Source organism: Maniola jurtina, chromosome 6, assembly GCF_905333055.1.
Source record: "Maniola jurtina chromosome 6, ilManJurt1.1, whole genome shotgun sequence".
Taxonomy (NCBI): Eukaryota; Metazoa; Arthropoda; class Insecta; order Lepidoptera; family Nymphalidae; genus Maniola; species Maniola jurtina.
In genome coordinates, this window is record NC_060034.1 from 14,727,711 (window position 1) to 15,016,068 (window position 288,358).

A 288,358-nucleotide genomic window follows, 5' to 3' on the forward strand; every position below is an offset into this window, starting at 1 on the left:
GGGCAAAGTGTAATTTTCTTAGTAAATATTACGCCAATACTTTCCGTAAACATGTTCAAAGCAGGTTTAGTACGAGTTTCCACATGTCGACAAGGTTGATAGATTTCGAGTATCGAATCACTAGACGTCTTCTAAATCCTAAATTCATTTGTTTCAAGGCTAGGCAAGGAACTTTAGCCATCTTTATATAGCCAGCGTTCCAAGCAGAAACGTGAAACAAATATCAATAATACCTACTGAATAAACAACCATGAATCGAGTCGTAAAAAAAAATAAAAATTACGAAATCCCTGCCAAAAAATGAGCTAAATAGTGAAAATTTTCACATTTGAAAATGGCACCATACAACCGCCATATTGAATCTTTTCAAAAAATTCTAGCCAGTGTCATGTGGGATGTTGCAAGAACTCTAACGATACCCCATGCATAAAAATTTGTCAAGGCATTTAGGAGCTCTGGTGGGATAAAGAAACTCACAAACATGAATCCTGAAAACATTACTCCTTTTTTGGGCGGTTCTGTAAAAACCTTACATTTTACTCCAACTTGCTCTTGCTTGTGTTTCGATAAATGATTTCGAAGTTCAATTTCTATCAACGTTGTCGAAATTAAAGTTGTAATAAGAGTACTGGCCCCAAGTATTTTGCCACTTTGTCCACCTCCCACATAAATAAAACTTGCTCGTACACTTAAGGATACACTTTGGGGTTTAAGTTTTAATTACATTTGCCGGTCAAAGTGTGCTCGAGTTTACAATCTACGAAGGCTATAACTATTATTTTGTCATGCTTTCTAATCATTGACCGAAGTCGGTAACACATGGATGACTGCATTGACTGTTTTGGAGATCCAAAAAAATTTTTTTTTTCAAAACTTAATCGGGCCATTTGGAAGTAGCCGAAAAATCAATTATTAATTAATAATTAGGTTCATTATTTTAATAATTTAGATTTTAGATGTTATAATTGTAAATTAATTTTAATTATTTATGAAAGAGGAATAAATTCTGAGTTCATAAAAAAAAAATTAATTTCAACGGAAAGACAACATAATATGAACTGTTAGGGTATTTTTCAAAATTGATTTGAATTGTTAGAAAAGATATAAGATTTATTGAAGGTAGTTTAAGAAAATCGTATATTGGACTCACTGGATGATATACGATATATTGCTAAAAATATCTGAACATTACCTGTTTTTCTGAGTGACGGCTATATAATATTGTGATAGAAGGAACAAGTCTAACTGATAAAAAGCTTTAAACAAGTGTAAATTAAAAATTTATAACACCCCCGACAAGTGAAGGTTACAGTAACTAGAAAATAGCTGATAACTCTCAAACGGCTGAACCGATTTTCTTGGATTATAGCTAAGAACACTCTCGATCAAACCACCTTTCAAACAAAAAAAACTAAATTAAAATCGGTTCATTAGTTTAGGAGCTACAATGGCACAGACAGATACACAGATACACCGATACACACGTCAAACTTATAACACCCCTCTTTTTGGGTCGGGGGTTAAAAATCGCAGTACATTTAAGTCAAGAAGCCAAGACTCAATTACGTCTAATGGCTCATCGAAGAATTCCATTCGTTTCTCATGATCGCAGCGCAATGGCTGCCTCCTCTCCTTTGAAGCCATAAATCATTCCTAGGGGTCAGTTGCAGTTCTATGACGTCACCCGCATGGATTTATGTATTTAAATAACCCAGTTTTGAGGAGTTTGAGTTAAAGATATTGTAATAGTATCATGATAAAGTCTATAATAATGCAGTTGGTTTTTTTTTTAAATAAAAGAACATCCGAATATTTCGGAATTCTAGCTTTCAGTCGCGGTTATTTTTCTAGTTTTTAAATTTATTTATTTATTATAATGCACTAACACGAATGACTATAATTATAATTTACAGTTCACCAACCAACAAACTGCTGATGCTGTGCAGTTTAAACAGCATTTTTAACCCCCGACCCAAAAAGAGGGGTGTTATAAGTTTGACGTGTGTATCTGTGTTTCTGTGTATCTGTGTATCTGTCTGTGGCATCGTAGCGCCTAAACGAATGAACCGATTTTAATTTAGTTTTTTTTTGTTTGAAAGGTGGCTTGATCGAGAGTGTTCTTAGCTATAATCCAAAAAAATTGGTTCAGTCGTTTAAAAGTTATCAGCTATTTTCTAGTTTTCTTGTAGAAAAGAAGGTTAGATAACCCTTAGGTTCATAATATTCAAGTGTCAATTGACAAATGTCAAGCTGTCAAGATGGACGTTGCCTAGATATACATAATTATTTATTTGAAAATGATTTGTCGGGGGTGTTGAAAATTTTTAATTTACACTTGTTTTAAAAAGAATATTAGCCATTTTAATCATGACTAACATTCCCCTTTCCCCTCCAACTAAGCGTAAAGCTTGTGCTTGGAGTGGGTACGACAATAGTGCAACGGGCGAGGTTTGAACCGCCGACTTTTTGGATTTCAGTCCGGTCCTATAACCATTGAGTTATTGAGCCTTAAACAGCTTTGTTGGCGAGTTAGCACTCATAAAGAATTACACCGTGCCCTTAACAGCTTATCTTTAGGTGATACTTACTCTAATCAGGCGAAAGTTTGTATGTGTGTGTGTGTGTGTGTGTGTATGTTTGTTACTCCTTCACGCAAAAACCACTGGACGGATTTGGCTGAAATTCGGAATGGAGATAGATAGTATCCTGGATTAGCACATAGGCTACTTTTTATCCCGGAAAATCAAAGAGTCCCCACGGCATTTCGAAAAACCCAAATCCACGCGGATGAAGTCGCGGGCGTCAGCTAGTATATTGTAATAAGTTTACTTATATAAACTACGTTAAATACTTGATTAAATACGTGGGACGTGGGACTCAGTCAAAGCAGTAGACACATAGTATGTATTCAAAGACAAAAGGGTATAGAAAACTACTAGCGTCAGCTCTGTTCCACGGAGAAATAATAGGACTTCATCAAGAGCAAATCACTCCCACGTTCTTTAAATAAGTAAAATAACTGAAGCAAAAAAAGGATTAAATGACCAACCCACCCGCCATTTTTGTTAATTCTCTGAATTTGCTTTTTTTTTGAAAAAAGTTATTTTAACCGAGCATAACACACAAGCCGCAATAAAATCGCGCGCGTTGTGGCCTCGGGCCGCGGGGCTACAAAGAAAACTTTCCTCTCCCGTCCGTCTGTTGCGGTCAACCGGCGGAACTTCCGAATATTTCGGAATTCTAGCGTGCGCTTTCAGTCCGCGGTTTTTGTTCAAGTTAAATAAGTGCGAATTTCCCCTGGGCACCGTGTGTATTTACGTTACCTTCCGAGTTCCGCGCGTTAACGCTCTGCGGTGAACGGAATAATACGGTATTTATTTGAGTTCTGGATTATTTCCAGTCGGAACTCGGAGAGTTTCAAATTCTATGTTTAAGCAGATTGCTATTACGAGCGTAGCCTCGGGGATGTGTAGAGTATGTCATCATCATCACCGTTATCAACCGGAAGACGTCCAATGTTGGACATACGTTTCATGCAGGGACTGGGTCCTTGCAACTTATTAGATGATGTCGTCCGTTCCCCTTGTCCAACGCTGCAATTTCCGGTGCGAGGTCGCTATTCTAGCACCTTGGGTCTCTTCTCTTCTCTTCTCTCTCTGGGCTGGTTTCCGCACTTAAACCTTTCCGTCTGTTGTGCGTGTGTTGCCCCTCCCCGCCGAAGTCTTCACTCCAGCCATCCAAGCTCGCTCCAGAAGCCAAGTAGACCGCCCAGGTTGCCGAGGACTTATCATGGAGCACCTTGGGTCTATGGGGTTACCGAACTATACGCCCTGACCATTGTCACTTTAGCTTTGCAACTGCTGGAGCTAAAATATGTGCTTGCCATTTAAATGAAATTCACCCCACATATAATTGGTAGGAAACACTGATTTCGGAAGAGTCTGTATTCCAAACCCTAGCCGTGTTTAATATAGTTTGTAGAGGAAAAGGGTTGTAACTAGTAATCGGTAATTTTCCATACTCTAGGGCATCCAATTAACTGCGCAATATCCCACATTTATAAACTACCTTCAAATTATTTGAATGGTATAGCAAAAGTAATCTCAGAGCATGGTCTCGCCCAAGGGAGGGATGCAGCGCCGGATTATTATATGGGAGTGTATAAACATTGCTGCTACATTCAAACGTGGAATCCTCTACGTGTTGGGTCGGAATTTTCGTTTAGTTGGGTAATTCCCAGCGCTATAATTGCATGGATATTGTAGCGCAGTTGCTGGGACTTTTCAGCTGTTTCATAGTGAAGTTTTTGACGTGACAACGTCTTATAATTCGATAGAGCCGGCTGCACGCACGAAAAAACATGACTCATGCGGCGTTACCTCGCTCTGAGGCGTTCCATGTAAGGCTTGAAGTGCAAGCGAGAGCGCGGAATGAGCGACAAAGAAGCACAATCGGCCTTTGTTGTCACGTTCACGATTCACTTCACGATTTAAGTCAAATTAACATTAACTGTTTGTAAATATGTCAAACAGCGTAAAAGGAAGTAGTGGTAAAAGATGCTAAGACATGGGTCTCCTATTCCGGGTGCCCAGGGTTCAAACAAGGTGCTTTAATTTTTTGGAACTAAGGCCATTTTAGGTTTCCATACCTCAAAAGGAATAAGGAACCCGTATAGGTTACAGATAGGTAGGTCTTATAGCAGAAGTAAAGCGAAACATCTGATCCATGAATTTGTGGTTACATCACAAAAAAATATTAAAATGTCTTCATGAACTAATAATAGATTAGTATTTTCAATTTTAAAAGTAAGATAACTATATCAAGTGGGGTATCATAAAATGAAAGGACTTTACCTGTACATTCTAAAACAGATTATTATTTATTTTATATGCACAATAGTTTTTGATTTATCGTGCAAAATGTCGAAAAAATACGTACTATACTATACTAATACTGTAGTGCGGAACCCTACATGCGCGAGTCAAACTAGCACTTGACCGATTTTTTTTTTTCATAAAATTAATATTAGTCATTTTTAATCAAGACTAACATACCCCTTTCCCCTCCACCTAAGCGTTAAGCTTATGCTAGAAGTGGGTACGACAATAGTGCAACGGATGGGGTTTGAACCGCTGACCTTTCGGATTTCAGTCCGCTCCTAATACCCATTGAGCTATTGAGGTTTTCGAAAGGTTTTACAGTTTGGCTTTTTGCCGTGGAAATAATTCACCCGAACTAAAAGGTAACCGTAAGTAGGTGAGCCTGCACATAGATCCGCTATCCATCAAGAGCTAAATTTTATAATATGATAGTGGGAGTAATGGACGAGGGTCCATTGTAAGGTGTCTAAATTGAAAATTTATACAGGACTCCGGCGAGGGGATGAAATGGAAATCAGCCACGCAGGTGTTGCGATATTGTTTTGGGGAATATTGAATTTCGGTCGACTTTTACAGGTTGGATTAGATAGGGTATCGAGGACTGCATACATTTGAATAATGCTGATACACAGCTGTCGGTTGTGGGCTACCTTTTAAGTGATTGTTGGCCTTTCAAAGTGATGGAGATGGTTTTTTAATCGCTTAGGTAGAAAGTCATATTTTGTGGTTTTCCCGAAGTTGGTCTGTCTCTACAGCAGGCAGGTTATATACATTCTGGTATTCTTGGTAAGTACATAATATTTTTAGCGTTTGGATATATTTTGGATTTATTTAAATTCTTAAGTCTGGAAATCTATTGGAATACTATACCAATGTGATAATCCTTCGATCACGTTGCAAGGGAACAATCAACAACGAAAGATATTTTACATGGGTATGGTACCTGGAGACTGACATAGGCTACTTTTTTACCCGGGAATTCAAAAATTTTCCACGAAGATTTTTAAGAACTTAAATCCACGCGGACGAAAACGCGGACATCAGCTAGGAGATTACTTATTTATTTTTTAATGGGACCTGAAAACATCAAGGGTAATTTTTTTACCGAACCCATTTATGAGAAAAAAATTGTTTCACCCGACTCAATAGAGGTTCCGTATGCCTATTGGTTTGACAATAACACAGAACAAACAGAAGTGCGAGGGCAACGGCCGGGCATGAAATTCGTTACTTTAATATAGAAATAAAAAAACCGGCTAAGTGCGAGTCAGACTCGCGCACTGAGGGTTTCGTACTCGGGTATTTTTTCCAACATTTTGCACGATAAATCAAAAACTATTATACATAAAAATAAATAAAAATCTGTTTTAGATTTTTTTTTTCTTAAATTATATAGACTAGCGCTTGGCTGCAATCAGACCTGTCAGCAAGTGATGATGCAGCCTAAGATGGAGCGCGCTTGCCTAGAAGTTGTCTATTCACTCTTGACTTGAAGGTACCCATATTATAGGTGGAAGGGAAAACTGACGCCGGAAGGGCGTTCCATATCCTAGCGGTTCGAATTAGGAAAGAGGAAGCAAATTGTTTCGTACGTGTTCGAGGAATTTCGACTACGTACGGGTGCAGACCTTGACGATGCCCTTTCATAATGATACCCCACTTGGTATAGTTATCTTACTTTGAAAATTGAAACACATTTAAATTTTTTTTTAAATGATGTTACCACAAATTCGCGGTTTTCAGAATTATTCCTATTTTTTTTAAATGATGTTACCACAAATTCGCGGTTTTCAGAATTATTCCTATACCTACTTGTGCTATAAGACCTACCTACCTACCAAATTTCATGATTCTAGGTCAACGGGAAGTACCTTGTAGGTTTCTTGACAGACAGACAACAAAGTGATCCTATAAGGGTTTCGTTTTTCCTTTTGAGGCACGGAACTCTAAAAATGGCCCTAAAAAGTAAAACGGAAACAAGCACAGGCATCGCAAAATTTTATGTTTTAAAAGGAACTTTCAAATGAGAAACTATGGTGATATCTCCCGCTAAAAAAAGGCGCGAGCGCTAAATTTTTTGATTATTTCGCAGGAAAAAATTTGGAGAAACAAGTTTAAAAAATATACTTAGGTACATTAAAATTTTTACTTCGTGTTGGTGTGATCTCATTATAGAATATACAGCGATATAATATAGTAAGATTTTAACTAATAAAATGTTACCGTCAAAATTATGTAAGACAAAACATTATATTTTATGCTCTTACAAAGACTTCAAAGGCAAATTCGCAAAAAGCAAAACCTTGTGTGGTAGTCTATATAATGTTGAGTTTGAAAAGACAATCCATAATACTGACATTAAATAATCCTATAGTTTCATAAATAATTCCCTTTTAACATTATACCACGGGCTCTCTCCGTCACTCGTTTCCACTCGTTTCATACAATCGTAGTTCCAATTTCATTTGAATATTAAGCAACCAAAGTCCATGAAATTTTGCAGACATATTCTAGAAACTAATATCTATGTCTGTGGTTTTCCAGATTTCTGTTAAAATATTCGGTTTCAAAGTTACGCGGTCTTAAAAATTTTCATACAAATCTTTGAGCCCCTGTAATTTTCAAACTACAGATTTTTAGAAAAATCTAAAACACCACAGACATAGATATTAGTTTCTAGAATATGTCTGCAAAATTTCATGGACTTTGACTTTGGTTGCTTAGTATTCAAATGAAATTGGAACTACGATTGTATGAAACGAGTGGAAACGAGTGACGGAGAGAGCCCTGTTAACATTGATGTAGGATAGATACAGATGGCAGCTCACGGACAAAATAACATCGCCCAAGTGACGTTTGCACACAATACATAGCTATGTTTCAGTTTTAACTTCAGTTTATATAAACCACTTGAACATAATTAACAACGATTGCAAAATATTGTCATCGACAGTAAAATTTAAAAAGGTTCGAAAATAATTTTATTTTAAACTAGCTGATACCTGCGACTTCGTTCGCGTGGATGTAGGTTTTTAAAAATCCCGTGGGAACTTTTCAATTTTCCGGGATAAAACGTAGCCTATGTGCTAATCCAGGCTATAATCTATCTCTATTCTAAATTTCAGCCCAATCCGTTCAGTAGTTTTTGCGTGAAGGAGTAACAAACATACACACACACATACACACAAACTTTCCCCTTTATAGTATCAGTGTGATAGTGTGATTAGTGTGAAGTGTGATAGTGATTCGAACAAAAATAATGATTTTATTCTAAAATAAGTAATAAAACTTAAAAATCAGGCCGTATTTGAAGAACTTATTTCAAATTTTATAGATACTCAAATCGCTGGTACTGGGAACGCGTGAATGTCTTAATAATAATGAGAAGGAAACTTCTACGTAACGTATGTAAATCACTCGTAATTAATTAATTAAGCGCACGCTGCGTGAATTTAATTTCATTTTCCTGGCAACGGCTTGAGGCGCTATTATTCTTATTAATGTCTATAGACACGTCTACAGCAGTCCTAGAAGGATCAGTACTTCTAAGTTCTACGATATACCATCGTTGCTTAACACAACTGCCTGAAAAAGGAGTTATGTTTTCAGGGTTCATGTATGTATAGAATCAGTGTGACAAATAGCTCTATCTAGAATTAAAAAATCGAGGCAGCCCTGGCATATAGAACTTTTTTCAATAGCCAGTTTCACTCGCGATGATGTATGATTGTAACAATACCTCACACATTCAAATCTGTTTAAGTATTTCAGGTGGAATAAATAAACTCACATACACACATATTCTATGTAATTGTATGTACGTACGTTTGTGTGTGATTAATACAAGACTTCCATTTTTAGGGTTCCGTACCTCAAAAGGAAAAACGGAACCCTTATAGGATTACCTTGTTGTCTGTTGGTCTGTCTGTCCGTCTGTCCGTCCGTCGTGTCTGTCAAGAAACCTATAGGGACCTAGAATCATGAAATTTGGTAGGTAGGTAGGTCTTATAGCATAATCATAGGAATAAATCTGAAAACAGCGAATTTATGGTTAAATCATTAAAAATAATTAAAATGTGTGTCAATTTTCAAAGTAAGATAACTATACCAAGTGGGATATCATATGAAAGGGCTTTACCTGTACATTCTAAAACAGATATTTATTTATTTTTGTGTATAATAGTTTTCGATTTATTGTGCAAAATGTTGGAAAAAATACCCGAGTACGGAACCTTCAATGCGCGAGTTTGACTCGCACTTGGCCGGTTTTTTCAATTGATGAGGGTTTTTTGGCAGTATCTAAATTGATGAGCCAAAAAACTTTTTGTTTCCCATAACCGCTGCTACATGGTATCTTACTGCCAAACAAAATTAATTAAGTTACCTCGTCCAAAAAAAGGGGTTAGCCGTTAGAGCAGACGGACAGCACTGCAACTGAGCCCCGACAATGATTAACGACCTCCCAGAGGAGGCTGGAGGAGGGACGCCATTGCTATTATGATCTTGATCCGAATGGAATTTGTCGATGAAGGATTACAAGCAATTCAGTTTGCGAATATATCTTACGATAGATTGATACAAAAATAAATCAGTCCCTACTTATCAATGTATATTTAATGTTGTAAATGCGAAAATGTATGTCTCCTTGTTTGTCTGTCTGTTACCTGCACAGACGAACTGCAATTTTGACGAAATTAGCACAGAAATAGTTTTTATTCCGAAGATGAACATAGTCAACTTTTCATCCGGGAAAATCAAAGAGTTGTCGCGGGTTTAATAAAATGAACCTAAATCCATGCGAATGAAAGGTAAAATTAGCCTACGAGACGGACATAAACCGTATTTTTTACCCAGAAAATCAAATAGTTCCTAGGAAGTTTATAAAAAGAAACATAAATTTATGACGACGAACTTGCAAACATCATTTATATAGCCTCAAATAGCTCAACGGTTATAGGAGCGGACTGAAATCCGAAAGGTCGGCGGTTCAAACCCTACCCGTTGCACAATGGTCGTACCTACTCCTAGCAAAAGCTACGCTTAGTTGAAGGGGAAAGAGGAACGTTAGTCATGATTAAAATGGCTAATATTCTTTTTTTTTATAAAAAAAAACATCAGTAGTTGGACAACTGCAAGGATTGGCTTTGATCTTAATTTGTTTGTTAGTGAGTACCAGGCACAAGTTTTGACGAATGAATTTTCGGTGGAACGGACGTTTTGGCTTTGTTAACGATCCGTGTATTTCCAAATGGGATTATCCCGGAATAGTTAATAATTCCGGGGATCAAATAGTCCCCTACAGTCTTGTCAACAAACGAAATGATATAAATCTTTGGGGGACACAACAAGATGGTTAACTTTGCTAAATTATGTTGGCCACTGGAAGCGACGAGATAGACTGTAAATAAACACGTGTTCATAGAAATATGCTTAATTTAAACAAGTATGGTGACGACAATATGATGTTTAAAACGTTAAGAGACGAGAAAGTTATGAAAATGAAAACCTGAATAAAAGATCATGAAAATGTTTCTTATTTTAATATTCAAGAGATGTATAAGTAGTTATTTGATTTTTACACACAGCCTTGCACTGCACAGTATGTAAGTATTTTAATTTGTTTTCGCCGTATTTTTAACCCCCGACCCAAAAAGAAGGGTGTTATAAGTTTGACGTGTGTATCTGTCTGTGGCATCGTAGCTCCTAAACTAATGAACCGAATTTAATTTGGTTTTTTTTGTTTGAAAGGTAGCTTGGCTTGATCGAGAGTGTTCTTAGATATAATCCAAGAAATTTGGTTCTGCCGTTTAAAAGTTAATCATCTTTTTTCTAGTTACTGTAACCTTCACTTGTCGGGGGTGTTATAAATTTTTAATTTACACTTGTTAATTTTTAAATTGTGACTTATTGAAATACTAGCTGATGCCCGCGACTTCGTTCGCGTGGATGTAGGTTTTTTAAAATTCCCGTGGGAACTCTTTGATTTTCCGGGATAAAAAGTAGCCTATGTGCTAATCCAGGGTATAATCTATCTCCATTCTAAATTTCAGCCCAATCCGTTCAGTAGTTTTTGCGTGAAGGAGTAACAAACATACACACACACACACACACACACACACACACACACATACAAACTTTCTCCTTTATAATATTAGTGTGATTTGGTTTAAAAATTGATCTCGATTTATTTTATCGCAAACTGTACAGTAGAAGGCTAAGTTACAAAGTGTGTGGAGCAATGAATTAATCAAGTGGTCTACGTCGTCAAGATTGATGGGCTCGCGGGATACGGTATCTGCAACTGCAGACTACCTGCTGTCGGTCGCTGGCCGGAGATTGGTCTCTCATTGTTTGTGTTTTACGCTCCTATTATACAGCTTTTATAAAATTCAAATTCAAATTCAAATTATTTTTATTCAATTAAACTTTTACAAGTGCTTTTGAATCGTCAAAATAATCTACCACTGGTTCGGAATGCTGTTCCTACCGAGAAGAACCAGCAAGAAACTCGGCGGTTGCTCTTTTCAAATGTACAATTTACAATAATATGCCTAATAAAGGCACTTTAGTGAGGTCTGGGTATCACCAACAGCTCCCTATGCAGAGCATGCATGGAAAGTGACGAGACACCGCAAAACGTACTGCTCAAATGAATGATAGAGCCTCAATAGCTCAACCGGTAAAAGAGTGGACTGAAAACCGAAAGGTCGACGGTTCAAACCCCGCCCGTTGCACTATTGTCGTACCTACTCCTAGCACAAGCCTGACGCTTAGTTGGAGAGGAAAGGGGAATATTAGTCATTTTAACATGGCTAATATTCTTTAAAAAAATAAATGTAGCGGTGTATTTGGCTCTCCAGCAACTTTCTCCGAAGTCCACGCCGACTGGTTTGCTTGGCTTAGCAGTGGAAGGGTGGGCAGTGCATATCGCATGCTGCATGTTGTCTGTTTCAGCGAATTAAAGCAAATTAAGCTTATGGTTCCTTTTATTGCGAGGTGCATTGGAAACTTTATTTTGCTTTATATTGCTTTGTTGGCGGAACCAGAGGTTAGCTACATTAGTTAGTTTCTCGTTAGCTCTCCCTGCCTATGCATAAAATAAAAACTTCCGCGTTCACGCTAATGTTCCATTATTAGGTGCTTCCAACTTGTGTCAAAATTACCAAAAGTTTGCATGCTCGCTCGCGCCACTTGTTTTTATGTTGAAGGAATAGCTCTACATTTAACGACCTACCCATCACCTACCACAAATTGACCAAAAGTTTTGCACTCGCTACGTATTCGGTATACAATTTTTTATATTTAGAACGAATCACAACGTGTGTGTGTGTGTATACATCGATGGTGTGTGTGTATGTTTGTTACTCCTTCACGCAAAAACCACTGGACCGATTCAGCTGAAATTTGAAATGGAGATAGATAATAATATCCTGGATTAGCACATAGCCGCAGTGGCGTGCACAGGCTTTACAGCCCGGGTAAGCACAAATAAGCTAGTCCTCTCTTTACTTGCGGTCATGATGAAAAATGAGCATTGAAGTATTTGAAGTAAGCAGCGCTTTTGTGCCTCTATTACCTGCACGCCACTGCACATAGGCTACTTTTTATCTCGGAAAATCAAAGAGTTCCCACGGGATTTTTAAAAACCTAATTCCACGCGGACGAAGTCGCGGGCATCAGCTAGTGTTATAAACTCCGCTTTTACAAGCCCCTAGTACACATTCGCCAAATAAGTTTGGCATATTATGCGTGCAGGATAATTATTTTGAATATATTTTCAGCAATGGGCGGCTTGCCGGCCTTTGTAAGTTTTCGTAACATTCCATTTTCCTCACAGTTTATCTCCTTCCACATAGGTTTCTGGAGAAGAAAAGAAAGTGAGCAAGAATGCAAAGATGCGTTCTTGCTTACTTTCTTTTCTTTCTTTCCAAGTGGTGGCTTTTACACCTTGATTTGCTGTACTTAAATCTAATCTATACTTTGTGTGTGATAAAAAAAAACTTACTTAAAATATCAAGGATCAAGGCACAATTTTTAATCCCCGACCCAAAAAGAGGGGTGTTATAAGTTTAACGTGTGTATCTGTGGCATCGTAGCTCCTAAACTAATGAACCGGTTTTAATTTAGTTTTTTTTTTGAAAGGTGGCTTGATCGAGAGTGTTCCTTAGCTATAATCGAAGAAAATCGGTTCAGCCGTTTGAAAGTTATCAGCTCTTTTCTAGTTCCTGTAACATTCACTTGTCGGGGGTGTTATAAATTTTTTAATTTACACTTGTGCAAGTACAATTTCACGTTCATTTGGTCAATGTGTACTAAAGCATTAAGTACCTATTTGTTTCTCGAGACGGTTTATTTGTCAAACCCAACTTCAACTATCGGCTAACTCATCTATCCAGTAAACTAGTAGTAATCCTATGGAAGCACGTACCTGCCTTACCTGGACTGTCGCATGCCACGCCCATTTCATGTCGGTCCCTCAAATGTGCCCTCGGGTGATATTCAATTTGATGTGCGAACACGTGCAGTAAAGTTGAGCGAGTTGGAAAAATTTTCATCCCGGCACAACCGGGTGGAAATGTGGCTATTGTCGGATGTAAGACAATCTCTCGGGAGTACCATTTTGCAGCGGTTTTGTAGGAGATCATTTTGCGTCTACTTTATATCTACGGTGTTTTTAGGGTTCCGTACCTCAAAAGGAAAAAAGGAACCCTTATAGGATCGCTTCGTTGTCGGTCTGTCTGCTTGTCCGTCGTGTCTGTCAAGAAACCTTAAGGGTATACTTCCCGTTGATCTAGAATCATGAAATTTGGCAGGTAAAGGCAGAAATTCTCAGACTAGCTCGGAGTAAGGAAGTTGGCAGTGTGGCATCCTCGTGCCCCGGAGAGCACCTACAGTCGTCAGTCTTGCACCTGATCTCTCTCCGGATGTGTTGGATTTCCGCCCCATCAGGCTATGAGAGTGCACCTGTATTTATGCACATACCTGTGCCCTATAATATCTACCGCAAAATTGGCAGCAGTTAAGCAGTGATGATCATGATGATGACAATGAGACTTTATAAGCATGTACTTCATAACGTAGTTTGTTATGTAGGCGTAACAGTATGTACCTACCTTTCCTTCCAATATCAGTGTAGGGTGAATACGCAAGGCTCAATTGATATGCATCGGGAGGCTGGCGGTCAGTAGGGTTAGTATGAGATTTTACATCTTACCTATGTTGATCGAATTCGACCGTCGAATAACGATCCTAACGAGTAAAATGAATCTAGATGTCCTTGATTTATAGTAAAAAGTCCAGTACCACTGATTTAATCTCGCGAGAATTCTTGGAGCATTGACTGAAAATCTATTGGTGAACTGGAGCTTGAAAACAAGGCGTCTAAGATATATTTTCATCAGTATCCACTCATTGCCAGCGCACTGCTGAACACGGATTTTCCCACAAAATGAGAAGGGTTTGGTCATAATCTAACATGCTGGCATGCGAATTGGCCTTACACACCTTGAGAATAACATTTTGGAGGACTCTGAAGTATGTCAGTTTCCTCAGGATGTTTTCCGTCACTGTTTACGCAAGCGATACTTAATTGCTTAAGAGGGCTCTCTCCGTCACTCGTTTCATACAATCGTAGTTCCAATTTCATATGAATATTAAGCAACCAACGTCGATGAAATTTTGCAGACATATTCTAGAAACTAATATCTATGTCTGTGGTTTTCCAGATTTCTGTTAAAATATTCGGTTTCAAAGTTACGCGGTCTTAAACATTTACATACAAATCTTTGAGCCTCTGTAATTTTAAAACTACATATTTTTAGAAAAATCTAAAACACCACAGACACAGATATTAGTTTTTAGATTATGTCTGCAAAATTTCATGGATTTTGGTTGCTTAATATTCAAATGAAATTGGAACTACGATTGTATGAAACGAGTGGAAACGAGTGACGGAGAGAGCCCTGTTAAAACGCACATAACTCCGAAAAGTTAGAGGTACCCGGGATCGAACAGACCTCCCAACTAGGAGACAGAAATCACTGCAAGGTCCATTTTACTTTCACTTTAGCGCAAAATATACCAACATTGGTGAGATGTAAAATCTTACACTAACCCTGCAGTTGAGACAATTCACATCCAATGACCCATATCACTCGCAGCTCAAGACACATGATAGGATCAAGCCAATGAATGACCTGAAGCTGCCCGTGTGTGGCGCAGCTAAATAATCGCCTCATTACCCGACTATGGATGGCTTCCTATGATTTTACTAGCTAACTCGCCCCGGTTTCACTTGGGTGGAATTTCTGAAAATCCTTTCTTTTAGTAAGAGTCTTACGTTACAGAGAGAATAAGTATCTAAAATCTCAACTCTAAAATCTCAAGGTGGTGGAAAGGGAGGAAGACTGCATGCCTGAGAGTTCTCCATGATATTCTCAAAGGTGTGTGAAGTCTGTCAACCCACACTTAGCCAGCGTGGTGGAATATGACCTAAACTCTTCTCCTTCTGATAGGAGAACCATGGTCAGTGGAAGGCCGGAAATGGCTGGCTGTTTGAGGTGATGAAGGCTCAGTTTTGTTGTACTGGCACAGATTACTAATAGGACCTCATTGGTCTAGTGGTTAGCATGTTTGACTGCGTTGACGATGTCCTGGGTTTGATTACCGGGTCGGGCCAGCATGATTAATAACGGACTAGGGTGAAAGAAATTTTTAGCCCGGAATAATTAGCAAGTTGGCGGTGTTTCATGATACATCTCCGTGCCTCGGAGTGTATGTAAAGCCGTCGGTTCTGTGCCTGGTCTCTCTCCGGGTCTCCGGAAATTACTGGCCAACAATTTCATCTTGCCTTCGATCCATTTACAGAATATTGAAATTAATGCCTAATTGCGGCTTGTTTAATTTGCAATGGTCTTGCTCACGTGGTTCAGCGCTAACTAGGCTAGGAGCCGGCCGCGCCTGGGGACCATCATTAGTGCGGCGCGGTTTGATGTGTTCGTGAATTAGCGCCGTGACGCCGGACGTCGTTAGGGTTCCGCAGGGAGTTGCTCTGTGTGCCACTCGCTATCTAATTAACTGACTGTTGTAGGCTGTGCATTAACATATAGCTGTGACCTCTCATTATTCTATGCATAGCTTAATGATGGATTAGATATTTGATCTGGTGAGGGACGTGTGGCCTAGGTGTGATATGCATTAAACATAGCTGGTTAAGCAACATTGACCCCGGCCAGTAACTAGATGGGTGACCGATGTTGATCATTTGAATTTGGCCTTTTCATTTCCTCTGTGCCTTAGGAGAACAAGTCCAAGACAACAAGTGGTCAGTCCTAGTTAAATTCAATAAAACTTGAATCCGGTGGCTCCTTGCGAGTTGTCATGTTTGATGTCATCTGTCCCGAAGTAGAGGGTCGGCCAATACTGAGCTTTCCCGTGCAAAATCTTCATTCCAGTAACTTGGGACCCCAACATCTATCAGTTCTTTGAGCCACCCATAGAGTTATTTTAATAAAGCGCGAAGCCAGACCAATCAAAACGACTTGCCATATCCATACGTTTTAAATTCATTTTCTATCGACCAATGAAGCGAGCTTTATAGAATAGAAGCTACTTTTTCCCCGAGACTTTATTAACCACTTATTGTAGTGATTGCAGTTTTATTGCGAAAACGTTTCTCGTTAGTCCCTTAAGCGGTTTGCCATGATCGAACGGATCTGTTAATGGATATTACCCATTCTCGCATCGGAAATGGTATCATTGGCATAACTGCTTGTTGGATGGCAATGGTGTCCTTCTGTGAGCAAGTCCACTGAAGGAGGCGGCTAAACGGGAAAGAGAGCTGGATCCCAACGCTCATCCCATACACTGTAAACGCCAGGAGCAAGGTAAGCGCCGGTATGCGTAATACTTCGTGTCGTATACGAGAATAGAATAGAATAGAATAGAATAGATTTTTATTCAAATAAACTTTTACAAGTGCTTTTGAATCGTCAAATAATTTACCACTGGTTCGGAATGCCGTTCCTACCGAGAAGAACCAGCAAGAAACTCGGCGGTTGCTCTTTTCAACGAAGACCCGAGACCTAACTACACACAAGCCGGTGGTATCCCATAGGGATGTTCACTAATGTGGTGGTATCGTTGAGACGCCACAGTCGTATGCTAACTAAGTTCCTGTGTCGTCAAGTCTTGACGCAGCTGACGGCTAGCGTTCATCAAGTGCTTTGGGCTAATGTGTACGAGGGTTTAATCATACGAGTAGTTCTAGCATCAGCTAATGTGTACGAGGCTTTAATCAGGTATTAATCATAGAGTAGATCTAGCATCAGCTTAGCCTGGGGCTTAATAATCACTGGATCTGAATTTCAAATACATACAGTATAATCCTTAATACATTTGCATGTAGGTACCAGGGCAGCATAGGCACCTCGAAGCACAAACGTAGTGTCTAATTGAAAGCAAACAGCCGCTGGCGTAACAAAGGCGTAGAGGACGGCGCATGAATTGTTAAACGTGCTTGAAACGTATGATGTCCTGGTGCCTCGGGTGCCGTCTGTTTTTATTTGCCGTTTTCGAGATTACTTTTTTGCTTCTTTGTACCAAAAATGTGCCGACAAACAAAACGTTTATATGGGTTCGTTCAACCGATAAACTCTGAGGATAAACTATGTACATATTATTTAATAATTCATCAGACGGCTTCAGTTTGTCCTTCTGGTATCTGTGCACCTTCAAGTCAGGAGTAAATATGTATCCTCTAGTCCTCTAGGTAAAAACGCACGCATGCACTTGCTCGCAGTTCTGATTTCACCCAAGCTCTAGTCAATAAAATTAAAAAAAAAAAAACTTAAATGTTGGATAGAAGCTGTATTAATTTGCGGAATTCAATGATATACGAGTACCTTACAACGTGCAATAGGTACGCGATATGTACCACCCGTACTCTATATTTTATTTGAATTTAAAACGGGAGAGGGGAGGGACCCTAAAAGCATATTGCCTAGGGGTACCTAGGGGCTCTCTTCATGGCCTGGCCTTGGTTTGGACTTACGCGCAAAAACTCTATCCCGGCCTCAAACCCATGGTAAAGATAACATTTTAACCAATGGCCGAAAGATAACCTGAAGAAGAAGAGAATCCGGTTATACTTTTTCGTAAAATAAACAGCTAATGTTTTTTGCGCAAACATATACAAACCTATTTCCTACTTATAAATAAAACTTCCTCGTTTCTATGTTTTTGGGCATCAAGCATCACGTCTAAGAGTCGTGTACAAGTATAGTCCTAATATGCAGGCGGAGGAAAATTGGAACTCAACGCTCAGTGCTTAACTCTAAAAGTATATTTTGCTACTACGCAATCCAAGATAATATAAAACTCCAGATAGACGTGTATACTGGGGCGGTATTTATGCCTATATCTTCTAGAGTGCCTATATCTTCACTCTATCATCTGGAGTGAAAGTAGAACACGCAAATCGGATTCGCACTAACGGAGTGTTTAGGAATGATTTCGAATGACCTATTTACGGAACGTTCGTTGACCTCTAGCGTCCGTCAGATGTTTTATTTGCAATATATTGTAAACTTTAAAAAAAAAACTTTCATTTGCCGGTCAAAGCACACTCTACTTGCACCCACGCGACTCATGCATCGCATTACTTTAGACTTTAGAGCACTTAATATACAAACTAATCTGAAATAAATATACTTTAATTATAAAATATAATATAATTTATTTGCAATATATTGTAAACTTTTAAAAATTCAAGATTTTTAAAAAAGAAATTTCCGTAGTTTTTATGGTATCTTAGTATTCATCAGTACTGTCATCTGTTTTCGTTTTTGCTAGAGTTCTGGTTATATCTTGTTTATATAAGAAGTAAGTATCGGCCCAGCTGGAACTACCAAGCAAGATAACCGCTCGGAGGGTGATCTCCCTTTGGTACGGTAGGGCCTAGACACTGCTCCCGTACAAACGAATGGGTCGTGACTCGTGAAAATGTAATAGACAGCTATGTAAACTTTCCTATTTTTAAGAATAGTACGGGTTTTATTGACCAAGTGGTCTTATATTAAACTTTTCGTATAACTTCTTCCTCGTGTAAGGAATTTTGTGTTGCTTTTAGGTTAGGGTTAACTTTTAATTGCATTTGCCGGTCAAAGCACACTCTACTCGCACCCACGCGACTCATGCATCGCATTACTTTAGACCACATAATATACAAACTAATCCGAAATAAATATACTAAATCATCATCATCATCATCACGATCAACCCATCGCCGACTTACTGGGCTCGGGTCTCTTATCAGAATGAGAAGGGACCACAACGAAGGGTTCTACCACGCTGGCCCAGTGCGGATAGGCAGACTTCACATACCCTTGAGAATGTTATGGAGAACTCTCAGGCATTAATACTTAAGGAAGCTGCGGAGCGCGAGCGAGAGCTGGACGCTCATGCCCACCCACTCCACAGAAGAAGACAAAGGAGAAGAAGGAGACATTATGCTCAAATTTTTCTGTACTAGGTTTTTTTTAAAAAGAATATTAGCCATGCTTATCATAACTAATATTCCCCTTTCCCCTCCAATTAAGCGTAAAGCTTGTGCCAGGAGTATTGTCGTACCCATACGACAATAGTGCAATGGGTGGGGTTGGAACCGCCAACCTTTCGTAATTCAGTCCACTCCTATAACCGTTGAGCTATTGAGGCGTAAAGTTTTTATTTATGATGTGTGTTTAATGTGTAAATTATGCACAAGTGACCTATTCATGCGCCCAAATGTAGCTGTTTATAGAGCAACTGAAGCGATTAGCATAGACAATTCAATGAAGCAAAACGGTTTAAGCCGTGAACCGTACTAATGCGTAGCGAGTAAATTGTGCTAATGATTCGAGCGCCTATAAATTTGGCCGATCGCGCCTGATCATAGTTGGATCCAAATTAATGGGACTCCTATACTAGCACACTGTTATTGCGTTCACACAACTTTAAATAAGGTATTATGACGCCCTTCCTTGTGTGTGTGTGTGTGTGTGTGATAAGTAGAGGGTCCCGGGTTCAATTTCCAAGAAGGACGTTTGGAGAGGATTTGGGAATTTTGGGGACGGACATAGGCTACTTTTTATCCCAGAAAAGTAAAGAGTTCCCACGGGATTCTAAAGGGCCCACCCATTTAACTGATTCAAATGAAAGGTACAGAGGTAGCTTGCGTCCCGGAAATTGACATAGGCAACTTTTTATCTCAGAAAAGCAAAGAGTTCCCTCGGGGAAAGTCTAAACCCATGCGGACGAAGTCGCGGGCATCAGCTAGTACTTTATAAATGTACGAAGCTGCGGCGAGTAAGTTAGCCTATTCAATATTCTATAACCAATAACGGCAATCGCAATAACCCAGAAACAGTGTTAGGATGCAATACGTCACCGCATGCATTAATAAATCAGGAACGCCGTCCGTCTGTCATCGGTCGGATGACAGATTGCGTCCCCGTCTGCCGTGTCACCCGCGTTGATTGCCGCGATATTGTACTGCTGGTATTTCACTATCGCCTATTGTTATTGTACCTATTTTTATCTTTATGTGAAAACCTCTCAACAGCAGTGGCCCAGTTCATGACAGTTATGAAGCTTGTAACAGTTAGAAGCTTAACGTCAATGCCCAACAACGCCATAATTGTCGCGATAATCAACGCGTTAAACTGTGTGACCACACTTGAACGGTTAACGTCTAATGCCGATTGAATTGGGGTTAAAGTCGTCTAACGCTAAACGGCATTGTGAATGCCGTTGTACGTTGATCGTCTACGTTTAACGGGAACCGCCGTTGAACATCGCGTTGTAGGCCGGGACATCGAGGGATCACCTGCACTGGTAGTACAACCAAGTAGGCTATGAACCGACTAGGTGTTTGATTTTACATTACCCCTGGCCTTAGCCTAATATTTGACAGTGATGTCAATTCAGGATCAAACCGACAGTTTCTTCACTCTAGTTCACTTTGCATATCTCTAATAGGTTAATTCGATTCCATTTAAAACTGCAGGTATCATCGTATTCTATTGAGATTTCATTCAAGTAGGTACTTACTAGTCATGTCACTTAAATTCGAACTTGCGACCATTTTGTCCACATATTCAACCACTGGTCAACAGGAGTTTTATAATTAAGTTTAATTGCATCTCAGCTCTCGGCGCGGCCTCGCCTTAATCACGTTATATGAAACATAACGAACTTAGCGACGCCGTTAAAAGACGGACTTTTGAAAAAGCTTTATTAGTCAAAGGAAATGTACAATTAATTGTGTTTCCGTTCTGCCCACTTCCTTCTTTTTTGTTTGCTTGTATAGTTTATACTCGTTACTAGGAGATGTTGAGGGCCATTCATAAACACAAGGCATGAATGCAATAATTTTAAGGATCTCTTAAATTTTTAAGATTTATAAGACCACAGCACTCGAAACTCACTACGCCATCGTACAAGAATTTTCATTTTCTTTAATTTTCATGACGGCCATTTTGTTGATTTTGTTTTTTCTTTCTTTTTTGTAACCTGTCATCTTGCCTGTCATTTATATTTTGTGATGCAATAAAGTGTATACAATACATACATACATACATTTTGTTATTATAGCGGCAATATAAATTAGCGGCACATTCTGTGAAAATTTCAACTTTCTACTACGGTTCACGAAATAAATCTGCTGACAGACAGACGGATGGACGGAGAGCAGATGATTAGTAATAGAAATTAACACCCTTACGTACCGTACAGAACCCGAGAAAACCAAAATCCAAAGATATTGATTTCATGTAGAAGATATCAATTTCATGTAGGCCTCTGAATTCCAGATAATGCCCAAGTATATTCCAGAAGAATTCCTTACAGCGTTTATTATCTTAGAAATGCTGACTGTTCTCATACTCCACAAAATCGTACGGTTACGCAAACAATGCCAGACACTAATGCTTAACCTTATATGTACATTGTACTCATTTATTATTTTTGGTTAATTAGGTGTATTGCACTTGCGTTTAATGAGTGCACTTACCTGATTAGCCATTGGATATTATTGTAGGGTATTTCGTGAGAACAGTTTGGGCTTATGAAAATTTTAGTAGGTGCGAGTTTGCGTGTAATTAATAAGGGTCAATAGGCTTTATTGTTAAAAAATAATGTAAATATAAGTGTAACATTGGAACTGGTAAACAAAACGGTGTATTTTTGCAGGAAATTAAATATTACAAGAAAAAAAAAAAATTGTATAACTTGGCTAGTTATCCGTCCGACCGTCCGTACGTCCGAGCGTCCATCGGTCCGTTCTGTCTGTCTGTCTGTGCACGCTTCACGCTGAAATTGGATCGGTAACGTATAATATTATGGTGTTGTGGGCGAAAAGTCTTATGTTTTCTCGCGATGTCTACAGTTACGACCCCATGAAAAATACATACAATGTAGGCTTGATATTACCTGAAATCCATTTAGGTTGTTTATTTGCCGAGGGCCCCTATATTTTATTCAGGGATTCGCTACTTCCCCGTTACTTCGGTTTCTTTTTAGTTATTTTTCGTAGCAATATATAAATAGATATAAACATTTCATTTGTCCACAAACAATAACTAAAATACCTACAATAAAACGCTTACAAAGACGTATGTAAATTACTTAAAACTATTCAAATTAACGTCTTTGATTTTCCGGGATAAAAAGTAACCAGCTATGTTCGCCTTCGGATTGTAAGCTACTCCTGTATCTTTCGTTAGAATCGGATAAATGGATGACAGAAAAGATAACAGATAGATTCACACACTGTCGCATATTTGCGCTATTAGTATGGATTATGATAAATAAGTAGAAATAACAAAAAATCTTAGACAGTTAAAAATGTTTGTAGCGTGAGAAAAAAGAAAATGAATTAATTTGTTAGAAAATAATTGAATTTATTATTTTTCTTTTTGTACTGTCTACTCGGTCTCTATTTCAGTGTTTCCAATTTTAGTGGTTCGTTTCGCTTTCCTGAAAATAGAGAATTTTCAAGACAACGAAACGACTAATATTAGGTATCTAGGCGTCGGGCCTTTTTATGTTTACAGGGATTTAAGTGGATTTATTTATAATAATTTGGTATTTTTTTACAGTAGGTAATTAAAGTAAAGTAAAACCAAAATCATAAGTTGAACCATTGGTCTATTTTACAGTTTCATACATTATAACGTAAAGCTTATGGTAAGCCTTTTTCATCAGAAAGACACAAATGGATGACCCGTGCAGCGTGCGCATTATTCCTTACTTTGGACCGCAATATTTTATTCAGAAGTCATAAAAGCCTTTCATTTGGTTTTATTATAACTTCCACGATACACAATATGTTCCGAAGAGAAGTAGGTACCACAATGTTTCCATGTTCTCAGCGAATAAAGCGAAAAACTGTTTTTCTTGCAGACCCCGTTTTCTTCGAAAATTACTGTGGTGAAAATATTTTAATAACATTACGGTAATTATGGTAGAAAAAATTGTAGTTATACTGAGTTTTACTAATCTATACTAATAAATAAAATTGGAGTGTCTGTCTGTAATTTCGAAATAACTACCTCATATTAAGCTCATATGGTTATTTGAACGATACCATAACTGAATCACACGTTTTTAAAATTTTTGTCTGTCTGTCTGTCTGTCTGTCTGTCTGTTTGAAAAGGCTAATCTTCGGAACGGCTGAACCGATTTTGACGGGATTTTCACAGACAAGTAGAGGATTAGCCAGGGAGTAACATAGGCTACTTTTTTAACCGGCTTTCAAAAGGGAGTTGTGTTTTTCTACCTATGTACACCGAAATCTCCGAGATTTCTGAACCGATTTGCGTATTTTTTTTTTAATCCCACGGGAAAGTTCCCACGGGATTTCAGACCCTAAATCCACGCGGGCGAAGCTGCGGGCATCAGCTAGTTATGTAATAAAGATTCTAATTTTAGGGTTCTACGCCTTCGATTGAAAAACGGAACCTTTATATTGTAGGATCACTCGTGTATCTGTCTATCCGTCTGTGTTTTGGTGCCACAAAAAATACAGATAAATTAATAATTACTATTAATTTTCATGGCGACCATTTTTAAGTTTATTATTTGTTATTTATAGCAACAATAAAAATAACTCTGTGAAAATTTCAACTCTCTACCTAATATTATGGTTCACGAGATACAGCCCGCTGACAGACAGATGAACGGACAGGTACCGTTGAAACCCCTCGTGTACGGAACCCTAAAAAACAAATAAAATCGCTTGGTTTTCGTAAAGGCAGTATTCTTTCTTCAGGTACTCGTAGGTATATTTTATTCAGAGGTTAGTTATTTGTGTTTTGGATGGCGTTCCCCTGTCTCGACTAAGCGATGCTTGTTCTTCCTTTTGTTGTTCGAGTGTTTGACTTTACTTTCGCGAAATGTTCCCGTGACACGCTTCTGGCTTTTTTTTCTGAAATTAGGGCGAAAGCACGTTACTTTGTATGAAAAATTGTACTGTTGCATCATACAAAGAATTTTGGTTTTGTATTGAACTTTTGGTATTTATTTCATTCAATAAGAAGTTATAGTTCGCTAGAGGTCAAGATGGCAATCGGGGTATGAGGCGGGGGGACGCCACGCACACCCGCACAGCACCCATGGCATTTTACAACATGGGAAAACGAGCTTTTGTAGATGTAATTCACTACCCATATTATCATCATCATCATGATCAACCCATCGCCGGCCCACTACTGAGCACGGGTCTCCCCTCAGATGAGAAGGATTTGGCCACAGTCCACCTACTTGGTAACTACTATCTACTTAATGAAGTTATTCAATTTTTTTATGTAAGTCCCTTCCCTTTTTTAACCCCCGACCCAAAAAGAGGGGTGTTATAAGTTTGACGTGTGTATCTGTGTATCTGTGTATCTGTCTGTGGCATCGTAGCTCCTAAACGAATGAACCGATTTTGATTTAGTTTTTTTGTTTGAAAGATTGTTTGATCGGGAGTGTTCTTAGCTATAATCGAAGAAAATCGGTTCAGCCGTTTGAAGTTATCAGCTCTTTTCTAGTTTTCTTTTAGAAGTTTTTGTGTCGGGGGTTTTTAAATTTTGAGTTATTATCTAAGTACCTTTTTTAAATATACCTATGTAAATATTAAATAAAATAAAACTGAATCACAATCATTCATTTCATGTAGGTATTCAGGTAAAGACACTGGTGTCTCTCCGTCACTCGTTTCATACAAACGTAGTTCGTCTCTCATTGGAATACTAATGGAGTAAGTGACGGAGAGAGTCCTGTTAACACTCACTGGTTTAAAATCTACTGCAGATTCTGGCAAGAAAGTTAATTAAATAATAAGTAGGTACCTGCTAAAACTGTGTACATAATCGCAAATAAACTGTAACTAACAGATAGATAGATAGATAGAAACTCTTTATTGCACACAAAACACATATAAGGATAACAACACAGTAAGAAGAAAACAGAAAAAAACAATTGTGTGCAAAGGCGGCCTTATTGCTTGGAGCAATCTCTACCAGGCAACCTTTGCTGAAAGGAGAAGTTCTAGGAAGGAGGTTGGATAGTACCAAGTCGCAAGGAATTTTTTTTTAAAAAGATTTATATATATACTAATAAACATACAACAACAGTTATTGATATCAACCGTAATTTCATATTGTTTCAATGCAGACGGTTCAATGAAGCAAATCAGTGAAGTGAAGCGCCGTGAACCAAACTAATGCGCAGTAATTTGTGCTAATTTCACACTGCCGATGTGTTTGCCCATCGCTCGCCTCTGCTAATAGCTGAAACTGTATGAATTGGGACATTATTAAGCATTTAGAGGAAATTTCAACCTTTAATCTATACTAATAAATAAAATTGGAGTGTCTGTCTGTAATTTCGAAATAACTACCGCATATTAAGGTCATATGGTTATTTGAACGATACTATAACCGAATCACACGTTTTTAAAATTTTTGTCTGTCTGTCTGTCTGTTTGAAAAGGCTAATCTTGGGAACGGCTGAACCGATTTTGACGGGATTTTCACAGACAAGTAGAGAATTGACCAGGGAGTAACATAGGCTACTTTTTTAACCGACTTTCAAAAAGGGAGTTGTGTTTTTCTACCTATGTACACCGAAATCTCCGAGATTTCTGAACCGATTTGCGTCATTTCTTTTTTAATCGATAGAGGAACTTTGCGACATTGTTTCATAAAAAATTTGGAGTCCAACTTCTCAATCCTGATGCTGCAGGGGATCTGACCAATCCACGCGGGCGAAGCTGCGGGCATCAGCTAGTCAATATCTATTTTCAACGACACTATTGAATAAGTATAGATTGTTATGGCTGTACTCACGTATTTAGTTGATGTAAGCCCGACTAGTTACGAACCCATCCGGGTGTCCTTTTTCATAGGGACTCAGCTGGCTGCGCGTCGAAATTATCACTATCATCATCGTCAACCGATGACGTCCTCAGTTGGACACAAATCTTTTATAGGGACATCCAAACGCCACGGACTTGTACTGCCTGAATCTAGCACTCTTTTCATGTCGTCTGTCCACTTTGGGAGGGTCTTACAGCGTTTTTCAGTGTGAGGTCGCCATTCAAACATTTTCAGACCCCAGCATGTCAGTTTTTCAGAAGGTTTAGGCCACGACGCAGGTCATGTATGGATTGGCAGACTTCACAGCCTTTCAGAACATTATGGAGAAAGAGAACTCTCAGGTACGCAGGTTTTTTCGCGATGTTTTCCTTCACGGTTAAAACAAGTGATAGGTATACCTACATCCATACTCCATACCCGGGAAGCCAACTACCTCTGCATCATGTCAAAATCGGTTAAAAGGATGGGTTGTGAAAAGCTACCAGACAGATAAATAGATAGACGGACACACTTTCGCATTTATAATATTAAAAAGCACTAAGTAGGATATGGATAACGAATAATCTGATGATGATACAATACCAACCCCATCTATAAGAATAAATCAGTTGTAGGATGCAATACGTCCGTAGATGTGTATAATAAATCAGTAAAATTGTCTGTCCGTCTGTCATCGCGGTCGATGACAAATGGCGGCGCTCCCATATCGCTGTTGTTGATTGAACCGAGCTAATTGTGCTTTGTTTACATTATAATATTTTTTAACAATATTGTTACAATGGATAAAGTTTTTAAAATAAACATGGTGCGATAAGTTTTATTTATCTACAATAAACCCAATACCCAATTAGGGGAGTGATGGGTATGGATTTAGGAGCTATGTACCTATGTATGTATGTTTGTCTATTAACCGATTCCCAGATAACTACCAAATTTTGTACGTAACTGAGATTGTCCAAAAACTACATCTACGCGGACAAGGTCGCGGGAATCAGTTAGATAATGGTTTGATACAAAATACACCGTATGGGGGTCAGTAATTGGTTTTAATGAAGAAGTCTGGTTTGTTTCCTTTTAGGAACATAATAAGTAATGTAATTGAGTAGACAATACCACAGTTATTGTTCGAACATCCATACTAATATTATAAATGCGAAACTGTGTCTGTCTGTCTGTTTGCTAGCTTTTCACGGCCCAAAAGTTTAACCGATTTTATGAAAGGTATAGAGTTTGCCCGAGGAAGGACATAGCCATCCCAGAAAATCATAAAGTTCCCACGGTCTATCTGTTAAACTGATTTACATGTGGCACAGAGGTAACTTGCGTCCCGGAAATTGATACAGGCAATTCCCTTATCCCGGAAAATCAAAGAGTTCCCACGGGATTAAAAAAACCTAAGCCCACGCAGACAAAGTCATGGGGATCATCTAGTTGGGAAATAAAATAAAATGGTTTATTTGTCCGAAATATCCATAAAATGTTTATGTCCAACACCACTTGACATCACATCAAGCACTTAGAATGATTACTCGTGTGTATAGAAAGATAAAGTGCCGCGTAAAAATACGATTACTGGCAACAATGATCGCTATAAACTAAGAGAGTGTTGTTTATTACATCAGAATCCATGATTTGTTAATGGGAACGCGATTTTATGTCTATCTACGGGGAAAAGTTCCTATATCGCTTTCTCTTTTACGTTATCCCGTACAAATGACAGAGCCAGAAATCACGGTGGGTGTTAACCATTTTGAATCACCAACCAATTACAAACGAAACTATGTTTTAGAACTGAATTTAGAATGCTTTTTGATAACATTTTCGAATTGAGTTTCGAATGTTTTTTGAAAACATGTTTGTGCTTGGTTGGTGACTTAAAAAAAAAACAACAGTCGAATTTATTGAGATTCACATCCTTTTTTGAAGTCGATGAAAAATTAAAGTTGCCAGGGATCGAACCGACCGACCGCCCCCGAATACGAACATGTTATTCATTAGGCTACCACCACATTAAAGGAAAACAAGGAAACTCTTGCCTTAAAGGTATTTAGGTTCTACGTGTTCCGTGTTTATTAAATCAAAGATTCCCACAGGATTTTTAGGGTTCCGTACCTCAAAAGGAAAAACGGAACCCTTATAGGATCAATTTGTTGTCTGTTTGTCTGTCGTGTCTGTCAAGAAACCTATAGGGTACTTTCCGTTGTCCTAGAATCATGAAATTTGGCAGGTAAGTAGGTCTTAGACCACAAATACAGGAATAAATCTGAAAACCGCGAATTTGTGGTTACATCATTAAAAAAAAATTAAAATATGTTTCAATTTTCAAAGTAAGATAACTATACCAAGTGGGATATCATATGAAAGGGCTTTACCTGTACATTCTAAAACAGATTTTTATTTATTTTATCCATAATAGTTTTTGATTAATTATCCGAAAAAAATATCCGAGTATGGAACCCTCAGTGCGCAAGTCTGACTTGCATTTGGTCGGTTTTTTTGAAAACTTAAATCCACGCAGATGAAGTTAGAGGCTTCACCTAGTATTTCTATATGAAAAGAAGCTACTCGAGTGCAACTAAGATAAATGCAATTTGTTTGGCAACGCAGCGTGGCGTGGCGTCGGCTAATGAACTGCTTCTTCGGCTTAACGGCTGAAACGGCACTTAAAATTAAATGTACGCGTCACTAGTTGCTTAATATACGACTACTTGCTAGGAGATTTATCGTTCAGCTTGAATAATGAAAATTATGACACACATTTTGCTACAATCTGTTGCAATTCTTTAGTAAATAAGTCTTTTATTTCAGACCAGCTACGTGATTCGTGATAGCGATACGTGATAGATTCGTGATCTGAGGTTGGTTGGTTCTATAATACATTGCTGGTTCTCTTGGTGATATTGAAACATTGGTCTGTAGAAAACCTCCAATGGATTATTAACAAATGAGCTTGATGGCTATCATTCATTGTTAGACACTGAGCGAATCACCCCGCAGGTCAAGATTGAGGCCATGTCCCCATTAGGCGAACAGTGAATGGCTAACTCTGAGTGGCGTATCGGTCGCTAACTCTTTTTTTTTTTTTTTAACCCCCGACCTAAAAAGAAGGGTGTTATAAGTTTGACGTGTGTGTCTGTGGCATCGCAGCTCCTAAACTAATGAACCGATTTTAATTTAGTTTTTTTTTGTTTGAAAGGTGGCTTGATCGAGAGTGTTCTTAGCTATAATCCAAGAAAATCGGTTCAGCCGTTTGAAAGTTATCAGCTCTTTTCTAGTTACTGTAACCTTCACTTGTCGAGAGTGTTATAAATTTTTAATTTACACTTGTTCATTCTGATACAAGTTTGCTATTTTTGAAGGGATATGGCAGTTACATCAAACTCATACTCTTTTTTGATCGGTTTCCACACGACATCGTACCGTGCAATAGGGTCCCCTTGGCATCCTTCGGGTACAGTACCCTGAAACCTAATTTTATTCCCTTTTAATAGAACTATCAAGGGGTATTATAAAATAACCTTTTTGTATTCAAAGTGTGTATGTATATTTTGACGTCGCGTCGTTTGAAACGAGACGAGACGTTTAACAGACGTGTTCATGAATATATTGAAGAGTCTAAGCAAAACAAATTTTATGATGTCTAAGCCTCCTTTCAGACATGCCACAATAATTAAGTATAAACAATTAATCAAAGCGATAAAAACGCTTAATAAAAACGTAGTACAATTCACACGTTAAATTAATTTATAACATAGTACAAGTACCTACTACTGTAACCGTTTGATTTACCACAATTTGCAAAAATTGCAATTTTTTGAATTTTTACAAAATATAGGGATAAGCTGTTAATTTAACCATAGGAATTAAAGTATGAGAAGCCAGTCTGGAAGACTAGATTTGGTAAATATTAATAGGATAATTTTCATAGTTTGAAATGTACTTGATCCCTTATTACTTTTGATGCGTGTAGTTTATAGATAAAAATATGAACCACCATCCTCGTATAACAGTTTAATGTTTCGAGAAGATGGCTGGTAGGTATATTTTACGGTATAACACCCATAGGTTTTTTTTTGCTTAGGTTATTAAAGAAAAAAAAAATGCCAACAATTGGGGTAGGTACTTCTACAAAAGTGGGCGACCATATCGCAACGCACGCACCATTCTTATGACTACCTACTAGAACACAAATTCAGCCATATATTCAGCTATAGCGGGACCATTCGCGCACGGTGTGGTCCGTCTGAATAGACATTAAGAAAAGCTTTCGAGAAAATAAAGGTCTATAATGAAGCAACAACCTTTTTCTTTTTATTCCTACCTAAATATTTTACTTTAGCAAAAGCTTCACTTCATAATATCATTATTATGTAAAAAAATTACGTATAGAATTCTCTTCAAAAAGTGAAGAAGCTATTTAATACTTTAATATTTAATACTTTGTGTATAAAATACTACTTGATTCACCACTGGCTTTCCTCGAATTATTTTTCAAAAATTCCTCTAAAAGTCAAGCAATTTTCACTTTCATGTAATCACATCACACTATCACACTAACATTATAAAGGCTAAAGTTTGTGTGTGTATATATTTGTTACTATTTCACGCAAAAACTACTGAATGGGTTTGGCTGAAATTCAGAATGGAGACAGATTATACCCTGGATTAACACATAGGATACCTTTTCATCCCGGAAAATCAATTCCTACCGGGTTTGTTAAAACCTAAATCCACGCGAACGAAGCCGCGAGCATCAGCTAGTCTTTTTATAAGGATAGAACATAGTATTATGCAAATATCTGTAATTGTATTTAAATAACACGTCGGAATCGCAAGAAGGGTTGATTTGATAGGGCGGAACTGAATACTTGCAGTCGATGTGACAGACGTCTGATTACTTGTTTCACATCATGCGAAAAGAGATTGAGGGAAATTACATACACACTTCTATTATATCTTTTTATAAGGATAGAAGATAAACAGATATACGTACAAGTGTAAATTAAAAAATTATAACACCCCCGACAAGTGAAGGTTACAGTACTAGAAAAGAGCTGATAACTTTCAAACCGCTGAACCGATTTTCTTGGATTATAGCTAAGAACTCTCTCGATCAAGCCACCTTTCAAACAAAAAAAAACGAATTAAAATCGGTTCATTAGTTTAGGAGGTACGATGCTACAGACAGATACACAGATACACGCGTCAAACTTATAGAATAGAATAGAATAGAATAGAATAAAATTTATTCGTTGAAACCGACACATAAACATAGTATTACAAATAATGACGCTTATATACAAAACTAAAAATAAAAATAAAAAATACAAATAAAAAACATAAAACCTAAAATATAAAATTTAAAATATAAAACTTAAAAACTAACTTAACTTAAAGAGTGTATTATGTATGTATTATGTCGACACCTCCCACGTAAGTTGTTGTAAGCCACAAAATTGCGATTTTGCGTTTTTTACATAACAATGTCTATTTTTATCTATTTTATATGTTCAATTAAAAAAAATCCTAAAAATGTTGTTTTTTAAAGTACTTATGAGGCGTATAATGTTGTATTTTTCAAACGAGGACGACGTAAAATATCATATCGACCTTTACAACGTCTTATGTGGGGTGAAGTCGCACGTTTGCGCCTCGTATGTAACAGATACAACAGATCACGCCGGACTTCAAATGAAATGTTTGTAACTCAAGACACTGATATGTCACGGTTGTGTTTGCATTTTTTTATTTCACTATCGTATTTTAGTAATTTAATAGTGATGCCAAGCTAAACTATTGTATAGATTACATACAACAATTTACGTCGTTGAGGACACCCAAAAACAGTATTGTATGATGACATACAACCGTTTACGTTGCAGAATTATAATAAATTTTGTGTTAAGTGATACATACAACATTTTACTTCGGCATTCATTTCTCAAAATTTTGTTGTATGATTACATGCTATATTTTACGTTGCTATGACATTATTTTTTTTTCTTACATACGACTTTGTATACAATAAAACTATGTTAAAATTTAGTTTGATGGCGACGTAAACTTATGATAGTCAATGAAATAACTAATCGGCTCATCATACTACTAGGTTACCATATAATTAACAAAAAAATCACTACTACAATATATTATTTCAGAGCCTACCTTTCCATTAAATAGGTTGGTAGAACCTGCCAGGTGGTGGAGTCCAATTTCAGAAAAAGGCCAGAAATGATACTGTAGTCTTCAGCAGATGCACGTACCTACTGGCAGATCATTGTACAAACACGTAACTTATGGATCTTTAATTTCATTTTAAAGATACCATAGAGCGGAACAGGAGCTCATAAGTATTCACGAAAGATCTGTCAACTAAACAGGGCCTGCTGATACGACAAAAAACTGACAACACCTCATTTCAGCTAAACTTGAGCTCTTAAAATAAGTGGAAAAGTTCTATGGACAGTTATACACCACAATACAAAGACTTGTTGAAGATTTGGCTAAAGATCCCAGAGCTAAATTGACGGGATACTATACCCAAGATATCCCAGATGCCAGTTTATACGAGATAAGTATGGCTCTCAAACAACTCAAGGATAAAAATTCGCTCGGTGATATCAGAATCACAGTAGAATTCCTGAAAGCGGGTGGCAAACCAGTACTTAAGGTCTTTCAGCGATTTTCCAATCGCCATGACGGGATTTTCAATCCCGTCATGGCGATAATGCCGTAATAAATAATGTATATTAAGTAATGGTTTATTCGTTGCAATGTGGGCACAAAAGGTTAGTGAATCTTATATTCAAATTAATCTAGTTCATTGCATAACGAAATTACAAAGTTACAAACATTACTCAAGAAGAGTCATAGACTCATCTCGCTGCTAAGCCATGTCTATAAGCTGTTGTTATCGTAAGTCATTATGAATAGTCACAATAATAAGTTCGATGATTTTCAGCATCCCTAACAAGCTTGATTCTGAAAAAGCTTAAGCACTATAGGTCACATTCATACGCTGCGACATGTTATGCATAATATAACTGAAGGCTATTATAATAATCTGCCTCTTTGCTAAGCGTTTGTAAACTATGAGAAAGTTTTTGATTTGGTGGAAACTGGGGCTGTATTAAGGTCGCTATTGAGATGCTGAAACAACTGCCTGTTCATACAAATGCTGAAATAGAATCCTGTACGAAAACACCATGTCAGTCGACATATAGGACCAGACTAGGCCAGTCCAATTGCAGTGACAGAGTGCACATTGAGACGTAATTCTCTGAAACTTTTTACCGCTGCTTTGGAAGACGTCCTTATCTTTAAGCTTGGATTGGAATGAACTTGACATTAACATCAAAAGAAATTCACCTTCGATTTTTCGATGACATAGTCACTATCGCAGAAACTTTGGGAAACCTCATTAGGTTTCCCAGAGTTTCTACATTTACAGCTCAATGACCTTTGCAAGGTTTCACAACAGATGTGCCTGAAAATGAACATGAGTAAAACGAAAATTATGTCTAATTCTTATGTCTCGGCCCACCCAGTAATCGTTGAGGGCTCTGCACTTGAAATTATAGAAAAGTGTTTAAGCCTGGAACAGGTACCTGGACCAGGTAGGTAAGTGCAATTTCAAGAAACAGGTCAGCCAACGAATCCGACTCGGCGGCAGCGTACGGAAACTAAATTAGTCTTCGAACAGTGCGTGTTACCAGTGATGACATATTATGGATCCGAGATAATATGGTCGCATATTATAATGGAATTCATAAGAAAGTTCAGAGTCACTAAGCGGGCAATTAGAGAGCTATATTTGAAGATTCTCTACGTGATTGAATCTGGAATGTGGATATCGGTAGGAAAATCAGAGTAACCGGCATAAATGGGTTGCGAAGCTGAAGTGTAAATGGCCGGGGTACAAAATTCGAAGGACCCATAGACGTTGAGGTCCCAAGGTGCTGGAACCTCGCACTGTAAGGCACAGCGTTGACAGACTCCCACTAGGTGCACAGACAACATCAAACGAGTCACAAGGAGCCACTGGATTCAGGTGGTGCAAGACCGTGGCATATAGAAGTCCCTACAAGAGACCTATGTCCAGTAGTGGACATCCATTGGTTGGAAATGATGAATCGGACTACACATACTACATTTTTTTTTAATTTTAAACGACGTACACAGTTGTATGTAACACATACGATGACACTCAACCCGTTTTTCCCAGCGTAATTTGTTGTAAGTATCTTATACAACATTTTACAAAGATGAAACACGCCGTAAAATGTTGTATGAACAAAATCTCAGAAATGTGAAGTATTTCTATAAATTATCTTTCAGAATATGTGAAAGTACTGTAAACTATAACTAAATACTGAATTTCACAAAAATATATTGAAAAATGGAGCTTTAATTTCAATTTATATCTTCAAAACGCTCTACTGAAAAGTTGTAGTTTTGGGGATACAACAACTTACGTGGGAGGTGTCGATGTGTCGTGCCAACGAAAGGGCCCGAACTCAGCTTGATGTTGTGGATACACAATGTACCCACAACGCTGGTATTCTGTTCGGGCCCAAACGAGGGAAGTTCTGGTAAGTCTTTGTAGTTAATTCAAATTAAAATGAAAATAAAACATAAGTGAAAATAAAAATAAAAATTTGTGATCTTTAAGGTTGAAAGCTATTATAACACCCCTCTTTTTGGGTCGGGGGTTAAAAATCATTTTATTGCAGGTCAGGGACCCATGGTAAACATGGTTACTTATACCTACTTAGTCAAAACAAAAAAAATATGAAAAAATAAATCTGTACCTATTTAAGAGGGCTCTCTCCGCACTCGTTTCATACAATCGTAGTTCCAATTTCATTTGAATATTAAGCAACCAAAGTCCATGAAATTTTGTAGACATATTCTAGAAACTAATATCTATGTCTGTGGTTTTCCAGATTTCTGTTAAAATATTCGGTTTCAAAGTTACGCGGTCTTAAAAAATTTCATACAAATCTTTGAGTCCATGTAATTTTAAAACTACATATTTTTAGAAAAATCTAAAACACCACAGACACAGATATTAGTTTCTAGAATATGTCTGCAAAATTTCATGGACTTTGGTTGCTTACTATTCAAATGAAATTGGAACTACGATTGTATGAATCGAGTGACGGAGAGAGCCCTGTTAAATAATACGGTTTCGCGGTGGCGGCGGCGTGGTAGAGTGGAACGGGGCGCTCACAGTCGATGTGACAGATACTCGATTACCTGTCTTATTCCACATCACAGCCTACGAGGAGACATAGATTGAGGGAAATTGGAAAAACTGGTACTTTTATCTGTATTGATACAATTTATCGTAGTACCCGTCGAGGCTGCGCTCGTGTGAACATGGTTCTGCATCTAAATAACTTTTTTCGTTCGTCATCAAAAACAGCACTTAGAATTGAACGAAAATTCTGTGATCAAAGGTTAAAGACGACTTTTGGTTTTGACTAAGATCCGAACCAGTGGTAGATTATTTTGACGATTCAATAACACCTCCGACAAGTGAAGGTTACAGTAAACTAGAAAAGAGCTGATGACTTTCAAACGGCTGAACCGATTTTCTTGGATTATAGCTAAGAACACTCTCGATCAAGCCAGCTTTCAAACAAAAAAACCTAAATCGGTTCATTAGTTTAGGAGCTACGATGCCACAGACAGATACATAGATACACACGTCAAACTAATAACACCCCTCTTTTTGGGTCGGGGGTTAAAAAGCACCTGTAAAAGTTTATTTAAATAAAAATCTATTCATATTTTGCCAAAGTGGATTGGCTAAACTAACATAATAAGCGCGGAGGCGATAGTTATTATTGACTCTAGCAGTAATCTGTGATGCGCCGAGCTATGGGCATGTGGTATTATTACACTTGGGTCACTTTGCAGCGTTGGTCCTGAGTCTTGTCAAAGGTCTAAAACTTGAAGGAAGTGGTTGAAAACCGAAACGGTTTTACTGTTATAAAACTATATTCGGATTGATTGAAAAAATTCATAGAAAGGTAGCTGACGCGCCATCCATACTGTAACATATAATGTCCGATTTGTGAAGTCATTCATATTGTGAGTTTTGATTCTGAATTGCCTAACTGTGAGCCTCAGAAATATTAGCGGTAGTTTTTAGAGGATAAACAGAATGACTACTATCTTTGTCAATTACAGATACTTAGATTGAATTAGGTGATGAAGTAGGAACCTACGCTGAGGCTATTCACGCTCACGCTCGACTTCGCGCGGCCATGGAGAGCACTCTTAAGTTTACGTCTGTAAAACTGCATACAAATTTTGAAACTAAGAACACATACCGAGTAAATCGTTTGTTACTGTTACCGGGGTAGCCGTTTGTTGTAAAGATCTGCGCAAACTTCAATTTCTCAGCAGCTTCGTCTCCATCAGCCGCAAGTGTGCACCTGCCGTGATCTATCACTGCGGTGGTGAGTGAGCGGCGGCGCTGTAAGGTAGTGCACACACATAAGTCAACATAAATTAAATCTGTATAATCATAGGGTCATAGGTTGAGGATGCTATCAATGTTTTTAAGGATCAGTCATCTCGCCCTGTTGCAGTTGACACATGTTTTTTAGGGTTCCGTACCTCAAAAGGAAAAACTGAACCCTTATAGGATCACTTTGTTGTTTGTCTGTAAACATCTGTATGTCTGTAATAAAAGGGGGTAGCCACGATGCTAAGTGTCTGGCAATGAATGACGTGATTTTTAATACTATTCCGGAGAAAAACTTTATACTTCAACGAAAGATTTTATAGTCAAAGTCAAAGTCAAAATCATTTATTCAAAGTAGGTACAATTGTACTCTTTTTGTTGGTCGAAATTGTTAAATTTGTACGATATAGTGGTGATAATTAATTACGTAACTTAAAACTAAAGCTACGAGGGTTCCAAACGCGCCCAAGTCTGAGAAAAGCCCACAACAAACTCATACGTCTTATACGTCTTTGTAACCTGTTACTGGCGAAGCATTGGCGAAGCCACCATGATGCAAACTTTATAGTCGCTGATCGTTCCTCCCTGTGTCCGTCCCCAGCGACAATGCGCATAGAAGCTTCCAGCATTTATAAAATAACGAGGGTCTGGCACACACGGGTTCTTTGTGTTTGTGTTTTGAACCTTTCATCGACCTTAATGATTAATTTCAAGTATGAAAGCATACTTGAAATTAATCATTAACGTTGCTAATATTGTGCAAACTTTTGCTAAGACTTCAGACCTGAGGCATTTTAGAAAACGGTAATTCCAGTAAGTAGGTACGTATCCGCTTTGCTAGAGTGATCGCTGAAGTAGGTATAAGGCAAGAGCTGCAAATAAGAACAAATGGCGAGTCTTCCTCCCATTACACGAGGCACGAGGAAGAGAGGATGCGGTGCATCAAGTAGGTGTATTTTTACAAAGCTAATGTTAGGGGCAGGACATACGAACGTTTTATATTAAATTTCTCTAATGTAAGCTTAAAAATACGGCCAAGTGCGAGTTGGACTCGCACGCGAAGGTGAAGGTATTTTTACTTAACTGACATAAAAGGTGAACAAGTAGCTTCTCGCTGAAATGTTTGATTAACTTTGTTACTGCGAACTGTGTCAATGAAAACAGGATACCTACGAGTGAAACCTAACTCTAGAAGGTCTCAAGGTTTCTGCGATTTGTTTATCTCTTAAGTTAGCTAAGGAAAACAAGAGTATTACCATCTCGCTCCTCGCGTGTGTGTCCTCCCTTCAACTGGTATCAAGTACACACAGCGCTATTAGTAGCATACTACATAATACGGGTGGCAAATTTCACACCAGAATATCTAAAGCGCGTCGCTGACGCGTTTCTCCGAGGTTTCAGCGATTTGTTGATCCTTTAAGTCAGCCAAGGAAACTAGATTATAATAATATAACTAGATTATAATATTATAATAATACTAAGTCATGCGGGTACCCCCGCGCGCTAAAGTTGACTTTTATCGTACTCCGTAAAATTTAATTTCTAAAAATAAGAAAAAGTGATTATTTTAGTACATAAACATTATTTACCAATGACTACGAGTGAAACTTTAGTTTACGAGTGAAATATTAGTGGAAAATAACGCAAGAAAGTGTCTAACAATACTATCAAAACAATCACAGCTTTCTGTTGACAACATAGAACTCAGTATTTCAAAGTGACATATAAATATGAAATCTACTTTAATATTCATAATTAACATAATTCCAAGTAACCATATTGACAAATGAATAAAATAAACGAAGATTAAGTGCAAAAAACAACGAAATACGACATATGATGACAAAAACCAAGTGACTGTTAAATGTTGTTGTTGTTTGTAATCTTAAAACTGCGTGACAGTATACCTACCAAGCAAAAAATACGTATAGACCATGGAGTGTTATTTAAATTGATTCGCTAAGCGACGAATAACGAATTAGCGAAAAAGTACAGATAGCAAACCATATCATTATAATTCAATAGGTACTCAGTGACATAAATTTATTTTTATATATTATATTACGGTTATCACATTATCACCGTAAGTCTTGCGACTCTTTGTTTACATAATATTCTACGTAATATCAGATCCAGTATGGATAACTCCGGGGTAACACTTCGTAGGCCAAGGAAGGTGAAGTCGCTTATGGACATAACTAAGGAAGACATTACTATCGATGATATTTTTGACAACACTGTTCTTAGCTTGCCCTCCGTTCCTATTGATGACAGTCACACTGATGACCTTAAAATTAGAATCTCTGATTTAACAGAGGAGCTACAAAGTGCGCTTCAGGAGATCGAAAACCTTAATTATGAAAATACCCAGTTGAAATCCGAATTGGAAGATTGCCGAAAAATTATAAGGAACTACAAGAGAGTGACACTGGATGGAAGGAAATCGATAACACCTTCATCTATAAAAACCAAAAAACAATACAATGCACACGAAGCATCAAGTCTAAACACAACACCAATAAAAACGACCTGTGTGCTTGATCATAACAGTACTCTGACGCTAACTACAAATAATTCACAAACGGCTAATAATAAGAACACTAAACCGACATTGCAGGAAACTAGCATGAAAAGTAAACCTCTCCAAACATCAAGTTCGTCCTCCACACCTAGGAAAACCAATAAATCGTGCACTGTCCAACAAAAGAAAGAATTAATTTCAAAATCTACAACTAATCAAAAACTTACAAGTAAGAAGACAGGAGCTCTGAAAACTGATTTGTCAGTGTCTGCTAATAAGAAGGAAATACATATAGAGAATAAAAGTCCACCTCCCACCCAAATTGTACAGGTATCAGAAGAAACTCCCTCACACATTGAACACATACCTAAAGAAACCTCTACACCTACCACTATACTGCTGGGAAAAAAAGAAAACTCCAACCCAGGCACTTTAACGCGGGATAGAAATATGTGGGAGAAAACATCACTGTTACAATCAGAAAATAGCGCTTCCAACGCGATTAACAGAGAAACTTCTGAGAAAACAATATTTAACAGACTAGAATTATTTCACTTATGTGAAACAAATCAAAAACCCCGTATTTTGATAATTGGTGATCAGCAACTATGTAATTTGTCAAGTGAAATGCATGAGAGTAGACAGAATTCATGGAATAATATTTATTCAATTTATGGCTCAATAAAACCTTATGCTGATTCATCACAAATTTTACTGGACTGCGAAAACTACGGCAAAGACTATTCTGAGGAAGATATTGTAATTATAGGCATTGGGGCCAATGACACCAACCCCTATAAATTATATTCTACACTTAGCAATGCTTTGTTTACCCTGAAAAATACTAGAGTTTTTGTAGTGAATGTACCTATATGAGAATCAATACCTAAACTGTGGTTTGTTGAACAAAAATATTGAATTACTAGTAAAAAATTATCGCAATTGTACATTCATACAACCCAATTATAACTGCCGTTCTACGAATAGTAGACAAAGTTGGGTAAAATATCTTTGTCAAAAATTAAATATTGAAATAGATTATATAACGTATAAAGAAAAATTCATAAATAATATTAAAAAACACATAAACAAAAATATAAAGTCAAAAAAAATATATATAAAGGGAACTATTCCATACTACTTTGAGGCTCAGAAACAGAAAATTATATTACAAAATATTCATACAGAAAGTAGTGCTAAAAAAGGAATTAAAGAGAAAAAGGGTACTATTCCCTATTATTTTAAACGAAATATTTCAAAAAAAACAATTACAGAATCACACGAGGCACACAATTCTAAGCCCTTGTTTTTTCGTTAATACATACTATAATTTAACAATTTTTCATCAAAACATTGCAGGCATATTAAATAAAATTGAATTCTTTGAACTTACCTTACAAAATTTTAATAGCAATACTCATATAGACAATATTGATATTATTTGCCTGACGGAGACCTTTATTAAGAGGGGATCTGAGCTTAACCTGATAATTAAAAACTATAATGTTGCTGCCCAGTTCACTCGAGTGAATCAGAGGCGTGGAGGCACCTGTATCATCTTGAAAAACGGGCTAGATTTCATCCCCCTTACAAACCTCTATAAAAAAGTTGAACCAATTGAACACCATTTTGAATATTGTGGTGTGTCAATAGAATCATTGAATTTAATCGTCTTATGCATTTATCGAACACCGGCATCGAATATAAGTATCTTTTTTGAGAAGTTGGAAATGCTATTATGCAAGCTAAAGGTTATTAAAAGTAAAAAGAAAGTGGTTCTATGCGGAGATTGGAATGTAAATATCCTGGCTAAAAATAAAGTATCCGAACAATTGTTATCACTACTAACTAGCTATAATTTAATAAATCATATTACCAAACCCACTAGAAAGTTGTCGGGCATAGATCTTATAGTCAGTAACATTAGAGACGCAAAATCAGAGTTACATTATCTCGCTTTGTCTGACCACGAAACTGCGCAAACAATTACATTCCCAACTCTCACTAGCGCCATAAATCTCAAAAATGAAAGAGTCTTCATAGAACGGAGAGATTTTTCAGCTAATAATAAAAGGAAATTTATGGAATGTATCTCTGCATTATCATTTAGTGACGTACTAACAGAGACTTGTACTAATACAGCTTTTGAGAAGTTTCATAATGACGTAATTCTTTTCTACAATTTATGTTTCCCAATCATAGTAGTGAAATTATTAAATAAACAAATTAAAAATAAATGGATTTCTAAAGGATTGAAAAAATCGTGTTTAGTTAAAAGGAAATTATACTTGAGTTATAGACTTTCAGCAGCTAATAAACGCTTAAATAAACTAAAATATTACAGATATTCAAAAATATTGAAATCTTGTATAGCCAAATCTCAAAGCATTTCTAATACTAAGTACATAGAAAAGTCCAAAAACAAATGCAAAGCATCCTGGGATGTTATTAATTCAAATTTACACGCCAAAAATATGAGTAATGAAATAAAGGAACTAAAGACAACTGGAAATGTAACCTTGACTGATTCTCTACATATCGCTGAAGAGTTTAACAAATATTTTATTAGTATAAGCAACTCTAACTCAGATGCTCAAAATGAAATAAGACCTTCGATGAACAAGGTAACAAATGTCTGCCATTCTTTGTTCCTCACTCCAGTCATCCCGCAGGATGTGTATAAAGCTATAATCCAGCTGAAAGATACTAACTCTACGGGATATGACGGGCTTAATACTAAAATAATTAAAACTTGCGCAAAACTTTTAGCACCACCTCTAAGCCATATAATTAATTTGTCCTTTACAGAAGGTGTATTTCCCAATAATTTAAAAAAGTCCATAGTTAAGCCCTTACATAAAAAGAATAATAAGGATGACTTAAATAACTACCGCCCAATAACGCTTATCCCTATTTTGTCAAAAGTGTTTGAGAAAATTATGTTTGATAAGATCTATAAATTTATAATAACAAATAGTATTTTAAAAGAGGAACAATACGGTTTTCGAAAACAAAGTAGTACTACTCTTGCTTGCTTTGCCTTAACGAAGTATGTATTAGAAAGTCTTAACACTGGCCATAACGTTGTGTCAATTTTTCTTGATATGACCAAGGCTTTTGACCTAATAAGTCACAAAATACTAATTAATAAACTAGAAAGCTATGGAATACGAGGCCAAGCACTAAAATGGATATCTAGTTACCTTTTCGAGCGTGAACAATGTGTAGAAGTCTCTAAACCTACTGGGAAAATTATGAACTCATACCGCTCATCATTTAAAACCCAAAATCCATATGGAGTACCTCAGGGGAGCGTACTTGGTCCTTTACTGTTCCTCTTGTACATAAATGACCTCCCCAATACAATCTCACATAAATGTTTTCTATACGCAGATGATACAACAATTGTAGTTAAAACAAAGGACAAACAAACTCTTGAAAAACAAACAAATGAAGCACTTAAATCTGTTGTACAGTGGCTAAATCAAAACAATCTTAGCATTAATATGAAAAAAACCCACTATGTACAGTTTCAAACACTTAACTCTCATCCAGCAGATATAACAGTAATGTATGAATCGTATAACATTGATAAATCTGATACATCCTTATTTCTTGGACTGACTTTAGATAAGTTTTTCAATTGGAAAGTTCATATTGAAGAATTATGTAAGAAAATTGACAGATTCGTGTATGTCTTGAAAAAGCTTTCGCAAGTCAGTAATAAACGAACTGCCCTACTAGCATACCATGGGTATGTATCGTCGATTTTGCGATACGGTATTTTACTATGGGGAAATTCTGTAGACGCTACAAAAGTATTTATCAAACAGAAAGCTTGTGTTCGATCAATATGTCGAGCTGAAACTTTGGACAGCTGCAAACCATTGTTTAGGGAGAATAAAATTCTACCGTTACCATGTCTTTATATATACGAAGCACTGCTATTTGTAAAGAAAAACCCTAATCTATTTCCCACATTAAAAGAAAAATATCCTAATAAGAGAGGCAGGCCATATCCACAATTTAAACTCTGGGCTCCACCACAAAGGTTGGCTGTCTTTTCACACAATTCGCCATGCATGGCTGTTGCCTTGTATAACAGACTTCCAGACTGTAAAAAAAATTTGCCGCTTTTAAAATTCAAGCGAGAAATTTTTGACATGCTCAATCAGAAAAATTATTATAGTATAAAAGAATATATTAACGACAATGACATACTAAAAATAACTAGTTAACCCCACTATTTTAATGTATTTATAATATTGTATAATTTGACTGCGTAATTTAAAATTAAAATTGAAATTGTACTGTTTGACCTTATAAACAATTAGTAACTTAAGTTTTCGATTGATTGTAAATGTTAATTTTAACTTCAACTTAAATATTTGCACACTGTCGGTGACAGTCGATTGTGTAGGGACTATACTGATTCATTGTTAACTTGTTATGTACCCACAATCTGGTAAATAAAATATTTATTATTATTATTATTATTATTATAATATAATATCTCTCTCGTCATGTATGTGTTCTGCCCTCGTGCGGAGAGTATCAACTGCACTCAGCGCTATTTACAGGGTACATTGTAGTTTGTACGCGGCTTGTTTGCTTACAACGCGCGTATTTTATTTCAAGTTCTAGTAGCAATTTTAATCTATTTTCCCTTAACTGACTTAAAAGACAAACAAGTTGTCTCAAACAAGTCTCGCTGAAATGCAGAAAAGGTGCACTATATACGACCTTGTAGAACAAAGGACAATAAAATTATGATAGGAATGAAAAACCTAATCCCAGAAATCGCATCGCTTACGCATTTCTCCGAGGAGGTTTCAGCGATTTGTTGATCTGCTAAGTCAGCTAAGGAAAACAGACTAGAGTATATAATATGTCACTCGTCGCGTGTGTGTCCTCCCCTCAAGCGGAGAGTATCAAGTGCACTCAGCGCTATTTGCAGCGTACATTTGTTAACGCGGCGGCCGCACTTTGTACGGCGCTTGTTTGCTTACGACGCTTATTCTATTTCAAGCTCTTGTAGCGACTACAGGCTTGTTGTTTAATAAACGAGTGGCTTCATTTTGGTAGCGTCTGTTGCATTTATCGATTGAAAATAACTGTTTCATGCAACTTGATTCCATGATGTTGTGTCTTATGAATTCACCTTAGCATCACTTACCATCAACTCAACTATTACAACCAAATACAACTTAAAAAACTTAAAAACCAAATTTTTAAGTTTTCTTTTATTGAAAATGTTACAATAAAACGATATATTTATTTAGCAAGCCTGTTTATTTGAACACACACATCCACACACACTTACACACACACGTATACGCATACATGCACACATACATACACAAACACAAACACAAACACGCACACAAACACACACACACATTAACCATGTTATGACGTAATTGTATAAAAAATTACCAATTATACTAATTTCAATCCATAAGCTCTAACACACAGACGGATTAAATAATAGACAAACGAATAAATTGCTAATTCATCAAGTAGACACGATTATCTCACTTGCCCGATACTAATGTAGTTTATCTTCTAGATAAATAAGCCCGCAATATCATCATCATCCGTTTTGTTAGGTGAAGGGATAAAAAAATCTTTTAGTTTTCTTTCAGGTATAATCTAAGCCGGGAAGAAAGATGATAGCGTTTTCAATTTAACTTATCCGCGCTAAGAATACGGCTGCGGCGACAAGAGGCGATAAGATCCGGAGAGTGTTAGCCTTGGAGCTTAAACCGGACAAAGACCTGGCTGTCTAGATTACCTGGATGGTGGCTACAATTTATTATTTAGCTTTAACCATTAGCACTTAACCGTTTTTAAGGGTTCACTTTCTTGTCTGTCTGACCGTCTGTCCGTCTGTCGTGTCTGTCAACAAAATCCTTCCCGGGGTTCTTCCCGTTGACCTAGAATAATGAAATTTGGCAGATAGATAGGTCTTATAGCACAAGTAAAGGAAACAATCCGAATATCATGAATTTGTGGTTACATCACAAAAAAATTAAAATGTGGACAAATCATACGTATTCTCAATTTCCAAAGTAAGATAACTATACTAATATGAAAGGACTTTACCTGTACATTGTAAAACAGATTTTATTTATTTTTATGCATAATAGTTTTTGATTTATCGTGCAAAATGTCAAAAAAAAAAATCCGATTACGGAACCCTCGGTGCGCGAGTCTGACTCGCTTTGGGCCGGTATTTTTAAATTTAATTGTATAGAATATGGATGGATTTAGGTTTCTCTTAGGTAGGTCTCAGTTAAAACTGTGGTTGAAACCACAGTACCAACAAACGCGGAACTCTTGCTGGTGAGATAGATGACGTAGATAGAAAATCTCTAGCTCACGTTATTTGAAATGCAGAGCTTCGCTATCAAAGCTGCAGCATCTCTATTTGTTCACGTCACTTAGCTCCCTCGAGCTGCCACTAGCTAAGGGACCGTGCGAGGGAATTCAAAAGTTCCCATGTTTACTTTAAGCACATTGATTTCAGAATCCAGAGCCCATCCCGTGTAGACAAAAAATAGTGTATGTAGCCTCTATACGCGCGGTGGAAGTAAAACTCTTTGTCGTTGTGACAGATATTACGATTGAATCCATACTATCCAGTGCTGTGCCTGTGTTCCCGCCACAGACAATAATCACACTAATATTATAAAGGCGAAAGTTTGTGTGTATGTATGTGTGTGTGTGTGTATGTTTGTTACTCCTTCACGCAAAAACTACTGGACGGATTGGGCTGAAATTTAGAATGGAGGAGATGGAATATACCCTGGATTAGCACATAGGCTACTTTTTATCCGAGAAAATCAAAGAGTTCCCACGGGATTTTTAAAAAACCTGCATCCACGCGAACGAAGTCGCGGGCATCAGCTAGTTATTTATATTATGATGAGTGGAGTCCATTTTGGTACCAACCAATCTTGAGATAGATGACAAAAGTAGAAAATCTTTAGCTCACGTAACTTGAAATGCAGTGTTTCGCTATCAAAGCTGCAGCTCTATTAGTTCCCGTCACATAGTTCCCTCGAGTTGTTAGCAGCTACGGGCGCCGTGAGTGAATTTAAAAGTTCCCGTGTTTACTAAACACATTGATTCCAGAGCCCTTCACGTGTAGAAAAAAAAACTATACGTGTATGTAAACTTATTCGACGGACCCGGATGTTGGTGCAGATATTACGACTATGTTAAAAAAAATGAATTAGTGTGTGTCTGTCTGTCTGCTACCTTTTCACGGCCCAACAGTTTAACCGATTCTGACAAAATTTGGTACAGGGTTAGCTTATATCCCGGGGACGAACATAGGCTACTTTTTATCTCGGAAAATCAAAGAGTTCCCACGGGATTCCTAAAAACCTATCCGCTTAACCGATTTGTATGAGGTACTGAGGTAGCTTGCGTCCCTGTTATTGACATAGGCATTTTATCCCGGATAATCAAACAGTTCCCACGGGATCTTTGCAAACCTAAATCCACGCGGACGAAGTCGCGGGCATCCTCTAGTTTTGAATAAATGCTTTGTGTTTACCTTTTCACTTAAAACAAGGAAACTGTTTAGGTACCTACTTAATGTAATTATATGATACCTCTGAGACGGAGTCCATACTTGTATAAATTCAATAACTTGAAAATATCACAAACTTGACATTGGCTAATCAGAGTAAAGCTAGATTTAAAGAAAAAAAAAAAAAAAAGATACCTCTAGAGTTCACAAAATATTTGTATTTTGAACTGGGAATGGAAAATATACCATTTACAAAACAGTCTAGCTGACCTCAGATATCTAGTTTTAAATAACGAAATCTTATTGAATTGGTTTTGAAAAGTTTCTCCTTTTTGTTTAAACTTTCCGTTTGTGAAATAAACCCAGAAAGTTTGCGGACTTCTTTCTGTGTTATTCGACAAGAAATAAATACATGAGTTGTTTAAGACAATACAATTAAATACGTTGGTCGAACCGTTTTGTTTTTAAGTACATTGGAGTTTCTTGGCGAGGGCAGGAAGAATTTGTTACGATGTTTTCTGGTCAAAGTAGGTATTGCTTGTAGAACTTGTACCCAAAGCCATGATCCCACAGCTTGGGTTCTAGAATTTTAAGTTTTGGTATCTGATTTTACTGTAGCTAATTAATCTACGGTATTATTTCAATAAAGATGCTTTATTTGACATTTTGAGTTTCATTGAGCAATTTCGATCTTAGATAAAGTATAGTACGCGACAGGTCGACATGGCAATTGAGAGATTTACGTCCGGAAGCTCCATTTTTAAATTTTTTATCAAAGGTTTTACCAAAGTGCTATTTTTTAGCAAATATTATGGCAAATATAGATTTATGTTTCATAGCAATAATAATTACATTGCACAATTCTAGGAATATGTCGGTTAAAATGTCTGGTATTATTTTCTACCACATGTGCATTTAATAAAGCAAACGAAACAATTCCAATCGGAGCCCACACGGTTCTATCACTTTTATATAAAACTCGGGTTAAAATTGAAAATCTAACTAACATCGCGCTCGAAACCTCGTCTAACACAATCAATAACAATCGGATATAGGCGAAAAAAGCAATAGCGGCGCAAAACTAAAAAACTGGTCAAGTTCGAGTCGGGTTCACACACGAAAGATTCCGTCCTATTGTACAAGATGCACCATGTACGTTTTAAATTTTTAACCCATTCCCGGTAAAATGGTCAACGGAACCTAAGCCTCCTCTGTCCTTTGTGAAAATTTCAACTCTCTAGCTATTACGGTTTATGAGATACAGTCCGCTGACAGAAAGAAAGACGGACAGACAGGACAGCGGAGGCTTCTTCTTCTTCTTTCTTCCTAGGTTTCTTTTCCGTAGCCATCCGTTGTACGTGAGACCTCTGGTTTAGCTCCCCGCCGAATGACTCCAGCCAGCCGAGGTCAATCCAAAATCCAAGCAGGCCTCGGAGGTTGGTGAGGAAGCGGAAGCTTAGTAATAGGGTCCCGTTTTCATCCTTCGGGTACGGAACTCTAAAAACTAGTATTCACCAGTGATGGACGGCTACGTGCCTGTATTTTTCTTGCGCTATTACTTTTTGCATAAAACTGCATCAAATTTTCGATCAAGAACGGCGCACAATCAATTTGTCACAAAAAATGACACAGAAGTATTTGAGAAAACTGTTCATTTTATCAAATCTGTATCATGATGATGTCGAAAATGTTTCCAAAGTCACGGAATTTTCTTTGTTTTCCTTTTTTCTTCTAATTAAGTGTAAATCTTGTGCTAGGAGTGGTACAACAATAATGCAATGAGTGGGGTTTGAACGGCCGACCATTCTGATTTCAGTCCGTTCGTTTAACCGTTGAGCTATTGAGACTCCTTAGTAACGGTTTAATAATAGACTGTCCATGATATTACAAGAAATATCTCCTAGCATCTTCGGCGAAGTAAAATTCTGCCATTAGAATACAAATATACAGACAATTTTTATTTGTTTCGTAAAAAATTGTTGGAACTGGCTGTAAACTAAATTGTTTATATTTAAACTTATTCTTATTCTTATTCTTTTTCTAAAATCCTTTTGTTTTACGTTCGATGACTTTTTATCTCACTTCAAATATATATCTCAAACAGGACGTCCAAGCTTTTCTTTTTTACTGATATTTTTCCTATAAATTCAAAATATCCCAACACGTTATCAGCACGAAGCTCTTGGAAAAATCAAAAATTTGTTGCGAACAAGGAAAATCATATTTAGATATATTTTTTTTTCCAAATGTCGCAAGCAAGCGGAGATATAAGTGGTAACAAGATGTTACATTCGTCGTCAGTTCCTCCTTTTAGTCTTAAAAATAGAGAAGGATATCCAACTTGGAAATTTAAAATGCGGAATTATTTAATGCATGAGGACCTTTGGTTTCCTATAGATGGGTATCCAGAAGGAGATACGACCGCTGCACCAATTAAGGTAAGGAATGACGCTAAGGCTCTGGCTAAAATATGCTTAACATTAGACGGTGTAGCGATTACACATGTAAGATGTGCAAAAACTGCAGCCGAAGCATGGGAAGCCCTGAAGGCAGCTTTTGAGGATAAAGGTATGGGCCGAAGGCTAGCATTAGAGCGTAAGCTTTATAGATTAAGTCTTTCAGACTTTGAAAATATTGAACAATATATAGATGCAGTTCTGTCAACGGCACAAGACCTAGCTGACATAGACAAAGTAATAGAAGATAAATCGATTGCAGCTATATTACTAGGAGGTCTCACATCGAAATATGAGCCATTGATTATGGCACTTGAAAACTGCAACATCGATATTACTTCCGATTTGGTCAAAACAAAACTATTAAATGAAATGTCTAAAAATGACACCATACCAACAAATACAGTTTTCCAGGCCAAAGGAATGAAATCCAAACCAAATAAAATGATTATTTGCTATGACTGTAACTTGCCAGGGCATAAACGCCCGGATTGCCCTCAGCGACGTAATAAAGAAAAAATAAGTGTAGCAAATGAAGTCACGGATTCGGTCACAGCACTTACTGCTAATTTTTCAAATAAGGATGTTTGGTACGTAGATTCTGGGGCTACAAAACATATGACTTTCAGAAAAGATTGGTTCCGGGACATTAGGTCAATGAATACTGGAAATATAACTGTTGCAAATGGTGAAAGCGTTAAATGCTGTGGAATAGGAAATATTTCTATTAAGACACCTGGTGATGTATTAAAAACAATAAGTGATGTTGCCCTAGTACCAGATTTAAAGGCTAATTTACTATCAGTACAGAAAGTTATTGATAAAGGTTTTGTATGTGTTTTCGACAAAAGCGGATGTAGTTTTTATAAAAATGATACTTTTTGTGTTTCAGGTGATTCTGTCCTTCATGCTTCGCCCTGTGGTGGACTGTACATAGTTGATGGTACTGTTAATATTCCACCTAAGATGAATAGTGAAAATATTGCGTACGAGGTGCACCCTGACTGTCTGAGCAAGTATCAGCTCTGGCATTAACGGTTAGGACACTTATGTCGCATAGGCATGAATCAATTGAAGAATCATCAGGTAGAAGTAGATTTTATTTTTTTTTTTTTTTTTTTTTTGTTGCTGTGTGTTGATATGTTATGTTTTTTTTGTAAGACAATTTAGTTTAAAGGGGGATGTTGGAACTGGCTGTAAACTAAATTGTTTATATTTAAACTTATTCTTATTCTTATTCTTTTTCTAAAATCCTTTTGTTTTACGTTCGATGACTTTTTATCTCACTTCAAATATATATCTCAAACAGGACGTCCAAGCTTTTCTTTTTTACTGATATTTTTCCTATAAATTCAAAATATCCCAACAAAAATATTGTCTTTTCTTAGAAAATATTCGGAGCTTGATTAGTCGCCTTCCGCCTTCAGAGAGTCGCAGAAAATTCCTTTTCCAATAAACTATTTTATTACCAGCTTCTTTATTCGCTATAATATTCAAATGTTCGTATTGTTTCCTTTGAAAATAATACATTTTTTATACCGCGAAAATAGGTCTTTACCACGGACTAGGAATATCTAGACGCCGCATGTTCATTAGTTTTTTTTATTCATATACAAGTTAGCCCTTGACTGCAATCTCACCTGGTGGTAAGTGATGATGCAGTCTAAGATGGAAGCGGGCTGACCCGGAAGGTGTATGGCAGTTTTTGTTACAACCCTACATACCTTCATACGCCATTGGCTTTACACGGCATTGCAACGGAACGCTAAATCGCTTGGTGGCACGACTTTGTCGATAGGATTGTAACTAGCCACGGCCGAAGCCTCCCACCAGACCAGTCCAGAGATTTTAGAAATTATAAAATTCCAAACTCCTGCTGGGAATCGAACCCGGAGGAGGTTAGGAGCTACGATGCTACAGACAGATACACAGATACACATGTCAAATTTATAACACCCCTCTTTTTGGGTCGGGGGTTAAAAAAAAGGCGAACATAAGGCCGGGCTCCATACGAAAACATCCAAACCGCTTTCGGATAGTATGGGCAGCTTACGGTATCTAGCTACGCCAAGTCCTTGGTCTATACAGACTACAGCATAATTTACGTAGACATTAATGTAGGGTATTTCTTTCTTTACGGTATTATTTTCTTTTGTGACCATAATGTATTTTCGCTACTTTATCGGGTGTTTTTTAGATGGATGAGTTTATTATGGTTAGTTATCATACCTACTTTAGTGATTTTTGTTTTTTTATATAGGCACTTATCTATTTAAAAGATCAATCATTTTACCCTTTAGAAAACTTCCCATGTAGGTACAGTGGTGATGGTTGCGGTAAGCGTTCATACTAGGTGACTCATCCTGGTTTTGCTCGAGTTGAAAAGGATTTTTGGATACGATTTGAGAGGATTGTCACAAGTTTCATATTGGGACGTTATAGAGAGACCCTTAGGTACGGAAAATATCAAGTTTTTAGACCTAAAGAGTTTTTCCGACGTACATAATATTATCAACATATAGACAGCCCAACCAGTCAGGTTTTGCTGTTACACCCCCATTAATTTTTAATTACCTACTTACCATAAAAAATAATTCGATACAAACTTAACAAATTTGTGCAGTTTAAGAAACCGTCAAGTGCGAGTCGGCCTCGCACTATAATGGTTCCGTACCATCGCACCAAGATACTTATACTATAACACTATGTACTTTTTTTTTAAATTGCATTATTTGCTCTAATGCTTTGTCCTTTGCACCACTTTGGTTGCCTGGAAAAGATCGCTCAGTAGCGATAAGGCCGCCAAATTGTACCCGCCTGTATTTTTGTTTTATATGTTATCTGTACTAATTTTATAAACGAACAAATACGTACATAAATGTTCAAAGTAACTGTTACATCGCGAAACATAAAATCTTACTACGCACATCAGATATGGACTCCAACTCGCTTAACACGTAACAATATTGATACTCCAGCCACCAGCCGATCGGAAAATGTTCACGTTCTACAAGGAAATTGGATTTTCACGTGTGACGGCTGGAAGCGTATGAATGTATTGTCTGTATGTACTGTATCAATTTTCATATTTACAATAGTAACAATTTAACTAGGAATTATAATCTAGATCAATAACGCTAATATTTCACAGGTGGTTCACAGCCTTATTAAAAGTCGCGTTAAACAGTAAAGCAGTATTCACATGAGAATGTGCACAGTAACGCCAAGGGTCACTGGTAGAGATCTCTCATAGAGATAAGTGCTTCCCTGCCCACTTTTCCTTTCTTTTTCTCTTTATTGTTACAACTTTCTGGTACAAATGAAAAAAAAAAATCCGCGCAGTGAATCGGTCAATATGATGAAAACTTGAGCAGCAAACCGGTTGTTTTAATATCTGTTATCTAATGAGTGGTTTGGCACCTTTGAGAGAACCAATGAACTTACACACACCCACACAACTACACGTACACACACACACAAACACATACACACACACGCACACACACGCACACATAACTGCTAAAATCCTAAAATGCCGCGCAGTGAATCCGTCAAGATGATGAAAACTTGAGCAGGAAACCGTATCAACGCCGTAATGAAACCTAATAAAACAGTAAAGCAGAGAATCTGCACAGTAACGTCGTCGCCCGACGTCGAAGCGCCTTTGCATATTCAAAGCAACGCCTGTTTTAAACTTTGCTTGACTCTTGATCAAATTAAACTTAAGTATTTCGCGTGAATCCGAAACGAGATGTCGTTTTATAGTGTGAGAGCAGTCACTGTATGTTACGCTTCATCATTATCAAAGTATAAGTAGAATGTCTATGTAATGTTATAAAAAATACCTAATTCATAATGCAATTCTACTACTAAATAAAGAGCCTCAATAGCTCAAAGGTTATAGGAGTGGACTGAATTCCGAAAGGTCGGCGGTTCAAACCCCAACCTTTGCACTATTGTCGTACCCATTCCTAGCACAAGCTTTACGCTTAATTGGAGGGGAAAGGGAATGTTAGTCATGATTAAAAATGGCTAATATTCTTTAAAAAAAAAAAACTGGGCGTGATTGTCATCTATATGTTTATATTCGGAATTTTGTGTTTATGCATGTAGGTATGTAATTAAGGGTGTAGAATGGGTGTTGCAATAAATCAGGGAGTGCAACAGTACCTACTGTTTTTTTTTTTCAAATTATGTCTATCGTATGCCCTATTCATAATTTAGTTATCCTATTGATAATAATTTATTGTAAGTCGTATTGATACAGTTTTGTCATAATATGTTTCGCATTAGGTATTCCTATTGATTGCATTTAGATATTCATATCCCCTGTATTCATATCTCTGTATTCCTGTATTCATGTCTCTTGGACTATAAGCGCGAGATACTTTCATTTAAGATGTAAATATCGTGGACTACGCTGTTAATTCGGTTTGCTAATGGGATTTCGCCACAATTTACTGTAAATTAACATTATTTTATATAAACAAGTTTTCTTAAGTAGGTATGAATTATTTACCCATAGATGGATATCATTCAGGCAGCAATAGCAGTTTTAAGTTCAAATGAATTAGTAGTAACTAATATTTGAGAATGTAGAGCAACTGCTGAGTTTCTTACCGGCTCTTCTCATTAGAAATTTCATTCTGAACCGGTGGTGGTCCCTTATGTTTCACAGACGTAGCATAATATTACCTGAGTCCGTAGTTGTCCTACATGGAAGTAAATAAAAACATAGGTAAAGGTTTATTTAGCTCACAGAAAAATACAAGGAAAAAACACAGAATTCGATTTTGATTTTAGATTTTAGTGTCTACTTTCTAGGATACATAGTTGCTTGTTGGAATTAAATTTTGAGTCAATTTAGAAATCGGTTTTCAAAGGAAACCAACCGAGAATCCGTTGATGGGTCGAGCAAGGACTAGTGCCTTCATATCTCCTTGCACTAGAAACTAGAAGTCTTCTAAGTAAACGTACCTAGGTATTGGGATACCATTTTGCTGTAAAAATAAAGATTTCAGATAAAAGTTCACTTCACTATTTCCCAGGGTGGGGGATGATCGCTATTTCAATTTAACTTATCAGCGCTAAGAACTCGGTCGCGGCTACGTCGGCGACGCCAGATACAATCTCCAGGCTCCAGCGCCTGTGTTGCAGTGTAGCTACGACAAAGACCGATAACGGCGGTCGCCTTAATGTGCTAAACTCACAATATAACTAAAGGAGTACCTAAAGTGTATTTTAGGGTTCCTTCCCTCAAAAGAAAAAACGGAACCCTTATAGGTTCACTTTGTTGTCTGTCTGTCTGTCCGTATGTCCGTCTGTAGTCTGTCCGTCAAGAAAACCCATAGGGTACTTCCCGTTGACCTAGAATCATGATATTTGGCAGTTAGGTAGGTCTTATAACACAAGTAAAGGAAATAAATCCGAAATTTGTGGTTAAAAAACATTGAAATGTGTTCATGGACAAATAATAATAAAATTATTCGCCTTTCATGATTCTAGGTCAACGGGACCCTATAGGTTTTTTTGATAGAAACGACAGACGGACAGTCAGACAGACAACAAGTGAGGGTAATAACTATAAGGGTTCCGTTTTTCCTATAAGGTATGGAACCCGAAAAATAAATAAAATGGAAAAAGGAATCAATTTAAACTTTGGATTCAAGCGTAGGTACCTTTATCGAATACTCTGACGAATATAGCTCACGCAAACCGTTCGTTCGGCCGGTACACAGCCGGTACGGTCCGCAGCACAACTTCTGCTTCGCTCTAAATCGAATGCCGGACAAAGCTTCTATTCCTATTCGAATTTATTGAAATAAAAGGCAAAAATATATTTATTCGCCCCTTTTACCCGCTGCGTAACGGTTAGCTGAGTATATAAGGACTATTGCGTTTTAAAATATTGTACCTACCTAAGTAAAAATTGACTGAAAATTGTATGGTATTTTTCAATAAATCCATAAGTACATACTATATAAATATGTATAGTAAATATCCCAAAGGAAGGATAAAGTTACGGGCATCTATAGTATGCGACAGATCGACATGGCAATCGGAGACGCCCCGCACACCCCCTAGCTAACCCGGTGCGAAATAGCGGGATAGTTGCGGAGGGCGTCCCCTCGCCTCATACTCGATTGCCATCTCAACCAGTCGCGAACTATAGTTAATAACGTACATTATAGTCCAGGCCTGAAATAAAGCAATTACCGGCCGAGTAATATTGGATTGCCCGAGGTGAAGCCGAGGACTTATAAAGTAATTTTTAAAGCGAATCGTCGCTTGGCAATTCGTCTCCACAATTCTCCCTGACGGTTGCCTTCATTCCATACTCCTGATTTCTCATTGTGGACTAGCCAAGCGCTCTGCTAGGTGATTCGCTACCTCAGTGAATATACTGAATGATAGCCACCGAGGTTGGTTGGATCTACATTGCTGCTTCACTGGGTGATACTAAAATATTTTGTTCGTAGAAAACCTTCAATGGATTAAAAAATGAGGTCATTCAGTGTTAATCACTAAGTTAGTGAATCACTCCGCAGGTCGTTTCACATAGTAACTTACAAGTGCGTCTAAAAATTGTCTTACTTATTGAACGGGTTTTCGTAAAATTTTGTGTCCGGTGACACTTGTGGGTGGTTGTCCTTGTGGCACGTCTGAAAGGACCCTAAGGCATGGACACGGGTAAAGCAAGAAGCAAAATCTTACAACACTATTTTCTTCAAACTAACTTTACAGTTTACACCTACATATCAAAGAGAAACTAAACTTCATGTCTGGCTCGAATCCCCAAACGACTAACTGAAAAAAGTTCGCGAAAGTCCAGCTTCGGAAGCTAAATCTTTACGTTACTTTAAACAATCTCGCGCCATCAAAGTTGGCGAAGTTTTATTTGTTCGCATCACGTATGTCCCGAGAGTTGTTAGTGCACTGACGTAATAAGCGAATTTTGTAGTTTGTTATTTCTTGGAAATTTAGTGTCTTGGGTTTGTAAACGTGCAATATACTTTATGGGGTGGTAAAATAGAAACTCTTTATTGCACACAATGTACCAAAACTGGTCTAGTGTAAGTCTACTTTCACACGAAGGATCCGTACCATCGTACGAGATATTGTAACACTTAATTTGCTTGGCGGCCATTTTAAAATGAGCCATCTTGGTCTTTTATTCTTTGTTGTTATAGTGGCAATATAGTGGCATTCCGAACCAGTGGTAGACGCTTTTGACGATTCAAAAGTACTTGTAAAAGTTCAATTCAATAAAAATATTTTGATTTTGATTTTGAATAAAGAAGACAGACTGAAAATTTTAACTCTATACCTATTAGTGTTCATGAGATACAGCCCGCTGACAGATAAACGGCCGGGCAGCGCAGACTTAGGCTAAGTTTATCCAGATTACTTTGCAGGCGTTGGGAAATGAGACTAAAGTGTGCTAAAATACCTACCTCAGATTATTTTGGTAACAAATTGTTGAGAGTCTAATGCTAATACGAAGTTACTCCATTATAGATTTAGTAACTGGATGTGTGATAGAATTAAGATATCCGAATTTGGCCTTTACACTGCCTCTGTACCTCGGAAAGCACTTTAATCTATCGGCACTAAATCGGCACCGGTTTTTTAACCCCCGACCCAAAAAGAGGGGTGTTATAAGTTTGACGTGTGTGTCTGTGTGTCTGTGTATCTGTGTATCTGTGTATCTGTGTATCTGTGTATCTGTGTATCTGTGTATCTGTGTATCTGTGTATCTGTGTATCTGTGTATCTGTGTATCTGTGTGTCTGTGTATCTGTGTATCTGTGTATCTGTCTGTGGCATCGTAGCGCCTAAACGAATGAACCGATTTTAATTTAGTTTTTTTTGTTGGAAAGGTGGCTTGATCGAGAGTGTTCTTAGCTATAATCTAAAAAAATTGGTTCAGCCGTTTAAGAGTTATCAGCTCTTTTCTAGTTTTCTTGTAGAAAAGAAGGTTAAATAACCGTTAGTTTCATAATATTATGTCAATAGACAAATGTCAAGCTGTCAAGATGGACGTTGCCTAAATACATAATTATTTATTTTGAAAATGATGTTTTGGAAAACTCAAATACTTTGGATCGTCGGGGGTGTTATAAATTTTTAATTTACACTTGTCGTACAATGTACTTAGTAACTTCTAGTGACAGTTTGTTAACGGAAATTAGAGACAGGTTTTTTCAATTAATTGCTATAACTAACTATTAAAGGTCATTGCATACGTGTGCCGGACGAGATGGGAGGATTTCTTGAACTACCCACTATTGGAAAACTAGCACATCTGTCCCGTCCAAATTCTAGCTATCGTATAGTAGTTCAAGAATCCCTCCCGTCTCATCCAGTACAAGTTACGTATGCAATTACCTTAAATCCGCACTTTTTTAACACATTCTGCAGTTACACATAACGGACGGGGGCCTAGTTGTGCCACTTCATATCAATCGATCAGGCTGGTTAAGTAACATTGATTCATGTAACTGAATGGATGACCGATTTGGGAGTCCCAAATCAGTAAGTCTTGACCTCCCTCCTACCCTCTTTTCATTTCCTCCGTGGAGACACATCTCATAGAAGCCGTTAAACCTAAGAGGCGAATATCGAAATACGATGTACAGAGAGATGTTACATTGTCGAGATAATTATTACATAATAGCGTATGAGATAAAATGGCAAGGAATACGAGTGTATGCACTATTCGAAAACTGTATTGCATGTTAAACATATTCGTAATTCTGTACATTGAGCTACCATATTGCTACGTTTAAAATTGCACAGGGAATTAGACTGTATGCCACAAGCCTCAAGTTTCAAAATCCTTTGTGCGTATCTAACGTGGCAGTATTGTAGCATGCAGAATGCTCTAAGTCAGGTCGATAGGAAGCCCAAGTTCCGCCATAAAGATAACGGGAGCGGTTCTTTCCCATAACAAATGGATTTTTAATGTCGAACAGATATACGGACAAACTAACTTTTGCTGTAATTAAATGTTGTTCTTGATAATTATTGCGCTAGTTGTGATTGTTTTTCTGTTGTTTACTAGGATTGTTGTATCATGTAAGGTTATTTTTAAAAATTGATTTGAGTTGTCAAAAATAATATAAAATTATTAATTTATCTAATGCAGGTAGTTTGATAAAATCGATATTTCGCTCATTCGATGTCATACAATCTGTTACTAGGAGGCCAACAAGATTGAACTTGCATAAATACGGGTGTTTTGAAGGTTTTAGTTCAGTCTCCTTCTGAGATTCGGAGCGATATCGCATATTTTCGGTTTTTGTATTGTGAACTGGATAATTAGATGTTGTGATAGCAATCACGCTCTAATTAAATTATTTATTTTGGCATTAGTTTTTTTTAGATTAAAACTCTCGGATAACCTTACACATTAAACTTGTGTTTTTTTGTGTTGGTTTTGGAGAGGACATTCCAATAATTCGATAAAAATATTTAAATAATACCTGCTTTTCTGAGTGACGCCCATAATTCAGAAGCGGGACGTGTCTCACGTTGTCTTAATTTCGCTTTGGTATCTTTTTGTAAACAACCCACATTTGATTAAAATTTTTATTGAGTTTGATTTGGTGATAAAATTTTTAGTTTTTTTTTAATAATTTAGTCTTTTGTGAATTGGAAAGTAATTTGCAATGAGTGGTTCAGATTTTGTATACATCGAATGAGAAGTTAGTCGTTTGGATTTATTGTTGACTTGATATTAAAACTGAGAGTTCGGCAGTTCAAGGGTAGGTATTAATGATTTGACGGAGGGCAGGATAGCCCATGATTTGGATTTGACTTAGGGCAAGGAAGCCCGCGACTGACATGACAAGATTGATTAGAAACACGAGGACGTGTTAAATTCAGGACGGCCGAACTGTAAGGTTATTTTTAAAAATTGATTTGAGTTGTCAAAAATAATATAGTGCTAGTCAATATTAAGCAACGCGATAGCTGTAGGCCACACTTCATAGATAAAAAAATTCTTACACTACCTTGCATCTACATAATGGAGACAGCGTTATTTGTTCGGAAAAACAAGCATCTATATAAAAAAACAGAAATAAATACAAATCAAAGAGATACTCGGAAAATAAATAAACTAGTAATACCATATTATAACCTTAAAACTATAGCCCGAACCAGCCCTTACTATAATTCTGTAATAATATATAATAAACTGCCAAGAATTATAACAGATGAAACTAAGGATACAATATTTAGAAGAAGGCTAAAGAAATGGCTAGTACAAAAATGTTTCTACAGCGTGAAAGAATTTTTGAACGAATAGACCTCAATAACACGATATAGTTATAAAAAAAAAAAATATTGATACATTTTTAAAGATTGACTAATAATATAATTAATAGGACATAATTAGTTAGGAATTGCCATAACATTTTTTTAATTTTAATTTTAATTTTTTAATTTTTTTTAATTTTAATTTTTTAATTTTTATATACGTGACATTTTATTTATATGTAATCACTTTGCAGCGCCCTGACGGGGCTTCATGTTGTAATATTATAATTATTTTCTATTATGATGTAAAACATGAATGCAAATAAATAAAGAATAAAGAATAAAGAATAAAGAATAAAGAATATAAAATTATTAATTTATCTAATGCAGGTAGTTTGATAAAATCGATATTTCGCTCATTCGATGTCATACAATCTGTTACTAGGAGGCCAACAAGATTGAACTTGCATAAATACGGGTGTTTTGAAGGTTTTAGTTCAGTCTCCTTCTGAGATTCGGAGCGATATCGCATATTTTCGGTTTTTGTATTGTGAACTGGATAATTAGATGTTGTGATAGCAATCACGCTCTAATTAAATTATTTATTTTGGCATTAGTTTTTTTTAGATTAAAACTCTCGGATAACCTTACACGTGGTAAATTATTTGACGATTCAAAAGCACTTGTAAAAGTTTATTTGAATAAAAATCTATTCTATTCTATTCTATTCTATTCATTAAACTTGTGTTTTTTTGTGTTGGTTTTGGAGAGGACATTCCAATAATTCGATAAAAATATTTAAATAATACCTGCTTTTCTGAGTGACGCCAATAATCAGATACTTTGTTCGGGAACACAGTGATATAAATTGCTTGTCTCTGTGATAAGATATTACAATCTAAGAATATGATAACGCCAAAGGGTGTCACATGTGTGTTTACATAATTGTTTTTTTTTTTTTTTATTCACTATAGGTAAGCGCTTGACCACAATCACACCTGATGGAAAGTGATGATGTGGTCTAAGATGGGACGCAGTAATTACATTCAGTAATGCAGAAGTTATAAGGCGGACAGACGGATGGACAGACGGACAAGTGCAAATTCTCTCAAGTAGACTCAGAGACCTTGCCCAGGCAATTACAAAGGGCAATGTTTGCATCAAAAGGCTTTAAAGAAATCAACAAAATACTCCATATTCGTAATATGTCTAAAACTTTGCAGCTGCAGTATGCATTGTAATATAGAATGTTAAATTTTCATCCAGAGATTGTCGGTCGTAAATCGGGAATTCTGGATCGCTGCCCGTCGCCTCTGCTCCTTATAATTCCCGAGCCGTATCCTGCTTTTGTGTGCGTTTATCATAATTTGCCAATGACGACTTTCCTTTGAAATAAATCTTGATACTTTTTCTTGGGTATTTGGACGATTCAGATATAGGTAGAATAATAGGTGTAATACGTTTGTATGGAGAGACGTGTAAGAATGGCCACCTTAAATATCCATAAGCGATGATAGCCTAGTAGTTAAGACGTCGGTCTTCTATTCGGGAAGTTGCGGGTTCGATCCCGGCCACGTATCTCGAATTTTTCGGAAACGGTGAAGGAAAACATCGTGAGGAAATCTGCATGCTTGAGAGTTCTCCATATTGTTCTCAAAAGTGTCTGAAGTCTGCCAATCCGCACGTTGGCCAGCGTGGTGGACTATGGCCGAACCCTTCTCATACTGATCGGAGAGATGACCTTTGCTCAATAGGGAGCTTTTGATGATGGATGATGATAAATATGCATAACTGTGTCGGTTTTTAGGGTGTCGTACCTCAAAAGGAAAAACGGAATCCTTATAGGATCACTTTGTTGTCTATCTGTCTGTCTGTCTGTCCGTCCGACCGTCCGCTTTAGTCACGCTGGTCACGGCCCATCTTATTAACCGATTTTGACAAAATTCAGAACATGGATAGCTTAGATCCCGAGGAAGGTCATGCATAAGCTTTTAAAGTTCTCAGAGGATTTCTAAAAACTGAAAATTATGGGAACAAAACGTGGGAATCATCTAGTAGATTATAAATAGACTTTACTAAAGCTAATAGAAGCTCCTGACGCATCTCTCTATCGGTTTTTCGTTTGAACTAGTCAGTAATAGCGACAACCACGTCTGTTTGAGTTTAACTCAAAGTTATTTAATTAAACCGGGTCTCGCCTTTCAATGTTACTTTATTCATCTGTTGTGATTTAAAAGCGTTTGATGTACTGAGTTAATTACCGTCTCGTTTTAACCTTATTTTGACCTTTGTGATAAGTAAATCAATTTATTCGTTGTAACTTTTCACTAGGTTTAGGAGCCTTTCCCGGTAATCAATGTAATTTGAAGCTGTGGTAGTCCAGTGGTTAAGGCATTGTCCTCCTATTCGGAGGTCCGGGGTTCGAGGTTCAGGGCATGCATCTTTAACTTTTCGGCGTCGGTTAAATCTGCGTTTTAACTGCAACTTTCATTGATTTTTATGCACAACTCACGCTTGAACCAAAAATTATGCCAACATTGTTTTAAAAAAAAAAAGACCTGAAGGTTTCTAAGATAGTTTCCCTGTATCTCCTATGGGTTTGGATTTCCCCAGACTGTCCCAGTAAAAAAAAACCGGCCAAGTATGAGTCAGACTCGCGCACTGAGGGTTCCACACTGGGGTATTTTTCCAACATTTTGCACGATAAATCATACGGACGGATGGACAGACAGACATACAACAAAGTGATCCTATAAGGGTCCGTTTTTCCTTTTGAGGTACGGAACCCTAAAAACCACACCGTAAGTATAATATTATTAATTCTTACCTACTCATTTAATTTTTGTTCTCCAGCTCCTACTTTTGAAAGCTTCTATATAACTGGTTTTGTTCATTTTTGTGTTATTTTGTCCTTCCGGTACAAAAATACTTTCCGGTAGGTAGTTAATTGATTTTTCGACCACTTTCAAGTTTCCTGTAGAGTTTATTTTTAAAAGCTTTTTATTAATTTAACTTGTTAGCGATGGAATATCACTTGCTTTAACTATGAAGGAAATTGTTGTGAAGAAACCTGCATGGCTGAGAGTTCTCCATAATGTTCTCAAAGGTGTGCAAAGGTGTGTGAAGTCTGCCAATGCACACTTGGCCAGTGCAGCGTGGTACTACCACGTGGACTTGAGCCAAAGCCTTCTTATTCTGAGAGGAGTCCCCACCTAATTAGCACGTTAAACACCCTATGACTTTAATTTTTTTTTGACTCTGTATAATATAGGTAGGTATATAATACGCCTTACTCACAACCTTGAACGGGAAGTTGGAAGATATCTCTGTTTAGAGATACCTAAGCATTTCCAATGTAACTTAATTTATCTATATCCATCCACACTTCCATACTTCCATGTTGTATAAAGTCACCATTATTGTCGTGTAAAGTCACTTATATTATAAATGCAAAAGTCTGTCTGTCTATCTGCTAGAGTTTCACGGTTCAACAGTTTAACCGATTTTGATGAAATATCGTACAGAGTAAGCTCACATCCCGGGGAAAGATATCTAGTTATCTATACTAATAAATAAAATTGGAGTGTCTGTCTGTAATTTCGAAATAACTACCTCATATTAAGCTCATATGGTTATTTGAACGATACCATAACTGAATCACACGTTTTTAAAATTTTTGTCTGTCTGTCTGTCTGTCTGTCTGTCTGTTTGAAAAGGCTAATCTTTGGAACGGCTGAACCGATTTTGACGGGACTTTCACAGGCAAGTAGAGGATTGACCAGGGCGTAAAATAGGCTACTTTTTTAACAGACTTTTAAAAAGGGAGTTGTGTTTTTCTACCTATGTAACCGAAATCTCCGAGATTTCTGAACCGATTTGCGTCATTTCTTTTTTAATCGATAGAGGAACTTTGCGACATTGTTTCATAAAAAATTTGGAGTCCAACTCCTCAATCCTGATGCTGCAGGGGATCTGACCAATCCACGCGGGCGAAGCTGCGGGCATCAGCTAGTAAATAAATATATTATATCACTTGCAAACTATGTAAGTAGGTACAGCTTTCACGTTATATTTATTGTTGAAAGTTAATTAATTGAGCAGAGGTAACTTTATCTCATCGCCCTCGATTTAAAAGCGCTCGTCTATGGACTAAGAGTTAATTATCTTTGTTTTTGCTTTATTTGCCGCGGCATTAATGAATTTGTGCATAGTTTTAGCCTTTAATCGAATTATCTGGCAAACTCTTAACAAAACTAGTGGCTTGCTTGGTGTTTTAACTTTTTGTGGATATTGGGCTCCTTCTATTCTCATTAAGACTGTTTTTCTTCCTAAGCATGTTTCCGTACTCTTAGACCTTATCCATCGGTTTAACTTTACTTTATATCCCAACCCATAATATTATAAATGCGTAAGTGCGTTTGTTTGTTGGTTTGTTCAATCACACCTCAACGGAGCGACGGATCGATGGATATAGATGGGATAAAGACCTGAAAAGTGACATTAGCTTCTTTTTATTCCAAGAAAACCAAAGAGTTCCCAAGGAATTGTTAAAAAACGAGCGCACAACAAATCCACGCGGACCAAGTTGTGGGCATCATTTAGTAGGCTATAAATTATAGCAGGTGGATTAAGTCGCGGGAAAAAGCTAGTCTATACTAATATTATAAAGAGGAAACCTTTGTATTTTTGTATGTTTGTATTGAATAGGCTCAAAAATTACTGGACCGATTTCAAAATTTCTTTTACCATTACTTAGAGGGATTCTTCCGAATCCGTATAGGCTATATTTTATCCCGGAAAATAGTAAAAATAAATGTCCACCCGTGCGAAGCCGGGGCGGGTCGCTAGTAACTAATAAAACTGGAGTGCGCACACTATAGTTTTTCCTTGAAGACACTTAAAATTACAGTTTTCATAATGGGTGTGACAGACAGACAGCGAGACACTGAGATGAAATTCATAAGTGTACCGTTTACTTAAAGGAGCACAAAAAAGCTTTTCATTCAGAAGTATACGAAGCGTACAATGGAGCGAAAGTTCGGAACACCCCTCGCGCGGGTCGCGGAGCACTAAATAGGTTAGTCGGAGCTCGCAATGAGCCCACTGCGAGCAGACATCCTTCACAATACATTTACTTTACGACTTGCGGAAACTACAACTTTCAAGTGAGCTACAGGCTCACGCCACACGAGCGTCAAGTCGCTGGAGACAAAGAAATGCGTCTAAATCTTTCAGTCTAACAATAGGAGCTATTTAGCTACGAGTACTTTCTAGAATAAATAGTAATGTCAAATTATAATAATATCTATATTAAGAGGGCTCTCTCCGTCACTCGTTTCATACAATCGTAGTTCCAATTTAATTTGAATATTAAGCAACCAAAGTCTTTTTTTTTTTTAAAACCAAACCAAATTTTGCAGAAATATTCTAGAAACTAATGTCTATGTCTATGGTTTTCCAGATTTCTGTTAAAATATTCGGTTTCAAAGTTACGCGGTCTTAAAAATTTTCATACAAATCTTTGAGCCCCTGTAATTATAAAACTACATATTTTTAGAAAAATCTCACCACAGACACAGATATTAGTTTTTAGAATATGTCTGCAAAATTTCATGGACTTTGGTTGCTAAATATTCAAATAAAATTGGAACTACCATTGTATGAAACGAGTGACGGAGAGAGCCCTGTTAAAGATACTGCTTATAATATAATAGCCTAAAGTATGAGATTAAAATTTTGGTCAGGAAAAAAGATTTTCTTTGTTGATTAATTGTTTCTCTACCTTAGGTAAACCTTACCTTATTTTGTACCAAAACTAATAATATAAATAAAAAAGAACACACAACAAGAATTCTATCATTGTGTTACAAAAAAATTATGTTAAAAATATTTATTTTATGCATGGTACTCCACGAAGATTGTAACAATGTACGTTATGAAAGTATAAAATTAAATAAAAATGGAAGTTTTTGTCTTTCTGTACGTTGAATATAATTAACCATTTAAAATTTAATCTACCTACTATATGTAGAAAAAAAGGAGACAAGACAAAAAGTTTTAAATCAAAATGTCTCTAGCGTAGACCTTGATATGAACAAACTACAAGTTTGAAGTTCTAGCGGTTGGGTTGCTCCACGTTTACGTTTTATATTTACAAAGGTTTTGAATAATTCGTTAACTTAAGCTGCTTATAATTTCCTTTAGCGGAATGTTTTTAGAAGTATACTTTTATAAACCATCTAATTTGTAAATTATTCTTTTTATACTAAAGTATTCACTTGTATTTCTACCTATTCACGTCTATTTCTATACTCGAAGTCAAGTGTACATAATATCTAATGTGAATTAACATAAAGTGAATTTCGAATGTATAAGTGCTAGTATCTAAGCAATTAAGATAATTGCTACATTAACACCATAATTATTATTTCCACGTGTGAAATCCATCCAAATCTATACTATCCATACTTAATATTATAAATGCGAAAGTGTGTCTGTCTGTCTGCTACGTTTTCACGGCCCAACCGCTGAACCGTACAAACTTGGGATACACCCCTGTAGGACATAGGCTACGTTTTATCCCGGAAAAGCAAAGAGTTTCTACGAGATTTCAAAAACCGAAATCCACCCGGGGGAAGCCGTGGGCTCTAGTAATACCATAAATGAAATAACGCAATTTTTTGAGAAGTTATCGTGACAACCCAGGATCGAACCCCGGACCCTCGACTGGGGAACTTAACTACTAGGCTTTCACCGCACTGAAAAATATAAGAGCACCTAATTACAACAAAACGAGAGAGGTGTTATTTTCTAATTAAAGGTACTTTTTCCGTAAAATCAAGTTAGTTTCGGTAAAATTACCAGGTAGTTTTTGTTTAGTAGAAACATCGCGCGTTTCATGAAAGCACTGCCATTTTATCACCTATTCCGAGCTCAGCGCGGGAAGCTACCTTACGTCGCTGCATGCAAATAAACTCAATTTAATAATATTAGCTACTCCATTGAGTTCGGCCATGGAGCAGCAGGATTTGTATATCAAACCTTTGAGTAGGTATAACTTTGCCTGTTTGATTTTAAACTGACGACTGATTTTTTAACCCCCGACCCAAAAAGAAGGGTGTTATAAGTTTGACGTGTGTACCTGTGTATCTGTTTCTGTGTATCTTAGATAGTATAAATAGCTTTTATCTAAGGAATAAGTTTGAAATATATTTATAGCCATTCTATAGTGATTACCTTTAGCATTCTGGGATAATGTAGTTCTCTATCAGTGAAATCTTCAGTATCGGAGATGTCCTCTACATACAACTCGTAAACTGACTTTAACCTCTTTGTAATATACATAGTTCAATACAATACAATACAATACAATACATAGTACAATAGTTAGTATAGATCGCATTTGAGTTTCTTGCCGGCTCTTCTAAATAGCACTGCTTTCCGAACCGGTGGTAGAGTTTTGGCATATCACAAGCGGTAGGCTGTTAGGTCGAGTTAAGAAATTTTGCAGACATATTCTAGAAACTAATATCTATGTCTGTGGTTTTCCAGATTTCTGTTAAAATATTCGGTTTCAAAGTTACGCGGTCTTAAAAATTTTCTTACAAATCTTTGAGCCCCTGTAATTTTAAAACTACATATTTTAGAAAAATCTAAAACACCACAGACACGTCAGATATTAATTTCTAGAATATGTCTGCAAAATTTCATGGACTTTGGTTCCTTAATATTCAAATGAAATTGGAACTACGATTGTATGAAACGAGTGACGGAGAGAGCCCTGTTAATTTTGTGAAAAACAGTTGCTCTAATAACAGTAAACTCTCTGAGCAACTCGTTCGCGAAATCGTTTCATACCGGCCATAGAGGTGCTTACATAGAAAACTTGTTTACACAACATTGCCTTGAGGAACTTTGCGTTGCTATTACGACAATCCTTTTACGGACTTCGCAAGAATTATATTGCGCTTTCTCTCTTGTTATCGTGAAATTGATTCAATTGCACCTTCTGTTTACATGATTACCCAAAACAAGGAGTGTAATGTTTTCGGGGTGTATCAAATCAAATTTCTTTATTGCGAATTTGGGTAAACAGTGGCGATGTTACAAATACAAAAAGGTACAGCCAAATTCTGCTTATAAGCATGCAATATGTTACATTAAATTAAGATACATTTAGGTCACACAAAAAACATTTAAATAATAATAGCAAAATGTCCAAAATTAAAATACAGTTATAACTTTTCTGAGAGGTAATCATTAATTGAGTAATATGTCTTTTCTAATAATAGTTTTTTCAATTTTCTCTTAAATAAAGGAAGTTCAGGGGTTCAATTATATAGCTGGGCAAGTGATTATACAAAAGTGGCCCAGTGGAGAAAAAGTGGAGTGGAGTATGTATGCAAGTTTACTACCACAACTTCTAAATGCCTGAACTTTGGATATATGGGGCATTGTATGGGGTATCATGGCAGCTGGCTATGGTTTAAAAAAAAAAAAAAACAATATGTTGACTGTATTTTACATTTTGGCAGAAAAGTCGTGTTTTTTAACCCCTGACCCAAAAAGAAAGGTGTTATAAGTACCAATTTGTTTTCTGAAATCAGCCAGAACAAACAAGAATTCAGCTTTAATATATACTGATAGTGATGAAAATACAGATTGCAGCTTGTTGTAAGATAAGTCTTATCACGTGTATCCCGAGAAATACAGTATAGTTTGGATGCCGATAAATAACTTATATTATAGTGCACCCCAATAATCCGATGGTCATAAAAAGGGTGTAAACCCCCGTCCAACCTATTGCGCCACTAAAATGATATCTAATTTAATGTGCCTATAAAAAGTTTCGGATGGCAGGCTTTAATAGTTCATCCTTTAAACCCCGTTTATAATTGGATCCGACCAGCGGGTAAATAACGTAATCTTGACGGGGTTTAGGGGTGTAGTTTCAAAATTTATTTATTTATACGGCACATAAACTGGCCGATAACATTTTAACTACCTTCTTGATCCATCCTAACCTTATCTAAAGTTGAACATAATAATGAAAGAAAAAACATAAATATTTCATTCACTTCAGTTTTAGGTATCAAAAAGTTGAACACGAACGAAAAAAAATATATGGAAATATTTAATTTCAGTTTTAAATAAATATTTATGAAATTTTTTAAACCCCGTTTATAATCATTTGGATTCGACCAACTACGCTTAAATAATGTAGTTTACTTAGGGTTTAGGGTCATAAGTAATTTCAAAATTTATTTATAAAGATACATAAACAGCTGGGTGATTAAATTTAACTATGATCTATCCTACCCTTATCAAAAACCTACCAAAACCATGAGATGCTCTGTCATATGATAATGGTGTACAACAAAAATAATAAAATTTAACAAGACAAAGTTGAAAACTAAACCCGACTGCGATCGTCTTAATAAACACTGAAATATATTATACTAAAATTGGTTCTCTGTCGCTTGGTATATTTTAATGTTGTAAGTAGGGTACATTTATGTTTACGAACTCTTTGGAGACCCCCACTTTTTTCATGTAACATCCGTTAGGTCAATTTTTTTCATATAAAGTGTAGTCACCGGAGTTTTACGACGAATCGATTGACACCTCATTCATCAAAATCGGCCAAGTAGTTTAGGCGCTACGGTGGAACACACAGAATCTGGATACAAACATACACACATACATACATACATACATACATAGACTGCTAAAATCATAACCCTTCCGTTTGGCTTTGCCGCAGTCGGGTAAAAAACAGTTATAATTTATATGAAAATCTAGGTAAACTAAAAGCTTAAATCGAGAAATGGAATGTTTTCCCGGCTCACTAGTTTGAAAATATAAAAATAAAAAGAAAATGTACACAATAGTTCCTGTAGCGTAAAAAAACTGAGGAAATAGGTTAATGGAGGCTCGGCTGGTAAGTCCGTCAAGTACTTGACCGGGTTTTATTTGCGCCCATAAAATAAAATGAACTTTAAAATATTAAAAGGCACTCGCTATTATAGGTGTGTACTTTGCATGCGTAAAGGCATTTACAGTGTACGATATTTTGATATTTAATATACTTATGTATTTTTGGAGACAGATATATTATGGTATCTCGTAAATGAAAGCGATGCTATGAAAGTAGCTGGTTACTACCCTCAAGGATAAAATAGGCCGTCAAGTGACTTAAGTTTCATCACGAGGCTGTGTAGACACCAATTAGGGTTTATAAAGTCAATAAAACTGCCACAATCCTACTAGGTTTGCCCGGTTAACTAATTATAAGAAGATTCGATCGCAAAAACAAACTTGTAATCAATAAAAAAAGTTGCCCTTTTGTGTACTTTAAACTGACCGCTGCTCTGGGTAATGCAGGGATTCAGCTTTGGATATCCAACTTAATTAACCATTGCTCATATACAAATCAGTCCAATAAATGCCAATAATGGCAACCTTTAATGGCGCTCATTTAGACTTTTATGTACGCTCAAAAGTTATCTCGTAGTTTCTCCGTAGCTTTCGTAGCTCTTTGAAATGCTACGATAAAACTAAGCTATGACGTTCTACAATAGTTGAAAAAAAAAAAATATATTGATTTAAGGAATAACAAATTTGATTATTTAATAATTGATATAACCGTTAATACTCACACTAAGTACCTAATTCTGTATCGTTATATTTAGGTATAGTTGTCGCTAGGTCGGTTTGGTTTTTCAGTTTTCTAGCCATGAAAGCTAACATACAGCATTTCGCATTTATAATATTAGTATGGTTTGTATAAAAATATTGACAGCATAGATAATATTAAAATGACTATTTTGTTTACGACACGACTCAAAATCGTGTCGATACAAGGTCGTACAGTAAAAAGAGTGAAAGAACATTGCTACGACGGGGATCTTGTAACCAATTTATTTGAATCGTGCATAATGTAATGGCTTTGATACATGTAATGCCCCCTGGTATTTGTCAATCAAGTATAAATCAAGTATAAACATGGCTGCGATAGCACACATGGCGTTAAAACCTGATATCCTAGGTGCGCTTCGCAGTGTGAGCGCCTTCATAATGTAGTTCCCCCATATTAAAATTTCTAGTAGCCATAGTGAATGCTTTCTGTCACGCTGCGGACAATTTGGGTTCAAGAATTTAATATCATGTCGTAAGTATATAAGTCGTATCGTCATACTCGTATATAGATATCATTACCACTAACTTGAGGTATCAAATATGGTTAAATGTATTATAGAAGCAGGCATTATTTTGCGAAAGTCCATGATATACAAGGAACCAAAAGCTTAATTTGCTATAATCCGCCAAACCAACAAAATCTGTATGGTACGCAGAACCACACAAATTCCAACACCACTCGACGAGCGTTTCGCCTCGTCACCGGAGCATCCTCAGGAGATGTAGACCTTACAATGTCTTTGCCAAAAAATAAATATTTGTTGAACGACGATATGATATCATGTCGTAAATAAAAATTTACGACATGATATCATATCGTATATAACGTCGTATCGTAGCGTATAAATTTGGAAGGACATTGCTACGTAGGGGATCTTGTAACCAATTTGTATGAATTGTGCACAAGGGTCGTGATACGCGTAACGCCCGCTGGTATTTGTTCGCGATCCGGTTAAAGCAAACAAGTTTAACAGGGCTCTCTCCGTCACTTACTCCATACAATCGTAGTCCCAATTTTATTTGAATATTAAGCAACCAAAGTCCATGAAATTTTGCATACATATACTAGAAACTAATATCTATGCCTGTGGAGTTTTAGATTTTTCTAAAAAAACGTAGTTTTAAAATTACAGGAGCTCAAAGATTTGTATTTGAATTTTTAAGACCGCGTAACTTTGAAACCGAATATTTTAACGGTAATCTGGAAAACCACAGGCATAGATATTAGTTTCTAGAATATGTCTGCAAAATTTCATGGTCTTTGGTTGCTTTATATTCAAATGAAATTGGAACTACGTTTGTATGGAGCGAGTGACAGAGACCCCTCTTAAGGCTATCCTTGTCAACGATCCCCCGTCGATTTCCTACGTATGATATTATTGTTCTTATCTCTATCTGCCCTGGTTCGTGCATTCTCGGTTCCTAGATCGGTGCATTTGTGATAACCAAATTTCAAATTGCTGTGATTGGCTGAATTTACCATGTTCTTGCTGCGACAGTGAGTTTTAGCCACTAGCGGAACAATGTTAGCCGGTCAGAAATGATTGCAATTAGTCAACCTGTTTGACGTCCGTGTTCTGTTTTCGATTACAAAAAAGAAAAATTGTTGTTGCAATCATCAATTTTAGCAAATAGTGAAAGAGAGTCGGCCAATCAGAGGTCACAACTACCGTCACACTTTCTGTCACACTATGGCAGTAGGCATACCGAGTAATGAAAACAATTTTTCATTCTGTCTAGGTCGAAGTAGGGTTGCCACCTGGCTCTTTTTGATTTACAGGCTACCACCATCAAAAATACGGGGTTTAGATTTGAAGAAATTTGAAAATTTGAAGTATTTGAAGAAATAGGCGGTGGTTCTCTCTGAAATGCATGGAAAGCCTATTTAGATATTTCAGTTTATTTGTAAGTTTTGTATTTTTTCTCTGTATGTTGCCGTGTCTTGATTGGTGAACTGTGTTTGCAATGTGGTTTTAAATAAAAGATTTATTTATTTAAATAGCTTTTAAAAACTCTTAGTGTTGTAAAGCAAAATGTTATACATTTCATGCATACAATCTTTTCATTTCAACTTAAAATTACATTTAATTTGTAATTCCACCTTCACAGTATCAATACTATGGCCGTAGCCAGGAATCGATTGCGGGAGAGGTTTTATCAGGGCCGGAACTGAATCCTGTCATGAGGAAAAAAACATTCGCTCAACTTTATGGGCTAATTACCTGGTTAGTGGAATTTCGCCTTTCAATTTGACAGTGAGATAAAATACAACAATAAAAAAGCGCGAGCGCAGTGAGCGTAAGTGTTTTTGGTTCAATACAGAAAAAATTAAAGTGAAAGGGAAACGAGTGTAGCCATAGCAAGATTTTATTTTTAAAGCTTCCTATCCATACTAATATTACGAATACGACAGTATATCTATTTGCCTATCTATTTGTTACCCTTTCACGGCCCATCTTCTTTACCAAAATTTTGGTACTTACTATTCAGAGGTAACTTGCATCCCAGACATTTTTTTTAGGCGGCTTTTTAGCCCGGAAAATCCCCCACGGAATTTTTAAAAATCTAAATTCATGCAAACGAAATGCGGGGTTTACACTAAGTAATAGAAATTCAAAGAGCGAGTGAAGTGAGCGCGAAATGTTTGATATATTTCCAAAAAAAAATTGGTAAGCAAATGCAAGAAATAGTGTAAGTATTAATTTAGGCTTAGGTTTTTGACGGCTTCCCAGGCGCAGTCGCCATTTCAAAATTTCTGGTCTGGTGGGAGGCTTCGGTTATGGCTAGTTATATGGTTAGTATGGCCCTAACGGCCAAGAAATTAGACTGCATCATCACTTACCACTAGAAAAGATTAAAGTCACGGGCTAACTTGTATAAAAAAGGCTTACATCCTCAAACCAAGCCCCGCCGCCTTGGCTACCATGATCAATATCGAGTGGGTTTCGGCTACGCATTGCCGCAAACGGAAAATATTCTTTCTACTGGACATAACGTCAGTGTTTGATTTCGCCAGCCAGCTCCTGCTGAATTTGTAAAAAACCGGCCAAGTGCGAGTCAGACCTACGCACCGAGGGTTCCGTATTCGGGTATTTTTTCCGACATTTTACTCGAGAAATCAAAAACTGTTATGCATTAAAAAAATATGCATAAAAATAAATAAAAATCTGTTTTAGAATGAACAGGTAAAGCCCTTTCATATGATAACCCACTTGATATATGTAGTTATCTTACTTTGAAAATTGAAAATACTAATATTTGTTCATGAACACATGACAGACGGATAGAAGGACAGATGGACAGACGGACAGACGGAAAGACTGACAGACTGACAGACAAAAAAGTGATCCTATAAGAGTTCTTTTTTGCTTTTGAGTTACGGAACCCTAAAAATATTTAGTTTTATTTGCCCCGTATTTTATTTTCATAATTACAGGTTTCTGTATCCTGAAATACGGGGTAATCAGTAAAATACGGGGTCTCTGGCAACCCTATCCGGAAAACACTGTCACATTCAAGTTAATGTCAAATATTTTGTTTTCAATTACAGAAAGCTGCATCAATCATTATTACAATATTTTCTTTGTTGTGATTGGCTGAATTTTTGAGTTTCAGCCAATAAACAGACTGTTTGCCAATTAAACGTCATAACAATATAAATGCCAGAAAGTTTAACCAAATAAAACAAACTTAATGAGAACCTAGTGAGAATGCAAACGGCACACAATTTATAATACATATTATGTTAGTCGTATATAATAGATATTATAGTAGTCGTTCACTTTGGTAATAGTCAGATTGTCATCAGTAAAATTGATATTGGTTGATGTATCGTAAATTATTGTTTCGGTGACAAATATTTTTATTATCTATTTATCTTTGAACAGAATGGAATAGAATGAAATTTTTTGAATGATAAATTTTTATTCCTGTAAACTTTTAGGTAAACTTCAAAGTGTTTTTGGATGGTCAGAAAAATTTACCACTGGTTCGGAATGCCGTTCCTACGTTTTCTAGGGTTTCGTACCTCAAAATGAAAAACGGAACTCTTATAGGATCACTTTGTTGTCTATCTCTCTGTCTGTCGTGTGTGTCAAGAAAACCTCTAGGGTACTTCCCGTTGACTCAAAACCATGAAATTTGTTGGCAGGTAACCTAACTGCGTAATTTTGGGTAGTTTTTTTAATCGATAAAGAAAGTTTGCGACATTGTTCAATAAAAAATTTGGATTCCAACTCCTCAATCCTGATGTTGCAGGGGACCTGACTACTAAAGCTAATGGGATTTAAAAAGTGTCGATTATTAATTGATATTGAAGGTATCTATACCAAGTAAACACTTTGTCGTTGACCTCAACCCTGATGCTGTAAGAAATTGCACTCCTAAATCCTGGTGATCCCTCGGGATTTGAAAAGGATCATCCGTTTAATAATTCTTACGTGATACAGAAACAAGTTGCATCCCGGGGACGGGCTATTACGGACAGGCAACTTTTGTTCTGGGAAATGAAAGGATCGGGATTTTTAAAAACCTAAATCCACGCGAGCGAAGCTGCGGGCATTAACTAGTTGTAAATATATTTAGAAGCTACTATAAGATAATAGATAAGGTACTTATTTCCTTATATTTTTATTGTATGGCAGCGCGCGGTTTTAAATTATAAATTGCACGTTTTGTCCTTTTCTGTAATACATTTTTTTCTCAATATCTACCGCTTTATCTCATAGCAAGAGTCCGTAAGACATAATACAGTGAAAATAGGCAAAATATACAATTTTTGCAGTTTCCACGTTACTTACACTTGCTTACACTGTTAGAAAAATTCGACAGGTACTGACAGTACCTGTCGAATTTTTCTAACAGTGTAAGCAGCAGAGCTGAGTTTACCATCAAGTGTTGATATGTGGGTGTTCCATAGAAGCTTTGCATCTAACATTATACCGAGAAACACGGGGTTCTCCTTTATTTTCAACATATGATTATTTATCAATGAATTTATGTCATTTAAGGTCCTGGTATTGGGCAGTGTGAATTCAACACACTTAGATTTCTTTGCATTTGGAAGTAAATTGTTAGCAATAAATCAGAGAGTGACCTGTGATATGGCATTACATATAGTATACATTGTCAAAAATTATAATATTAAAGCTGTGCGTATTGCGTGAGGAATAGCTTGCAAGAGAGTTGCAACTTGCAGGGTTTGATGCATGCGCTATTGCCAGCAAACATGAGACATATTTTTATCTACAGGCAACGTCTGAGTAGGTAACGCATACGTCTAACGCAAGTTGAAATGTACCAGTGTATTTAGTTAGACCTATCGACAAGTTTGGAGTTGGGTGCAGTCTAAATGTGGCCCGTGTGTTTAGACTGTCAGTTTCTGTCAGTTTCACGTGTCGTCCCCCGCACTTCACCACCCCGCTTGCACAAATCGAGACAGCACGAAATTTTCAAGATTTCTGGGTGTAATTTCTGGTTTTCGTAGTTCCCACATAATTATAACAATATAAAATATATAACGATAATTTTTTTACTACATAATATTCATTAAATTTTCTAGGTCTGTGGTTTTTCCAAATTTCATTAAATTGCTTCGTTGTCTAGAAAAACGAGCACAAAGTTGGGCCTTTTTTTGAAGAAAAATACAAATCTTTGAGCCCCTGTAATTTTAAAACTACATATTTTTAGAAAAATCTAAAACACCACAGACACAGATATTAGTTTCTAGACTATGTCTGCAAAATTTCATGGACTTTGGTTGCTTAATATTCAAATGAAATGGGAACTACGATTGTATGGAGTAAGTGACGGAGAGAGCTCTGTTAAACATGGCAGTGATAAGACACGGCGCGTTAATTGTTCGTGTTGTTCGGGGGAGATAAGGACAGGTGGACCGTGGGGGGCTGCTTTAGCGGTTTCCGGTTCATTATTATAAAGGGTTGGTGATACATGTAATCAGGCCCTAGTGTTTTCAAGTTACCATGAGTGTGTTTAGTGCGGCTTGAGATGGCAATTTTATTATGGAAGAGCAAACGTTTTATAGGCCTCCGTAACTGAAGGTGCAAACGGGATTCTATTACTAAACCTCCGCTGTCTGTCTGTCAGCGGGCTGTATCTCGTGAACTGTAATAGAGGTGGAGAGGTGAAATTTTCACAGAATGTGTATTTTTTTATTGCCGTTATAACAACAAATAATAGAAAATTCAAATTGGCTGCCGTGAAAATTTAAAATATAGTTAGAAAGTGTTGTTTCTTGTACGATGGTGCGGAACCCTTCGTATGTGAGTACAACTCACATTTGGCTGGTTTTTTAGGGTTCCGTACCTCAAAAGGAAAACGGAACCCTTATAGGATCACTTTGATGTCTGTCTGTCTGTCTGTCCGTCGTGTCTGGCAAGAAACCTATAGGGTACTTCCAGTTGACCTAGAATCATGAAATTTGGCAGGTAGGTAGGTCTTATAGCACAAATACAGAAATAAATCTGAAAACCGCGAATTTGTGGTCACATTATTAAAAAAAATTAAAATATGTTTAAATTTTCAAGTAAGATAACTATACTAAGTGGAGTATCATATGAAAGGGCTTTACCTGTACATTCTAAAACAATTTTTTTTTGTGCATAATAGTTTTTGATTTATCGTGCAAAATGTTGGAATAAATACCCGAGTGCGGAACCCTCAGTGCGCGAGTCTGACTCGCACTTGGCCGGTTTTTTTTAAACTAAATAGGCATGCACTCAACTGCTATCATACTAATATTATAAATGCGGAAGTGCGTTTGTTTGTTTGTTTGTTCTTCAGTCACGCCGCACGGATCCACGAATTGGCATGATTTTTTGCACGGACATAGTTAAAAACCTGGAGTGTGACATAGGCTACTTTTTATCCCGGAAAGTCATAGAGTTCCTACGGGATTGTAAAACCTAAATCCACGCGGACAGAGTCACGGGCATCAGCTAGTCGTGTATATATCAGGTATGACTGCCCTTTAAATTAAATAATGTTAAAGAAAATCGATAGTTACCTATCTGTAGAGATACATTATATAGATATTATAAGTTCGTCTACCTACAGTGCTTAGACAGTGTTTGTTTTAGCTGTCTCTCACGATAACAACCCTGCTGTAGTAACATGCTAGTGCTGCCCGGTACACGGCAAGTATGCAAATATTTGCCAAACAAATAAAATGAGCGGGTTTCTTTTCTAATTAAAAATTGTTGCCCGTCTAAAAAGAGTTTGAAAGTGGCTTCTCTTGATAGAAAAGTTAGCTTCCATCTTAGACTGTACCATCACTTACCACCAGATGAGATTGAAGGCAAGGGCTAACTTGTATTGGAACAATAATAAAGTCAAATTTCAAAGTCAATATGTCCATTAGTTTGAGCTGTGCGTTGATAGATCAGTCAGTCAGTCAGTCAGTCATCAGTCAATTATCATTTCCTTTTACACATATATTACATATATAGTTATATACATATATTATTTAGAAGATAGATTGCTTAAAACACTCATAAGTAATTCCGAAATGTCTCTCTAATTATGACAACAGAACCATCTATCACCTACTTATCAGATATCACCACTTTTTACTCCCAATTGGTAAATGAAATTGTATTAAAATATTTTTGTAATGTTCATATGGTTACATATTGTTTGTTTTAGCTGGTTCATACGATAACAACATTGTGCTTAGGTTTCAGACAACATGCTGACATGCTAACAAAGCCCAATACGGGGCAGGTATATAAATATTTGATTTATAAATACTGAATCATCGAATATTATAACGGACGTCGGTTATAATAAAACTGGATGATACTTGCTACTTCTCTGTCGGGTACTTTGTCAGGTGGGAGGCTTCGGCCGTGGCTAGTTACCACCCTACCGGCAAAGCCGTGCCGCTAAACGATTTAGCATTCCAGTATGATACCATGTAGAAACCAAAGGGGTATGGGTTTAATAAAAACTAGCATACCCCTTCTAGGTTAGCCCGCTTCCCTCTTAGACTGCATCATTACTTCCACCAGGTGAGATTGCAATCAAGGGCTTACGTCTTGTATCTGAATAAAAAAAAAAACCATTTGCCTAGACTTAGATTTTAAACTCAGTAAAAACTCTGTGATTTTGTCTAAAGTTAGTAGGTATATACCTAATATTATGTATGTTACTCCAGTATATCCATTCAAAAAATGGGTCTGTCAATCTGTTTGTCTGTCACATCGTTTCACGGTTCAATCGTTGAAACTAGGACGAAAGGTACAGACAGAGATACCAAAGAATTTTTCAAAAACCTAAATCCTCGTGGACGCGGGTGTTAACTACCAATTATAATAAAAGGTTAAACTGACTGACTAACTGACATTTTATTAAATCGACGTACGTAGCCCTGGGTCTAGAAACTTTAGGTTTCATGTGTAAGTTTTTTCTATATCTAGTACTTAAGAAAAGGTTATTAGAAATTCCACCGAATGAAGCCAGTTTGTGTCAGCTAGTTATTACCACAAGACCCAAACCCACGTATCAAGGGTTTTCTTCCGACTACTCCGTATTCCCATGCGATTAAAGGAATAGGGCCAAAAGCAATACTCATTTCCAAAAATAAACCAGTAGCCTCTGGGGCTCGTAAATAATTTAAATCCGTGGATATTCTGTGAAGGGTCTCTTAGCTCATTAAATTATAGGAAGAGCTTTTCTTCTTAAAGGTTATCATAATATAGATACTTTGAGGAACAACCAATATAGCTTAATTGTGCAATATTCAAGTAAGAAAATGTTTTTTTTTTGTAGATTCTTTTCGACAGGCTGAAAAATATCGGAGTAGGTAGGTACGAGTTTTCAACGTTTGCCTCCTATCCAGGCACTGCCCGCCGTATATCGTCGCCTATTATTTCTGTATTACCTGTGATTCTTTTGAAAGGGTTTTCCTTTGAAAATTATCCGCCCTTATAGACATGTCTGAAAAAAATCTTAATATTCGTCATATATCTTATACCTACAGTCATGCAAATTAGACGAAAAACCAAGAGGTTAAAAATAAGTTTAAGTTGCATAAAATAATACATTTACTATACTCATAAAACTCAATCTAAAAAATCACTAAAATTACAGATATTTTTAGAATCATATAAAACAGTAGAGGTATAAAGCTTTATTGCCATACAAGTGTACCTAAATTAAAAATTTATAACACCCCCGACAAGTGAAGGTTACAGTAACTAGAAAAGAGCTGAGAACTTTCAAACGGCTGAAACGATTTTCTTGGATTATAGCTAGGAACACTCTCGATCAACCCACCTTTCAAAAAAAAAAAAAAACTAAATTGTAATCGGTTCATTAGTTTAGGAGCAACAATGCCACAGACAGATACACAAATACACAGATACACACGTCAAACTTATCCCCCCCTCTTATCACACAAAAAAACAGAAAAATGCAAAAGAGAGTCAAGAAGCAAGACCCCAAAAATAGAAGAGAAAGACAAATTAAACACTTTCATAAGACATTCACAAAGTTTTATTAGCAAAATTTGAAAGGTAAAGGGAGCCTAAGTGAATAATTCTAAATTTGCATCACAAGGCTCAAAGCGTAGACACTATTACGTGAACACGACGAAACTCGTCCATTTGAATGTAAGACGACGAAGTAAATAAAACACCCCTCCGCAAAGGTCGGCTCTAATTCTTTAATTATAAAATGCAAATTCCGTAGAATCAGCGCAATCAATGTCCCCCCCGGGATGGTTATGGCGTGGAAACTTGATACAAATCGTTTGAGCGTAGCTCCGAACTTTCTATAGGTTCCTATAGTACACGGATTGATTGCGGCCAAGGTTACTGTACCTTAATTGTCTCGATAAAAGTTTTCTTTTGTGTTTAAAGTTGTTTGGGAGGTATAGTTGCTCACTAGTCTTGAGATGAACAAGGTATCATAGTAGTATGCTACTAATTATATGAAACTGTGGAAGAGTATAGTGACTATGAGCGCATAACAGAATATCACACTAATATTATTGGCGAAAGTTTGTGTGTATATGCGTGTATGTTTATTACTCCTTCACGCAAAAACGACTGGACGGATTTGGCTGAAAAGAATGGAGATAGATAATATCCTGGATTATTAGCACATCGGCTACTTTTTATCCCGGAAAATCAAAGAGTTCCCGCGGGATTTTGAAAAACCTAAATACACGTCGGCGAAAGCGCGGGCATCGACTAGTGGCTTTATAATTTTATTTTAGTGTAGGTACAACCGACAACATTATTGTAGACAGCGAGAAATGCCTAGTCATCTGTTGGAATAGCAAAACTAGACGAGTAAGACCCTGGAATGGTTCCGTGCATGTTTGACATATTATTTACATTACGCCAATTCCTTTTTGAAGAGTCGTATCTTTTTATTGAGTTAAACTAGAAATCTGAATTTTTCAGAGCACCTTTTTTGGTTACGTCACCCGAGAAATTTAATGGTAATAAAACCCCTACGGCGCGGCGCGTTTGACTTTTTAACTCGAAGAGTGAGATAACTTATAAAGTAAACGTCATAGAAAGAGAGGCGTTTATTAATTTTAGGCCGTAACGCTGTGTGCTAGCTGAATTGTAATTTAGTGCACTGTGCAAGATTTGCCATTTATTCAAATGTGTTTACGGAACGGGTGTATATCTGGAAGGTGCTGTAAGATGTTTTTTGGCATACATAAAATGTGGACGGCCACGCACAGATCAACACTGTAATACAATAATTGACACATCAGCGTTACCCTTACCTCAGCCTTTACGGAACCCTAAAATGAGAGCACTATTAGAATTCTTATATAACTACGTATACACTACCAATAGATCAGCGGAGTGTTTCTAGGAAAATAGACGGACAAAATAAACGCTGCATCAGCCATACTCGGAGACACTTAACGGTGTTGACTTCATGAATATGAAGATCTTCTTAGGAGCTATATTTCGCTCTACCAATTGTTAACATAAGTGATACAACAGTAGGAGCAATACTAGTGTTTATGACCCAAACAATAAAGGATAAAATAGCACTGAGGTTTGTTTAATGTGATTTTATTATTTTTAAGTGTTTTCCGTTATCAGGGAGCACGGCAGTGCCCCCGCCAAGACGAGCCATAGGATATACTCCGTCACAATATGCTAGCATCTTTTTCGATGACGAGTTTTACTATAAAAATATAACTATATGATGCTCAGTTTAGCTATTATGTCGTAGATATCCGCTCAGTAAGGATTTTTGAAAATTCAACCCCTAAGGGGGTAAAATAGGGGTTTGGAATTTGTGTAGTCGTCGTCGGTCGAAGTCGCGGGTTCGAGCTAGTTTATAATAATATTACTATGAAAGAATATCTAGTGAAAATAAAAAGGTCGCTCTTATTTATCCATTTTTTAGAAGCACCAACGATAAAATTTTATTTACGCAAGTTATAAAAATTCAGAATAACTGCTGTACCATAGCAGTTACAGAATTTAGAAAACATGGACCATTCTGCATTTAAAGTGATATTCATAATATATGAATAATGAATATGGAACGGCTGTTGGCGTTTCAGATTTGTCGATATATAGCCGACTATTTAAATAATCTCGTCCATATACATATGAAAGGATAAACTATACATGAAATGAAAATTGATAATATTCATATTTAGTAGTGATAATTAGGTCATTTTAATTGTAGTATCAGTTGTTTTTTAAATCTTAATTCTCATATTAAGCCTTTTAGTTCAGTAAATATGTAAGGAATAATTAGATGCCCTCCGAAAAAAGACCTACCGTAATTTGACATAATGTATCGTTAGGGGGGCATGTCAAGAGGTCACAGGAAAAATAAAAAGGTCGCGCTGATTGCTGATTTTGAGAAATTCAAAAAATGAATAAAAAAAATTTGAAATGCTTTTTTCTTGGAAACTATTGGTTTTAGGAAAAAGTTTTTTAAATAAAAATGTAGAGGGCATTGCGAACTACATTTTTTGTCATTGGAGTGACGTCATCCGACTTGAAATACAAAAATTAGAGGGCGCTAATGGACCAAAAAAGTGTTTCATCGCTATTTTCGATAGGAAAAAATGATTTTTTTATAATAATGTAAATTGGAAAGTTGTTCGTCACAAAATTAGCTACAACTTTTATTTAAACAAAATTTTTATAAAACTTACCGTTCTCGAGGTACAGGTGAAAAAGTGCAACGGAGCACAGCTAACGGTTCTTTTGTTACTAAATGAAAAAAACAAAATTGTCGAATAAAAGTGTTTGTTTCAAAAGAAAGAAATAAACGTGATGCAAAACATAGATAAATTCACCTAAGTTCAAATTTTTGTTAAACAAAAGTTCAAATTTTTTGATAAAAAAGTTCAAATTTTTTGATAAAAAAGTAAGAAAACAATTACTGCTATTTCATTTGAATTAAAAAAAAGATAAAAACTGAATGGCATGAGAACTGTGCAACGGCACGGTACATAATGTACAATTTGTACACTTCGACAAGTTCCAGCTCGAAAACGGTAAGTTTTATAAAAAATTTGTGTAGATAAAAGTTGTAGCTAATTTTGTGACGAACAACATTTCAATTTACATTATTACAGAAAAATCATTTTTTCCTATCGAAAATAGCGTTGAAACACTTTTTTGATCCATTAGCGCCCTCTACTTTTAGTATTTCAAGTCGGATGACGTCACTCTAATGACAAAAAATGTAGAGGGCATTGCGAACTATATTTTTTGTCATTGGAGTGACGTCATCCGACTTGAAATACAAAAAGTAGAGGGCGCTAATGGATCAAAAAAGTGTTTCAACGCTATTTTCGATAGGAAAAAATGATTTTTTTATAATAATGTAAATTGAAAAGTTGTTTGTCACAAAATTAGCTACAACTTTTATTTAAACAAATTTTTTATAAAACTTACCGTTTTCGAGCTGGAACTTGTCGAAGTGTACAAATTGTACATTATGTACCGTGCTGTTGCACAGTTCTCATGCCATTCAGTTTTTATCTTTTTTTTAATTTAAATGAAATAGCAGTAATTGTTTTCTTACTTTTTTATCAAAAAATTTGAACTTTTGTTTAACAAAAATTTGAACTTAGGTGAATTTATCTATGTTTTGCATCACGTTTATTTCTTTCTTTTGAAACAAACACATTTATTCGACAATTTAGTTTTTTTCATTTAGTAACAAAAGAACCGTTAGCTGTGCTCCGTTGCACTTTTTCACCTGTACCTCGAGAACGGTAAGTTTTATAAAAATTTTGTTTAAATAAAAGTTGTAGCTAATTTTGTGACGAACAACTTTCCAATTTACATTATTATAAAAAAATCATTTTTTCCTATCGAAAATAGCGTTGAAACACTTTTTTGATCCATTAGCGCCCTCTACTTTTTGTATTTCAAGTCGGATGACGTCACTCCAATGACAAAAAATGTAGTTCGTAATGCCCTCTACATTTTTATTTAAAAAACTTTTTCCTAAAACCAATAGTTTCCAAGAAAAAAGCATTTCAATTTTTTTTTATTCATTTTTGAATTTCTCAAAATCAGCAATCAGCGCGACCTTTTTATTTTTCCTGTGACCTCTTGACATGCCCCCCTAACGATTCATTATGTCAAATTACGGTAGGTCTTTTTTCGGAGGGCAATTTGCAAATTGACTGAACTATTTGCTCTTGAATTTAGCTGTCAATTTTTAATATTACCTAGATTTTCCTTGTTTTGTGCTAGTAAAAAAAAATAATAGAACTGTAGAGTATAAAAAAATATAGCGCAATACAAATGCATACCTATAAATAAATGAAAACGTAATGCATCAATTTATTATGCATTCAATTAAAAAGCCTATCCGACATAACTCGATTTATTATTTAAAAACGAGTGCATACGAGCGCGGAACGGGCAGGCCCCTCCCGGAGGGCGCATTGGGCCTCCGGTAAGATATGGTGCCTATCTCTTTAATATTTCATACGCCCGGCTACATACGCTGAGCAAATCCTCTTAGTTTGAATACGTAATGCATGGTCCGACCGTGGAAATGGCGTAGTTTTGTTTGTCGTTTTAAAGTCGGTTTTCTGTCTAAAAATTATAATATTTTATAGTTTGTGTAGTACTCGAAGTCCAGTTGAGAAAGTCAATCAATAAGTCAGTCATTGAATATCTCTAACTGTATTGTTGACTTTGGGGTCTGAATAATCTGAATTTGGCGAGATCTGAAGACACTAGAGTAACGAAGACTGAAAATTAATTCTACATCTATAGGCTGTCCACGGAGTGAAGTTAATATAGGGATCTCTCTGTTACGTAATCCCATATAAATGACAGAGATAAAAAAAGTCAGTTGGAGTTAACCATTTTGAGTGACCAAGCAATTACAAATGAGCTTTTGTTTTCCGTACTAACTTGATTCCGTGGATTTAGTGGACATAGGCATCTTCTATGCAAGCAAGTGTGCTCTATCTCAGGCCGCATCTTCACCTACCAGCAGGTGTGATTACAGCCAAGCGGTAGTATATTAATTAGAATAAAAAAAGTATCTAGACACTTGATAACTTGATATTGTCTATGTAGGATTTTCCTCTGTAACGTAGACAAACACTAAGCAAAGATTTTGAGAAATCCAATATAAAAAAATTGATTAAATACCAAAGAGTAGGCATACACCTCGAATAAAAACTTTATATTCGTCCTTTCAATGCTCTTTTATATACGCAAAATAATTGTCAGTCTTTCGTCTGCGACGAAACAAAAATCCCATTTAAAACGAATTCCGATCGAGGTTTAAATTGAAAGGAATAAAGTTTCAGAAATAAAATCCTCGAATTAGCATTTCCATTAAGTTATGGGCAGTTAAATGAATTGAAAGGCAAAAAAACAATCTCCAAGTCGACGGTATAAGCGTCGTTTAGCAGTTAACACAATTAAAAAATGCAAATCGCCCATTTCCGACCGAACTTTATGAAGGGAGGGGTCCGAATGGTATCCACCGTGAGGTATTTTAATCATGGGTATTGAGGGGCTTAGAGAGAGGGGCGATAGATGAATATCGTTGCAATTTATTGCGTGCGAATAACGTTGATTTTTTGATGACCTCCCTGGCGTATTAGTGAGCGCTGTGGTCGTATAAGTGCCCTATCCTTTTGTTTCCTAGAAAAGATGAACTACTTTCAAGACGGGCGTTCTGGGTAGTTCTGGCACGTGGTGGTAGTGAAGAATTTCTGTTCTTTTCACAAATTTTAAGTGTGACAAGCACAGTGATGTTTCTAGCATTCCAACGTATAAAAAACTAGCAGTTTAACTAGCAGCATGATAATCTTCAAAATTATTTTGAATTAAACTAATCTACTGAAATTTGCACCTTGATATGAAAAAACGATTATAATACCATAATTACGAAACAAAGGGTAATTGTGTTATACCTCATTTAAATTGGCATTAAATCAGCAAGTTTTCCTGATACAGGGTCACTTTTCCGTAGTACATTTTTTTTCACAGTGCGCTTTTAAAGTGACATTTAATTTTTGGTAACGCTTTAAAAAATTTGGAAAAAAATTAATTGCTCTTGTAATTTGGTAGCCAGAGCCTCAATAGAAGGTTTGTAGTGCTGATACATTATCTAGTAATGACACAACATCGTTTGTTTTATTGTTTTTATCTCATTTTTTTTTTAATTAGTCTAATTGTAAGAGAATCTGGTATTTTGTTAAAAAACCCAAAAATATTCATAACTCTTAGGGCAATTTAAATATGGCCATGCTGTAGAATTTTTTTTTGCTGGAAATGACCTCCTCTATCTCCCTATTTCGTTTGATCCACGACTTTTTGACCACCCTGTATATTTAATTTCATAATCGGACTTTGATAAGTCTATTATAGTTAATCAGATTCCACTTATTGCATTATTTCTTTTTATAATTCTATTAATATTATTAAATAACTACTTGTACCACTCTATAATCTTCTTATGTATTGAGGACGTAATAATTGCTGCATATTTATAATGTACCTCTCTAGACTTTGATAACTTACGTTATAAGAGTGTATAGGTACATTAGTAGATTTATCGTAAGTAATAAGTCAAGTAAGCTACTCACCTTACTAAAACTTACAGGTGTAATCTCACTCTAAAATAAGCACACAAATTGCGTTCTATATTTATTTATTCCGTGGTTTTTACCAAATTCAAATGACGAACAAAAATAAAGCCCAGATGGGAACACTTCACTTAATTCGCTAAAACAAGGGTCAAAACATACAAACTCAGTCAGTTCCGGTCGACATGTGCTCCGAACTTTCTTTACGGCACTCTATACTGAAACGTAATAACCATGACGCCCAAACATATCAGGGAAGTTTAAATAGCCCTTAACAATCATGTAATAGCGGCGCAAATTGCTTAATTGGGACTCAATTTAAAGTGGCCCTGTTTTAAGATGTTATGAGAGGAAGGCCGGTTGCACGGAGCATGCGCCCTGGCCACTGCAGCTTGGTTCTGAAACGTGTTTTGGATCTTCACTCCTGTCAGTCGATAGGCGACCATCGTAGGGGGTGGTCGGTTCGGTTTCACCCCTACAATCGTGTTGCATACGACCGATCGTGGGAATCGACGAACTGATACTCGTCATTAATGTGTGAAATAGTAGATAAATAATGTTAGTTTAAAATATTCAGCCTTTTGAACTAAAATTTATTGCTAGTAAATGTGTTTTGAACATTGTTGCGAAAAAGGGGGGAGCTTTTTTGAAACCTGGAAAACGGTAAGTGACATCGCTTAATCATTTCAGGAAAAACGTAATTGTGTTGGAAAATAATTTGGGGCAGTTTGTAAATATGCAATGTGATGGAGGAATTGAGTTAACGCTATATTTTTTGTAAGGAAAGTTACATATTCTATTTTGGCGTAGCACCTCTACGAATGCTCTACGGTTTTTAAGTCTGACAGAAAATACGAAAATCGGGATTCTGGGTGATGTTATTATCTCTTTCTTTACCCGTTTATTTATAATCAATCAAAGTGGAATGGGAAAAAGCTATTGGGGTTGGAAAGAAAAAGTTATGAGTCAGCTTTATACTGAAATGTTTTATTTTCCCAATTTTTCTCTAATTTTGATCCCGTTTTGTGGAATTAAATCGATTCTTTAGTGGTAGGTTTCATCGACTGGCGGCGTTGTTTACTTTGTATCTAAATGAAATGGTTGATTTATTGGCATATGAAATCACTGATTTATTGACATAGTGGTTTACAAAATACTATGTATATAAAGATATTTTTCATCGTGAATTTGTTCAGTAGAATTTGATTTCCGAACTCAAGGCAACGATGAATTGTTGTCATTGTAAGTGCCTTAATCATAATAATGAATAAAAAATTAAAAATGTGAAATAAATAAAATGATATGAAAAATAATTATAGTCCGATTAATCACTAATCATAATAATTGATCATGATCAATTCTTTTGGTAATTATCATGATCGTTTTATTTACTTTTCCTCATCTTCCCCGTTCGATGCTTCTGATATATTACAATCAGGTCAAAATTATTATCGCAGGTTATTCGATATCCGAGTAGGCCAAAAATAGGAATATGATTTTTCCATGAAGAAATTCCATGAATTTCCATGAAGAGAACGAGAAAATCGAAAAGTTAGTGAAGTGCATAGACATAATGTCAAACAGCTTATTTTAAACTAGCTTATGCCCGCCACTTCATCCGCCGAGGGGTTGAATTTTCAAAAATTCTTAGCGGATGTCTACGTCATAATAACTATCTGCATGCCACATCCCGATCCATCTAATATTTCGAGCTGTGCGTTGATAGGTCAGTCATTCGATCAGTCAGTCACCTTTTCCTTTTTAACCCCCGACCCAAAAAGAGGGGTGTAATAAGTTTGACCTGTGTATCTGTGTATCTGTATGTGGTATCGTAACTCCTTAACTAATGAACCGATTTTAATTTAGTTTGTTTTTGTTCGAAAGGTGGCTTGATCGAGAGTGTTCTTAGCTATAATCCAAGAAAATCGGTTCAGCCGTTTGAAAGTTATCAGCTCTTTTCTAGTTACTGTAACCTTCACTGGTCGGGGGTGTTGAAAATTTTTAATTTACACTTGTATATATTTAGATCATTTTTATTTTCAAATGAAAAGCTAGGTTAAGTTGCGTTGATGTGCACTTACCGGTAAGTTCTTGTTAAGTTCTCGTTGTTTCAGCGCAGGGTGCCCCTGTAAGTTTGTTAGACGAACTCTTTTACCGCTTCGGGTAGCGGGTAACGGTAGAGCAAAATCGGTTCTTCATTATGCAAGTTTGATATTATATGGTTTACATTCTGTACGTACTTTCTTTTAAATAAGTTTAGTATGGTAGCTATAATGTAAGCTTTTTAGCTTTTGATAGGTTACAAGCTGACCCGCCCCAGCTTTGTACGAAATTCTGAAAGCCTTTTTAAGGATATTCATTATTCAAGGTAGTAATTTTTTCTAATCCCACAGGAACTCTTTGATTTTCCGGGATAAAAAGTTGCCTATACTCTATATCTATATATATTATCTCTGAACCAAATAGATGATGTCCGAGACTTCTTTAAGAATCGTATGGGAATCAACCCAAAAAGTAGCTAATGTTCCTCGGACATGTCTCCTGCGGTGAGAGTGACTCCAATGAGCATCTCGTAGTGCAGGATAAGATGGAGAGCACCGGTGGGCGAAGAGGGTCACCTATGCGATAGATTGACGTGTACCAACCAGGCTGTTGGCCAGCAGGGAGAAGTCCCGAATGCTCGTGAGGCGCAAACCATCTGTCCTAAAAGACATCACTTTGTGATGATCATACCCACTTTGCCAAAAGTGTTACGAGGAAGAAGAAGCATATCAAACAAAGTATATCCAAAGTAAATAAAGCTGTGGTTTTTTTTATAAGAATAGCGAGCAAACGAGCAGGCGGGTCGCCTGATGTTAAGTGATTACCGCCGCCCATGAACATTTGCAGCACCAAAGGAACTGCCAACGAGTTACCGGCCTTTCAGAAATTTGTTAATCCGCCCCTTAAAGAACCCCATGTTGTAATTTAGTGAAAATACCACCAAAGGGAGTTTAGGCAGTTATAGAAAAACTCTACTCCACTCCACTTTGTTATGACGACTAAACTTCTGAATTTGAATTATACCATAAGGAAATCTTTTATCTCTTTGATGATACGATCAAAAGTATCAGTTCCAAGGAAAAGTACTTTTCCGTGGAAATTTGTTTGTATGTGTGTGTGTGTGTGTGTGTGTGTGTGTGTGTGTGTGTGTGTGTGTGTGTGTGTGTGTGTGTGTGTGTGTGTGTGTGTGTGTGTGTGTGTGTGTGTGTGTGTGTGTGTGTGTGTGTGTGTGTGTGTGTGTGTGTGTGTGTGTGTGTGTGTGTGTGTGTGTGTGTGTGTGTGTGTGTGTGTATGTTTGTTACTCTTTCACGCAAAAACTACTGTACGGTTTTGGCTGAAGTTCGGAATGGAGATAGATAATATCCTGGATTAGCACATGGGCTACTTTTTTATCCCGGAAAACCAAAGAGTTCCCACGGGATTTCGAAAAACCTGAATCCACGCGGACGAAGTCGCGGGCGTCAGCTAGTAGTCCTAATAATAATTCTATTTGTCGCTACGGCTACGCATTTCTAAATCCCCTTTGTTTACAAAACAGTGGAACGAGGAAACCCCATTAAGAGTTGAAGTTGTAAAGCGCTCGACGTCAAGTGGTTCTTGATTCGTGTTTTCCTATTGTCGTATTAGGGTGGTTTTCATGCAAAAAGCTCGTGCATTTTGTTTATGAATTAAAAGAACACATAAATAAACAGACCCTTTAGTCACTGTACAAGTTTTCAAGGAGAGTTAGGGTAGTAATTTCAGATTCGAGCGTCTTATCCCAACCCATATCATAAATGTGAAAGTGTGGTTGTTTGTTGTTTATTGGCTTGTTGATTTATCCTTCAATCATGTTGCAACGAAGCAACGGATCAACGTGATTTTTTGCATGGATATAGTTAAAGCTACGTTAGTTACGCTAATATAATTTTTGTACGACAAAACATTCATAGTTACAAAAAAATCGGTGATTTCCACGACCGGCAAACTAGAAACCGTAATAGGCTCGCATATCCTACGCTCCGCCTCAGGAAAGTTGGAAAATCGTTTGTGGGAATGAGTGTAATATTTTATAATAAAATTCCACAATCAATTTTAGACTTGCCTTTACACAAGTTTAAAAAATCTATTAAAAGTATGCTCCTGAAAAAAGCTTATTATACAATCGAAGATTATGTAAATGACAAAAAAGCTTGGATTTGATTCGCTCTAGCAATACACGGCGCTGCAATTGCTTGTATACAGTATGGCATATTATTGTAAATTGTACATTTGAAAAGAGCAACCGCCGAGTTTCTTGCTGGTTCTTCTCGGTAGGAACAGCATTCCGAACCAGTGGTAGATTATTTTGACGATTCGAAAGCACTTGTAAAAGTTTAATTGAATAAAAATAATTTGAATTTGAATTTGAAAGATCTGTGAAGTGACTTAGGCTACTTTTAATCTGGAAAATCAAATAGTTCCCACGGAGTAAGACCTAAATCCACAAGGGCTAAATCGCGGCCACCAGCTAGTAATTTGAATAATTTGAATTTAAGATTATGTTGAAATGTTTACTAACAAAACTTATGATTGTAATTTTTTTTTTAATAGGTAATTCTCAAGGAATACTTGTGTCATTTAGAAACCTAGAGTAAAACTTGTAAATGTATTTCTCTTTCAGATTATTTTATTTTAATAACCAAGTCATAATTTAGAAATTTTCGAATATTTAGTACAATTTTGACCAAAGTATTATTTTAAAATCTATTAATAAAACATGTGCTGGTTACTACGTGCATCTGTAATTAATATAATTTATCATAGCACTGCGGTTTGTAATGGAATAGAAATATGTTATTATAAATTATTTAACACTAAAACCATTTCATGTCAGACCGCAGTGGCTGGCAATCGATCACTGATCAGTAGCAATGGAAATAATTATACACCACAAAAGCTATAATAGCCTATTGGTTGAAGATTTCGGCCGCCTAGTCGGGGGCTCTGCGGTTCGAATCCTGGCAGGGACCTCTAACTTTTCGAAGTTTTGTGTGTTTAAAGCAAAAATTACACTTGTTTTAACGGTGAAGAAAAACAGCATGTCTGAAAATTCAGATACATAATGTGTGAAAACCATTGCTACTCTTAGTTTAAAGTTAATTGCAAAATATGCGCCGAACAGACACACAAACAGTTAAGCAGATAAGAAAGTGAGTTAATATTGCATTGTCGCACATAGTTTAAAATCAATACTTTGTACCGAACGCATAGACAGACAAGAAAGCGAGTTAATAAAAATCAATCTACGTAAAATATTAAACAAACACTAATACAGTGAGATTCCTTATTCCACCCTTTATAGCCTAAGACGTAGCAGAGTCGATCTACGAATTATTTTCCTAGCTACAATAATCCCTTTAGTGGTGGGTAATGGTGGGGAGGAATTTAAAAGCTGTTAGCGCAAGAATCCGGGCCGGAGCTGAGAGCCCGATAATCCCCGGTCCGGATCCGGGACCACGCGCGATTTGTTTAATTAACTATTTCTTACACAGGATTGTTTTAATGGATTTGTAAACTTTGTGCACGTCTTTGTGGCCACTTTGAAGAAGAATCTGTTGGTATAAAAAGGCTTTAGGTAGTTTGGTTTTTGTTGATTCTGATTTCTGATACCTAATCTTACATTTAAGGGGTAGAATTTAAAGGGTTTACTTTGTAACATAATAGAGACTGTAGCTGTAGTGGTAGCTACGATAGCCTAGTGGTTAAGACGTCCGGCTCCTAATTGGGAGGTTGGGGGTTCAATCCTGGATATGCACTTCTAACTTTTCGGAGTTAGGTAGGTATACGGTGAAGGAAAACATCGTGAGGAAACCTGTATGCCTGCGAATTCTCCATAATGTTCTCAAAGATGTATGAAGTCTGCCAATTCACACTTGGCCAACGTGGTATACCAAACCAAACCCTTCTCATTCTGAGAGGAGATTCGTTGCTTGGTAGTTAGTATCGATGGGTTGATCATGATTACGCTTTATTATTGTAAATCTTTCATTTCGGCCGAACGCAATTAAAACACAATGACAATTGACATAACAATACTGATAACGCGGGCTTTGTGTGCCGGCGTCGTTATTGCGTTCCTAATTGGTTCCTGATCTATCTATTCAAATTGGACACTATTGATTAGTTTAGTGAGCCAGTGATAGATCATTACGATCATAGGGTTGTGAGAATGCTGCAGAAGTCGTCATCGATAAAGGGATGCCGTCCGAACGGAGGGTCTGCCTCGCTCTTTATAACCTGTTATGGACTATCGACAAATCCTTTCTTTACTGTTACACAACACCAGAGTATCAGGTTCCAGTTGCATAAGGCCTCTAAGTGCGAGCGAGAGTCCAATAAAAATGATTTATGACTCAGTTTGTTTATAATGGTTCGACTACAGCCCTTTAAGACCAGACAGTAGGCTTATTATTGTAAATCGTTCATTTCGGCCGAACACAATTAAAACACAATGACAATTGACATAACAATACTGATAACGCAGGCTTTGTGTGCCGGCGTCGTTATTGCGTTCCCAATTGGTTCCCGATCGATCTATTCAAATTGGACAATATTGCCATTAATTTGTTCATGTGGTCACAAACTATAGAACTACAAGTGTAAATTAAAAATTTTCAACAGCCCCGACAAATCATTTTCAAATAAATAATTATGTATCAAGGTATATCTAGGCAACGTCGATCTTGACAGCTTGACATTTGTCAATTGACACTTGAATATTATGAACCTAAGAGTTATCTAACCTTCTTTTCTACAAGAAAACTAGAAAATAGCTGATAACTTTTGAACGGCTGAACCAATTTTTTTGGATTATAGCTAAGAACACTCTCGATCAAGCCACCTTTCAAACAAAAAAAACTAAATTAAAATCGGTTCATTCGTTTAGGCGCTACGATGCCACAGACAGATACACAGATACACAGATACACAGATACACAGATACACAGATACACAGACACACAGATACACAGATACACACGTCAAACTTATAACACCCCTCTTTTTGGGTCGGGGGTTAAAAATAAAAAAGCTGAAATTCACTCAACGGGCGATTGATGCATCAATTATTTTTACACATCCATACAAATTATGACGTTAAACCTAAATACATTCAAGTCAAGAGTGAATAGAGATTTTCTAGGCAATTTTGCTCCAACTTAGACATCATAGATTTATGCATGATTATCGTCAAGCGCAAGCCAATAAGAAAAGTAGTTAAGTACAAGGACTCGCACACGTAAGGTTCGGTAGGTATCATGGTACAAGAAATAACACTTTTTAATTTTTTTAAATTTTCCTGGCGGTCATTTCGACATTTAGCGGCAATAAAAATACTCACTGTGAACATTTTAATTCTCCATCTATTATGGTTTACGAGATGCAGCGCGCTCACAGACAGACGGACGGGCGGACGAATGGACAGACAGCGGAGGTTTAGTAATAAATTCCCTTTGGGTATGGAACCTTTTTTTTTCTTTATTTATTTAAGGGCTTTCATACATTTTTAACCCCCGACCCAAAAAGAGGGGTGTTATAAGTTTGACGTGTGTATCTGTGTATCTGTGTATCTGTGTATCTGTGTATCTGTGTATCTGTGTATCTGTGTATCTGTGTATCTGTCTGTGGCCTCGTAGCGCCTAAACGAATGAACCGATTTTAATTTAGTTTTTTTTGTTTGAAAGGTGGCTTGATCGAGAGTGTTCTTAGCTATAATCCAAAAAAATTGGTTCAGCCGTTTGGAAGTTATCAGCTCTTTTCTGGTTTTCTTATTACTTTTATCCCAGGGCCCCCAGAGGTTACGTATTTTCTGACAAAGGAAATATGTACGATTGAGTAGTGTTAGTAAGTACTAAGAAGGCATGCCTAGCCTACCTGCTAGCTTGCTTAGACGGCCAATTTTCAGGTATCTGATAATCAAGGTACATAAAAACATTACTTACCTCACGTAAATTCTCCAAGCTGATTTTTACGTATATTTTAGGCAATATCCTTAAAAATAAGTCGCCAATACTCCCAGACACTTCCCGCGTCGGCCGTATTGCTTTGCAGACGCTTTAAAGCTCCCAAAATAAGTAATTACTTAACTGCACGTAAATTCTGATGCTCCATTTTTATATATGTCCACCAGACAACTATTTCAAAACCTTTTACAAGAAGACAGACTTATCCAGAGGGCCAATCATCCCCTAAATTCAATTTTAATGCCTCTGTGAGTTTGAGCGCGAGGGCATTATCTACGCGCATGAGACTGAGTGAGACATGTATTAGGATATATTGACTTTTCTCTCACTCTCTTATAGTTTACTTATGTCAATTAATTATTAATATTAAAAAAATCAGCTAAAAATTAAAAAAATTGGAGAATTTACGTGAGTTAAGTAATGTTTTTATGTACTTTGATTACCTGATACCTGAAAATTGGCCGTCTAAGCAAGCTAGCAGGTCTGTAGCCATGCGTTCTTAGTACATACTATTACTACTCAATCGTCCACATTTCGTTCGTCAGAAAATACGTGACGGCTGGTGGCCCTGGGATCTTTCACTATTGTAACAGAGGTTCATAATATTATGTCAATTGACAAATGTCAATAAGATGGACGTTGCCTAGATACATAATTATTTATTTGAAAATAATGTTTTGGAAAACTCCAATCTCGAGTTTCTAATTTATAAAATATTATAATCACATGATAATCACAGTTAAACGAGAAAACATCAATTCAATTATAATATACAACAGTCAACCAAAGGCCACGAACAATCAACCCAAACCCAAACCATAGTCAAACTATTTTTAGGGTTCAGTAGGTATTTGTCGAGAAAAAAAAGATGTTGTAGCCTCGACTGATGTAGTCGCGTAGGTGTGCATGGCACCATTAAATATCGTAGAAGGTGATGACCCTCCGCGCGGCTGAGGTTCCCGCTTCGTAGTCGCTTTATCGCGCAGGTTTGGATGATGCATTAGGCGCACCTTCTTTTATCTGCTTGAACTCAGCTTATTTACTTTGACAAAATACGTTTAAAAATCATCATCATCAGGATCAACCCATCGCCGGCTCACTACTGAGCACAAGTCTCCTCTCAGAATGAGAAGCTACCACACTGGCCAAGCATGTATTGGCAGACCTCACGCACCTTTGAGGGAGCATTATGGCCAACTCTCAAGCATGCAGGTTTCCTGACGGTGTTTTCCTTCACCACTTCGTCGTCTGTCTGTGTGTCCGTCTGTCGCATCTTTCAAGAGAATCAAAACTTATAAATTGGATACTTCCCGTTTACCTAGAATCATGAAAGGCAGGTAGCAATATCTTATAGCCCAAGCACTCTACTCCTGTGGCCCAAGTAAAGAGAAAAATCCGACAACTGAATTGTCATTACATAAAAAAAAAACTTGTACGGAACTCTTCATGTGTGAGGCAGACTCGCACTTGACCGGTTTTTGAAAGTTATGTCAAATAAAAATTTGACATGCAATAACAAACAAAATGACAGACTTTGTCTGTGGTGGCGTTTGCTGGCGCGCGCGTTGTGACTTTTTGGAGTGTTTTTTTGTTAGAGGTGGCCGGTTTTTGTGTCCTGCTGGTGTTTATTGGTGGTGGAACTGACCGAGGAACTGACTGAGAAGCGCTCTAAAGGGGCGCCGCGTGTATGTCGGCGGGCGCCGGTACAGACGTAGTCCATACTTATACATATAGTTTTCCTAACTTGTAAATAACAAACTTGACATTGGCTAATCAGTGTAAAGCCAGACGAGAGAAGAAAAAAAAAAAACAAAATGACATACAAGCCACTTTATTCCTTATTTCATCGGGTGAAAGTCGATTTCAATTTAATCGTATATCTTAAAAAAAGCGAACTATTATACGACTACGTAAAATGGGTACATTTTTAAAGCAACGACATGTTAGAAACAGATAATATTTCGTTTTGGACGTGTTAAACTATGTGAGTCATTCAGATATTTCTTGATTCAGTGATGTTCGGTCAAAAATATTTTTAACGTATTATAACGTATAATTATTATTAACATAACATTGATGTTACTTTTGAAGAGATATTAGCTGCCTTATTGGATTTATATTATTATAGAAATTTGGTTTTAGAATGGCACAAATAAACGGTAATTTATGCATAAAAGTTTAAAAAGCGTGAAATAAAAATTAAATTAAAAATTTAAAAAACCCCCGACACATAAACCTCTAAAAAGTAAAAAAATAATAGGTAAGTATGTATGGGCCCTTTAAGAATAGTATAAATAGTAAAGTTTTTATCCAAGCGTTCGTTGCGTCGGGGGACCGCTAAAGACTATTCTTTCTACAACAGATGACTTTCATAGTTTATGATAGGTAGCGGTCCCTCGACGCAACGAACGCTTGGATAAAAACTTTACTATTTATAGTATTCTTAAAGGGCCCATACATACTTACCTATTATTTTTTTACTTTTTAGAGGTTTATGTGTCGGGGGTTTTTTAAATTTTTAATTTAATTTTTATATATGTACATGTCAGCCCTATTATAATCGAATTAAATACAACAATACAACAAAATTCTTAACCTAACAAAATAACCAAGAACTATTTACATTTAATACAGTGCATTCCATTGCAATAAATTCAAAGCCTTTCTCACTACCCATACTTTGATTTAGAAAGCAGCCATGTGCAGATGTCATTATCCCCAAACCAAACCGAAAATATACTTCACAATCTCCTCAATAAAAAACCAATAAATGCTTTAATCTTTTCTTCGAAAGTACAGTCCGACAAATATATCTCCTTCAACGTACGGAACCTTAAAAATGGTGGAATTGACTTATGCAGAACTTATCGTCTATGGTCCCTTTCTAAGTCCATAGCCGTTGACACATTATTATCAGAATCAACCTAAACAAGCTTCGATATATTCAATCATATTATTTTAGTATATTTTATTTCTCGTAACAATATACGTGATTAAAATAAATTGGCAATTATTGTAGGGACAATAGCAGGTATTGGAGGCTTTGTGCGAATCCCGATTGTATTGTGCTTCAAATTAGGTTTGATTTGGTTGGGAATCAATCTTCATTATAATAACATACCTGGTTTTCTATTCAATTTGGTATTTATTTTTATTCTTTGTATTTTTACCCCCCGACCCAAAAAGAGGGGTGTTATAAGAATGACGTGTATATCTGAGTATCTATCTGTGGCATCGTAGCTCCTAAACTAATGAACCGATTTTAATTTAGTTTTTTTTTGTTTGAAAGGTGGCTTTTAGCTGTAATCCAAGAAAATCGGTTCAGCCGTTTGAAAGTTATCAGCTCTTTTCTAGTTACTGTAATCTTCACTTGTTCGGGTTTAATCTATCGCTATTTATCGGCAGTTCGCGGGTAAAGAATAAACCCGAAACCTAAAAAAGTAACGTCAGATTCGATTAAAAAGTTTCTCCATGATTTTATTTCGTAGGAATAACACTTCATACATTTTCCGTGACCTCTCCAAAGTTTTTTCGGTTAAAAACACAAATTAACAGCCCTTTAGAAACGGACTACAAAGCAGTTCCCATGCATTATCCGTGCTATAGAACTTACACGCCGGGACAAAGGGCCGAGTATTCTTGGATGGGATGAAAGTTTCAACAAAAGACTTGTTTGCCCATCATAATGGGATCTCTTTGGATGATACGCTAATGCATTTATGAAGCTTCGCTCGTGTGGACGGTTGATAAAATATGCTTTATTGTACTGCCGAAAAATGTTTGAGGACCTTTTTTGACGTCCTCCCTAATACCACAGAGTATTACTATTAACTCATTACCCTCATGATCAAGCGACCGCTACAAAAAGGAGCTCAGAATAAATAAGGCTTAGGTCATAGTCGACCACGCTGGTAAAGTGTGGAAACTAACTTCATACATAACTCTTCGGCATGCAGGTTTCTTCACGATGTTTTCCTTCAACGTTAAAACAAGTAATATTTAATTACTTAAAACGCACATAACTCTTAAAAGTTAGAGGTGCGTGCTGGGGAACGAACCTCGTGATATTATGATACTTGAGTAACAGATTACTAACCATTAATAAACATATGTATTAATTTTAGTTCAATAATCCACTTCCTTTTTAATTTTTTTGGAAATGTTAAATTTCATCAAATCTCTTCTGCCTTGCAAAGAAAGACTGTAAAGTCGCGTTCAAGTTAAAACACTATTTTCCTAGTCTACCCATTTTCTCATTACCCATTCAGAGTTACGTATGCATTTATAAAGAGAGCTGTTGAAAGGTTTTACACCGTCTTTTAAACATGATAGGTTTTGATATTGGAAATTAAATAAAGGAAATAAAGTTTGTAGTCCCGTGTTTTTTTTTTTTTTTGCGTGAACCTCTTATCAAAATTTTATATTATACCTAAATACATATTTTAATACGGTTTCTATTGTTGTGTCTTACCAAGAATTTTATATTGACTTGATGCGGTATATTGCTAAGATGTAAGTAAAAAAAGATTTTTTTTTAAGTAGTATGTGTTCCTATGACTGTTAAGTAGGTATCATCATTTATAAGTATATCGGTTCATTTGTATAAAATATTGTACTGCTGTACGCAAATCTGATGATACTTTTCAAATCAAGAGTGAATAGACATCTTCTAAGCAAGCATGCACCATTTAAGCTGCATCGTCACTTGCTAGCACGTCTGATTGCAGCCAAGCGCTACTCTATCAATTAAAAAGTGGCCAGTTAATTCCCTATATGAATATAGGTTTCTAGAACGTATCTAGAAAACTTAATATTCAAATAAGAACAAAGCTTCCATACTTACATTTGTATGGAAAGTGCTGGGGAGCGCGCTAGGGTTACTTAACCGGATTGGCATTTCACTTGATCAAATCAGTCACTAGCTCTCGGATTATTTACTGAAGTTATTTTCGTTTTTCCGCCTCTAATCCTCTCTATATCCAATAAGTGCCGGCTTTCTTGAATAAATTACTCTGTGGCAATGAATTTTTCTTTGGACCAAATTCTATTTACATTATCTACTTCGATCCAAGCTGCACTGCGTCCGACGTTAATCTTTTAAAAGCTATTTAAATGTGGAGCTTTTAAAAGCCTTTTTAAAACTTAAAACCTATTAAGCTAAGCAAGTCCTAGTCAAACTATTGGATTATTTACATTGTCATTTCAATCGGGGATACCCGTACGTCACCCGCGCTATCCCGCACCGGATTAGTGCGGGGCACCGCGGTTGCCATCTCGACCTGTCGCATACTATAGTCACTATACTATAGTAACTACTACTACTATACTACTAGTACTATACTACTACTACTATAGTAACTATACTATAGTATAGTAACTAGAGGAACTAGAACTATGACTAGTAACCGAAGGATCATTTGCCTTGTCAATAAGGGAAACATCGTGAGGAAACCTGCATTCCTGAAAGTTCTCCATAATGTTCTCAAAGGCGTGTGAAGTCTGTCAATTCGTACTAGACCAGCGTGGCGGACTATAGCCTAAACTCTTCTCATTCTAAAGGAAGACTCGTGTTTGGTGATGGGCAGGTGAAAGGTCGGTTATAAAGACTGAAAAAGCATGCTTTTAGCTTGATATAAAGTAAGAAATGAAGAAGAAAATGTGCTTTGCCACATCGCACCGGATAGCGCAGCTTTGGCGGACTCCTTAAGGTGAAAAACTAAATTAAAATCGGTTCATTCGTTTAGGCGCTACGATGCCACAGACAGATACACAGATACACAGATACACACGTCAAACTTATAACACCCCTCTTTTTGGGTCAGGGGTTAAAAACGACATAAAATCCCGTGGGAAAAGTAGCCTATGTCATATGTGGTCTTTAACTATGTTCATGCAAAATTATGTTGATCCGTTGCTCTGCTGCGGCGTGATTGAAGGACAAACGAACAAAGCGACACACTTTACTATTAATAATATGGGTAGTGATTATTATATGTTTCTCTGACTACCACCCTAATGTATGCTGTGCTATTCAACTCCAAGACAACTTAGTGTATGCAAAGATCGCGCCCTTTCGCATTTCCATGATAATCAAATATGTCGCGGGGAGGGTTGTCTGACTAAACAAGATAAACCCCGATGTGTTGGCGTGTAAACGTGTAATTCCCGGCTTTGACAACCCTACGCTAGGATGTGGGGCCCAAGGATAAGATTTTCCGACCAAAGAAAAATAAATTTGTAGATCTTATTCCTTATTCAAGTAGACCTTAGTACTTTCCAGACTTTTTTGAATGGTCCATTCGATTTTTAGTATCTCTATATATTAAACTAAAAGGGTCAAAATTATGTAAAAAGGTGGTAATTTTCTGGATCATCCTATTCATATTATAATTGCTAATTAAGTGTATGTCGTCGCATTTCAAAGTTAGGTATGTGCTATTTTCAAAGGTGTGTGAAATCTTTAAATCTCTATGACCTCCCTTTCTCATTGATGATCCAATTAAACGGAGCGAATTATCCGGAAAAGCATAGCAAGAATAGTTTCAAGAAAAAAAAATTGAGTTAAACCTCACAAATAAGATTCGGTTTTCTCAATTCACAATTCATGACTTACTTGATGATAGGACTGGAGTAGTGTTAACGAATGATGAATATCGATTATTCCAATAAAATTGAACGCTAGTCGCTTATAACTTGCGCCATCGATACCGTATAATCACTCGAACGCCTTTCGCAGATTTCGTCGTCTTTCTCTTAATAATATTACTGTACTTTATTACGTCACTAATGATTACCGACCCGCGCCTCCAGACAGGCATTGTATTAAATTACTGCGGATGTCATGTTGAGAATAATGATATTATTAAGTACGATTACATTGTAGCGGAGATTTGTTCGCGTGGATTACTAATGTCTGTAGAAAATTAACGGAAAATTGTTGGTTTACTTCGAGATTACTATACCTACAAGGACAACTTTGGAAAGACAAAATATAGGATCCATCATTATTCCAGCTTTTCAATCGCGTACGTAATATCATGACACGCAACATAAATGGCGCGAAGCAAGTTTTTTTCTTAATTTATTGAAAAAAAAATTTAGCGAGCAAACGAGCAGGCGGGTTACCTGATGTTAAGTGATTACCGCCGCCCATGAAAATTTGCAGCACCAGTGGAACCGCCGATACGTTGCTGGCCGTTCAGAAATTTGTTGGTTTGCCCCTTGAATAAACCCATCTTGTTATCTAGTGGGAACACCGCCGATGGGGGTTGATTCCACAGTGCGAGTGGTTGTTTCGCGTCGTTCATGGTCTGTTCATAAAAGAATGACTTTTTGACTATAATAGCACAGCATAGGTTTATAAGCAATTAAGGGCCCTTTTAGCAATCGTCAAATCACTTTATTTGAGGAATAAATGTATTGACAGATTTCTTATACAAACACGTTCAAACCCTCAAATCCGCACTTGACCAACGTAGTTGACTATGGCCGAATCCTTTACATTCTAATACAGAGATACGTGCTCCGTAGTGAGCCGGCGATGAGTTGATAATACGTGTATAATTTCTTGCTAAATCAAATAAATATCTTCGACAACCCTGTCAAAGATTTTTGCGTAGTCAAACTCCGTGAATTTTCCTAATAACTCAAGTAACTTTTATGAATTTCACGCGGGGTTTCATGATGCTTTATTGTGTAGGTATTCTTCCCCCCGTCATAAAAGGACGACCTTGGTATAAAGACGTGTCGGATTACTTACTTGCCGGGTTTAGCTCTGTTTGAGCTACTTTTAACAACATAATACAACCGCGGGATATAGGGATAAGGCGGTATATTGTTGTGTGTTAAAACCTATTCTTAGCGACTGTATTCATATTTTTTTATTATATGTCAGGTTTGGGGATAAGATTTGTCTAATAATGACTGAGGATTAGTTTATTTTACACGCAGATATCCGTTAATTGAAAATTGGCGTTTTCGGCAAACACACAAGGTTTAACCAGAACGCTAGCAAAAACAAAGACATATGATAGTATTGATGATTACTGATAAGTTATTACAAAATAAAATAAAAAGGAAAAAAATAAAAATAAATCCTGTATTTTTTATAGTTAACAATATATTGCAAATAAAACATCCGATTGAAGCTAGAGGTCAACGAACGTTACGTAAATACAGTCGGCGTCAATGCTGCATCGCAGGTGGGGTATTGATACGAGTTTTGCACGCTATACATTGCGGGTTTGAAAACTACTAAATTACATAAACTACAAGATAAGGCAAATGGCTATTGTCATTAGAATGGTTTAGGTAGTATAATAATAACCCTAAGTTTTTGCTAGCGTTCTGGTTACAGCCTGTGTAACGGATAAGGGGTAGGTACCTCTACTAAGCTAGCCCGCTTCTATTTTTGACTGCATTATCACTTACCACCAGGTGAGATCGCAGTCAAGGGCTAACTTATAACGGAATTTTAAAAATGCTTTATCTATGAAGATTGCTCGTCAAGCATGTGTCTGCGTGTAGAGACAGCTTTACATAATACACAATGTGCACTGTTCGCCGCAAGCGTACATCGATGTGAAGCTGTAAGAGCTGTCAGAACTTAGCGGTTAATTAGAACGCTACTCGCAAACCGCACATTAATGGTTTGATGTTAGGTATTAGGTTCATCTAGAGGGGAACTAGTGCCTATTATACTAATAATAATAAGCTTTTTAATTAGACTGTAAGTTAAGCTTAAATAAAAGTTTTTGTTATAACTGAAATTACTTTAAGGTGGAGATCCACGGACGAGAAAATGGCGGCGATAGTCTCGCCTGTGAAAAAATCGGTACAAACTCTATAGGCCGATTTCCATAGGGCGATACTATCGCGGCGATACGACGCGTCGAGTGACTCTGGAGTCTGGACGAGTCAACGTCACTTGTCACGAACTCGTCGAGTCTCGCGACGATATAGTCGAGTCTCGCGGCGATACCGTCACGTTGAGAGCCGCAACGAGGCGAAACGGTGACCTCACGCGGCGATCTGTTACAGCGATCTCGTAGCGTTTCGTTGCGAGTCACGACGACACGCTGCTGGCAAAATTATCGTTGTATCGTGGAGATTATATTACTATTTAGTAGGATGAACTCGAGTGTTCTTCTTCTTCTCGTCTTCTTCTCTCGTCCGTGAAGATGGCACTTTAGTAAATCCCGTAGGAAATCTTCATTTTATGACACAAAAAGTAGCCTATGTCTCTATTCAGGTCTTCAAAAATTACGCCAGTCCGTTATTGAATGACTCATGATTGAAGGACAAAACAACAAACAAACATATTTTCGCATTTATAACATGGGTAGTGATATAATAGTATATGTATGGAAGGGGGTCACGACCCATATCAATGAGGATTAAGACCCTGAGAGCGATCGGAAAAGAATTGAGGTCCTAAAGAAGTCATTGAAACAAGACAAATAGAATGAGGCTTCATTACACAAACTCAGTGAGCCCTAACCCCGCAGTTACAGGGCTGACTTAATCCCGGCCTTTCCCCGGAGCACTCGGATGACGTCATAAATCACGAGGCTCTTTGCTCTCGTATTAAACGGAATGTATAATGACCTTTACACTGTTACCTAGGTATACCTAAATTACGAATGAATGGATGCCTATAGCTACACAGTCATGTAATAGAGTATTTAGAAGTTTTGGTTTCGCAGTATAATTGTTATAGTACTTCGATTTATTTTGTTAACCCCCGACCCAAAAAGAGGGGGGTTAAAAGTTTGACGTGTGTATCTGTGTATCTGTCTGTGGCATCGTAGCTCCTAAACTAATGAACCAATTTTAATTTAGTTTTTTTTTGTTTGAAAGGTGGCTTGGCTTGATCGAGAGTGTTCTTAGCTATAATCCAAGAAAATCGGTTCAGTCGTTTGAAAGTTATCAGCTCTTTTCTAGTTACCTTCACTTGTCGGGGGTGCTATAAATTTTTAATTTACACTTGTTGACAAATAGCTAATACCCGTTACTTCATCTGCAGGATTTAGGTCTGATAGGAGGCTTCAGCCGTAGGTAGTTACCACCCTACCGGCAAAGCCGTGCTGCCAAGCGATTTAACGTTGCGGTACACAGACCACTTCCGGTACGATGCCGCGTAGAAACCAAAGGAGTATGGGTTTAATGAAAACTGCCATAGCCCATCCAGGTTAACCCGCTTCCATCTTAGACTGCATCATCACTTACCACCAGATGAGATTGTAGTCAAGGGCTAACTTGTATCCAAATAGAAAAAATGGTTTTTATAAGAATCGCGCGACATATCTTTGATTTTCCGGCATATAAAGTAACCTATGTTATTCCCCAGGTCTTTAACTGTACCCATGTAACAAGTGTAAATTTAAAATTTATAACACCCCCGACAACTGAAGGTCACAGTAACTAGAAAAGAGCTGATAACTTTCAAACGGCTGAACCGATTTTCTTGGATTATAGTTAAGAACACTCTCGATTAAGCCACCTTTCAAACAAAAAAAAACTAAATTAAAATCGGTTCACTAGTTTAGGAGCTACGATGCCACATACAGATACACAGATACACAGATTCACAAGTCAAACTTATAACACCCCTCGTTTTGGGTCGGGGGTTTAAAATGCTCCGTTGCGTCGTGATTGAAAGACAAACCAACAAACTAATATACCAACTAACCAACATACTTTCCATATTTCAGTAAAGCACGAAGTTCAAGGCCTGTGTACAATGCGCTAACCTTTAACTCGCGAAAGTTGTTAGCTGTCAACAAAGCTTCCCGAGTGGGTGGCCCGAAAGCACCAAGTTTTGTGGATATTACGTATTTGAACAGCTAATGTTGTGCCTTCTGTATTTATAGTAATTACTAGTAATATAAATACTATATGATGCTAGATTTAGGTTTTTCTGTCTGTCCGTCCGTCCGTCCGTCTGTCTGTCAAGAAACCTAAAGGGTACTTCCCGTTGACCTAGAACCATGAAATTTGGTAGGTAGGTAGGTCTTATAGCACAAGTACAGGAATAAATATGAAAACCGCGAATTTGTGGTTATATCATTAAAAAAAAATTAAAATGTGTTTAAATTTACAAATTAAGATAACTATACCAAGTGGGGTATCATATGAAAGGGCTTTACCTGTGCATCCTAAAACAGATTTTTATTTATTTTTATGCATAATAGTTTTTGATTTATCCTGCAAAATGTTGGAAAAAATACCCCTCGCGCACTGAGAAACCTTCAGTGCGCGAGTCTGACTCGCACTTGGCCGGTTTTTTTGACGTGACAACGTCTTATAATTCGATAGAGCCGGCTGCACGCACGAAAAAACATGACTCATGCGGCGTTACCTCGCTCTGAGGCGTTCCATGTAAGGCTTGAAGTGCAAGCGAGAGCGCGGAACGAGCGACAAAGAAGCACAATCGGCCTTTGTTGTCACGTTCAACTATCGTCAGTAAACCGACTTTACAGACAACCAATTTTTTTTTCTCTCGTCTGGCTTTACACAGATTAGCCAATGTCAAGTTTGTTCGAAGGTCGTCACACTTGTTTGCTTGTTTATTGTTTACACTGCCTTAAGATGATTGTTTTGCCTCAAACTGTATGAGTGTAATTCAGACATTAAAGACTTTCTGCGGCGGCAACGCCCAGATCTTATCGACGTTGTAGAAGTATGATTAATTCCCTACCCTTGAATTTTATTGTTGACACATTAACTATATTGGAGTGGGCGTTTAGTATTTTATGTATTAGCAGTGGGATTGCAGAGTGTTTTGTGGATCTCTTCTCAAACTAGGGCGCGTAAGGAACCCTCATGAAGGTGAACAATGAATAGCCAATGGAATCCATCACTGATTCGGTATAAAGGCTTTAATCGACATTTTTTAACAAAGTATGAAAGATTAATATTTATATTTTCTTCAAAAGATTATTTCAATTTCTACCTGTAGTAGGCACCTACCTACTGAATGGAGAATTTACTTGTATTTTTACCCGACTGCGGCAAAGCCAAAAGGAAAGGTTATGATTTTAGCAGTCTATGTATGTATGTATGTGGGTATGTAATATGTGGGTATGTATGTGGGTATGTATGTTTGTATCCAGATTCTGTGTGTTCCACCGTAGCGCCTAAACTACTGGGCCGATTTGATGAGGTGTCAATCGATTCGTCGTAAGGGTCCGGGTGATATAGGCTAAATTTTATACGAAAAAAATTGACCAAACGGATGTTACATGAAAAAAATGTGGGGGTCTCAAAATTTTTTTTTTTGTTATTGTATCGAGTGGGGTGTCAAATAAAAGAGGAGAAAATTCTGAGTTCATAAATATAATTAATGTACTACAACATTAAAATACACCAAGCGACAGAAAAACAATTTTACTATAGTGTGGTAAGTATTTCTGAGTTTATTAAGACGATGGCAGTCCGATTTTAGTTTTCAACTTTATTGAAATCACATAAAACGTTTTGAATGAATTTTAAAAACTATAATTTGCAGATAGGATATCGTGAGCATGAATAAAATGATAAAGAATTAAACACCTTTTTAATGGGTTTGTAGAAATAGGGCACATGCACATCGCATATAATATTAGTACTTAGTAAATAGCTGGGTCCATACAAACCGAGGCAGCCTCGCAAGGTTTTACTCTGTGCATCGGTGTAGCTGTTAACGAGTAACCAAAGAGAGTGTGGTGGGTGGTGGTCTTTATTCTCTCAGAAGGAGAAAAATGATGTCTTCAGATTTCTATCTGCTGACAGGATATTTTTGATTTGCATGGACTTAACTAAGGTAGGTACACGTTACCATAAAATATTTATTGGTACTTGCTAGGTAGAAAAAAAACACTCCGCAAAGACGTTAAAATAAATAGCGACTCTTGTTAAGACGCTATAAAGTGTGATTCAGCTCGCACGATACTGCGGCCTAAAAAGTACACATTTTTCTTGCTATCTCTCTCTCATAATTCTTATTTCTCTCTCATAATTATTATGATAGCCGTCAAAGAGGCGCACGCAAATATATGTATATTTCTCGGAGTCACATGACCAAGTTAGCACGGCTTGGCATTACTTTGTGCGGACGTGACAAATCAAAGCCTTGCGAGACTGTCGTGGTAAATGTGGACCCAGCTAATCATGTAAAAACGTTAATTGATGTAGCCCATGCATAGATTAATAAAACACGTAAAAAGGCGCAATTTTGCTGTGCGTGTCAAAAACGGACTATTTAAATCGTTTGATTCCAATGCACTAATTGCACCTATCACTAAACATTAGCATTTACGCGATACTAATCTTTATTACCCTGTATTTTAGTACGCAAATAGCGTACACAAATTTCGACTAATAGCCCTGACAAAGCGACAAAAAGCTGGAATAACAATGGCATCGTTATCGTTAATAACTCATCGTTGGGCTCGAAATGGACTTCTTTCAGTGATTGCGGAAGGAAATGTGGACTTTTTCACACGGTGTCAGAGGTCATTATGGTTTGATGAAAGACTTTCATATGCCCTTTTGTTAGGGGTAAAGCTCGTTTTGTCCTTCATGTTTTGTATTCAAAAGATTCTAATGGACCTTGTTTATAATGGCATTAATGCAGGTGAAGGTAAAATGTGTTTCTAATTATGGAAGGAAAAGATTGTAACGTATTGTCGTATTGTATGCATCTGTATGTGGTAAAATGTCACTTTGTTCTCTAATGTCATAATACCATGTGTTATTGTCGTCTCTTGTCTCTCTTATTGTCGGGTAAAAAAAGTTAGGTTCTTGCATTTTCGAGATAAAGACTCTTTTACCGCGAGAAATGTCTTATAACCACGAGAAAAAAGAAATCGCGAAGAGTCGCGGGCACTTAGTATCTTATAAATCTTTCAAAATCTGCTTTCCACTGCGCCTAGATTTTCCCCGCTGAGGAGCTTGCATAATATCTTGATGAGATAAGTGAAATAAGACATGAAAGTGGCACTCCGGATAATGTCCCCGTTCCAGCTGGAAGCCTGCCAACTTGCCTCAAAGTTTATACTTACGGCTAACGTATTGGATCCATTGATCATGTTTCGGAGGGACAAAGCATCTTTATAACTTTTACTAAGTTACAGGAACTTTTCATTTGCGCCAAACATGGCGATCGCAACTAACAAGACTTGAATCCTCAAGTTTCTCAATTTCTAATTTCTCATACAATCCATTACAATAATATATTTAAGCGGGTGGACAGGGCTCAGTTACCCAAAGTTAAAAGAGGCGGCTTAACAGAGAAGTTATTCGTATGATGACCGCCAAACTTAGTTTCGAAGAAGGCACGCGATGATGATGATGATGATGAGGATAATATCACTTCACTATACCTCACAATAAATGCTAGTGTTTTTGTTTGCTGTTTTGTCAGTTTGTTGTATCAATCAGTATAATCAATATCAGTATCAATGGTTAGTTCCCATAACGGCGCAACAGATTGACCGAATTTTTTACATGGATATATTTTGATGACCTGGAGAGTAACAAAGGCTAATTTTTATCCCGGAAAATGAAAGGGTTCCCACGGGATTTATGATAATCTAAAATCGGGCATCAGCTAGTACGAAAATACATAAATGTAAAAAAAATTCAAAACCTTTAATAGAGAGTGAAATGGGGCATAAAATATTTAAGGCCTCATTCGCACGAGAGCTTTTTTAACGTCCGTTAAAAAAGCGTTCAAGTAGAACTAATGCATTCCCAAGTATCCGTTCACACGTCAACGCTTTTTTGACGCGCACTTTGTATTTTCTTCGCAACGCCGGGTTTTAACGCAACGCTTTTTTAACGCTCGTGCGAATTAGGACTAAATGTAAAATTGTATTTTGTTAGGGCGATAAGTAAGTTAAAGCATTTCATTACGTTTTTATGTACCAGTAAGATACTCGTAAATCAAGTTAGAGCCTCCCCTCCCGGCGTGTCGTTGACCTCGCCCTCCGGAGGGTGCATCAGATTATCATCCCCATGGGAAAATTTTAAAGTACCATAAAGTCACATTTCTACGGTGTAGTGTTAAATATTTTGTAATCCGTTTTTAGGGTTCCGTACCTTTAGGATGCCAACGGGACCCTATTACCATGACTCCGCTGTACGTCCGTCCGTCCATCCGTACGTCCGTCTGTGTGTCAGCGCGGTATTTCGTAAACTATAATTGGTAGAGAGTTGAAATTTTCAGAGAGATAGAATGCGTATTTCTAGCGTCGTTTATAGAACAATTAATAAAAAAAAGATTTAAAAATGGCCGCTATGAAAATTAAAAAGTGTTATTTCTTGTATGATGGCACAGAACCATCAAATGTGGGTGAGACTCGCACTTAACGGGGCTATTCGCTGCCGGCCGATTTCGGTCGTAGGTATCTATGTCCAAGTAGGCAAGTATCCAGCCACTAGCGCGCTTACGTCATGCGCAGTGAGACTCCGACACAAATGGATACAACCCACGCGGACGAAATTTTGAGGTTTTGCAAGTAATAAGTATAATAATATTTTTTTTTTGGTAAAAAAATCAGGAGTGAGCAAGCATAGATAGTAATTACCTAACTATAATAAAGACGTAAGATATATAGAAAAAAGTGGCAGCAAAATAGTACGACCTTTATCGTCACGACTCACGACATGGAACTCCGAGTGCTGTTGTAAATTGCACTCTGTTTTTTATATTGCTGATGATTTTGTAATAAAACTCAATTTTGTTTTGAAATTAAAAATTTAATGTTAATTTAATAGTTGTGTGTGTTTAATATTGTGATAACATTCCTGACAAATTCTAATACCTAACAGTTAAACTTGGGAAAAATAAATTTTCCATACCCATTGTATGGCGGATTGTAGATGTTGGTGTACTTAATAATTTAGTTGGCGGATTGTTGTGCTTAATAACTCTGTAACACTATCACTGTACCTGCAATCCTGCAATTAATCATTTGTATTTGTATTAAACTACACCCATAGTATGAAAATGTCACATTGACCCAGCGGCCATCTTGGATTTCAAGAATAATACCATATTCGTTCTCAACCACCCCGATAACCTTGAAATGAAACCTATAATGCGAAAGGCTGAGTTTGTTGTGGGCTCTTCTCAGACTTGGGCGCGTTTGGAACCCTCGTAGCTTTAGTTTTAAGTTACGTAATTAATTATCACCACTATATCGTACAAATTTAACAATTTCGACCATCAGAAGGAGTACAATTGTACCTACTTTAAATAAATGATTTTGACTTTGACTTTGAAAGTAACAAATTAGTGCAATAGCCATCTTGGATTTAAAGAATAATATCATATCCGTTTTTAGACACCCCCAAAACCTTGAATATGAGGCCCATAATGTAAAAATTTTGCGGCGGCCATTTTGGATTTCAAAAATAATATGATATTCGTTCTTTGTCACCCCTAAAAAGCTGAAAACGACACCCATAGTGTGAAAATGACAAATTGGAGCGGCGGCCATTTTGGGTTTTTAAAATTATAGCAAATTTTACATATAACGAAACCGTTTTTTGACGGAATCCTAAAAACCAACCGATAACTAAATGCCAAAATATGTCTCAGCAAATAATTAATTTAATCTATTTAAATTTACTTTTTTTAAACTTGCTATATTTTACTTGTTGTTTTTGCGTGTACGATTTGAAGTTCACGATTCCCGCGTAAAAGTAGAGCTGGCGGCGAGAAGCGTAGTCCCCCTTCGAAGGCCGTCGGCAGAGTGAAAATTCGGCTCGTGCGCTTCCTGTTATATCAGTGAGATTTTGTATCGCAAATCCCCATACGATTTTGTATGGAGAATTTTTGTGGAAATACTTGGAGCGCTTGAATGTTTTTCATTAAATAATGAAAGCACAAAAGTCTTAAATAAGATAGGCCAATTCTACTTCAATTTCTTTCATTTGTAAAAAGGATTTTTGTTTCGTGTTTACTGCAGTAGACAAATCATATTTACGGGAACTTTACAAGGCGTTTTGGTTGATTTTTCGTGATTTTAGCAATGTGATTCATTTTTTCTTTGGATAAATAAGGTATTTTCGTCAAATCCGAAAGGCTCTCAAAGAAGATCGACCTTTTAAACTGGCTACACTATTTTTTGTTTCTCAAAATATTTCTGTTTAATACGTTAAACAAAGGTAATTCGTGAGCATGTTTAGCGTATAAGATAGATTTTTTATGTTCAACAATGTTAAATGTATGTATTCCCTAGTAGTAATGAGTCTTCATATCAGAAAGCAAAGTTTTGGCAGACCTCCCCACTAGACCGGCAGATAACATCAAAGACAAGCCGGTAGAAGACCACCTGGCCGAAGAAGAACATCGCGGTTCAAGAATTTACGTCATTCGTACGGGAAGAGTATCCGATCTCTTTTCCTCGCACCAGCGTTGAAGGTGCAGATAGCCCTAATGGTTGCCAATTGTAGGAGACGGCACTTCAAGAAGAAGAAAAAGACCATAATATCTTAAATCCAACTGTCATCACAGTATTGTTCGAAGACTTGGTCTTCCGGCATTGCGAAACTTTGGACGCGAAGTCACTCCACACATATTTACATGGAAATCACAACATTACGTACATGAGTTTTTCGTACGCACAGAACAAATTTATGAGTTTTATTACTTCGCAACGGAGTTCGGGAATATTTCCCCTGTCAGGGCAAGCCGGCGCGTCATCCGGATTGTATGAATCTCGCATTACCCGCGGATATTGAAAATTAACGCGTTTTGTCATAATGTTATTCGCGTTTATGCTGCTGTTCGTTGACGTTTGTCGCGCGTATATATGGACCTAGGCTAAAAGCACATTGACGCAGAGCAAACGTTACTTCACATTACATAAGCGGTGACCTTACATTTTTTCTAAGCACATTATTATACCGATTTGTCTATGTAATAGGATAGGTAGGCGCCCCGTGTACTAGTAAATAAGTGAAAAGAAGCACAAAATATTGAAATTGTGACCGCATGATTTTTGATATTTTGGGCGTAAGTAATGGGCTAAAATATCAAAAAACACCCGACCCCAATTACAATTTTTGTAGGCAATTTATCTGTTATTGATATTAAAATATTCCGCACGTTCAACAACGGACCCGCATGTGCCATTAATTATCATCATGGACATCGATTAATTTGATATTCGTACATTTTCTATACCGAGCCATTAGGTAAACGAGCTGTATCGAGTGCATGTTGACTCGGGCGCGGTGGATTCATCTAATCGACGGCAAATATTGACTGGACGGTTCCACTGAGTGACACTTTATTGCGAATTTTGGGAAAAATGTGGATTTCAAAAAGTTTTTGTATGCGTTACATTTTACATCCATACTAATATTATAAATGCGAAAGTGTGTCTGTCTGTCTGCTACCTTTTCACGGCCCAACAGTTTAACCGATTCTGACGAAAGGCACAGGGTTAGCTTATATCCCGAGGATGGACATCCCGAGAAATCAAACAGTTCCCACGGGATCTTTAAAAACCTAAATCCACGCGGATGAAGTCGCGGGCATCCTCTAGTTATAATATAATGTATGTTGACGATTTACTGGTGCAGTCGCGGACGCTGTGGTCTTATAAGAGGGTGGTCCTGGATTCGATTCCCAGTAGGGGCAATTTGTGCATGTATTTTTTAAATTGTGGTCTGGTGGCAGGCCAAAGCCGTGGCTAGATACCTGGGGATGATCTGTGTCACTACTCTATCAGCAAAGCCGTATTACCGAGCGATTAAGCGTTAAACGATGCCCGTAGAAACCCATACCCGACCCGACGGTCTACACTACTACTACTTTTTTTTTTTTTTTCTTCGGGGGAGGAAAAAATCCCTACGGACTTCTGCCTGCTGGCAGGGTGTGTCCGACTTGCACGGACTAAAATAACCTCCCCATGTCTGCCAAGGTGAGCACGGAACTGACACTACTACTACTGTCATATTCAAATAGTTTACAATATTCACAAGTGTAAATTAAAAATTTATATCACCCCCGACAAGTGAAGGTTACAGTAAGAACTAGAAAAGAGCTGATAACTTTCAAACGGTTGAATCGATTTTCTTGGATTATAGCTAAGAACACTCTCGATCAAGCCGCCTTTCAAACAAAAAAAACTAAAGTAAAATCGGTTCATTAGTTTAGGAGCTACGATGCCACAGACAGATACACAGATACACACGTCAAACTTATAACACCCCTCTTTTTGGGTCGGGGGTTAAAAATAACATACTTCTTCGAAAATATGTACCGTCAAATATGTATGGATGGAATCGATATTTGTAATATTTATATGACACCATTAGTCAAATGAGTCAGTATCGAGTGTGTGTTGACAGAGGCGCGGCGGATTCCGGTAATCGATGGGCAAACATATTGACCGACGGATTCTATTGAGTGCCACTCTATATACGACACAAATTGTTACCTACCGTTTGTGTGAAAAGGTCCTCTTTGATAGTTTTGGAAAGCAAAATAATTGGAGCTAATCTGACTTTTGTTCCTCTATTTGTAACTCTAGATATCGAGCTTGCCACTTCCGACACACTTCCGCACAGCCCCACACTATCCCGATAGTGTGGGGTAACCCACACTATCGGGATAGTGTGGGGTAACCCACACTATCGGGATAGTGTGGGGTAACCCACACTATCGGGTTAGTGTGGGGCTGTGCGGAAGTGGGCGGCGTCCCCACCCCGATTGTCATCTAGACCTGTCGCGTACTATATACAAGCCATTCCATTCCATCCCAGGTTAAGACGTCCGCCTGCTATTTGGGAGATCGGGGGTTCGATCCCGAGCCGAATCACCTCTTGAATGAATTTCTTGGAGTTACATGCATCTTAAGCAATTATATATTACTCGCTTCACCGGTGAAGAAAGATAGATAGATAGATAGAAGTCTTTGCACACAAAAACACATGTAAAGGAACACAAAACAGAAAGAAGAAAACAGAAAAAACAATTGTGTGCAAAGGCGGCCTTATTGCTTAGAGCAATCTCTACCAGGCAACCTTTGCTGAAAGGAGAACAAGTGTAGTGTAGTGAAAGGTGTGATTTGTGAGCAAAAGTGCATACCTACCTGAGAGTTCTCCATAATGTTCTCAGAGATGTGTGAAGTCTGCCAATCCGCACTTGGCCAGCATGGTAGACTGATGCCAAACCCTTCTTACTCTGCGAGAAGACCCGTGCTCAGTAGTGAGCCGGCAAGGGATAGTCATGATAATGATGAATTGTCTTCCGCAATTATGAACCATATTTCAAAGCCGAAGCACTAGAGTCACCCCTTCACAATTACACCATTTAAGTACAAATTGTGTCCCCAATTAGCAGAAGGCAGGCGAAATCAATTGCAGTCATACGTGTAACGTAGCGGGGGTCGGACAATCACGCGATCGCAATTACCGCTCACGTCCGCGCTTATGTCTCAGTCGCACGTGTGCGCGCACCCTTACCGCGAACTGTTTATTTATTCAGGGCCTGTACACGCGATTCTGTACAATGCATTGAGCGACAAACCTAGGAGAGGGCACAGCACTCTAACCTGAGGTTTTACTTTTCGTTTTGCAAATCTGTTGACTTGTTTAAAAGCTCAAATTTAACCATGTGTACCTATTCAGCCAAAGCTCCAAAAACAGAAACTTAGCGGTATTAAAATCGACGGTACTAAATTTTAGACTCTAATGTAATGTAATTAGCATGGTTTTCACATCGGTAAGATGTAAAATCTTATACGTACTTGCTAAGCGTACAGTAATGCGAACTTGATTTATATAATTACACTTTACCCCCTTCAAGTGAGGCGTTTCGCACTTTGCGTTTAAGTTTTCATATGAGGGTTTCAACTTAATTGTAATTAATTTACATTCTGAATCATTAATTCATCGATATGATGTAATTTAACACATTATGATACCAGATCTTACCTATAACATCAACACTGCATTATTTATTTTTGACCCTGTGGTCAAGCACTTAGGAAGATTGCATAGCACTTGTCCCCGAAGGATGCATCTCTTTGGTACATTTGCAACCACAATGGCTTTTAAATGATTTTTAATATATGGCAGAATTCGATGGGCCGAATGATGGATGTTTTCATTGTCTATGTTTTTTAATAACGGTTTTTCAATTATTATTTGTTGTGATTAATGACTGCAATACTTCGTAGTGGCAATTAATATAGTGGAGAGTAGCAATGTTATTTTTTCTGTATTAAACTGTAAACGTTTTCATTACTTTCATGAACTACTTTTTCAAACTACGTGAAAAACTAAAACCTAACTATTTCTATATACTATACATATTATATTTTACTAGCTGACGCCCGCGACTTCGTCCGCGTGGATTTAGGTTTTTCTAAATCCCGTGGGAACTCTTTGATTTTCCGGGATAAAAAGTAGCCTATGTGCTAATCCAGGATATTATCTATCTCTATTCTGAATTTCAGCCAAATCCGACCAGTGGTTTTTGGTGAAGGAGTAACAAACACACACACACACACACACACACATACAAACTTTCGCCTTTATAATATTAAAGTGTGATTCGCTGAATGTAAGATAGTATTTCTTTCACTTGATATATTTTAATATTGTACTAAGTATATTTGTATTTATGAACTGTAGCTATGTGATATCATAATATTTTAGACTTTATAACTACAACATAAGAAGGCATATTTTGTAGTTATTTGAGTTGGTTGAAGTGGCCGAATCCAGTCAAGTGAACATATTGTATAGAAGTAAGCTTTAGGTACTTAGCGGAAGTCCATGTTAGGTAAAACTTATTTTCTTTTAGTCCGCTGAAACAAAACAAATCATAATGGTGTTACATGCAGCATGCAATTGTCACCACTCACCCTCCCGCTACTAAACATGCAGGAAAAGCCAGCCACCAATTAAGTCGTACGCACCACGCACAACACAAATTCTCCAAAACACTCTCCCCAAACTCTGGGCAATAAACACCGGAGCATCCTCAGGAAATGTAGACCTTAGAATAAGTAGCAGAGCTTTTCCTTGTATAGATGAACTTATTGTTTTAATGTAACTTTTCTTCAATTAAAGTCCGTAAACTTGCAAATGAAGGCCAATACTCAATCGGGCGTCGACTAAGCAGCCTTTAGTCAAATAGGCAACGGCTAAGCAATCAAATGAACACTAGACTCAAACCGAGTTCCAGTCTAGTTCGGAATTGAGTCCAACTTAGCCGGAGTAAGCTGTTTACTTAGACTTCACTTGGACTTGTGTTTCTTGATATTGCACTAAGTGATGTACTTTAACCTAAATATTAAGAGGCATAGGCGTCTACTGTTAGATATAGGTTTCTTGTATGGATATGCACACGCCACGGTCTTGCGCCGCCTGAATCCAGCGGCTCTCTGCGACTGATTTGATGCCTTCTGTCTACCTTTTTTTTTACGTGGGTAATCCTCGTGGATACCACCGCGCTCGGGGAGGTGCGATGGTTATGCCGGACTCTTACCGACTAACACCCCACGGCTTCCATCTCATTCGTTGTTGTTGGGCACAGGGACACGGACCTTATTACGGCACCTTACGGCACCCGTCAAAGCAGGTCCAGATCTGGGACTAAAAGGTGTCCCCAACCAGGGGTTCTATTTTCGTTTTAATCTAAACCCACCTTTAAACGTAGTTGAGCGCAGATGTTTGGTCCTCTATTAATACATCAGTATCAGCCTAGTAGATACCACTTGCCACTAAGTGTGTCTAAATGAAAGTAAGTACATAGCTTGACTCTAAAGTAGATAGCACAAACACACCGAGCGTCCTCGTTTATAATTACTCCGAAACGCGTACGCGTATTATTAATTCAGAAAATAATGCTACACTCCAATCCAATATTATTTTACTAATGTCATACCTTTACCTATACATACTATATGCCATTAGTAGATATTATAACATAATAGGTACCTACCGCAGAATACGGAATAGGTGATAGAAATTTATTTGGCGAAAATGAATAAAAAAACCGCGGCCTCCTAATTTCGGGGCACAAATCTCTAACTTTTCGGTTATGTGCGCTGTAAGCGATTAAAATATTACTCGTTCTTTAACGGTTGATGAAAGTATCGTGAGGAAACTTGCATTTCAATTCTCCATAATGTTTTCGAAGGTGTATGAAGTTTATCAATCCACACTTGGTCAAACACCATTTCTATTTACGATTTATCTAATTCTGTGGTGATGAATCCATATTTCCATAATGGAAGGGTGTGAAGTCTTTAATTTTCCCTTTCTTTTTTTCTAGTGAAGGACAATGACAGTATGTACAGAAAGTAAGGAAAAATAGGAGTAGGTAGGTAGTAGGTACTAAATTGGAATAATTTTACTAACCTACTTAAGCGACAAACAATTTTCTTTAGACATATCTATTAAAATGTCTCGAGAAATGAGTATGTTTAAAAAAATCTAAGCCTTCGCTGTCCGTCCATCCGCTATTTGTCAGCGGACTGTATCCCGTGAACACACGTAGGTAGGTACGTGTATACACGTAGGCTGACGTAGGTAGAGAGTTGAAATTTTCAGAGTCTGTATTGAGAACTTAAATTTTATGCATTATATTTCTATTGTTAACAAAAAATGAAAATTTCAAAATGGCCGCCATGAAAATGTAAGTATGTAAATTAAATAGTGTTATTTCTTGTACGATGGTACGACCCTCCCGCCCTGGGGGGTACCCTTCGACTCGCAATTGACCGTTTTTCAAACAAACAAGACAAAGTTTAACAAAATAAAGGTTGAAAGTTGAGATTCAGATTATCATAACATCTTCAAAGTGAAGCCAAAGAAACATAACTCTGCGAAAGAAAAACCCAAACAAACCCTGTATCGGTTACAATACCGATAAAAAAGACCCCGGCCGCGTCGATAAGTAAACAGTCTTTGAATATAATGGCCTCTTAATCCAAGGCGCGGAGGCGTAATTTAAAGAAAAATAACATTAGCAATTCAGATTACGCCTCTATTGGGCTTTTATTAACCGTCAAACTGAGGGGGTGAGGGAGCGGGATCTTTACTTTTCAGAAGGTCGTCGTTGAGCGCAAAACTCAATTAAAGCTACGGGCAGACCGTCGCGTCTTGAGACTTGAGTCTTGCGGGAGCGTCCACGACGCGAATCTATACGTGCCCACTGATGCGAAGGTGTGGATAGTGCCAATGTTACAGGCAGCGACCGCCGCGCGGCTGATGTTCCGCTTAGAAGTCGCTTTGGTAGCACAGGTTTGGATGCTTAGTGAGAAGATCGCCGCCGCACTAAGTTTTTCTAAGTAACCAAATCAGAAATGAAATCCCTAGAAGATTTAGACCATACATACACACATAACGGATTGCGAAGCTGAAGTGGCTATAAGTGGGGCACATATTCGTAGCACAAATATGACCGTAGCTGCTAAAGTGTTGGAATGGCGACTTCGCATTGGAAAGTGCAACGTTGGTAGACAATAAGAGGATAGACGACATCAAATGAATTACAAGGAGCCGCTGGATTCAGACGGGGCAACACCATGGCGTAGCGTGGAAGTGACGACGACGGCAAAGACGCTTGTATGTTTTTTACCCGACTACGGCAAAGCCGAAAGGAAGGGTTATGATTCTAGTAGTCTTATTTTTTTTTTTATTTATTTATTAAGGGACGCTAACAATATACATATTTAACATTTTATATATACTAACTTACAAACTATTACATGACCGATATGTATATCAATAACTAGCGCCCACAACATTTTTGTAGAGCGCCAGTAAACTTTATATTACAATAGACTTAACAGATATAATAGATACATACAAGTAGGTACTTAAATAAAAGGTATATGAAACATAATTACATTATAAGAAATAAAAATAAAATGACTATAGCTAAGTTAAACAAAGGTTAAGTACTAAAAAATACAGTCAGTTAGCTTTGGATAAAATATGGTCGGTGAGTTTTTTTTTGAAGGCAATAGCCGAGTCATGGAATATGTCGATGCCAGGTATCGTTTTAGATAGCTCATTATATTTAGCACACATACGTATAATTGGGGCTTGGTTCCCGAGATGTGATTTAACGAAAGGTATATAGAAGATTTTAGGGGATATACAGCTACGGGTGTTCCTACGCGGAATAGACAAGGATATCCGATTGAGGAGATTACTACATTTAATTTTATTTTGTAATAATTTGTGTAGAAAGCACAAATCAAGTATTTCCCGCCTGCTTCGAAGAGATAATAGTCTTAGTAGTCTATGTATGTATGTAAATATGTGTGTATGTTTGTATCCAGATTCTCTGTGTTCCACCGTAGCGCCTAAACTACTGGGCCGATTTTTTAATCTAAACTTAAGATCCTTAACTTAGATAGGTACTCATTTAATTTTCTACCGAACATGGATGACTATTTATTAGCAGTGTTACTAATTAATAAGTAGCATAGGTAAGCTTTTTTTTAATTAATAATGGCTTTTATTACTAGATGAACCTTGAAATGAAGGAAATGCCATATTTTAATGTATAAAAATTCAAAATATTTTTATTCAATTAGACTTTTAAAAGTTCTTTTGAATCGTCAAAAGCATTTACCACTGGTTCGGAATGCCATGGTTATATAACGAGTACATACCACGATTATTGAGTCCAAATATCGACCAATAAAACTATTGAACTAATTGCGGTATGCACTCCTTATATACATTAAATTATGTCGTTAAACCACGAAATAACCTTAAAATCATTAGTTAAGCAAATGTCTTCGAAAGTAACTGATTCTTGAAGGCGTCTTACCGGAAATCTGTTTAATCTTCGGTTGTCAGCACGGAAATTTGCTAACTTCACGCCAATTGTTTGAAATGGGGACAGCTTCTAAATATTGTTTTAATAGATAATACAATTTTCCCTCTTCCGGGACTTAAAAGCTTTATTAGCGTTTCATGAAATTCACAAAATTCGTGCTTGTAAAGTCTGAAATTATTATTGCTTTATTTATAAATTCAGATCGGTCCCTCTTCTATTATTTTCTTTGGCTTATTGTTTTCTTTTTATTGTCTCGGAATACAATTTCTGTTAGGTATATTAGAATTCTGTGCGGGTACAGTCTGGCTAACTTTACTTCAGGTAATCCGTCTGCTTTTAGATATTGTTGGCTTTACTGAACTGTCTCGAAAGTTGTTTGTTTTGATATCATTACTAGACTGTTATTACTTCCAATGTTCTTGTAATTGTAGGTTTCATTTACTGAACATTCTCATATATTATTTCGTTTCAATTAACTTAAATATTACTTACTATTATATACATGTGGGGGACTAAAAGGGCTGATGTAAGTAAAATGGAATGAGCCGCCTGCGCGCGGCAGAGTCGGGCAGTTGGTTGGCGCCTACCAACTCGGTTGGGCATGTACATAGTTTATAAGTAGATAAGCTCTGTTGTTGCTATGTAAATTAAATACATGATCTACGGTGAAGTCTGAGTTTAATTGAATCAGTAATAAGTGACCCAACAGTGGTGACCCCGCAGCTGAACAAAGCGCAACCTGGTCGTCGTACGGTAATTCAAGCACAATGAACCCGATAGGCTCGCCTCAGAAGGGTGCGCCGCAGGTTATGAAAGTGGAAGAAGGTATGGCAAGTATCTCTGTGTCGGCAAGAATACCCGAGTTTTGGAGAGAGATGCCTAGACTTTGGTTCGCCCAATTTGAGGCGACCATAGCCCCTCAGAAGCAGGGAGACGAGTGCCGTTTCCAGTTGGTTGTATCGAAATTAAATCGCGAGGCGCTTCAGCAGGTAGCTGATATCATTTACAGCCCACCTGAAACAAATAAATACCAAGTGTTAAAAGAACGGCTTTTACAAGTTTATGAGGAGTCACCGGAGCGACAATTCCAGAGGCTGGTTGGAGAGTTAGATTTGGGCACTCAAAAACCATCACAGCTCCTGCGCAGGATGAAGGAGCTGGCAAGAAACAGCAAGGCTAGCGATGAGACGGTGAAGAATCTATGGATAACAAGACTGCCGGTACCCGTGAAGACAGTGCTCGCAGCTAGTCAAGACCAACAAGTAGACAACCTAGCCGCCATCGCAGACAAAGTGATGGAGAATATGCAGCCAATCACAGGAGAGACGGCAGCGGTAAGCAGCGAGACACCGGAAAGGACGGGCAGTGAGGTGATGCAACAGATAAACAAAATGATGACAGAGATAGCGGCGCTACGTGAGGAAGTCGGTAGGAGCAGGGGTAATCGAGGATTTCCCAGAGGTCGATCCAGCTCAAGAGGCAGACCGACCAGGGCAGGCTCGCCAAGGCGGAGCCCAGCTAGTCCGGATTGGTTATGTCACTTCCACTACAAGTTCGGATCCAGAGCGAAAAGGTGCGAGCAGCCGTGCAGTTGGAAGGGCAGGTCGGAAAACTAGGCGCGGCAGGCTCAGGTGAGACGCAGAGTTCTGTCGCTGTTTTGGACAATCACCGTCTCAGTGTATTTGATGTGAAAAATGCTTTACGTTTTTTGGTGGACACAGGGGCTAATATTAGTGTGATTCCAGCCTCAAAAGTGAGTAAACAATATATTAAAAACAGTGAGTCATATAAGTTGTTCGCTGCGAACGGCTCAGAGATAAAAACATTTGGGACAATAACTTTAGAGTTAAATTTGTGTTTAAGAAGAGCATTTAAGTGGAGTTTTGTAATTGCGAACGTAAGTCAACCAATATTGGGTGCAGATTTCTTGAGCCATTTCCAGCTTATAGTAGACCTTAGCTCAAAGAAAATAATTGACAAAGTCACAGGGTTAACGGTAGCAGGACCGCTAGTTAAGTGTAACGATGCGTCGATTAGTACATTCGATAGTAAAATGCAATATCATGATATTCTGTCCACTTTCCCCAACATTACTAAACCACTTAATTTTAAGGAGAACTTAGACCAGGCTGAGCATAATGTGTACCATTATATAGAGACCTCCGGCCCGCCTGTTTATGCTAAAGCGAGACCGTTGCCCCCAGATAGATATAGGTTAGTTAAAGAAGAGTTTAGAAAAATGCAGGAAATAGGTATATGCCGCCCATCAAAGAGCGAGTGGGCCAGTCCGCTACACGTGGTTCCGAAGAAAGACGGGCAAATCCGTCCTTGCGGTGACTACAGACGCCTCAACGCGATAACGAAACCAGACCGCTACCCAGTACCGAGACTACAGGACTTCACGTACTGTTTAACAGGTAAGAATTTTTTTTCTAAAATTGATGTTAATAGAGCCTTCCACAATATTTTAGTTAACCCGGAAGATATAGAGAAAACGGCGATCATTACCCCATTTGGTTTATTCGAATTCCCTCGCATGACCTTTGGCTTAAGAAATGCGGCACAGACGTTTCAGAGATTCATGGACCATACAGTTTTGCAAGGGATCGAATACATCAAGGGAACAGCCGGCGAAAAATCGGCGTTGTTTTGTTACATCGATGACGTCATTATAGCGAGTGAAACGGAAGAAATTCATAGAGAGCATGTTAGGTTAATTTGTGAGCGTTTCGATAGAGTAGGCATTACAATAAACGCGAGCAAGTGTTCGTTTGGTCGCAACGAAATAGAATTCTTAGGATACGCGGTAACCCGAGAGGGCATCAGTCCGTTGCCCGATAAAATTAAGGCGATCGCAGACTACCCTAAGCCCGAAAGTATTGAACAGCTCCGACGATTTTTAGGAATGGTAAATTTCTACAGGTCTCATTTACCAAATGCAGCTCAACACCATGCGCATCTTAATAGTTTTCTGCATAACGCGAAAAAGCACGATAAGACAAAAATCAATTGGAACAGCGAGGCAGAAAAAGCATTCGAACAATGTAAGGTAAGCCTCAAAAGCGCCGTTACATTGTCGCACCCAATTTCTAACGTTCCTTTAGCGCTCATGACAGACGCGTCAGATACGTGTGTAGGCGCGGTGTTGCAACAGAAAGTCAACAGTGTGTGGAAGCCCTTAGGCTATTTTTCCAAGCGACTATCCGATGCGCAACGCAAGTATAGCACGTACGATCGAGAGTTACTAGCGATCTACATGGCTATCACACATTTTAAGAATATGATCGAGGGACGGCAACTGACAGTATTTACGGATCATAAACCGTTAACTTTTGCACTAACTAAAGTAAGTTCAGAAAAAGAGACCCCAAGGAGAGTCAGGCAATTGTTGTATATTAGCGAATTTACCAGCGATATACAACATATCACCGGAAATCAGAACCCGGTCGCGGACGCATTATCGAGAATAGAGACCATTGTTTTCCCAACGGTAATCGATTACGAGGAATTAGCTAGGGACCAGGAGGTAAGCGATGAGGTCATGCGGTTACGAAACGATTGCAATGTAAGCAGTCTTAAGTTGGAACGTGTTAGCATACCTAACGTTAGTAAAGGCATTTATTGTGATGTAACAGGGAACCGTATTAGGCCATACATAACAGGGAAGTTCAGGAGGCATGTTTTTGAAGCGGTTCATAATATAAGTCACCCCGGAGTTAAGGCAACCCTCAAGATGGTAGCACAACGGTTCGTGTGGAAAGATATGAATAGGGATGTCAGGTCTTGGGCAAAAGCGTGCATTGAATGCCAGAAGGTCAAGGTGAGTCGGCACACACTTTCAAAATTAGAGTCTTTTCCACCATGCCAGAGGTTCGATCATATACATGTCGATATAGTTGGGCCCCTACCGACATCACAAGATGGATACAGATACCTACTTACCATCGTCGACAGGTACACACGATGGCCGGAAGCGTTGCCCATCAAGGACATTACAGCGGAGACGGTAGCCGAGGTAATATATACAGGGTGGTGCAGCAGGTTCGGGGGAACAAAATGGCTGACTTCGGACCAGGGCAGGCAGTTTGAAGCGGAAGTGTTCCAGAATCTCATGAAATTAATGGGGGTGCAACGTATCAGGACAACCCCGTATCACCCACAAAGTAATGGGTTGGTTGAGAGGTGGCATAGGTCTCTCAAAACAGCAATTACAGCAAGAATGATTCGTAGCGAGTGTTGGGTACAGGAGTTGCCAACAGTTTTACTAGGTCTCCGAGCAGCATGCAGGAGTGATTCAGGGGTAAGTGCGGCGCAAATGGTGTACGGGCATGATATCAGGTTACCTGGCGATTTTTTCGCGGAAAGTTCGTCGTACAAAGGTAATGACCCGTACACATTCGTGGACAGATTACGCAAGACGTTGCATAGTTTTAACCCCGTAACTCGGAAAGGCACCGATCCTAAAGAGACGTTTTGCCACCCCGAGTTACACAAGTGTACGCATGTGTTTGTAAGGAATGATGCGGTACGGAAGCCATTAACACCCACGTACCAAGGTCCGTACCAGGTAATCAAGAGGAACAAAAAATGTTTTTTAATTCAGCTACCTAATAGGGAGTTATATATATCAATAGACAGACTGAAGCCTGCATTCATATTAAACGACGAGGTTGACGAGCGGTGTGAGTATAAGGAACCGATTATAACGCCAAGTGATAAGGTAGAAAACTGCATGCCGCCAAAGACCTCACGTAGCGGCCGTAGAATAATTAGACCAGTGCGGTTTGCTGAGTAATGAGTTAGGCAATACAGAAAAATAATGGTGTATTTTTATTGTATATTTTTATATTACGCAGTAACGTAAAGCAGATGCAACACAGTAATTAGGTCGAACGTGAGCAGAATATGTAACAAGTAGTATATATTAATTAATTAAATAATATAGAAATCATTTGTTAAGTAGTTACAGTACATATACGTATCTATTAGCGAGAGCAACAATGGGTTACGGTCAGAGTAAAGAGGAAAGGAACCAGAATAATGTGGCTATTGAACAGACCGTGTCGAATAACGGAAACTTAGAATCAAAAATTAACTTGCTGTTTGCATTGCTGGGCACTGTAACGATATTTTTATGTATAATCTACTGCTATGGTGTAAGGAACCAAATCAGGAAAAAGATTGGGAAGTGGCTACGTAAAGAGGCTGCTAGTGTCGGATTGGAGGTCCCGACAGTAAGGATCCAATCCACCCTACCGGGTGTCACGCAGAACCAAACGTATTAGTGGAATATGTGTAATAAGCGGAGCTCGTATTTCGTAATGTGTTGTAGATGTAGGAATGTGTCGTAAAATATAAAACCCTAGCATGGCCCTTACAGGTATCTAGGAAATAAAAGAACGTTACAAGTTTTGAAGAAAATTTATTGTTATGTGTTAATAGTGTTGAGTACCACTTATTGTGCCAAGTCGGTTAGGCGCGTGTAACTTTTAGTCCCACATCAAGTGACCGTAATGTGAAGCCTTTGTTTACAATTATAGCGATCTACATTCCAAGTGGCGCGTAGTCAGCAACAAAGCGACCTGTGAGCTCGGTAGTAATGTTTGAAATCACTATATAAAAATTTTTTGTGTGTTGTAGAAACAAAATATTTTTTTTTTTTTTTTTTTTTAAAAGGGGGGAATATTGTGGGGGACTAAAAGGGCTGATGTAAGTAAAATGGAATGAGCCGCCTGCGCGCGGCAGAGTCGGGCAGTTGGTTGGCGCCTACCAACTCGGTTGGGCATGTACATAGTTTATAAGTAGATAAGCTCTGTTGTTGCTATGTAAATTAAATACATGATCTACGGTGAAGTCTGAGTTTAATTGAATCAGTAATAAGTGACCCAACATACATATATATTATAACTTAACATTGTGAGACTTACAAATCGCTTTCACTTTTCACACTTCATTCATCATAGTCACCTAGGTGGTTTAGGCGCTATGGTGGAATATAAACAAATACAAACATACATTCATATATAGACTGCTAAAATCACAACCCTTCCTTTTGAATTTGCCGTAGTCGGGTAAAAACACTCATAAATTTAGTCGCAAACCTGACGCAACATAATCCTGTGTTTATTTCTTCGGTCTTTTCGAACGACACAGCGCGTTCCGAGCCTCTTCCAGCCGAAGTCATTTACGGGTTGATAAAACAGTTCCCGCTTAATTTGAGCGCGGGATAATAGTGTGTCGGAGGAGATTGCGGACGTTATGTGCCCGTAAATTAGGAGGGGAGGAACGAGGGCTTCTTAAGCGATTAGCTGTATGATGTACCTACACGCATTTATATACCTATCAAGAGTAAGTATAAGTGTTGTACAATTTGTACCTTACAGTGATAAGTCGTCGAACAATGCGAGTTACCAGTGATGCCATATGGATCCGATATAGGACTGCCAGATGCCCCGTATTTTACGGGTTACCCAGTATTTCAGAACATGAATCATGATATTACAGAAACCCGTAATTGCAACAATAAAATACGGGGTAAATAAGGCTCCCGTATTTATTACAGATTCAGCCGTTTACTGGTTTCCGAAACCAAACTCTGCCGATTTGTCCGGTAGATGGAATATTATTTCCCTTGTGCGGCAATGCGTGGACCAATACCCGAGTAGCCGAAATCGACTATTATTGGTATTGATACTGTGAAGGCGGAAAAATGGAATTTTAAGTTAATGTGCAAAGATTTTTATACATTTGTTTCACAAAATTAAGAGCTTTTACAAGCTATTTCTTCAAACAATACGAAGGTAGGTGTTTTTTTTTTTTTTTTTTTCCCTTACCATAAAGCTCCATTATATAATGGTAGCTTTATTCCTACTACGATCTAGCCTATGGGCTAATAAGTAATTTTATTCTAGCTTAAACTTCTACCAGGTAGGTGTTAAAAAAAATCTATGTAAAACACTGTCTCCCGTAAAAAATCTGAAACCCGTACTTTGATGCTGGTTACTCGTAATCAAGAAGTGTCAGGTGGCAACCTCAATCCGAGACATAACTAACTATGGGCCTCATAAGTCACTCAGCGAGCGATGGAGAGTTTCTACGTCAAATCAAATCAGAAATGATGAAAACCAGAGCAACCAAAATAGCTCAACGGGTTGCGAACCTGAAGTGGCATTGGGCAGTTTGAACAACTGATAGATGTTGAGGTCCCAAAAAGGCGACCTTGCCTTGGAAGACCTCCACTAGATGAACAGACATCAAACGAGTTGTAGGGAGCCACTGGATTCAGGCGGCGCAAGATCGTTGCGTTTGGAAATCCCCACAAGAAACCTATGCGTATCAGTTGATAATGTTGATGATTAATTCTGTCGTGGTACCAAGAGATAAGGATTTTCTATCTTTGGTAGTTTGAGAGTAGGCTCTGCATAAACTGATTCCCACAGAGAAAGCATCGGGTGAAATTACGTAACGTAATCAAAGAGCGCCAGGGTAACAGCTCGCTATCCCGGATAAATAAATTACATTTCACCCTTTGAAGTCTGTTATATTAAATTCAAGGGACTGTTTTATATTTAAATCGAGTACTTAATGCTGTTTTATTAATAGCTGGAAAGATCTTCATCTGAAATTATAAACACCACCGACTTAGGAAAGCTGTGTCAGTCGACTTTGTGTTGAACGTGTAATGTTCTGCATGTTGGCAGTGATGACATAAATAGATAGGTATAGTACCTACGCGACATGAGATGGCAATCGGGGTATGAGGCGGGGGGACGCCCCGCACAATCGCACGTCCCCCGCGAAATCACGCACCGGGTTAGTGCGGAGGCTATGCGGGTGTGCGGGCGTCCCTACCCCGATTGCCATCTCGACCTGTCGCGTGTTATACCTACGTTGGATTTAGGTCTTACATTCTACAGGTCTATACGTCTACGCATCGTTCGTATGTTTGTTACTCCTTTACGCCACAATGACGGGGAATGGATATAGCCACAGAGCAAATTAAAGGGGTGGTTTCGACATCAATGTATGTAGCTTACACCCTGACTTAACACATGGGTTACTTTTTATCCCGGGAAAATTAAACGGTTCGCGTGGGATTAAAAATCTATATCCACGTCGATGAAAACGGGCATCGTCTAGTAAAATATGAATGTCAATTATCTCTTAGTGAATATTTTTTATCGATATTTTTTTAATTTACATAAAAGCACTGAGTTTCAATGTTATCATCGTCATTAAGGAAGTATAGTAGTGGAATTCATTGTTCCAGTCCATGCTACTATTATGTTAAATACAGTTCATTCTTACGCGATTACAAGTAAATTACGTACCTACATTATTACAATCGATAGATATCTAATTCTAATACATAGAACCTCAATTATAATGTATTAAAAATAACGTATAAATTTTGTATTTGCGACGTGATTGAAGGACAAACCAATAAGAGAACAAACACGCACACTTTCGCATTTTAATATGAGTATAGGTAGAATTAGTTGTGAGAAAAAAAATTCTCGGGTTTTGTTCATATTCCTTCAAACTGCTGTACTTACTTGTAATAGGTATAGTGCTTGCTTCCTCTTTCCTAATTCGAACCGCTAGGATATGGAACGCCCTTCCGGCGTCAGTTTTCCCTTCCACCTATAATATGGGTACCTGGTACCTTCAAGTCAAGAGTGAATAGGCAACTTCTAGGCAAGCGCGCTCCATCTTAGGCTGAATCATCACTTGCTAGCAGGTCTGGTTGCAGCCAAGCGCTAGTCTATATAATAAAAAAAAAAAAAAAGTGATTGAAGGACAAACCAATAAGAGAACAAACAAGCACACTTTCGCATTTTAATATGAGTATAGGTAGAATTCGTTGTGAGAAAAAAAAAATCTCAGGTTTTGTTCATATTCCTTCAAACTGCTGTACTTACTTGTAATAGGTATAGTGGAGGTACAATTCAGTTGGTACTAGGCACTTATACTTTGGAAAATCTTAGAAAAGATGCATTGCCTTACGCCAACTGCGCCAATATGCCTCGGGCGCGAAAATGCACTTACCGAAAACCGCATAAAAGTTACTCGATTATCGCACACGGAGAAGATTTCAGGATAGCCGCCGCCTGATTTATGGCAGTCCGGGAGTTATTACGATGTCCGACCCGTGCGATAAATCATAGTTGGGCGAGAACGCGATTGCGAGATAGTCTCGCGACTGTTTTTGTCCCTTCAGCAGTTGCCAAGAAATTGGAGATGTAAGGAAATTGAACGAGCTATGCATATTTGCATTTCATATTCTGAGGATGAATTCGGAGCTTTGACGTTGCGAAATAATAATTTTATGTAAGTACATATTATATTTAACAGTATATCTTAATTTTATCTTCTTCTAGATATATCAAAGACTAGAGGATGCACGTGACTTCGTTCGCGTGCATCCGTGCGTGTAGGTTTTTAAAGATCCCGTGGGAACTGTTTGATTTTCCGGGATAAAAAGTTGCCTATGTTTACAGGGACGCAAGCTACCTCGGTACCAAACATACAAATCGATTAAGCGGATGGGATTTTGGGAATTCCGTGGGAACTCTTTGATTTTCCGGGACAAAAAGTAGCCTATGTCCGTCCCCGGGATATAAGCTAACCCATAACCCAGTATCAAATTTCGTCAGAATCGATTAAGCTGTTGGGCTGTGAAAAGGTAGCAGACAGACAGACAGACAGACTCACTTTCGCATTTATAATATTAGTATGGATATGCTTAAAATGATTAACTGATGGTGAAGTGACTGACTAATTTAACGGTGAAGAATGAGGAAACCTACTTCAGACTTTTCCATAATGTTCGCAGAAGTGTTGTGAAGTCTGCCGATCCGTATTGGGCCATCGTGACAGACTATGGCCCAACTACTCATTTAGAGGAGATACGTGGTCAGTAGTGAGCCAGCGAGGCGTTGATGATGATGACTTTATATTGAAACACTAGATGATGCCCGCGATTTTGTTCGCGTGGATTTAGGTTTTTCAAAAATCCAGTGGGAACTCTTTGATTTCCCGCGATAATAAGTTGTCTATGTCAATTTCCGGGATGCAAGCTACCTCTGTACCAAATTTCATAAAAATTGGTTTATAGGATGGGCCTTTAATTTTCCGGTAGGTATAAGTGGCCTATGTCCTTCCTTGAGATTAAATTGTTGAGCCGTGAAAAGCTAGCAGATGGACAGACAGACACACTTTCGCATTTATAATATTAAGTGTGGATGTGAGTGTTCGTTGGTTCAACCACTTATTCTGAAATATTATATCCACACATTTTTGGTCTAAGATCCACATTCCACACTAACATAAAATAATGTGTCTAGACAGCGCTATCGTATATCTTGATAAATACCATTCCTATCAACTGAAGAGTTTTCTAAATTGGTAAAATATCACAAACGTTCAGACTGATAGTTTAACATCTCTCAACGTTTTCGTTTTTCTATCTGGCATAGTGGTATTTATTTTATTGTAATGAATCCCTGAATCATTTTCCAGTTTCTAAACTGAAATTCTAAATCGCTTTGCGGCACGACTTTGCCGGTAGGTGGTAACTAGCCATGGCCGAAGCCTCCCACAAGACTGTATCATCACTTAGGTATTATCAGGTGAAATCGCAGTCAAGGGCTAAGAAAAAGAGGCAAACGAATAAACCAAATTTATCACATTAGTATGGATGACAAAAAATCTTTGCACGTAATATTTGTACGACATGTAGATCACGCTATCTGTTCAAACGTAAGGATCATCTGTTGATCCTGAATGCTAAGTAAACAACGTGCGCTGAATAAATGAGCGATAAAATGTTTAACAACTATCCCTCTGTAGTTTATTACCGTCCTTACAGGGTGTACGGAACCCAACTAACGTACTTTTTACACGTCTGCCTAAACAAAGATTTGTGTAATGTTTTCAGGTTTCATGTACTATGTAGGTGTGTGAGTTTTTTGATACACCATGACTTCTAAATGCAGATGGTAAAATTTCAATGTATGGGGTTAGAATGCATCCTTCAGAGTGACAATGGCTACACTTTTTTTTTTAAATCTATTTGGCAGAGCAATTAATTATGACTTGTTAAACTATCTAACTAAAGTAATCCGTACTAATATTATAAATGCGAAAGTGTGTCTGTCTGCCTTTATATGAATCATCTGTTTAATGCATTTTGATGAAATAGCTTCCATCCTGCAGTCAGTTAGTAACTTTAAGAAGCATCATCTGTTGATCTTGAATGCTAAGTAAACAACTGAATAAATAAGGGATAAAATGTTTAACAACCGCCCCCGTGTAGTTTATTAGTTAATCCCCCGCAAGCCTCTATCTCGACCCTACGTCGTTATGGGGTGTAAAGGACCCAACTATCGCTTTTTTATGGGTGTCGATAAATGACTCGGCCCGCTTTACCCGGGCACGGACGACCGTGATGGTTTCCTGAGTGGGGAAATGAAAATGAAAGTCATGCTCGAGTTTTTTGTTCTGCGAGAGATAAGTGCTATGTACGTGAAAACGCTGGGGCCTTTTAGGCCTGTAGGGTTAGTATGAGATTCCAACGTTGGTAGAGTTCGAGCGAAGACACTTTAACGTCAAAATAAAATGAACCTAAAGGTCTTTGATTTAAAGTCCTCATTATCATCACTAGTCCATATCAAGCTCACTGCTGCCCTCTCAGAATGAGAAGTGTTTTGGCCATAGTCTACCACGTTGACTAAGTGTGTAATCGCAGACTTCACACACCTTTGAGACATTATAGAGAACTCTCTTGCATGGAGGTATCCTCACGATATTTTCCGTTACCGTTAAAGCAAATGATATTTAACTGACTGACTGACTATCTGACTTGGAGGGCGACGTCTTAACTACTAGGCTACCATCGCTTGTCCCCGATTTAAAGCCATGCATTCAATATTACCACATATATCATTCAGTATTATTTTATTTTTCACAGTTTTTGCTTGGAGCGGTGGTAGATGTTTGAATGAACTGGAGATTTAACAAGGCAGTTAAGGTCAATTTTAAGCCCGATAGCGCAACGGTATAAAGCGGCCTGAAATCCAACAGGTTGGCTGTTCATAATCCACCCGTTGCCTGTAAATTGTCGTACGTATTCCTAGCACAAGCTTTACGCTCAGTTGGCGGGGAAAGGGGGAATGTTAGTCATGATTAATACGGGTAAGTATATTATTCTTTAAAAAAAAAACGTTTGTGGAACGCAAACTCTCATACTGACACTAAACTTGTACTCACTTATGAGGGCGGAATAAGCCGTCGTCATTGCGCGGTTTTGTACGTGCAATGATTGTGCGGTTTTACGCATTTTTGTTAGGTGTCGGTACTAATAGGGGTTTTGTACTTCAGTAGGGTTAAGTGTTGTATTTGTTGCATAGTGAATAGCTAATAATATCTACACCTGTGAAAACATTAATATACACTTTTATATTGCAATATTTTCTTTACATATTTTTGGCTATTTATTACCTACTGGGGAGTATTTTCATGGGAAAATTTATATTTTCTAAATTGAGTCGGGAACTTTTTACAGTACTGCAGGTATTCACATCAGTATGGTAGAGAGTTACAACTTACAATGTTTAACTATGATATTCTTCTATATAAATGTAAAAGGTGAAACTGACGGTAGGAAATATCGGCCACACAGTACACATACTTCTTACACGCATGCACTAACTCGTTAACACACACGCCCACGATACACAAACACACACACACACACACACACACACACACACACACACACACACACAACAAACTCCAGAAAGAAACAATTTTCAGAAATTTTAACGGAGCGACGCCAGGGCGGGTCAGTTAGTTATAAATAGAATAATAAAGAAATGTAACAAAACAAAGAATGGCCCAACTGTGACATTTGTGGCGACATAAAAACCGTAAAAAACTGTATATAGAGCCAAGTCTAAAACCAAGCATTTCAATAAAACAAAACTTACATAACAAAAACAAAGGCCCGAAATCCGGATACATGAATCCGGCTGCATTGAAGAGATTTAAAGGTTTACATTTGAGACAGATAGGACAAATCGACAAAAGATGTGAGCCAAGATTATAAAAGACTATTTGGCTCTTTTTAGTGTAAACTAATATAGACGTACTCGTAACTCTAAATAACCTAAGAGATGCATTGCTGATTGTACGAGTAGCTGCAGTATTTGAAGTCCCAATACAAAGGCTAGTTTAAATAAAAATCGAGTCCTATGAATCTGTTAAAATTAGTACGACACGACAAGTTGTAAGTTAGTGCTTTAAAGAGGTCGTTGGTTTAGTGAAAAAGAAAAAAAGAAAGTTAGAAAAATTGAAAATTTTTGTGTATTTAAAATTATGTGGTATTTTAAATAGAAAGAAAAAAGATATCAGTACGCCAACCATAGACCTCAAGTTCGACATTTCGAATTTCAACTCGTACTTTGTACGCTAGCGGGCAATATTACCACTTTCCACGCAGATTTCAAAGGGCAAACGAATCTTTTCAGAGCGATTGAGATGAAAAATATAGTTTTTTATATGAAATTGTTACGATTGGCCGCTCTAACCTTTTACCAAGTCTCTGCAAGCTGCATACATTCCGGCAATATTTCACGGGGGAGAAAAAGGCGTCTAATCGCGCCATTACGGTTTCGAAACAACTATTAGAGGCGGCTTTTAAGCCGGCCATTCGCACGATGCGGCAATTTGAGACTAAACGTCGAAGGAAATGGACGCTGCGAGTACTGGGATTACGCCCGCACTCAGCCCGACCGCGAAATGCGTAATGGTAGATTGGTCAAGGCGTTTATGATGTAGAAACTTGACTTAGGTTCCCGGATTTCTAGCAGAAACATGAGATGAAGATTGCAACTTATTTTGAAAAGAGTAGATCACACTTCACACTAATATTATAAAGGCGAAAGTTTGTGTGTATGTGTGTGTGTGTGTGTGTGTATGTTTGTTACTCCTTCACGCAAAAACAACTTAACGGTTTTGGCTAAAATTTGGAATGGAGATAGATAATATCCTGGATTAGCACATAGGCTTCTTTTGATCCCGGAAAATCATAGAGTTCCCACGGGTTTCGAAAAACCTAAATCCACGCAGGCGATGTCGCGGGCATCGGCTAGTACGGTTTTGCACTAAAGTACACGAAAAAACTGATTAGGTATCGTTTGTGTACCCTGTAAATCGTTTGATGTCATCTGTTTCAGAATGTTTACTAATGAAAGAGTTCTATTGAATTTTATAGGATACGTCAAAAGTAAAGCTTTTGATTTTCATTTTCCTTCGATTTAGCTTTCGATTGATGCAATAGGCTTTTACATGATATTGTTAAAACTATTTTAACATGTCGTATTGTCGTCGGTTTACTGCAAGAAGCCTAGTTTGTAGCAACTATAAACTGAGTTCTATTTTAGGCTGTTCAATTTCAGAAGATCTGACAAAATAAATATGTTTACAAGTATTTATTTTAGTGCATTGTCAACATTTTTTGTCTTTCAAAAAACCGATATTTCCTGGTTACTTATATCTGTTAATTCTTCAAAAAAAGCTCTTTGAATAAATAATGATATTTAGAAACAGCGTAAAAGTGGCTCGTTAATATTCCAAACCGACTTCCAAAGCAATCAGATAGAAATGAAATTGTCATCACAAATAACATCTGCTGAGAGGAATTTATTCATAGCGCGCCTTGTGAATTGATAAAAAAGTGGGCCAAGATTTATGGGGAGAGAAAATGATGAAAATACAATATTTTTAGGATTCTGTATCCGAATAGTGCCAATGGGACCCTATTACTAAGCCTCCGCAATCTGTCCATCTGTCGGTCTATCTATCCGTTTGTCTGCCCGTCTATCTGTCCGTCCGTCCATCCATCTGCCTGTTAGCGAGCTGTACATCATAAACCCTAATAGATAGAGAGTTAAAATTTTCACAGAGTGTGTATATCCATTGCTAAATAGTAGTCATGTAGCTATGTTAAAAAAATTAAAAAGTATCTTATCCTATACGATGGTACGGAACCCATCATGGACGAGTCGGGCTCGCACTGTACCGGTATTACTTATTTTGACTATGAGGCAACTCCATTTTTCCTTTTGTCGTGTAATATATGAAAATAGTAAATTGTTACATCTAAGTAGGTATATAAAACGAGAAAGTGACAGACTAACATCAATATCAAAGCAAGAGACTTGAGGTTTTGTGTTTTTGTATTGACTTGTGTAATTGTCAACTTTTTTTTACTACGCTGTGTTGATGAAAAACCGCAAGAAAACGTCGAGAGATTGTGCTTGAGCTGCAGAAATGGGCAATTGAAATCTTCAGTCGTTCTCCGATTGGTGCTTCAGACACTATTGGAGAGACACAATGGTTCATTGATTTTATATTTTTTCTTATACCTGTCAAAGACAAACGATTTCTATGGTAAAGATGGAAATGAGCAATGTCATATCTTGAATCTTTCTTTCTTGAATCTTGAGCTTTTATATCTTGAATCTCAATAGTTTTAGTTCTTTTACTAAAACTTTGTAGCTTAATAATAATGAAAGAAGTTCCAGAAGTCCCCAAGAAGTTCATACAAACGAAGTTTGATTCATAATGACTAACCTAATTTAGCAGTATCCAAGCGCTAACTTTTCTAAATCTTTCTAATATTATTATGCAGTTTTTCAGTTCTTTTCTCTCAAATAATTGACGCCATAATATTTATATCTCTAATAGTCAAACATGTTTTTTAAATTCGGACATGCCTACGTTTATACCTATAGCTGTACATAAATTTGTGTGATAAACACTTAGGATACCGTAGCTCGTAAGTATAAAATGTAACGGCTCTACACTCACGTATTTAGTCGATTTAAGCCCGACTAGTTTCGAACCCATCCGGGATCTTTTTAGGGTTCCGTACCTCAAAAGGAAAAACGGAACCCTTATAGGATCACTTTGTTGTCTGTCTGTCTGTCTGTCTGTCTGTCCATCTGTCCGTCCGTCCGTTTCTCCGTGTGTCGTGTCTGTCAAAAAACTTATAGGGTACTTCCCGTTGACCTAGAATCATTTGGTAGGTAGGTAGGTCTTATAGCACAAATACAGGAATCTGATAACCGCCAATTTGTGGTTACATCATTAAAAAAAAAATTAAAATGTGTGTTGTTAATTTACAAAATATAATAAGATAACTATACCAAGTGGGGTATCATAGGAAAGGGCTTTACTTGTACATTCTAAAACTGATTTTTATTTATTTTTGAGCATAATAGTTTTTGATTTTCGTGAAAATGTTGGAAAAAATACCCGAGTACCGGTTTTTTAATAATAAAGAGTAAACGTGAAAAGTTATTAGTTTTTATTCTAATAGTATATCACGATAAAAACCTTTAAGATAGGCTAGACTTGACTAGTAACGAAAAAAATCACGTTGAAGTACTTTTGATTATAGTTCTTAAGAGTTTACAGTTCGTAAATTAGTTATTGGCACGCAACCCAAGCCAACGTCAAGGAGTAACCGCTTAAGTATTTGTTTGAATAACAAATTACGGTTATTAAGTGATTTAAGTTCAAACTTGTTATTTAACAAGTTTATCTATAATCTTAAGCTTCAGTGAAATTAGCGAGTCGTTCTGTTAAATTTATCGTTTGTTATTTATTGAGTACCGCCGGCTGTAGGTCACAGTTTAGTTTATTCGTCTTTATAGGGTTTCGGATCCGGGGGTGCCAATGGGACTCTATCACCCTATCTAATGGGAGCCTGGGGCTGCGATCTATAGAGTGCTCTTTGGCTTTTTTTTTTCAGACTTAACAGGGCTCTCTCCGTCACTCGTTTCATACAATCGTAGTTCCAATTTCATTTGAATATTAAGCAACCAAAGTCCATGAAATTTTGCAGGCATATTCTAGAAACAAATATCTGGGTCTATGGTGTTTTAGATTTTTCTAAAAATATGTAGTTTTAAAATTACAGGGGGTCAAAGATTTGTATGTAAATTTTTAAGACAGCGTAACTTTGAAACCGAATATTTTAACAGAAATCTGGAAAACCACGGACATAGATATTAGTTTCTAGAATATGTCTGCAAAATTTCATGGACTTTGGTTGCTTAATATTCAAATGAAATTGGAACTACGTTTGTATGAAACGAGTGACGGAGAGAGCCCTCTTAAAATACCGTTAAAAGGAGACAGCGTAATATCACTAGCATAAATCTAGCTCGTTTTAACTGAAACTTAAGTCAGTCAGACGGACAGACAGACAGACAGACCGACAACGAAGTGATCCTATAAGGATACTTTCTTTCTGAGGTACGGAACCCAAAAAATCAACTCACAAGTTAAACCAAAAAGTAAAATTCGAGTTCCGTAAAATAAATCGTGTGTAGCGATAATTTTAATCGCAAGTTTGCTTAATTCACCGCTCGCAGTGTATTTTGCAGAGTTTATTAGCGTCATAAAATTAATGAACGGCCGCTTGGTGTCGTTCATAATTTTATGTGGAAAATATTCGCGAACGCGACGTTGCCCTGATGAATATAATGTTTGCTTAATATATTAGTTGCACTGGACCCCTTTTTAATCAGAACAGTCAATATGGTCAGTATCAATTTTATGATTACACTGTAACGTAGCAAATCTATACTAATAAATAAAATTGGAGTGTCTGTCTGTAATTTCGAAATAACTACCTCATATTAAGCTCATATGGTTATTTGAACGATACCATAACTGAATCACACGTTTTTAAAATTTTTGTCTGTCTGTCTGTCTGTCTGTCTGTCTGTCTGTTTGAAAAGGCTAATCTTTGGAACGGCTGAACCGATTTTGACGGGACTTTCACAGGCAAGTAGAGGATTGACCAGGGCGTAAAATAGGCTACTTTTTTAACCGACTTTTAAAAAGGGAGTTGTGTTTTTCTACCTATGTAGACCGAAATCTCCGAGATTTCTGAACCGATTTGCGTCATTTCTTTTTTAATCGATAGAGGAACTTTGCGACATTGTTTCATAAAAAATTTGGAGTCCAACTCCTCAATCCTGATGCTGCAGGGGATCTGACCAATCCACGCGGGCGAAGCTGCGGGCATCAGCTAGTCGTTACTATAGTACTTACCTAACTATTTACCTACAAACTTTATACGCATATACTTAAGAGGGGTCTCTCCGTCACTCGCTTCATATAAACGTAGTTCCAATTTCATTTGAATATTAAGCAACCAAAGTCCATGAAATTTTGCAGACATATTCTAGAAACTAATATCTATGTCTGTGGTTTTCCAGATTTCTGTTAAAATATTCGGTTTCAAAGTAACGCGGTCTTAAAAATTTACATACAAATCTTTGAGCCCCTGTAATTTTAAAACTACACATTTTTAGAAAAATCTAAAACACCACAGACACAGATATTAGTTTCTAGAATATGTCTGCAAAATTTCATGGACTTTGGTTGCTTAATAATATTCAAATGAAATTGGAACTACGATTGTATGAAGCGAGTGACGGAGAGAGCCCTGTTAAGTACAAGTAACGTAACTTTATACGCAGATACTTAGTTACATCTTCTTCTGTTACATATCTATGTACGTATAAAAGTTTGTAGTTAGATGATGGCCAAGTGCCAGCGTGACTCGTAACACAGGGTACCAATGTGGATGTAGTAAGTAGGTAATAATCAAAATTTTTACACAAGCGTTCCAAGTTAAATTTGTAGTTCACGGATGAAATACTTTATTTTATTAACCCCCGACCCTAAAAGAGGGGTGTTATAAGTTTGACGTGTGCATCTGTGTATCTGTCTGTGGCATCGTAGCTCCTAAACTAATGAACCGATTTTAATCTACTTTTTTCTTTGAAAGGTGGCTTGATCGAGAGTGATCTTAGCTATAATCCAAGAAAATCGGTTCAGCCGTTTGAAAGTTATCAGCTCTTTTCTAGTTACTGTAACCGTCACTTGTCGGGGGTGTTATAAATTAATTTACACTTGTGAAGAAGTTTTTTTTTGTTTTTGGAAATTGGATAATATTATTTTCTTCTAGACACTACTTACTTAAAGTTGTTATTTAATTATTTCGTAGTTTATCGAATTTGGCCGGCAGCCATATCTGATTGAGATGAATGTAAACATAAATACTTACTGAGCTTCATCTCAAATACTTATATTAAGAAGAGGATGAAATTAAATATCGAATTCCCTGATATTTAATATAGCGACGAGATTAAATTTCTAAAATTCACTGTTTCTATTTTCTTTCAGACTATTCAATCAACATTCTGTTTTTTTTTTGTAGAGTACGCTTTTTAATAAAGTATCAGTAAATAAATAAATTTTATTTTTTTATTTTATTCGAATACAAGTTAGTCGTTGACTGCGATCTCACCAGGTGGCAAGTGATAATGCAGTCTTAGATGGAAGTGGGCTAACTTGGAAGGGGTAGGAAAGTTTCACTTTCGCATTAATTGTAAAATGGGTAGTGATGTGCTTAAAAATCCGATGGGACCTGTTTCCAGATTTTCCGCGATAAAAACTAACCAAGAAAAAAAAAACACGTCGATCCGTTGCTCTGTTGCGTTGGTATTGAAGAAAAATCGACAAACCAACACAATTTCGCATAATAACATGGGTAGTGATTTACAATATGAAACTTCTGCACTGCTTTAATATTAAACAAACAATAATAATAATCATCATGAAATTCTGTACTCTGAATATTTGATATATCAGGCACAAAATTATGTACATCATCAGGCGGGCTGCTGATTAATTTTATGGCGATAATAAACTCGGGAAAATACTGTTGTATCATGTACCTATATTATTAAACTTACCTGGAATATTCACTACTATATTCATTTTATTATTATGCAGTAACTTTTTTATATATATTCCTACCCAATATCACTATTCATATTATAAATGTGATAGTGTGTTGGTTTATTCGTTTTTCCTTCAATCACCCGCAATGGGGTGATTATATTTTTTGTGTGGGTATAGTTGAAGTGTTTTTGTAAGCCTATTTTTTTAATATATAAATGTATATAACATAAAATTATCTAACAAGATTTTTTTCATGAATACTTTCTATCTTTTTGTACCTATTCTACTCCCTTTACAGCCTCTCGCCCTGCCAAGGGTCCCTGGTAGAGATCTCTTATAGAGATAACTGCTTCCCTGTCAACTTTTTCTTTCTTTTTCTCTTTATTGTTACAACGTTATGTTATAAATAATAATAGAAAAGTACTGGAAAGTGACATATTATTATGCTACTCTTTATCTCTGAAAATAAAATGAAATAAAAGCCATGGGAACCCCCTTGGCCTTTTAAAAACCTTGAAGGACACGTCCGTGCCTAAAATTTCACTAAAATGTTCTCAAAAGTGTGTTAAGTCTGCTAATCCGCGTTTGGGCAGGGTTGTGGACTGTGGCCTAAACTCGTCTCGTTCTGAGAGGACGTTCTGAGTAGTGAGTCAACAATGGGTTCAGATGATGTTGATGGTCTAAAACTCTAAACTACGAGTATTAATAGAACTCCATCCATAGCACTGTTACGACCATCAGACCAATATATTACCGAATTCAAATTAAATTTTAACAATGCGCTGCTTAGTCATTAAACGCATTGTAATAAACCGTTAATATTTCACCGACGGCGCCATGGAAGCACATTTCGCCATAAAATATTGCCGATTAATCTATTCATAGCGCTTAAATCTAAATAACTATTTTCCAATAATATATCCCACAAAATCGGCCTTCATATAGAGGATGGTGTGCTTAAAGCGGTTATAGGAGGCAAAGCGATCTAGCGACCCGCCCCGGCGTCGCATGGGTAATTCATTAAAATTTTCGTAGAGATCTCTAATTAAAAAAAATAAAATATAGCCTATGTCACTCAGGAATAATGTAGCTTTCTGCTGGTAAAAGATTTTTCAAAATCTGTTTATTAGTCTCAGATATAACTTCCTACAAACAAAATTACAAACTTTACTTCTACGGTTAGTATGAATGATACAACGTTGCCACTTTTGTCGCATACGGAACCGCCCGCCCTACGCTGGTCAGTCATTTAGTAGTGGTGGGAACGACGGCGTGGCCAGGTGATTTTTTTGCAAAAAACTCGATAATTAACTCATTATCTAAAGTTAAAGACTTGAAAAGAGACGTAGGCTACTTTTTATCCCGGAAAATCAAAGAGTACCCACGGAATTCTTAAAAACTTTAATCCACGCGGACGAAGTCGCGGGCATTAGCTATCAAAAATAATCTGATTCATACTGGTACTCTAATCTAAATAACTATTTTTCAATATACCCGCAAATATCGGCCGTTATGAATTTTTCGTCTAGTCGGAAAACGTGCCTCAAATACATTATTTTCGGCAAAGAAATGCGGGCCCCTCACTAAATATAAATAACTTGAATTTACGGAGCAATTTATGGAGGTCCATGCGATATGGAGGCTCGGAAAGTTCTCACAATGGAAGCCGTGTTACTGATAAGAGCTATGTTTGAAATGTTTTGAATTAAATTTTGAATAAGTACCTCTCTCTCTTTGCGCTATTTTGAATAAGTACTTTTCTCACCTTATCATTAATCCATACATCTGAAAAAAAAAGTGAGGACTGACTGACTGACTGAATCTCAACGCACAGCTCAAACTACTTGACTGATCGGGCAGTTTGGCAAGCAGATATCTATTATGCCGTATACATCCACCAAGAAAGGATTTTTGAAAATTCAATCCTAAGGGGGCAAAATAAGGATTTGAAATTGGTGTAGAAGTGTAGTACGGGTATAATTATATAGACAACGCAGAAACATTACAATATCGTATGAAGGGTCTCTCAGCTCGGTTTTCGCTGGCAGCATGCGGGGCGTGCATCGGGCATGCAAGATTAATGGCAGCTGCACGGCATCGGCCCTCGTCATGTTCCGCGAAAACAGAATAAAAATAAGGCCGACACTCTATTTTATGAACGGGAGAAATAAAATATCGCCTCTATCGCCTAAAAGAGAATAGCGAATTAATAAAATTTAGTTGTTTTTCGCATCGATATGACCTTGTAAGTCTAGCCCACTTAGCTCCATTATCATTTACTTAATTTTTATACAGCCTTTTGAGCTTTTGAGAAGTTAGGTATGGTCCATTTCTAAGTTATACTTTGTTACTTTTGAAGTTTTAAATGGGACATTAAGTACAACCATCAACACACATAGTAAGTTATTTAAATTCGACGGCCTACCTGCCAAGGTGGTAAGCGCTGTGGGTCTTATAAGTGGGAGATCCCGGGTTTGAATCCCGGCAGGGATTTAGAATTTCTAAATTTCTGGTCTGCTTCGGCCTTACCGCACTACCGAAAAAACCATGCCGTCAAGCGATTTAGCGTACCCGTACGATGCCGTGTAAAAACCAAAAGGGTATGGATTAAATAAAAACTGCCAATACCCGCTTCCATCTTAGACTGCATTATCACTTACTACCATGTGAGATTGCAGTCAAGAACTAGGGTATCTGAATTAAAAAAAAAATGCTTGTAGTTCTAATGCTAATTAAATCAAGGATATTCTCTTTTGTTCCAGCTACCACAACTAGCGGTCACCACAAATGTGCAGATGTAGGAATGTGACACTAAAGCCCCCTCGAACCAGCCCAAAGATGAAACGCCGCCTACCAACCGTGCGGGAGGAACCCAGCTCACCAAAAACCATCTGCAACAGTGATCTGGCAATATACGCCATGGTGGTGTCCACCGCCGTGCTCAGTTATGTGAACAGTTTAAACGGTGATTTCGTACATGATGATATACCGGCCATAGTGAGCAATGGAGACGTTGTGGGCACGAACTCGTTGAAGCAGCTGTTTTTGGATGACTTCTGGGGCACGCCGATGGCTGATCCGAACAGTCATAAGTCGTATCGGCCGCTCACGACGCTGTCTTTTCGGTAAGTGATAGACTATTTTCTTTTAAATCATCACACTAATATTATAAAGGAGAAAGTTTGTATGTGTGTGTGTGTGTGTGTGTGTGTGTATGTGTGTGTATGTTTGTTACTCCTTCACGCAAAAACTACTGGACGGATTGGGCTGAAATTTAGAATGGAGATAGATTATACCCTGGATTAGCACATAGGCTACTTTTTATCCCGGAAAATCAAAGAGTTCCCACGGGAATTTTAAAAAACCTACATCCACGCGAACGAAGTTGCGGGTATCAGCTAGTTTTTAAATATATGTCAGCGGAACCATCAGAATTCAAACCTACTTCTCCCAGAGTCACAGTTCGCTTACTGGGAAGTGCCGAGAGATACAGACCTATGTATTGTCTTTTCGTTTAGAACAGTTTAAATCGCGAACGCGAAAACGTATGCATAGTGAGACTTTTGAGGTCCCGGGTTCGATTTCCGGCAGGGGTTTGGAATTTTATAATTTCTAAATATTTGGTCTGGTTTTAGTTAAGCTAGTTACCACCCTACCGGCAAAGCCGTGCTGCCAAGCAATTTATCGTTCCAGTACGATGCCGTGTAGAAACCAAGGGGGTATTGCCCCTCCCAGGTTAGCCGCTTCCATCTTAGACTGCATCATCACTGACTAGGTGAGATTGCAGTCAAGGGCTAACTTGTGTCTGAATAAATAAAAATAATTGCAAAAACGTCAATCTGAAACCGCCATAAGCCAGGGAGGTTTCAGACAACATGACACGTCGTTATCGTCACGTTATCGCATACGAACGGAAAGGACAGACATAAATATAAACCAAGGGGGTGAAAAAAGGGTTATACTTCCTCAAATAAATGCCCGTAATGTCGTGTTTCCGCCATTCTTTCTCAACGTCTAGAAGTCAGCCATAAATTCCGCTCTCGGAGCCTCTATTTATCATCCGGGTTGGACTCCAAACTTAATATATCATCATGAAAATATTATTCATCTTATTATAAGATCTATGGCATTAGACACCGGCTAGGTACGAGAAAGACGAAAACAAAATAGATAGAATTTCTATCTAAAGTTACAGATACATAGAGAACCTACTCGTTACACTTAATTTTACGGGGTAAGGGAAATAATAGTCATTTTTAAATAAATAACCTTTTATTTCTTTTTATTAATTTACATGGATTACAAACGAAGATTTACCTATGTTAGTAACGTTAGTAAGTAACAATTTTTCTTTTTAAATTATGTTAGTGTTGTAAGTAATAAATAATTAACATGCATACATTAATCATGTTAACCGTTACCTAATAGTATCTATTCTTTAAAAAATTGAATTCTATATTTCCTTGTATTTTATAAGAATTAGTTTTAATGCCTTTGCCTACTTTACCTGCCTTTGCTAATTTCCCTGTAACTTGATGGATATAGGTATTATTTCTGTCTCCAATATTCTAGGCTACGGTTAAGTTGAACAACGATAAAATTGCAACCAACTATACAGGTAACTACCTAGTCAATACAAACCCACTATATTTGATGTGCTATAAAACTTTGCCAAGTTATTGCACTAAGTTAGGAGCTAGCCTGCGGTTCGACACACGGAAATCCGCAGTTGCCAAGTTGATTTTGCTCCACATTTGAATCTGCAGGTTTGCGTGTATCCAAGTTTTGCAACTGCTTGAGAACTACGCTTATATACTCGTACATACATAGTTGCTTGCGAAGTTATAGGTAGTTCACTCCATTATTGGTGTGTATATCTGCTATACCTCGGGTTGCATCACTGAACTATACACATTCAATACAAGTACGCTGGAAAAGGTGTGCCATATAAAATGACAGATTTTTTGTACCGATCAGAAGTGCCCCACCAAGAATTAAAATTGGGCTAAAAATCACTACAAGAATGGCCTAATCGCCCGAATTCGCACATCATGTTAAATACAAACTGCCACGTAGAATAGCGTTATGCTCTTCACAAAAACCTGGTGAAAATTGTCAATATGCGTAGAATTAGCGAAAAATGCCACGTGCATTTAGGAGCTAAGATATAACAAATCCTATTAAATATCAAGCGTGCCTTTAAACTGATCATATTATAAACAACAAGTGTAAATTAAAAAATATTCATAACACCCCCGACAAGTGAAGGTTACCGTATCTAGAAAAGAGCTGATATCTTTCAAACGGCTGTGTCAATTTTCTCACACGTATGTATGGGTTTGATGGAAAAAAAAATGAGTTTCAGTTCTAAGTATGTGGAATCCCCAAAATTTATTCTTTTTTTTTTTCTATTTTTGTGTGAAAACCATAATGCGGTTCACAGAATACATCTACTTACCAAGTTTCAACAGTATGGTTTTTATAGTTTCGGAAAAAAGTGTCTGTGACATACGGACAGACAGACAGACAGACAGACAGACATGACAAATCCATAAGGGTTACGTTTTTTGCCATTTGGCTACTGAACCCTTTTTGAATTTTTGTAAGACAAAATATTCTTAGTTACAAGAAGGTTGGCGATCTACACAACAGGCTGACTAGACACCGTAACAGGCTTGCGACTCCTACGCTCCGTCTCAGGAAGGTCCAAAAGTCATTTGTGGGAATGGGTATAATCTTCTATAACAAAATTCCTCAGTCAATTTTGGACTTGCCTTTACACAGGTTCAAAAAATCTATTAAAAATATGCTCCTGAGAAAAGCATATTATACTATCGAAGATTATGTAAATGATAAAAAAGCGTGGATTTGAACTTCGATTCGCTCCAGCAATGCGCAGGACTTCAATTGCTTTTATACATGGCATAATATTGTATATCAAATCTTTGAAAAGAGCAACCGCCGAGTTTCTTGCTGGTTCTTCTCGGTAGGAAAGGCATTCCGAACCAGTGGTAGATGCTTTTGACGATTCGAAAGAACTTGTAAAAGTCTAATTGAATAAAAACATTTTGAATTTGAATTTGAATTTGAATTTAAAAAAAATGGGACGCCAGCACCTATGGGCCTGCATAATAAATTATTATGATAGCGCGCGGCGTCCACGCAAGCAAGTGTCGCCCTTATCGTCCGAATTCGCACATCATGAGAGTATTTATAGCGAATCGCGACACTAAATTTTAACGAATTGTCATTTTAATCTCGTTCGTTACACATCACGGGGCAGCAGGAAACTAAAATAAATAACGTTTCAGCGCAACGGGTTTATCAGGAGATGAATGTTCCGGCATGCTATGAATGCAAATTTAAAAGAAAATATGTGTTGGGAATAGGCGTTTGTGTTTATATTTACATCTAATGTTAGTTTTTAGGGTTCCGTACCTCAAAACGGAAAAACGGAACCCTTATAAGATCACTTCGTTGTCTGTCTGTCTGTCTGTCTGTCCGTCGTGTCTGTCAAGAAACCTATAGGGTACTTCCTGTTGACCTAGAATCATGAAATTTGGCAAGTAGGTAGGTCTTATAGCACATGTATAGGAATAAATCTGAAAACCGCGAATTTGTGGTTACATCAAAAAAAAAAAAAATGTGTTTCAATTTTCAAAGTAAGATAACTACACCAAGTGGGGTATCATATAAAAGGGCTTTACTTGTACATTCTAAAACAGATATTTATTTATTTTTATGTATAATAGTTTTTGATTTATCGTGTAAATTGTTGGAAAAAATACCCGAGTACGGAACCCTCGGTGCGCGAGTCTGACTCGCACTTGGCCGGTTTGTAACAGATAGGGGACAAATTCTGTTTTTAGGGTTAAATAAACGGTTTTAAAGGTTGCCCCCCTCTCCTCAATTAAACTACTGAAACTACCTTACAAAATTCTGAAAATAGTCTTATGCCTACTTATAGATTACAGGAAATCTATAAGAAGTCTATGGTCTTAAAATAACATGGTGATTCTATCGATATTGGGCGTATAAACTTACATAATATTATTATTTATTTATACTTGAAAATTACATTGGATATAATTTAGGATGAACCAAATCAATATCACTCAGTCATGATTAGGGTTGACACGCACCTAGAACGTATAGTAACAATAATTATATACTAAGATCATATCATAATTGCAGGTACGATATAATAGCGCAAAGCCTATCAATTGTAGCGGGTAATTATAAAGGCTTTGTACTACGAACAATGGTTGAATCGGCTTTCAAATAATAACGTCTAAATGATATGTGTGCAACAATGACACTAGTACATAATCGGTATCGATTTTGGTATTAGTATTGATTTTGTGTGATAGTAACGTAAATGAATAACATGCATGTTAAGGAAACAAGTGTAAATTAAAAATTTATTGCACCCCCGACAAGTGAAGGTTACAATAACTAGAAAAGAGCTGATAACTTTCAAACGGCTGAACCGATTTTCTTGGATTATAGCTAAGAACACTCTCGATTAAGCCACCTTTCAAACAAAAAAAACTAAATTAAAATCGGTTCATTAGTTTAGGCGCTACGGTGCCACAGACAGATACACAGATAGACAGATACACACGTCAAACTTATAACACCCCTCTTTTTGGGTCGGGGGTTAAAAAGAGGAGAGGAAGAAACAGAAAAGGTGGATGGATTACGCGAAAGAGGATAGTATGCGTGTAAAAGGGGTGGATAATTCATTGACGGATGACAGAAGCGAGTGGAAAAAAAATTGTTGTGCCAAACCCGCATTGCGTAGAATAAGGACAAGCAGAAGAAGAAGTATATAAAACAGAGAATACATGAAATAAAGCTTAAAACTACGTATGCAAAGGTGGCCTTATTGCTTAAACAATCTCCACCGGGCAATCTTTGGTGAGATAAGTAAATAAGATGTGTAAGGTAGTATGGTGCAATACACGTGGTTTTGTGCATTTTGACCGATATACATTTACTATTAGATGAAGGTTTCCTGCGAGGATCTCCACAAGATACGGGATACGGGCACTGTGCTGCTTGCGTCCAGCTACTTTTAGCTATTCGCTTAATTTTCCGGTGCGAGGGCGAGATTATATCACTACGCCTATCGGTTCATGTCCTTTGCACCATTTTAGTTGTCTGGAAGAGATCGCTAGGTAGCGATAAGGTCGCCTAATTTGTACCTACCTGCCTATATTTTGTTGTGCTTTGTATGTGCTTTTTTTTCTGTAATAATTTTTTGGTGTACAATAATAGTATATTCATTCAGCTACTTCAGTTTTGCAACTCGTCGAGTAGGTATGAGTAACAGCCCATTATAGTATCTGTTTTTTTTACTTACTATTCCAGATTTATCAAAAGTATTTTAAATAATTGAACATTTTAAGATTCTGATCTCTCAAGACCACCTGAAAAATAGTTGTAAAAGTGAAGTGTATTTCGGCAAAAAGACTAAAAATGACAGGAAAGCAACGCTAAAAGGTCTCAAAATGTGAAAATCCACGGATTAACAGGGCTCTCTCCGTCACTCGTTTCATACAATCGTAGTTCCAATTTCATTTGAATATTAAGCAACCAAAGTCCATGAAATTTTGCAGACATATTCTAGAAACTAATATCTGTGTCTGTGGTGTTTTAGATTTTTCTAGTGTTTTTTTTTTCTAGATGTAGTTTTAAAATTACAGGGGCTCAAAGATTTGTATGAAAATTTTTAGGACCGCGTAACTTTGAAACCGAATATTTTAACAGAAATCTGGAAAACCACAGACATAGATATTAGTTTTCTAGAATATGTCTGCAAAATTTCATGGACTTTGGTTGCTTAGTATTCAAATTAAATTGGAACTATGATTGTATGAAACGAGTGACGGAGAGAGCCCTCTTAAGCTTAAATCTAAGTGAACTAAAATAAAAGCAAATCCGCAATCAACTTCAGCTTAAGATGACGCTCCTGGCACTATGAAAATGTTGAAAGCTTGTGTGATTTGTATTTCTTCTTCCTGCGTCGCTTCCTCAATTTTGAGGATCGTGGCTCCCCTTTGACGCAATCCTTGCTACGATGTTTTTCCATTGCACTCTGTTTTTTGCCGCATGGATTGCATCACAGATGGGTGTGTTGACCGCTTCTTTTATTTGGTCTGACCAACGTCTCGGGCTACGTCCGCGGGGTCTCTTTCCTTCGATCTTACCAGTGACCATGAGTTTTTCAATATTGCTGGCGTTCTTCCTTGCGATGTGACCGAAGTACTCAAGAGTCCTCCGCAGACAGATGTTAGTTAGCCTCATCTTTATCTTAAGTTTGTTAAGTATTGAGACGTTGGTTCGATGTTCAGTCCATGATATGTTGAGCATGCGTCGCCAACACCACATCTCAAAAGCATCGATCCTTTTTTTGTCAGCAGCTTTGAGAGTCCACGTCTCAGCTCCGTAGAGAAATATGGAGAATACAAGAGTTCTCACTAAGTGCATTTTTGTCCATTGGGATATGTTCTTGTCCTTCCATATTCTAGAAAGCTGAGCCATGGCGCTCTTTGCCATGCCGATGCGACGGCGGACTTCCTGCTCGCAGCCACCCTGGTTGCTTATGTTGGAACCTAGGTAAACAAAATCCTCAACCATTTCCAGGCCCGTAGTGCCGCTGAGATCCAGCTTACCTGACCTATCCACAACCATAACTTTGGTTTTAGACTTATTTATAGAGAGCCCCAGAGCGTTGCTCACCGTCTCCAATCTCTTCAGGAGAGCTGTCATTTCTTGTTCATCACATGCTATCAGAGTTGTATCGTCCGCGTATCGCAAGTTTGTTAGTCTTTCTCCGCCGATACTAACTCCCCCTTCCCAGTCCGATAGCACTTCACGCATAATAAACTCTCCGTAGATGTTAAAAAGAACGGGAGACAGTATGCAACCCTGGCGTACACCTTTTGCGAAACAAAACGGCTTTGAGGTGCTGTCATTTACCCTTACTACCCCAGAGCTGTTATAGTAGAGGGAATGCAAAAGGGCTACGAGGTGTTTTGGGACGCCAAGTTCTAGAAGCACTCTCCACAAATGCTGCCAGTTCACACAGTCGAAGGCCTTGCTGTAGTCGACGAAGCACAGCACAACTGGTGTATCGAACTCGTAACACTTCTCGATCAATTGTCTGATGTTCAAAATTTGCTCTCTGGTGCCTCTGCCCTTCACAAATCCTGCTTGTTCTTGAGGTATCTGCCAGTCTAAAAAGTGCCGAAGTCTCTGGTTGAGGATGTGCAAGAGAACTTTACTTCCATGTGATATAAGTGATAGTGTGCGATAGTTATCACATTTTTTGGTAGATCCTTTTTTGTGAATTGGCAGGATAATAGACGTTGTCCAGTCGGCAGGCCATTCGCATGTTTGCCAAATTTGGTTGCACAGTCTGTGGATAATCGCGATCCCAGTATGTCCTAGTGCCTTAAGTATTTCCGCTGAGATTTGGTCAACACCTGGGGCCTTTCGGTTTTTCAAGACCTCGATAGCTTGCTCCACTTCCGACCGCAAGATGGGTGGTTCTGACTGGCTACCGTCCCACTCGTGGAGTGATGTTGATTGAGTGGGTGGTCCCTGGTAAAGAGTTTCGCAATAAGATCTCCATCTTTCCAAGATTCTATCTAACTCATGTATAGGAATACCATCCTCATCTTCCACTACCCATGCCTTTGGTTTGAATTGCTTGGATAATAGTCGAACCTTTCGGAATAGGTCAGCCGTTTGATATGTCACAGAGTGCGCTTCAATTTCTTGACAAATGCTTTCTAGGAAGATGTTTTTATCCCGACGGCATTCTTTACGGATTTGCTTGCTTAGGGTAGCGTATGTAGTAGTAGGTTCGCCCTGACGAGGATGTTTTCCGGCTAACAGGTCCTTGCGTCTTTGCACAGTTTGCCAGGTTGCATCAGACATCCACATTTTGCGATTTTCAGTACGACTTCTGCGATCTTTTATTATTTTCATTGTAGCGATGACTGGCTTTTTGAATTCTTCCCATATGTTATTTGGGGCTGTTACATTGATGGCATTGCACTCTCGGAGTTTCTCTTCCACGGTGTTGCGAAAAAAATTTATTTCAGCTGGGCTAAGTTGTTTTAGGTGCAGTGGAGCTATTCTCTTTCGTCTTTTGAGTCGCAAGTTCATCCAAGCTACCAGTAGGACATGGTCTGAGCCACAATCAGCACCTGGAAATGTTTTGGCTTTTCGAATGGATGACCTCCAGCGGGTGTTTATTAAGATATAGTCAATTTGGTTTCTGTACCTATCACCTGGAGATTTCCATGTATACAAGCGACGGGGAGGTTGTTGAAAGCAGGTGTTCGCAATGGTTAACTTGTGCTCAATTCCGAAATCGACAAGTTTTTCGCCGCGTTCGTTTTGTTTACCGAGGCCATATCTACCAACGACACTTTTGTTGTGTTGTTCTGGAGTAATATTCCCAACTTTTGCGTTCCAATCCCCAATGATTAGTGTCACTTCTCTGTTTGGTATGGATTTCAACGTGTCTGTTAGGGTTTCATAGAATGACATCAATTCATCCTCTGGAGCTTGTGCCGTTGGCGCATAGATCTGAATAATGTTAAGTGTGCACGGTTTTGTGTTTAGTTTCAGAGAGATGATCCTATCGGAAATGGTGTTGTATCCGAGAACATGTTTATTTAAATGAGGAGGCAGGATGATTGCGACTCCATTTCGGCTTTGGGTGTCGTTCCCTGAAAAGTACATCGTATTACCCGAGGCGGTCTTGAAGTGGCCCGCACCTTGTTGGTGTGTCTCGCATATACCAAGGATTGATAGCTTATGTGATTTGTATTTAAGAAACAAAAAAAAAAAGATTCACCACAAAAGTGGCTAATCGCTAAAATGAGAGTGAGAGTTTGAATAAGAAATTAGTACAACAAACTTTGTAAATCATTATTAAAATATAAAATAATACTTATTAGTGTGTATACTGTGTGATCTTTACTTACAATTTTTTTCTTTCTTAGCGACATTATTCCAAATAGAGAATTACTTATTTTGTTTATAATTATTTAAGGTTAAATTTTAGCTATATCTGAAAACCCCACTTATATAAAAACAGGGAATAAAGAGGATTCATACTTTCGTCGGGTGAAAATCTCTAAATTACAAAAGTCTCTGTTTCTTTAGTCTCTATGCCATGGAATTTTTAAAAATCTGGCCTTTTTCTTTCAAAATTACAGTTTTCTGGGTCCAAGAGTTTGGACTCAGTGTTCATAAGTCAGTCAGTGAGTCAGTCAGTGATTTAGCAATGAGAAACATTGTGTGAGGTTCGGCATTCACAAATACCACAATTTTCGCTGACAAAAGTTTGAGTCCCCTTAAGTTAACATGTTTACGTTCAAACCAAGAGCTTTAAAGTCGCACTTAAGCTCAACAACCTGTTTGCGAGTAATAAAACACAAACTCCACATTACGATGTGACCGTTAAAACTATATAAAGTAAACTAGGAGTTGTGTTGAGAATATGAACAAGGGAACGTACGGAAATCGGATTACACGGGTCGGCTTTCTCAAAAACTTGAGGCTTGTGTGGGTCTGTAATCTTATTGGGTTGCGGGAATCGCGGATGCTTGGACAACAGCTTTGGAAACAAATATGTGCACGAGTCTTGAATAAACATCATGATACAACATTGTTCATGTAATTTTACTTTGCGATTATGTAGGATAGGGTTAAGGTTAATCAAAGGATTTTTTGTGTGGTTGACAGAATTATACGTATTGCTTAGCGGATACCCAGTGTGTGCTACTAAACTAAAAAAAGAATGTGCATAACGAATTGCTTTAGTGATTTCAAACCAATTTCGCAATATACCGAAGAAAAGGAGAATTTTTCAACAACGAATCCTTATGTCCGTCCATCTGCGGCTTAGCTCAGTAACTTTTAGTATTAGAAATCTGTAATTTGGCATTATTTAGGGCACCTTCGATACACGTTAAGTGAAAATATGAAGTGTTTAAAAGTGCTATTGTATATATTATAGCCCCCCCACTGTTAGCTAAATAAACGGTTGCTGCCAGCCTGACACGCACTTGATCGGATTCAGAAAAGTTAGAGATGCGTAGGTTTAGTATAATTACTGTAAGCCTCGTTAATACATAGTAAGGTAGGTATACGAAGTAAGTATTTCAGTAAGGTAGGTACGAAGTAATAACATCCAATATTTGCGCTCTACTCACGATGATCGATCCCTAATTCAATTAACTATCTACGCTTAAACTTTCCTAATTACTGCCAGCGGCTTGACACTCTTAGATTAATCGCGGTATTAGATAACACCAAACTACTCCTAGTTCTAATAATATTCTCGTACAACTTTTGATTGCTTTTACCTTACTTTTGCCCCTTTTACTCATGCATTTTCGGAAATGTAGTCACCATATATTCAAATAAATGTAAGCGTCATGAACAGCATGGTTTTAGGACCAAATAGTTTGTCAACTCCAACCTATATTCAACAGCTATTGAATATATCGTCCTGCCAAGATGAGGTCATCAAGCAGACAGTCTCCATTTTGATTACCGCAAAGCTTTTGATAGGGTAAATAACGATATTTTTCGTAGCAAACTCAGTGCTAGTGGTTTATTTCTGACTATCTCTGTGATCGTCAGCAATTGGTTTGGTATGCCATATATGAATCTTAACCTTATCATACGCGATCCGAAGTAAGCCAGGGCGCTATCTTAGAACCCCTATTCTTCTTAATTATGATAAATGGTCTTCCGGTATCTATAATGTTGGCCATCCCCGATCAAGTTTACCGTCAAAGTAGCGGACTTGAAGCGGGTTCCAGCATCAGTATTTTTTACAAATTCAGCTGGAGCTGGCTAGCGAAACCAAACGCTGACGTTTTGTCTGACACGTGTTGTGGGCGAATATTCGTGGTTTAAATTCGTCTTTCGTAAAGATGCACAGCGGAGTTTCACTGATAGGGTCTCGTTATCACTCTTTGGGTACGAAACCCTATGATAACAATGATTTTTAAATGAAAATGCATTTCTTTTCTCAAATGGACTGAACTGCGTATTCAGTTTTCTGAATAGCACAAAAAAGCTTGAAAGCGACCAACGCGGCGCAGCGGGGTCTCAGTATAAAGAGGGATACAGTAGTCCAACACCATTGATCTCATGATGAATGACGACCACAATGACACTAACGACGAGCCAGTTGGAGTCGCTCCTTCGTCTCACACTTTCCGCACGATTGCTTGATACAGATTGTAGCCAGAACGCTTGCAAAAACTTAACGTTATTATTGTACTACCTTAACGAAACCCAATGCCACTAACCATTTGTCTTATCTTGTAGTTTTAGGCTGAGATCTATAGGACGCACTTTGACTTTGCTCAGACTTAAGAGACTATTCCAACGAGACAGCGTTATACCACTGGCATACATCTGTCTCGTTTTTACTGAAACTTAAGTCTATGCAAAGTCAAAGTACGCTCTATACCTAGATCTCTGCCTTAGTGATTTAGTATTGTTTAAAGCCGCATTGTATAGCATGCAAGACTTGCTACATTGCTAGCGTGCAATGCCCTACCTTCGACGCGGCATTGACTTCGAGTAACCTATTTACGGAACGTTCACCTCTCTAGCGTCAGTCTGATGTTTTATTTACAATTTGTATTTTTTTTATGGTATCTTATCAGTAATCATCAATCGTTTTTGACACCCTATATACGACTCCGTCGAACTTCTGAACGTAGTATCACAACTGTGGTACGGGGCCGTGTGAAAATATCCTCGATAAACTTGTGGATCGATTCCAACTGTGCAGTTACACAACAAACATTCCCGACTGGTTTAAACTAAGGCCCGCCGAGTTTCCTTGCATATTGCAAACGCTGGATATTTATTAGATGTGTTCGGAACTTTATTTGACTGAACCGGGAATCGGGGGTACACGATAAAAGTTTCAATTAGAAAACTATTATTCGGTTCGAAATTCGAATTTTCTACATCACGATCCATGAGTATTTTAATGTGAAGTTTCATGTAGTTTAAAACTCAAACTATCCACAGTAACTCTTCCGTAGCATTTTCAAAAAAATCTTGTCTTGTTCCTTATTCAAATTATAAGCGGAACCTCTTGTTTTTTGCTTTCTAGGTTCAAGAGTATGGACCTTATACATCTACTTAGTGGCTTGGATTGAGCGTTAGTCAGTGAGTCGGGACTTTTCTATTTATTATATTTAATTAAACTGACTCGCATATTTAATATTAACGTATAACTACATCTCGGTGTAAAAAGTTGAGGTTTTACACGTAGTTTACTAAAAAATTAGATAACAATCGTTAAACCTAAATAATTTCCATTCTATCTATCAAAATTACATATTTTATAGTTAACTTCTGCGGAAGTGTCTGGAAGACATACATATCATCCCAAGAAAATCACTGCTATTATTTATGAATAATGGAGAGAGGTCACAACCCCCAGAAATGAGAAATACAACACAGGGAAAGATAGTTGTGGTCAGACAAACAATCATTAGAAGAGGCCATCAATAATGTTAATCCAAACAATTTATATCCGTTCAAAGGTCAAATACTTAGGTACACAAATAAATCGATTCTAAACGATAATAAACTCTATATAAATTGATTGTATTTAATCTCTGTCATTTATTACGCTATAAACTTCGGCTGTGACGGATTGTTACCCTGAACAAAAGGGAACGGTACTGTTTTGATAATGTACATTGAGTTGTTGATATAATTTAGAGGCAAATATTTCATAGCTATACTGTTAAAAATACCCTTACTTAATTATACAAAGACATAATAGGACTAATGAACTTTTTGTGTTTCGAATCTCTGTAAGTAGGTATATACTGATTTATGTGGTGTCTACAGTAAACATACATTTAGAATTCATATATTTTGTACTTAAATATAATAATAGCTCTTCATAACTCCTCTCTTAATATTTGTACTCTTTTTATAATGCCATAATAATTTAAGTTACTTTACTACATCATCAATAGTAAAGTGCGAGTTTAATTGAAATGGTCACCTATAACTATACTGCTATGCTAAGTGTGATAGATCTATACTTAATCTGATTAATGCGAAAATTTGTCGGACTGTCTGCTAGTTTTTCATGGCCATACAGTCTAACCGATTTTGCTGATGCTTAGCATACTGATTACTGACCCCCTGCATAGTATTACCTCCTCTATTATATGATAGCTCTATGATATTCTGCTGTTAATATCGCCGGTATCAATCTACATTATTAGAGTTTGCTCATAGTTCAGATTAATGAATATTCAGAGCTTGCAAATTTTATTTATTCAGATTTTATGATTTTTGGTGAATAATTTACTGCTGCGCATATTTTATTTAAAGCTATTTGTAGTGTAATGGAATAATAAATAAAAAGAGTAAAGACAGAAGCATAGGTATTTTTTATACGCAGTGCGACTTTTTATAGGGTGAAGTATACAAGGAACCAAATGCTTAAATTACTATAATCCGTTGAAACAGACAAATCTGTATAGTGCAACATGCAGCATGCGATATGCACCGCCCGTCCTTCCACTGCTAAACATACAAAAAAAGCCAGCCACCTAAAAAAGCAATACGCACCACCACCACGCAGCACCACACAAATCCCAAAACACACTCGACAGACGTTTCGCCCCGACACCGAAGCATCCTCAGGAGATGTAGACTTTATATTACAATGTACCACTGCAAAAAAACGTGATGTTGAGAAAAACGAGACGGTCAATTGTAAACAACATTTTCGCCTTAAGAGGGTTCCGTACCATTACATGTTTTACAATTAAGTTACCTCTACTGCTACTCTATGAGTATGATACTCTTAATTTCATCCAGGTGGACTAAGGTTTTTAGGTATTTTAGGTAAAGTGGAGTTCGATCCCCGGATCTTTACCTACTTTATGCAGGGTTTTAAGCTTGCTTAAAGGTGAATGAAAACATCGTGAGGAAACTGGCATGCCTGAGAGTTCTCCATAATATTCTGAAAAATTTGTGAAGTCTATGCCAATCTTTTTTCTAGACCATGATTAAAGGGTAAGGGGTAAGGGATTTGAGGGTAACGACCCTCAGAAATACGTCGCAAATAAAGAGATAGAGGACTGACATCGGGGTCTGTCTTTGTCCAAAATTAAGGTCAAAGTAAATAAAGCAAGCGTACATTAACGCACACATTAACGCACTGATTCTGAATACTGGCCTCAAAGACCTTTTATATTAATAGCAATACCCTGAGGCCTTCTAAACTTGTAAAAGATGAATATCACGACTCATTGAATAGCAAATCGATTACTTTGATCAAATCTCATTAAAGGAATAAAGATATTAAATATCTACTTACACCAATGACCACTTTGAAATTAAAAATGAGCAATTTTTTTTAATTAACACTTCTTTGGCATAAACTCAAGGGATTTAGGGTTTTCATAATCCTGAGTGGACCCTATTCTTCAAACTTTTAAACCCTTTAGGGGCGGAATTTTCAAAAATCCTTTCTTAGCGGATATTTGCATGTCTTTCGGCCCAATCCGTCCAGTAGTTTGAACTGTGCATTGATAGATCGTTTTAAGCAATTAAATATCACTTGCTTTAACGGCGAAGGAAAATATCGTGAGGAAACCTGCATGCCTGACAGTTCTCCATGTTCTCAAAGGTGTGTGAAGTCTGCCAATCCGCATTGGGCCAGCGCGGCGTGGCAAACTATGGCCTAAACCCTTCCATTCTGAGAGGAGACCCGTACTCAGTAGTGGGCCGACAATAGGTTGATCATTCTGTCAGTCAATCATTCACCTTTTGTTTCATATATTTAGATAATGTGGTTATATTTTTCTTACGAGTAAGTACAGCTTATTGAAACCTTCACTGGGTCTTATATCAAGTTATAGGAACTCTCCATGTATTTCAATTTTTAAACTTGAGATGCATGGCGAGTTCCTATATAGGACATGGATTAAAAAGGGATTTTAAGATATTCCAAGTCGGAGCGGGTTGGCTATTTATTAAATAAACAATCACGTATTTCATAAAAACCATTTCATAACCCGAGTACTAAAGCATTAGCAATTCAATGGACTGTTAGAGAATGCGAAAATTTTACCTCTATTTTATTTGTATTGTGAGTTTGCGTTACGTACGGACGACGCGAGCCCAAACATCAAGTTAGCTCACATTGATATCAAAACATCAAAGATGCACACTTACTTGGAATAACTCCTACGTGAGTCGGACACGCAAACAAAAGGTTCCCCTACTATAGTAAAAGAAATAACACTTTTTTTATTCCATAGCGGCTAATTTGGAATTTTTAGCATTTGTTGTTAAAGCAGCAATACAAATACACATTCTGTGTAAATTTCAAATCCCTGTCTATCACGGTTCACGTGATACAGCCCGCTGACAGACAAACGGATGGACGGTCGTACGGACAGCGGAGGCTTAGTAATAGAGACCCCTTGACACTCTTTGGGTACAGTACCCTACAACACTAAAATCCAACTACTAAACTCTATTACGCCACCATGGAAATAGGGTCCAATCTATACAATCGCTATGGTTGGTAACTTCGAGATAATATAAATTAGTCATCTAATTTAAGGAATGTTGTATATGTAAGTGTTTCTTTTAATTGTTTGCATGAAAACAAGGAGAGTGCTTTCACTGCCCTGCCATATTATGCCATCAGAGAGTTCCAATGTTCACCTCCATCATGGAAAAACCCTCAATGGTACCATATTCATCTACTGTCATCCAAACTACACGTTTAGTATTTTAAATTTTTTAACTTAATCGGATAGCTGGAAGTAGCTGAAAAATCAGTTACCAATTTCAACGGAATGACAAAAAGTCGAAACAAAAAAAAAAGCTCAGTTTTATGATTAAAAAAGTGGCATTTTATTTTAATTTTTTCTGAGTAAGTATCTTTGAAATTTTGTGTAGTAGGTTTCATATATCAACGGTTAGTCATGAAAACATTTCAGCTAACCAAAGGGCTGTATTGTGCGCCCTCTAACATAAACCCGGCAATAATACAGACGTTCCGGGAGAATATTTTATTTAGTGGGTCGCCTTTGCTGGGTTTGGGGACTGCAATAAAAATATTATATACCTAAGTGCCTTGCGGTCCTGCTCTGTAACGCGGTCCAAGTTAAAAGCGATGAATGATTTATATTAGGTCTTTTCAGTAACTGAAAAAGTATGTGCAGTTACGTTTGATATAATATATTATGTTTTCTGTTTCCTGCTAGTAGGTAAGTACTAACTAAATGAAATAAGAAAAGATTTTTTTGTAAAACTGCAGTATGATGCACACAGATCATATTATATAGAAATTGAAAATGAATGAAAGGAAAATGAATAAATTGAAATACAATATTCTATAGAGTACACCAACCATAAAACCAACAGCAAAAATAGAAGTGAAATTGGCTTATTTTTATCTTACAAATTGAAGATGACAACTATATTTATTACACATATTATTTTATATTAGTGGTTTATGAATTAGTATGTAGCAGTTATTTGTATGTATGTATATTATAATTAATTGATTAGAAACCACCTGCAGTCTGTTTTTCCTCATATTCTCTTAATCTTAGAGTTGCCTGGTAGAGATCGTTAATTAGCGATAAGGCCGCCTTTTGTATCCTCCTTCTGTCTGTGTTTTTTTTGTTCTTTTACTGTAATCCTTCTTGTGGTACAAATAACAAGTAATAATAATGAGTTACCATCCTCTCGTGTCTTGTACCACAGCATCTTGAACACTGGATGGTCGGCGTGCCTTTATCCGTTGTGCTCGGAATCCGTAGCCGGTTTAACTTCACCCGGTTTTATTGTAAGAGGTACACGTATGGAATCCAGTATAATATTATTTTTATATTAAATACATCTGAGCGTTTGCAAGTTATTGCCTTGTACATATTAATGGAAGGGGGGCTATAAATTTTACGGCTAAGGCTGCGTTTTACACAGCTGAAGTACCTACTATGACTTGACTCAGAATTAATACATAGTTAAAACGAGACAGATTTATTTCTCCCGTATAAATCTATCTCATTTTAGCCCTAAGTATAAGTAAAGTCAACCTTAACCTTAGTACAGCCATGCTATAATTTTGGGTTTTGATTACGTAAGATACGTACATCAGCTAGCTAACGTCAGCGCAAAATGAAAAATGAAACGAAATGATAAAATGACCTGAAATAGATAACTGGAACGCTGTTCTAATAATTGAAACTCTAATCCATACTAATATCATAAATGCGAATGTGCGTCTGTGTATTTGTCTGTTACCTTTTCACGACTCATCTACTTAACCGTTTTTGACGATATTTGGATATTTGGTACAGAAAACTTGCGTTTTGGAAACGGATAGATTAAATTACTTAGTTACCGGAAAAATCAGAGTTCTTACGAAATTAACGTGGCCACGTCTTGATGAGTTTTTATTCGTGATTTATAATCTTGTACTTCACTCTATATCGATGATATTTTCTACAGAGACAACTTGCGTCTTGGACAATATAAGTTACAAAATTTCTAAAAACCTAAATCCACATAGTTTAAAATAAATACCTATTCGTATTTTGATGAGTACCTAAATGTTAGCAAAACTCAAAGTAGCATGAACATGAACTAACCTACACCTAACATGAAATATTTTATTTATACGTTAGCGAGAAAATATTAGAATAAATCTTACATTGCCCCACTTTTGCGTATTTAGGTACCATAAGGCATATCGCGCACCGGCAGAGCGAGCGCGGTGTCTTCTTAATAACAACTCGAAAACTTAATTTATTTTGGCATACTGGCGGCGGCGACATGCAGTGCGGCGACAAGTGTTTTAAGGGACTTCGTCTGTGTTGATGTTAGCTGGCAGGCGTGCTCTGCCTTTTTGGAGTGTTTTTTTTTGTTAAAACTGACTGGAAAGCGCTCTAAGGGGGTGCCGTGCGTGTGTCGGTGAGCACCGGCACAGACGGGTCCATACTTGTATAGTTTCCCTAACTTGTTACAAATAACTACAAAATTGATATTGGCTAATCTTTGTAAAGCCAGACGAGAGAGTAAAAAAAAAGTGTTTTAAGTATACCAAAATTGGGCCGTACTTATGTTTCAATAGGAGCTGAGTTTTAGGTATTTAAAATCTCGATTCCACTCCACTCCATCGGTTTGCGTCGACCCTAACAATGGCTCCGTTACAAACACATAAAACTTTTCCGTCAAACGAATACATTTTAACTGAAATATAACACATCAACTTTTGAAGATTAGCGCTCGACATTCACATTTTAGTGAGCACTTAGAATCTCAACTCGTAGGGGTTAAATGGCTTGTAAAACTTTGCATAAAAATCCTTGCGTTTAACAACTTGAAATTGTACTATAAAAAGTTTCCTTACGTACAAAATATACTTACAAGTTAGTTTGAAGTGTCCTTCCTTTGAAGAATCCTTAAAAAAATATTAGATGCGCTCTTACCGGTGAAAGCAATTATTACCCTTATTAAGAAACTAAATGATGCCCGCGACTTCGTCCGCGTGCATTTAGATCTTTTTAAATCCTGTGAGAACTGATTATTTTTCCGGGATAAAAAGTTGCATATATGTAAATTTCTGGGACGCAAGCTACCTCTGTACCTTTCGTATAAATCGGTTTACCGAAAACTACGATTCATAAAGTAGTTAGTAAGCTGTGACCATAACAAAATTATGTACGGAACCCTACAACAGTGAGGCCCGACTCTCACTTAGTCGGCTTTTCATTTAAGAATCAATTTTTATACACACACTATCAGGTAGCTTTGTCGTCTAGGTCTTAGTAATTATAGCAGTTATAGGCAATTTAATATACTAAGGTTACAATTTCATAAGCTTTTGGGGGCTTATTAATAGTATTTTATTGGACTATTTAGGAAACCTGGCGTCCGCGACGATCGCATGTTAGGGTGCAATTAGATTTCATATTGTACCGAATTTTCGGCAGACAATACAAAGACCTTGTGCGTTTGCTAGATGCGACATTTATTTTTGATGACAAGTTCTACACGGTGACCTCTATTTTTTTGGTTCTGGGTATAGGTAAATAGGACACCAAATTAAAAAAACCCAGCCAAGTGCGAGTTGGACTAGCACACGAAGTTTTCCGTACCATTTTTACAGGAAATAACACTTTTTTTTGTGATGTAACCACAAATTCACGATTTTCAGATTTTTCCTTTTACATGTTTGTGCTAGATATTGCTACCTGCCAAATTTCATGACTTGGTCAACGGGAAGTACCTACCATATAGGTTTGGATTCCCTTGGGAAAGACCCCAAAAAGGGTATCATTTTAACATAATGCTGTAGTGGTGTATACTGTAGGTACGGTTTGTACTTTGACTGTAGGTTTGTTGTGCTTTGTATGTGTTTTCCTGTACTAATTTTGTGATGTACAATAAAAGTACATATATTCATTCATTCTTTCATTCATAGGGTGTAGGACGTCCCGGACAAGCACTGACTCCTCGATTTACAGATCTGCCTATCAACGTATAGGTCAAACCTGTGAGTTTATAATCCAGATTTTGCATGTAAGTTCCCTATACGTAGCAGCTCACAAAAAAAGATACAGAAAGTTCCGACGGGATTTTCAAAAACCGAAATCTACGCGGACGAATCCGAAAGCATTTGCTACTTAGTAGCGGAAAATATAGGTAATAAATCATTTTTAAATGGTTAATTAAGATTAATATCGCATGCATTTAATGTGACAAACGAGCCAAGGCAGCCAACTAGCAGGCGGGTCTGGGGCACAGCAATTGATTAAGTCGGAATTGCAATCACTCATACGATGCAATCGCTTTACAAGCTTATTAGCCACTTAGCCACGAAGGTAGATTATGAAATTGCACGTTATGCTACGAAGCATGAAATTACTGAGCGCTTTTATTGCACTAATCAAGACACCTAGCTATTGTGTCCAGCCAAGTTCGAGAACGGCTATTTAATATACGTACAGTAAAGGTGGTAGCTCACTTACACGATACCGCTTCCGCACGGTAAATGAATAGAGATTCAAATACGGGCTTAAAGTCGTACTCTGTACATACATTTTACAGTGACAACATACAAATGCAAACAAGCTTGCTCAATCTAGCCACGCGATGGTAAATGTCTCACTTACCACGCGCCCCACACTAAGTACACAGACGACAAAAAGATTATAACATGGGGTTATTCAAGGAGCGGGCCAACAAATTCCTGAGAGGCCGGCAACGCATTGGCGGTTCCTCTTGTCCTGCAAATGTTCATAGGGTGGCGGTAATCACTTAACGTCAAGTGATCCGCCAGCTCATTCGCTTGCTATTTTTATTTAAAAAACATCAAACGAGCCGCAAGGAGTCACAATAAATATCCACGATTAATATCTCTACATCTGTGTTAGAATATTATCACTAAATGGTACCACATGGTACCGGATCATGTTTCCAAATAATTAGCTATATAATGTGAACTGTCTGATCATTCCAAACGATCATTAGCTTTGTTACTATCTATCTATTACTTTATCACCTCTATCTATTATTATTATCTATTACTTTGTTATTGTTAATGTTTATGTACCCCAAATATTCTACTCGTAATGGAATTTAAATGACACCGAACATGTGATTTGTCAAAAATCAAAAGTTAATAGTCTACTATTATAATGTTTAAACTGAATCGTGAGCGATTTCCATTTTTAACCCCCGACCCCAAAAGAGGGGTGTTATAAGTTTGACGTGTGTATCTGTGTATCTTACATCTGTGTATCTGTCTGTGGCATCGTAGCTCCTAAACAAAAACTGATTTTAATTTAGTTTTTTTTTTGTTTGAAAGGTATGTTAGAATAGTACCTACCTCTAAACTTGGGTTGGAACATAATATTACCACAACTTGAAGTCTAGGTGCATCTTTATTTAGAAAAAACAGTTTCTATTTCATCTCTCTCCCGAGTCCCGTTCTCTGCGTTTCGTCATACCATATTACAACCACGCCACCGCTTTATGATGTGTCCTGGTCCTTACGATAAGCGATTGCCATTTGACATCAAGGTAAGAGCTGTGAATTATAGCCGGGAACGTTCTCTGTGAGGCATAGATAGAAGTGATCGATTACCCGGTAATATAATGCGTAAGAGTGATGAGGTTCACACACACTGTGGTCGCTGTATCTATATACCTACACATGGAAAGGATGCTGTTGCTTACTAAGTAACTTATGAACAAGTGTAAATTAAAAATTTATAACACGCCCGACGATCCAAAGTATTTGAGTTTTCCAAAACATCATTTTCAAATAAATAATTATGTATTTAGGCAACGTCCATCTTGACAGCTTTACATTTGTCTATTGACATAATATTATGAACCTAACGGTTATCTAACCTTCTTTTCTACAAGAAAACTAGAAAAGAGCTGATAACTCTTAAACGGCTGAACCAATTTTTTTAGATTATAGCTAAGAACACTCTCGATCAAGCCACCTTTCAAACAAAAAAAACTAAATTAAAATCGGTTCATTCGTTTAGGCGCTACGATGCCACAGACAGATACACAGATACACACGTCAAACTTATAACACCCCTCTTTTTGGGTCGGGGGTTAAAAAGAGACCCAACTCATAAAACAGGAGTCTAATGTTTTCAGGGTTTATAAGCGAGTCTCTTTTTTCCACCATTTTTTTTTGCTATTGTATCGTGTGGAATATCAAATGAAAAAGGAAAAAATTGACGGAAAAGAGTTCATCATACTATCACACTAATATTATAAAGGCGAAAGTTTGTGTGTATGTGTTTGTGTGTGTGTGTATGTTTGTTACTCCTTCACGCAAAAACCACTGGATGGATTTGGCTGAAATTCGGAATGGAGATAGATAATATCCTAGATTAGCACATAGGCTATTTTTTGTGATCGATTACCCGGTAATATAATGCGTAAGAGTGATGAGGTTCACACACACTGGGGTCGCTGTATCTACGGACCTTCACATGAAAATGATGCTGTTGCTTACTAAGTAACTTATGAAAAAAGAGACCCAACCCAAAAACAGGAGTCTAATGTTTTCAGGGTTCATAAGCGAGTCTCTTTTCTCCACCATATTTTTTTGTTATTGTATCGTGTGGAATATCAAATGAAAAAGGAAAAAATTGACGGAAAAGAGTTCATCATACTATCACACTAATATTATAAAGGCGAAAGTTTGTGTGTATGTGTTTGTGTGTGTGTGTATGTTTGTTACTCCTTCACGCAAAAACCACTGGACGGATTTGGCTGAAATTCGGAATGGAGATAGATAATATCCTGGATTAGCACATAGGCTATTTTTTATCCCGGAAAACCAAAAAAATCCCCCGGGATTTCGAAAAACCTAAATCCACGCGGACGAAGTCGCGGGCGTCAGTTAGTAAAATATAAATATGGTACAATGTTACCAAGTGACAGAAAAACAGTTTTACTATACCTATCGACAGTAGTCGAGTTTTAGTGCTGTTTAACATGAAAAATATGCAACATGGTGGCTATATGGTGCCATTAAAAAAAACCTTTCAGTTCGTTTTTGGCAGGACATTGTAAATCCAGGATTCACACCTGGTCGTGGACTTCAAAATCGGAGAACAATTAAAATTTCCTATCCCATTACCTCTTCGGATATAAATAAGTACTCTATCTTCTGTATGAAGTGTAAATTACTTCTTCATCCAACCCAGTTGTTAAAACAATAAATGTTTAACTTTAATTACAATTATTTCTTAGGTAAATCAATAATTAACAATAAATGTTTAACTTTAATTACAATTATTTCTTAGATAAATCAATAATTAATTAATGTCAAAATAATAGTGATGGCTCGCTTAACTGTCTTCAGTGGATATTAATTAAATACACTCTTTGATTAATTTCTAACATTTCACTCAAATTTTACGATCATTAAACTTGAAGTCGTTAGTCGCAGGCAATTGTTATTTGCCTGAGACCGCTTGAAGCATTTAAGCCTCTAAAATATTCATAATTATTATTCGACTTTTGGTTTACTGTTGTCTTTGGAAAGAGCGTTGTTTATTATTCATACAAATGAAGATTACTCGTTTCTGCAATTATTTCCTGTCATATTAAGGAGTTTGAATTTAGTTTCATAGTTGAAACAATGTGTATCGTTTTGGGTTCATCATCGTTAAATAAATAATAATTAATGGGTAGAGTTGTCTTTACTTATGTTTATTTTTTGTTTGATAGTGATCTCTACTCTTATATTTTTACTGCCTATGCAGAAATATTTCAATGATCGATTCAAACCTCTCTGGCGCCATGGTGAGCGCTGTGGACCCAGAGGTGTGGTGGTATGTGGGAGATCCTACGTTTGATTCCCGGAGGGGCAGTTTGGTAATTTATACGTATAATTACTAAATTGTCGGCACCCTACCGGCAAAGCCGTGCCAAGCAATTTATTCCTCCATCCTCATACACTTCATCATTTAAGATGGAAGTATCATATACTTCCATCTTAACCTGCATCATCACTTACCAGCAGGTGATATCGCAGCCAACGGCTAACTTGTAACGGAATTAAAAAATTAGGACCTCTTTTAGAAACATGTATTTTTTTATTCAGGCAAACGCTTGACCACAATCACACCTGATGGAAAGTAATGATGTGGACTAAGATGGGACACGTTTGCCTAGATGCTTATACTCTCTTGTTTTAAAGATACCCAGATTGTAACGTATGGCTCATAGTATATTTTCTGGAAGCTTGTGGATTTTTCTCCCCGTAACGAAAGCCGCGTTAAACGCAGACAACTCTTGTCATTATTTTAATGAAACCGCAGGGGATCTTAACCTGTTACGAATGTCGGATTTAGAGCTTAACAGGGTTTAACTTTGTTTAGGTACTTCTCATGACAGTTTTTGAAATGAAAACTTCTCTAGTAAGTAGGTACCGTTGTGATTTGAAACTTGATGAAATGAAAAAAAAAAACTAAAAAGAGGAAGGAAAACGACTATAGAAATTAGCCTGAAAAGAGAATGAGAAAGAATACATTGTATACAGTGTTTTCTGTTATTTCATACTTTAATTACCATAATCCTCTTAAATGGTTCCACACCATCGTACAACATTATCTACTTTTTAATTTACATGGCGGCCATTTTGATAATTTTCTTATTGATCGTTATAGGGGTAATAGACATACCTACACACTGAAAATTTCAATTCTCTACCTATTACAGTAGGTACATAAGATACAGTCCATAGCAGACAGATAGATGGATGGACGTACGGACAGCGGAGGCTTGATAATAGGGTTCCGTTGGCACCCACGTGTACGGAACCCTAAAAAGATAGATGCGATTCATCATTTTAAAGACTTCCTCAATAAATGCCTGAAGTATGCGGCATATAGCTACCGTTGTTGAAGGCCAAGGTTCATGTAACGACATTTCGACACGAACTGTTACTCAATCATCTTCGCTATTTGAAGGAAATTGTATGGCTTAAAGATTTCCTATAGGAATATTAACTAGACAATGATATACAGCTATGCCATAATTAGAATTTTGTAAGGGTCCCGCTAAAATTTCTAAATACAATGCCTTTCGCGGACAGACGAATAAACGACAACAAACGAAACAAGTGTAAACTAAAAATGTATAACATCCCCGACAAGGGAAGGTTACAGTAACTAGAAAAGAGCTGATAACTTTCAAACGGCTGAACCGATTTTCTTGGATGATAGCTAAGAACACTCTCGATCAAGCCACCTTTCAAACAATAAAAACCAAATTGAAATCGGTTCATTAGTTTAGGAGCTACGATGCCGCAGACAGATACACACGTCAAACTTATAACACCCTTTTTTTTAGGTCAGGGGTTAAAAACACAACTGCCACGCCAAAAAGTGAATTGTTATATTATGTACTTAAACAAAAAAAAAAAAACATTTGAAAATTTATATTGTCGGGGGTGTTATAAATTATTAATTTACACTTGTTATTTTTTTAATAACGACTGTTTTTCTTTTGGTAAGTACTTATATATTAATTGATTAATATTCAATTAATGAGAAGCAAACTACGTTAGTTTGGAGCTCGCTACGAATGAACTCCTCTTAACGAATAATTTTTGGAGTTTGTATTTGGGTCCTAGCCAAGTCTGTAGCAGAGCGCGTGGATGATTTAATTAATGATGTTGTTGGACCCCGGTACTGCACCATAAACATTATTTACGGCCAAGGTTAATGGCTGAACTCTACTCAAATTTGCATGTTTTTGGTTACATTATTTTTTGGCACGTTCTATAATATAGAACCTCACATGACCTCACTATGGTGACCTTTAGCTGATGTAACAAGCACATCTAAAACATGATATGATGCGGTGATCAGATGATACATATTATCTTTATCCGGTTAAATGTATTCGATAAAACAAACTATCGTAAATTGGTTTAATTAATGACAAAATAAACGAGTCACAAGTTAATAATTATATTATTCAAATATGTTAATTACGTTAATAGGTACACAAAATCCAAAATCAGTGCCAAACATTTACATCGAATACAAATCACAAAATCAGAATAAAGGTCTTTTACCACAGAATATCTTTTATTAATAGTACCTTCCAAGTATATAACCTATGTTAAGGCATCAAATACCGAACTCGAATAACGTCACAAAGTTTTATGGCCACCTGGTACGATAAAAATAAATATTATGTACCAAGTTTCTGGGCCAAGTTGCTTTATAAGTTCATACCGTTAAGGCGGAAACAGACTTTAGAAACGCTACCGGAACCAATGCGGGTTTCGTATAGCGATGCGTAAGCTTCGTTGTAGAGTTCACAATGATGATCCAAAATGAGTTATTTATCCGCTCTTTTCTTCCTCCAGCCGCAGAAAAGTTGTGATTATCACACTAATATTATAAAGCAGAAAGTTTGCATGTGTGTGTGTGTGTGTGTGTGTGTGTGTGTGTGTGTGTATGTTTGTTACTCCTTCAAGCAAAAACTACTGGACGGATTGGGCTGAAATTTAGAATGTAGATAGATTACATCCTGGATTAGCACATAGGCTACTTTTAATCCCGGAAAATTAGAGAGTTCCCACGGGATTTATAAAAAACCTACATCCACGCGAACGTAGTCGCGGGCATCAGCTAGCTATCTATAAAAGAAAGTCCTGACTTACTAACTTACATCAACGTCCAGCCCAAACCCTCGGATCTAAAAAGCTGAAACCTGGTAAACTGAAACTTTTTTCAGTATAGTAGTTCCCTCTATAATGTACATAAACGATAAGGCTGAACTTTCACACTTCGCAATCGCGTTTGCTTTGAATCGCCTGCGTAAGACGTCATCTAAAACACGTTTCCGTCGCGCATAATGTCTGTCTAAGCCTTAAAAGTGCGTGCGGCCTCGGAAGTTATGTAAAAGGGAGCTATTGAAGTACGGTCCATAATTCTCGTACTAAGCCTATCCATTACTATCATTCAAGGCGACCCGTTCCGTGAACTCGTCGCTCCGCTCTCCGCGTTCTTTTCACGCAGTAAATTAATGGCGGAGCTCACGCAAACTTTTTTATTTTAATATTTCGCGGTACAAGTTGAAAGCGGAGACATGTTTGAGTTACTTGCCTGTTTTATATTTTGTATAAACTCTTAATCTCTACTATTAGGCATACCTAAACTGTTAAAAGACTGTTAAACTGTATATAGTTTAACAGTTTTTTGTTCATTTATACGCCATGGACGAATAAAAAGGGCGGACGGATTGTCGCTGGACTCAAATAAGCCAGATTGTGCTTGTAGATACAAGAGTTCGTGCACACATTTACACTTGTAATAGGCCTATTGGCTACCATTACTTTTGTTATTCCACTCAGACTTGCACCGCCGCCATTGCAATTTGCAGTGCTTCAATCCTTTTTAGCAACAAGTGGTCATCTTTTTTTTAAAAGTCCATGTTATAAAAAGAAACACTGTATGCACCTTACTGATTGAGACGATATTTTTAAAGTTCAAAAGTAAAAAAGTCTTAATAATTACAGTATACAGGATGTGAAGACAGATTTATTTATTAGGGTTAATGGCATTGGATTGTGTTTAGGTAAGTTAAGTTTTTGCTAGCGTTCTAGTCACACCATGTATTATCTAGAATCTGTAATACAACTAAACAGGTCTCGAATTATGTAGATACAGTTTAGGGGCTAGAAATAGTTTTGAATATCACAAATAAAAACGTAACACGTGGAAGCTTATAGCTTACGGTCGTCTCTTAAAGGATCTGATTTTGTCATGCTTGCTGGAAGCCGTGCCATTCTGTGACAGTCGCTACTCGACGGAATATCGTTTGTATAATACGTCTGGCAAGTAAGCCTTTAATTAGAGCTCAGGTAATTGCCGTTGCTTGTCTGTTTTTATGCTTCGTACAATCTCAGTGCTCGCGAGGCACCATCTTTCTCTATAATTAAAAATTTTATTCGAGTGACTTCTCGGTTCGCTTTTGTTTTGAGTAGCGAAACATTTTGTAGAGGACAGTTTATTTAATACGTACTGTTACATCCCTCAACTGCTAGCTAAACAGCTGACCCAGCAGCTACTCTATCTCGACCAGGTGTCAGATCGGGTAAGCTGCCGTCAGTCCGGTCCGACAACTCGTAAAGGTTGCACGTCTATTACTATTTCTTTGGAAACCCAAGTATTTTTCCCAGTGTACTAAAATTCATTATATTATTCTGTGTAAAAACAATTTTATTTTTTTAAAAACCCTGTCGGATTTTCCGTCGTAACATTGGTGGCAGCGCAAAGGGATTCAAAATACAAATCCCTGGACCCTCCACTGGTCCATATAGTGATCTGTGCATTACAGTGATATCAATAATAAGTGCTACTTGTGCTGTGCTATTCTGTGCTCTGTGTCCATACGTGTTCACTGTTCACCACGAAACCATTGGGGACATCTGCAGTTTCTCCGAAATGCAAACGCCAATAATCGCAATCATCGCCGCCCACGTACTAATGTGAGTCGAGCATTTCGCCTTATCTCAAAGTAAACAATCTCATCCGGTCTCACCTTTTAATATGCCTGTTGATAAAATAAGCCCAGAGTCTGTCGAGCAATCTCCGCTCTTACAAAAGGTAACAATAAGGAAAGAATCAAATATTGAAATGGAACTGAGTGTCTTGTTCAAATTTGTGAAGCCATACGACGGGTGTCGCGAAACGTTAAATTCATTTCTAATAAACTGTGACAATGCCATTTCATTGGCCAGTGACGTTCAAAAACCGATTTTACTTAAGTTTATACTATGTCAACTAAAAGGTAAAGCGGAAATTGCTTGCTCCATAAAGGATTTTACCTGCTGGTTGCAATTAAAAGATTTCCTCAAAGAACAATTCTGTGAGAGGAAACATTACTCACATCTACTAGCAGACCTACAAGAGAGCAAGCAAAGCCCGCTCGAAAATGTCAGCCAATTCGCGCTTAAGGTGGAGACGTGCCTGTCACAACTCTTAACGGAGATTTCACTAACCAATGCCGAACCGGGTCAGTTAGCCGGTCGGACTGCAGCCATGGAGGATCTTGCCCTCCATCATTTCACAATGGGTCTACTCCCTCGCATATCCACGATAGTGAGATGCAGGTCTCCAAAAACCTTAAACGAAGCTATCAATATAGCTGTATCCGAGGAGCGTATTCAACAAACTCTGTATAGGAGGTCCCAGCCTGCTGAGAACAAAGGTAACAAATCCAGGAATTCATTTGCATCCTTTCAGAAATCGAGTTTTGCGCAACGACCCGCTAACTCTCAACCCAATGACACGTCTTCCAAATCCCCAGTGATTTGCAGATACTGCAAATCCGAAGGTCACGTTCTAATGAATTGCAAAAAACGTGAATACAATAATAGCCGTTATCGTAACCCTCAGGCACAAGCACCGGCTCGTAATCTCAACTCATTCTCTAGACCGGGCCCCAGTCGCGTAAATTTCATGCAAGAAGAGAATATCGAGTCTCGTGATGAGGTAGACACTGGTTCTGAAAATGATTATTCCCCAAATCATTTAAACGAATAAAGGTCCCGTCTTGGTGTCGTACGGGACACCAAAAATTCAAAATCGATGCCAAACCCTCTGTATCCATGTCAAAATCCTATGCATCCGTGTTGGGACGTGCACCCGTGACAAATATCTCTGTATCCGAGTCGAAACCCTCTGTATCCGTGAAGAAAACCTCTGTATCCGACTCAAAACCCTCTGTATCTGTGAAAAAAACCTCTGTATCCGAGTCGAAACCCTCTGTATCTGTGAAGAAAACCTCTGTATCCGACTCAAAACTCTCTGTATCTGTGAATAAAACCTCTGTATCCGAGTCGAAACCCTCTGTATCTGTAAAGAAAACCTCTGTATCCGACTCAAAACTCTCTGTATCTGTGAATAAAACCTCTGTATCCGAGTCGAAATCCTCTGTATCCGTGAAGAAAACCTCTGTATCCGACTCAAAACCCTCTGTATCTGTGAAAAAACCCTCCGTATCTGTGAAAAAACCCTCCGTATCCGAGTCGAAACTCTCTGTATCTGTGAAAAAACCCTCCGTATCCGAGTCGAAACTCTCTGTATCTGTGAAAAAACCCTCCGTATCCGAGTCAAACCCCTCTGTATCCGTGAATAAACCCTCTGAATCCGTGAATACAACCTCTGCATCCGTGACAAAACCCTCCGTATCTGCAAAGAAATCCTCTGTATCCGTGAATAAACCCTCTGAATCCGTGAATACAACCTCTGCATCCGTGACAAAACCCTCCGTATCTGCAAAGAAATCCTCTGTATCCAAGTTGAAACCCTCTGTGTCTGTAAAGAAAACCTCTGCATCCGTGACAAAACCCTCCGTGTCCACCTCGCAAGTGAAAATCCAGTCTGAAGTTCGCCGTGAAGAACTCAGATCTCCCAAATCCGATTCTAAATCCCAGAACTTCGATCCTGTAAAGGATTCAAAATCCGACGCCATTAAAGGTAATAAAGTCTTTGAAATTACTACTAATCCAGAGAAAATATTACTCCCGCATATCCTCATCAAGTCCTCTGTTTCAGATATACCTCTTTCATTACTCATTGATTCAGGTTCAGCAATTAGCCTCATTAAATATAATTCAATCCAAACATATCTCACTCTTGTCAAGGAGCAAATCAACCTAAAGGGAATAGATCCTGGTCAAGAGTCAACAAAGACCATGGGCCACTTTAACTTAAAATTACAACCTCTAGATTCCAAACAAAAATCGATCAGCTACAAATTCCATGTCGTAAGAGAAATTGACATACCTTATGATGGCATAATCGGAACTGATATGCTAAACGCTTTTGGGTGTAACATTAATTACACTAAGAACACTCTAAGAATCAATGATGTAAATATAAAGTTACTATTCCACGAACCTGTATATAACATCCCTCCGAGATCTGAAATGGTCATCGAATGCTCTGTCTCAAATCCTGAAATAAAAGAAGGTATCATACAAGACCAAAAACTGGTCAAAGATCTCCTGGTAGCCAATTGCCTAGTCAAGGTCAAAAAGAATAATAGAATAAACTTGACTGTGGTTAATACATCCGAATCTTCTATATCCATAAACTCCAACTTAAATTTTACTCTGAATCCCGTAGAAGAAGTCCAATCATATCCTGAGCAGCAACCTCATTCGCATCCTGTTAATAATATCCAATATCAAGACTCTTATCGCCGTACCCAAGAAGTTCTGAACCAACTTAGAACGTCACATTTAAATTCAGAAGAAGTGAATGCTCTATACAATCTCTGTTCCGAATACTCCGACATCTTCCACCTTCCAGGTGAAATATTAACACACACAAATGCACTAAAGCATTCCATAAAAACCACATCTCAGAATCCAATTCATGCCAAATCCTATCGATTTCCTGAAATCCATAAGGCTGAAGTAAAGAAACAAGTTGACCAAATGCTATCTCAGGGAATAATAGAGCCTTCCAAATCTCCATGGTCAGCCCCCATATGGGTGGTCCCTAAAAAGTTAGATTCATCTGGTCAAAGAAAATGGCGTATTGTCATTGACTATCGTCAACTTAATGACGTGACCATAGGAGATACTTACCCAATACCACAAATCAATGAAATCCTTGACCAACTTGGTTCCAGCAAATATTTCAGTACTCTAGATCTTGCCTCTGGTTTTCACCAAATCCTTGTAGAAGAAGAAGATAAAGAAAAAACTGCTTTTTCAGTTCCTGAAGGTCACTTTCAATTTGCTCGTATGCCATTTGGGCTCAAAAATGCCCCTTCAACATTCCAGAGATTAATGAACGCGACTCTATCCGGTCTCCAAGGGACACGATGTTTCGTGTACCTGGATGACATTGTCCTTTATGGTTATGACCTTGATCAAGCCATAAATAACTTGCGATGTGTTTTCCAACGTCTAAGGGAGTACAACCTTAAGTTACAACCTGACAAGTGCGAGTTCCTGAGGCGAGAGGTTGCCTACCTTGGCCATATAATTACAGAACAAGGCGTAAAACCTAATCCTGAAAAGATAGAAGCCGTAATTAATTTCCCAAGACCAGAAAATCCAAAACACATAAAATCCTTCCTTGGTCTAGTTTCATATTACCGTAGATTCATTCCAGACTTCTCGAAGATCGCCAAACCACTAACTCATTTATTAAAAAAGAATATTCCTTTTGATTGGCAAAACCAACAACAAGTAGCCTTTGATGAATTAAAAACCAAACTCACCTCTGCTCCTGTCTTAATTTATCCCGATTTTACAAAGCCATTTATCCTAACATGTGATGCCTCAAACCATGCAATAGGCTCAGTACTCTCCCAAGGTCCCGTAGGTAGGGAAAGACCAATTGCCTACGCTTCTAGAACGCTAAATAAAAGTGAATGCAATTACAGCACTACGGAGAAGGAACTCCTTGCTATAATTTTCGGCTGTAAAACCTTCCGGCCTTATCTATATGGCCGCAAATTCCAAATTGTAACTGACCATCGCCCATTAAAATGGCTTTTTAATCACAAAGACCCATCCAGTAAACTCCAAAGATGGAGACTCAAACTCGAAGAATATGAGTATGAGATAGTTTACAGAAAAGGTAAACTCAATTCAGCAGCTGATGCCCTGTCTCGATATCCATCTGATTTTCTAAACCCTGTAAATGCAATCAATACTGACGATGCTCGTGGAGAAAATGAAATACCTCCACTAAATCCAATTGCCAATGCTGATCCAACAGAACAACAGCTGGATGATGAACAGCTTATTCCAAGTCCATTGAGTGTTGATCTAGGCTCACTTTCTCCGATTCCTTTTGAACATATAGATTTCGACCTCCCTGGTACTTCTTCAAACCCTGAACCGGAAAGGGATGTTGTCAATAATCCAGAAATTATGCTAAACCCATCTACTTCAACCGACTTACCCGTTCTAAATCCTTTAGACTTGGATCTCAGCCTTCCAAACTCTCCATTTAATCCTGAAACCCTATTAAATCCTACTAATTCCAACAGTGAAAATTTACCTGTTAACATACCAAATCCTGTTAATACATCCGGTGAATCCTATTCCGATTATCTGAAAGCAATGTCAAATAAAAATTATAAATATAATACGATTATCCACGAGTATGCCAATAAATTGTTATCCTCTGATTCTAAAACAATTATTGTTCCCACTTCAATTGATCTAGACGAGACAAATCCAAATGTCGAAGAAATCCTCGCCAACAACAACGACAACAGTGAATTCCTAAGTAGGGAAAGAACACTTCATTCATTCATGACTCTAGAATCAAACGATAAACACTACTATTTCCTTTTCACCAAGGCGCATTACTTCGATGATATAACTTATCCTGAATTGTATAAAACTTTACAAAATCTCCGAAATGAATTGCTTCTACAACCTGAGACTCCTAACGAAATTTCAATCTCTGATTTCAAAGACCCTTTTGTAAAATTATCCTATACTAAGTTATATAACATCCTGGCCTATCTATTCCATAACACTAACATCACCATAAAAATCTATAGAAATACCCTAATATATCCAACCCCTAGTGAAATCCCAACTATACTTAGGGAAAATCACGATCTACCCATTGCAGGTCATGTGGGTTCCACAAGAATGTTAAATCGAATAAAAGAAAGATACAGCTGGAAGAACATGAGATCAGATATAGAGAACTATGTTAGAAAATGCACTCAATGCCAATCCAACAAAGCATTACGCCAGATTAACAGGGCTCCAATGCAAATTACATCAACATCCACTGCACCCTTCGAAAGAATTAGCCTGGACATTGTGGGTCCACTACCAGAAGCTGGTAGAATCTCCTTGAAATACATACTTACCCTGCAAGACGATTTAACCAAATTCTCTACAGCTTATCCCATTACCAACATCACTGCTGAAGAATGTCTAGAATGTCTTGTTCACTTCATCTCCCTTTTTGGGTTGCCCAAAATGATTTTGACAGATCAAGGGACGAATTTCACCGCCGAACTCTTTAAAGAAACCTGCAAATTCTTAAAAATCAAACAGATTTGGTCTGCACCCTATCATCCCCAGACTCAAGGCGCTCTTGAGCGAAGCCATTCAACCATCAAGGAATATCTTAAATCCTTCGTAAATGAAAACCAATCAGACTGGCATAAATATATTTATACCGCCATCCTAGCTTATAATACCAATATCCATTGCACTACCAAGTTTTCTCCACATGAATTATTATTCGGCCAAAAACCCTATTTCCCTGATTCTCTTTTTGAACCCAATCCATCGGGGACCTATCACGAATATATTAAAATGCTTCATCATCGATTAAAACTATCACGTGAAAAGGCCCTGGAATATATCGCGAAATCCAAAGAAAGATCCAAACAATATTATGACAGACATTCCCGTCCAGTTGAATACAAAGTAGGTGACATGGTTTATGTAAAGAACCATGCACGCCTACGTAAAGCTCTTTCACCAGTATGGAAAGGACCATATAAAGTAGTTAAGGTCCATGGTAACCATACACTTTCCGTTTTAATTAACCGACGTCATGTTAAACAACATTATGACGAAATAAAGTTGGCAACAACTTAATTTAGTTTAAGATCAGTTTAGTTTAAGTCTATATATTAAGTTTAGCTTAGTACTTACATATTTTAAATTTAAATAAAATATATATATACATATATATATATATTAAAAATACATATATTTATATTTCCAGTCCAGCAGTATTATGTCAAGGCATAAAGCACGATGACTACATCGAACAGATTACAAGCAGTCCTGGAATTTATTTTAACCCAATAGGTTCAGTTAAATTAGTTAATGATTATTTACACGTAGTAATACCCATAGATTTAGAATACATAAAACCCCATATTAACAATATCAATAGTGTTTTACATACATCCCAACATCTTTGCACGAAAAGTAATACATTAACCGGTCTTGAATGTCAAAATATATTCCAACCACTCATTCCCATGCTCGAAGATTTGACACGGGATTACCATTCTTTATCGCATCTGATTTCATCCAGAAGTAAAAGGTCAGCATGGATACCTGGTATTGGTATCATTTTTAAACACATCTTCGGTACCATGGATGAAGATGATGCCATCAAATATGGTAATGCTATACAACAATTAAAAAACAATGACAAAAGCTTATTAAATTTAGTTAAAGAAAACATTCTCATCTCCAGAACAGCTATAATTAATTTTAATGAAACTTTAATCGAAATTAACAGAAACGAAAAACGTCTTAACGACATTATCGAAAATTTGACGTCACATATTAACAATATGACAATTATCACGAATTCAATACTGGCCAAGACCGCTATGCAAGAACTGTTTAGTGCGCTCCAATCAAGTTTGTTAAGTTTATCTTACAGATTAGAGGACATTGTAAACTCTATTTTGTTTGCAAAAACCAATACATTACATCCATCCATCATAACACCGAAGGATCTTTATAATGAATTGGTTACCAATGTAAAACACTTACCTAAATTCTCAGAATTCCCTGTAAATTTAGAATTGTACAATATACATATAATAATCAAACTGTCAGAAATTATATCATGTATCTTAGACAATAAGCTAGTATATACAATTAAGATTCCTCTAGTTTTAATTTCTCCTTTCAATTTATACAAAGTTATTCCAATCCCTGTAGCTCATAATTTTGAAACACCTAGCTCATTTGCCCTAATTGTACCGTCGGCATCCTATATTGCTATGAGCAGGGACAAATCGGAATATTGTATCTTTAATGATTTGAATAGAAATTGTAACCTAATAGTTAAGAATTCATATATATGTCATGAAGTTGCTAAATTTAATATTATGAATGAGCCGATATGTGAAACGGAAATAATTACTAAAGTCATACATTCACTTCCAAATGAATGCAAAATTAATTTTATCTCAGGTATTGTTCATATTTGGCAAAACATTGGAAATAACCAATGGGTTTTTACACATTCTGAACCAACAAAGTTGCACATTGACTGTGAAAATGAAAACTTTGATACCATTCTACTTGGCACAGGGATAGTAACCCTAAAACCAAGATGTAATGGTTATTGTAAAAATACAAAGCTTATTGGCACAACCAATCTCACTATTAAAATAAATAAAATATTTTCAGACTTTAATTTAATTAATGACACTTGCTGTAACCTAACAACGTTTAATAAATTAAACTTTACCTTACCCTTAAGATCCCCTTACTCTCAAATCAATTCTGACAATTTTATGAAATTAAACATCAGAGCAAATGACGCTCTAACCCTAATAAAGGAATTAGATTCCCGAATTAACACCGAATCCATACCGACTCATTCTATTATTTCATATGTTTTTATAAGTTTTTGTATACTATTTATAATTTACTATTTTTGTAATAAGAGATGTTCAACCTTTTATTCAAAATACAGGGTAACCTCTACCCCTACTAATACAGATAACCCGGATAGTAATAATGATATTCCTCTTTCTCAACCACGCTTAAGAATTGTTTAAGTTAGTAAACTTCGCCTTTAAAACGCGTAAGTTTACACTTAACCGGGGGGCTGTTACATCCCTCAACTGCTAGCTAAACAGCTGACCCAGCAGCTACTCTATCTCGACCAGGTGTCAGATCGGGTAAGCTGCCGTCAGTCCGGTCCGACAACTCGTAAAGGTTGCACGTCTATTACTATTTCTTTGGAAACCCAAGTATTTTTCCCAGTGTACTAAAATTCATTATATTATTCTGTGTAAAAACAATTTTATTTTTTTAAAAACCCTGTCGGATTTTCCGTCGTAACAGTACGTTCAAGTGTTTTTTATTTTAATTTTAAATAGTTCTTTCATTACTAATGGGTATTATAAGGAATGTATGAAAGAGTTTCATACTATTTTTGTCTATGAGCTATCTGCTTTACCTACAGGTTGTTTTCGTACTCGCGCCTCTGACTTTTCGGTAGTGTGATAGCCTAGTGGTTATGACATCGGTATCCTATCGGGGAGTCGTTGGTTCGATTGATTAAAAAGCAAATGTACACTGAAAACTTAGAGGTGCTTGCGACCTCTAACTTTTCTAGGTTATGTCAATTGAATATCACTTGCTTCAACTGTAGAACAAAATATCGTGAGGATACCCGCATACCTGAGAGTTCTCCATAATATTCTCAAAAGTTTCTTAGACCAGCGGATTGATTCACTAACTCAGTGTCTAATACTAATCATAGCCACCGAGCTCGTTTGACATTGGCTGGTTCTATATTGCTGCTTCATAGAGTGATATTAAAATAATTTTTCGTGGAAAACTTTCAATGGGTTAAAAATAAATGTCAAATGAGCTCGATGGCTATCATTCAGTTTTAAACACTTTGTTAGCGAATCGGTAGTCGGGGCGCGTTTAGAACCCTCGTAGCTTTAGTTTTAAGTTTACGTAATAATTATCACCCTTACATCATTATTTTCCAAATACAATAATGGAAAATCAAAAAGTGTTTGACTTTGAGTGTGTGAAGTCTGCCAAAAGTCACAAAATTTCCGAGCCAGCCAATGTCCGTTGCATACAAAATACCTAGAGAGAGCATAGTGGTAATGATGTCTGCTTGTTAACAACCCTAATGATTGCTTCAAAGTCGTATAATACAGCCGCGGACAGTGGACAACATAATGCAGTTCTGTTAGGGTTGCCACACATCTATTATTTTATCTTCCTTTTCTATTTCTTTAACATTTTTTTTTCATTAAAGGGGGAACTGACTGACTGATATATCAACGTAAAGTTTAACCTGCTGGGTCTGGAAACTAAGATTTTTACATCACGCTTTTCTTAATCCTTTGACCACAAGAAAGGATTTCCGAAATATTCCATGCGATTGAAGCCGAGGAGAATCAGATACTAAAAGGATTAACTGACAGACATAGAAACCGTATATCTCAAACCCCTGAATCAGAAAACTGAAGAACTGCAGATTTTCAATATAATGCATGTATTTGGGGGCAGTACTCTTCATATTTGCTCTATGTATCAACTGTCATATCAAAAGTATGGTTTACCATTACATTGAGAACTAAAATCGTACATTTGACATAACAGTTAAGACAGAGCAAATATGGCGAGACCTTTCTCAAAATTTATGCACGAAAGGATTTTCTAATTTATTTTTATAACTCTACTGTATACAATTACCGTTCCTTATTCAAACAGTACGTATTTACATTTCCTTTTAAAGCGTACTTATGTTAATTAGCTATTCATTAAAGTTAATTCAAAGATGACAACCCTAACCGCGTCTGATAATAGCATACCGTATTTTGTTGGGAGACTATTTAGCAAAGCAAATTTACATAACATTATCCGTAAGGGTCCTTTCACACGTGCCACAACCATAATCACATCCATATCACAGTGGTACAAATGTCACAGAGCACATCCACGCCTTGATGTCTATTCTAGATATTTTATTTGGTGGTTATGGAACCCAATCCAATGGATGACAAAGAGACCCCTTACTTTTTGCAACAAAAAGCAGTGACCACAATCGTAGTTACAGCATTGTATCGCCTTTTTAACTCCCGACCCAAAAAGACGGGTGTTATAAGTTTGACGTGTGTATCTGTGTATCTGTCTGTGGCATCGTAGTTCCTAAACTGATGAACCGATTTTAGTTTAGTTTTTTTTTTTGTTTGAAAGGTGGCTTTATCGAGAGTGTTCTTAGCTATAATCCGAGAAAAGCAGTTCAGCTGTTTGGAAGTTATCAGCTCTTTTCTAGTTACTGTAACCTTCACTTGTCGGGGGTGTTATAAAATTTTAATTTACACTTGTCACGTGAAGCAGCAATGTAGAACCAACCAATGTCAAATGAGCTCGGTGGCTAACATTCAGTGTTAGATACTAAGTTAGCGAATCTCCTCATACGGGTCCGACCTCTCGCTCTAATTTGTTAGTTGAAGTGGGATAGCGATAAATAGGTGTCAATTAGTTCCATTACGTCTTAGGTGCGGGAACGGACTTCGTCTGCGATGGCGTTTTGCTGGCGCGCGTGCTGTGCTTGTTTGGAATGTTTTTTTTTGTTAAGAGTGGCTGGTTTTTGTGTTAGTTGGTGTTTTTTGGTGGTGGAACTGACTGGGAAGCGCTCTAAAGGAGCGCCGTGCGTATGTCGGCGGGCGCCGGCGCAGACGGAGTCCATACTTGTATAAATTCAATAACTTGAAAATATCACAAACTTGACATTGGCTAATCAGCGTAAAGCCAGATTAAAAGAAAAAAAAAAAGGTGCGGGAACTTTTTTGACACTTATTGTATGAGGTTGCATCTATGAGGTTTGTATCTCTATGCTCTACAACTAATGTAATTTACCCTAAAAACGTATCATGCATAATATTGATTTGCATTGAATGCGGTTAATGGATATCCGGAATTAAATACGCTGACATGTCATCACTACTGAATATTTATCAATTATTTCCGGTAATGGTAATGCACACAAACTTTGAACGATGGTTAATTTCCACTATTTAGCTTTTGTTTGTGGTTTTAGTTGTTAACTTTAATCATGCTGTAAATACTTAGAATGAAATGGAACAAGTGTAAATTAAAAATTTATAACACCCCCGACAAGTGAAGGTTACAGTAACTAGAAAAGAGCTGATAACTTTCAAACGGCTGAACCGATTTTCTTGGGTTATAGCTAAAACACTCTCGATCAAGCCACCTTTCAAACAAAAAAAAATTAAAATCGGTTCATTAGTTTAGGAGCAACGATGCCACAGACAGATACACAGATACACACGTTTCTCCAAATTCCAAATTTTTAGGTTCATTGCTTTAGGTTGTCCATTGTCTGTCAGTCAGTTAGCCGGTGTGTTGTTTTCATATGTGTAGATTTTTAAGAGATATTTCATAATATTTTGTCTTATATTGTAGTCGTCTATAACAAATAACAATAAAAAGAGTTATTTATTTAAGAGAAAGAGGATTTACGGAAACGCTAACATCCGGTATGAGATACGCTTTCCAATAAAATATATTTTTGGACGATTTTCCGGAAAAATTACGGATGTGAAACATTAAATAATAATAAATAAGTACATTCATATTGTATCTATAAAATAAAATAACAGTAACTGAGTTTTTGCTAGTTCTTTTTATTTAAAACGGTAGGTAAGGCTTTATAAGAGTTATAACTGAAATGTTAGATTTTGTAAAACAAAGCACGAATCACGAAATATAATACAGGATGAGACTCTAAAAAACTTGTTTTGCACAGAAATGTGTAAAAACTAGTTTAAATAATACGCAACAGAGTGCCTAAATTGTGGAGCCATTTGTCAAAAAGCGATTCAGTCGCAATCGAAGCAATGGCGGGTCATAAATAAAATTCGGCAACGTGTTATTGCCAAATATATTCCGATAGACAGTTTAGTTTATCATTCGTACTAAAGTGCCGCCCGTACCAGCCAAAATTCGGGGCCGAAGCAGACATAATTCAGTCTAACGAATTCATGTTCAACCCATCCTCGGCTAACCTACTCCGCTTAGAATGAGAATTGCTTATGCCATGTCAACCACGCTGGCCCAGTGTGGAATTGCAGATTTTACAAACCTTTGAAGGTTTCCTTACGATGTTTTTCTTAACCATTAAGAGGCCCGTTATATTTAATTGCTTCAAACGCACATAGCTCCAAAAAGTTAAATGAGCATACCCGGAATCAAACCCCCGATCTCCCAAATAGAAGGCCGATGTCTTAAACACTAGGCTATCTTCGCTTTACTAAGTAACGGCAATATGAGAGACCATGAGGGACCTATACTTAGATCTATGTGATCAAATCAGAAATGAGAAGATCTGAAGTGGCCCATGCCCAGCTGTGGACATCTATTGCTTGATAGTGATGATGATGAACGTGTTATTGCCAAATATATTCCGATAGACAGTTGAGTTTATCATTCGTACTAAAGTGCCGCTCGTACCAGCCAAAATTCGGGGCCGAAGCAGACATAATTCAGTCTTGCGAATTAGGCATGATTTATCTTACGCCGTGTACGAGTGGGGCTGTGCACGGAAAGACAGTAGTACGGCTGCGTACGGTCAAGCATGAATAAATAATTAATTATTTATCATACAGAGATTAATCCATAGAAATGTTATAAATGTGAGAGTGTGTCTGTCTCTTAGATTTTTTTTTGATGAAGTTGGTACAAAGTTAGCTTGCATTCCAGTAAATGGATTGCAGGAAAGGACATAGGACACTTTTTGTCCCGATGATCAAGGAATTCCCACGGGACTCTTACATTACAGAACCTAAATTCACGTGGATAGCGTAACGTGAGATAGCTTAAATTCATAAGTTATTTTTAATCTCGGATAGTTAAAGAATTACGACGGTATTAAAATTTTTACTAAATACACATGGACGAAGTCAAGGGCATTATCTAGTCAATACTCTAAACATATTTAAACACCTGACTTATGTTAGTATGCATTTAAAGAACCTCGTTAGCAGTATGCAACTGTCCAGCATATTATAGTCATGTTGGTATGTTTTGTGTGGTGTGCTGTATCGTTCGTACAGTAAAGAGCCGATTGAGTTTTTTTTTTTTTAAATAATAAAGTTTCCGAGCAAGTATAAGGTAGGTAATAAATAAATAGGTAATATTTTGGTCTACAGTAATTATAAAAGCTGCGACAAATCGACCACAATAAATTACACTTGTCTAGTCTAAAGTCTGCAATAGCTCATAATTCATACATTTCACCGAGCAGCGGTAACTGGCAACAATCACGCAACGCCAAGTTTAAACTTCACTCTATCAATAACTTCCTGATTGTATGATAATTATACTTGCCTTACTTCCCGCGACTTATAAATTACTTGGATTAGAAATTATTTGAATTAGAAAACCACTTTGTTTTGATTTCTGAACGTTAATTTGTTCTCAGCTGTCAGTTTTTTAAACTAATTTTCGGAGAAAGTTTTAACAGGGCTCTCTCCGTCACTTACTCCATACAATCGTAGTCCCAATTTCATTGAATATTAAGCAACCAAAGTCCACGAAATTTTGCAGACATATTCTTGAAACTAATATCTGTGCCTATTATGGTGATTTAGATTTTTCTAAAAATATGTAAATAGTTTTAAAATTACAGGGGCTTATTTAAGACCGCGTAACTTTGAAACCGAATATTTTAACAGAAATCTGGAAAACCACAGGCATAGATATTAGTTTCTAGAATATGTCTGCAAAATTTTATGGACTTTGATTGCTTAATATTCAAATGAAATTGGAACTACGTTTGTATGGAGCGAGTGACGGAGAGACCTCTCTTAACGCACACAGAGTTTTCGTCTTTGCCATTTGTATAGAATTGAGTAATAGAGAGAGCCCAATCCTTACTTCTTTCATTGGATAGAGTATAGGTAAATATTAAATTAGTACTTGCAATATTTTAATTTTTCGGCAGAAAATGTAGCTTATGGAAATAAAGTGGTTTTATTTAGGGTGAACTAGCTCCATTTGAATTTCAACCAAATCAATGGGTAGTGAAATAAATCCGTTAAAAAGTCTGCTAAAAAAATGTCGACCAAAATTGCGAACGAATTTTAACAAAAACTGTTTAAAATAATTAAAGAAGTCCCAAAATTATGAAGACAAAAAGCTTTTTTTCACCTTAACACAGTTTCATGATTGATTAAGGCCCCACTTCGTGTTAAAATGGTGAAAAACATAAAAAAGCCCTGCTTCGACTCTGTCACCTGTCAGACCCTCCATTTATCTTGCCATTTGCTCATTTTTTGTATTCTTTTGTCTGTCTGTTCATTTATTACGTAATCCTTTTGTTGGGTCACCCACTTGACCTAAAAACCTTAATTATTTTGTTTTATGAATTTCCTTAGACGGTAATTGTAGAAGTAGTAGTTTTTAGGGTTCCGTACCCAAAGGGTAAAAACGGTGCCCTATTAATGTCACTCTGCCGTCTGTCTGTTTATCCGTCTGTTTGTCTGTCTGTCTGTCCGCGTGTCACAGGTCTCTAGCTTGTAGACTAAATGAGTTGCAAATTTTGGTATTTGGTGTAAAACGCTGACCCAAAACTTTTTTTTTTAATTAGAAATTCCATGTAATTATTTTTCAGAGAGCTCCCATTGGAAAAGAAGTAAAAAAAATTTTATGGGTTAGGTATCATTGTTTAGAACTCACTGAGTAGAGTACGAATATGTTTTTTATTTTGTTTTGTGATATGTTTATGTTCATGACTTACTCTGTTTGGAATTTAAATTTTAAAATGGTTTTGAGGGTAGTTTATTTCCTCAATAACAAACCACCAAGCTTCCTCTTAAAGCTAAATGGAAAGGTCCCAAAATATTTATTTACCGGCCAATGGTCCGGAGGTTACATAATAAATGGCATAAGTTGGAAAACAAGGCTCCGGACAAAGCCTTTGTTTGTCAAAGTATTAAGCGGCTTATTGCTTGAGGCCGAGGGTCTAAACTAAATTGGCACTTATAGCAATAAAATGTAGCCCATAATTTATTTATCGCTTCGTCGTTACATTATAAATGAATTTTAATTAATGACCATTAATGTATTACTTTGTGGGAAGATAACTATTAAGGATTTTCTTGAATTTTCAATATGGAACTGTAAACTCACTCGATCACTCTATAGAACGAGTCAGACCCGTTACCACAGCATCTGATTCTGCTGGGCAAATTGATCAAGTCATCGATTCAAATAAGCAAAAATGTATCAATGAATTGTAATGTGTTTATTATTATATTTTACCAAGCTGACACCCGTCACTTCATCCCCTTGGAATCCCGTAGGAATTTCTGCAAATTCTTTTTTAGTGGGAGGTCTATTACGAAAAGAACTTACGTATAAACCTCAACCTTTTGAAGAACTATACGTTGAGTCAGTCCGTTTCTTCTATATCAATCACTCTAGCAAAAAGGGAACAACTCAAATTCGACATTATTATGAGCCTTATGACGAATTTATCCGTCGTATTGGTACTTAAAGAATGAAACATAGAAAAGATTAAAAATATTATCTATCTATAATATTATCTATCTTTTAAGATGTTAATCATAGCTTACTTAGTATTTCTAAAGTTCTAATTAACTAACTGGGAGAGGAAGCAAAGTAGTTTATTTCGTAGCGCCTGTAGCAATTCGTAGACAGACGTCGTAGCAATAGTTCTGTAGACCCAAGCTACGAATTATTCTACGAAATAAAATTATGTTAGCGACATTACCAGCAGCCTATTAAAATACAGTGCGTACATTTTCATATTTACTCCATGTGTCAACTGTCATGTTAAAAATTCGATTTGAGTAAACTGTACTTTTGACATAACAGTTGATACACAAAGCATATATGCAAGTTCTTTCTCACATAATACGTAAAAAATGACTGCTTACATGCCATTTTAACTTTATTTGTCAAATATCATGTCAAAAGTACGATTTCAGCCCTTATTTTACAGGTGACATGACAGTCGACCCATAAAGTTAAAATCGCGCGTGAGAAGTCATTTTGTACGGACAAGACAAGTGGTAGATGCATTTGACGATTGAAAAGTACTTGTAAAAGTTTAATTGAATAAAAAATGTTTTTATTTTATTTTATTTATATGTAAATAGTCAGTTTTATACCAATTTTGATGGAATGACAACATATAAACAAGTCAAAGTTATAACAAGTGTAAATTAAAAATTTATATCACCCCCGACAAGTGAAGGCTACAGTAACTAGACAAAAACACTAAAAAGTAGAAAATAATTTTTGTTTAGCTACACATGTAATGTACCTAGGTATGAAGTCGAGCGAGCATATTAAAACAAAATTAGAAATCCAAGAGTGAAGCTCGCCCGACTTCATACCTAGGTACATTACATGTGTAGCTAAACAAAAATTATTTTCTACTTTTTAGTGTTTTTGGTTTTTGAAGTCGGTTTTATTTTTCTTTTGAAAATTTTTTATTTCACAATTTTTAGTGGCCCCACTGTACTATAATATGCTATGCCCAGTTAAAACCCCACTGTTTACTAAGCTATTACAGTGATCGCGAGCAATTTGCTCTTATCCATTGAGGAGTTCTGTTCTCCATCTCCGAAGATATTCATCGGATCTTCACCAAATTTATATGGGACCACCTGCACAGTATACCCTTTCAAACAAAAAAAAAATTTTCCAAATCGGTCCAGGGGTCTTTGAGTAATCGGGGAACATACATAAAAAATATAAAAAAAAAGAAAAAAATAAAAAAAAAAAAGATCCCGACGAATTGAGAACCTCCTCCTTTTTTGGAAGTCGGTTAAAAAGAGCTGATAACTTTCAAACGGCTGAACCGATTTTCTTGGATTATAGCTAAGAACACTCTCGATCAAGCCACCTTAGGTTACCATTAGCTTAGGAGCTACGATGCCACAGACAGATACACAGATACACACATCAAACTTATTACACCCCTCTTTTTGGGTCGGGGGTTAAAAAGTTTAGTTACTAACTTTTAGCCGTACTTCCCGCAGACTTCAGCAGACATAGTTAGTTACAAAACTGTACTACATACAGCTATACTGTAGATATACCTAGTTACAGGACTGCCAGCAGACTATTAAAACACTCGTTATGGAGTATGACGCGCTTACAATTAAAAACTTGAGATGGGTTTCCAACTAGCCAGATTGCTCTGTGATTGCCACGGGTAGTTCAAATGTTATAATAATAATATCGGATTCTAAAACGGGGCGTTATGTTAAAACTGGCTTATAATAATACCCGATTCTGTAATAAACCCAGGGGTTTTTAATTAGCACGCTAAGTTAATCTTCGTAACCGTATTTTTGGAAAAAAAAATTGGTTGTCTGTAAAGTCAGTTTACTGACGATAGTTGAACGTGACAACAAAGGCCGATTGTGCTTCTTTGTCGCTCGTTCCGCGCTCTCGCTTGCACTTCAAGCCTTACATGGAACGCCTCAGAGCGAGGTAACGCCGCATGAGTCATGTTTTTTCGTGCATGCAGCCGGCTCTATCGAATTATAAGACGTTGTCACGTCAAAAAACAGCCTTTAAATTGTACTACGAGTACTTTAGTTATGTAAGACTATGTCCACGTTAAATATACCTAACTGTACCATTGATCTAGATTCTTAATCAATGGTATCATATGTATATAATACTGCTATAAGATTTCACTATGATTATATTTTCGTTGTTGTAAAGCAAAAGTCGCGAGAAAATGTGTCAGTATTTTAATTGAACTGCTTGTAAAAATAGTAGGTTCTAACACGTATTTTTTTATTTATTTTGTTGCAACTATGTTTTTAAAGTAAAAAAGCATGTAGCATCGAATGTACGGGCGAAACGGAAGTGTGTATCAGCGATTTCATTTCTTAACACCCTTCAGGATTCCTATCGGAAACACTTTTTACTATACATATATTATTAGATGATGCCCGCGGCTTCACCCGCGTGGATTTAGGTTTTTTTTAAATCCCATAGGAACTCTTTGATTTTCCGGGATAAAAAGTTGTCTATATTAGTTACCGGGATGCAATTTTTCATATGTATCGATCGATTACGCAGGTCTCGGTTTTGCCTGTGCAGTTTTAACTGCGAAGACAAGACAAAGTATAGCCGGAGCGTAAAACGTATATAAGTTGGTAAACATATTGCATATAACATTAAATTAACTTTCAAATTAAATTAACTTAAAATAAAGTAACTTTCAATCATCAAAATGTGAATGCAATGCTCTTCTGCATACCCTTTCGGGGATGCTATACATATTATGGTACTAGCTGATCCCCGCAGCTTCGCCCGCGTGGATTTAGGTTTTTAGGAATCCCGTGGGAACTCTTTTATTTTCCGGGATAGAAAGAAGCCTATGTGCTAATCCAGGATATTATCTATCTCCATTCCAAACAGCCAAATCCGTCCAGTAGTATTTGCGTGAAGGAGTAACAAACATACACACACACACACATACACACAAACTTTCGCCTTTACAATATTAGTGTGAAGTATGATGTCTTCTCTTATAGTTACAAACAGTATACCAAGTGGGTGAAGCCGTGGATATAGCTAGTATTTTATACAATGCCCTAGTTTCAGTCAGTCCGAGTAATTTGGTAAAGTCCGAGAGCTTTAGATTGTTAAAGTGTTACAGTTGGGGTTCGCTAAGTTGTTTTCGGTTCGTTGGAACTATGACAAGCGGTGAGAGGAAAAGTTTGCTTGACTGTACTTTAAAAAGGAAGGTAAGTACCTACTTAGTGCCGTTAAAATAAAAGTTATTAAGGTACCTCTACTTCAAATATTGTAAAATTGTGAAAATATTTGTTAAGTAGATTGTTGTTTTATTCATTTGTTATCTTCTCCTATATTTTGTTGTTTTAGTGGTAATAAAAATACACATTCTGTGAAAAAAAAAAACTCTCCATATTACAGAAGTGGGAAGTCCTGGGTTCGATTCCTGGCAGGGTAGTTTGAGAATCATATTTTCTAAATTGTCTCTGGTAGCTTCAGTCGTGGCCAGTTACCATCCTACGCAAAGCCGTGCCACCAAGCAATTAAGAGTACCAGTACGATTCTTAACTGTCTTTGTCGAAACTGATCAGGGGTATGCGTTTAATGAAACTGCCATACTCCTTCCAAGTTAGCCCACCATATGAGACTGCATCATAACTTACCATCAGGTACGATCGTAGTCAGAGGCTTCATTGTACTTATCAGAATTTAAAAGATGTCCCATTGGCACTCATCGGGTACAGATCAATACCGGATCCGGGATCGGATAATACGGGAGAAACGCTTTTAAAAACAAGTCGCTACAAATAAAGTCAATGCCAACATTTCAAATGCATCCAATTCAATCAGTCGGACACATGAAAGAATCGCAATTAAAATCACGATTTCGATTACCTACGAATCGCTCTTGCATTGAGGAATGCGAGTGGTTCACGATTAAACTTGCTTCCAACGTCGCTTCCACACAATCGATACATTCCATTGCGAATGAGTTTTGACGTTTATGTACTATACCCTATTCGTAAAGTCGAAGCACACACATAGAACCTACAAGTGTAAATTAAAAATTTATAACACCCCCGACAAGTGAAGGTTACAGTAACTAGACAAGTGTAAATTAAAAATTTATAAAAGCCCTGACAAGTGTTATACAGTAACTAGAAAAGAGCTGATAACTTTCAAACGGCTGAACAGATCTTCTTGCATTATAACTAAGAACACTCTCGATCAAGCCACCTTTCAAACAAAAAAAAAAAAATTAAATTAAAATCGGTTCATTAGTTTAGGAGCTACGAGGCCACAGACAGATACACAGATGCACACGTCAAACTTATAACACTCTACTTTTTGGGCCGGGGGTTGAGACCTTAATTAGCTATAATCCCCCAAAACAGATGAATCTGTATGGCAAAACGTGTCTTGCCTTACATACATCAAACGCACGCGTTGCACTTCCAATTGACATCCTAAACTAATAAATATTTATCCATACTAATATTATAAATGCGAAAGTGTGTCTGTCTGTCTGTCTATTTGTCTGTCTGCTACCTTTTCACTGCCCAACAGTTTAACCAATTCTGATGAAATTTGGTACAGGGTTAGCTTATATCCCGGGGACGGACATAGGCTACTTTTTATCCCGGAAAATCAAAGAGATCCCACGGGATTCTTAAAAACCCATCCGCTTAACCGATTTGTATGAAATTTGGTGCCGAGGTAGCTAGCGTCTCTGTAATTGACATAGGCAACTTTTTATCCCGGAAAATCAAACAGTTCCCACGGGATTTTTAAAAACCGAAATCCACGCGGATGAAGTCGCGGGTATCCTCTAGTTTTCACATAAATTTTCAAAATAAATAGTCTTCCATTTCAAAGGCAAAGCTTAGAAGAAATATTTTTCTACGGTGAAAATATAACAACAAATTCTGCTGCATGCAAGATAATGCTAAAGAGGCTTCAAAACAAAACAAGTTCTAGGATTACCAAAGCATTTTTCACTTAAAGGAGGATTTATTTCCTGAGATTTTATTCTGAAATTCAAGGATGCGAAAGTTAAAATGTAACCCGATAAATTATTCATTTTCTTTTCCTCCATCCTGAAACAACTTTACAAATTGTGCGAAAATGTCAAAAGTGTTTCCCTTTTAATAAAGTAAAATATCCTCTATTGAGAATGAAGTCTGTGTATATTGGAAGACTAGTTTATGCCCGCGACTTTATCCGCGTAGACTAGGTACAGTCAAATCCCTACTTTACCCAATAAGGGGTTGAATTTTCAAAATCTTTTTTTAGCGGATGTCTACGTCATAATAACACTGCTTGCCAAATTTCAGCCCGATCCGTTCAGTACTTTGAGCTGTGCGTTGGTATAATTTTTCATTAGGTATTTATTGAATTTGTTGCAATCCTAATAAAATGTGAAAGTGTAGATTTTTGGATGTATGGAGGTTTGGATGTTTGTTACTCAATCACGGCAAAAACTACTGACGGATTTGGCTGAAATTTGGAATGGAGATAGATTATACCCTGGATTAACACATAGGCTATGTTTTATCCCGGAAAATCAAAGAGTTCCCGCGGATTTTTTAAAAACGTAAATCCATGCAGACGAAGTCGTGGGCATCAGCTAGTATACTATAAGTCTAAAAGAATGCTGTACAATGTTACATTTTCCAATTTAGGGTAAAAATTATTTCACGCAATCCCTTAGTTCAATTTAATATTTGCCTACCCTCGTTGCGTGACTGTCAGTACAGAACTGTCGCTGCTGTCATTAATTTTGAAAAAAAAAAAGAAAAAATGGAAAAATCATATCGCCTAATCGCATTCGTAGGGTTCGTGTCACTAATGCTCATGGTGGCATTTTGCCCGCCTGTGTTATTATTATCTACATATAGATGGCCAAGCTCACAGAAACCGATTAATTTTTAAAACTTTTTCATGTTGTCTTCGGCCCTAGTTAGGTACTTTTTCTAATAATCATGATCAACCCATTGCCGTTACACTACAGAACGCGGGTCTCCTCGCAGAATGGTTTTTGGCCACAGCCTATCACGTTGGCCAAGTGAAAATTGGCAGACTTCAGACACCTTTGATAAACTTATGAAGGACTTGAGAGGTTTTCACACGATGTTTTCCTTCACTGTTAAAGCAATTGATACCTACCTATTTCATCACTTTTTTTTAAATTCTTTAAAAGGTAATTCTTAAGGTAATTCCTTAAAAGGTATTCTTTTAAAGGTGTTTGAACCAAATACATAATAGTTGAACATATTTCCACTTGACATCCTTATACTCTCTTGAGTTAATGTGGATATTAGGTAATAGGTACGTAAACGCACATAACTCTTAAAAGTTAGAGGTGCGTGCCCGGGATCGAACCTCCGATTAGGAAGCGGACGTCTTAACCAAAGACTACAATGTCTTAACCACTAGGCTATCCAGCACATTAACTATGGGTGGATTGGCAGAATTCACATACCTTTAGGAACATTCTAGCGTTCTGAAACGATACCGCGCAAAATCATGGGTATGCCTTAGGTAAACCGCTTCCATCTTCGACTTAAATTTTTTACATTAATTTTATCAGAAGTTTAAATTTTTGTAGGTCGTGGTATGCATAGAGGTCGGAGCAGTGGTGCCCCGAGCCAAACATTTCTTCACTTGCTATTCTTAAAGATTGTTTGATATCTTCAGACTTGCGTTCTCATTGTGCTCTCGGGAAATTCGCTGCTCCTCAATTTTTTGCTGCTATTCATATTATTTGAAGCGAAAAATCTTCCGATCCTAACGTTAATGAAAGGCCTATTTAGAATATGAGGCGAAGAGGTCTAATATTAAAATATTTATTCTTGAACTGAAATGTCTCAAGAAGCGGTGATAACTTAGTAGTTGAGACGTCCTATTTAAGAGATCTGGGCCTGGGGTTCGGCATGCCCCTCTAATTTTAAGGTTTTTTACCTCAAAAGGAAAAACGGAAACCTTATAGGAACACCACATATCAGAAAATCCGAAAATCGTGAATTTGTGGTCACATCACAAAAAAATAAGTTTACGAAAAAAATAATTTACTAAATCACATATAGATGGCACAATCCGTCATTAACTTGCAGTGTTCACCATAAAAGTGTTAGGTATATCTTGTACGATGGTACGGAACCATTCGTATGCGGGTCCAACTCTCACTTGACCGGTTTTTAAACTTTTCCTCGCTCAAGAATTCGATAACCTCTTCAAAACTGGAGACTAGAGGAGCCTTCAAAAATATTTTAGTTGAGAACTACCGCTGAGTCGACGCTGCATAGTTTCGCTAAGTTTGTCTAGTTTGTAAAGGACTTGTCTCGGCATTGTTAGTTTGTTTAGAGTTAGTTTAAGGGCCTTAAACTATCGCTAGCTTTTCCACTTTGCTTCATCCACTTGAAATATGGGTCCAATTTTATTTTAATTAGGTAAACTAAGGAGGTCGTTTATTCAACGCGTTTTTTTTTTTATGTGAATGAATTTTTTTTTCCAAATTAAAAAAAAAATTCTCTTTGTACCTGATTAAGATACAGATAAGTATATTTTTTAAAACTTTTTATTTTATTAAAAATTATTAAGTATATTACAATAAAACTTAAAGCTAGCCTTATCTAATTACTATACAAAAAATGCCCGCGTGGAATGGTGCCAAGAAAGGGCTATATTTCTGCGCTAGACAGCCAGGTTGATCCGTTGACTAAAAATGAGCCAGCTCTTCTATCACCCAGTATATTTACTCAATTTCAACTTTATTGCTCTTATTAATAGTATACTTTTGAAATGATTGTGAGACATAAACCAACTAACGCCGTTGTTAGACGATTGAACGAAATATAAGTTCCTTGTATATAAGCTTAACTGATTAAGGGTCCCCCCTTAATCAGTTAAGCAAAATCTCTAGTTTCTAAGCTAAATGGTTTACACTTTCAGTTTATATGTATACAGTCAGTCAGTTTATTATTTTATGAATAAAGTTAAAAAGTTGGATTTTATGGCAAAGAAGTTACAATGTCTAATATGGTCACATTGTAGAGCGTATCTCCCATCTTACCTTCTCGTTGGATTTTTTCATAATATATGAACGGGCCATACCTATGAAATGATGTTATTGGGTTCAAAAAACAATTTCCACTAGGCATTGTCAAAGGCGGTAAAGTTAATGTGAGCCCACAATACAATATCTGACCGCCCGCTAGCGAAATACCATTTTGTGCGGTCGCAAATGGACCGCAAAATTGTACATAGGTACGGAACCCGCGGCGGCCGGCCCGTCATTCCAACAATGGGCATTCCAGTTTAGTTTACGACTAAATCCCACTCAAATTGTGACCTCAAATAGTTCGCGGGTCAACGGAGTCGGGTTAATGAGCATTTTGTTAGCGATAATATTTGGGCGGCTGCGGTTTTTAAACTCATTATATTACACCGATCCCGTTTAATTAATTTTAGATAGGAATACAAATCAAATAATATTTTAAATACATTTGGGAGGAGAAGAATACCATGCAATATTTTTAGTCTTTAGTATGGCGCTGAAACGTAGATACTGACAGACAGATACTGAGGGACAAAATTCCTAAGGAGCCAATCCGAAGGAGAACCAGAGTGACCGTAAATTAGCTGGCTGAAGTGGCAATGGGCAGGTCATTTCTGCCGCAGAACCGATGGCCGCTGGGGCAGACGTGTTCTGGAGTGGAGACCGCGTATCTGCAAGAGCAGTTGGGACGACCTCCAACCCGCTGGACAGACGATCTCAAGAAGGAAGAAGGGAAGTGAGTGGATGAAGAAGGGGGAGAATCGTGAGTGGTGGCGCGCTCATGGAAAGGCCTATGTCCGGCTGTGAACTCAAACAGGCTGATTGATTGATTGATTTTATCTTCATCTGTTTCTGATTTAGACTAAATCATTTAAATCATAACTAACCTAACCTAACTATTTTAAGTGTTTCTATTTGCAACCCTGTGTTGCACCATAATATTTTAAATGCACTTGTAAAATAGCATGTGCTTATACAGCACATTTGTAGGATTTATTGTGGTGCTAAAGAATAATATAACTTTTATGGCTTGCCAAATGGACCGTGAGATTATTTACCGTCTTTAAAATTCCATGTAGCTAACAGTTACACTATACTTACCTTATACTGTTAAATGGCACAAGTGTCTTTGATACATCTCATAATAGTGTATAACATAGATGCCCGTCATCTTTATCCTCAATCGATAAACGTCTTCTAGATCTCTTGTAGAACCTTCCATACGCTACGATCTTGCGCCGCCTGAATCCAACGCGGCGGTTCACTTCGACTCTTGATTTCTAGGGAGAGAAATCTTCAAACAATGTGCCTGCTGGTGCAAGGTTGCCCTTCTAGCACCTTTGCCTTAGGACCCCAAAGTTTGTCGGGTTTTTGAACTATAAGTACCACTAATAAAGCTTCACAACACTGTAAGTCGGTTACTAAGGATCTCATTTCTGATTTAATCACGTAGAGAAACTCCAGTGCTCCAAGCATAGCTCTCTCCATCGCCCACACAAACACACATATTCTAGAACGGAAAACATTCAAAATTTATTTCATACACTCTTTTGAATTATGTTTTGCTGTTCTAAATTGTCTTAGCACTTTGTCAAACAGACGCTCTGGCATGCATGCATATTTAATAGGATTGCAGCGTCGAGCTGGGGAATTATAAATCACTGCGGACTCGCTTGAGTGCAGCTATTTGAGTTAGGTAGGTATTTGATGCCCAAATGTTCCCGTGTCAAGCATTTTACGTGCTCATGAAGATATAAACTTCGTCAAAGGACAATTTCACACCCAACACTAAATAAAATAATTTACCATAGTGTTACAAGTGTAAATTAAAAATTTGTAACACCCCCGACAAGTGAAGGTTACAGTAACTAGAAAAGAGCTGATGACTTTCAAACGGCTGAACCGATTTTCTTGGATTATAGCAAGAACACTTTCGATCAAGCTACCTTTCAAACAAAAAAAAACTAAATTAAAATCAGTTCATTAGTTTAGGAGCTACGATGCCACAGACACCTATAGGTTCTTATAGCTCGCAAAAAAATGAATATGTGTAACTGAGGGAGAGAAAAGCGAAAAAAGAAGGTACTATTTTTGAGATCAAAGAGATAAGGTCAGAAAGAAGAAGCGAGATTGAGGTATTTTGTGCCCTTTATACACCTTATTTCATGGCCAAATAAAGAACCAATATATGTATAAATAAATCATGATGGCTTTAAATGCTGAAATTAAGGCTGGAATACTTTCTTTATTTTTGACATTAATATATTTTATATTATATAGGGTACACAGACAGGGCCAGACATAGGGTACATTTTTAACCCCCGACCCAAAAAGATGGGTGTTATAAGTTTGACGTGTGTATCTGTGTATCTGTCTGTGGCATCGTAGCGCCTAAACGAATGAACCGATTTTAATTTAGTTTTTTTTTGTTTGAAAGGTGGCTTGATCGAGAGTGTTCTTAGCTATAATCCAAAAAAATTGGTTCAGCCGTTTAAAAGTTATCAGCTCTTTTCTAGTTTTCTTGTAGTAAAGAAGGTTAGATAACCCTTAGGTTCATAATATTTAAGTGTCAATTGACAAATGTCAAGCTGTCAAGATGGACGTTGCCTAGATATACATAAATATTTATTTGAAAATGATGTTTTGGAAAACTCAGATACTTTGGATCGTAGGCGCGGAATAGTCCAAGAAAATCGGTTCAGCCGTTTGAAAGTTATCAGCTCTTTTCTAGTTACTGTAACCTTCACTTGTCGGGGGTGTTGAAAATTTTTAATTTACACTTGTATTTATATCCCGGAAAATCAAAGAGTTCCCACGAGATCTAAAAAAATCTAAATCCACGCGAATAAAATTGCGGGCATCATGTAGTATTACACTGAGTTAACTCTATCCTTATAATTCAACGAGCACATCTTATATTTCCCGGGGCCATTAAGCCGGAACAAGAAAGGAATAGAGCAGTAGCGAGAGCCGAGGCACATAAAATTGCTAACGTAGTTTCTGAACCACTAAATGTCGCTATGTGAGGTATTGCCTACGTGTCAGCCTTCGCTTCAGGCTTGCCTTGCCAAAATAGAGCCAAACAACTTCCTGTGCGGGTCTTTTACGACGCAGACTCGATATTTTAAAGTTAAAAGTGCATTTTTTACACAAATAATCACTACTTCATAAATTATAAATGCAAAAGTTTAGAATTAGTTTGGCTATCCAAAGAGGTAATGCTGTTAGGACCTTGGGTACAATGCCTCGCTGTGGTGGTCTCTATGAGATTTTAGATTTATTTTTATTTATTTTAGTTATCAATTTTATATATTTTTTAGCTGTAATTTAGATTTAAATTTATTTTGTAAAATTTACAGTTATTATTATATTTAATTCTGAATGCATAAGTGTGTTTGTTTGTTAGTTATAAGTTTGTCCTTAAATCGCGTCGCAACGGTGCAACGGATCGACGTAATATTTTAGATGTGTGTAGTTTAGTTACCTGGAGAGTGACATAGGCAAATTTTATCCCAGAAAATATATATTTTTTTAAAACCTAAAGCCAAGCAGATGAAGTTGCGTGCATCCGCTATTTAGTAATTTCAAGGTAAAATTACAATTCTAGTATATTAATATAAGTAGGTACTAAGAATGTTTCAGTTCGCAAGAGCGGTTAGTGTCTCAGACAGCACAAGTTTTTGGTAAGCTGTACAGTAACATACAGAATGGCCCTTATCTTTGATGCCTTAACTATTTACAACTCTCGGTGCTTAGCGTAACTAGAATAAACTTAAGTCGTACTTAACATGTTTCTCGACAACGCAGCTTGGATTAACTTTAGACAAACTTCCATAGTAGGTATGTGATGACAGAGAACTAAGACCGGAAGCCAACATGCAAGCGCCTATCCCAAACGAAAACATCAATGTTTAATAAGTACAGTCAAAGGATGTAAGTCGTTTAGCACCTTTATGATCATATTTGCGTGGCACGGTTATACACATGCGTTAGGTGTGTGGCGTGTTTATATAAAAAGGTCATTAGTGGACAGGTTTTTGATGCAATAGTTTCGCGGAATTGCTACTCGAATTCTGAGGCTGACCAGTGACCGTACAGGACATTGACCACATAATGGTAATTGTATTAAAATTGTTTTAACTCAATATTTTGGAATGAATAAAGTTATAATATTATTCCTCTTTTCGGAGTTGGTGAAGAGAAATATCGCTAGGAAATCGCATGCCTAAGAGTTCTCCATGATGTTCTCAAAGGTGTGTGATGTGCGCCAGTTCACACTAGACCAGTGTTGCGGTCTATGGCCTAAACCCTTCTCATTCTGAGAGGAGACCCGTGCTCAGTAGTGGCCCGGTGACGAGGTAATCATTAGGCTGATGACTGATGAGGATTTCTATCCGTCCGTACTTAATCTAGTTAGTGAGATAGTTTTTCACGGTCTGCGCGGCTCCACTCTTGCAGCTCACTTCTTCGACGCCAGAAGATTGAATCAAACTTATTTACAAACTCTCTATTCGCAAACCAAGTAGGTACGAGTATACCGGAGATTTTTTAATCATTTTGTAAGCCGACATGGATTTTCAAGCATTTTTAACAACCACGGTCATCTATAAAAGCCGATATTGCTAACAATTAAACTCGTTGTTCCCGGAACAGCTCAGAAATTTAATTGAAAAAGCAATCACCGATGACAGCCCACTACGGTGCTTGAAATTGGCGTGACCACGCATTCTGTGTTTTATTTTTCCGATTTCAACGCTACGCTATTGGCTGTTAAAGGTTTTTACTGCGGGAAAGTTTTGCAATAACTCCTACGATTATTGGTAGATATTGTTGCGTTATAATTTTAATTTTATTTCTACCCGTGGGGTGCCAGCCAGGTAACCTCCCAGTGTGCCTGGTTATTTCCGTGACCCAGTCACCAAGCGAAGCGCAGGAGCGCCGCTGGGTTTTAGTGGGTATTCTGGTCGCCTCTCGGCCGGCGAGTCCCTTGCCTGGCTGAGCGGCTGGTTGGCTGACTGTAAACAAGTGCTTAAGCTTGAGTTTGTTGTGGGCTCTTCTCAAATCTGGGTGCGTTTGGAACCCTCGTAGCTTTAGTTTTAAGTTTAGGTACGTCATTAATTTATCACCACTATATCATCTTACAAATCTAACAATTATGACTATCAAAAGGCGTACAATGGTACCTACTTTGAATAAATGATTTTGATTTTTGCTTAGTGTTGGGCTTGATAGCCCAAACTTTTACTGTGAAAAAACTTTTTACTAGTCTGTTATTGAATATTAAAAATATTTTCCAAAATATAGCTGAAGTGAATGCGCAACTTAGCTAAAAACCTGGTCAAGTGCGAGTCAAACTTGCACACGAAGGGTTCCACAGCATCATACAAGAAATCTCAAATCAGTACAGTAATAATTTGCAGATTAGTGACGGACATTCATCTTCATGAGCTTAGTAAACTAAAAGTCGGGAACACAAATCTTTACTTTTTTTTGGGATGTAAGTAGCCACAAATTCACGGTTTTCGGATTTTCCCTTTACTTGTATTATAGGACGTAGGCTGCTACCTGCAAAATTGCATGATTCTAGGTCAACGGGAAGTACCTACTCTTTTAGGTTAACGTTCATTTTAGGTTCATTCTACAAAGTTAAGAACCTTGTAGAAAGAATGTGAATAATTAAATTAAAAATTAAAGAAAGAAAAAGGTGTTGATTTGAAAGGTGATCATATAAGGGTTCCTATTTTCCTTTTGAGATACGGAACCCTAAAAATAGTAGTTAGCATAAATTAACCATAACGGTTGACTTCGCAAAGTGCCGCACTACTTGAACGTACCGACAAGTAACTCGTTTATGCCAGTTTAGACTTTTATGAGCGAATAATCGAGTTAGCGCAGCGGGAAATTCTATGCAACACTTTTTCTGGCCCATTTATAAATAAGTTGAGCGATTATTATTATTTTGAAATACTTATTTACTTACTAAATGATGCCGGCGACTTCACCCGCGTGGATTTAGGTTTTTAATAATCCCATGGGAACTCTTTGATTTTCCGGGATAAAACGTTTAGATTGTAACTTAGGCTACGATGGGGCGAGGCGAGGGAGATGATGAGGAACGTGGAATGCGAATCGTTCTCCCCGCAAACTCTAGCCCTCGAGAGGACCTGTGGGTGATGGACACAGGGTGGTCGTCGGTCCCAAGGGGGCTCCGTCATCAGCGGTGGGATGGAACTTCGTGAGGTTTTTAGTCGGTAGGAGTCCGACATAACCACTGTGGTATCCATGACGGATTTTCCTCACGATAAAAAAAGGTTTGCTGCTGATGAAGCTCGTGATAGTCTGGTGGTTAGAACGTCCGTCTCCTAATCTGAGGTCGGGGGTTCGATCCCGGGCACGCACCACTAACTTTTCAGTTATGTGCGTTTTAAGCAATTAAATATCACTTGCTTTAACGGGGAAGAAAAACATCGTGAGAAAACCTGCATGCCTGAGAGTTTTCCATGTTCTCAAAGGTGTGTGAAGTCTGCCAATCCGCATTGGGCCAGCGTGGCAGACTATGGCCTAAACCCTTCTTATGCTGAGAGGAGAGCCGTACTCAGTAGCAAAACCGTAGTGGGGCGGAAATGGGTTGATCAGGTAAAAAAAGGTTTGACTGGTCACCCTAAAGCTTAAGGGTAATAAATGTCTAGCAGCGGTTGTCAGCGGCTGACAATAATACCTACCTTCCCTCACGCGAAGGCGATTAAACTTTTGAAGTCAAACGGTGAGTTCATTATGGAAGTTGCGGTTACCTCGAGTCAGCTTTGATAGAAATTGTTTTGTATAAAAAGTGTTCATCGCGTTATTTTCTTTTTCAGATATGCTTTAATCTGTACTAATATTATAAATGGGAAAGTGTGATTATCTGTCTGTCTGTCTGTGTGCTAGCTTTTGGCGGCCCACGATTTTGACGGGAACAAAGATAGCTTGCATTCGGGGAAAGACATAGTTTTAGTTTCACACAAATTCTACAAAAATGGCAATCAAAAACTGTATAGTCCAACCAAAATGAGAACTCACGCGCCATTTTAAAAAACTAACTCCACGCATTGCATATTTCACACATATCCACAATATATACGTACCTTGAACGAAGTATATAGCGACAAAAGTAAACAACTACGAAGCTTTGCCACACAAACTGATTGAAAATAAATATAGCACATAACCCTAGCTATCAGAACTTTGACACTAACGTGGAGCGTCCCCGTGATTGCTTTTTAATAGCCACCGAGATACCGACGTACACCGATCCTACACTTTTACCTTGTTTTACCATGTTATCGCGCTTTGATGGCTTGTTTTTGAAACAAGTAAACAAGTTTTTTCAATATTATAGTACTATAGTTAAACACCACTCATTTTTATAAACCACTAGATGATATTCGTGACTTCGTCCGCGTGGAAATTTTCTAACCCCACGGGAACTCTTTGATTTTTCGGGGGGAAAGTAGCCTATGTGTTACGTCAGAGTATAAGCTATCTGCATTCAAAATTTCAGCCAGTAGTTTTTTGTGAAAGAGTCACAAACACACATACACACATACAAACTTTCGCCTTTATAATATTAGTGTGAAATAATTTTAAGGGCAAAAGAAATGTCTATAGTTTTATATGTGCAATCAGATATTTACGAGTACTTTAACAGTACCTAATTTGGACAGTGACTTAAACCTTTCTCACTTTAAGAGGAGACTTATTCTCAGTAGTGGACCGGCGCGGCGGTGAATTAAAATGATGATGATGCCAATTTCAACTTAAGAGGGGTCTCTCCGTCACTCGCTCCGTACAAAAGTAGTTCGTCTCTCATTGGAATACTAACCAATCTTACTCAATGGAATTTTGTAGAAACGTTCCGGGAACTAAATCTATGCCTGCGGTTTTCCAGATTTCCGTTAAAATCGGTTAATTCGGTTTCAAAGTTACGCGGTCTTAAAAATTCACATACAAATTTTTGAGTCCCTGTAATTTTAAAACTGCATATTTTTAGAAAAATCTAAAGCACCACAGGTACAGATATTAGTTTCTAGAACACGTCTGCAAAATTTCATTGACTTTGGTTGCTTAATATTCAAATGAAATTGGGGCTACGATTGTATGGAGTAAGTGACGGAGAGAGCCCTGTTAAATTAAATGTCAAAGTAACGATTAGTGGATCCAAAATACTTGGCTCCTTTACCCGTTCATATATGGGTCACCTGTAGAAGCAGAAATAGAATATCCATAGATAAATTATCCAACAAAAAGGAACATACCGTAGTAAATTGAAAACTCTCAAACCAACAAGTGCAACAAAAACCTCCACAAACTAACCCTAGAAGGGAAGTTCGCTCGTAGTATCGGAGCGTCCGCTTGATTACGTTTTAATAGCTATCGAGGTACTGCCGACAACCGATACCACTCTTTTACTTCGTTTTCTCACTTTATCTACTGCGATGACTTGTTTTTGAACTGTGATACCTTTGGATGGTTATCTTGTTGTTTGTGGGACTGAGCGTAATATTTTTAACCCCCGACCCAAAAAGAGGGGTGTTATCAGTTTGACGTGTGTATCTGTGTGTCTGTGTATCTGTGTATCTGTCTGTGGCATCGTAGCTCCTAAACTAATGAACCGATTTTAATTTGGTTTGTTTTGTTTGAAAGGTGGCTTGATCGAGAGTGTTCTTAGCTATAATCCAAGAAAATCGGTTCAGCCGTTTGAAATCGTATCAGCTCTTTTCTAGTCATTACTGTAACCTTTACTTGTCGGGGGTGTTATAAATTTTTAATTTACACTTGTTATTATTTTAAATAAATTCCACAGTGAATTTTAGACTTACCTTTATACAAGTTTAAGAAGTATGCTTTTAAAAAGTAGGTACCTACCTATAATAGAATCGATGTTTACGTAAATGATAAACAAGTGTAAATTAAAAATTTAAAACACCCCCAACAAGTGAAGGTTACAGTAATAACTAGAAAAGAGCCGATAACTTTCGAAGGGCTGAACCGATTTTTTTGGCTTATAGCTAAGAACACTCTCGATCAAGCCAAGCCACCTTTCAAACAGAAAAAACTAAACTAAAATCGGTTCATTAGTTTATTAGCTACGATGCCACAGACAAATACACAGAGACATAGATAAACAGATACACAGACACACACGTCAAACCTATAACACCCCTCTTTTTGGGTCGGGGGTTAATAATTCACTTGCTTTAACGGCTAAGGAAAATATCGTGAGAAAACTTTTGCCTGAAAGTTCTCCATAAAGTGTATGAAATCTACTAATTCACAATTGGTCAGCGTGGTGGACAGTGATCTAAATCCTTCTCACTCTGAGAGGAGTCTCGTACTGATTTCTGAACCAGCAGTTGAGATATAGATTTATTTATCCACTAGAGGATGCCCGCGGCTTCGCCCGCGTGGATTTCAGTTTTTTTAGATCCCGTAGGAACTCTTCAATTTTCCGGGATAAAAAGTAGCCTATGTCCTTCCCCGGGATGTATCCCAAGTCTGTACCAAATTTCATTAAAATCGGCTCAGTGGTTGGGCCGTGAAAACGTAGCAGACAGACAGACAGAAAGACAGACACACTTTCGCATTTATAATATTAGTATGGATTAGATACTAGTTAGGTATTTATTGGTTTTGGTTTACTTTTCATCCAACACTTTTGAACGTGGTCGCCCATTTCCATTTTATTTCCAGAATAATAAAAGAGACTGTACATAATATACCGAAACACGGCTGAAATATTTCTGAGTGTGTAGAATCTAGACTGTAATCTCTAAAAGGTGAAGTGAAATAAACCCCTGGCCACACAAGAGAATAAAACCACAGTATGAAATAATTTATGAACAGGAAACTGTATTAGCAGGTTATACTGAGGAGCATGAATGCAGCAGGGTGGATCCTTTACCTAGATCTTCTTCAGATCAATCTGAGTCTGTTCTTCTTCTTCCGGTCAGTTCTTTAGTCTGAGACATTAAGAGCTCGTTCACACAGGCTGCGTAAGCGTAGACGTAAAGCACGTACCATTGCGTTGTAAAGTATGGGAACTGTATGAAACATGGCACACTGAACACGGATTAAAGCCACTAGTCGCATCATGAGTAAAAAGAAGTACGTGTAGGAGTCATGCTGTTGCCATTGTGTCCCACGTTGTGACGTACTTTATGCGTTGGTCACACAGGCCACGTATGCGTCGCGTTAGCGTAGACGTAGCGCGTACCATGACATTGTAATGTATGGAACTGTATGAGACATGGCATACCGCTTGCGTGACGTGAACGTTCGCGTAGACGTAATGCATGCAGTTATGTCTATGGATTCACGCGCGTCACTACGCGCGTGGTTACGTGTACGTGCTTGGTGTGAATCGGCTCTTAAACTGTTCCTTCTACGAGTTATACCTGCCACGATGCTGCTATCTCACGTATTGTCTAACCAAGGCCTGAGAGCTTTTAAAACTTTCAAGTAGTGTTCTGTTTGGGAAGAAAGTGTCTTAAACTTGTACGCCACGTAGGCAATGCCTCAATCCAAGACATTTAGTGGTTCCAAAACAACGTTAGGAGTTTTATGTGGCACTCGACTTGCATCAGTTCTTACCCTTTCCACTTTAATGGCGGAGCGAATGGGGCTCGTTGCATCGTGAGTGGGTGAATTTATATCACAAGTATTTTACTGTCTTATTTATCTTTTCCTTCGTGCTATTTGCTATGGACTCCTTTTATTTCTTTACACAGATTGTAAGAAGCAAAAGTATATTATTATATTAACAATTCACTAAAGATTTCATCTATCTAGGTATCTATTTTTATTATTAGCTGAGCTCGAGTTTTTATGCCTTTTTTCAAAAACTTTCCTACATGAGTGCCTATGTCTTAAAAACCTTTTGTTAAAATTTCAAGTGGCTTAGGATGTGTGTTGGTAGAACGTAGTATAGTGTGTATTACGGAACCCTCGGTGCGTGAGTCTCGCACTTGGCCGGTTTTTCACATCTCAAGGCAATATTATTTATTAACACCAAAAGTGTATTATATTCATGAAACGGACCATCACGTCCATTAACGCAGACCCGGGCGACAGTGACTCGGCCTTTTTACAAACGTTTCTGATTAATGGAAGCATTTTAGAACATTCTGTCCCGCGCCCAGTCGAGGTCACGTAGGTACATTGGACGGCATTATTATAAGAGAGCATTATTATAAGAGCAATACCTACTAATCTAATTGCGGTGGTCGATGACAGATCTACAATCAATGAAAGTATCAAAATATAAAGCGCAAATACTGCTAAGTAATTGATTGGATTAACAGGGCAGGGAAAATTGGAACTACGTTTGTATGGAGCGAGTGACGGAGATACCCCTCTTAATCATAATCTTATTCTATTTTTGAAGAAAGTTGTAGTACCTTTGTAGAATTTCTGTTGTTGTATGAATCGATGCACAAGGAAATCCAATCAGGTGTAACACAGCGTTACATAAGAACGAACACAAATAATATTTATAATTTTTGTTCCTGTAAAGGTACCAACTTAATGCTTGTTCATTACCCTGAAAGTATCTTATGTTCATTGAATGGAACGTCGCACCCATTAACGTCAAGCTATCGGGCAACAGCGACTACGTACTCTATGGGAGACATTTTTGATTAATGGTACTTCCACAAATAGCGACAGGAGTGACAGCAAAAAACACACCTTTTGCGACTTTTTAATGGGCTATTATTATGTGCTTTAGTTTTTAGCCCCCGACCCAAAAAGGGGGTGTTATAAGTTTGACGTGTGTATCTGTGTATCTGTCTGTAGCATCGTAGCTCCTAAACTAATGAACCGATTTTAATTTCGTTTTTTTGTTTGGAAGGTGGCTTGACCGAGAGTGTTCTTAGCTATAATCCAAGAAAGTCGGTTGAGCCGTTTGAAAGTTATCAACTCTTTTCTAGTTACTGTAACCTTCACTTGTCGGGGGTGTTATAAATTTTTAATTTACACTTGTCGTTGTTTTAAGTGGGTACCTATTTTATTACACAAAAGTACCTTCCTTTACCCACCCATTCCCAGGGTCGAAATGACACATGGAGAACTTAATCACATCATCAAATCTAACATCGTCGTAAGAAAAGGACTCATCCGCTCCCACCTGGGCCGCAAACTAAATCACTTGACATCTTTGCCCCGAGTAAAAGCTGGTCTTTAACACCTTACAAACTACGCAAAAATACTAGAATGATGAAAATCTAAACAGAATTTTTAACGAGAAATAAAAATAGTAATATTTTTTTATTCAAATAAGTAAGTGTTACGAAATGTCTTGAATTGTCGAAGAAGATATTTAAATAATCTAAAAATCTAACTATGTACTAGCTATAAAATTGTTTTGAATCTAAATAAAAGACTTGTAACTTGTACAATTACTGAATATCGTTTTCAAGCGACCTTCAAATTCTGTTTCAAAGTAAGGCCTTTCCCATAATCTATTATTCAATAATCGAAGTCAACTATAAAGCCATTTCGTTCGAAGACGATTTATTTTTCAAGACTTAAAAATCAGAATTTTCTATTTGCGTTTAATACTCTTTGAAAAAAATTGGTTGTCTGTAAAGTCGGTTTACTGACGATAGTTGAACGTGACAACAAAGGCCGATTGTGCTTCTTTGTCGCTCGTTCCGCGCTCTCGCTTGCACTTCAAGCCTTACATGGAACGCCTCAGAGCGAGGTAACGCCGCATGAGTCATGTTTTTTCGTGCGTGCAGCCGGCTCTATCGAATTATAAGATGTTGTCACGTCAAAAAGTATGTTTAAATAGCGCTTTCCATACAGATTCCAATTAGACCAAACAAATTCAATAAACCTGTCTACTTTCATTGATTAATTTTCAAATAATATCAAAATCCATTTTCAAACTCAGAAACCTTTGTGTAGTCGGGTAAAAAGGCCCTTGAATACTTTCGTTATGTAAACCAAGTCTTGATCATCAAGTATTCAATGGCGGCACCGCGCACATCACGCCCTCATGAAAATGTAAACACCAGGTATTTACCGTCACAACAATTTTTCAAAGCAAAGTAAGCGGCGCGGCGCGTGTAGCGGGAATGTGTTGGTAACTTTGCGGCGCCGTTTGACAAATGATCCGTGCACTGACGGCTGACGCGCTGGCTTAGTTGCCTCATGCATTATGCCATCCGCAGATTGATTTTCAATCTACGGTAGTGTATCGCAAAACTATCAAGTGAATTATGAAGTGTGCATGTTTTCGCGAGTTTCTGTTATTATAGGTGTCTTTTTGAGTTAGTATATACATATTGTGATAGAATGTGTATATACGTGTGTGTGGGTGTGTGTTGTGACAAATGATCCGTGCACTGACGGCTGACGCGCTGGCTTAGTTGCCTCATGCATTATGCCATCCGCAGATTGATTTTCAATCTACGGTAGTGTATCGCTAAACTATCAAGTGAATTATGAAGTGTGCATGTTTTCGCGAGTTTTTGTTTTTATAGCTAGCTTTGTGTGATAGTATATATTATGTGTAGGTATGTGTGTGTATGTGTGTGTGTGTGTGTGCATTTGCGTATGTGTGTGTGTATACATGTGTATGCACGATGTGTGTTTCTCTCTCTGGTCTGGTTTTCTTATCTTCCGGGATAAAAAGTAGCCGTGAGCTCTTTCCGTCACCAGGATGGGTTAAACTGATGGATATTAAAATGGTAACAGACGTACAGACATACCATCGCATTTTTGTAATATTAGTATGGATTATGTGTAAAATATTAATTTTTAAACGATAATAAAATTTCGTCTTGCTCTCTTTTAATTTAAAATGCCCTTTTGTAAAAACAGCATTGTAATATGGCCCCCGTTGTTTCAAAGCGCCCCTGTCAGCGGGACAAGGCGGTCAGATGGTGAAATATTATCTTCTTGCCCCGGGGCAGTCGGCAACGTCGCCTTAAGCCCTGTACACACACAACTGGCAACAGAACCGCGACGCGACACTGACGACCTTCCAGGCACAGTGGTGTTTGCTGTGGTGCTGACATTAAGTGTCAGGTCCCTGGTTCGATTCTGCGAAGACACAATTTAGGAATTCGAAGTTAAGAAGTGAAAATTGGACACGTGGACTACACAAACAAACCCCTATTTTGCCCCCTTTAGGATTTAATTAACAAAAATGTCTTCCTTGTCTACGTTAAGTATAATAATAGCTATCTGCATGTCTTTCAGCCCGATCCATCCAATAGATTGAGCTGTGCGTTGATAGATCAGTTAGTCAGTCAGTCGCCTTTTCCTTTTATATATTTAAGAGATTGAAGGAGTCGCGCCTTTTGTGTGTTTGAGGCTTTAATTTCACAGGCTTCTTTATATACATCGTGTTGAGACAAAGGTCCTGGATGAGACTTTTTGTTGCTGAATAACCCGGGGAAGAAGACAGTGGGAGGGTACGGATGATTAAAGCGAGACCTCAGAGTTTGAATTTTTGATTTGTAGTTAAAGCACATTAAAAAGATATTTTTTAAGATGATAAATTATCGACTTAAGAATCGACTTCTAAGTACTAATATTTAACATGAATAAAAATGAACTAATATTTAATATGAACGCAAATAATAAATGAATATGAAAGTTAGAGATGCGTGCAGACGATCCAACTAATAAAAGGCCGAAGTTTTAACCCCTAGTATAGATAGTTAGTAAGTATATGGATGGCCGTTAGTAAGTTATAAACTAGAGTACAGTGTCGGAACATCTGGCCATGGGAGGGTCCGTACAATTTGAGAGTCCATTTGCGGTCAACCAACGGTATTCCGACTGCGGTCAGGAACTGGGCTACAACTTTGCCATATTATTTTAATAATAGTTATTTTGCGCCTATTGTGGTTCATTATTTATACAATTTGGCCTCTCATTGGTTAATTAACATAGTGTTTTATTTTCATGTCAGCTAGTATCAGTGATTTACTTCATAGCTAAAATTGATTGTTGAGTCAAAAAGTTTGTGAGATAAAATCCATACTAATGTGCGAAACTCACTGCGAAAGTGAGTCTTTTTGTCTCTTTGTATTTGTATGTCTGTCACCTTTTCACGACCAATCCGTTTTACAAAGTTTGGTACAGAGATAATTTGTATCCCGAAAACGCACATACCTATCTACTTTTATCCCAAAAAATACAAGATTTTCCACGGTATTTCTACTTGTCTACATGGACAAACTTGCGGTCATCAACTTTTTGTTACAAAGATAGCTTGACCCCAAAAACGGACATAGACTTCTGTACTCTTATCCCAGAAAATACAAGTTTTCACAGGATTTTAAAAACCAAAATCCACGCAAACTAAGCACTTAGTAGGTATCATCTAGTATTATGCTAAAACTAAATAAACTTGTTACCATTAAATTATAATATGCTTACATAATATCTTTAAGAATAGTCATTAGATCAGACTAATATTATAAATACAAAAGTTTGTGTGTATGTGTGTGTGTATGTATGTTTGTTACTCCTTCACGGAAGAACTATTTGACGGATTTGGCTGAAATTTGGAAAAAAGATAGACAATATCCTGGATTAGCACATAGGCTACTTTTTAACCCGGAAAATCAAAGAGTTCCCACGAGATTTCGAAAACCTAAATCCACGCGGGCGAAGTCGCGGGCATCGGCTAGTAAATAATAAAACTGTCATACATTTTCCAACTTAGCCCGTTTCCATCTTAACAGGGCTCTCTCCGTCACTCGTTTCCACTCGTTTCATACAATCGTAGTTCCAATTTCATTTGAATATTAAGCAACCAAAGTCCATGAAATTTGGCAGACATATTCTAGAAACTAATATCTGTGTCTGTGGTGTTTTAGATTTTTCTAAAAATATGTAGTTTTAAAATTACAGGGGCTCAAAGGTTTGTATGAAAATTTTTAAGACCGCGTAACTTTGAAACCGAATATTTTAACAGAAATCTGGAAAACCACAGACATAGATATTAGTTTCTAGAATATGTCTGCAAAATTTCATGGACTTTGGTTGCTTAATATTCAAATGAAATTGGAACTACGATTGTATGAAACGAGTGACGGAGAGAGCCCTCTTAAACTGCGTCGTCACTAACAGGTGAGGTCACATAGTCAAGAGCTAACTTGCATCAAATAAAAAATGATAATTCAAATATGTACTATAAATAAATACCATAAAGACCAATTTAACAATAAAAAACAAATATGAAAGCAACCGAACGACATACACATAAAATATTTCAAAGAGAGCGTAAATTGAAATATTTCGTCAGTAAAATAAAAAAAAAACTCTCGCAAAGAACTCATTTCAACCTTTTCATTCATTCATTCATTCAAGAATTCAACTGTAAATCGACATATTAATATACAATATATATTTATTAAAGTCAATCTATTTTTTTTTCAGCATTTTTCAACCAACCTTGGTATTGAGAACTCTGATTTAGAATATGAAATTATTGTGGCATCATAGAGAATATCGATGTATGGCAATTTAAAAATGTCTGTTACATTTTAGGCGTTTGTCAACGGGCTGTATCTCATGAACTGTAATAGGTATAAAAGATAAAATATTCTCAGAGTGTATCTTCTATTGCTCCTATAACAACGGATCATAATTATAGCTAAGAACACTCTCGATCAAGCCACATTTCAAACAAAAAAAAAACTAAATTAAAATCTGTTCATTCGTTTAGGCGCTACGAGGTCACAGACAGATACACAGGTACACACGTCAAACTTATAACACCCCTCTTTTTGGGTCGGGGGTTAAAAAAACCAAGACGTAGTGTTACGTAGTAATATTATATTGAACGATGGTACGAAACCCCTTGTGTGCGAGTCCAACTCGGACCTGAACGGCTTTTTTTCTCTTCTATCATAAATTATAACATCCAATTATTATGGCACTTCATGGTGACTGTTGTATGCATTAACTTAATATGACTATATCTAAGGTTGTATGCCAATAAAAACAAGTGTAAATTAAAAATTTATAACACCCCCGATAAGTGAAAGTTACAGTAATAACTAGAAAAGAGCTGATAACTTTCAAACGGCTAAACTGATTTTCTTGGATTATAGCTAAGAACACTCTCGATCAAGCTACCTTTCAAACAAAAACAAATTAAATTAAAATCGGTTCCATTAGTTTAGGAGCTACGATGCCACAGACAGATACACAGATACACACGTAAAACTTATAACACCCCTCTTTTTGGGTCGGGGGTTAATGATACTTTCCTTTATATAATAAACTAGCTGATGCCCGCAGCTTCGCCCGCGTGGATTGGTCAGATCCCCTGCAGCATCAGGATTGAGGAGTTGGACTCCAAATTTTTTATGAAACAATGTCGCAAAGTTCCTCTATCGATTAAAAAAGAAATGACGCAAATCGGTTCAGAAATCTCGGAGATTTCGGAGTACATAGCTAGAAAAACACAACTCCCTTTTTGAAAGTCGGTTAAAAAAGTAGCCTATGTTACTCCCTGGTTAATTCTCTACTTGTCTGTGAAAATCCCGTCAAAATCGGTTCAGACGTTCCCAAGATTAGCCTTTTCAAACAGACAGACAGACAGACAGACAGACAGACAGACAAAAATTTTTAAAACGTGTGATTCGGTTATAGTATCGTTCAAATAACCATATGACCTTAATATGCGGTAGTTATTTCGAAATTACAGACAGACACTCCAATTTTATTTATTAGTATAGATTAACACTCTTGTGACTGTATCAGTGACAATAAAATAAAATATGGAAGCAACTTTTACGGAATAAAATTAAGTGACACTCAAAATATTTCAAAGAGAACGTAAATCGAAATATTACGACTATAAAACTGTTGAGGGCCAAAAATAAAGAATTCCCCTATCAAACCATTCATTCCGGCCTTTTCATTATTTCATTCAACTGACGTCGCCTAACGAGTCCAAATGATATATTTAATTAAAGTCGGTCTTTTTTCGGCGCGTTTCGAGCTATTTTCCTATTCAGAAGTGAATATTGTCGGTGTAAATCAAACAATGGGATAGAGTCGGCTTTTGGCCATTGTTTGCAATGATTTTTGTATGAATATTTTAAGGATTAATTAAATTTACGATAGATTAACGCATGCATTTCATATTTCTGTGTTCTGGTTTTGTAGATATGAGATTAAAATTAATAGCGTAGTTTATTACTATCCTATGCAAAAATATAAATTCGAAATTGTGACCAATTTGGCCATTTTTAACCCCCGACCCAAAAAGAGGGGTGTTATAAGTTTGACGTGTGTATCTGTGTATCTGTCTGTGGCATCGTAGCGCCTAAACGAATGAACCGATTTTAATTTAGTTTTTTTTGTTTGAAAGGTGGCTTGATCGAGAGTGTTCTTAGCTATAATCTAAAAAAATTGGTTCAGCCGTTTAAGAGTTATCAGCTCTTTTCTAGTTTTCTTGTAGAAAAGAAGGTTAGATAACCGTTAGGTTCTTAATATTATGTCAATAGACAAATGTCAAGCTGTCAAGATGGACGTTGCCTAAATACATAATTATTTATTTGAAAATGATGTTTTGGAAAACTCAAATACTTTGGATCGTCGGGGGTGTTATAAATTTTTAATTTACACTTGTTAACCGATACTTAGATCAAAATTATGACTTTGCTAGGCTCAATCAAATATTTCACAATAACTATTTGCAGTAGGTACCTACCTAAGTTCTACTAAACAGACAGATAGACTGACAACAAAGTGATCATATAAGGGTTCCGTTTTTCCTTTTGAGGTACGGAACCCTAAAAATATTCAGTAAGTATTTTAGATTTTAAAATGCTTAATCAAAGTGTAGTTTCATAATGCCATTATTACGCGAAACTCCGTTAATTTTGAAGGGAACTTTTTCCCCGTAAAGCCCGCACTCAGTAAAATGGCGCGACAATTTTTAAGCTAACTTTTTCAGTCCGTAGCGCAGACGGGGCGTGCATTGAAAAAGTAACAAATTTGGGCAAAGCGGTACTGGCAGAATGCAGCCGGAATTCGATTTAAGCCTCCGAACCATTGATATAAAGATTTAAAGATTCAGTTTGATTTGTTTAACATGTATTATGCACTAAAGGATGCCCGCGACTTCTCTCGCGTGGATTTAGGTTTTTTTAAATCCCGTTGGAACTCTTTGATTTTCCGGGATAAAAAGTAGCCTATGTCCTTCCCCGGGATGTATCCCAAGTCTGTATCAAATTTCATTAAAATCGGTTCAACGGTTGGGCCGTGAAAACTTAGCAGACAGACAGATAGACAGACAGACAGACAGAAAGACAGACAGACACACTTTCGCATTTAAAATATTAGTAATTATGGATATACATTGATAATATGTGATAATTGAGTAGCTAGCACGTCCGCCTTCTTATTGTAGGTCGGGGGTTCGGTCCCGGTCACGCAACTCTAAACTTTCGGAGTTGTGCGCGTGTTAAGTAATTAAATATAGGATAACATCGTGAGGAAACCTGCATGCTTGAGTTTCTTAAAATGTTCGCAAGGTGTATGAAGTCTGCCAATCCGCACTTGGCCAGCATGGTAGACTATGGCCAAAACCCTTCTCACTCTGAGAGGAGACCCATGCTAAGTAAAGCATAATGCAAAAAGTAAAAATATTATATCGATCTCCTTAGCAATCTTACAAAGATTTATAACATATGAAATGTTAACTAATCCCGAATACATACATATGAATACATTTTTTAAATCAATTTAGTTACTTCATTTTTTAAATCAAGCTATATTCTGTCTTGGGCGTTTTATATCAATGGTGCAATCAGACTGTTTTAACGAAATGCCCTACGTGTCACGCCTCCTAACGAAGTGCGACGGTCGGAGGTTTGCACTCAAATCCTCCCCGATTGGTTCGAGATCGGGTAATCTTTCACTGACTTATCATTGAGTATTAGTTATCCTTGCGATACAATGCTATCCTGTCAGACTGAGATCTATAGCACTTTGACTTTTTTTTTCTCTCTTGTCTGGCTTTACAAAGATTAGCCAATGTCAAGTTTGTAGTTATTTGTAACAAGTTAGTTAAACTATACAAGTATGGACCCCGTCTGTGCCGGCGCTCGCCGACACACGCACGGCACCCCCTTAGAGCGCTTTCCAGTCAGTTTTAACAAAAAAAAAAACTCCAAAAAGGCAGAGCACGCCCGCCAGCTAACACCAACACAGACGAAGTCCCACTTCGACTTAGACTTAAGGGGCATGAGACGGGCCTGCCCGTGTGTTTTAATTTTCAAAGTAAGATAACTATACCTACCAAGTGGGGTATCATATGACAGGGCTTTACTTTTTATTTTTATGCATAATAGTTTTTGATTTATCGTGCAAAATGTTGGAAAAATACCCGAGTACGGAACCCTCACTGCGTGAGTCTGACTCGCACTTGGCCGGTTTGCTACCTTAAATCAAAGATTCATTTTACTTTTTACTCTTCGACGCTCGAATTTTGTGGGATGGAAAATCATACTAAGGCCATTGAATGTCGTGAAGTCTAACAAAGCACCCGCGGTTGCGGCTGATCCTTCCCGATTGGTTCGAGATCGGGCAATCGTTCACTGACGCGTGTGTAGTGATTGAGAAAACGCGATGTTATCCCCTCAATATTGGAAGTGCATTACTGAACATATACGAGCTCGATTGAAACTAAAGTATCAAGATTACTTACGATTCAGTTTATATAGCCCCGCATCAATTTACTTTGAATCCAGAAATATTTCACTCACATACAGAATCTTCAAGGTTTTATTTACAAATCTATCTTTTCTGGAACGCTTCTTTACGAACTTATTTTAATTAAATATTTTAGGAATTTTTGGCCAAGATTACTTTTAGGAGACGGGAACCACAGTAATATGGGAATAGGGGTAAATTTATTAAATTTCTAATCCTTACTTTCATAAAAAAATCAGCCATGTGCGAGTAAGACTCGCGCACCGAGGGTTCCGTACTCGGGTATTTTTTTCCAACATTTTGCACGATAAATCAAAAACTATCATGCATAAAAATCAACAAAAATATGTTTTAGAATATACAGGTAAAGCCCTTTCATATGATACCCCACTTGGTATAGTTATCTTACTTTGAAAATTAAAACACATTTTAATTTATTTTTTTAATGATGTAACCACAAATTCACGGTTTTCGGATTTATTCCTTTATTTGTGCTATAAGACCTACCTACCTGCCAAATTTCATGATTCTAGGTCAACGGGAAGTACCCTATAGGTTTTCTTGACATACACGACGGACGGTCAGACAGACAGACAGACAACAAAGTGATCCTATTAGGGTCCCGTTTTTCCTTTTGAGGTACGGAACCCTAAAAATATAGCTTACTTTGAATTTGCATCTGCAAGCTAAGAAATCTGTTACAAACGAGTGTCGATTTTTTAAATGTATATTTAGAATTCATGGAGAAGAACTGAGTTTTTCATTTCACAATCAACAAATTCAGTGCTTTTTCTGTGGTCGTACAGTAGTGACTGAAATAAACTACCTACGACATAAAATGGAGAAAAATTGAACCTATACCACCTCAATCGTTCAATCTAAGCTCGGCTGCGCGACCCAATCAAACTGCGACTCAGCAAAAACACGGTACATGATATATAAGTGTAATTTCCGCGGCAAAGAGTACATCCCTCTTGAAGCCCTCATAGAGTTTTCATCCAGACCTTATTCGCACTGCGGGATATTTATACCAATAAATATAATACTAGCTGTACCCGGCATGCGTTGCAATGCCGTAAACCAACATGTTTTTTTTTATTAATATATAGTTTTTTTGATGCAGAAACCATCTCGGGCGCCCTCAGAACACCCTACCAAAGTTTCATAACAATCTGATCAGCGGTTTAGCCGCCTATAGAACACAAAGATACAAACATTGATTTTTATATATAAAAAGAAGATTACAGACAATCGATAATGTTTTGATTGATGTATCTAAACTACTAAATGTAGAGATAAAACTAAAAAGAGTTTTGTAAAGCATTTTGTGACGTTTATAATTGTGTTTATTAAAAAGTTGTGCTAAAATCCCTAGTTTTTAAGGAATTTAGGGAAAATTGGAAAAGGATAATTAACCAGCTGCAATCAACAGTGCTCCTGCCATAACCACATAACGTCAGTAAAATTCTAACAGTGCGTACCTAAGTCATTTTTGGTGGGCTTAGATTTTACTGACACTCGATGAAGATAGTTCACCCGCTTTATTTCGGAAAATGAGCATCAAAACGTCTTTTATTTCATCAATAACTTCATTTAAATCCTTATCAAAATATTGCACATCAATAATGCTAACGAATATTTCATAGTTTTACTAGAGGATGCCCGCGACTTCGTCCGCGTGGATTTAGGTTTTTAAAGATCCCGTGGGAACTGTTTGATTTTCAGGGATAAAAGCCTATGTCCGTCCCCGGGATAAAAACTGAGTCTGTACCTTTTGTCATAATCCGTTAAACTGTTGGGCCGTGAAAAGCCGTGAAAGAAAAGACGTGGGTAGCAGACAGACAGACAAACAGAAAGACAGACACACATTCCCATTTATAATATCAGTATTAGTCTCTTGTAAAGTAGACTTTTTTGACATACGCACTGTTAGAACTTACTGACGATAACCAAAAAAGCGACTATCCAACCAAAACTTGGTCACACAATCCGATTAAATTGCGACTCAGCAAAAACACAGTAGGTAGGTAAGGTACATGACATATAAGTGCAATTTCCGCGGTAAAGAGTACATCCCTCTTGAAACCCTCACAGACTTTTCATCCAGCCCTTATCGCACCGCGGGCTCACGTGAGCGGGAATAAATCTAACTGACAGCGAGTGAGTTGTGAGATACCCACTTTGGAATTTAAATTAGCTCGACCTACCTGAGGTTTGATGGCTCTATTTGTGATAAGATATTTTGATATTTCGATCGGTTTCTCGGTATCAAGCATTGTGTTTTTTAAAAAGTTGACGAAAGTTATTCTGTTTTGGAGAAAAATAAGTACTATCATAAAGGATGTAAAAGACTAAAACAAGTATGGCAGTTTGAGTGAGAAGGGAGAGTAAAAAATATAATGATGTTGTGGTGCCAACAAAAGCCATTTGTTCAAAATTGGAGTCTTGTGCATGTCTTCGTACATTTTTTGAATTTAAAGCCAGCGTATGCATTAGTTTGGTTAGTACCTATCTAGTTTAGTATAGTAAAGATCATAGAAAAGAAGTAGAGTAGGTATAGGGATGGTATTGTTTAGATAGGTATCTATTTAGTGGCATAGTAAAGAATAAGTATTGAGCTATAAGTTCTAGGGTCACTAGTCTTTAAACGTCTCCTACCAACTGTATGAAGAATCTTTAGGCTGTGGCATCAGTCAACCCAAACCCGTTTGAAGTTAGCCAACATCAGTTTTTGCGAAGAAACAAGCAACAAGAGCCAAGAGTTGCGAATAGTTGAAGTGTGTACGGGAATGCTAAGGACCACTTAGTTGGGCCATCTTTGCGAACTTCAAACTTTACTATGACAAGCGAGGAGATGAAGTTTGTTTAAACTTATACTTGGTTCCTTGTAGTAAATTATTTCGAAATGTCCTTGCTTTATGAATTTTCGGATTGTCTTTCTCCGCATTTTGTAATGTTGCGGCTACATTAAGGTTGACGTTTAATGCCCAACAACGTCATAATAATCGTGATAATTAACGCGTTAAACTGAGTGGCCCCACACTTGAACCCCGCAATTGAATTGGAGTTTAAATCATCTAACGCCAAACGGCATTGTGAATGCCGTTGTACGTGGCTACATCTACGTTTAACGGGTAACGCCGTTAAACATCGCGTTATTCGTTGTTAATATGGCTGCCACATATCGAACTAAGAAGAATTTGTACCACCTCTCTGTTTACGATGCTATCGAATTTAAATATAGCAGTGGAGTGTGAGTGAATAGGTATTCACTCACACTCCATTGCTATATTTAAATATTATATTTAAATTCTGTTAGGTAACAGAAGCGAAACTTCTTACAAATCTCTACTAATATCGTAAATGTGAAAGTGTGTTTATTGTTGGTTTGTTCTTCTATCACGTCACAACGGACAATCGAATTAACTTGATTTTTTGTATGGACATAGACCTGGTTTTTTCCGTGGGATTTCTAAAAATCTAAATCCACGAGAACGAAATCCCACGCATCATCTACTTTTACTTAGTTGTGAGTAGAACCTTGTCAATCAATATGTTAAAAGTGCGGTTTAGCACGGTAAACTCATAGAATTAATAAATACTAGTAGCTATGAATGATTACTTCCTAAATCCACGGGTAAACCGTATTTTTGTCAGTCCTTTCTCAGATTATACGCGTATATTGCCTCAGAATTTCTATGTTGCAAGTTGCAAAATACGTTGCTTTGCCAGCAGCACTGCAAAACAGTGCATGTACTTATAATTTCCTGAAACACTGCAGTTTCTTAAATATGCATGTCTCTGGGAGCGTCGGGGTGACATAGTGCTAAGACAATTTAGACGCGGCACAATTTTCACAGACTAGGAAATGGTTTTGAAATACAGTGCACGTCACGGGCGTATTAAATTCTAGTAGCTTTTGAACAAATGGTTCTATTCTATTGTAACGTTTTACTTTTGAAAACGGTGAACGAAAATATCGTGAGGTAACTTGCATGCTCGAGAGTTCTCCATATGATGTCAAAGGTGTGTGTTAGACTATGAGCAAACCCATCTCATTCTGAAAGGATACCCGTGCTATAGACACCCGTGGATAGCTAGCAATGATGATGATGATGATGATTTAATTTTTTTTTTAATTGATAATAATAAAACTAGCTTTAAGTTTTATTTAAATACTGTATAAATCATGCCCGCGTGAAATGGTGCCAAGAATACTGGCTGCATTTGCACGCTGGCCAGCTAGGCTAAGCCGTTGGGCAAAAAATGAGCCAGCCCTTCACCAGCTGAGACTAATAAAATTGAAATGTCTCGTAAAAAAATTTAGGTCTAAGACTCCATGGCCACAGGGTCTCCACGGCAAAAGGAACAAAAATGTAACTCTCGATAAAAGAGGCATATAGGTACTTGCGCCACTTATAAGTTTCAGACATATTTGCTGCGGTTCCCGGTCTTCATGCTGTCTCCCTGATATGACATGAGGGCACATTAGGGCCCATCCCCGTTCCCAGGGAACCAGCCAGTCAGTCCATCAGGTCTCCTGCCATCATCCCGACTAATCCCTACCAGCTCAATGAGCGCAGGAACTTCTATGGTGGCAAGAGCCCTTTAATCGTATCGTTAAGAGAGCCATGCATAGCCTACCAGCCGTGCATAGTCCTTTGGCAAGAGAGTCCGTGGATTCCAAAATATGTATCCACCTCTTTTTTACACGGACATCTATGTTGATGGCACACTTGATTTAAACAAATTAAGGTAATATTTGATTGTTCCAGGTTAAACTACGCGCTAGCCGGGCTGAGGCCGTGGTGGTGGCACACTTGCAACGTGTTTCTGCACGCGGCGTGTTGCGCGCTGGTCGCCCGCACGTGCGTCACCATCGCGCGTCTACAACGCCCGTTTGCGGCGCTCGCAGCGCTGCTGTTTGCTGTCCATCCTATACACACTGAAGCGGTCAGTTAGTTTACTGTAATCTTGGAGCTAAACTAGTTGTAAGCATTAAATCGACATTCCATCTACACGCACGAAACGTTTTGCGTCATCATTCTTCATACGCATGGCTAATTACTCTTCCGCGATCTGTGTTTTGCCTACCAATTACAATCCGGGTATCTTTGAAACAAGAGTGAATAGGCACCATCTAGGTAAACGCGTCCCATCTTAGACCACATCATCACTTTCCATCAGGTGTGATTGTGGTGATTGTGGTCAAGCCAAGCTTTTGACCATAATGAATGACCTATAATGAATCAAAAAAAAAACGGCAGGGAGTCGCTGAATTCAAGCGGCGCAAGACCATGCCGTGTGAAAGTCCCTACAATAGACCTATGTGTAGCAGTGGACGTCTATCGGTTGACGATTATGATAATTTTCAAAAAAATATAGCTAATGTCACTCGAGTATATGTAAGTATTTTAACGATACGCACCCCCTACTTCCAAACCTGTTCAGGCATTTAGAGGTTATGTTGGAATAAAGAAAGTCACATACATACACTCCTTTTTCTAACAGTCATGTAAACCGGAAAATTCTAAGTATTTTTTTCTTCTACAGGTGGCCGGAGTAGTGGGCAGAGCTGATGTCCTCGCGTGTATATTTTTTCTATCTTCTCTACTAGTATATCATAGGTAAGAAAAAAACCGGCCATGTTCGAGTCAGACTCGCGCACCGAGAGTTCCGCACTCGGGTAATTTTTCCGACATTTTGCACGATAAATCAAAAATTATTATACATAAAAATAAATAAAAATCTGTTTTAGAATTTACAGGTAAAGCCCTTTCATATGATAGGTATAGTTTGCTATAGTTATCTTACTTTGAAAATTGAAACACGTTTTAAATTTTTTTTAATGATGTAACCACAAATTCGCGGTTTTCAGATTTATTCCTGTATTTGTGCTATAAGATCTACCTAGATTCTAGGTCAACGGGAAGTACCCTATAGGTTTCTTGACAGACACGACGAACAGACAGACAACGAAGTGATCCTATAAGGGTTCCGTTTTTCCTTTTGAGGTACGGAACCCTAAAAATTACAAACGTATTTCTTCGTTCTTCCTTTCTTTCTGTTTACAAGAGGCTAAAAAGCTAACCTACGCAAATGAATTCACATTTAATAGCTAGTTTGTTATATGGAAAGTAACAATAAAAACTACTCCGAGCCAGAAATAACATGAAACCGAAATTGTCACTTGTGTTATACTAAATGCTAGGAATGGATTTTCTTGGTGGCAGCTGTTCCACCGTTTTGCAGAGACAACCGCTATTTAATGGCGTAAAACATGTAAAGGGGGGTTGTACATTTATACTTATGTAATGTATGTTATGTTGGTAGGAAAGGCGTTCCGAACCAGTGGTAGATACTTTGACGATTCAAAGTACTTGTAAAAGTTTAACTAATTTTTTTATGTTTGTGCACGTTAAGGTCACAATAATTCTACCGTTTGACTGAGACGGCTTGTTGAGTTGGATGCAGGTTGCGTTTGCCCTCTCCGTGAACCTTAGCCCTCGGGAGGATCTGTGGATGATGGACACGGGGCGGTCCGTTTTACCACAGGTTTTAATGTGTCTGAAAATTTCAACTCTCTACTTATTACGGTTCACGAGGTTACAGCCTGCTGACAGATAAACGGACGGACGGACGGATGGACAGCGGAGTCTTAGTAATAGAGTCCCGTACCTTCTGCGTACGGAACCCGAATCGAGTATCTGAAATTGGGTACATTTTAATAAAGTAAGAGGGCTAACGACAAAAAGTAATAACGAGATATAAATGGATTAACAAAAAGAAAAGACCTTTATCAGATAATGGATAGGGCTCCTAATAATGAAGTCGAGTCATTCAGCGAATGGCTGCTTGGCACATTATATTTCACTCGATCAGCCTAAATATCGGGAATGTAATGGGTTTTGTTCTGGTCATCGCTAGCCTGTAATTTTGCGGTCATTATTGTAAAACGGTGAAGGGCGTAACGTGGGACCGTTTTAAGTGAAACGTGGTGTTTGTACATGCCTATATTATTACTGTTTTAAAGCATACGAATGTATTAGAGGCTCTATGAATTTTATAAGCCACTTTAAGAGGGCTCTCTCCGTCACTCGTTTCATACAATCGTAGTTCCAATTTTATTTGAATATTAAGCAACCAAAGTTCATGAAATTTTGCAGACATATTCTAGAAACTAATGTCTATGTCTGTGGTTTTCCAGATTTCTGTTAAAATATTCGGTTTCAAAGTTACGAGGTCTTAAAAATTTTCATACAAATCTTTGAGCCCCTGTAATTTTAAAACTACATATTTTCAGAAAAATCTAAAACACCACAGACACAGATATTAGTTTCTAGAATATGTCTGCAAAATTTCATGAACTTTGGTTGCTTAATATTCAAATGAAATTGGAACTACGATTGTATGAAACGAGTGACGGAGAGAGCCCTGTTAAGAGAAATTTTACTACCACACCTAACGTGAAGGGAAACATTGCGAGGAAACCTACATGCCTAAGGGTTCTTCATAATCTTCTCAAAGGTGTCTATAGTCTAGCACACTTTGCCAGCGGCGTATTTGGATTTCTTCACTTTTAAAGCAATCAAAAACTGTATAGGTATAAAAAAGTAAAACAGTGCGTAATTTTTAATATAATTTTTTTGATATTTTCTTAGACCAACAAGTAACAAGAAGTGCATCTGGCTGAGCATCGGTCTAGGAGCGCTGAGCATGCTGGCCAAGGAGACCGGCGTGACGATATTGTTGCTGAATCTCACTATTGACTTCTATAGGTGTTGGCCTCTAGTAAAAAGGTACCTATTATATTTTCTAGCAAGCATCAATACATCTGGTTGAGTATCGGTTTAGGAGCGCTGAGCATGTTGGCTAAGGAGTTCGGAGTGACGATACTGCTGCTCAAGCTCACTATTGACTTCAACTTCTACGAAATAAATGATTGATTGATTGATTGATTGACTTCTACATACGTTGGCCGCTAGTGAAAAGGTATCTATTTTGTTTCTATGGAACAACAAATAACAAGAGGTGTAGATGACTGAGCCTCGGTCAAGATTATGTAAATGACAAGTGTAAATTAAAAATTTATAACACCCCCGACAAGTGAAGGTTACAGTAACTAGAAAAGAGCTGATAACTTTCAAACGGCTGAACCAATTTTCTTGGATTATAAAAGGTGGCTTTGATTGGAACACGCTCAGTCAAAGCCACCTTTCAAACAAAAAAGTCTAAATTAAAATCGGTTCATTAGTTTAGGAGCTACAATGCCACAGACACATCACAGATACACACGTCAAACTTATAACATCTTTTTAAAGAGTTTTGTGTCAGGGGTTTTAAAATTTTGAATATATTATTACATTACATACAGAATTCTATTAGACCGACTAGTTCGTCTACGATAGGCATATAGTCCCTGAAATTGAGAATATTGAGCAATATTAGGTATAAATGGATTTTCACGTTTGATTTCACCATATTCGATAGGTATCAGTGATGAATATTTCCATTTCTGTTTGCCGTATTCCAATGTTAAATTCGTCAACCCATTCGAATTATCAGAGAAATCAAGTGCTTTTGAAACAAGATTAATTTGTTGTTAATTTATTTTAGTACTACATAATATTAAGTTGATTGAAAAATATATATTTTTTTTAATTCATGAAATTTTGCAGACATATTCTAGAAACTAATGTCTATGTCTGTGGTTTTCCAGATTTCTGTTAAAATATTCGGTTTCAAAGTTACGAGGTCTTAAAAATTTTCATACAAATCTGTTCAAAATGTTCTGTTGTAAAAATTTTTCATGACACCTATATTTTTATTGTAATGCTCAAAACTACCGCAACGTACACTATACTGTGTCTATTGCGATAGTTTTGAGGACATAAAAAAAAGATTCCGACGAATTGAGAACCTCCTCCTTTTTTCAAAGTCGGTTAAAAAGTAGCCTATAGGTATCTGTCCCTTCGCGGCGCAGCGGAGTGATTTGCTAAGCCAGTGGTCATCGCTGAATGATAGCCATCTCATTTGACATTGGTTGGTTCTACATTACTGCTTCACTAAGTGATATTAAAATAATTTTTCGTAGGAAACCTTCGATGGATTAAAAATAAATGTAAAATGAGCTCAGTAGCTATCTTTCAGTCTCGAACACTGGGTCTTTAATAAACCCATATAAAAATCTTGTCTTTCCGTTGCTCCGATGCGACGTGATTGAAGGACAAATCAATAAACAAACCCACTTTCGCATTGGGTAGTGATTTCAGTGGCAAAATTTAAAAAAAAAAACCTAGTTCATAGTAGTACATAGAGACAGCCCAGTAAATAGAGAGATCCCAGTAGGAACCTACTACGTATAGTAGGTATAGTAGGTACCTACCTATGTCCATAGGAGAATATCGTTGTTGAAAGATAACAACCGTTCCATTTTATTTTTCAGGGCTGGAAATTTCATTAGATATTCGTAATAGCCCTTGGCTGTTTCAAAATTTTCCACTGTACGATTTTATATGAGTTCCCATTAATCGTGCTCTATTTTGAGAGGAGCTTAATTGGTTTTAAATTTAAACGTAATAAAATTTTCCTCGTCATTGATAGCGAAGTACTAAATTACAGTACCGAGAGTGCTTGAGATCAGATTGTCTCATTAAGTTGGAAATAATTTATTGGGAGTGACATACTTAAGCGCTTTATGTAATTTAATGCTTATATAAAACATAGGATCGTAATTTATGCATTCTGATAAATGATTTTTAATCCCCGACCAAAAAAAGGGGTGTTATAAGTTTGACGTGTATCTGTGTATTTGTCTGTGGCATCGTAGCTCCTAAACTAATGAACCGATTTTAATTTAGTTTTTTTTTTGTTTGAAAGGTGGCTTGATCGAGAGTGTTCTTAGGCTATAATCCAAGAAAATTGGTTCAGCCGTTTGAAAGTTATCTTTTCTAGTTATTGTAACCTTCACTTGTCGGACAAGGAAGTAAATCCAGCGAAGAATAAAATATAGAAGCAAGCAACAAAAACTATACCGTGGTGAGCGGTACATACCTACCTACCTATACCTAAATTCTCTACCGCATGCGACTTCAGTTCGATCATAAAAACCGTCATCGACCAGAACTTAATTTTTTTTTGTTATAAACTCAGAATCACTGCCCATTATAAATGTGTAACTGTGTTTGTTTGGTAGTTTGTTGGTTTGTTGATTTGTCATTCAATCACATCAATAGAACAACGGATCGAAGTTGTACGGGTATAGTTAAATATATCTGGAGAGTGACATAGGCTACTTTTTATTTCCGTAAATCACAGTGTTTCCGCGAGATTTTAAGCACCTAAATCCTCGCGGACAAAGACGCGGGCATCAGCTAGTTTCTTCATATATTTAAGTACATGCTTGTTACACTCAAGCGGTGTAAGATCAGTATTTTTACAATTACTAACTAACAGCGATCATACTTATTACAATTTGAATAGTACTTTTTGCAAAAGTTACTCATGTTGTTTATTTTGTTTCTAGGTCAATATGCTCCTTGAAAATTGAGAAGAAATGCACAGGGTTGTCAATCAGGACAACCAAAGTACTGGTGTCCCTATCTTTGCTGATATGTCTCCGACTAGCATTGCTTCAAGGCACCTGGCCAACTTTCTCCCCTCAGGACAACCCTGCGGCCTTCCATCATAGCTTTTTTGTAAGGTAAGTTGTACAAGTCATAATATTACTTATCATTAATTTCTTTATAAGAAGAAAACTTTAAAGGACTTCGTTAGATGAATTCAGAAAAAAATGTAACACTTGTTCAAAATATTTGTTCTTTTTAGAACATCTTTTTCTTTATGCTAACCGTTAAAATATCTACTTTTGAAAGTTAATAGAAAATTCAAGATTCATAGTCAACAATTTTAATTTGGGTTTAAATTGGAATTTGTTCGTAAAATTGCCTCAATCGCTCACTAATTCTAATTGGGAAAATTTTCTAATTAAAAATTTAAATACAATTACGCGGAGCACAAATAGAATTAGCCGTAAAAAGTCTCCAAAGTTCTAATATCCCGAGCTCCAAAAGACTTTATAATTTATACACCACTGTACCTAAATACTTTCGGGATGCTCGTGATGGAAAGATAAAAATGAACTAATCGCTTGTCTTAAACCTATTTCTAAGTATCATTCTTTTTGCTTCACAACACTCATTGTATGACAAGATTCTCTTTGTTACATTTGCAATTACATTAGTACTTAATTTAATTAATTATACCATTGAAACTGTAAACGTGATTTCATTGTTATGAAAAATATTAAGACGACATTTTTTTTTGCAAAGGTCGTACACAATATCTAAACATAACTAAACTAATAGATTACCTGTATTTCTATCCCTTTCATAATGATTTATATGGAAAAGGATAGCACTATATTTGAACTCTCAATGAAGCTTATTTTGCCGATTAAACAGAATAAGCCACATCATGATTTGTATCACAATAACTATTATTCATCTACTTCACTTTCAGACACAGTTAATCCCACCAAAAACATTTCGTGTAAAAAGTGGCCAAGACTCACAAGTTCATAATGCTTTCACTGTTAAAAAGTTATGAGATCTCTAGTAGAGCCAAGCCCCTAGCTGAGCTTAGAATTGCGCTGCCCATGGGACCTATCCCAAGTCCAAAGTATATAGCTCTTAAATGCTCTTGAGTATATCACATTTATAACAATAAAGAACAAATAACTCTACTTACAAGCTCTGATTTTACAAACCCTAAATCTTGGTTAAAAAAGGACGGCTTGGCCGTTTAATGTTCGTGGTACTTTTATCTGATATGACATTTAAGCCCGGAATAGCTTGTGCGACAATCATGAAGTATAATAAAAATTAGTAATTGTCGAACAAACTATTCCTTATGACCTTAATATAATATGTTATTTCATGTAATAGTTTCACGAACATTAAACGGCCAAGCCGTACTTTTTTAACCAAGATTTAGGGTTTGTAAAATCAGAGCTTTTAATTAGAGTTATTTGTTCTTTATTGTTATAAATGTGATATACTCAAGAGCATTTAAGAGCTATATACTTTGGACTTGGGATAGGTCCCATGGGCAGCGCAATTCTAAGCTCAGCTAGGGGCTTGGCTCTACTAGAGATCTCATAACTTTTTAACAGTGAAAGCATTATGAACTTGTGAGTCTTGGCCACTTTTTACACGAAATGTTTTTGGTGGGATTTCATTTCTTTTTGGCAGGTGCCCTAGATTTTTTTTTGGATCTATTTTTTGTAGGTACCTACATCATTTTCATGGCCCGCTCTCTATCGTTACCTCTTTTTTTAAAAACTTTTATTCCACTTGCAATGTATGTAACTATGTTTGTTTGGGTGGAATCTTGCAACTCAATTTTAAAGCAGATCTCTTCTTAGTCTTAGAGTCTTTTAGGACTTCAGGAAACACATTTTTTAAATGTACAGACTGGGAAAAGTTTATTTTCCTGTTGTTTGAATGAAATTCCTAGCCTACATACCAAATTTCAGTCTTCTAGGACTTAGGGAAGTACTTTAGAATTTTTGACTAGAGGGGTTTTGAATGGCAATAAATCTGAAACCATAACAGGTAGACAATTGATACTTGGTACGTTTGATAAGTCTGTCAAGGACATATTATCCTGAAAATATCAGCATTCTAGCGATAGACTTTACAAATAATTTGCTTCCCCCATACGTGGGAGTGGAGGGGGAAAATTTTGAATTTCTTAATTTTTCTGTAGTTTGTATGCAATTTCTAGTGTACACACCAAATTTCAGTCTTCTAGGACTTCGGGAAGTACCCTAGAATTACAGACTAGAAGTTTTGACTGTCAATAAATCTGAAACTATAAAAGCTAGACAATTGATACTCAATGCGTTTAATAAATCTGCCCAGGACATCTTATCCTGAAAATATCAGCATTCTAGCAACAGAATTTACAGATTTGCTTCACCCATAAGAGGCGTAGAGGGGGGGCATTTCCAATTTCATAATTTTCCTGTAGTTTGTAGTCAATTTCTAGTCTACATACCAAATTTCAGTCTTCTAGGACTTCGGGAAGTACCTTAGAGGTTTTGAGTAGAGGTTTTGATGATCATCAGTGAGGGACGAAATCGGCGTATTTTAGGTATCAATAAATCTGTAACCATAAAAGCTAGATATTTGATACTTGGTGTATTTGGTAAATTTGCTGAGGACACCTTATACTGAAAATTTCAGCTTTCTAGCGTCATCCAGACCGAAGTTATGACGGGTCGAAAATACGGCGAAACACTTCGAGAAAAAGGTACGTAGCGCCCCGGCCGCCGTTTGGCTCGTCTTGGCGGGGGCACTGCCGTGCCCCCTGATTGATCAAGACTGGTGACGGTAACAATTTATTCTTTTAGCTTCTCAAACGAGCTGGAACTATTCGTATCGGCATCTCAACTAAAGAATGAATGATTACGACTCTTTGACCCAAAGATAGGCATCTCTGTTTTCTTTTCAGAGAGCCGTTTTGCGCACCTCTATTAATAATTTATGCGCCATTGTAAAGTTCGCCCACTTCACTTGACATTAATTTACGTCCTATTGTATCGTTGCCAACTTCTAACTCCCAGTCTAATTTGTTTTCTATTGTAAGCTGGTGGGTAAACTTTAACTCGCCTGCCATTCTGCCAATGACTGAACGCGAATATGAAATTATTTCACCGATACACGAACTTCAACGACCCACTGTAATATTAGTACAGCAAGTTTTTGTTTTACTGTTTTATTTATTTATATAAAAATAAAGTTCAACATCAGGTATGAGATAGAAAACATGTCTTCCGTAAAATACAATGGTGATAAAGTTATGCAATTCAAATTTTGGCATAGCTCTCACATTAAAGTTTATTCATAGCTCATAGCAACCATCTATCGAAGGAGCATAAGAGCTTGCTGGAGTTTATACTGTTGTATCTCCCAGTGGTACATGTCATGGCTTAGATAGGATTTTCAGATATGATATTCATTTAAGTCACATTTTGATTTTACTCAGTTCTGCTATTCTTCGAGGCTTATTAGCCACTAGAGGATGCCCGCGACTTCGTCCGCGTGGATTTAAGTTTATAAAGATCCCGTTAGAACGGTTTGATGTTCCGGGATAAAATGTTACCTATGTCAATTACAGGGACGCAAGCTACTTCGGTACCAAATTTCATACAAATTGGTTAAGCGGATGGGTTTTTGGGAATCCCGTAGGATCTCTTTGATTTTCCGGGATAAAAAATAGCCTATGTCCGTCTCCGGGATATAAACTAACCCTGTACCTTTCGCATTTATAATATTAGTATGGATTAGTCAGGCTGTGTCGTCACTTATCAGAATAGGTCACTGTCCATGCTTAAAATTAGTTACTGTCATCAAATAAAAATATATCCCAGCGTATTACTGTGGAGTTACTTTAAAACGTTGTGTTGTTATAGGTTAATGACATTCTGCTACCTGGCTGCATTCAACTGGTGGTTACTTCTGTGCCCCTGGTCGCTGAGCCACGATTGGCAGATGGGTTCAGTGCCACTCATCACCAGTGGCTGGGATCCCAGGAACTTCGTCACCTGCGCAGCCTTTGGTGCCCTGTTGCTGCTGTGCTACCGATGCATTGCTGATTTGGAGGTATTGTATGACATTCCACTAGTGGCGTTTAACTGGTGGTTAGTGTAAATTCCTTATATTCCTCATTTTTAGGGTTTCGTACCTCAAAAGGAAAAATGGAACCCTTATATGATCACTTCGTTGTCTTTCTGTCAGTCTGTCTGTCCGTCTGTCCGTCGTGTCTGTCAAGAAACCTATAGGGTACTTTCTGTTAACCTAAAATCATGAAAGGCAGGTAGGTAGGTTAGGTCGTAGGACATATTATCTACGGTCGTAGGTGCTATAGCACAAGTACAGGAATAAATCTGAAAACCGCGAATTTGTGGTTACATCATTAAAAAAAAATTAAAACGTGTTTTAATTTCAAAGTAAGATAACTATACCAAGTGGGGTATCATATGAAAGGGCTTTACCTGTAAATTCTAAAACAGATTTTTATTTATTTTTATAATAGTTTTTGATTTATCGTGCAAAATGTTGGAAAAATACCCGAGTACGGAACCCTCAGTGCGCGAGTCTGACTCGCACTTGGCCGGTTTTTTTTTATTTTTCATGTAGTTATTGTTCACAAAGGAATAATTTTCAGATCGATGTACCAAGGTAAATATGGTATAGGTAGGTAGGTAGGTACCTACATGAATTGTTATGTTTAGTTTTTTCAGAGCAAATATGTCATGTACAATATTATTTTTTTGCGTAAACATTCTCAAAAATATCGACAGGGGAATCTAACGAATCGGAAATTTATGTAAAACACGTATGTCGTACAAATATTTACCAACGGGAGATAATATTGGCAATATGAATCGTTTCAAATCGAATAGAGCAGGTTTAATTATTATTTATTTATTTACATTTAGTAAATACTGTAGTATTTAATGTAATATTTACGTAGAAGACTCTAGTAACTCTATTATTTCAATCAATCATTCAAGTCAGTTTATTCCAAAGGGTGATCTTATTCTAAACTTATACCTATTATAAATCTGGGATAAAAAGTAGTCGATGTCCATCCTGGGATGCAAACTATCTAAGAGATGATTTCTAACACTTCGTTGACGCGGATATAAAAATTTCAAAAATCCGGTGAAAACTCTTTGATTTTCTGGCACGAAAAGTAGCATAAACTCTTCCCCGTAAGATAATACCTTTCGTAAAAATTGGTTAAACGGATGCACAGTGCAAAACTAGCAGACAGACAGACACTTTCGTAATTTCATAATATTATTATGGAGTTTGGATTTTACTTTATGAGTGAATAATTTTCGTAAGTAGTAATACTTAGTATTCTGTGATAATAGTTATAACAGAATGAATTTGTAGCTCGAAGCTTCACAAAGTACATTGTATAAAGCTTCCAGGAATATATCGATACTAGGAATCCATTTGCACTTTGGTGTTTGAATACCAATGCGTAGAGTTCCATGTAAAGTTGCAGATTTGCACCAGATTGATGTCAACGGGTTATCACAGAAAACTTACTAGGTACCTGTTTTATCTAAAAATAGAGACTTTGTCTTTGGCTTAGCTGGAATAGGGGTATAGACTTATTTTATGTACTGGTTTAATTTGTTACAGCAATGTTTGATTATGTATTAAAAATTATTAACTAAAAAATTTAAAAGTAGTACCAGTGTTAGAAAAGATGAGGGGTAATAGGCTGGCATGGTATGGGCATGTAATGCGGAGGGAAGAGAAACATATCACTAGAAGAATGTTAAATATGCATGTGGAAAGAAAAAAGAGAAGAGGACGACCAAAGAAAAGGTGGATGCATTGCGTGAAAGAGGATATGCGTTTAAAAGGGGTAGAGGATACGATGGATGACAGAAGAGAGTGGAAGAGGAAAACATGTTGTGCCGTACCCACGTAGCATGGGATAAGGTCTGGAAGAAGAAGATGTATTAAAAATTATTTAGATATTTCCTTTAAGTGTAAAAACAGTATCATTAAAACGATAAAAACTCAAGACCTCCCTGGATTTTTATGACCATGGCGCCAGGAAGATCGCCAAATCTATCGTTCACAATGTGGTCCTCGGGTTGGTTGGCGTGCTGTGTTTCCGGAATGCCTCTAACAGTGTTTGGGGGCACGTAGTGCTCCAGATATCCTCTGGCAGAGTAACAAGGTGTTGCCGGTCCCTTGTGCTCGGTCGTCAGCGGTGGCATAGAACTTCGTGAGGTTTTTAGTCGGTAGGAGTCCGACATAACCACTGTGCTCCCCCGTGGCTGGTGGTATCCATGACGGATTTTCCTCACGATTTTCTCTTTGTTGCAGGTACAAAGGCACACACCGGCTGTAATCGGCCTCCTTCTGCTGGTGGTACCGTTCGTGCCTGCAAGCAACCTATTAGTTACCGTTGGATTTGTTATCGCTGAAAGAGTGTTGTACATACCGAGGTAAATACAATTTTACAAAATTTCAATTTTTTATTTTATTAGATTTGACTTAATTTTTTAGCTATTATTTATTCAGTACACCCCTTACTAAGTATATTTTGTAATGTATTTGAGATCAGGTGGGTACATTAAATTTATCTATAGATTAAGAAAAAAAAGCTAACAATCTCGGAGACATTCCAAAGAAAAAAAAAACGTTTCATAAAATAAATACCTTCACAGAAGAAAAATTACAAATTTGAGAGTCCGGTTTTAGTTGTATAACTCCAAGTTGTGCACGAGAGCATGGTATTTCAATCTGTATATTTACGAAGACATTACAAAGTTTCACAATCGAGATCTATCAAAGTTATCGAGATGAGTGATGAGTGAGTAAACTTGTACTAAGCCTACGGAATGTGAAGCATTTGGTTTTCTTTCAACAGTGTAGGCAGCGTCATAATAACGGCATATGGCGTTCAACTGATGTGGTACTCGAGACCTGGCTCCAAAGTGTTCCTGGTGGTGGGACTCGCTGTGCTGGCTGCGAGTGGAGTAGCGAGGACCCATAGGAGAAATGCTGACTGGCGGGATCGCGCCACTTTACTCAGGTAACTGTCATAATAATATAAACAAATGTAAATTAAAAATTTATAACACCCCCGACAAGTGAAGGTTGTACAGTATATAGAAAAGAGCTGATAACTTTCAAACGGCTGAACCGATTTTCTTGGATTTTAGCTAAGAACACGATCAAGCCACCTTTCAAACGAAAAAAATTAAATTAAAATCGGTTCATTAGTTTAGGAGCTACGATGCCACAGACAGATACACAGATACACACGTCAAACTTATATCACCCCTCTTTTTGGGTCGGGGGTTAAAAAAGCTACTTGCCTGATCTCACGTGGCAACTAAAAAAGCTTGCGCTTACCCGCTTTTGCCTTTCAAGTATTAAAATGTATTGCGTTTGTTCCAGAGCGGACTTAGTGACTCTGCCGCAGAATGCTAAGCTGCACTACAACTTCGGGAACTTCCTTCGCGAGAGCGAGCAGCAAGACAACGCCATCAAACATTACAAAGAAGCTTTGAGGTATATGAACACTTTAAGTGCCAATGTGACGGCTCAACCCGCCTGGAGATGCCATTACGCGCTTGTGACATGCTAAGAGCCAGCAAACATGTGAAACTGAAGTTGTCGAGTCTTTTTGAAAACTTCCTAAATTCAGCTTTGTATCAAAGCTAAATCATGTGTTCGAAATAGGCACCATTGTACACTTTTTGACTGTCAATAATTATTATTATGTAATGGTCATAATTAATTACGTACACTTAATAAAACTAGAGGGTTTCAAATGCGCTCATATCTGAGGAGAGCTAACAACAAACTCAGCCTCTTTTAATTTTTATGTACTTTGGCACACCGTTGAAATTGGTGTATTGAAACAAAATACAAAGTTTTATTACGGCGTAAAACATAGATCTATAAAACACATAAACAATTCAACCGATATTATTATTCACTAGCTGATGGCCGCGACTTCATCCGCGTGTATTTAGGTTTTTTGAAATCCCGTCGGAACTCTTTGATTTTCCGGGATAAAAAGTAACCTAACTAATCCTGGATATTATCTATCTTCATTCCAAATTTCAGTCAAATCCGTCCATTAGTTTTTGCGTGAAGGAGTAACAAACATACACACACACACACACATACATACACACAAACATTCGCCTTCATAATAGTAGTGTGAAGTGTAATAGTGTGATTTACTTATACGAATTGTCTACCCGGCCAATTTGCCCGGCGGAATTGACTCTTGCAGTAAGGCTGGTCCAAGTTAATAGAACAATAGCGTCAGTCTTCGTACGACAATGACTGTATTAACTGGAGTACAGATTTAACAGTGCTAGCTTGCTAGCAGTAGGAGCTAGTATTTAATATTTGTCATGAGTGTTCCACAATTTTATTGTATCCGATACGATATCGAAATCAGATACTAGATAAGCCTATCACAGGTGACCATATTTGAGAACTACTTTATTCGGCTACTGCCGTCACTAGACAGCTACATATCTGGTTTAATGCATGCTCGGCTGCAACTGATTGCGTGGTTACTCATATTATGTTCAGTTCTCTGCATCAAAAATAAAATCGAACCAGCGAAAGTTGGCTATGCTTGCTGCAATTTTTCTGGAACCTTTTATGAGGGACATTTGCGTAAAAATAATAAATAGAAAATAAGAAAATACGCTGTCCTATTTTATAAAAAGTAACCTATTTTATTCTCCAGATCGTCCACTATGTTCCATCTATAAAAAAATTACGTCAATCCGTTGTAAAATAATTGGTACTCCACACGATATCGTATCGGGCAATGGGAAGAGCTATGTCACACTAATTGCGAACTTGTTTGTCGTGTGGGATTGTTTGTGTTGTCTCGACTCGGAATGAGACAAACTGCTATATCCCCACTACTACTTGTTAACCTCGCGATTTCTCAAAACATTGTCATTTCAGCGGGGTTGTTTATTTAAACTAATAATATGTGCCTGATGCATGGTAATAATGGTATTTGTATCTTGTTATTCTTGCCAGCTCCCCTGAACCTGTTTTTTGTACCGGTGGTTATAGAATCTTTAAATATTAGGTATCATCTTATTAAAAAAAAACCATAGGCAATAATTAGTTAACTAACATGAAACAAATATTTTTGAATTCTGAGTTTTAATGATGAAAATTTGCCATTTTTGCACTATATTTTGACCATTATGCTCTTGCTGTATAAATACAAAAACTGTCCGTTTCTCGGCCTACAGGCCTATTAGAAGGCAGGCATAGAAATGTGTACCTAGAACCAAGACAATATGAAAAGTCGCAAAGGTGACACCGCAAATTATAAGCAATCACGGTCTTCCGCCTTTCTCATCCATCCGCTCCCCGCCAACTTCTTTAGGTCATCGGTCCAGCGGCCTGGAGGGTGTCCCATACTGCGCTTACCGGTACGCGGTCTCCACTCTATAACACGTTTGCCCCATCGACCGTCGGTTCTACGACAGACATTATCTACCCATTGCCAGTTCAGCTTGCTAACCCTGGTGGCGCGCTCTTGAAAAGGCCTATGTCCAGCAGTGGATACATACCTGCTAATGGAATGGAATTACAAGCCAATGTAGTGTGAGGGGCCCTCCAGCACGCTGGGCTGACGGTATAAATAGGCTGGTGGAAAGTGGCTGGATGTGGTAGGCTGAAGACATTAGGTGGTAGCGCTCAGTAGAGAAGGTCCAACAGTGAATTTCTACAGGCTAACGATAATTATGATAAAGACGAACCAACAAGAAACTCGGCGATTGCTCTTTTCAAATACTAATTAGCAAAGTATTAGTAATTGCAGTCCCTTGCAAAGCTGGAGCGGGCTACGAATCAAATCCATGCTTATTTGTCATTTACCTAATCTTTCATTAATTTAAAAACCAAAATTTACCCATCTTTTTGTTTCATCTTTATTCTTTGACCGTTGAATCCTCGTTGAATCGTTTTCGCTATAAGACATCGCGCAAAGTTACATATCGTTAGCTGTAGTTGGTAGTCGGAGCTTTGCGTCAACTTCTTGATATAACTCAGGGTTTATGGTAAAGAGTTTTGCAACTTCAGCGCTTCGCTGAAGTTTCTCGTAGTGTTAGCGAAATATGATAAAAGGCGTTGCTTTGCGGTATTTCGTGATATGCAAGAAACTACAAGCTTCCTTCAATTATTTAATATGCAAGTAACGCTAACATCCAATAAGCTAGTAATGCGAAACATTCAGATACCTTTCTTCTAATTCAAGCATACATTCTTACAGTGGCCAAGGTCATGATTAATACCCAGGAGTGACACAATTTCGGATCCTGCTGGTTTCGTAATTTTTGATACGTACTTATTTAAAACTAAATGATACCCGTGACTTCGTCCGTGTAGATATAAGTTTTTTAATCCCGCAGGAACTCTGATTTTCTGGTATTGCCTATGAGTTAAGGCAAGGGTATAAATTGTTTCTGTGTCAAATCCGTCCAGTACTTTTTGCGTGAAAGCGTAACAAACATACACACACACAAGCACACCCATACATAAACTTTCGCCGTTTTAATATTAAGTGTGATTAACGGGATGAGTTCAACTGGTAGAGGATCTTAAGCACTAAAACTAAAGTGCAACAGTGACTATGCAGATTACTAGAGATAATTATGGTGTCAAATATATTAAGCGTTTTTATTCATTTGTCCAGGCTTTGGCCAACATACGCCAGCGCGCACAACAATATTGGCACATTGGTGAACGCAGAAAACGCTGAGCACCACTTCCTACAAGCGATCAAGTACAACCGGCATCATGTGAACGCACATTACAACCTTGGCAAGCTTTACAAGTAAGTATACTTTGGCCAACATACGCTATCGCATTTCACCAACATGTTATTAGGCACTGTGGCAGTCTCCACATCCTACCTAGAAGGTCTCATTTAAATGGTAAATAATTTCCAGTTTGACTTATAAAAAATTATAATCCATTTATTTCATGTTGGGTAACTAATGTCTCCCAAGCTACGTCAAGGATACTTCCACTGGTTTAAAATGTAGATAAAGATCTATTTACCACGGTTTTTAAGAAAATTAATTGTATTATTAACCTCTTCTTAACAATAATAATAGTATATATTTTTTACACAATGATGTGTGAAAGTGTAATGGCAAAACTAAAAATTATTTTATGTAAAAAATACTTGGCCCCACAAAGGATTTCTGTATTTTACCACTATACTTGAATCTAAATTTTAGTTGTGAGATTGTCAATATTGAATGCACTGCTTTAATTTCCAACTTAACTATCATCAAAGAGCACAATACAAAAGCGCTCCGCAAAACACCAAAAATATTTCCACCTTCATTTTAATCGCGATTTATTTGTTCGAGATATTATATTTAAAACATAAATTATAATGAAAATTTTATTTAATTCATCCACTATTCATACTCCGTGTTCAATTAAAACCGAATAAAACCCACCTACGTACAATTAACAACCTGCGGAATTGAAAATTATTATTTCTGGGCAGCTATTTGTTAAACCGTGCGATAATAATTATTATAATTGAATTCGTAATTAAAATAACTGCAGTACAATTTTAGTAATATTATAAAACTATACAATTATTACAATAACTTGTTAGCCTCCTTTGTATTCCTGACCAGAGAATAAATCGTTCCTGGCAAATTATTGTCTACGCATGCTTTTCAGTGTGAACGCTTTTTTACTTTTTTTAGGGTTCCGTTCCTCGAAAGGAAAAAGTAACCCTTATAAGATCACTTCGTTGCCGGTCTGTCTGTCTTTCTATCAAGACCTTTTTTCTTAGGAACACGTAGAGGTAAAAATTAAATACTTAGTCTACTAGGTTGAGCTGTAAAAGCAAAATAAATAAATGTAGCCATTTTAGGCAAGAAACCAGCTCTCATATCACATGTAAAGGAATCATCAGAAAATTACTAATTTTCAATTGATATCAAATATCTTTAACGTGATATAAACATAATACATTTAAAATTGGAGAAAAAATCCCAAATTATTTCACCTAATGGAAATCAGTCAATTCCATCTATAAATTATTTGAATTTTTAGAAGCCCTTTCAGACACGTTTTCATCGCCCATTGCTGCCATCGTGGCCTGCCTATATTTTGTCAGTCGGCTTTAATAATATTGATAAGATAAAGTCCTAATCAGGTAGTCCTTCTTAACCAATCTATACAAGAATTTTTCTCGTACAGGAAAAGTGGTCGAACAAACCCAGCCATATCAATGCTAGAGCGTTGCATAGCACTGCAACCACGCTTCGTACAAGCCCACGTGGAACTGTTGACGATGAAACCTGAGGCTGAGAAGCGCAGAATATTGTCCAGGCTGGTAGAACTGGAGCCGAATAACTGGGAGCATTACGTTTTGTATGGAAATTGGCTGAGGACTAAAGGTATAGTGAAATTTTGGTAAAATATTGATGAATTTATTTTATTGATTTATTTGTTATAAGAATACCAGAAGTGAACCTCAATAAAAATATAAGAAAGAATAAATATAACCCTTATTTGCATGATTAAGGCTTGAAACTCAACAAAACTAAGTTAGCGCAATAACAACAGATTGATCAAACACGTCCGCACGCTAAGATCGACCGAACCAAAGTCCGTCGAACTCTCGCAGGCCACTTTCAAGATAGTTTTTCGAGGTGGCGCCACGATTGCATTCCTAAAAACGTTACCAACAGATGTCACGTGACTTCCGTTCAAAAGCGCGGCAAACATGTGCGATAACATTGTTTATTGAGAATAAACAGAAACATCATATCAGCCCGTGGATATCCAAGGTTGAACATAGGAGCGCTACCATTTACCCTGATCTCAGAATTCCTTATCCAGTTGCTTTCCACCACCCTCTTTAGATTCGCTAGTTATATTGTTGAAAAATATTATTCTACTATAATTACAGCATATTTCCAGTATTTTTTTAAACAAAACAAGTGGTCCTCATAATATACAGGCCGACAATAGATGTCTAGACTGGTGATGATGATGATAATAAATTTTGCAAGAGGTTATAAAAAGAACTGAACGAAAGAGAAAAAAAAATGTACATGAAATAATTGATTTTTCCGTGTAGTGTTTTTTTTCTTCAGAAAAGTTAATTATACTAATTTTCAGGATTACCGGTAGTCGCAGCCAAATACTTCTTGGAAGCGACGAGACTAAGTTTTCGAAATCGAAATTTCGAGAAACCAATCAGAGGAGATTTAATTTCTATCAGATCAACAGCACTTATATACAGGAGTTTAGGACAAAAGTCAAGAACTCTGCAACTTTTAACAAGGTAAGATGTTGACAAGTTACGTTAGATATTTCCAAACTTTGAACAGTAGGTATATGTGTTTTTAGACAACTACCCAAAAAGTAGTGTAAATGTTTTCAGAGTTTAAGAGGTCTCTTTAATATTGACGTGGGGAAATCGATACTTATCGATAATAATATTTGTAGGAATTCTTTTCAAATATGTATGAGACAACAAAATGTGCTGAAAATAATTATTCCAATTCAAATGAAATAAGTATGGCTTGATTCTGAATTTATGAGTTTTACGTATTGAAAAATATATTTTTGAAGGCTTTCAATTAATATGTGATTAGTGCTACTTTTTAATCTCGCAATCACACATTCCGTGTGTTTATTTTACTCGTTACGCACAAAATATCATTTTATTAACGATTTTAACCTGAACTGGAACTATGAGGACAGCACTGTTTTTTTAAGCTGGTATCAATATTTCTATGTATTTTATATTTCTAGCTGCCATTTTAGTCTCTGGAATTACAAAAAAGACTAGTTTTATATTTAAGGAAAAGTTACGCTTCAATTTTTCGAGAAATAAGATACTCCTTTGAAGTCTAGAATTCAAAAGCATATCTTTCTAAAACATTTTGTGACCATCGTAATAGAAGATCAAAAGATAACCACGTAATGTAAAATTTTAAGGAGTTTTAGGGTCCGTACCCGAAGGGTGCCAACAGAACCTTATTACTAAGCCTCCACTGTCTGTTTATCCGTCCGTTTGTCTGTCAGCGGGCTGTATCTCGTGAACTGTAACAGGTAGAGAGTTGATATTTTCATAAAATGTGTTTTCTATTGCTGCCATATCAGCATAATACAATAAAAATATCAAAATGGCTGCCATGAAAATTTTAATAAATTAAAAATATCATTTCTTGTACGAATATATAAAATGTATAAAATTCTAACATAATATTCTGTCAGTATGTACCTTTAAAATACTAAATATGTATTATGGTTCAATGAAAATCAAATTTACAATATTCAACACGATGTGGTTTCCAACATGATCTGATATAATAATTATGATTTAATTTTAACCAAATATAATTTTCGCATTTACCTCAAATAATACGATATGTTACGGAATATATAATTATGTTATCATAGTATAAATATCCCTATCGATTTACAATATACATAACGGGCTTATGTGAAAAGTTATTCGTTACGGATCCTTTGTTCAACCTAATTTTACATGAATGCTACGAGTATGTTACTTGTAGAGATAGAGCCAGCACGGGCCAGGCTTTCGTTATTTTATAATCGCTTTTGTTGTTCTGTGAATTTCCTCGTTTTCCGGATTTTATCCCTAAAAGTGATACCCAACACACGAATAACTCGCTCCATAGCGCGCTGAGCGACTTTTAGGTTGTGAACGAAGCCAACTGTCAGTGTCCACGTTTCTGTTCCATACGTCATCACAGGAAGGAAACACTCATTGAAGACCTTAGTCTTAGTATTAGGTACCTACTACAAGTGTAAATTAAAAATTTATAACACCCTCGACAAATGAAGGTTACAGTAACTAGGAAAAAGCTGATAACTTTCAAACGGCTGAACCGATTTTCTTGGATGATGAGCTAAGAACACTCTCGATCAAGCCACCTTTCAAACAAAAATAACTAAATTAAAATCGGTTCATTCGTTTAGGCGCTACGATGCCACAGACAGATACACAGATACACACGTCAAACTTATAACACCCCTCTTTTTGGGTTGGGGGTTAAAAATAAAATATTAGTAAAGTTATATTTTACACAGATGGCATACTTGGAGACGTGGTTGGCCGAGTGCCGCGGCAGCGCACATGTATCTGCGAGATTGGCGGTTGAAAATGGAGCTGGAAGGACGTGTGCAAATATACTCCAGGGCAGTGAACCCTACCGTAAGCCTACCTTTCTTATAAGCAAATATTATTTCACCGTAAACACAAAACTATTTCCTCTATGTATCCACCAATGTTGACCGTTTTAGTGACAGATTATGTGGAATGCCTGTATTGTTTCTCTCTCTGCGTCATATGACTTATTGCTTTACCCCTTTATATTAATCGTATAATGGTGGAGATTCTTTATGTTCAGATACAAGTTAGACCTTGACTGCAATCTCACCTGGTGGTAAGTGATGATGCAGGCTAAGATGGAAGCGGACTAACCTGGAAGAGTTATGGCAGGTTTCGTTAAACCCACACTCTTTTGGTTTCTTATCGCTTGGTGGCACGAGTTTGTCGTTAGGGTGATAGTTATAGGCCACGGCCAAATCTTCCCATTAGACCAGACCAGAAAATTATAAATTGTAAAATTCCAAACCCCTGCCGGAAATTGAACTCGGGACCTGAAATGTGTTCATGAACAAATATTATTATTTTCAATGTTTAAAGTAGGATAACTATACCAAGTGGGGTACCATATGAAAGGGCTTTACCTGTACAAACTTTTATGTATTTTCATGCACATTGGTAATTTTGTACTAACATTATATTTATTTTGTTGTACAGAAATCAACAACATGCTTCGATCACTCTCAACTAGCGGCTGGAGCAACATCTACAAACGAAGACAAAACTGTAAAAGTAGAAGAAAAAGTTAAAATTGAAGAAACTATTTATAAACAAAGCAGTGAAAGTGACATTACTGTGATTGCTCACAAAAGTCCGTGCGAACAAAAATCGTGTGCGGTTAAAAAACGTAATCTTTCCATTTCAACACAGATTAAGACAACGCATAATAAATCTGAAATAGGACACAAGAAAAAGTGTACAATGCATAGGAAAGAGAAAAACGTAAAAAATAACGATATACCAAACATAGTGCCGCCATTGACTGAACACATCCTTATGAAGACATTTTGAATAAAAACGCTTTACTAGAAATCACAAGTGAACTAATGTGTGCTTGCGAAAGGATTTGAATTAATTGTATTTATTTTGAAAACGCAGTGAGGGTAGGTGTAAAGTTGCGCTGACAATATCGCGAGGTTAAAAAGTTAGTTAAGTCTTTTCAAAATGAGAAATTTTAAATGTTGCTAAACTGGTTCACTATTTTTTTTAAAAAGAATATTAGTCATACTAATCATGACTAATACTCCCCTTTCCCCTCCAATTAAGCGTGAAGCTTGTGCCAGGAGTGGGTACGACAATAGTGCAACGGGTGGGGTTTGAACCGCCGACCTTTCGGAATTCAGTCCGCTTTTCAACCGTTGAGCTATCGAGACTCTACAATTAAACAATAAATATAAAATTTAACTTTAAAATGAGGAGGGTTTAGGAAATACGCTGGCCCAGTGCAAACTGGCATTGAGAATATTGAGAATATTATGGCAACTCTCAAGCGTGCAGTTTTCCTCACGATGTTTTCCTATGCCGTTAAAGCAAGTGATATTTAATTATCGCTTTTTAAAACATAGTATAAAATCAAACCTTCCGAAAAGACGGCGGACCTCTTCAGGGTGTCCCGCTGTAATTTTTTTTTTAAATTAGATGTTCCTTTCAATTATAGATTAAAATCGTCATCGCGTCATCGTCATCGTCACTATCGCGTCACTGTTGTTATGGAGAATAAATAAAATAAATAAATAAATATACTTTTAGAACTGTTCCTTCACTCTTAAAGTTCCCTTCTTCTACTAGTTACACTGCGCCATATAATATTTTGAAAGGCAACCACTGAGTGTGCACTCTCTATTCCCTCACTCTCATAGTTCCGTTATGTTACGAATGTGTATCTATCTGAACAACTAAGGGCAACCTTTAAAATTTCTCACATTAAAAAGTTAGATAGGTAACTAATTCTAAAAGACAATTTTGTAGAAAAAGAAGTTATATTTTTGTCAAAGAATAATGATTGACTGTGTTAGGGTGGTAATGCACCAAAAGTTTTTACGCTAGAATGTAATATTAGGTATTGTAATTAATTAATAACTGTTAAGTAATGCAACCGTTTCTGTTATAATTTGGTTCTTGTAAACTGTGAAATTTTTTGATGACATGTGAAAATTTTCTTTGATACCTTTATCCTATATCCAATTCACTCGTAAATCAAAGAATCGTTGTATTTTTGAGGATAGATTATTTGATTTTTGAGATAGATTTGAGAGCATAGACCCCCAAAAGCTTTTGTTAATCGCCAAAAACGATGAGAATTTTGAAATTTTGTCTTTAAAACTTCACTGAGTAGGTACGTTATTACCCGTTTGGTTCTTCGTAGCATACTTACGTTACTTAAATTTTTTTGAAACATCATTAGTTTTTTTCAAAATTCTCACGTTTTATGCGATAGCTCAAAAATAGTATTTTTGGGTTAGCCGCTTTTTAACAAAAATATAGCAGTTTAGGCGAGGCAAGTTTGCTTGCGTTACTATCTATCTAAGCTATTTCTCATATTTTGTTGGTCGATAAGTTGGTGCGGAAACCCTAAAACTTTTAAACAGAAACGGTTGCATGCACAACTACTAAATAAACCGACATAATCTTATAATATTGCTTTGGCCTTATATTTCTATTAGGCACAATCTCATATAAAACACATTGTCCATAACCCCATGATACTCGCCATATTGATATACTTAATTGTTTATATTTAAGGCAAAACACACACGATACTTTTTGCGTCGGCAATTTGCTATATTTTGATCGCGTTTCAGAAGTAAGAACCTGAGATTAAATTCTCCATAAATGACTACTCTCCACAGATAAAAATACAAATTAAATTTGACACACATTCAAAGTCAAAGTCAAATATTTTATTCAAAGTTTTCTGAATGTTACATTAATTGTTTAATGTCATGAAAGATTAATTTAACAATTGTAAATTAATTTGTAAAAAATTCTTAAATTATTGTCTTCTATTCAATGCAAATTACAGCGATTTTATAAGACAAATTACTACAAGTACGACATACGTTGCTATACAGTCGCAAAATAACTGATCGCTGATGCTAAAATCATATTGTGTGCCTTGGCCTTTAAATCTTTTGTAGACGATGTAATTCTACTGGCAGTTGAAGCGTAACTAACAAGACAGTGTAAATTAAACGAAAAATTCTTGAAACAAAACGGTGAAATGTATCCCACCACCTTCCTACTCCAAAAGCAGACCTTGAATCACTAAATATATCTACCAGCGACTTGGTGAGACAAATCTAACGAGTGCAAACTCAGCGTACCTACGTTTCATAGAGCTGAATTCTGAAACCACCTTCCTCAATCATCAGACCCTGGTTCCAGTCCTTTTTGAGCTCAAACGCAAAGTTGTCGAGGAGTTGCGCAGTCCGCAGACTCCTGGTTGCAGCATTATAGATCGTGGTTACTATATTATTTACTAGCCGATGCCCGCGACTTCGCCCGCGTGGATTTAGGTTTTTTGAAATACCGTGGGAACCCTTTGATTTTCCGGGATAAAAAGTAGCCTATGTGCTAATCCAGGATATTATCTATCTCCATTCCAAATTTCAGCCAAATCCGTCCAGTAGTTTTTGCGTGAAGGAGTAACAAACATACACACACACTCACACACACACACACACACACACACATACAAACTTTCGCCTTTATAATATTAAGTGTGAAGTAGCATTATGCCACGGACAAACAGGTTTCGAAAATTTCGTCGTTGTTATTTGAAGTCATAAACGTCCATTTCTGGACTCTTTCACAATACTTGTGGTGCAACGTCGTCGCATCGTAAACTTCTACGACGACGTCACGACATGCTTGCGATGCGACGTCGTACCGCAAGTATTGTGGAGGGTCCCTATAGGTCTTTTGTAAGTATCTTCACAGAGCACGATTTTGAACCGCTCGTCTAACGGCTCTTAGCTAGTCGCTTCAAATCATATTCTGCCCACGTAGTGAGGGGTCTCCCATCGAAATATAAAATACTTCAATTGGGGTCCCCGTGGGGTCTCTCAATACTGCGTGCTAAATTACATCGTGTGCAAACTACTTACTTTCAATACAGTGTCTTTTATTTTAATTCGAAATTAAGATTAAGAGCTGGTGAATGATTTTCTTTATACGAGGCAATAATTTTTCATTAAAAATGTTCATAGAAACTTGTGATGGTTAAAAATAATGTGAACTGTATATAGTTACATTTGCAAGTTTTTTTTAAAGAAAGATTTACTGTTTTAAATAAAGGGATTCACCATTAACATATTTTATATTGAAAGAGTTGATTCACATAAAACATCTAGGTATATTGTAACTACGCGAATTTTTAATTATACAAATTCCAAATGACCTACGTGATATTGTATTTTTTCATTAGAAATAAAATGTTTGAAAACTGATAATTTTATCAAAATTGTTTTCCCAGAACAGCGATCGATTGCTGGTCTAGTCCTTCGAAACCACGTAATGGATTTTATGACTTGTATAAACACTAAGCGCAAATCAGACACCAGCTCTCAGACTATTTCATTTGTTACTCATTCAAAAATGTACATATTATTTTAAGGGTAGGCTAAGCACTTGGCAATGCTTTGGATGTACTGAGAATAAACCAATGAATTACTTGTGATTGTTTTATTTCCCCATTTCGCTATAAGGTATATACCTAGGTCATAGGCTAACGCTCCGGCTACACGATCGGGCTTGCCTGCGCAATTGGTGTGAGTGGAGTGAGAGCAGTGAGAGTTTACCTGCATAAACTGACTTGTGCAGGTAAGCGGAGCTTAAGGAAGAGATTTCATACAGTTGATCGACAGAGATGTCTAGACAGAGTTACGGGACAGAGTTAAGAGTGAGACGTGGAACTAGGGACTATTTTGTAATAATTACATAACCTACCTATAGCTTAGGTATATTCTGATCTAGAAAAACAAAGAGTTCCCGCGAGATTATAAAACTCATATCCATGCGAATGAAGTCACGGCCATTATCTAGTATGGCAATGCTAAAAATAAATGAACCCACAAAATAAAAAATATAATAAAAATATATGCAAACTACGTGAACCATCGATGTTACAGGCAAAACGGTTGAGCAACAGGCAATCTGGTTGATATGATAGGTATCCACAAAGTTACAGGAATTCTGATGATTTTTAAATCTATCGGTGACAACCATTAAAATGACTTTTTCTGACAGTAAAGCCAAAACACCTGAACAGAGATTTTTAACCCCCGACCCAAAAAGAGGGGTGTTATAAGTTTGACGTGTGTATCTGTATATCTGTGTATCTGTCTGTGGTTTCGTAGCGCCTAAACGAATGAACCGATTTTAATTTACTTTTTTTTGTTTGAAAGGTGGCTTGATCGAGAGTGTTCTTAGCTATAATCCAAAAAAATTGGTTCAGCCGTTTAAAAGTTATCATCTCTTTTCTAGTTTTCTTGTAGAAAAGAAGGTTCATAATATTCAAGTGTCAATTGACAAATGTCAAGCTGTCAAGATGGACGTTGCCTAGATATACATAATTATTTATTTGAAAATGATTTGTCGGGGGTGTTGAAAATTTTTAATTTACACTTGTAATTATTATGTTAGAATTAGTTTTATATTAGAAGGAAACCATTTTAACTAAATGATCCGTCTACTTGAGAGGTTTATACAATTGGAACTAACTACATCTCAATGCAAAGTAAAGTTCCATTTCTAGATTTCTTTAAACGCTTGTTTTTCCTTTTTCGAAGTTCCCCAGGCTCTTAAGCAGCAAGCACACAAAGGATGTCAACAATCTTGATATGCAGACAACGTTCTATATTGTGATTCAGTGAATCGGACGCTACGCGCTCCGCTGCCGTTCAATATGGTATGAATTTCGCTTAGAGAAAGAAGCTCAAAGGATACCTCACATCGTAGGTTACCTATACACCTATTAGATTGAAATTTGTTTGCTAGGTACAAAGAAATTGTTCAACAAGTAAGGAAATAGGAATATTCTTGTAAACCCGTGCAATGTCTCCTCGATAAAGGTTAAGCAAGCGTAGTGTGGGACGCCCTCCAGCACGATGGACCGACGATATAAAGCGGCTGGCGGGAAGTGGCTGGGATGAGGAAGGGATGACCGGGTGTGGTGGCGCTCTATAGGGAAGGCCTATGTCCAACAGTGGACGTCTATAGGCTGATGATGATGCTCATGATGACACACGAGTAACAGTAGTCCTATGAGTCCAAGTATGAGTATGAGGGAGGTCGATTTTCCATAACATAAAGTCTACGGTGTGTCCCTTTATTGTTATGGCAAGTAAGTTATAGATGCGTGCCCAGGATCGAACCCCCGACTCCCACATCTTAGCCACTAACCTGTCACCGCTTTATTACATTTCGTCTCTACACAGTAACATTCAATAGTAATAGGGAGATCAATAGTAGGTACCCACTCGTATAGCCATAACATTCAAGTATTATTTCTGGAACAACACATCAAAGTAAAATATCCGACATAAAACGTTTTATTGTACTGTACAGCCCTTTCACGTGGAAGGAGCATCAAACTCAACATGGTTATTTTTTATTTTGGCCATTAAGCAGACGAATAAAAATGCAGGACGGGCTTTAAGTATCGTTTTAGAGCAAATCGCGAGCGTCACGCTAAGATTTGAGATAACTTTGTACAAATTAACAAAATAATAGTTGCTTCATTGTGTAAGAACGCGGTAGTTATTCTCAGTCTATACTATACTTTAGTGTTCCTTAGGTTACTCAAAAGGTAAACAAATCGCAGAAACCTTCTCAGAAAAACGAGTAAATAACGCGATTTGCAGACGGGTCACCCGATGTTAAGTGATTACCGCCACCCATGAATATTTGCAGCACCAGAGGAACCATCGATGTGTTGCCGGCCTTTCAGAAACTTATTGGTCCGACCCTCGAATAACACCATGTTGTAAACTAGTGGGAACTCCGCCGATGGGCGTTGATTCCACAGTTTGCATGTGCGTGGAAAAAAGGATCTGGCTTAACGGGTCTTCACTCTTATCATGATTTCATTATCAGTTCGCGGTAACAAGAGAGTAAGAGCGGCGTAATAATTAATTTATAGTGCGCCTTACGCATTTTTGCAAGAAGCTACTTGCTTACCTTTTAATCTAATAACAATTTAAAGTCAGACAAAAAGCGAGCATCTGCGTTGGTTCTCAAACATATCAGTCAATAAACTATGAAAGTAGTTTTGCTTTACCCTTACGTAGTTACAACAAAAGGCATGTTCAGAATATGTAATGCATCGCCCCGAAAAGCATACGATAAATTATCTACAAACTTTTAAAATAGGGTAGAGAAAACTAAAATGATATCGTTGCATGTTCGCAGACCATAATGCTAAGGAACGCGGCGTCTGTCTTCGTAAACGGAAAGCATTTATCAAATACAATAACCGTTTAAAATGTTTGTGTACCTTGGGAATCCTTAGAAAAATGTTTCTTATGTAAAACAATACTGAGTTCTTCACAACATACACAGGTAAATAAAAGTTTTCAGTATTATGATTTTAAAGATTTTGTATCCGAAGGGTGCCAACGGGACCCAATACCACCACTGTCCGTCCGTCTGTTTGTCTGTCAGCGGGATGTATCTAATGAACCGTAATATGTAGAGAGTTGAATTTTTCATAGAGTGTGTATTCCTATTACCACTATAACAACAATAATAAGTTTTAGATGGCTACCACGTAAAAAAAAATTAAAAGTACATAATTTTTTACGATGGTACGGATCCCCTCTCCGAGGGTGAGTCTGACTCGCACTTGACCGGTTTTTTAGTGGCACTCTAATTTCTCAACTCATTGAGTCTGTCAAACCCGCAATGTATAGCGTGCAAAATTCGAGTCAATGCCCTTACCTACGACGCGACATTGACTCCGAGAGGCCTACCTACACAACGTTCATTGACTTCTAGCGTCAGTCAGATGTTTTATTTGCAATATATTGTGAACTTTTACAAAATACAAGTTTTTTAAATTGTTTTTTGTGGTATCTTATTAGTAATCATCAGTATTATCACCTGTCTTCGTTTTTGCCAACGTTCTGGTTACTATGTACTGTATGTAGGTTACTGTATATTGCTTCACTAGCAACATATTATACCTACTGTTCGAAGACATCGGTCTTCTTTGAGTACTGAACGCTGAAAACGCATTGAGAATAAAGCGAGGTAGTTACAGGAAACTCGTGGATGAAACGTCGTTAAGAGGGGTCTCTCCGTCACTCGCTCCATACAAACGTAGTTCGTCTCTCATTGGAATACTAACCAATCATACTCAATGGAATTTTGTATAAACGTTCCGGGAACTATTATCTATTTTTTATCTATATCTAGGTTATATCTAGGTTTTAGATTTCCGTTAAAATATTCGGTTTCAAAGTTAGCAGTTTTAAAAATTCACATACAAATCTTTAAGCCCCTGTAATTTTAAAACTACATATTTAAAAAAAAAACTAAAACACCACAGGCACAGATATTATTTATTTTTTTATTTTTATTTAAACAACTTTATTGCACAAATAATTGTTTCTAGAATATGTCTGCAACATTTCATGGACTTTGTTGTTTAATATTCAAATGAAATTGGGACTACGATTGTATGGAGTAAGTGACGGAGAGAGCCCTGTTAAGTCAGCGTGCGATCTGAAAGAGCACTGATACACGCCGCGCGGGGAAATGGAAATGCACTTAATGCATACGTAATCAAATTATCTCGCAGCGGGGTTATGCTCGCGGGGTGACTGTCACACCGATCTGTGTTTAAATAAATAATTCATTTTGCCCCCAATTTACACTTTGCATTTATTATAGATGCGGTGCAAAAATATACCGCCTATATTTTTGTGAAGATTATTTTTTGTAAATATTTAAGCATACAATGTACCAGCTATTCTCAAGTATTTAGTCGAATTAGAGCTATCGAATGGACATCGTAGCCTATTTTGTTGTACACTATATCTAAACTAAACAAAAATAGAGCTATTCCTTTTACAATTTTCCCTGCTAAAAAAGCGAGAGTAAATAGCACTATATTTAAAGTTTCTAAGTGATCCATTCCCTCTTCGGGCAATTCTTCGTCTCTGTACACCCAAAGGTATATTAACTTTTAAATACATATTTATTACCCTCCGGTCGCCTATGGAACCAGTGCTACGTCATAATATAGTAGATTCATTTCAATGTTTTATTTACGTCTTTAAATAGGTAAAGATAAAATTAGAATTATGGTGTGACACACGGCCCATTTAGATTCGTTAATGCAGCGTGACAGCACAACACAACCTGTCAGTCAATAATGAGGGGCTGTGTCATAGAGGTTGTGTGAATGCGGCTTTACACTCGTTGCTTCGTACATTTTTAATCCGTCTGACTCCGAACCATTGTCCCGCGCCCCTAGAGCTTTGCAAATTCTAATACATTTACTTAGTATGAGTGCAGTATTGCGACTGTTTTAAATGCACGGAGATTTCCATGCCTCGCTGAGCACGTTTAGTCGTTTGTCCCGGTTATTATCATCAACATCTGATTATGATTATGGTTACATAAATAGTATAGGTAGGTATAGCAATAAAAATCTGGTCAAGTGCGAGTCGGACCCGCACACGAAGGGTTCCGTACCATCGCACAAGATATGCTAATATTTTTATGTGCAGCACAGCAAATTAATGAAAACAGAGCCATCTATATGTAATTTAGTAAATTATTTTATTCTTGAACACATTTTAATTTACTTTTTGTGATGTAACCACAAATTCTCTGTTTTATAAGACCCACCTACCTACCAAATTTCGTGATGCTAGGTTAACGGGAAGTACCCAATGACTTCTAGAAGTACCGTATATAGGTTTTCTTGACAGACACGACGGACGGACGGATGGACTGACGGACAGACGGATGGATGAACGGACGGACAGACCGACAGACAACGAAGTGATCCTATAAGGGTACCGTTTTTCCTTTTGAGGCACGGAACCCTAAAAATTGAATAAAGTGAGGATCTATTGTAACCAAACGGCAATAACAGCTTTTGGTCACATATTTGGTCGAATATCTGTTTATGAAAGGGTGCAACCAATGGGTGAAACTAACAACTATTATCGACACAAGGGCTCGCACGCACGTCGAGTGGCGCGTGCATTTAACGAGACAAACTTGTTGTGATTTACGCGAATAGTTTGCTACATGTACATACTGCGTCAGTTTTTATCACGTTTTTATAGTTTTTAGGATCGGTAGCAGAACAAGGAACCCGAATTTGGTCCAGTACAGTCCGTCTGTAGATATGTGTGTGTCGTAGGCCACGGGGAGTTAAAAAAAATTATCTTAGTAAGTAGGTAATAAAATATTGGTATACCTAGCTACCAATACGTGTCTGTCTGCTAGCTTTTCATGGCCCAACAGAGACACCCATTTTGATGAAATTTGGTACAGAGTTAGTTTACATCCCGGGGACAGACATAGGCTACTTTTTATCCCGGAAAATTAAATAGTTCTCACGGGATTTAAAAAATCTAAATCCACGCGGACGAAGTCGCGGGCATCATCTGGTAAAAAATAAGTCTGTTTCTGATTATTTTATTCTTCTTTGATACTTTTAAGATTGAACATCACTGAATACTTTAAGTTCAGTTACAATGTAGGTAATTGTACCTACATTCTTTGAAATACCCCGACACGAAATAACAAAAGAACTCATAATGTGCATGAACCCGTAAAATTAAATACGACCAAATACCTGGTGCATATTATAAAGCTAAGTGCACATTGAGGTGAGATTTCGCTAATGCACGGTAAACTTGAAGCACTTGCTGTGATCTTAATGCACTAAATGTATTAGAATGTGTAGCCTGAACTCTGTAGAGCTTTCAGGGACTGACTGCCTAGACACAGGCTCAGACGAATTAAAAATGTATGAGTGTAAGGCTGTGTTCATACTGGCTGAATTAATCATGAAAGAAAATCAATTGTATTGTTTCGACGGTACGTGTAAGCAGCTAATTTAGACTAAGGCTGTCTATTAGTTTATAGCGGCGCTGTCACTGGTAGAGAAAAAAAAAGAAAACTTTTTACTAGAGATTAGGATAATTTCAAAGGTAGTATGTGGAAAATTACGTGAGAAGCCTTTTCATGTGTAAACACTAGCTACTCTAATTAAATAGCCCGTGAAAAATCAGAAAGCTAAATTTTTCAATTTTGAAAATCCCGCTTTATTTTTTAAATGCGACGCGAATGGGTACTGGGATCACGTCTTGACTCGCTTCATTTTTAACCCCCGATCCAAAAAGAGGGGTGTTTATAAGTGTATCTGTCTGAGGCATCGTAGCTCCTAAACTAATGAACCGATTCAAACTTCGTTTGAAAGGTGGCTTGATCGAGAGTGTTCTTCAATCCAAGAAAATCGGTTCAGCCGTTTGAAAGTTATCAGTTCTTTTCTAGTTACTGTAACCTTCACTTGTCGGGGGTGTTATAAATTTTTAATTTACACTTGTAGAAAGGGAAAATCATATATAGTGCGCGACAGGTTGAGATGGCAACCGGGGTGGGGACGCCCCGCACATCCACACAGCCCCTGCGCTAACACGCTGCGGGTGAGCGTTGGTTGTTATTTGCATTGTATTTACAAGAAGCAAACATCAATTTTTAAAAAAACCCCTACATTTTTGAATTTTTAGTTCATCAATCCAAAAGTTTATGAAAATGTATGCAGTCCGCCCTATGGGTCGGATTTACTCGCGGTCGGAAAAAGTTCCAAACGTTTGTGATGCAGATGAAGCTAGGTTTCTTTTTTATAGTAAACATTTTTCCGAAAAATGCAGAAAGTTATAGTGAAGTGATCACGTGCTCAAATGGATCCGAGACATGTTTGCTAACTATGGACCTCATGAAAAGCTTAGAGTTACTCATCGGGCGATGGAGAATGCTATGCTTAAAATTTTTCTCTGTGATCAAATCAGAAATGAGAAGATCCGTATAGGAGAACCAGAGTAACCCTAAACCCGGTATAGCTCAACGGGTTACGAAGGTGAAGTGGCAATGGGCGGGGCACATAGTTCAAAAAACGTTGATAGCCAAATAATTTTTTGCCAAAAATTCAGCCAAAGCCAAATCCGTTCAATGGTTTTTTACGTGAAAGAGTAATATACACACACAAACTTTCGCCTTTATGATATTTAGTGTGATTAGTAGTGTAACTTGACTAAGTACATATGAATTATTTTCCACTAGCTCTGAGATTATTCTTCAAATAGGAAATACCGCGTACTTAAATAGAAAATGTCACAAAAAGATATGAATAAGAATAACTGAGGTGACAAAACCGCTGACACTATTTCCATATGAAGCAGGTGAAAAAATGTGATTTCATATCGCCTTCATACTCGTAGCATCCTTGAATTACATAAACACGCAAACGGAAAATATCGTATTTGTATGTAATAACATCAAACATAATATTGTGTGTAGAATGGTTGCTGATTTGACTACAAATACGTAGAACTATACATGACAAGCTGATGCCCGTAACTTTCTCCGCGTAGATTTAGATTTTTTTAAATCATGTTCGATTTTCCAGGATAAAAAGTAGCCTATGTCATTGTCCAGGTATGTAATTGTACCTTATGTGGATCCGTTGCTCCTTTGCGACGTGATTGAAGGACAAAATAAACCACCTAACACACTTTCGTATTTTTAATTTACTACTGATACGCTACTGATTAGAAAAAGGATTATTTAGAGGAGATGAGCGATGCAGTTTTTAAAACGAACTGAAACAAAATAAAGTCTAACTTGTAACTGAATAAAAAAAAACCTCTTTACTTTGATTATTAACATTTATAATCAACCCTATTTATATATTATGTAACAGTAGGTATTATTCTTTAATCTTAAAATACGTTAAATAATATTGTGGTTTTAAACGAGAGTTTTTCTTAGCTGCGGGAGATGTAACCTTTATAATTTTACGAAAAGAAATCTAGCTTTTTATAAAATACGAACAACCACACAAAAGAACTCAAATGAGCAACCATACTCTTCAAATTGCTTGACTGCAACAAATGGTTTTAAAAATTCTAACTCTTATTCGCATTATGCAAAAATGTAAGTTTTAAAGACAAAAAAAAAAAATACCGAATAAAGAGCTGCACTAAATCTCTAGGGAATATCATTTTTAAAAATCTGCTGGCATCATGGAAAAGGCAACAAACTGTTGGGAATGAAAAATCGTCGACGAAAGAGCAGACTTGCAAATAAGTATAATTTTAACATTTGATTTGCATTTTTGATTACAAAACCCTCGCCGGCGCCGAATTTTTAGGCAACTTTTGGTAAAATGTTGGAATCTGCGAATAGTCAGTTACATAACTACCTACCTGTAGTACGCGACAGCTCGAGATGGCAATCGGGGTATGAGGCGGAAGGACGCCTCGCACACCCGCAGGTCCCCGCGCTACCCCGTACGGGGCTGGTGCGGGGCGACCCACCCTGTCTTGACCTATCGCGTATTATACCTACATTCTCCTTTTTAATTTATATACGACGATTCTATCTCATCTTATATCTATTTAGAAATTAGTATAGTGTTGATTCTATCTCATCTTATACCTATCTACTTAGAAAGTATCGTTTTGTCAATACCTATACTAATCAAGAATCTACGGTTAACAACTGGAGACTGCCTGTCTTGAACTGTGACCTAGAGTACATAATCTATACCTACTACCCCCTTGAAAATATTAAAGTGTAATAATCAAAATTTTTCGCTAAAGGACATGCCAGTACACAGGCGATATTATGATGTCCTCATTAAAACACTAAAGGCATACCTACTTCATCGGCATTAGATTATGGCAAAAGTATTCACAAACTTCCGTCTCATTTGAAATTTTCCGAAAATTAAAATAAGTTAACGAAATCCATGTAGAAGTTTTGATATAATCCCAATAGTAACGCAAATTACACAAAGGGGAAGTTTTAATGATGATTTATACGACCGACCGAGTGAGCGAGAGGGACAAAAATACGAAATCTGCAAAGATCAAGTGAAATAATTAGCATCCTTTTTCATAATGAAGGAATATAAAGAGCTTTGTGACGGGTAAATTAAAAGAGAAATCCAAGGGACTTGGGGAAGAGGTCGCTTTTTTATTGGGCTTATTTGCAAACTTCACGTATTTTTCCTTTAATTAAGATGAATTTAAAATTTTATATTTTGAGACATTTTATTTATTATAAAATGTTCAGTGTATGGCATTTAGTAAAATGTTCTAATATATGATTGAACTAATCAATCGCAAAGAATTGCAATTATTTAAAAATTTTGAAGAACTTCTTCAGGACCTGGTGTCAAAGTTTTTTCCAAATGAAGTAAAGTAATGTATAGTTCGCGACAAACCAAGATGGCAATCGGGGTGGAGACGTCCCGCACATCCGCACAGCTTCCGCACTAACCCGGTGCGGGATAGAGCGGGTGATGTGCGGATGTGTGGGGCGTCTCCCCGCCTCATACCCCGCTTGCCATTTCGACCTTCGCGTACTGTAGGTATATCCATAGACTGCTTACTAAAATTCTAAATCAATTCAATGATATTATACAAGAGAATGAAACCTATCACAAAAAGAAGTTCGCCTATATAAAATTAAAAAGATAACAAGATGAGAATGTTTATTGCCAGTGGAATGATAGCATCATAAAATCCTCTCACGTAACTCGTCCGTACAATCGCGCACTCGGTTCAAGTTTCCGTGGGTGCGGCTTTTTAGGGTTCCGTACGAAACGCTCAAACGGAGACCTAATAGTGTCACTCTGTCATCTGTCTATCTGTCTCTCTATCTGTCTATCCGCGTGTCGCAGGTCTCTACCTCGTAGACGAAATGAGTTACAAGAGTGAAATTTTGGTAGGTATTTGGTGAAGAATCAAATATTGGAATTCAATTAAATTATTTTTCAGGTGGCTCCCATACATGAAAAAGGAATTATATCATTTTGAGTAAAATACGAATGTATAATTACCTTCATTTTTTATAATCTTAAAAATGAAGAAATGGGAGGCAGTCAAAGTTGTCAGTTTTAGACCATTTTTAGGACGGGTCTATCTCAATAACTAAACTAGTTAGGAGCATGATAATATGTACCATATACTTAGTAATATACTGAATACAACGATGCATTAATAATTCGTAAGCAGTAACCAAAATATACAGAACCCTAAAAGAGTGAGGCCTGACTTGCGCTTGGCCGGTTTTTTGTAACTTTATGCTTTTTGTTCCACAACAGTATGGAGCGAGAGCTAATTGCTGGCGTTAGTCCAGGTTTACGCGATTTAAGACATTAATCGTACACCGATATTATACGATTTCTTTTCCTTTCTTTCAAAATTGAGAAATATCTTAAATTAGCAGACAGATATTTTTGTAAGCAATAATTTTAAACTAGAAATGAGTTTTTTTTTATATGCAAAGTTACTAAATTTACCGAATGCTGTCAATCAAATTATACTTTATAATTATTATATAATTATTAGTGCGTTTTTCGTGGCTACATCTACGGCTAACGGGAAACGCGTCAATGTAGCCGGGAGATTACCGCGAACTGACAAAGATATTATCATGATACTAGTAAAAAACTTAACTCCAGAAGGTTTAAAGTTACGCTTCTCTCTAAGAAGGTTTCTGTGATTTGTTAATATTTTAAGTCAGTTAGGGAAAGTATAGCATGGATGCTTGACTCTACAAAGTTTAGTCGAACAATGTAAACGGACATAATAATAATATAAGGTTGCCTGGTAGAGATTGCTCCAAGCAATAAGGCCGCCTTTGCACACAATTGTTTTTTCTGTTTTCTTCTTTCTGTGTTGTGATCCTTTACATGTGTTTTTGTGTGCAATAAAGTGTTTCTATGTATCTATCTATCTATCTATAATCCCAATCGAGTTAGCACTCAAATGTTAATCAGAAGCGAATCAGCTTGATGATAATAATTAGCAAGTAGCATAATTAACTCAGTAATTGGTTCGTCAGGCTGAACCAATAGACAGTTCACGTCCGGCACACAATTTATATGATCTAGTACCAGCGGCCGGCAAATCATGGAGCTATGGTATTGGTTCGTGTAAACTAATTACTGTGTGGTACGACTTCCGCGAAATCGAACCTGAATTCTAACCATATAACTCCCCCGGCTTCTATCGTAGGTCGGGGGCTCGATTCCGGACCGCCTCTGTAACTTTTCGGTGTTACCTATAGTACGCGAACCCTTATAGGATCACTTTGTTGTCTGTCTGTCTGTCTGTCTGTCTGTCCGTCCGTTCGTCCGTTCGTCCGTCTGTCCGTCCGTCCGTTAGTACGTCCGTCCGTCCGTTCCCGACTATAGAGGCGGCCGTAGAGACGCCGACATAACCAAACTCTTAATTACAACTACAACTGGTGATGTGTGGCACAACTTTCAAAGAAAGTGTTTTTTTCTCTGTTTCTGTCTTACGTAGAAGCGTTGGAATCTGATAACTTTCATTTCAAGCCTCACGTTTTCGCCCGCAATTGTGTAATTTTCCGAGTATTTTCTCCAAGTGTTGCCTTTTGCTCCACAATGCGGCATGCAGCGCTAATTGCTGGCAACACTCCAGGTTGTTTTGACGGCGGCATGACACTGAGAACTACAAAAAGACTCCCAAAATTAACCAAATTGTACAAAAGTGTTTTAATTTCGAACACGTCTTCAAGTCAAGAGTGAATAGGCAACTTCTAGGCAAGCGCGCTCCATCTTAGGCTGCATCATCACTTGCTAGCAGGTCTGATTGCAGCCAAGCGCTAGTCTATATAATTTAAAAAAAAAAAAAACGTATTCTCCTACATTTTGCGTGTGTTCTTGTCCCATATTTTGTTGTTCAAAACCAATTTACGTAGTAACCGCTGTTGCCCTTTCAAAGATCAGTCTCTCAGTGGGCGATGGAAAGAGCTATGATTAGAGTTTCTATTCTGATCAAATCGGAAATGAGAAGATCTGTAGGAGAACCAAAATATCCGATATAGTTCAACGGGTTGCGAAAAAAATCAAAATCGTCCAACACACCTAAAGTTTCCACTTCAATAAGGTACGTAGTAGGTACTAATGTAACGAAAAAAGTTATGGAGTTCGAACGCGTTAAAGATGGCCGTCGGAAAACAATTTATATGTTTGTCGCTTTACAAAGTTTTTGGGGACGACGTTTATAGGAGTTTTTGTTTTCGAGCAACAATAATGTTATTTAGTGGTCACACTTTAGGTCAAATTACTTAGTGTTATGTTTTATTTCTTCCTGATGATTTTATAGCTACAACAACTATTATTGGTACACTACCAAAGCTCGTATTCACATATTGGGTTCTAACTCCATAGATTAAAGTAGCGCGCTGATAGTAAGGACATAGAACTTCTATTCGGCAGATCGCGGTCGGGGGTTTGATCCTGGGCTGTTGAACTTTATGGAGTTAAATGCGTTTAAAGCAATTCAATCTACTAAAAGCCATTAAACAAAATAAGAAGAAGCAAGTCAATATCACTTGCTTTAACGGTGAAGGAAATGGCAAAACCTGCATGTCTAAGAGTTTTCCATAATGTTTTCAAAGGTGTGTGAAGTCTGCCAATCTGCACTGGGCTAGCGTGGCAGACTATGGCCTAAACCTCTTTCATTCTGAGACGAGATCCATACTTAGTACTAGATCAGCTATAGGTTAATTATAATATTGTTCAGAAGGTACTTAAACATGTTATTGTTTAGAAGTACTAAAAATTTTTATTGTTCAGAAATTAAATGGTACATACATATTATGACTTTGTGTAAAGTTTTAAATCTGTATTATATTTCAACCTTTAATCTATACTAATAAATAAAATTGGAGTGTCTGTCTGTAATTTCGAAATAACTACCTCATATTAAGCTCATATGGTTATTTGAACGATACCAACACTGAATAACACGTTTTTAAAATTTTTGTCTGTCTGTCTGTCTGTCTGTCTGTCTGTCTGTTTGAAAAGGCTAATCTCCGGAACGGCTGAACCGATTTTGACGGGATTTTCACAGACAAGTTGAGTATTGACCAGGGCGTAAAATAGGCTACTTTTTTAACCGACTTTCAAAAAGGGAGTTGTGTTATTCTACCTATGTACACCGAAATCTCCGAGATTTCTGAACCGATTTGCGTATTTTTTTTTTTTAATCGATAGAGAAACTTTGCGACATTGTTTCATAAAAAATTTGGAGTCCAACTCCTCAATCCTGATGCTGCAGGGGATCTGACCAATCCACGCGGGCGAAGCTGCGGGCATCAGCTAGTCTCTTAATATACTATATTTTAAGATAGCTATGATGCATGGGCAGACGGACAGATTGGCAGACATATAGCCGAACAGACAGATGGAGCGACAAACTGAATGAAACTATTTACTTACTAATAGAAATAAACCGCTTTCATATACTTTAACAGGCTTTTATTTAGCTGTTCACATAATTATTAACTTCCAATCGAGCACAACCGACTATCTGCTCTTCCACGCGTCACCAGAGAGTGTAGAGCCGACCAAAACCATTGACTCTTAAGAGAACATCAGAGGGCGCTAGGCCTCAGCCTCACACAGACTATAATCAAATCCCACCTAACACTAAGTGTTTGAAAAAGTTATCTATTTTTATCTAAAGGAAATTCACCTTCGCACCGGCACCGAGGCTTTGTACCCCAATAGTTGTAAACTGAACCCGCCTACCTGGGAAGCCTTTTAGCGTTTACTTTGACAAAGTTAAACAGTTAGCGCATACAGAATATGCTCGCACGGAAATTGAATCTCCAAACTTGGTAACTGCGCTCTTCGGGTCAACTGAGCAGCCGCTTCGATTATACTGTCGATAATGGACTTACGTGTATATTGTCAACTGACGCATCGTGACAAAACTTGCATGCTTGAGATATGTTGATAATTTTCAACTCGCACTCTCAACTCTGAAATTCAGGTTTTTCAAATTTACTTCTCGACTTCCCGACGCAATTATAAAATGATTTGTTTTTAAAATGATTTAAATCTTTGTATAATAATATTATATTCTGCTGTCCTTTATCTAGAAAGCCGTTAGCTGCAAAAAAAATTTTTTGAGTTATCTCAAAAAACGTGGGAATTTTCAAAAACTCAAAACAATTTTTTTTCTTAAAAAATCTACGTAGAGATAAAGTTTTTAATTAGTTTAAGTTTGGTTCTACATATTATAACTCACAAAATATTTTAAAGTGAAACGACTTATTTTTTACCCCCAACCCAAAAAGAGGGGTGTTATAGGTTTGACATATTGTGTATCTATGTATCTGTCCGTGGAATCGTATAGCTTCTAAACGAATGAACCGATTTTATTTAGTTTTTTTTGTTTGAAAGGTAAGTGATCGATAGTGTTCTTAGCTATAATCGAAGATCGGTTCAGTCGTTTGAAAGTTATCAGCTCTTTTCTAGTTTTCTTATGGAGGTTTTTGTGTCGGGGTTTTTAAATTTTGAGTTATTAACAACAATAATTTCATTTCCTCTACTTTGTATACTTATACATTTATGTTAGTTAACTTAACTCTTTTATAATAATAATTTCATGCTGAATGTCTGAGAAACTAGGGCTGGCAGCTGCGTACAGGAACTTTGTTTTAAAATACACAAAAACTTCAGCAAACTACAACTATACCTACTGAGCTGGATTACACTGAATACAGCAAGTTTAAAGTAGCTTAACCAGTGTATATTTAAAAAAAATTACATTAAGCTGGGTGTAAAATTGTAAAACCGCTTTATGCGCTGAAGCCGAGCCGCTTTTAAAGTTGAGCAGAATAAAGTTTGCGATTCATTAAAAGCTATAAAATTTAAATAAAATTTAGATTTTCTGTGTGTAATACAGTGTGTAACCAGAAAGCTAGCAAAAAAGAAGACAGGTGATAGTACTAATGATTACTGATAAGGTACCTAAAAAAAGCGAAATAAAAATTTTAAATCCTTTATTTTTTAAAAGTTCACAATTTGTTGCAAATAAAACATCTGACCGACGCTAGAGGCCAACGAACGTTACGTAAATAGGCCCTCGGAGTCAATACCGCATTGTAAGTGGGGCATTGACCCAAGTTTTGCACGCTATACACTGCAGGTTTGAAATATACTAAATATCTAAAACTACGAGATAAGGCAAATGGTTATTTTCATTGGATTGTGTTAAGGTAGTATAATAATAACGCTGAGTTTTTTACAAGCGTTCTGGTTACACCTTGTATAGCCATTGAATGAGCAGTTGAAAGAGTTTGAGTAGAAATTATAATAGTAGCTAAAATGATCGTAACTTCGTTTACTTAGAACCAAAGAAAAAAACAGTATCGCATATATAATAATTACGTATACCTACATTATATATGCATGATATATTAAATTTTTGTTCCGTTTGCCGTGGAGACCCTGGGGCCATGGAGTCTTAGTGCTAAAAAAAATTACGAGATATTTCACCGCGTTTAATAGCCTCATTGGGTGACAAAGGGGCTGGCTGATTATATTAGTGTGATTTTCATTGGTATACCTAATTTTTTTACTTTAATTATATTTACCTACTTTGCGTTTATTCGCTTATTGAGGAAACCTATCCCAAGTTACAAAGTTTTATAACTGTTCCTTAACACCCTCTTGATCTCGGCATAATTTGAGCAGAATTTAATACGGCTCCGTACCTTTGTGCAAAATAGTAATAAGATTTCTTATTAAACCACATTATGCGATAGGATCTACTTCAAAATGTATTTAACACAGATAAGTGTGTGCGTAGGTTAACGCGTGGGGGAAAGTGGTTCGAAATCTTATCTCTTTGCTAAATTACTATTCAGCGAGATTATAGAACAAAGTTGTAAGAAGCCGATGATTTGGATTATGCTACGTTTAATGCTGGATGTGATGACTATGGTAGATATAAACCATTTCATATAGCGTGTGAAAAATTCCGTTAAAAGCATTTTCATATTCAACACTTGCTGTACTTAAAGTCTAAGTTAAGTCTTTGAAATAATACAAAGCAATATCACACAAATTTTGAATAGAATAGAATAGAATTGATTGGAATGGAATGAGATGGCAACGGGGGTGGGGACGCTCTGCACACCCGCACAGCCTCCCACTCACCCGCAGCGGGTTAGCGCGGTCGACGTGCGGGTGTGCCCGGCGTCAACTGCCTATACCCCGATTGCCATCTCAACCTGTAGCGAACTAAAAGAAAAAATCATCACAAAATATTAAAACGTGACAACGAAAAAATTAATTAATTAAATTACATGTAGATGGCGCAGTCAGTCATTAACTTGCAGTGTTCCACGTAAAAGTCCCTATCTTGTACGATGGTACGGAACCCCTCGTGTGTGAATCCTACTCGCACTTGACCGGTTTTTTATTATTTTTAAGCTCGGATAAAAATATATCCCTCATCAATTGACCGAAAAAGGTTTCTGCCAAATCTGTCATTATCCGGTCAAGATAATACGGGTGAGGGCGAGAGGGACCGAGAGCATATGAATTTATAATAAATTGGACGCTAAGCCTCTCCTCCGGGGATTTCGGAGGCTGGTTTTATTCGTTAACATATAACTTGTATGAGGGGAATACATAGATGTCTACTGTCTCCTGGAATAGATATTAATTTAAAACTAGAGTCCTATCCCGTTATGCTCTTTTTATTCTTCGTTGCTGAGCTGCTGATTCGGGTGACTTCGTGGATGTAGGTTTTTAAGAATCCCGCGGGAAACTATGGATTTTCCGGGATAAAAAGTAGATGGTAGAGGTTTTCTCAGGGTACTAATACAACAGACTCCAATATCTTTTCGATACGACTGAAAAGAATACTATTCTTACGCTTGATGAATTACTTAGATTAAGGATTGGTCTCCGCTGCGCTCCGAGCGTAGTGGAGACTAGTCCTAAATCTAAATCGTAGAAGGTAAATGATTGTTTGCTACTTATTTAACTAGTTGCTTTTCCTTTTAGAGCACTCACGAAGAAGAGTGTTCTCACTCGCGTGCTCTATATCACCTTAACTCAGGCGATAACCATATTCACGATTCAAACTTTGTGAGATTTCACTTCATGATTTTTCACAGGACTGAGGTAGCAAGTGTAAAAATATTTCATGTAATTTTTCATGCTAACTGTAAAATCTACAACGGATGCTTGGGTCAGTGACCAAGTGAGCCCAGCAGTCCATAAAGTAAAATGGTTTTAATGATTATGACACATCTAGTACTGTTACACCTGCGGTGTTCCCTGAAACCCATCGTTAACGAGGAAACAATGCAGGTAAGGGCCCCGTAAAATTGCTGCACCACTTACTACTGCTCGTAAAAAACCTCAAACGACATAATGGATTCGGTCCTTTAATGGATGACTTACATGACCCCTTCTAGGTCCCCTACACTTTCTACCCTAACTTGTATACCCGATTTACAAGTTCCATTGCACATTATATCAAAGCTTTGGACAATTAAGTCGTGCATACTGCGCATAAGTTTAATATGTAGGTATGTATGTATGTATATTTATTAACTGAAAAAAATGTACAGAGGGTTTTTCTTACATTCAGCGCCACAAAAACCACAGTTGGTTTAACTGGGCACTGAGTTAACTATAAAAATAAAGCTATACAGTAAAAATTAAAGTATAGAAACCAACATGATGATAAATTGGTAAGGCGGTACATAGTACTTAGTCTAGTGGGTACCTACGTAAGAACAATCAGCAGCGCATATTTAGTTTCAATATCTTATATCTTTTTTTAAATCGAACCCTTTGGACTTGATGCCATGTAGAAACCAACGGAGTAGATATGGGTTTAAAACCTAATAACTGCCATATCCAGGTTAGCCCGCTTCCATCTTAGACTGCATCATCACTTACCACCAGACATCGGTGCCACTAGATAATATTGCAGTCAAAGGCTTACTTTAATGTGAATAAAAAAATGATGACGGCAGCAGTTGACACAAGTGTAAATTAAAATAACACCCCCGACAAGTGAAGGTTACAGTAACTAGAAAGGAGCTGATAACTTTCAAACGGCTGAACCGATTTTCGTAGATTATAGCTAAGAACACTCTCGATCAAGCCACCTTTCAAACAAAAAAAAACTAAATTAAAATCGGTTCATTAGTTTAGGAGCTACAATGCCACAGACAGATACACAGATACACAGACCCACAGATACACAGATACACACGCCAAACTTATAACACCCCTCTTTTTGGGTCGGAGGTTAAAAAATATTCACGCACAACCTCTAACGTCAAACACATAATATACTGTTTGTCTTCGTGGATAATGAAATTAGACATGGTTAGTGAGCGTATAGTGGCTTTACGTTAATGATAAGCGACGACATTGCGCTGGTAATCGGCCGGATTTCGGCGCCTTAATAGAGCCAGTTAGCTTTCAACGAGAGTTCCAAATGAATTTACTCGACATTACAGGTTGGTTAATGGAATCTACGCTTCTGTGAACCTGGTTTATACACTTCGATGGCTAAGCTGGATTTATAATGGTTCTCGTAATAATATGGTAGATACAAAATTTGAGTGAAATAAAATATCATTTTTGTTTTTTGTATATCTATTTAGCTTATCATCATCATCATCTCAACCCGTTGCTGGTCTACTACTGAGCACGAGTCTTCTATCAAAAAGAGAAGGGTTTAGGTCATAGTCCACCACGGTAGCTAAGTGCGGAGTGCTAGACTTTGCTACGTTCTACTAGACTAGAGGGTATAATATTGACTGCTCAGATTTTATTTAAAGTTAAAACGAGATTGACTTAAATCAGAGATATATAGATCTATCCCAAGTCTTAGCCCTAATTCGCACGAGCGTTATAAAAAAGCCTAGCATTAAAACCCGGCGTTGCGCTGAAAATAGTGCGCGTTAAAAAGGGTTGACGTTTGAATAGATACTTGGGAATGCGTTTGTTCTATTTGAACGCTTTTTTGAGTGACGTTAAAAAAGCTCTCGTGCGAATGAGGCCAAGAGTAAATCAAAGTATGCTCCATAGATATCAGCCTTAGCGTGAAAGTGTTACAGACATAAACTCCGTTAACTTTAAACTATCATTTAAATATTTCTTTTCTCTAAAGGAGAAATACTTATTTATTGTTTCCAACAAGTTCCGCAACAGTTTAAAGTTAAGGAAACAAAAGTTTCCCCACTTTTGTACATGACAATTTACTCTGTGATTTCTTTAAATTCAATTCCACGGCAAACCTAAGAGGAGCGCGATATTTAGTTTGCCTTTTTCAAAAATGGTTTAACATTTAGCTGCTACGGTAAGGTAAAGGCACAGATAAAGGTAAGCGACGTGAGACGTCTTGCACGAGAGATTTATTTAAAGGTTAGAGTAGACATTTCAAGTTTGCTAATATTCCCCTTTCCCCTCCAACTAAGCGCAAAGCTGTATTAGGAGTAGGTACGACAATAGTGCAACGGGTGGGGTTTGAACCGCCGACCTTTTAGAATTCAGTCGGCTCCTCAACCTGTTGAGCTATTGAGGCTCATTGACATTGACATTGGTAAAATTGGTGCGTGAAAAAAATATGCCTGGTAAGGCATCAGCTGTAAAGATGAAGGGACTAAAGTTACCTATGAATTCCTACCAAGGGTTGCATGCACAACTTTTTTTATACAAAACTTCTATAGATGCATTAAAAGTCATACATATATTTCTTTGGAGAGCAGTAACGTTCAAACATCATCTCCTTCGAAAATGGCCGAAAATCAGAGCAACTGTTTTGTAACAACCATTTGACTAGTTATTTTAAACTACCAAGTAGATAGATAGTAAATAAATATACACAATACAAATATTGGATCCTAACTCCCTTATTTCTAATATTTTATTTATTGCTACGTCTTATCTGCCACTAAAATAAACGTTAAAATATCTCTGGATCTGATAGCATTTAACTTAGACAAATGTTCTAAAGGAAATTGCATACACATTTTCAATTTAGCTCCCTTTGTGCGCAGTTCTGCAACCTGCTAGTGCTGGTACATACTGCTTCATCAGCGCTTGTGAGGACGTGCGGTGGATTCCGGATGTATATTTTGTAACTTAAATATATTTCAGTTAGAAACTGACAAAGATTTTTTTTTTTTTTTTTTGAAAATAGTATCATTTTTTGTTAGATAGTTGTAGTTTGTTTCCAAAATTATTGTTCCCCTCTCATTCTGAGAAGAGACCCGTGCTCAGTAGTGAGCCGGCGACGGGTTAATGATGATGATGATGATGATGCGTTATAGGCTATGATAAGGAACAAGTGTAAATTAAAAATTTATAACACCCCGACAAGTAAAGGTTAGTAATTAGAAAAGAGCTGATAACTTTCAAACGGCTGAACTGATTTTCTTGGATTATAGCTAAGAACACTCTGGATAAATCCACCTTTTAAACGAAATAAACTGAATTAAAATTGGTTCATTAGTTTAGGAGCTACGATGCCACAGACAGATACACACGTCTATCTTATAATACCCTTCTTTTTGGGTCGGGGGTTAAAAAATTATTTTGAAAGAAAGATTGAATTTGATAGAACTGGTGTCTAATAAAATGTGTGTACCCTAAAAATATGCCTAGTGTATAATAGTATGAGATTTTGTACTGTTTATTATTTTTAAGAGTTATGGTCTGTCTCTAACTTAGAGTTAGCATATTATACATATAACTACTAAGTGTCCGTTGAATAAACTATTTAGTATCTACTGCTTCTCAAAGTTAAATATAATAATGGACATTTTAAAATCGTCGCTTTGTTACAGTTGCATTATCCAGGACACTTCAATAGAAGTCAACCAACCTTAAACATTCTTTTATTAAACATTTATGCCCGATTTACATTGAGTTAGTATTGACCACAAGTTTAAGAAAAATCAGTGATGAACCGGTACTGATATATCGTAGAGAATTATTTCAGATCAGAACCGATTCAAACTGTTTATCTTCATCTAAAATATTAAACGACTAGCTATCTTAATATTAACCGCATTTCCAGGTCAAAATTTTGATTGAAAAATCCAACCAGAATTAGAAAATACAACCCGGTTACTAAAAGATTGGACCTGGCGTCAAGACGTCACTGCGACGCATGGGTACGGTGTGCAAAAAAGCATCATTAGGAATATTTAGGTATGAAACTTAAATGTTTGGGAAAAACTCTGGGTATGCTATGTTAGTATTGTCTTAGTTTGGCGTTTATCATACATTGAAATTGAAAAAAGCAAGGTCCATTCTTTTAGTAACCGGGTTGTATCTTTATTGCACACACATAATGTACTTATACAGAAAAACAATTGATTTTCCAGGATAAAGCGACTTGGTACTATCCAACCTCCTTCCTAGAACTTCTCCTTTCAGCAAAGGTTGCCTGGTAGAAATTGCTCCAAGTACCTTTGCAAGGCCGCCTTTGCACACAATTGTTTTTTTCTGTTTTCTTCTTACTGTATTGTTATCCTTTACATGTGTTTGTTCTATCTATCTATCTATCTATAAAGAAAATCCTATGTCGATCTCCAAGATGCAGATACCAGGCAGACAGACACACTTTCGCATTTACAACTAGTTGATGCCCGCGACTTTGTTCGTGTGGATGTAGGTTTTAAAAAAATCTTATATATAAAAAGTAGCCTATGTGCTAATCCAGGGTATAATCTATCTGCATTCTAAATTTCAGCCCAATCCGTTCACTAGTGTTTGCGTGAAGGAGTAACAAACATACACACACACACACACATACACACAAACTTTCGCCTTTATAAATTAGTGTGAAGTGTGATGTGAAGTATGATATTTTTATGGACTTGCAAACTACCAAATGTCTCCGACTTTATTCGCTCAGGCTTCGTGACCATTAGCTCTCTTACTGGCTCCATGTAAACTTGCCGCTAAAAATTCTATAAAACATTATCACCGGAATGCGTCTCAGAAACGTCGCGAGCTGCATTTCCTTATTGTAGTCGCAAAAAGGGATGTTGATGGAAATAAAATAGAATAAGACATTACGAAACAGTTACTGGCACTATTATTTCCGCGACAATTCCGCGATCTCTAGAAGCCATCTCGGCACGGATGGAATGTAAACTTCAATTTTCTTTTTAAAAAATACTACGAATAGCTGATACCCGCGACTTCGTTCCCGTGGATATAGGTTTTTAAAAATTTCCGTGGGAACTCATTGATTTTCTGGGATCCAAAGTAGCCTATATGTCCAGCATGTAATCCAGGGTATAATCTATATCCATTCCAAATTTAAACCAAATCCGTCCAGTAGTTTTTGCGTGAAAGAGTAACAAGCATCCATCCATACATACATAGGTACAAACTTTCGCGTTTATAATATTAGTAGGACTACGAGCAGCTAATACCCGCGAGTCCTATGACATCGTCCGCGTAGGTTTTGAAAGATTCCGTGGGATCTTTTTGATTTTTCGGGATAATATCCATCTCCAAGATGCAAACTATCTCTGTACCAGGCAGACAGACACACTTTCGCAATTTTTTACATTAGTATGGACTAGCAAACTAGCAAGTATATCTCCGACTTTATTCACATTCCATTTCGTGGCTATAGGCGGGCAAACACATAGTTCAAAGAACCAATACCGTTTGGGACCCAAAGTACTGGAATGGCGACCTCGAACCAGGAAGCACAACGTTTTCTGACCTCCTACCAGGTGGACAGACCACTTGGAACAAGTCGCAAGGAGCCACTGGATGGAAGCGGTGCATGAACGTAGCTTGTGGAAGTATATTATTAACGCCTGCTAGAGTAAGGTGAAGCCTTACTTGAGTATTTATGTTTTTACAATTTTTTTTCTAAACACACAATACCTAGTGAAATATGTCGACACTATAGTATAGCTATAAACCATACGATAGTGTGCCTACCTACGAGTATATTAATGTTCAAAAGACTTTATTAACTGTTTGTAGAAATTGCGGATTATTTATTAGCTCATTCGATATTAATATCTAATTACTTTCAAATGAAACATACAAGAGATTCTCTGAAACAACCTTCGCTATAAGTTAAAACGTGTTGATATAAGTTCACAAGCAGCCCAACTCATTATAATCTAGATGAAACCACAAACAAGTTTCGTATCTCACCTACTTAAGCGATAAATGAGAAATTCCCGAAATCCCTTGATATACGTAATCCGAGTGGGAGTACAAAGGATTCCCAGGGCAAAGTTCTTAAAATTAAGTCTCCAGCGCATCTAAATCAATTTCCACGGCCATTATAAACAAAGCTTGAGGATTCTGGGAGAATCCACGTAATCCACCGCGGTAGGCGGTCCTACCCAAAGGGTGAGCGTAAATTTACTGTACTTGACCCAACTTGTGATAATAGATAGAGTTCCGACCACACCCAGTGTTGCTAATACATCGCTGGTTCACCAGAACAACGACGCAACTCAAAATGATCAATTTTTCGGCACGAACGATTTAAATTTCTTTTATAAATATTTTATTTTATATCTCCAAATGTAGTTGATTTGTTGATAATCCAACTCACTCAAATTAAAAGGTATTTAATAAGTCTTTAAACACGTGAAAATATTTTGAATTTTGAAAAAATAAAAATAATACAAACTTCCTTCTTCAAATTCCAGTAAAATTATTCTAAACTAAGTATATAAACAAACTTATTTATTCAAGAACACAGGCATCTAAGAATGAAATAAGACCCAAAAAAATTATCACGACGAATTACGCAACATGTCAATATTTTTAAAAACTTAACCCATTATTGTGATATTCGATCACAAGTTTTTAATTAAAACTTAACCCACTTGTTTTTAAGTTTGGCAAAAATTTTTAATATACAAATAATTACGCAAAATAAAAAGCGCAAACTGATTTCATTTATCGCAAAAATAGGCGAATTTTGAAATGAGCGTTCACGTGACACGAGCGTATTTAGTCTTGAATAAATATTGACGCTTTCTTTCCCTTTTTTAACCCTCGACCCAAAAAGAGGGGTGTTATAAGTTTGACGTGTGTATCTGTGTATCTGTGTGTCTGTGTATCTGTGTATCTGTGTATCTGTCTGTGGCATCGTAGCGCCTAAACGAATGAACCGATTTCAATTAACTTTTTTTTGTTTGAAAGGTGGCTTGATCGAAAGTGTTCTTAGTTATAATCCAAAAAAATTGGTTCAGTCGTTTAAGAGTTATCAGCTCTTTTCTAGTTTTCTTGTAGAAAAGAAGGTTAGATAACCGTTAGGTTCATAATATTATGTCAGTTGACAAATGTCAAGCTGTCAAGATGGACGTTGCCTAAATACATAATTATTTATTTGAAAATGATGTTTTGGAAAACTCAGATACTTTAGATCGTAGGCGCGGAATAGTTCAAGAAAATCAGTTCAGCCGTTTGAACGTTATCAGGTCTTTTCGGTCTTTTCTAGTTACTGTAACCTTCACTTGTCGGGGGTGTTTTAAATTTTTAATTTACACTTGTTGTAAACGTATGTACGAAATCGGTGTTGTCTCTATATTTTTTTTATCTCTGGTCTGGCTTTACAAAGATTAACCAATGTCAAGTTTGTAGTTATTTGTAACAAGTTAGTTAAACTATACAAGTATGGACCCCGTCTGTGCCGGCGCTCGCCGACATACGCACGGCATGCACCCCTTTAGAGCGCTTTCCAGTCAGTTTTTAAAAAAAACACTCCAAAAAGGCAGAGCACGCCCGCCAGCTAATACCAACACAGACGAAGTCGTCTCTATATTGATTGTTGATTTCTGTTCATTCCGATTTTGAATAATTTTGAGTTGTGTCGATGTTTTTTCCAACCGGCGACATGGCGGATATCCGGCTGAGATGTTTCTCACTTAAATTCGGTGTAATTCTTATGGGATTCCTGCGAAACGGGCTTTAATTTAAAAGTTTGGAGGGCAAGATGGATAGTGCCCATCCTAATTTGGAAAGTATTTGTATTTTCGTTGAAGATAAATAACGTGGGAAATAATTATTTTCGGATGCTCAACATCAATGCCCCGTTTACTCATTAAACAAATGGTACGGTTGTGCAAACATTTCACGGTTGTGCGTACTAGAACGAACTGCAATTAATTTTGTTCATAACTAAATTATATTTGTTTTGTAAAGTAAAGAGCGTATATTAATATGAATATCATGTTGTTTTTGGACCGTTTATTTTAAAACAGTTGTATAAAGTAGTTGATAGGTATTCGGCGTACGTTGGTGGTTCGTGTCGAAACCTTCACGCAAGTGCCAACAACAACTGTACAAAGTTTCAACCCAATCTGATGAACGATGCCCGAACGCAAAGGCAACGAACAAATGAATAAATAATATACTTGCATGATGATCTCGTACCGGAGAGTGCAGTATTAGAAGACCCCCCCCCCCCCCCCACTAAATGGTCAGATACTGGATTCGCGCAAGACAATGGCGTGTGGCAGTGAACGTCTATCTGTTGACAATGATGAGGTTGAAAAACTATTAGAATAAGCTTGGTTATTTATTAGATTACCTTAGGAATCTGCATGTTGACTAGTTAATCTGAGCAGCAATTTTTGGTTAATCTGAACATTAACTCTTCTTCTTTCTGTGCCTCTCCATTACTGAAGGTTAGCAGTCAATTGTTTAAACTTCTCCTTGTCTATGGCTAAGAGGAATTTTTGACAGGGAGTGACCCTTATGTTACGTAGCCATGACTTCTTCCTTATTCCCACCTCTCTTTTTTCAGCTATTTTACCCATCATAATTGTCTGCGGCAGGCAGTACCTATCGTGTTACAAAATATGGCCCAGGTACGAGATCTTACGCTGCTTAATGGTTTTACCTAACTAGGTCTTCTTCTACATCTGGGTAAGAACCTCAGCGTTAGACAGCTTAGCCTTCCAGCTTTATGCGGAACATCCTGTGATACGTCCACATCACAAAGGCTCCGATTTCTTTCCGCAAGTCCTCCACTAGGGTCCATGCCTCACAACCATATAAAACTAAGGCCCAAACGTAATATTGTAGGAATCTGATTAGGAGTTTTAGAGAAAAATAACGACCACAAAGAAATTTCTTTATTAAAATAAATATTCTGTGCGAGCAATTAAAATGCGAACCTTGAACATTACCATTTACAAAATATTCTATGCTAACCGGAAACCTTAACAATTGATCCGATAACAAAAACCGAGAGCCCCAATAATTCAGCGTTTATTTCCGGCAAAAAATCACGAATAAATATACCTTTGGAATCCAATATTTTCATATCAATCCCCCGCATGAAAAAACTCGTAGGCGTGTTTATTTTCGATATCGCCGCGGTGATAGGGTGCTTTGTTCGAAGGTATAGACGAGCCGCCTCGTTGTTTGTCCGCGATTGCATACGTCGGAGCGAACGCAAATATTTGCGTTAGCATTCCACTCCAATAAGCTTACCCGCTTCGTACAGCTACATCGTTCCGAAAAGCTTACTTCCTGAAAGTTTTTTTATTGTGAGAAAGGCTTGCGCTTGACGACAATCATGCTTGACAAATAGAGCGATGGTGAGGTCTAAGTTGGAGCGTGCTTGCCTAGAAGATGGGTATTCACTCAAAGTCAAAGTCAAAATCATTTATTCAAAGTAGGTACAATTGTACTCCTTTTGATGGTCGAAATTGTTAAACATGTACGATATAGTGGTGATAATTAATTACGTTACTTAAAACTAAAGCTACGAGGGTTCCAAACGCGCCCAAGTCTCTCATGCCTTGAAGGTGTTCAAGTTATACTTGGAAGGGAATTTCCATACCTTAGTGGTTCGTATCAACGTTGAATGTAAAAACGTTGAACAAAACCGACCATATAAGGCTGCCAACGTTCACAGTTTTCTCGCCGTTCTGTGATAGAAAAGTGAAGGAAGAAACAAGAAGCTCCTGAGTCACTAACTCATTAATTCGTTCGTTTCATCAACATGTCAACTACACATAAACAATTTACAAATAAATAATCGTAATACAAAAACTTATAGAATATTAAATGAAAATTGATACTCGTAATACCTGCTTTTATTGATTGAATTGCAATCAATTTTGATTCATCGTTATCATTATGATCGACCCAATGCCAGCTCACTACTAAGTATGGTGTACTCTCAGAACAAAAAGGGTTTGGCCATAGTGTACCACGCTGGCCTAGCGCGGATTGGCAGACTTCACACACCTTTGAGACCATAAACTGCACACATGCAGATTTCCTCACGATATTTTCCTTTACCATTAAAGAAAGCGAATTTCACAATTTAAATTCACAGTCAATAAAATATTTTTCTTCTATAAATAATCGTTACAGCTAGATTCAATACGGCCGTTGCGAAAGTATGAACAAAGCATTTTCTTATTTGCCACTTATTGTCCCAACTTTGCCGAACCCAAGCCAGTATTGTGGTAATAAAAACTTTTTTCATTACAAAAGCTTATTGAAAATAACAGTGTCACAAGAGAGCATATTTTATGGCATTTCTCTTAAACCGAACGAGTCGAACGGTTCGAGGAAAAATTCTCATAAGCGACGTTTTTAACCCCTGACCCAAAAGGAGTGTTATAAGTTTGACGTGAGTATCTGATTGTGCCATCGTAGCTCCTAAACTAATGAACCGATTTTAATTTAGTTTTGTATTGTTTGAAAAGTGGCTTGATCGAGAGTGTTCTTAGCTATAATCCAAGAAAATCTGTTCAGCCGTTTGAAAGTTATCAGCTCTTTTCTAATTATTACTGTAACCTTCAATTGTCAGGGGTGTTATAAATTTTTAATTTACACTTAATTTGAACTTTTTCTTTTTAACTTGAAGTGACTAAGAAAACATACTTGTGTTACTAGGTACTCCTAGCTAATTTGTACATGTTTTATTTTTGACTAATTTTAAGATACAACATAATTAGAAAATTGTTAGCTATAACTTCTCTACAACAATTTTAAAAATTGCGGGATTGCGGTTTTATAAAAATTATCTCAGCCTGTTGTTTACATAACTAAAATGCTGGTTAAAAAAAATAAAAGAATATTTGTCGTTTATCGCCTTGCGTCATTGAACGCCTTCCGTACCGCATGACGTTAATAAATTACATATGTTAAAATAAAGAAAAATCACGATTCTTATTGAATTACTTCCTTTAATAATGAAGTCTAGCCCCATAAACTACCACTACACAAACATCACATAATTTTATTACTACATTTTACATAAATCCTGCGCCCCACTGGCTATCGGCTCAATAGTTCTCTCCATCGCTCAAGTGAGCTTTCTTTTGAGTTTTTATGCGTTGGTCGTTAATTATGCCTCTTTTAATTTTCATTCTGTGCTTGATGTTGCAATATTCTGCATCACCTGACCATCCTCTACTAGCTGTGGCTTTCCACGGGTCAATATTTTTGTATCATCCAACGATGATGGAAGCTCAGTGTCTTTTGTCTCTGGTAGCAAAAAACAAAAGAGCGTACCAACTAACGCCAACACACCAAATACAGCTCCGGAAGCGTTTTCTGATAATGCGTTAATCGAAGGAGCTGTTATTTGGCCAACTCTCGATATAACGGATAGTATTCCCAAAACTGAGTTCCTGATTGATGTTGGAAACAATTCAACGCCGAAAAGAAAAACAATGATAAAAGAAACGAAGAAGAAACAGTTACAGATACACGCAATCAAAACCCTTCCCCAATTGTAATGGAATGGAACACATATAACTATAATCATAAACAGACCTGATAGAAAGATTGTAGACATTAAAAATGTTCTTCGGTTTAACAGTTTGAGCAAGAACACAGCAGCTATAGTTCCTGGTAGTAACATAGCACCAGATATAGCAACGTTTACATGGATATCACCACTCATTTTACCAATGTATTGGGAGACGCCATAGTAACCCATGCCACATAGAAAATATATAACGGACATATAAAAAAAGTTAAGGCCAAGTTTTTTGTGGCAGAATACATGCCAGATTTTTATCCTTCTCCGAGCTTTGGGTGAATGGTTTGCATGGTACTCTTTTATTTGGTTTCTGATGTTTTCACGTGAAGTTCCGATGCTGCAAAAAATATATATAACTGCTGATTCACTCAGTAAACATCTATTAAAATCCTATGGTAACCATATAATATGTATTAATTAATACTGAATGATATTTTTTCCAAAAAAATATCCATTTTTATCTAATTGTTATTTTTAACCCCCGACCCAAAAAGAGGGGTATTATAAGTTTGACCTGTGTATCTGTGTATCCGTCTGTGGCATCGTAGCTCCTAAACGAATGAACCGATTTTAATTTAGTTTTTTTGTTTGAAAGGTGGCTTGGCTTAATCGAAGAAAATCGGTTCAGCCGTTTAAAAGTTATCAGCTCTTTTCTAGTTTTCTTATAGAGGTTTTTGTGTCGGGTGCACTTTATTGTGTAAAAGTACACTTTATTGTGTACTATTTATCTTTCTCATTATTCTGTCATGTACAGTAAAATTACATTACTTATAAATTTTTTATTAATTCATTCATTCAAATTTAAATACTTACAAAGAAGCAAATTTCTCCATGACCACCACGCTCTCATCAATTCGATCGCTGTCCATCAACCATTTCGGGGATTCCATAACCATCCATTGCATTCCAATGTAAAAGAAGACTGGAATTGACAGAGCCAACTGGAACTCGTCGCAATGCCGCAACAAGTACGATATACCAGGCAATGTCAAGTGACTTATGTTGAGAGGTATGTGGAATAGAGCTGTCACAATTTCTCTATGTCTCACCCCGGTGTACTCGATGCAAAATACGTAAGATGTTATGATGGCGCCACCTGTAAAATTGCCAATAGAAAAAGAAATAGAAAGAGATATATATTTTACATAAATATTACAGTGTAGCCAAGTCTAACATAAAGCTAGCCTTGTCTAATTACTGTTTAAATTATGCCCACGTGAAATGGTTCAATAATTTATTGAACTTAAATATCAGGATCGAGTTTCCTACCCTCTGCAATAGGAAAGACTGGTATTGCACAAGGTTGTTCCCCAGGGATACAAAAGTTTTCTTAATTTAAGCACCGATACTGGCTGCACAGCCAGCCTGCTGGACAGCCAGGCTGATCCTTTGCGCAAAAAAATGAGCCAGACCTTCTGTCACCAGATCTAGTAAAAGTTTTCGCGGATTTGAGAATATGAAGAAATTATTATTACTAGGTAGTACATTACCTGTACCAATTCCTTCAATGCTACGCATTAGCGTATACGCCGCAGCCGTTGGCATAGCACTGACCAGACATCCTGACACGGCCAATATTAGACAGCTCATTGAGAACATAGATCTCCTTCCGTACCTGGAAAACCGGCCAAGTGCGAGTCAGACTCGCACACGAACAGTCAAGTTTACGTAATTAATTAACACATCAACTTATAAATCCAACAATTCTGGCTATCAAAAATGGAAATAACTTTGACTTTGATTTCAAACCCCTATTTTACCCTTAGGTGGAGGTAAAATAGGGGGTTAAAGATTTCTTAGCGGATGTCTATGTTGTATGTAATAGCTGCACCCCCAATTTCAGCCCGATTCGCCCAATAGTTTGAGCTGTGCGTTGATAGATCAGTCAGTCAGTCAGTCAGCTTTTCCTTTTACATAATATTATAGAATCTAGACTCGCTTATACCCGCGACTTGTCCGCGTGGACTACACACACTTCAAAGCCCTATTTTATCCACTTAGGGGTTGAATTTTCAGAAATCCTTTCCTAGCGGATATCTACGTCATAATAGCTATCTGCTCGCCACATTTCAGCCCGATCCGTCCAGTAGTTTGAGATGGGCATTGACAAATCAGTCAATCAGTCATTGAACTAATAATAATAATCAATCAGATTTTCCTTTTGTGTATCGAGAATAGATAGATATAAAAATTAATAATACCTATCAGACAGGAATCCAAACACAAGCGCTCCAACCAGCAGTCCTACATACATCATGCTTTGAGAAAAGCTAATCAACCAAATTCTGGCACAGTATAATCCAAATTTCGTCTGCATTGTTTCGGAAAACATACTTCTATCCCATAATGGTTCATCGCACGGACACACATTCTTTGTCGAATTCACATTTTTCACTCCAGTCACATTACAGTGGTAGTCCACTGGTGGAGACAAAAATATCAGACTCAAAACGTGCCAGAAAATCGGAATTTTACTCGTAAATATTAAAAAATAGAAGTAATAGTGATATCTGGTGATTTCATTGAAATGTTTCTCGATTGGGTTTTGGAGTTTTGGATTTTTAACTTTCGTCATTTTGTTGTGTTTATGATTCAAGTAAATCGCGTTGGTTTTGACTTGTAAATTGCGGATTATAATTTGTTTTTATGGTTATTGAACTAAATCATAGATGCCTATAAATGGGCTATTTCAAAATCATATCAAAAAGTTTTATTTATTATATCAGTAGGCACTAGTACCGTCAACAGATTATTTATATTAATTATTTTTAATACAAAACACACAAGCCAACTTTTTTTAACAAATTTTATATTTGCCAGTTTTCATCAACCAATATTTTTTATGAGCTATGACTTTTTCTATTGGAATACTAATAAATAATAGAAAATCGTCATTTTACTGAATTTTCTTCCGCGGTGCCATTGATATGATTCCATTTCAACATCTTCAAATAAGGTTTTTTTGAAAATTATACCAAACTTGGCTAACGTTGGTATCAATATCACACTCAGGGCTCTAAAAGCGATAGTCTGAAACCACCCTAATAAAATACATCTTGAAACATGTTAGCATTCTCCATTACATCGCCAAAATGATAATTTTAAATAATCTCTTAAAAGTTTCATGTAGGTATCTTATCTTAACCGCGTTAGCTTCTCTTTAGCTTATGAAAATTGTGTTAAGCGTTTCTTTTTGTTTGCTCCGACGTGGAGTTCTTATGAAAGCCTCTTAAATAATCAAACTTTGCTAACAACAAAAACTTTGATTTTAAAACTTGGCGTGGCCCTTTGGTCGGTAAATAGCTTTTGATAGAATTGGCCTTAATTCATTTATCATTCAACCACAATTTGGTTTTCCCTCAATTTTTTTTCTTAATTTCTTTGCCCTCCTAAGTTGCCCCAGTCAATATTAAAAGAAAATTCATTTCATTACATAGCTGTAGTTTGTCTGTTTTTTAGCATTTTCGGCAGATTTTTGTTAGATTTGACGTTTTCGGCCCATGGACAGTGTGAACTTACGAATTGATGTCAGAAAAACCTACCTGTGGAATTATCAACAAATAATGTAATGTGGAATGGAAATAATTATACTTATTAAAATTAATAAATAAAATAATTAAATAAGTACTATAATAATCTTAATCTTAATTATCGTATAGTAAATAAAAAGGTAAGTACCTACTTGATCGTATCTTTATTAATAAGATACTTAATTATTAATAGGTACCTACTTAACCGTATTTTCTGAAAAACTTTCCAATCCACAATCAAGTTGAAATTGAGATATTAATATTATGAACAAACTTATTACCTACCCTAAAACGACGTCGCAAGGCAAAAAGAATCCTGAATATAATATCTTATAATTACATTATTCATTAATTAGGTGTATACAGGGTTACTGGTAATATGTCGGCAATCCGTTAAGGGGGTGTAGGCGAAGTAATTTGCAACCAAATGACCCCTTATGACCCCTAGGAAAATGTCAACCATTTTCGAGTAATTTGACTTTTTGTGTTTTTTAGAAGAATTTGAGGTATGCAACTTTGAAAATTTATAAAAAAAAAACCAATGCATAAATTTTTTTATTATTATTATTATTTGCTTGCTAACACTTCAATACATAATAATCAACCATAAAATGACACTTATCTTTAATAGTTTTCAAATCACAGCTACAAATCTGTACAAGTTTCATAATTTACACCAGGTGGTCTGACAAAAATGGTCGATTTATGTAAAAAATTACTGAAGAACTTTATCGGCAGAACACATGAAAAACATGTGCAACTTCTCAGCTACCCAACGAGATACAATATGGTACCAGAAATCAGAAAATGGCCGAAAAAAATACAATTATTGTTAAAAAGACGAAATCGTCTGCAATCCAAAATTACAATAATCGTTTAGGAAGTTTAAAATAATTACGTAGATAAGTTACACTAAGCCATTAAAACTAAATTCTAAAGTTCATTTTCAAAATGTGACCCTCTATTTCTTATGCACAGGCGCATTCTTTTTCTTAACTGAGATTTTACTACATTACTAGTCAAATTGGTTCTTATTGAATTAGCTGCATTTATTATTCTAATTTTCAATTCTTCGACTGATGGCACTGGTGAGACATCGTACACTAGGCTCTTCATATGTCCCCAGACATAATAGTCCATAGGTGTCAGGTCTAGACATCTTGCTGGCCAAGGAATTGGGCCTCCTCTGCCTATCCATCGATTGGGAAAATTAGTGTCTAACCATTGCCGAACTGTTATTCTCCAGTGTGCTGGACATCCATCGTGCTGGAATCTCATTCCTCTTCTTATTTCCAGAGGTACGTTTTCTACTAATGCAAATAAATGTTCTCTCAAAAAAGTCTCATACGAGCACTTCGTCACTTGGAGCGTACACACGTGGTCTTCCAGAATCGGATTGTCTCCTCTGCACCCGTCCCGTCTCTCTAATTCTTCGATAAACATCACTGAAGACAGACCTGTGTGGTACTCGGCGGCCAGGAAATCGGCGAAGATATTCACGGCGAGCGGCCAAAGCATTGCCGTCACAATATCCATAACAAAAAAGGATATTGGCGTATTCCTCATTGGAGTACTGGGTTCTTTCTGCAGCCATTAGTCCTTTTGACGCGCCAAATTGTCGGGAGAGCAATAAATCAGAGTCCAATCACAAGCCAAATCACAGAGTATGCCAGAAACAGTCCATAAGAAAAAGCCAGGTCAATTCACTTCCAAATTCACAATGATGTAGGTACCAACTTAGGTAGAGATGATCTGTACAGTACGAGTGGTACAAGCAAACTGTAAATTTTTGCAGTTTTGCGCAAATTATGAAACATTTTAAATGTCTTATCTTTTAAGTCTTAGAATTTATAAATACAATACAATTAAATAAGTTAAGGATCCCACCCTTCACCTAATGTTATTGTACTTGCCAGTGCTTTAATTATTATCCTATTCTCTGAAAAATGGTTAGGAAAATCTGGCTATTTATGCCTTTGTTTTTTCTATCCAGTCACTAGATAATGTTTTTAAGCTCTTCTTATCCGAGAGCGCTGATTGGTGCACGTGTTCACACAAAGGATTAAAAATGTCATTCTTGGAACTCTCATTATTTTTAGAGTGTTATTTTTAGAGTTTTATACTTCGAAAATGAATTGTAAGATTAATTATAACTCATTACTCATCCTAAATAAGAAATAAGAATATTACCATAAAATTCGACGTTGAGATATTATTTCGTATTCTTAAGACGATTCCATTTTTTTCACAATAATTGCATTTTTTTCGGCCAATTCCTAATTTCTGGTACCATATTGTATCTCGTTGGATAGCTGAAAAGTTGTACATGTTTTTCATGTGTTCTGCCGATAAAGTTCTTCAGTATTTTTTTACATAAATCGACCATTTTTGTCAGACCACCTGGTGTAAATTATGAAACTTGTACAGATTTGTAGCTGTGATTTGAAAACTATTAAAGATAAGTATCATTTTATGGTTGATTATTATGTATTGAAATGTTAGCAAGCAAATAATAATAAAAATAAAAAAATTCATGCATTGGTTTTTTTTTTATAAATTTTCAAAGTTGCATACCTCAAATTCTTCTAAAAAACACAAAAAGTCAAATTACTCGAAAATGGTTGACATTTGCCTAGGGGTCATTAGAGGTCATTTGGTAGCAAATTACTTCGCCTACACCCCCTTAACAGATTGCCGACATATTACCAGTAACCCTGTATTTATTTGTTTAAAAAAGCTGTGATAGCCTAGTGGTTAGAACGTCCGCCTCCTAATCGGAGGTCGGGGGTTCGATCCCGGGCACGCACCACTAACTTTTCAGTTATGTGCGTTTCAAGCAATTAAACTTCACTTGCTGTAACGGTGAAGGAAAACATCGTGAGGAAACCTGCATGCCTGAGAGTGCTTCATGTTCTCAACGGTGTGTGAAGTCTGCCAATCCGCACTGGGCCAGCGTGGCAGACTATGACCTAAACCCTTCTCATTCTGAGAGGAGACCCGCATTCAGTAGTGGGGCGGAAATGGGTTGATCATGATGATATTTATTTAAACATCTTTATTGCTTTCTATAAAATAATATTACAAATAATAAAGATACAAGAGACACTTTAAACAAAGGGTAACCTTATCACTACATTCACCACAGTCATCTGTTCCAGGCAAATAATACATACTTAAGAGGGGTCTCTCCGCTACATGCCTGTGGTTTTCCAGATTTCTGTTAAAATATTCGGTTTCAAAGTTACGCGGTCTTAAAAATTCACATACAAATCTTTGAGCCCCTGTAATTTTAAAACTACATATTTTTAGAAAAATCTAAAACACCACAGGCATAAATATTAGTTTCTAAAATATGTCTGCAAAATTTCATGGACTTTGGTTGCTTAATATTCAAATGAAATTGGAACTAGGATTGTATGGAGTAAGTAAACTACTTAATTTAGGTATATAATAAAGTACCAAGTAAAAAAAACACTAAATTAATACATTGAAAAGTACAAAAGCGAATCTCAAAAGCATCTTTACTGTGTCTGCCTTTGTCTTATTCCCTATTGCTGGGATTCAAGAATTTGTTAAGGCTTTTCAAGCTTTTTGATAGGATCTAGATAAAAGGATAATCTTTAAAAGGGCTCGACCTTTTTTATTTGAATTAAGAAGATTCGATTTGAGCCGTGGCTCTTTGTGGTATGTATCAAAAATCTTGACAAATAAGAAAAGGCCAAAGGCCCCTCAATTTACAGGATTAGACTAGCGACCCCAGCATCACAGAATAAAAACCTTAGAATAAATCAAGTATTGCATTATTTTGAGAAGATAATGATGATGATTATTATAGATAATTATGTAGACGTCATAAAGTAACGTTAACTGAAAATATTCTTATTCAGCTTGAAGTTGATTTTGAAAGCTGGATCGTTTAAAGAACATAAATCACTGGAGGCTGACGATTCACTCATGTCCTACGTCATTAATCGTGTGTTCTTTATAAAGGTCATAAGAGCCCTTTTACAATATTAGGAAGAATCACTATTCATATTGTAGATACCGTACATACCACGATTAATTGGGTGTAACTGCCGATATTTTGACTCAGTTGCATGCGTCGTGGCCACAGCGAGACTGCCAAATTAATCATGGTACTCGTATGTACCCGGTATCTACAATAAAAAACGTTGTTAAACCACGAAATGAGCTTGAAATCATTAATCACTATTTAGGTATCTACAAACTTATTTTTTTTTTTAGACGAAGACATAATAAAACTCCAGATACGCAAAGCTCATACGATTTTATCACACTACTGCCAAAAAAAGAACTATAATATTTTCAGGGTTCTTTTTAACCTGCTTCCTTCTTCACCTCTCAACTTATGACCTTGGTCATACTGTACGTAATTGAAATTCCACGGATATATCCTTTTTTTTAATTTACAGACTAGCGCTTGGCTGCAATCAGACCTACTAGCGAGTGATGTTGCAGCCTAAAATGGAGCGCGTTTGCCTAGAAGTTGCTTATTCACTCTACAAAGCGATTTATTTTTATTTTTTATTTTTATTCACTATAGGTAAGCGATTGACCACAATCACACCTGATGGAAAGTGATGATGCGGTCTAAGATCGGACGCGTTTACCTAGAAGGTGCCTATTCACTCTTGTTTTAAAGATACCCGGATTGTAATTGGTAGGAAACACAGATCGCGGAAGAGTATTCCAAATTGAGTATTGATTTGCGTCCTCGTTTCTATTTTAAACCACAAGGATTCCATATCCTAACGCCCTTACGGCATCAATTTTCTCTACGCTAATATCTACCTTCAATTCAAGAGTGAAGCACTTTCTAGGCAAACGCGCTCCATCTTAGGCTGAACCCTCACTTGACTGACATTTGATGTCCTAAAAGGTAATACTTGCAAGAATATCTAGATAATATAATATAGGTATAAGATTTTAACTGCCTAGTGCTAATTTCAGACTTTCCACAGTTTAAAGACGTTTATGCAGTCTCCTTTATATTTTGTAATAAACATGCTCACATAACATCATGCATGCGGTGATACAGATATAAGTTCTGGCACTTTTAGATTGAGATGAATAGATTGGTTTGGCTAAGGTTCGTCTTACACCAAAGTGCCTGAGTATAATTATTAATATCGCTAAAGAACTTTCCTAAATTAAGGTTGAATCGAAAAACTAATTATACTTAAAAGTGTTCAAGTGTGTTCCTTTCAATGAATGAGAAGGGTTTAGGCCATAGCCCACCACGCTGGTCAAGTTTAGATTGGTAGACTTAACACGCCTATATGTGAACATTCGGGAGAACTCTCAGGCGTGCAGGTTTTTTCACGATGTTTTCCTTCCCTGGAAAAGGAAGAGATATTTAATAGCTTAAAACACATTATATTATTACTACCTTATACCCACGACAAATTTCAAACCTCTATTTTACTGGACCCCCCCCTCTAGCTTACTTAACCCCTGGGTTTGAATTTTAAAAAATCTCTCGTGGTTGTCTAGTCCTAATAGCTATCTGCAAACCTTTAAGCCTGATTCGCCCAACTCTGATGACCAACTTTCTACTCAACTCACAGCTGGCACTCAATCAGTCAGTCACTTTTTTCTTTTTAACCCCCGACCCAAAAAGAGGGGTGTTATAAGTTTGGCGTGTGTATCTGTGTATCTGTGTGTCTGTGTATCTGTGTATCTGTCTGTGGCATCGTAGCGCCTAAACGAATGAACCGATTTTAATTTACTTTTTTTTGTTTGAAAGGTGGCTTGATCGAAAGTGTTCTTAGCTATAATCCAAAAAAATTGGTTCAGTCGTTTAAAAGTTACCAGCTCTTTTCTAGTTTTCTTGTAGAAAAGAAGGTTAGGTAACCCTTAGGTTCATAATATTCAAGTTTCAATTGACAAATGTCAAGCTGTCAAGATGGACGTTGCCTGGATACATAATTATTTATTTGAAAATGATGTTTCGGAAAACTCAGATACTTTGGATCGTAGGCGCGGAATAGTCAAAGAAAAACGGTTCAGCCGTTTGAAAGTTATCAGCTCTTTTCTAGTTACTGTAACCTTCACATGTCGGGGGTGTTGAAAATTTTTAATTTACACTTGTATATGTTTAGATAATTCCTGAAAACTTTCCGCTTTCCCTGGTTTGAAGGCCTTAAATGACTTTGAAATTGCGTCTGAAATTGCGCACGTCACCACTTCGCTCCAGCCGGCTTGCGGTTAGAATAATATTCATAATATTATTGCGAATATTCTACTGAATTTGGGAACTGTAAACATACTGGCTGAAGTCGTGACTTCGTCTGTGTACCTAGAGTTGAGAGGTTAAAGAGGTTTAAAGCCGTATCCCCAAGCGATTTTGCGTTCCGGTATGATGCCGTGTAGAAACCAAAGGGGTGTGGGTTTAATAAAAACTGCCATACCCCTTCCAGGTTAGCCTTCTTTCATCTTATACTACATCATCACTTACCACCAGGTGAGATTGCAGTCAAGGGCTAACTTGTATCTGAATAAAATAAAATAAATGACTCGAACTCGTTAGATTGCCCGCACCCAAATAATAGCTAATTGGCAATTAATTGCTTACCTACACAGGACAAATTGCTCAGGCTACATCACCGACGTAATATTGTGATGTGTGTGTTATGTGGTCGATTCTGTAAGCAGACATGCTTATCAGTCTGCTATCGGATATACTTCATTCATTTCATTGTGAAGAACTTCACAACGTTGTTCATCCTTCACCAGTTTACCACAAAACAGCGAGAAACCATGAACGCTGGCACCCTTATGTAGTAGACATCCATTCTCAATAGACAGGTTTTTCAACGTTCTTGATACGAACCACAAAGGTGAGGTGAGAGGTCCTTCTAAGTACCTTCATGGCAAAAGTAAATGGGCATCTTCATTGTAAGCGCCCACCAACTTGGATTTATAGCTTTATTATATTTATAGCTTTTCACTAAGCATAATTTACTGTCGTCAAGTGTAAGCCTATCTTGAGATTTTGCAAGTAAGATCTCAGAGCTGCCCAATATGCACTGAGGGTGGCTAGTGGCTACCTACCGATGGAGTTTTCAAAAAAAGTTCTCTTAAAACGTGGACCTCCATTAAGTCAGGATTTGCAGAAATTCCAACCGAACGCAGCCGGGGCATGTTAGCTAGTGTGCCACTGTTTACCTTCGTAGATTTGCAGAAATTCTAACCGAGTGCAGCCGGGGCATGTTAGCTAGTATAGCCACTGTTTACCTTCGTAAAGCGCTCGATCGCGTTTGCGGTCAGCACAATGCACAGTCAGCCATTTCCGGAGTTCCGGATATTATGCGCGGAATTGACCGATGAAACACCTCGCGCTGCGGTTTTGAATGCTTCCAGTGTGTGAATGTGGATGTGAAATGTTTTAGTTTATGGTACTTGGTATAGACCTGTGAAAATTTCTAGTCTCTACCTATTACGAGTTATGAGATACTCCACTGATAGACGGACGGACAGGCGGACAGCGGAGGCTTAGTAATAGGCTCCCGTTGGCACTCATTGGGTACGGAAGCCTAAAAAGTGTACAATATTTTTTGGCTTTGATTTTGATTTTGACTTAAAGATTTTCGAAAATTCAACCTTCGTAAAGCAGTCGATCGCTTTCTCAATCGATTGATATCCCGGAAATCAAAGTATAGCCACGGGATTTTCAAAAAGCCTAAATCCACGCGGATGATGTCGCGGGCATTATCTAGTACATTATAGCGTGTTTCGTGACCTTACATACATTACTTATATAATAATAAGTATATCAACCAGCGTCAGTTGCTTTGGCTGCGACCCACAGAAATCAAAAATTTAAAAAAATTCATAATAATTTTTTTTTAGTACTTACCTAGCAGAGTGAACTGTACCTAACCTATAATGGGTATACGGGGACGCTTAGTTCTTTATCACACGAGGGTAATCCACTAAGGGTCTGTTTCACATCTTCCAAATTAACATTATCTAACGAATAAATTTGACGTTATGACAGTTTTTATATCTCTGTAAAAATGAATAGAATCTGTAAAAATGACTATCCGTTAGATAAAGTTTATCTAGCGGTTGTGGAACAGGCCCTAAGAATATTATTATGAAAAAGCCATGTAGAAGCTGTAAAAGATTTTTTAAGCAAGTTAAATATAAAGACTTTCCTAAGGTGTTTTCCTTATTCGAAAAGTAAAATGTTACACAATGCCCGTTTACAGCAACAATGGGACGACAGCAGCTGGCTAAATCAAGATAGTTGCCGTGCAGAGAGACAACACATGCAGAGCTGTGTACTTATAGACATACCGAGACCATTTCAAGAACCCAAAGACCTCTCTGTAGTACCAGAAGGTACTAGTAAAATATTGTGGTGTCAAGCCGAAGTAGTCAAGCTAACTGACATTATTATAAAATTGTTCTCATTTAATTTATTTCACGATATTGGCACGATAATATTATTATTTTAATGTACTGTCCAAAACGCACACACTATAATGTGCACTCAGGTGGGGGTCAAGAGACAAGCAATTAAATTATGTTGCGTCGAGTGTGCACCGGCCATGCTTTCAATAGTGATAATGCTAGTGTGCACTTGCTTTAGGAAAGAAATTATGTATCTTGGACACTGATCGACCTGGAGTTGATACTTCCTCTGTTGAAGCTCTGATTTCCTTATATTATTTAGCTAAGACTGACGCCGCCGGCGGGTGCCATAATACAAAGAACAAGAGAACGCTACTCAAATGCGGTGTTCTGAAGGTAACATTCGTTCTAGTAGGGGCACGTATAGTTCATTTATACAGGTGACCGTTTTTTTTGCAAGGAAGTGCATTATTTTAATGTACTGTCCAAAACATACACACTCTATGCACTCAGGCGGGGGTCAAGAGACAAGCAATTAATTATGTAGCGTCGAGTGTGCACCGGCCGCGCTTTCAATAGCGATAATGCTAGTGTGGACCCGCCTTATGCAATAGCGATAATGCCAGTGTGGACCCGCCTTATGCAATCACGGCGTAATCACATTGAGTGCTAAAGGCGCTTTCACAATGATTTATGTATTGTTGCTAAACCTTCAAAGTGTTAACGGCTTTGTAAAGAGGGTTTTCTTCGACGTCTGGCAAGTTTAAATGTCTTTGAGTTTATGTTACGTATTGTTGGACGTTTATCGTATTTGTAACATGTAAGAGGGCTCTCTCCGTCACTCGTTTCATACAATCGTAGTTTCAATTTCATTTGAATACTAAGCAATCAAAGTCCATGAAATTTTGCAGACATATTCTAGAAACTAATATCTATGTCTGTGGTTTTCCAGATTTCTTGTAAAATATTCGGTTTCAAAGTTACGCGGTCTTAAAAAATTTCATACAAATCTTTGAGTCCCTGTAATTTTAAAATTACATATTTTTAGAAAAATCTAAAACACCACAGACACAGATATTAGTTTCTAGAATATGTCTGCAAAATTTCATGGACTTTGGTTGCTTAATATTCAAATGAAATTGGAACTATGATTGTATGAAACGAGTGACGGAGAGAGCCCTGTTAATAGTGACTTCAAACATACCTAGCAACTATTTTTTATTATTAAGTTATTATAAGTTAGCCCTTGAATGCAATCTTAATCGTAATGATGCAGTCTAAGATAGAAGCGGGCTAACCTGGAAGGGGTTTTTCGGTTTTCATTAAATCCATACCCCTTTGGTTTTACACGGCATCGTACCGAAACGCTAAACCGCTTGGCGGCACGGCTTAGTTACTTAGCGCTTGG

At 37.2% G+C, this 288,358-nt stretch overlaps 2 protein-coding genes across 2 annotated transcripts; one reads left to right on the forward strand and one right to left on the reverse strand.

The window, feature by feature from the left end:
• The first annotated feature begins 86,762 nt into the window (after positions 1-86,762).
• LOC123866475 (protein O-mannosyl-transferase TMTC1-like) lies at positions 86,763-242,404 on the forward strand. The gene is made up of 15 exons (XM_045908065.1): positions 86,763-86,982; positions 142,743-143,105; positions 220,199-220,376; positions 220,977-221,050; positions 223,085-223,222; positions 225,949-226,125; positions 229,900-230,089; positions 232,346-232,467; positions 232,893-233,057; positions 233,426-233,539; positions 236,715-236,855; positions 238,250-238,449; positions 239,177-239,342; positions 241,121-241,244; positions 241,857-242,404. Exons 2-15 carry the CDS (start codon positions 142,768-142,770, stop codon positions 242,208-242,210), a joined length of 2,481 nt encoding a protein of 826 aa, XP_045764021.1. The 5' UTR covers positions 86,763-86,982; positions 142,743-142,767; the 3' UTR covers positions 242,211-242,404.
• A 32,081-nt stretch (positions 242,405-274,485) lies between these two features.
• On the reverse strand, positions 274,486-277,719 carry LOC123866483 (organic cation transporter protein-like). Its single transcript, XM_045908081.1, has 4 exons — positions 277,243-277,719; positions 276,532-276,656; positions 275,855-276,137; positions 274,486-275,378 (listed from the first exon to the last, which is right to left on the reverse strand). The coding sequence occupies exons 1-4, from the start codon at positions 277,614-277,616 to the stop codon at positions 274,640-274,642; spliced, it is 1,521 nt and encodes a 506-aa protein (XP_045764037.1). The 5' UTR covers positions 277,617-277,719; the 3' UTR covers positions 274,486-274,639.
• Between the last annotated feature and the right edge of the window lie 10,639 nt (positions 277,720-288,358).

Coding starts and splice junctions, on each gene's coding strand:
- LOC123866475 (XM_045908065.1), top strand. CDS start 142,768: ATGTGCAGATGTAGGAATGTGACACTAAAGCCCCCTCGAACCAGCCCA. Junction 239,343..241,120: donor ACTCTGCAACTTTTAACAAG/GTAAGATGTTGA, acceptor TATTTTACACAG/ATGGCATACTTGGAGACGTG. Junction 241,245..241,856: donor CCAGGGCAGTGAACCCTACC/GTAAGCCTACCT, acceptor TTTGTTGTACAG/AAATCAACAACATGCTTCGA.
- LOC123866483 (XM_045908081.1), bottom strand. CDS start 277,616: ATGACGAAAGTTAAAAATCCAAAACTCCAAAACCCAATCGAGAAACAT. Junction 276,657..277,242: donor TTTGGATTCCTGTCTGATAG/GTATTATTAATT, acceptor CCGGTTTTCCAG/GTACGGAAGGAGATCTATGT. Junction 276,138..276,531: donor CATTGAAGGAATTGGTACAG/GTAATGTACTAC, acceptor GCAATTTTACAG/GTGGCGCCATCATAACATCT.